The sequence below is a fragment of the Salmo trutta genome, chromosome 16, assembly GCF_901001165.1.
Source record: "Salmo trutta chromosome 16, fSalTru1.1, whole genome shotgun sequence".
In the NCBI taxonomy this organism is placed as follows: Eukaryota; Metazoa; Chordata; class Actinopteri; order Salmoniformes; family Salmonidae; genus Salmo; species Salmo trutta.
Genome location: NC_042972.1, coordinates 43402013 through 43680931, shown reverse-complemented (window position 1 = coordinate 43680931; position 278919 = coordinate 43402013). Strand labels below are relative to the sequence as shown.

The 278919-nt window shown below is 42.9% G+C and overlaps 7 protein-coding genes and 3 non-coding genes across 16 annotated transcripts; 3 read left to right on the top strand and 7 right to left on the bottom strand.

The window, feature by feature from the left end:
• Positions 1 to 39816: 39816 nt before the first annotated feature.
• LOC115150790 (inter-alpha-trypsin inhibitor heavy chain H3) lies at positions 39817 to 51027 on the bottom strand. The gene is made up of 22 exons (XM_029694469.1): positions 50778 to 51027; positions 48556 to 48585; positions 48153 to 48176; positions 47574 to 47728; positions 47294 to 47398; positions 46992 to 47154; positions 46783 to 46893; positions 46536 to 46664; positions 46320 to 46436; positions 46025 to 46193; positions 45684 to 45809; positions 45359 to 45540; positions 44975 to 45160; positions 44527 to 44666; positions 44080 to 44240; positions 43892 to 43918; positions 43582 to 43647; positions 43219 to 43332; positions 42852 to 43053; positions 40871 to 41043; positions 40374 to 40485; positions 39817 to 40225 (listed from the first exon to the last, which is right to left on the bottom strand). Exons 1-22 carry the CDS (start codon positions 50877 to 50879, stop codon positions 40087 to 40089), a joined length of 2733 nt encoding a protein of 910 aa, XP_029550329.1. The 5' UTR covers positions 50880 to 51027; the 3' UTR covers positions 39817 to 40086.
• A 4476-nt stretch (positions 51028 to 55503) lies between these two features.
• Positions 55504 to 57715, bottom strand: mustn1b (musculoskeletal, embryonic nuclear protein 1b). Its single transcript, XM_029694468.1, has 3 exons — positions 57564 to 57715; positions 57212 to 57335; positions 55504 to 56649 (listed from the first exon to the last, which is right to left on the bottom strand). The coding sequence occupies exons 1-3, from the start codon at positions 57570 to 57572 to the stop codon at positions 56543 to 56545; spliced, it is 240 nt and encodes a 79-aa protein (XP_029550328.1). The 5' UTR covers positions 57573 to 57715; the 3' UTR covers positions 55504 to 56542.
• Positions 57716 to 58944: 1229 nt separating this feature from the next.
• Positions 58945 to 59016, top strand: trnae-cuc (transfer RNA glutamic acid (anticodon CUC)). The gene has a single exon. It is a non-coding gene; the product is annotated as a tRNA-Glu (tRNA).
• Positions 59017 to 63695: 4679 nt separating this feature from the next.
• On the bottom strand, positions 63696 to 78708 carry LOC115150788 (store-operated calcium entry regulator STIMATE). The gene is made up of 8 exons (XM_029694467.1): positions 77743 to 78708; positions 75969 to 76017; positions 75661 to 75756; positions 72377 to 72498; positions 71774 to 71886; positions 71516 to 71593; positions 71135 to 71284; positions 63696 to 65537 (listed from the first exon to the last, which is right to left on the bottom strand). The coding sequence occupies exons 1-8, from the start codon at positions 77954 to 77956 to the stop codon at positions 65424 to 65426; spliced, it is 936 nt and encodes a 311-aa protein (XP_029550327.1). The 5' UTR covers positions 77957 to 78708; the 3' UTR covers positions 63696 to 65423.
• On the top strand, positions 65857 to 65928 carry trnae-cuc (transfer RNA glutamic acid (anticodon CUC)). The gene has a single exon. It is a non-coding gene; the product is annotated as a tRNA-Glu (tRNA).
• trnae-cuc (transfer RNA glutamic acid (anticodon CUC)) lies at positions 66650 to 66721 on the bottom strand. Its single transcript has one exon. It is a non-coding gene; the product is annotated as a tRNA-Glu (tRNA).
• Positions 78709 to 79029: 321 nt separating the features above from the next.
• On the bottom strand, positions 79030 to 97002 carry LOC115150787 (scm-like with four MBT domains protein 1). 4 transcript variants are annotated; one of them, XM_029694464.1, is made up of 22 exons: positions 96820 to 97002; positions 96408 to 96481; positions 94174 to 94222; positions 93985 to 94079; positions 93642 to 93885; positions 93404 to 93492; positions 92952 to 93198; positions 85691 to 85788; positions 85483 to 85584; positions 84928 to 85090; positions 84726 to 84808; positions 84474 to 84600; positions 84207 to 84320; positions 84005 to 84047; positions 83812 to 83879; positions 83554 to 83693; positions 83226 to 83335; positions 82906 to 83081; positions 82328 to 82506; positions 82020 to 82241; positions 80144 to 80272; positions 79030 to 80030 (listed from the first exon to the last, which is right to left on the bottom strand). In XM_029694464.1, the coding sequence occupies exons 3-22, from the start codon at positions 94196 to 94198 to the stop codon at positions 79890 to 79892; spliced, it is 2595 nt and encodes an 864-aa protein (XP_029550324.1). In that variant the 5' UTR covers positions 94199 to 94222; positions 96408 to 96481; positions 96820 to 97002; the 3' UTR covers positions 79030 to 79889. The 4 variants fall into 4 exon arrangements, with proteins under 4 accessions (XP_029550324.1, XP_029550326.1, XP_029550323.1 ...); XM_029694466.1 differs by lacking the exon at positions 96408 to 96481 and adding an exon at positions 94639 to 94766; XM_029694463.1 differs by lacking the exon at positions 96408 to 96481 and having other exon boundaries at positions 94174 to 94229.
• An 11096-nt stretch (positions 97003 to 108098) lies between these two features.
• Positions 108099 to 138571, bottom strand: LOC115150786 (protein kinase C delta type). Of its 2 annotated transcripts, none has more exons than XM_029694462.1 (17): positions 138343 to 138571; positions 120826 to 120958; positions 120377 to 120646; positions 116486 to 116651; positions 115532 to 115563; positions 115259 to 115344; positions 114365 to 114494; positions 114112 to 114212; positions 113901 to 113994; positions 113370 to 113494; positions 112887 to 113060; positions 112661 to 112752; positions 112418 to 112480; positions 112134 to 112272; positions 111779 to 111967; positions 109788 to 109916; positions 108099 to 109630 (listed from the first exon to the last, which is right to left on the bottom strand). In XM_029694462.1, the coding sequence occupies exons 2-17, from the start codon at positions 120932 to 120934 to the stop codon at positions 109472 to 109474; spliced, it is 2058 nt and encodes a 685-aa protein (XP_029550322.1). In that variant the 5' UTR covers positions 120935 to 120958; positions 138343 to 138571; the 3' UTR covers positions 108099 to 109471. The 2 variants fall into 2 exon arrangements, with proteins under 2 accessions (XP_029550322.1, XP_029550321.1); XM_029694461.1 differs by having other exon boundaries at positions 116486 to 116654; positions 138343 to 138570.
• A 10633-nt stretch (positions 138572 to 149204) lies between these two features.
• LOC115150785 (FYVE, RhoGEF and PH domain-containing protein 5) lies at positions 149205 to 197322 on the bottom strand. 2 transcript variants are annotated; one of them, XM_029694458.1, is made up of 20 exons: positions 197048 to 197322; positions 191921 to 194720; positions 185317 to 185434; positions 184600 to 184658; positions 184110 to 184140; positions 174400 to 174551; positions 173834 to 173990; positions 160909 to 160999; positions 160688 to 160738; positions 160385 to 160443; positions 158732 to 158803; positions 158473 to 158541; positions 153552 to 153635; positions 153340 to 153419; positions 152751 to 152847; positions 152405 to 152542; positions 151956 to 152195; positions 151701 to 151829; positions 151082 to 151236; positions 149205 to 150906 (listed from the first exon to the last, which is right to left on the bottom strand). In XM_029694458.1, exons 1-20 carry the CDS (start codon positions 197055 to 197057, stop codon positions 150870 to 150872), a joined length of 4629 nt encoding a protein of 1542 aa, XP_029550318.1. In that variant the 5' UTR covers positions 197058 to 197322; the 3' UTR covers positions 149205 to 150869. The 2 variants fall into 2 exon arrangements, with proteins under 2 accessions (XP_029550318.1, XP_029550319.1); XM_029694459.1 differs by having other exon boundaries at positions 151728 to 151829.
• A 36503-nt stretch (positions 197323 to 233825) lies between these two features.
• LOC115150783 (NEDD8-activating enzyme E1 catalytic subunit) lies at positions 233826 to 252668 on the top strand. Of its 2 annotated transcripts, XM_029694456.1 has the most exons (18): positions 233832 to 233879; positions 234010 to 234048; positions 234692 to 234812; positions 235018 to 235098; positions 235379 to 235461; positions 237077 to 237157; positions 237508 to 237551; positions 237671 to 237735; positions 237952 to 238107; positions 238209 to 238311; positions 240769 to 240882; positions 250970 to 251023; positions 251198 to 251234; positions 251336 to 251417; positions 251527 to 251627; positions 251743 to 251806; positions 251930 to 251984; positions 252148 to 252668. In XM_029694456.1, exons 1-18 carry the CDS (start codon positions 233860 to 233862, stop codon positions 252234 to 252236), a joined length of 1389 nt encoding a protein of 462 aa, XP_029550316.1. In that variant the 5' UTR covers positions 233832 to 233859; the 3' UTR covers positions 252237 to 252668. The 2 variants fall into 2 exon arrangements, with proteins under 2 accessions (XP_029550317.1, XP_029550316.1); XM_029694457.1 differs by lacking the exon at positions 234010 to 234048 and having other exon boundaries at positions 233826 to 233879.
• The last annotated feature ends 26251 nt before the right edge of the window (positions 252669 to 278919 follow it).

The window sequence follows — 278919 nt, the reverse complement described above, 5'->3', positions numbered from 1 at the left end:
TTAAAGACAAGACTCTCGTTAATCTAACCACACTGTCCGATTTCAAAAAGGCTTTACAACGAAAGCAAAACATTAGATTATGTCAGGAGAGTGCCCAGCCAGAAATAATCAGACACCCATTTTTCAAGCTAGCATATAATGTCACAAAAACACAAACCACAGCTAAATGCAGCACTAACCTTTTATGATCTTCATCAGATGACACACCTAGGACATTATGTTATACAATACATGCATGTCTGTTCAATCAAGTTCATATTTATATCAAAAACCAGCTTTTTACATTAGCATGTGACGTTCAGAAAAAGCATACCCCCGCAAACTTCCGGGGAATTTACTAACAATTTGCTAAATTACTCATGATAAACGTTCACAAAAAGCATAACAATTATTTTAAGAATTATAGATACATTACTCCTCTATGCACTCGATATGTCCGATTTTAAAATAGCTTTTCGGATTAAGCACATTTTGCAATATTCTAAGTACATAGCCCAGCCATCACGGGCTAGCTATTTAGACACCCGGCAAGTTTAGCCTTCACCAAAATCACATTTCCTATAAGAAAAATGGTCTTACCTTTCCTGTTCTTCGTCAGAATGCACTCCCAGGACTTCTACTTCAATAACAAATGTAGGTTTGGTCCCAAATAATCCATCGTTATATCCAAACAGCGGCGTTTTGTTCGTGCGTTCTAGACACTATCAGAATGCTAAATCACGGTTGGGCGCATGGCGCAGAACGTGACAAAAAATGTCTAAATATTCCATTACCGTACTTCGAAGCATGTCAACCGCTGTTTAAAATCAAATTTTATGCAATTTATCTCGTAGAAAAGCGATAATATTCCGACCGGGAATCTGCAATTAGCTAAACAGCCGAAGGAAAATACTCCACGGGGTCGAATCGCGCACGCGCCTAATTCTATTGTCCTCTGATGGGACACTTGGAAAAGGGGATTCTGTGTTTCAGCCTGAGGCTGCCTCGTCATCGTTCAGGTTTTTCCCGGGTTCTGAGAGCCTATTGGAGCCCTAGGAATTGTCACGTTACAGCTAAGATCCTGACTCTTCAATAAACAGAAGCAAGAACAACAACACCTTGTCAGACAGGGTACTTCCTGCATGAAACCTTCTCAGGTTTTTGCCTGCCATAGGAGTTCTGTTATACTCACAGACACCATTCAAACAGTTTTAGAAACTTTAGGGTGTTTTCTATCCAAACCTGAACAATAATATGCATATTCTAGTTTCTGAGTTGGTGTAGGAGGCAGTTAAAAATGGGCACATATTCTTTCCAAAATTCTCAATGCTGCCCCCTAGCCCGTAGAGGTTAACTAACCCTTTCCCTAACCCTAACTCTTTAACCTAACTCCCAACCCCAACCCTAACCTTTACCTTAACCCCTAACCCCTAGCCAAGCTAACATTATCACCTAGCTAACGTTAACATTAGCCACCTAGACACCTAACTACCGGTAGCCACAACAAATTGGATTCGTAAATATATCATACGTATTGCAAATTTGTAACACGCTGTATTATACAAATTGCAATTCGTAATGTATCATATTATGGACAGCCACAAATGAATACATACCACACCAAACGTAACATGTCATATTCATTTGAGTGTCCTGGATTTTTGTTTACTATGTTACGTCTACCCCTGAGTCCAGGTTGCTCTGTTATTTATATTCATTTTATTTTTTATTGAACCTTTATTTAACGAGGCAAGTCAGTTAAGAACTAATTCTTATTTACAATGACGGCCAATTGTGCGCCACCCTATGGGACTCCCAATCACGGCCGGATGTGATACAGCCTGAAATCGAACCATGGTCTGTAGTGACGCCTCTAGAACTGAGATGCAGTGCCTTAGACCGCTGCACCACTCGGGAGCCCTATATCCTCTTATATTATCTACCCATCTCTTATTTTCATTTACATGACATCATAATTATGTTGTTGTCACTGAATCATTATTTAGTAATAACTAAACTACTTAGCAATCTACTTATTTATAAGTAATTACTTATTATTGAATGAAAACTGCTGAGCAATGGTAACACCATGACAATTAACACAAGTCTGGTTCCCCAACCCCCTCTCTTTCTTTACTTCCTTCTCTTTCTCCTCCTCTCTGGCTGGTGGCAAGGTGGCATGGCCGTTCCGTAGCGGAGCAGTAGACAGGTCTAATGTGGCCTGTCTCCGACATGGCGTCTTCCTAGTTAGAGCGTGAGGGTTGTGGGGTGGGGTGGAGGGGTGGCACAGTGACCTAGAGATCTCCAGCCTGTGTCAGCGGAAAATGTTATCAGAAGAGTTGGACTGGGGGGCGACCGAGCCAAGGATGGGGCTGCGATTGGCCATAATTCACTCAGACTGGCTGCCCCAACAGTAAGACGTATCTAGAGTCTGCTGTCCAGCCTCAAGGATTTTGTGTTGTTTGTGTGTGTGCTCGTGTGTCAGTGTGATGTACATTTTAATTGAACCTTTATTTTCACGTGGTAAGTTGACTGTGTTATGTGTATGTGCCTGTGTGTGTTATGTGCCTGTGTGTGTTATGTGTTATGTGCCTGTGTGTGTTACGTGTTATGTGCCTGTGTTTGTAATGTGTCTGTGTGTGTTATGTGTTATGTGTCTGTGTGTGTTATGTGTTATGCGTATTATGCAACCTTTACTAATCCCCTACTGACCTTACCTCTGTATCCTGGCGACCCATGAAAACCCCATTGTAACTGTAACATCCGCATTGATGATTTACAGTAGCGTCAGAGGTAGCTGAACAAGGCTCTGTAAACTCTGACTGATTGGTGTGGAATGTTTCCATGTGTGTGCCAGTGAGATGACAAGGATTCCACCATCTTTGTTCTCTATATATGTTCTGCCACAGGAAGTGACTACTACTGCTAGCATACAAGTGTCATAACAAATGTCATCTATTGAACTTCAAGTGCGAACCTTGGCGGAGGAGTATTTCTGATAAGACACATAACAGGGGGTTCAATATAACCAACAAAAAAAAAACGATTGTAAGTTGCATAACTAACGCAAACGTTATTTTTACGGCTCTGATTTCAGAGAGAGAGAAACTGAGGCAGAAAGAAAGAGAGAGAGAAGGGAGAGAGAGAAAGAGTGAGATGGGCGAGCGTGCGAGAGAGACAGATCGAGATAGAGAGGCAACAGTGAATCGGCTGAATGGCGACAGGGACAGAGCAGAGCAGAAAATTGAAGTACATGTAACATGACACAAATGGACAAAAGTATTTAGCTAATGATTTATTATTAAACAGCTCCCCCTGTCCGGCCAAGCCCAGACCCTATTGTAGACAGATGGAGGAGAAGATTAGGAGCACTCTAATGGTTTTCAGATGGCAGGTGGGCTGGTGGAAGGCCTAAGCCCAGGGTTAATCACTGTTAAGTGCTGTGGACAGGAGAGGAGGAGAGGACACCGCCTGTCCAGGACACCATATCCTGGGGCTTTGGAGGGGCCAGCCCAGGTGAGGCAACGTAAGGCAGGCCAGGTAGGTAACTCACCTGAGGAAGCAGCTGCCTGCCTGCATGGGCTCTGAGGTGAACTCTGTACCCTCTGTAGATATATGCATTATATCAAAACACCCCCCCCTCTCTGTCTCTGTCTTTCTCTCTCTCTCTCTTTCTCCTTTTCTCTCTCTCTCTGGCTCTACCCTCTATTGTGTCTTCTCCATTCTGCTTTCCAGTTATTGCCCCAGGCAGCTTTGAGTAACATTAGTGATTTTGAGGGAGAGAAAGAAGGATTGTGTAAGAGCGCTAGTGAGACAGAAATTAGATTTATGTAAACCCCTCAGTGAACATACGCAGCACAGTACAATACTGTCGTTTATGGTGGATGCAGATTAGAATGCAGTCTAAAGATGAGAGACAGAACAGTTTGTTCTAATGAGGGATTGGGAGACGTAATACAATAATCATATTGACGAAGCAAAGAAAATGACAGAAAGCAGATGTTATTATGTGGTTTATGCTAAGAAAAGAGAAGAGCATAAAATCTGCCATTATTCCCCCCAGAAGCCAGTCTGAGGGGAAAAGATGAGATGTCTGCCTCCGACTGGATGGTATTCCAGCTTCTCTGTCATACATTAGGCTGCTTCCAGAGGAAATCAGACTACATGACAAACAACAACACGGCCTTCACACCATTATACAGGCCGAGGTACGCTTAAACGGCAGTCGAACAACAGACCTGTACTGAAGGCGGTAATTGGAACAACATTTCCCCGTCTCGCTCCGACATCCCTGCCCCCGTTAGGATGGCCTGTCTCCAAAATCATTCCCAAACATCCCGCTAATGAAAACAAAACATGGAAAACGGGAAAACTTTACACAGCGCTGACTTCTGATGGGCCATTTCTACCAGGCCAGCCAACTCCTGGAGACTCCTCCTGCAGTCTGCATCGTGGTGGGCCATAGTCCTCCTGTAGCATGGAGGATGATACTGTACTGCAGGCTAACACTCGTTCTAACCCTGTACAGAAGAACAGGGTGCACTCAGGGGCTGAATTTCCTTCTCATCTAATGATTGTTGTGTTTCAGAGTGGATTCATAGAAACTACTGTTGATGGTATACTGTGGTTAACACGAGGGAGACGCACAAACACACACACACACACACGCAAACCCCATCAAGCCCCTATCTGGCTCATCCCTCTGTCTTCTCTTCCTGTCTTCTCCCATAAAATGAAGTCGTAAACAACAGATGAAGTCATCGCAGCAACGAGGAAGAAAAAGAGAAGAGAGGTCAAGTTTAACTGAAACCCTTAAGTAAATCATCTGCTTGTAGTAAACAGCCGAGGGATAAATCTATCAGCCAGGCACGTGCGGCTGACAGTATAATAATAAGGTGGAGAAAGCAGGAGCGTGTGGTGAAAACAGATGAAGAGCTCTCCCCTGATAGAGAGAGAGAGAGAGAGAGAGAGAGAGAGAGAGAGAGAGAGAGAGAGAGAGAGGGAGGAAAAGGGAGAACAGGCTGAGTGAGGGATAGAGCATTACAATCACTAACTCTCATATAAGTGGAGTAGATTGTCTCGGTCTGACTAAAGACAAGTGTATTGTAGAGATTGTTCATGATCACTTGGCTGTTGTTCATTGTCGAACCAGGCTCAGTACATGACAGACAAGGCAGTCAGGCTGGCCAGCCCTCTCTGTTGTATAATCACCTCATGATGACAAAATGAGGCCAACAACTTTGATGTACAGTTTATGCCTTGATGACCTTTGTGCTCGTGCCTGTGTGTGTGTGTGTATGTGCGCGTGCATGCGTGTGTGTTATACACACATGTATAAGCAAGTTCTCAGCCAGCCAGCAGGCTTGATGTCAATCAAGTGGGCTTCTAATTAAAAGCAGCAGGAAGAAGCTGCTAGGGACAGCAATCGTTATCAGCCTCCCATTTTCATATGAATGGTCTTTTTAATTAAACTGAGCAGCTAATACGTCTCTGTATCCCAACCATGTCGCAGTTTAACAGACAAAGAGCTTCAGAGAAATGACGCAGGCGAGTGGCGGAGGAGAAGACAGAGGGATGAGCGGTAAAGACAGAGGGATGAATAATGAGGAGTAAAAAGCAGGGTGATGCATTGCCTTTGAACCTGTTGTCTCCCTTTTGTTCATGTGGGTGCTTCACCAGAAGCTATTATTGTCAACAACGTTTAATGCCTTCCATAACCACGAGAGGAATAAAATGAAAAGCGAGAAGAGAAGCTGGTATGAAACAAAGCCTATCTCTGCCTCAGATGAAAAGGAAAGGTCCAAAAAGCATTGGGGCTGGTGTATTTGTTTGTTTGTGTGTGTGTGTGTGTGTTTTTTGCAATACGGTAATTAAGAAGAACGGCCAGCACAGAGCAACTGGATCGAATCAAAGGTCAAAACAAAGCCAGGCTGAATGCATTTTCTCTAACCAATGAAGTGAAACATAAACAGACAATAATGAAAAACGTTAATATTCTAGATGACATTTGGAAATATCATGTATGTACAGTACCAGAGGAGTAAAACCATTGTTTGTACATTCGAATTTATTGAACAGTTATAGCAAAAATATTATTTATATTTGGGTAACTGAATCAGATTAAAGCCCCCATGCAGTCTTTGTAATTTTATTTGTAAATCATCACTGTTTGTGTTTTTTTATGAAAATAACTCCAAAATATATGTTGTCTTTTATTTCCCTGAGCCTCCTTTGGCCTTTGAAATGCTCAGTCGGATCATGTGGGTGTTATGCAACAAATTTGAAGACATTTACATACACAGTCCTGATTGGCTGATAGGGTGGGCTATAGTCCTGCCGCTTCCCCAGATGAACAGTCAATGGTCTATTATAATCAGATCACATTGTGATGTCATGATGTGGGCCAAAAGTTCCTTTCCCACCTGACTGAACAGGCAAAAATTCCAGGATTTGTTTTCAAACAGCTCTTACACAAAAAGGGCATTATAATAATGTTCACACTTTCAGGGTGTTATTTCGACCTCATAGTGTGGAAATAACATTAAAAAAAACTAAAAAATTACATTTTTAACTGCACTGCCCATTCTTACTTCTTCGGAAACTTTTACCATTGTTACCCGGAGAAACATTTGCAAACTATAACAATAAATTAACTTGTAATGAGCTAAATAATTGCACATCAAAACGTTGTGCGCTGGTGGAGCACGAACTCTGAAGAAAGGGCTCAATTTAGAGATTACATGGCTCATGACTGCCCAAGTTCAAAACACAGAGAAATTGGTTGTGAAGTGAGAAAAAAGGGACCTTCCAAACGACTCCCCAGCATTCTTTAAACTTGTGTAATGGATACGCTGCGGGCAACGGGGTGAATTTACCATGCAAAGAATCTCCATTCTGCACGCACCACTTCAAAGGCAGAGGAACTGAGTTTCAGGCAGCCAGTGGGCAGAGGGAGAGGGGGGAACCATCTCGGTGATGCACATTTGTCACCCGGAGTGACAGAAATTGGGGGGGAGGGTGTTCAAAATGAGAGATGTAGCTGATCTAGGGCAGAGCAGTAGTCGAGTCAACACTGCGGTGCTTCCTCAATCTTCAAAAACAGAGAGAAATCATAATACAGAGAAGAAATGCTGAGAAGTTAAAAAGGAAGGAGCTGGTTGGAGGCACATGAAACTCAGAGGAACAGTAGATATATTTCTCTCTTTCCCTGAGAGAGAGATGGGAGAGCGGGACATGGTGGTGTGTTCTGTGTTGTAATTCTCTATCGGTCCCAGCTCTTTCAGTGTTGTGTGCATAGATGGTTGCAGGGGCGGGCGAGATTACATTAGCAATGACAAAGTGACCCAGACTACACTGTGGCTGGCTATCTAATACATAACACAAAAACAGCAGATTAGACCTAAACCACCCAATACAGAGGACAATATGTGGCATCCAACACTTCAAATCGGAAACAAATAAAAGGCCAACTTCTCCCACAAAAAAACACAGCCGTGGAGGTAGCTTGTAATTCAACAAATGCTACTTTTAATTTATTGACCTATCAGTTTCCTTTTTATCTGATACACCTATCGCAAGGGCCCTCAATTACAATTACAATTACATTCAGCCGTGGGCCAATGTTTCCTTGAGTGGATGGTCGGGGGGCCGGAAACATAATTAGAAATAATTTAGTACACTGCAAACGCACTTTTATGTCCAACAACAAAAATTACAATTTCTTTTATTTTGATTTTATTTGGAAATAAAGAACAATTATTGGGGGGTGGGGGGGCAAACCGTGGGCAGCCTATTGGGGAACCCTGACCTATAGTATGAAGGGTACAAATTGCAGAGGTAGTTAAAGGTTAAACATAGTATAAACAAAAACAAGTGTCCAAAATATTTGTATATAGATGTGTTAGTATTTATTTGATAAAAAAAAGTTGATTTGTGGTTTTATTTCTGGCTAGTTTCTTACATTACCCTCCCCCCTTCTTTGCTTCCCTTCACCCCTTCTTTCCCTGGCCTTCTTCCCCTCTCTCCTCCTCTAATCCCCCCCATCATTTTCTCCTCACGAGGCAGTCTCACTCCCATTCTGTGGCCTTATCTGATGGGAGCCCTGCCACTGTTTTCATAAAACACTGTTTTTAAGGGGTTGCATATGTACATTCAAACTAACCTTGCCCAACACACACACACATGCGCACACACACACACACACACACACACACACACACACACACACACACACACACACACACACACACACACACACACAAAAGCTATGTTGATATGAACCCGCTAAAAAGCCTGGCGACGGACACGCTGCGGGTTTGTTTAAACAAGGTCTCTCCCTTTTTATAGACAATTTATAAACACAGTCACATACACACACAGAGACACAGACACACATATTCTCACACAGCATCACAGATTGTAGTCCAGGGTGTACTTGGTAGTATTAATGAAAGTAAGTCAAATCAACTCCGCAAAATAAATCCTACTGATACGGTTCATAATTCTCTTGCCTCGATCCTTAACTGCAATACTCTGGTTGTCTGATTTTGACAATATGCTGAACATGTTCAAATAATTATCCAGCTAAGTTAAACTTCAAAGGATATTTAGAAAGGCAGTTATTTCCAAGCAAACAAATGGAAAAAGATGTACCGCTCAGCCTTCCCTGTCTGTTTTAACCTCTATCTATCCCACAATTCACTCCATCCTCCTATGCTCTCTCTCCTGTCCCCTTTTTTTTCTCGACTTCTCTGCCACTCCATCCTCCCCTCTTGCCTCTCGTCCTCTCTTCCGTTCTTCCTAGACATAGAGGAGTGATAATAGCTGTGGCAGCGGCCTACACAAACCATTAGTCTTTCCATCGGTCTCGCCTCATTTCCCTCAGTCCCACCACAGACTAGTGTGCCCAATTACAATTCCGGCATTTGTTTTCTCTCAAAATTAGGTTACTTCTGCAAATTTACACTAATTTACTTAACTTACTCAAACCTCTGGTGCTCGTCATTCAAAAGGCACGTCTGTTTGTTTAACATGGAACCCGAACTCTGCGACTTAAAGCCCCCCCCCCAACACTGATCACTTGTAGTTCATGTGGGGGACACCAAGCCTGGTTAGGCAAAGGTTTAAGATCATAAACGACTGGGATTGATATGGGAGATATGGTGAGAAGTGGTTTTGATTTATCAAACACAGCAAAAAGCTAAACGTGGGGAAGTTTTTCCTCCACTTAACACTCACTATTCTAGACAATGTCAAAATGTATACATGCCATTGCCTGTGTACCCTTAATGAGCCTGGGGGTAGATTCTCAGTGGAGTGTGGCGGTATATTGTATACAGCTACGGGAGGAAGTTGCCATCAGAGACAACCCTTTCACCCTGACCCTTGACATCAGAACTTCCGCGCCACACAGTAGTAGACATTAGTTAGGTTATTCGGAGTGCCAGACGTGTTTCATATGACCCCAGACACATCCCGTCCCAGAAACCGCTATCCCACAACCCTGTTCACTGTCTCACACTCCTTATTCATATGTAAGTCTCACATACCCCAGCTACCCCCAAACACACCCCATCCCAACCTCAGTGATGTCACATCCTGTCATGTCAGTTTAATGACTCCCATTGGGCCCGACACGTCATGGCGTGGCTGTTTGATCTCAGTCAGAGCATTAGAGAGAGCCGTGTCACTAGCTGAGTCATGGGGTCAGTGATGATTGCGGGTGGTGCAGGAGTTGGGAAAACAGCACATCCCTTCTTAGGCCACGCGTGACTAACACTCATCAGCAACACTAGCTGGGGGAATCACCAACACTTCAAAAATGACCCGGTTATGAGTTCACTGTGGTTTCAAGACAGAAGCCATTTGTCATGCTGTATCCATAGGGAAAGGTTTATTTCCATTGGTTACTGGAGCTAGTACAATGTATTATACCAAAGCATTTACAAACTATGTCATTACAAACCAATTGCTATGTAACATGTAACAGCACATTATTATAATTATAATTTGTATGTACTTTTACCCCTTTTTCTCCCCAATTTCATGACATCCAATTGGTAGTTACAGTCTTGTCTCATCGCTGCAACTCCCCTTCGGACTCGGGAGAGGCGAAGGTCAAGAGCCATGCGTCCTCCGAAACACAACCCAACCAAGCAACACTGCTTCTTGACACAATGTCCATTTAACCCGGAAGCCAGCTGCACCCATTTGTCAGAGGAAACACCGTGCACCTGGCAACCGTGTCAGCGTGCACTGCGCCCGGCCCATACAGGAGTTGCTAGTGTGCGATGAGACAAAGACATCCTTGTCGGCCAAATCCTCCCCTAACCTGGACGACGCTGGGTCAATTGTCCGCCACCCCTTTGGTCTCCCGCTCCCGGTTGCGGCCGGCTGCAACAAAACCTGGACTCGAACCCAGCTAGCCCTGCGATACAGTTCCTTAGACCACTGCGCCAGTCGGGAGGACCTGTAGCTACAGTCTTATCCCATCACTGCAACTCCCCTACGGATTCGGGAGAGGCAAAGGTCGAGAGCCATTCGTCCTCCGAACACAAACCTGCCAAGCGGCACTGCTGACTGACACACTGCTCGCTTAGCCAGCCGCACCAATGTGTCAGAGGAAATACCGTCCAGCTGGCGACCGAAGTCAGCTTGCAAGCGCCCGGCCCGCCACAAGGAGTCAGTAGAGTGCGATGGGACAAGGAAATCCCGTCCGGCCAAACCCTCCCCTAACCCGGGCGATGCTGGGACAATTGTGCGCCGCCTCATGGGTCTCCCGATCACGGACGGCTGTGACACAGCCTGGGATCGAAACCGGTCTGTAGTGACGCCTCAAGCCCTGCGATGCAGTGCCTTAGACCGCTGCTCCACTCTGGAGGCCCAACAGCACATTAGTACAGTGAAATCTGTTACAATGTTGTTATAGTGTAATTACAAGAGTATAAGCAGACGTAAGCACATGAAAAGGCATATATGTCGCTGAATTCACCAGCAGCTGGTGAACACACAGAGACACAGTGTTGTGTCTGGGCCCATTAGGCCAAACTCAGTGGTGAAAAGGTCACCAGAGGGTTCCCACAGTTAGAGTATCTCACTGCCATCACTTCTCAAACTACCACAGGACAGGAAGGAGAGTTTAGGGACTTTAGACTAATGGACAATCATTACATAGTACTCTTCTGGTCTCCTCACTCTCATTTGTAGGAGTGTGAGAACGTATACCCTGTGGCCCCCCTCACAGAGAGACGCTTTGATGTCACTGCTCAGCTCATTACCCTGCTACAGCGATATCCTTTTCCCATTTATTTCCCTTTATTCTCTTTAATTCATCCTCTATTTCAGCCCCCTGCTCTCCCTCTGCTCTGTATCTCTCAATCCGTCTCTCATTGTTGGTGGAGTGGTGGAGCTCCTCTCCATTAGAAAGAGTATTACAGTTTACAGTGTTTCATTTGCATCACCCTGCCACACCTCTCACTGATCCATCCTTCGTTCCCCTGCCTCTATGCAGATAGGGTATATCCACACTCCAAAGTTCTGTATTGCTGCATTACCGGTCGACATTCCATCAGTACACCAGTGAAGAAGAGGCCCTGATTCCAAATCAGTGCAGGGGAGCACAAACACACGTCAAGCCTCACTCAACACATCAACACTCTTCTCCTCTACTGTCAGAGCTGTGATTGGAGGCCCACTGAAACCTCCATAACCTCTGCCTGACAGAATACGGGGACGCTCCATTCCATACGGAGAGAGGAATAAAATAAAGGTGTGTGCACGTACATGCACGTGCGGCAAGTTTGGAGTGGAGAAGACAGTTTGAATAAAGCACATGAAAGTATGTGTCCCTCTTTCCATACATATGTGTGCATTTTCCTTTCTCCCCGTTCCTACTCTCAAATGCCAAGTAAGGTGTAATGTCGTCAACCATAATGGCTGTCGATTACTCTGGAGCTTTCACCATTTCTCCTCAGTCTTCCTGTCTCCATGGCTATCCAGTCTGACTCAGGTGCGACAGACTTAGCATGAGAGGTGTGATGGGGTTGAGACCATTGTGAGAATGTGTGTGAGAGAGACAGACAGGACCAAGAAGCTGGGCCAATGAGAGTGAGTGTCTCTGTACATATTTAAGGGGCAGCGAGGATGGAGGTGTCAACATTGGGTGCCATTCTTAATTTGCATAATTAAATTCCCCATGAGCAACAAAGAGAAGTGAGGAAGGGGAGAGATACGCAAACAAAACCACAAGTGATGAGGGAACAATGATGGTCCTGAAGGGTCATTTGGGGAGCTACATTTCCCCGAATAACTGTTCAATATGGGGCAGACCAAGGTCCAGAAATAATTTGGCACAGCTCTTGAGTGGTAAACCCCTTCGATAACTGCTTTGACAAGCCAACTATACTGTGGTTAGCAGGTTTCATAAGAAACAATACCAGGGCCGGCTCTAGCCTTCTTTGGGCCCTAAATGAGATATGGTTGGTGGCCACTCACCATCCCTTGGGCAAAACATTTTTGTGACCCCCCCCCCTCTTGAAGGTGCAGAAAAACATACTTTTTAAAGGGAATTTCCTGCAATTCTACACATTTTGCCATAGGGTGGAGAGCAAATTTTTATATGTTATAACACATTTCATGCAATTCTACTCATTTTGCCATGGGGCGGAGTCTAAATATTAGCAGTTTTACAGTTAATTTTCTGCAATTCTACTGATTTTGCCATGACTTATGCCATGTTAATTATATCTGAGTGAGAGTGACAAACACAATCAATGGGGGCCCCTGGGAACGTGACCAGTCAGTATTCAGCCATGATTACTACAAGTTTAGATAGCTGGCTAGACTAATTTACTAATCTAAAAATTGTTAGCTGAGATTGCTAATTGAGTGACTGTCGGTGACTGACAAGAGAAAAATTGCTGATGCCAAACCAAATTTCAAACTTTCACCTTGTGTATTCTACTATTCTCTCAACAGTAAATTGAGACCCCGACTGAGTTTTTGGGGGTGCTCCATAGCGGCCTGGGGTCCTAAGCGACTGCTTATGTCGCTTATGCCCGGAGCCGGCCCTGAACAATACCTCTCTTTGTTGTGTGTCCAAATGCCAGAGGTAAGGATAAGGGCACAGAGAATGATTCAACACCACATGGCCAGGCTCATGGGAAGGCAGCCGTGTGGGTGGAGATGGGAGGGGGGATACCTAGTCAGTTGTACAACAGAAAGGAGGATACCTAGTCAGTTGTACAACAGAAAGGGGGATACCTAGTCAGTTGTACAACAGAAAGGGGGATACCTAGTCAGTTGTACAACAGAAAGGGGGATACCTAGTCAGTTGTACAACAGAAAGGGGGATACCTAGTCAGTTGTACAACAGAAAGGAAAGGGGGATACCTAGTCAGTTGTACAACAGAAAGGAGGATACCTAGTCAGTTGTACAACAGAAAGGGGGATACCTAGTCAGTTGTACAACAGAAAGGAGGATACCTAGTCAGTTGTACAACAGAAAGGAAAGGGGGATACCCAGTCAGTTGTACAACAGAAAGGAGGATACCTAGTCAGTTGTACAACAGAAAGGAGGATACCTAGTCAGTTGTACAACAGAAAGGGGGATACCTAGTCAGTTGTACAACAGAAAGGAGGATACCTAGTCAGTTGTACAACAGAAAGGAAAGGAGGATACCTAGTCAGTTGTACAACAGAAAGGAAAGGAGGATACCTAGTCAGTTGTACAACAGAAAGGAGGATACCTAGTCAGTTGTACAACAGAAAGGAAAGGAGGATACCTAGTCAGTTGTACAACAGAAAGGAAAGGGGGATACCTAGTCAGTTGTACAACAGAAAGGAGGATACCTAGTCAGTTGTACAACAGAAAGGAAAGGGGGATACCTAGTCAGTTGTACAACAGAAAGGAAAGGGGGATACCTAGTCAGTTGTACAACAGAAAGGAAAGGGGGATACCTAGTCAGTTGTACAACAGAAAGGAGGATACCTAGTCAGTTGTACAACAGAAAGGGGGATACCTAGTCAGTTGTACAACAGAAAGGAGGATACCTAGTCAGTTGTACAACAGAAAGGAGGATACCTAGTCAGTTGTACAACAGAAAGGAGGATACCTAGTCAGTTGTACAACAGAAAGGAAAGGGGGATACCTCGTCAGTAGGTATCCCCCTTAGGTGTAGGGAGAGAGTTGTATAACAGAACAGTGGGTGTATAGATGGGACAGTGGGTGTATAGATGGGCAGGTGTAGGGAGAGAGTAGGCTCTGATAGGACAGTGGGTGTATAGATGGGCAGGTGTAGGGAGAGAGTAGGGTCTGATGGGACAGTGGGTGTATAGATGGGCAGGTGTAGGGAAAGAGTAGGCTCTGATGGGACAGTGGGTGTATAGATGGGCAGGTGTAGGGAGAGAGTAGGCTCTGATGGGACAGTGGGTGTATAGATGGGCAGGTGTAGGGAGAGAGTGGGCTCTGATGGGACAGTGGGTGTTTAGATGGGCAGGTGTAGGGAGAGAGTAGGGTCTGATGGGACAGTGGGTGTATAGATGGGCAGGTGTAGGGAGAGAGTAGGCTCTGATGGGACAGTGGGTGTATAGATGGGCAGGTGTAGGGAGAGAGTAGGGTCTGAATGGGACAGTGGGTGTATAGATGGGCAGGTGTAGGGAGAGAGTAGGGTCTGAATGGGACAGTGGGTGTTTAGATGGGCAGGTGTAGGGAGAGAGTAGGGTCTGATGGGACAGTGGGTGTATAGATGGGCAGGTGTAGGGAGAGATTAGGGTCTGATGGGACAGTGGGTATATAGATGGGCAGGTGTAGGGAGAGACTAGGGTCTGATTGTAACGGGTGTCGTTGGGTAGAGAGGACCAAGGCACAGCGGGTTGCGTGCTCATCATTATTATTTTACAAATTATTTTTACAAAAATCAACTACCCACAAATCCCCAGGTGAAAACACGCAACTAATATATGACTCCCAATCAGGAACAACGACGTACAGCTGTTCCTGATCGGGAGCCACACAGACCACACAGAAATAAACAAACTAGAAAACCAACCTAGAATACAAAACCCAGAACATACACCAAAACCCCGTAATACATAAATAAAACACCCCTCCACAATACACATAACCCCCGAACCACATAAAACAAATACCCTCTGCCACGTCCTGACCAACCTACAAATACAAATAACCCCTATACTGGTTAGGACGTGACAGTACCCCCCCCCCCCCTAAAGGTGCAGACCTCGGATGCATCTCAACAAAAAAAATAAAAAAATAAACCCCTAACTAAAGGGAGGGAAGGAAGGGTGGCTGCCGTCAATGACGGCACCTGTGCTACACCCCCCCCTCCCCAACCCACCTATACTGGAGGTGGCTCAGGTTCTGGCCTACTGTCCTCCAGACTGTAGGCAGGCTTTCTTGACTCCGGACTGTAGGCAGATTCACTCGGTTCCGGGCCGTAGGCAAACTCATTTGGTTCCGAGCTGTAGGCAGACTCACATAGTTCAAAGTTATAGTTAGACTCACTCGGTTCCGGGTCACGGGCAGGCTCACTCGGTTCCGGATCGCGGGCAGGCTCACTCGGTTCCGGATCGCGGGCAGGCTCACTCGGTTCCGGATCGCGGGCCGTCTCCCCTGGTTCTGGACAGTGGGCCGTCTCACCTGGTTCCGGACAGTGGGCCGTCTCACCTGGTTCCGGACAGTCTGGACGAGGCACTGTTGCCGGACACTCTGGACGAGGCACTGTTGCCGGACACTCTGGACGAGGCACTGTTGCCGGACACTCTGGACGAGGCACTGTTGCCGGACACTCTCTACGAGGCACAGCTTCCCTGTGACTCAGTTGGTAGAGCATGGTGTTTGCGACGCCAGCATGGTGTGGCGAACACAGGGTTGTGGGTTTGATTCCCATGGGGTGGCCAGTACAAAAAAAAAAAATGCATGAAATGTATGCATTCACTACTGTAAGTCGCTCTGGATAAGAGTGTCTGCTAAATGACGTAAATGTAAATGCTGCCGGACACTCTGGACGAGGCACTGTTGCCGGACACTCTGGACGAGGCACTGTTGCCGGATACTCGGGCCTGGTCTGACGCACTGGAAGCCTGATGCGTGATGCTGGTACTGGACGTGCCAGACTAGAGGTTCGCACTTCCGGGTCAGCACGAGAGGCGGGAACTGGAAAAACTGGGCCATGGAGGCGCACAGGTGGCCTTGATTGCACCTCCTGCACAACCCGTCCTGGCTGGATGGAACTAGCAGCCCTGCACAAGCGGGGTGCTAGTACAGGGCGAACTGGGCTGTGCAGGGGCCTGATGGTTACCGTGCGTAGAGCGGGCGTAGGGTAGCCTGGTTCTAGGAGGTGCACCGGTGACCAGACGCGCTGCGCAGGCATCCTCCTACCAGGCTGGATGCCCACTCTAGCATGGCATCTGCGAGGGGCTGGAAAAACTCGCACTGGACTGTGCGTGCGTATGGGCGAGATCGTGCGCACTTCTTCATAACTCGGCGCCCTCCACTCCATACACTTCTCCATATAAGCACGGGTAGCTGGCTTAGGGCTCACCCTTGGTCCAGCCAAACTACCCGTGTGCCCCCTCCAATTTTTTTTTATTGGGGGTACCTCTCGTGCTCTACCTGCCTCCCAGGCAGGTTGTCACAGTGGTCCAATAATTGTTCCCATGTCCAGTCAATCCATGACTCCAACACCTCCAGCGACCAGGATGCCATCTCCTCCCGAGCGCGCTGCTTCCTATAGTCCACCTGTTGTCGCTCCTTCCTCCACTGCTTGGTCCGTGTTTGGTGGGTAGTTCTGTAACGGGTGTCGCTGGGTAGAGAGAACCAAGGCACAGCGGGTTGCGTGCTCATCATTATTATTTATTCAAATGTGAACACGGAAAAACAATAAACAAAGAAACAACAGGAACAGTTTTACAGGCTATAATAACAAGCAGTGCAAAATCAACTACCCACAAATCCCCAGGTGAAAACACGCAACTAATATATGACTCCCAATCAGGAACAACGATGTACAGCTGTTCCTGATCGGGAGCCACACAGACCACACAGAAATAAACAAACTAGAAAACCAACCTAGAATACAAAACCCAGAACATACACCAAAACCCACTAATACATAAATAAAACACCCCTTTACAATACACATAACCCCCGAACCACATAAAACAAATACCCTCTGCCACGTCCTGACCAACCTACAAATACAAATAACCCCTATACTGGTCAGGACGTGACACTGATGGGACAGTGGGTGTATAGATGGGCAGGTGTAGGGAGAGAGTAGGGTCTGATGGAACAGTGGGTGTTTAGATGGGCAGGTGTAGGGAGAGAGTAGGCTCTGATGGGACAGTGGGTGTATAGATGGGCAGGTGTAGGGAGAGAGTAGGCTCTGATGGGACAGTGGGTGTATAGATGGGCAGGTGTAGGGAGAGAGTAGGGTCTGAATGGACAGTGGGTGTATAGATGGGCAGGTGTAGGGAGTGGATGAGGAGCCAGAGAGCCGGCGGTGCCTGCGTACGGGAGGAGATGGATGATGGATGGTGTTGATACAGGAGCGGGCGCCCTGCTTTATCTGGGCAGCAGAAGGCAGGCCTGTCTGTGTGATGGGTGAGCTGTCAGCTCTTTGTTTATGGGGCACGGCCCATCTCACAGCCCTAAGACTGCTCCTGGATCTCTTAAATATGGCTACCTACTACCTCTCTGCCTCTTTGTCTCTCTGACGGTCATTCATTTAGTATTTTTTCACTCTAAATCACACTTGTAATAAATTATATTTGATATGTGTTCTAAAGGTAGTTCTGGAGTCGGTGGGACAGCACAAGCATCAGTACTTAGCTGTTCTAATAATATTGCGGTGTGTAGGCCTTTTTTCTGTATTTAAATGGCCAATGAGACCATCTATTGTAAACGGAATCAGGATCTTGAAGACATTTCAGTCCATAGATGGAAGAAGAGAGAGCGATAGAGAGAGAGGAAGATGGAAAGAAGAGAGGAAGATGGAAAGGAGAGAGGAAGATGGAAAGGAGATTTGTGAGCATAACCCAACCCTATCCCAATGTGCTGTACACTTCTAATGAATGAGCCGTTGGTTTATCAGTCTCCAGCTGGTGATGCCTCTTTTGAATAATTTCTCTGCTGGTTCCTCTTCACCTCTATCAGTTCTTCCTACTCTTATCATCTACACACCCTCCTCCCATTCCTCACTCTTTCCAACCCCTCAGTTTTACATTTGCTTTATTTCATCATGTTCTGGTTGTACTGTGATGTTCTCAGTCTGTACTGTGGTATTCAGTCTGTACTGGGGTATTCAGTCTGTACTGGGGTATTCAGTCTGTACTGTGGTATTCAGTCTGTACTGGGGTATTCAGTCTGTACTGTGGTATTCAGTCTGTACTGGGGTATTCAGTCTGTACTGGGTATTCAGTCTGCACTGGGGTATTCAGTCTGTACTGGGGTATTCAGTCTGTACTGTGGTATTCAGTCTGCACTGGGGTATTCAGTCTGTACTGGGGTATTCAGTCTGTACTGGGGTATTCAGTCTGCACTGGGGTATTCAGTCTGTACTGGGGTATTCAGTCTGTACTGTGGTATTCAGTCTGCACTGTGGTATTCAGTCTGTACTGGGGTATTCAGTCTGTACTGTGGTATTCAGTCTGTACTGGGGTATTCAGTCTGTACTGGGGTATTCAGTCTGTACTGTGGTATTCAGTCTGTACTGGGGTATTCAGTCTGTACTGGGGTATTCAGTCTGCACTGGGGTATTCAGTCTGTACTGGGGTATTCAGTCTGTACTGTGGTATTCAGTCTGTACTGTGGTATTCAGTCTGTACTGGGGTATTCAGTCTGCACTGGGGTATTCAGTCTGTACTGGGGTATTCAGTCTGTACTGTGGTATTCAGTCTGTACTGTGGTATTCAGTCTGTACTGGGGTATTCAGTCTGTACTGTGGTATTCAGTCTGTACTGTGGTATTCAGTCTCTACTGGGGTTTTCAGTCTGTACTGTGGTATTCAGTCTGTACTGGGGTATTCAGTCTGTACTGTGTGTGTAAAGCCACTAGCATGTCTGATATTTATCCCTGGCCTGGGTCAGTGCAGTGAGTTCATGTGATCTATATACTTCAAAGATATCTGAACTGTTTACACTGTACGTACAACAACAGCAATACCTGTTCACGAATGGTTTCGTGAAAAACTATTCCATGGGCCTAAAGGACACTGTAATTGTGATCATTAACTTGGTTGGTTGATCCTTATACACTACATTGTACTATACCACAAATCAAATAAAGTAAGTTCTCTCATTGATGCAGGACAACAGAGGTTGCACATATACAGGCGTTTTCTCCTGACTCATCCAAAAACAGATCTAGCACCAGACTCCTCTCCCTTTGTTGGCGTGATTGATTTGGACCCCTGAAATGTGCCTGTCACATTGATCGATCTGCCCACCTGATTGGGGGTTTATCCCCGCGCCCGCTGCCACCGTGATGAATGGCAGGTAACGGGCGCTGACAGAGCTGCAGTTATGGCTTCTTTCATTTGCCCTGCGCACCGCACTGACAGAGACTCATAACAAGGTGACACGTCACTGTAACGGTCACGTTCAGTCACCCCATGTCGGAGGGGGGACTTAAGGCGTCTGCTCGGTTCGGTTTGCTCCTAGCAGAACTCGGCTAGGCGAAGTGAACTTCTGTGCCTTGCATACTCCCTTAAAAGACCTTTGCTTGAATAGTAGTGTTTGTCCTTCGAGACACCGTAGCCACTTCCTCATGAATCTGTAACAATAATTAAATTTTTTGTACTTTTACTCCTTTTTCTCCCCAATTGGGAGTTACAGTCTTGTCCCATCACTGCAACTCCCCTACGGCTTCGGGAGAGGCGAAGGTCCTCTGAAACATGACCCTGACAAGCCGCACTGCTTCTTGACACACTGCCTGCGCATCGCTAGAGCGCGATGGGACAAGGAAATCACAGCCGACTAAACCCTCCCCTAACCCGGACGACCAATTGTACGCCGCCTCATGGGTCTGCCGGTCGGCGGTGACACAGCCTAGGATCGAACCCAGGTCTGAAGCAACGCCTCAAGCGCTGCGATGCAGTGCCTTAGACCACTGCGCCACTCAGGAGGCTCGGTCTATAACTCATTTTGACATTTTATTTCTTCAAGGAGGTCTTAGTTGTGCAATTTTACATCTAAGTGTCACGTCCTGACCAGTATAGAGGATATTTTGTTATTGTAGTTTGGTCAGGACGTGGCAGAGGGTAGTTTATTTATGTATTACGGGGTTTTTTGGTCACTGGTTTATGTTTGTATTTCTATGGGTATGTTCTAGGTTAGTTTTCTATGTGTAGGTTGGGTCCTGGACTCTCAATTGGAGACAGGTGTTTCTAGTTGCCTCTGATTGGGAGTCCTATAAGTAGGTGTGTGTTTTGTTTGTTCACTTGTGGGTAGTTGTTGGATAGCACTGCTTTTGTTGAGCCTGCTTCTCTGTTCCTGTCGCTAGTTGGTTTATTGTTTTTCCGTGGTGTTCGCATTTTTGATTAATAAATATGTTGAGCACGCATCCCGCTGCGCCTTGGTCCCATTCTCTCTTCAACGACAGTTGTGACACTAAGATATTTGGTGCAGTATTTCTCAAGCGAAAAAATGTGTATGAAAACAAGTTGTCTCTCCTGTTCCTCCACTCGCTCTGTCTCAGGGAAGAAATGTCTTTGTGCCCGGGTGTGTGTGAGTTAGAGCTGAATAAATAGGGGTGTCTGGCATTTCTCTGGGAATGTATGTATGTGTGTGTAGGTGTATGTGGATTATACGTGAGTAGGAATGAATCCTTATATGTGCTGGTACGTGTAGGGGTGTGTGTGAGAGTGTATTTACGTGTGTGTGTTGTTTGCACACTGCAGTATGTGTGACTTTGTGAGTGTCTGCACGTCTAATGTATGGAGGTGTCATCTTCTAAGGCGTTATTGTCTAGAGTTTTTTTGATCACATGAAGGGCATCGTTCCAGCTGCAGAGTCTCCATACCAGCTGCCCCCACCTCTACGCCCCCTCCCCTCAGTCCGCTCCCTGTACGCCGCCTGTCTCTGTCATCTCAGCCTATCAATCAAAAATGTATTAAGTCCAGAGTCGGGGCCGATCAAAGGCAGAATTCCTATGAGGAGGGCAGATAAGGCCTATCTCATTAATAAGTGCTTTACCATCGGAGAGGCCTGCACAGCTCACCACACCCTGCCTGCCTCCCTTTGATATCTAATTACTGGAGTGTCATACCATACACAAAAACACACATGGACGGCTGCATGTCGTTGGCACGGGGGTACACTAACACATCACTGTGACATGCAGAACATCCAAATGTGCAGAGACTGGCACATACAAACAAATGAAAACCGAGGTTCTGGTAAAAGGAAGCATTACACCCCTCCTAAAAAATGCTGTCACGCTGTAGACTCGGGGAAAACCATATTGGAACAGTTTGGATGTTGTGCTGTCAATTGCATGGATTTTGAGTCTGCATACATACAATCTCTCCTACCAAGCTTTAGAATCAAAGTGCTTACAGACTGGACTGAAGAGCAGATGTCACTATTGTAAGGCAACTTGTGTTGAAATACTGTAGATACTACTGGGTGTACAGTATACAAGACATTACAACATTAACGTGAGATATTGAGAGGACGAACAGAAGGAGCTTAACAGTTAAGGGGGTTTAGCGAGTAGCTAGCACGCTCTTAGAAAAAAGGGTTCCAAACGGGTTTCTTTGGCTGTCCCCATAGGAGAACTCTTTTGGGTTCCATGTACAGTAGAACCCTCCGTGGAAAGGGTTCTGTTTGGTACCCAAAAGGGTTCTACCTGGAACCAAAAAGGGTTCTACCTGGAACCAAAAAGGGTTCTTCAGAGTTCTCCGATGGGGACAGCTGAAGAACCCTTATTGGTTCTAGAAAGCACTTTGTTCTAAGAGTGTAGAAAGTGATGGACAGAAGACAGAGAATAAATTAATTAGGGGGACCAACCTGGAGACAGGAGAAATTTAAGAAAAAGGGGAAATGGGAGGGAGTGAAAGAGTGAGGCATTATTTTTCCTTCTCTGCTCGGTTTTCTGTAATAGTATCTCAGCCAGAAAAGGCTAAAAAGGCTGTCAACCATTTTCTCTCTCTCTCCCACTCACTCACTCACTCACTCACTCACTCACTCACTCACTCACTCACTCACTCACTCACTCACTCACTCACTCATTCACTCACTCACTCACTCACTCACTCACTCACTCACTCACTCAGATTTCCATTAATCCCCCCTCCAGAGTCCATCAATTTGGCTTTATTGTGAGTGAACCAACATACAGCAATCACACTGGTACACACTGAAATAACGCATTAATGTAATTGATTGATATTCAGGAGGAACACACTAACCTTCTCTACAGAGCTAAAATAACATATTCACATGATGGTTCAACCTCGATTCCTTAATCGTTAAAAGCAGAGCCTTAAGACAAACACAAGCCAAGCAGGATTTAGAAGAACAAAACAGACTAAATAACACAAGCCCACACAAAGACTCCAAAGCCTGCTTCCCCAACTCATGTCCTCTTTAAAAGAGGCCTTCATCTCTCTGAGCTCCTGTCAGGAAGAGACTTCCTGTAAACGGAGGAAAGGGGGAGCGTCAAAGACTCGGGTCACCATGTTTACAAAGACCACTTTTAATCCAATCTGCTTTTAATTCTCTTTTCATGTGCTTAAAATGAAACGTAATAAAAACAAATTAATTCATCCTTAAATATTTTTCTACATTTTAAAGCGAAGGGATTGGTTAAAAGAAAGAACACATATACAAATAAATTATTTTAAGTAACTTTAGAACAGAGAATTACTTTCTGTGGACTTTAAAAAATATGTATTTTATTTCATTACAGTTTTTTTTATGCAAATCCACCAACAAAACAAAAACATTACAACAAGCATCCAAGCTCAATATTGCAATGTGGTTCCAAAACCAATTACAAACACTCTACCTATCCCAAGAAGACACAGGGGCTCGAAATTATTGACACCCTTGATAAAGATTAGCAATAATATATAATTGATTTTGTTTAACAAGTAATACTTTTTTTCACAAAAAGGTAAGGGTTAAAATTATTGACACCCCTAAAGATTCTTAGAAATAAAGTAGTCAAAGATTTAGTATTTGGTCAGAAGGTCAAAGGTCAAAGATACCCCCAAGACATTCTAACCTACCCTGTTATTGGTAATGGTGAGAGGTTAGCATGTCTTGGGGGTATGATCTTTGGCCCTCTGTAACTTTCTCACTCATCATTATTCACAATTAATTCAGGATTATTGTAGTCATTGTGTGCTAGGAATATAATTTTGATCCCTACCTTTTTGAGAAAAAGAAACATTACAAAATCTCTTTATCTGAGCAATTGTATTTGCATAAAATAATAATTTTCCATTTTTTTGGTGCATACAATGTAGCTCAATATTTGAATTATTTATTCTATACAGTCATTATTGCTCATCTTTATCAAGGGTGTCAATAATTGTGGACCCCACTGTAGCGTACATCTGAACTTGTTAGTGAATTGAGACACTGCAGGCTACTTGTACTGTACTTCCTGTAATGAGTGACTGACTTTAACAAATAACAATAGCATCTGCTGACAAATCTCCATGCACTCCAAACTCAGAAAATGGACACAGATACCCTCTACTTCTCTCTCTTGCCCTCTCTCTCGCTCTCCCCCTTCTCTCTCTCTGACCTGTAGTTTGTTAGGGTGCCTGAGGGTTTGAATAACTGGCTGGTGCCAGGCTGCTCAGCCACAAGGGCTGTGGGAGACAAAGCAGAGGTCAGTGAAGGAGGTGGGGGCAGGGGAAGGAGGGCGATGGAAGGATGGAGGGATGGCAAGACAGAGGGATAGAAAGCATTGGGCACAGTGGGTCAACCAGACCTCCACCTGACCTTGATCACACCATCATCCATTTTCTCCACAAAAAAACAAAGAGCAAAATAATAAAAGAATGACAGAACTAAAAGCCATAACACCAAAAAGGCTAGATAGCATGGGTAGCAAACTAATTGTGTATAAATAAAATGAATTGCTTTGATAGCATCAAATAAAAAGTTATATTTTTGAGCCTCTGTGATGTCAAACAAAACAAGATATCACTAAGATTAAATGAAATCTCATACAGTGGTTTCAGAAAGTGTTCACACCCATTGACTTTTTCCACATTTAGTTTTGTAACAGCCTGAATTTAAAATGATTTCAATTGAGATTTGTGTCACTGCCTACACACAGTACCCCATAATGTCAAAGTGGAATTATGTTTTTAGGCATTTTTACAAATTAATTTAAAATGAATAGCTGAAATGTCTTCAGTCAATATGTATTCAACCTTTTTGTTATGGAAAGCCTAAATAACTTCAGAAGTAAACATTTGCTTAACAAGTCACATAATATGCTGCATGGATTCTGTGTGCAATAATAGCGTTTAACCTTTCTAGGGTACGTGGGACGAAATTGTCCCACACTATTCAACAGCCAGTGACAAATCAGAGCGCCAAATTTAAAACCACACAATGTCATAATTCAAAGTTCTCAAACATAGGACTATTTTACACCATTTGAAAGTTAAGACTCTTGTTAATCTAACCACATTGTCCGATTTCAAAAAGGCTTTACAGCGAAAGCAAAACATTAGATTATGTCAGGAGAGTACCCTGCCAAAAATAATCACACAGCCATTTTCAAAGCAAGCATATATGTCACAAAAACCAAAACCACAGCTAAATGCAGCACTAACCTTTGTTGATCTTCATCAGATGACACTCCTAGGACATTATGTTATACAATACATGCATGTTTTGTTCAATCAAGTTCATATTTATATCAAAAACCAGCTTTTTACATTAGCATGTGATGTTCAGAACTAGCATACCCACCGAAAACTTCCGGTGAATTTACTAAATTACTCATGAATAACGTTCACAAAATACATAACAATTATTTTAAGAATAATAGATACAGAACTCCTTCATGCAATCGCGGTGTCAGATTTTAAAATAGCTTTTCGGCGAAAGCACATTTTGCAATATTCTGAGTACATAGCCCGGTCATCACGGCTAGCTAATTTGACACCCACCAAGTTTGGCCCTCACCAAACTCAGATTTACTATAAGAAAAATTGGATTACCTTTGCTGTTCTTCGTCAGATTGCACTCCCAGGACTTCTACTTCAACAACAAATGTTGTTTTGGTTCCAAATAATCCATAGTTATATTCAAATAGCTCCGTTTTGTTCGTGCGTTCAGGTCAGTATCCGAAGGGTGACGCGCGAGCGCATTTCGTGACAAAAAATGTCAAAATATTCCATTACCGTACTTCGAAGCATGTCAAACGCTGTTTAAAATCAATTTTTATGCTATTTTTCTCGTAAAATAGCGATAATATTCCGACCGGGCGACGTTGTATTCATTCAAAGGCTGAAAGAAAAAAATGGAGTAGTCTCGTGGACGCGCATCTCCAGTGTAACTGTTCCCAGCCTGACCACTCACAAACAGAGCTCCTGTACTTCGCCCAGAGACTGCAGACACCCCATTACACTTTCTGGCGCCTTCTGAGAGCCAATGGAAGCCTTAGAAAATGTCACGTTACAGCAGAGATGCTGTATTTTCGATAGAGATGCCACAGAAGGAGAACAAATTGTCAGACAGGGCACTTCATGTATGGAATCTTCTCAGGTTTTGGCCTGCCATATGAGTTCTGTTATACTCACAGACACCATTCAAACAGATTTAGAAACTTTAGAGTGTTTTCTATCCAAATCTACTAATTATATGCATATTCTCGTTTCTGGGCAAGAGTAGTAACCAGTTTAAATCGGGTAGGTTTTTTATCCGGCCGTGCAAGTACTGCCCCCTAGCCCCAACAGGTTAACAATAGCATACCTTATCTCTGTACCCCACACATACAATTATCTGTAAGGGCCCTCAATCGAGCAGTGAATTCAAAACACAGATTTGCAAAGAAGGGCACCTATTGGTAGATGGATAAAAATTTTAAAAGCACACATTGAATATCCCTTTGAGCATGGTGAAGTTATTAATTACATTTTGAATGGTGTATCAATACACTCAGTCACTACAAAGATACAGGCGTCCTTCTTAACTCAGTAACTGGAGAGGAAGGAAACCGCTCAAGGATTGCACTATGAGGCCAATGGTGAATTTAATTAAAACTGAGTTGAATGGCTGTGAAAGGACAAAACTGAGGATGGATCAACAACATAGTTACTCCACAATACTAACCTAAATGACAGAATGAAAAGGAAGGAAGCCTGTACAGAATACAACTATTCCTAAACATGCATCCTGTTTGCAACAAGGCACTAAAGTAAAACTGCAAAAAATGTGGCTTTGGACAAATCGAACACATCACTGAGTACCACTCTTCATATTTTTAAGCATAGTGGTGGCTGCATCATGTTATGGGTATGCTTGTCATCTGCAAGGACTGCAGAGTTTTTTTTTTAAATAGAAAGAAACAGAATAGAACTAAGCACAGGCAAAATCCTAGAGGAAATCCTGGTTCAGTCCGCTTTCCAAGAGACACTGGGAGACAAATTCCCCTTTCAGTAGGACAATAACCTAAAACACAAGGCCAAATATACAGAGTATACAAAACATTGACATAGACTAACCAGATGAATCCAGGTGAAAGCTATGATCCCTTATTGTCACTTGTTAAATCCACTTCAATCAGTGTAGATGAAGGGGAGGAGACAGATTAAAGAAGGATTTTTAAGCCTTGAGACAAATGAGACATGGATTGTGTATGTGTGCCATTCAGAGGGTGAACGGGCAAGACAAAATATTTAAGTGCCTTCGAACGGGGTATGGTAGTACATGCCAGACGCACCGGTTTGAGTGTCAAGAACTGCAACGCTGCTTGGTTTTTCACACTCAATAGTTTCCTGTGTGTATCAAGACTGGTCCACCACCAAAAAGACATCCAGCCAACTTGACACAACTGTTGCAAGCATTGGAGTCAACATGGGCCAGCATCAGAGGAGGCTGGTGGGAGGAGGTATAGGAGGATGGACTCATTGGAATGGCTGGAATGGAATAAATGGAATGGTATCAAACACATGGAAACCACATGCATGACTCCGTTCCATTAATTCCATTCTAGCCATTACAATGAGCCCGTCCTCCTATAGCTTCTCCTACCAGCCTCCACTGGCCAGCATCCCTGTGGAATGCTTTTGTCACCTTGAAGAGTCCATGCCCCAACGAATTGAGGCTGTTCTGAGGGCAAAAGGGGTGGGTGCAACTCAACATTAGCGTTAATATTATTGTTTTGTACACTCAGTATAGATTTGCCATTTCCTCAGATCTTATGGGACAGTGCATCTGTATCACAGACCACAGAAATATGTACAGTTAAAAAAGGCTTCTAAAGTTTGTAATTTCCACTTTAAAATGTCAACCCCTATAAAAAAATGGCCTCTTGCTGGAGGGGGGCAACTCAATAGTAGGAATGTGTTCCTAGTGTTTGGTATATTCAGTTGCTTACCAAGACGACGTGGAATGTTCCTGAGTGGCCTAGTTACAGTTTTCACTTAAATCGGCTTGAAAATCTCTGGCAAGACTTGCAAGTGCCTGGGTAGCAATGATCAACAACCAACTTGACAGAGCTTGAAGAATTTTATAAAGATGAATGTGTAAAGATTGTACACTCCAGGTGTGCAAAGCTTTTAGAGAGTTACCCAGAAAGACTCACAGGTGTAAACGCTGCCAAAGATGATTCTAACATGTATTGACTTAGAGGTGTGAAAACATATGTAAATTACATATTTCTGTATTTCATTTTCAATACATTTGTAAAAATGTCTAAAAACAAGTTTTCACATTGTCATTATGAGGTATTGTGTGTAGATGGGTGAGAGAATTTTTTTTTTTCATCCATTTGGAATTCAGGCTGTAACACAAAACGTGAAATAAGTCAAATTGTATGAATACTTTCTGAGCCATGTTCACTGTCTAGTTGTGAGACCTTGTGCTTGTTACAGCCAGTGTAGCTGTTGAGACCCATAGGCAGATGAAAGGGATGTCCCCCCACTGGGATGAGCTCCTTATGGGGCTGAGAGGGCTGGAGGCTGCCTCCCTGGGTGGTTCTTCCTGGACCAAGGGTCTGGTTGTGATTTTATGTTGTGGACTGTAAGCCATGGCAGTCTCCTCTTTTTTCCCAGGATGCCTTGGGTAATGTGGCCGGGGTGAGGAAGGGGTCATGGGTGCTCCAGTCGGCAGAGTGTCCTGAGGGTGAATCCTGCTGCGGGATGGGGTGGGGGGTGAGGGGTGGAGGGGATCCCTCAAGACCTTAACCTCTCTCAAATCAAAACAAACAAACACAGCAGTCCTCTGATGTATTTTAGCCAGGCAAAACTCTATTCATGACACTCATCATCAGGGACACTAAAACATCCCAACCAAAAAGGGTCCTGACCATTTGGGCATACAGTATTTTATTATTGTCATATAAGCCCTTGGGTTAATTTCGAAAAAGTTTGAAAAAGTTGAATAACTATACACCTTTACAGGGTTAAGGTTTACCACACAGCAATATTTCTAAGTTACAGCTCTTGTTTACGGAAGGCAGAGGCCACCACCTGTTGATGTTGCTGTCGGTTACGTGACCTCTGTGAAGCATTTATTTGGGTTGCAATCTGAGGTGCAGTTAACTCTAATTAACTTATCCTCTGCAGCAGAGGTAACTCTGGGTCTTCCTTTCCTGTGGCAGTCCTCATGAGAAGCAGTTTTATCATAGCGCTTGATGGTTTTTGTGACTGAACTTGAAGAAACTTTAAAAGTTGAGATTTTCCGAACTGACTGACCTACATGTCTTAAAGTAATGATGGATTGTTGTTTCTCTTTGCTTATTTGAGCTGTACTTGCCATAATATGGACTTGGTATTTTACCAAATAGGGCTATCTTCTGTATACCCCCCTACCTTGTCACAACACAACTGATTGACTCAAAGAAAGAAATTCCACAAATTAACTTTTAACAAGGCACAAATGTTAATTGAAATGTATTCCAGGTGACTACCTCATGAAGCTGGTTGAGAGAATACCAAGAGTGTGCAAAGCTGTCATCAAGGGAAAGGGTGGCTACTTTGAAGAATCTCAAATATAAAATACATTTTGATTTGTTTAAAAATGTTTTGATTACTACATGATTCCATATGTGTTATTTCATAGTTTTAATGTCTTCACTATTATTCTACGATGTAGAAAATAGTAAAAACAATGAAATACCCTGTAATTAGTGGGTGTGTCCAAACTTTTGACTGGTATATATATGTACATATCTTTCATCACATTCCTAGTGGGTCAGAAGTGTACATACACTCAATTAATATTAGGTATCATTGCCTTTAAATTGTTTAACTTCGGTCAAATGTGTCAGGTACACTTCCACAAGCTTCCCGCAATAAGTTGGGTGAATTTTGGCCCATTCCTCCTGACAGAGCTGGTGTAACTGAGTCAGGTTTGTTGGCCTCCTTGCTCGCACACACTTTTTCAGTTCTGCCCAAAAATGTTCTATAGAATTGAGGTCAGGCTTTGTGATGGCCACTCCAATACCTTGACTTTGTTGTCCTTAAGCCATTTTGCCACAACTTTGGAAGTATGTTTGGGGTCCTTGTTCATTTGGAAGACCCATTTGTGACCAAGCTTTAACTTCCTGACTGATGTCTTGAGATGTTGCTTCAATATATCCACATAATTTTCCTCCCTCATGATGCCATCTATTTTGTGAAGTGCACCAGTCCCTCCTGCAGCAAAGCACCCCCACAACATGATGCTGCCATCCCCGTGCTTCATCGTTGGGATGGTGTTCTTCGGCTTGCAAGCATCCCCCTTTTTCCTCCAAACATAACGATGGGCATTATGGCCAAACATTTCTATTTTTGTTTCATCAGACCAGAGGACATTTCTCCAAAAAGTACAATCTTTGTCCCCATGTGCAGTTGCAAACCGTAGTCTGGCTTTTTTTATGGCGGTTTTGGAGCAGTGGCTTCTTCCTTGTTGAACAGCCTTTCAGGTTATGTCGATATAGATACTTTTGTACCTGTTTCCTCCAGCATCTTCACAAGATTGATTTGAACTTTTCACACCAAAGTATGTTCATCTCTAGGAGACAGAACACGTCTCCTTCCTGAGCGGTATGAAGGCTGCGTGGTCCCATGGTGTTTATACTTGCGTACTATTATTTGTACAGATGAACGTGGTACCTTCAGGCATTTGGAAATTGCTCCCAAGGATGAACCAGACTTGTGGGGGTTTACAATTTTTATCTGAGGTCTTGGTTGATTTCTTTTGATTTTCCCATGATGTCAAGCAAAGTGGCACGGAGTTTGAAGGTAGGCCTTGAAATAAATCCACAGGTACACCTCCAATTGACTCAAATGATGTCAGTTAGCCTATCAGAAGCTTCTAAAGCCATGACATAATGTTCTGGAATTTCCCAAGCTGTTTAAAGGCACAGTCAACTTAGTGTATGTAAACTTCTGACCCACTGGAATTGTGATACAGTGATACATTTATAAGTGAAGTAATCTGTCTGTAAACAATTGTTGGAAAAATTACTTGTGTCATGCACATGTCCTAACCGACTTGCCAAAACTATAGTTTGTTAACAAGAAATTTGTGGAGTGGTTGAAAAATGAGTTTTAATGACTCCAACCTAAGTGTATGTAAACGTCCGACTTCAACTGTATATATGACTGAGTGAAACAAATAAATAAAGAATGTGGCATGACCAGATACGTTCATAAGTCAGATGAAGTGACCTGTTCTTTCTCTGCTGATAGGCCCAGTGGGTACATAGAAGCAGCTCACTGATTCTCTAGCCCCTAACACCACACACTGAAGTCGTCCGTCTGTCTTTCTGCCCCCAACATCATGTATCTACCCACGTTGTCCGTCAACCTGCCCTATCTTTTACATTCAATCTATTTTTTCATTTTGTTTGCTTGTTTTCTGCCTTATCACTCTATCTGGAATTCAACTCCCTGATTGTGATAAACATGAGGCCCCACTCTGTCTCTCTCTCTGTTTGTCTCTCTCTTTCTGTCTCTCGCCACCCAACTGGGCACAGATGTCATCTAGTTTTGATTTACTTTTGGTTGAGCTGTCAACTAACGTGAAATCAATGTCAAATCAACAAAACATTTTACCATGTCATTGGATTTATGTTAAAAGTTGAGTAAAAAAAATACAGAATTCCCTTACATTGATGACTTTTTGTAAATCCAATCAGTTTTCCACATTGATTCAAAGTCATTACATTGCAAATATCTTATTTTAAATGATGTGGAAACAACGTTGATTCAACCAGTTTTTTTCCAATGGGTTCTGTCATTACCGTCCCTTTTTGTTTATTTTATTTCACCTTTATTTAACCAGGTAGGCCAGTTGAGAACAAGTTCTCATTTACAACTGCGACCTGGCCAAGATAAAGCAAAGCAGTTCAACACAAACAACAACACAGAGTTACACATGGAATAAACAAACACACAGTAGAAAAAAACACAATAGAAAAAAAGAAAGTCTATATACAGTGTGTGCAAATGGCATGAGGAGGTAAGGCAATAAATAGGCCATAGTAGCAAAGTAACTACAATTTAGCAGATTAACACTGGAGTGATAGATATGCAGATGATGATGTGCAAGTAGAGATACTGGTGTGCAAAAGAGTAGAAAAGTAAATAAAAACAATATGGGGACGAGGAAGGTAGATTGAGTGGGCAATTTACAGATGGACTATGTACAGCTGCAGCGATCGGTTAGCTGCTCAGAAAGCTGATGTTTAAAGTTATTGAGGGAAATGTAGCCAGATGAGATGGAATTGTGATTTAACACAGGCGTGATAGTGAGGACACAAGACTTTCGTCATGAGGAAAACAAACGAACAAATAAGATAACAGAGAGGTGGAAATATGTACATCTGTTATCAGAGATGTTAATTGTTTCCATGTGAGGATAAGGTAGACTTGAGAATATCCTCCCTGATCCCTTGGCTTGTTCCCTGGCCTGTTCATGACTCCAGAGTTAAGCCTCTCTCTGAGGTCAAAAGCAGGTTACACTTTTCACCTCCTCAGCCTGAATGGAGACAAAAAATACCCCGCCACCTCCACCAGATAACATATAGTACAATACAATACCACACTAGTCTACACAGCATCACATACAGTACAATACCACACTAGTCTACACAGCACCACATACAGTACATTACAATACAACACTAGTCTACACAGCACCACATACAGTACATTACAATACCACACTAGTCTACACAGCATCACATACAGTACAATACAATACCACACTAGTCTACACAGCATCACATACAGTACATTACAATACCACACTAGTCTACATAGCATTACATACAGTACAATACAATACCACACTAGTCTACACAGCACCACATACAGTACATTACAATACCACACTAGTCTACACAGCACCACATACAGTACAATACAATACCACACTAGTCTACACAGCATCACATACAGTACAATACAATACCACACCAGTCTACACAGCATCACATACAGTACATTACAATACCACACTAGTCTACACAGCACCACATACAGTACAATACAATACCACACTAGTCTACACAGCACCACATACAGTACATTACAATACCACACCAGTCTACACAGCACCACATACAGTACATTACAATACCACACTAGTCTACACAGCACCACATACAGTACAATACAATACCACACTAGTCTACACAGCACCACATACAGTACATTACAATACCACACCAGTCTACACAGCACCACATACAGTACATTACAATACAACACTAGTCTACACAGCACTACATACAGTACATTACAATACCACACTTGTCTACACAGCACCACATACAGTACAATACAATACCACACTAGTCTACACAGCACCACATACAGTACAATACCACACTAGTCTACACAGCACCACATACAGTACATTACAATACCACACTAGTCTACACAGTATCACATACAGTACAATAAAATACCACACTAGTCTACACAGCACCACATACAGTACATTACAATACCACACTAGTCTACACAGTATCACATACAGTACAATACAATACCACACTAGTCTACACAGCACCACATACAGTACAATACCACACTAGTCTACACAGCACCACATACAGTACAATACAATACAACACTAGTCTACACAGCATCACATACAGTACAATACAACACTAGTCTACACAGCACCACATACAGTACAATACCACACTAGTCTACACAGCACCACATACAGTACAATACCACACTAGTATACACAGTATCACATACAGTACAATACCACACTAGTCTACACAGCATCACATACAGTACATTACAATACCACACTAGTCTACACAGCATCACATACAGTACATAACAATACCACACTAGTCTACACAGCATCACATACAGTACAATACCACACTAGTCTACACAGTATCACATACAGTACAATACCACACTAGTCTACACAGCACCACATACAGTACAATACAATGCCACACTAGTCTACACAGCATCACATACAGTACATAACAATACCACACTAGTCTACACAGCACCACATACAGTGCAATACAATACCACACTAGTCTACACAGCACCACATACAGTACATTACAATATCACACTAGTCTACACAGCATCACATACAGTACAATACAATACCACACTAGTCTACACAGCACCACATACAGAACATTACAATACAACACTAGTCTACACAGCACCACATACAGTACATTACAATACCACACTAGTCTACACAGCACCACATACAGTACATTACAATACCACACTAGTCTACACAGCACCAAATACATTACATTACAATACCACACTAGTCTACACAGCACCACATACAGTACATTACAATACCACACGAGTCTACACAGCACCACATACAGTACATTACAATACCACACTAGTCTACACAGCATCACATACAGTACAATACCACACTAGTCTACACAGCACCACATACAGTACAATACAATACCACACTTGTCTACACAGCACCACATACAGTACAATACAATACCACACCAGTCTACACAGCACCACATACAGTACATTACAATACCACACTAGTCTACACAGCACCACATACAGTACATTACAACACTAGTCTACACAGCACCACATACAGAACATTACAGTACCACACTAGTCTACACAGCACCACATACAGTACATAACAATACCACACTAGTCTACACAGCACCACATACAGTACATTACAACACTAGTCTACACAGCACCACATACAGTACATTACAATACCACACTAGTCTACACAGCACCACATACAATACAATACAATACCACACTAGTCTACACAGCACCACATACAGTACATTACAATACAACACTAGTCTACACAGCACCACATACAGTACATTACAATACCACACGAGTCTACACAGCACCACATACAGTACAATACAATACCACACCAGTCTACACAGCACCACATACAGTACATTACAATACCACACTAGTCTACACAGCACCACATACAGTACATTACAACACTAGTCTACACAGCACCACATACAGAACATTACAGTACCACACTAGTCTACACAGCACCACATACAGTACATAACAATACCACACTAGTCTACACAGCACCACATACAGTACATTACAACACTAGTCTACACAGCACCACATACAGTACATTACAATACCACACTAGTCTACACAGCACCACATACAATACAATACAATACCACACTAGTCTACACAGCACCACATACAGTACATTACAATACAACACTAGTCTACACAGCACCACATACAGTACATTACAATACCACACGAGTCTACACAGCACCACATACAGTACATTACAATACCACACTAGTCTACACAGCATCACATACAGTACAATACCACACTAGTCTACACAGCACCACATACAGTACAATACAATATCACACTAGTCTACACAGCATCACATACAGTACGTTACAATACCACACTAGTCTACACAGCATCACATACAGTACAATACATTACCACACCAGTCTAAAGAGCACCACATACAGTACAATACAATACCACACCAGTCTAAAGAGCACCACATACAGTACAATACCACAGCAGTCTAAAGAGCACCACATACAGTACAATACCACACCAGTCTAAAGAGCACCACATACAGTACAATACCACAGCATTCTAAAGAGCACCACATACAGTACAATACCACAGCAGTCTAAAGAGCACCACATACAGTACAATACCACAGCAGTCTAAAGAGCACCACATACAGTACAATACCACCGCAGTCTAAAGAGCACCACATACAGTACAATACCACACCAGTCTAAAGAGCACCACATACAGTACAATACCACAGCAGTCTAAAGAGCACCACATACAGTACAATACCACACCAGTCTAAAGAGCACCACATACAGTACAATACCACAGCAGTCTAAAGAGCACCACATACAGTACAATACTACACCAGTCTAAAGAGCACCACATACAGTACAATACCACAGCAGTCTAAAGAGCACCACATACAGTACAATACCACAGCAGTCTAAAGAGCACCACATACAGTACAATACCACACCAGTCTAAAGAGCACCACATACAGTACAATACCACACCAGTCTAAAGAGCACCACATACAGTACAATACCACACCAGTCTAAAGAGCACCACATACAGTACAATACCACACCAGTCTAAAGAGCACCACATACAGTACAATACCACAGCAGTCTAAAGAGCACCACATACAGTACAATACCACAGCAGTCTAAAGAGCACCACATACAGTACAATACCACAGCAGTCTAAACAGCACCACATACAGTACAATACCACACCAGTCTAAAGAGCACCACATACAGTACAATACCACAGCAGTCTAAAGAGCACCACATACAGTACAATACCACACCAGTCTAAAGAGCACCATATACAGTACAATACCACAGCAGTCTAAAGAGCACCACATACAGTACAATACCACACCAGTCTAAAGAGCACCACATACAGTACAATACCACAGCAGTCTAAAGAGCACCACATACAGTACAATACCACACCAGTCTAAAGAGCACCACATACAGTACAATACCACAGCAGTCTAAAGAGCACCACATACAGTACAATACCACACCAGTCTAAAGAGCACCACATACAGTACAATACCACAGCAGTCAAAAGAGCACCACATACAGTACAATACCACACCAGTCTAAAGAGCACCACATACAGTGCAATACCACAGCAGTCTACAGAGCACCACATACAGTACAATACCACACCAGTCTAAAGAGCACCACATACAGTACAATACCACACCAGTCTAAAGAGCACCACAATGCACTGCGCAGCTCTTCAATATGCTTTTCTGGTGTGCTGGTGTTACAACTCTTATGTTAAATCATTACTGTCTCCCCTTACACCAAACAACACTGATCTACTCTGGATCATCTAACACTTCACTACACCAAACTACACAAAACTACACTACAATGTCACAATGCTTCAGCCCCATTGTGCTGAGGTCTGTGAGGTTACCAACTGAGGAGTCTGGAGTTTTGTCTCCTGTAGTGTGATAAGCAGTGGGCAGCAGGCCCGTGTGGGGGCGTTGTCAGCACCGGTCAGGTGTGTCCAAACAGTGCCACCGGCAGACAGACAGGCGGGCGGGCGACAGCAGCCATACGCGTGTCATGGCACACTACACACCAAGGGCCTGCATACCGCAGTTCCCACATGCGTCTGCACAAAGAGTGCTCAGTCCCGGCATCACGCACCAGCGGCAACAGCAATGTGAAAAATTCTAATGAGGACAAAGGTCGCCATGGGGGAGGGAGGTGAGTGGGAGGTGAGTCCTGAGAGGTGAGGAAGGGGTAAAGAAGGGGGTGAGGCAGAGCCGGGCATTGAGAGAGGTAGAGGCCAGCGACAAGGGGAATAAGAAACAAGTAACATGAACACAGAAAAAACAGAAAAAAAAATGTATGAAATTGTATGAAATGTATGCATTCACTACTGTAAGTCGCTCTGGATAAGAACGTCTGCTAAATGACTAAAATGTAAATGTAAATGTAACTAGCTTCTCTATGAGAGTTAACATACTATGGATTTCACTGCAGTTTAAGATAGGATGCTAATGTAGCTTCATTTATTGTAATGTTGAATTCATACTAGGTAAAAAGTATATATACTGTATTTTTTGTCCCAATCAGACTGCTTGAATTGAAAAAATATATATATATATTTTACCTGTATTTAACTAGGCAAGTCAGTTAAGAACAAATTCTTATTTTCAATTATGAGAGTGTCAGGGCCTAAGTTAACATTTTTTGTTGGTAGCACAACATAAAATCTAGGAGCACCGAAATATAGATATTTTTATTTGCTTGAGATATAAACCAGTGTTTCCCAACTCCTCTGGTCCAGACAGTAATGCCCTCCAATGTTGATTTGTCACAAAGTCTGATTCAGCACTGATGTTTAAAAATCAAGAGTATTATTTGAAGTCTTGGAAAGTCAAATATGTTTTTAAAGTGGGTTTGTTGTGTCCAGTGGTTGATTTTAGGTGTCCAAGGCCCAAGTTGCCAATCATTGGCAATGAGAGGCATTACAGTAATGGGATAACGACATAGAGGTAGATAGTGGACTCTTCTTTGTATCAGCCATCATAGTGTCTGTGACAGCACAGGCAGCGCAATTGAGTCTATTTCCATTTTATTCTTCATGATTGGCTGATCACTCCTGATGACCCGGTTGGACATGACTCCAACTGGGTCACCAGGAGAGATCAGCCAATGAAGTTGGAAGTCCCACCCAGTTGATTACATTAAAATGGTGGAAGCCCTCAATGGTGCTATCCATGCTATAGCCTTTTGGCCACTAGAGGCCTCTATCATTCTCTATGGATAATGACTGATGACCTTGACAGCCATTGATTAGAGACTACACTACAGTATTGTCACAGGTCTCTGCTGCCCTCCTGTGGTTAAAAAGGACACCTACATGCTGGCTATGGGCTGAGCTATCATAGCTTCAAGCCATTACAATGTATTTCAGGACTTAATTATCAAGACTCAAGAATGGAGTTGCTCCACTGGTTTTTGATAGACAGAAAGCCAGATATCTAGGACAAGGGACAGAGAAAGAGCGAGACATTCACACAAATCACACCTAGACATGCGTGACAGTTGAAGTTGCGCACATACACTGAGTATACAAATCATTAGGAACACCTTCCTAATATCGAGTTGCAACCCCACCCTTTTGCACTCAAAATAGCCTCAATTCGTCGTAGCATGGACTCTACAAGGTGTCGAAAGCATTCCACAGGGATGCTGGCCCATGTTGACTCCAACGCTTTCCACAGTTGTGTCAAGTTGGTTGGATTTCCTTTTGGTGGTGGACCATTCTTGATACACACAGGAAACTGTTGAGCGTGAAAAACCAAGCAGCATTACTGTTCTTGACACAAACCGGTGCACCTGGCACCTACTACCATACTCCGTTCAAAGGCACTTCAATCTTTTGTCTTTCCCATTCACCCTGTGAATGGCACACATAAGACATGGATTGTATAAGGCTTAAAATTCAATAAGGGATCATAGCTTTCACCTGGTCAGCCTATGTCATGAAAAGAGCATGTGTTCTTAATGTTTGTACACTCAGTGTATATCAAGTTTGGATTTGGCCCTCGGAGTAGTGGGCTGGAGGCCTTCCAAACAATCCCCAACACCTCCCACATCTGGTGTGAATTAATGTCCCTCCTCCAAATGCATACATACCCCCAAAGACCCCCTTAAGAAAATCCCTCTCAACTCCTGAACTTCCGACATGACTTTGGTCAGCGCTCCTGCCCAGGACCCATTAGGAAACACACCCCAGCCATGTAATCAAAGCTGGGGAGACAAAGCACACTGTTACAGTAAAGTTAGTGCACAGATGTACTGCCTGCGCGCGCGCACACACACACACACACACACACACACACACACACACACACTTACTTATTGGAGTGTAAAACGTTTTCATCATTAAAAATCCTATTTTCCCTAACCCTAAACCTAACCCTTAACCTAACCCTAACCCCAAAAACCCTAACACATTAGGCTTAAAATATAATTTGAACAAATTCAGGACCTGAAAAAAATGATTAAAGTGAAATGTTAGGACATTGGGATCCTGATAGTGTAGGAAAACAAGTGCACACGCACGCACGTACACACACACACACACACACACACACACACACACACACACACACACACACACACACACACACACACACACACACACACACACACACACACACACACACACACACGTCCATCCCTCCACCCTTCAAGGGGCCTGTCACTATCCTTGTGTCCCACTGAATCAAAGGTGTGGTTTCTAAATGACTGTAGAGGACCTACTGTATTAAAACAGAAACACTCTGTCTGGTTTATTAGCTCAGCCACTCTTCAAACTGCCTTTTAACAGAGACGCCTTATGTGATGCTGTTGGGAAGTGACCTCATATCCGGATGATGTAACTGGCATGAGCTACGCCTAGTTAAACTGGGCAGAGCAAGAAACACACACATACCCAGGCTGAGGTCAGGTCTGACCGACGCCCCTACATCAAGCACACAGCGGTGTTGATTTTTATTCATTCTGTATATCTTTCTCTCTCCGTGGCCATTCAACGTGGGAAAAAGTACACACACAAGTTAGGTGGAAGTGGGTCCATTTATTTCAACAGGTTTTGCTCATCACTATCTATATCAATATACATATTTTAAAAAATGAATCTTCGACGGCCACTTGTGTCCCCTTTCTTGACACTTATCTTTTAATGAAATGTACTCCAGTCAGATTTGATCTAATTATTCTCATGTCATGATGGCATATCTGTAGTACATACAGGGTGTTGAATCCATGTGAAATGTGTGACTAATGTATTGTACAGTTTGAGGAGGTTGACTGCTAGTGTACCAGACTCAGACAGTCATGAAGAGTCCAGACATGATGTAGTCTGTGTGGTTTCCATCGATGAGGCCGTTACCGTTGCTATGGATGAACCAGCAGGGGATGTTCTCTCCATTCTTCACATCCCAGCGGAAGTCCCTCTGCCAGCCCCTGTGGAAACACAGCAAGGAGGAGAGACAATGATGAGAAAAGTGTGTGTGTGTACTGTATGTGTGTGTGTGTGTGTGTGTGTGTGTGTGTGTGTGTGTGTGTGTGTGTGTGTGTGTGTGTGTGTGTGTGTGTGTGTGTAGACATCTACCTAGTCACTGTAAGCTCCTGTCCCTTCACTAGCATGGTGGCATCTGGTTTCTCTGGCACCTCTCCTGGACGCATGTCTCTCACCTCAAACTGCACGCCATGGTAAAACTGGCCTGCATGGGGACAATACAATACATTTTAATTGATCAGCTAAACAGACAATTGTCCAATATAATGCAGAGTAAACCTCCAGCAACTTCATCTGGCCCTGCCAATGACAGATTGCGCCCCTGGTGGTACCTAGCAGGCCGTTGAGGGAGAGGAGGTGGCTGTCCTACCTAGAAGGCCATGGACGATGAGGTAGAGGAGGTGGCTGTCCTACCTAGAAGGCCGTGGACGATGGGGGAGAGGAGGTGGCTGTCCTACCTAGAAGGCCGTGGACGATGGGGGAGAGGAGGTGGCTGTCCTACCTAGAAGGCCGTGGATGATGGGGGAGAGGAGGTGGCTATCCTACCTAGAAGGCCGTGGATGATGGGGGAGAGGAGGTGGCTGTCCTACCTAGAAGGCCGTGGACGCTGGGGGAGAGGAGATGGCTGTCCAGGGTATAGAAGCCCAGATAGTCCTGGTGGTATGGGTGCTGCTTCCACACCTTGTGTAAGATGACCACAAACCGGACCGAGTCCCTGAGGGTGACGGTCAAGCTGCTGTCTTTGGTCACCTGCAGGTCCATACTGTAGGAGGGAGAAAGGGAGAGAGAGGTGGTTTAACCACGATGACAGAATAAAACGTTAGATGACCCTTCAACCTTATGTGGTAGGGAGGTTGCATTTGAGATAGAAACTCTGGTCACAGTTGAAGTCAGAAGTTTACATACACCTTAGCCAAATACATTTAAACTTAGTTTTTCACAATTCCTGACATTTCATCCTTGTAAAAATTCCCTGTCTTAGGTCAGTTCGGATCACCACTTTATTTTAAGAATGTGAAATGTCAGTATAATAGTAGAGAGAATTATTTATTTCAGCTTTTATTTCCTTCATAACATTCCCAGTGGGTCAGAAGTTTACATACACTCAATTAGTATTTGGTAGCATTGCCTTTAAATTGTTTAACTTGGGTCAAACGTTTTGGGTAGCCTTCCACAAGCTTCCCACAATAAGTTGGGTGAATTTTTTCCCATTCCTCCTGACAGAGCTGGTGTAACTGAGTCAGGTTTGTAGGCCTCCTTGCTCGCACACACTTTTTCAGTTCTGCCCACAGATTTTCCATAGGATTGAGGTCAGGGCTTTGTGATGGCCACTCCAATACCTTGACTTTGTTGTCCTTAAGCCATTTTGCCACAACTTTGGAAGTATGCTTGGGGTAATTGTCCATTTGGAAAACCCATTTGCGACCAAGATGTAACTTCCTGACTGATGTCTTGAGATGTTGCTTCAATACATCCACATAATGTTCCTATCTCATGATGTCATCTATTTTGTGAAGTGCACCAGTCCCTCCTGCAGCAAAGCACCCCCACAATATGATGCTGCCACCACCATTTTTCACGGTTGGGATGGTGTTCTTTGGCTTGCAAGCCTCCCCGTTTTTCCTCCGAACATAACGATGGTCATCATGGCCAAACAGTTCTATTTTTGTTTCATCAGACCAGAGGACATTTCTCCAAAAAGTACAATCTTTGTCCCCATGTGCAGTTGCACATGGAGCAGTGGCCTCTTCCTTTCTGAGCGGCCTTTCAGGTTATGTCGATATAGGACTCATTTTACTGTGGATATAGATACTTTTGTACCTGTTTCCTCCAGCATCTTCACAAGGTCCTTTGCTGTTGTTCTGGGATTGATTTGCACTTCTCGCACCAAAGTACGTTCATCTCTAGGAGACAGAACGTGTCTCTTTCCTGAGCGGTATGACGGCTGCGTGGTCCCATGGTGTTTATACTTGCGTACTATTGTTTGTACAGATGAATGTGGTACCTTCAGGCGTTTGGAAATTGCTTCTGAGGATGAACCAGGCTTGTGGAGGTCTACAATATTTTTTCTGAGGTCTTGGCTGATTTCTTTTGATTTTCCCATGATGTCAAGCAAAGAGGCACTGAGTTTGAAGGTAGGCCTTGAAATAAATCCACAGGTACAACTCCAATTGACTCAAAGTATGACAATTAGCCTTTCAGAAGCTTATAAATCCATGACACCATTTTCTGGAATTTTCCAAGCTGTTTAAAGGCACAGTCAACTTAGTGTATGTAAACGTATGACCCACTGGAATTGTGATACAGTGAATTATAAGTGAAATAATCTGTCTGTAAACAATTGTTGGGAAATGACTTGTGTCATGCACAAAGTAGATGTCCTAACCGACTTGCCAAAACTATAGTTTGTTAACAAGAAATTTGTGGAGTGTTGATAAACGAGTTTCAATGACTCCAACATAAATGTATGTAAACTTCCGACTTCAACTGTACGTATCAAGCTTTAGTTATTAGTTCTACGAGTTATATGGAAGCCAGAACGGCAAAACCAGAATGAGTAAGGGTGCTTACTTGGCTCCCTTAAGAGAGGCGGTGTCTGACCAGAAGAGCTTGGCCTGCTTGCCATCCTGGGACACAGTGATGTCATGAGTGGTCACCTCCAGTCTCACCCCCAGCCCCTGGTGAACGATGCCAAAGCGACCGAAGTAGGTGTTCACCTTGCCATCAGGGGCCCCTTTCTTATCCCCAATGGTCTGGCCGTTGACCAAAATACCTGCAAGGCAGCATGGGATTGAGGCAAGCTGTTGGTATAATATAGATTTGATATGTGTTATTTATTTTATAAAACAAGTGTCATGTTTTGATTTCATGCCTTCAAAGACGCATTAGTGTCAAAGGTTGGTCAATTTCAAATAATGTCTACTTTCTCCATATTCACCTGCCAGCTGGTCTCTCACTAGGTTGAAGATGGTACCAGGTTTGTCGTCTATGTTGAAGCACAGTGCATCCTCCTGCTCTGGCAACTCAATCATGAAATGAGGGTCTCCATCCACTGCAGATACATCAACAGGTTGTTCCAGTTTTTACATTTGATTTGGTTGAGGCTAAGCCCATCCAAACGTTGTATCACTCTATTATAGTCCGGGCGTGACAGCATAGTGGGCATTGAAAATACTAAATATAAATATAACATTTCTGTAGTTGGTGAAGCAACCCATTTTTGGGACAGTTTCACCACATAGAAAATCCTGAAGTAACCCATGTCTGACAGGAGGGTCACTCTGAATGAAGGTGGACTCACCAAAGTTTATAGGTGAGGTCCTGCTGTGCGTCCAGGCGTTGCTCATCAGCTGGGGTCCATAATTACCTAAAAATCACGCCAAGATGTCAGATGGCAAATAACGTTTTCCACATTCAAAGTGGTAAAATGCATTTGATAGATTTACCCTGAATATAACAGGGTGTATATTACCATGCAATATCCTCAGTTTCTAACCACAAATCATTTGGTGTCAGCTTTCCATGTCATAAATCCAGGTGATCCACTATAATGACATAGAAAGCCATTTAGTTGAAGGATCCAATCATGTCCATTCATGGCATGTGCTTACCAAATCTCTGGGCTTTCTGCCTTTCATCTGTCAAACAGTAGCAGGAGAAAACAGTCAGACAGACACATTTGACAATCGATGCAAGGATTTCCATAACCACTGAGATAAACATGTCAGATAAGACACGCCAGATGTACTGGTTGTCTCCCCCTGCCCCTGCCCCTCTCCCAACCCACTGGGTCACATACCCTCGGTCAGCTTGTCGGCGATGAGGGGGCCCTCTGGCCCCTCGTCAGTCTCAGGCTTGGTGACCACCATGGAGGTAAGGGGGGTGACGAAGCTGTACTGCAGGGACATCTCCAGAGCCTGGGCAGTGGCATTTCCCTTCTCCTCCGCATTACCAGTCTCTCTGACAATAGAAACATAGGACGAATGGTGCTATTGCATTAGGTTTGGATTAGAGGTTAGGTTCGGTTTAACTTGGGTTAGGTTCGGTTTAACTTACACCGCAGGGCAGAAAAGAATGGAATATTTACGAACTGAGTTACATTAATATACCCAGCTCCATTCAATAGATTCCAAAGCTAAGCTCTCAACCACCAGTGAGTTATAGGCATTTGGATAATGCTAAGGCACCCTTTAGTTCTGGAGTGTTCACCAGACATCAGTAATAGCAGTTAGCTGATCACACAAACCTCTTGCTTAACAGTTCTTGGATGGTGAGGTAGGCCCAAAGACGCTCAGTGTAGTCCCCGAATATGTACTCCTGCTCAGGGTACAGTATGTCCCACTCCTGGGCACTGGCCTGGCCTTTCACAATAAAGTCCTCCTCAAACTAAAAAAAGAGTGAGGGAGTGAGAGAGAGAGAGGTGTTAGACACAGAGAAGGAGTGAGAGAGAAGAGAAAGAGTTGTTAGACACAGAGAAGGAGTGAGAGAGAAGAGAAAGAGTTGTTAGACACAGAGAAGGAGTGAGAGAGAAGAGAAAGAGTTGTTAGACACAGAGAAGGAGTGAGAGAGAAGCATTAGTTGGTTGAGAATTGTACAATACTTGAGTCGCAAAGCCCTTCAGGTGCAAAGAAAGATCCAGATTTCTAAGCTCAGTATCCGGGTGGTGTGTTGCATTGTGCCTGTCTGTTCCTCACCCCCTGTGCAAACACCTCCACCAGGAAGTTATCCAGGCTATAATCAGTGAGCCGGCCAGCTACCACGATCTCTGAGCCGTTGAACAGCTGCTTGTAGTGACTGGTGGTCAGAGAGTTCACCAGGTTGTCAGGGTAACGCAGGTCCACCTCGGAGAGGAGGGGGCTGGCTACTTCCTCATAGAAACCCTGGGACACAAATGCACACATCACCAAGTCATTTGTCTATTGTAATTTTTGACAGTACATTATCAATCATGCCAAAACATAGGATCTATATAAGACCTCAACCTACATAGTTTTATCCTTCCTGTGACTCTATGGTCAAACCAGAAGGCCACAGAAAAGTGACTATTGTGAGATTTGGGACAGAGCCCTGGTCCATACCTGAAGCTGGACGGTGGCATCGGAGCCCTCATAGATCCTTCGGGCCAGTCCCTTGTTCTGTCTAGACATCACATCCAGAAAGGAGTAATCCACATCATCCCCAAAGCCCAGACAGAACAGAGTCATGTTCCCACCCATAGCAAGAAGGACATTCTCCTGAATCTGTGGTACAGAAGACTCTCCTGTACACAAACACACATGGCATGTACCATGACCTTACCGGCTGGATCTAATATAGAGCAATAAATCAGATGGCCACTTCAATGTTAAAACGGCAGTCCCAAACAAATAAGTAAGATCAGAAGGGAAGGAAACCTGTTCGCACCTGAGTTGGGCATTCCATCTGTCATTAAGATAACCATAGACACACTCCTCTCCGGGACATTCTTGTCTCGTTTGCCTTTCATTATCATGTCCACAGCTTTCATCACAGCATCATTTATATTAGTGGCTAAAAGGAGAACACCCAAAATTAATCCAGGTGTTATCAAATATATTTGATAGACATCATTTTGTAACATAAATGCACCTCACTCAGTTTTATCATACTGCTTGCCCAAGTGTTGTACTGTCATAGTTTTAATACGTAAGTCCTAACGACAGAAACGTCATCAATGATCTGTCTCTGTATGTCACCCTGTTCCCATTCAACACATAATGGCTCACTTCCATAATCAATTATTCTTTGGATAAATTTTTGGGCTTCAGACACATTTTCCTTGGTGGCCTTGGTAAGAGATTCCTTCCATGTTGAGATGCTAGAGTCAAATAGGACAATGCCGAAGTAGTCGTCCTCAGCCAGGTCATTCAGGATGGTCAGCATAGCTTGCTTTGTCTAGGAGGGATCAAAGGCTCTCAGGTCAATCTGAACATCAACTACAATTACAGCACTGTAACCAAGTGATATGTTTCCTGTATCCTTTTATCTTTCTTTCTCTCAGACACACTGTTTCTCTCTTACTTGCTCCAGTTTGATTCCGCTCATTGACCCACTCCTATCGATCACAAACACCACATTTTTTGGAACTCGGGGTAAGTCCGGAGGCGCAAAGAAGTGCACAAAGTACCCATTCACTATCTGAAAAATACATATCATGAATATCATTATGACATGAACACCATGAATTGATGGAATTGACCCCAATACCAATTCTATATTATATTCAACACAGCTGACCTGGATGTCACCGATGATCTCAGCTCGGTTCACGTCATATTTGATGAAGAAATCCCCGTCAATCAGGGTGCCGTCACAACCGGGGCACTTCCTCTGCTGGTCCAGTGTTGGGCAGAATGAGATGTGTGCCTGAGTGAGGGAGGGCAATACAATTAAACACAAAACAACACAGCAAAATAGTATTCATCTCTTTCGGAGGATTTGTTCCACATGCAGTTGTTTCATAGGACAGAACGGCATCATATACCTTTTTGTCGGTGACTGTTTTCTCCACCAGGGGGAGAAGCTCGTTGGAGATGAAGGTTCCATAGGCCTCCAGGAAGGCAATGCCCTGGGGTTCATAGATATCTGCCACAATCTGTCACAGAGACATGGACAGGACTGATGAGACACAGGACTGAGGAGTCAAGATGATGACAAAATGTTTTGGAGTATAGGGTGTAAACATCTACAGACCTCAAAGTGCTGGACCAGCTGCTTGGGTTTGACCCGGGTCATGATCTCATATTGGCCCAGTTTACGCTGAAGCAACTCCTCATGGGTCAAAATGAAGGTGACGTTACTATTGGCCGCGATGTTCACAGACACGGTGAACTTCTCCATCTTCCTCCCTGATGCCCTAGAGTACACAAACACAGGCCCAGTAGGAGGACAATCACATTTGAAACAAAACACAGGCTGTGATAAAAGAGAACAGGAGTGTTTGGTGTAATGGAAACATCATGTTTGTCGCCTCCTCATTGGCCTGATCCACTCACTTGACCAGTCCTGCAGTCTGCCCTGTGGAAACAGCTTTCTGATACTGCTTCTTGGCTTTCTCCTTCTCCTTCACCTCGCCCGTGTATGTCTGACCCTCTATCTCCCTGAGATACAAAAACACAGTCATTCAAACAAACAAACAGAAACACATATGCACTCACACGCAGATATACACACATACAAACACACACACACAGCACAGAGTAACAGTCCTATGGATTGGTGTTATCATTTCTAGACATAACGTGGCTTCTACACATGCCATGGGTGCTGACTGACATGCTGAAGTTGGTGATGAAGGCAGTCTTGGGCAGATCCACCTCAAAGAACACTTCCTGAGAGGATTTGGCCTTGTTCAGAGCACTGGAGGTTATGACCGTGTGAGCAAAACGAGAAGCGACCTTACAGTCCACCTTTACACTGTACACCTCCAGCTGAGAGAGTAAGAGAGGACGTAAGAGAGAGAGAGAGGAAGAGAGAGAGATAAAGAGAGATGATGAGAGACAGGGAGAGAGTGAAAGAAAGAAGAAAGAAACAGAAACAGAAGGGTTTTGAAATGTTTGCTTGTGTGAGTAATGACTGTCTAATGTGCCTATAAAACGTTCACACACTTTCTCAATTTATTTTCCTGTTACAGCTGAAAAGTGTGAAGTAAGCTGCATTGACTACAAGATTACTGCCAAAACAAATGATTACCGCTGTACTCTTGTGAAAAACATTAACTCAGTGTTTCCAGTAAAAAGACTAGATGAGTCATTCAGGGTCAGCAAGGGCACAGATTTCTAGTGTTGAAGATAGTGGTGGCAGTGCATCATCATCATCCTCACAAATAGAACGTAAATATTGTGATTTCCTTACCTCCGCATTATCTGTACTTCTTTTCTGAAAAAAAAGAATAACATTTAGACACAGTATTATAAAATTATTTTTTTTACAGAGTACACTGTACGACTTAGACATTTTTTACTTTTCAAGTGGCTGAAACTTCTATGTGCCAATGATAGTTGTATTTACAGAAATAGAGAGTAGGGTAACCGTGGCGAAGAGCGAAGGATTTTCTCAAATATTTACTCAACCATGGTCTCAAAGATTTGTTTTTGGGAAAAATACAAATAACAATATATTCATCATATTCATCAGGTATCATCAGATGCACCACTGGGTGTTCAAGAGTAGAAGTCTGACGGATTCTGCAACAGATTCCTGTTCTGGATTTGTGTCAGACAGTGCGGTTTATGTCGATGCTGAGCTACCGTGATACCTTTAGTAGCCGTGTAGCACCATCAGAGCCCTGGGACACAAAGCACAAGGGAGAAGTTTGAATTTAGGGTCAGAATGTCAAACTAATTTAACATCTCATAGTCTAATTCATTGTAAAGCATATACATATTGGCATGAATATAAATCGATTAATGTACACAGAGGCATGCACAAACACCCACACCCACATACACGAAAGTAGACCAGATATGAATCAAAGTAGAGATGTGTTAACAGAAAAGTAAATACGGTACAGATACATATCAAGTAAATAGAGTAACAGTAGAGTATAGCCAGAGGGGAGAGATGTATTAACAGTAGAATATAGCAGGAGGTGTGAGATGGCAGCAGGGGAGAGATGTAGTAACAGTAGAATATAGCAGGAGGGAGGAGATGGCAGCAGGGGAGAGATGTAGTAACAGTAGAATATAGCAGGAGGGAGGAGATGGCAGCAGGGGAGAGATGTAGTAACAGTAGAATATAGCAGGAGGGAGGAGATGGCAGCAGGGGAGAGATGTAGTAACAGTAGAATATAGCAGGAGGGAGGAGATGGCAGCAGGGGAGAGATGTAGTAACAGTAGAATATAGCAGGAGGGAGGAGATGGCAGCAAGGGAGAGATGTAGTAACAGTAGAATATAGCAGGAGGGAGGAGATGGCAGCAGGGGAGAGATGTAGTAACAGTAGAATATAGCAGGAGGGAGGAGATGGCAGCAGGGGAGAGATGTAGTAACAGTAGAATATAGCAGGAGGGAGGAGATGGCAGCAGGGGAGAGATGTAGTAACAGTAGAATATAGCAGGAGGGAGGAGATGGCAGCAGGGGAGAGATGTAGTAACAGTAAAATATAGCAGGAGGGAGGAGATGGCAGCAGGGGAGAGATGTAGTAACAGTAGAATATAGCAGGAGGGAGGAGATGGCAGCAGGGGAGAGATGTAGTAACAGTAGAATATAGCAGGAGGTGTGAGATGGCAGCAGGGGAGAGATGTAGTAACAGTAGAATATAGCAGGAGGGAGGAGATGGCAGCAGGGGAGAGATGTAGTAACAGTAGAATATAGCAGGAGGGAGGAGATGGCAGCAGGGGAGAGATGTAGTAACAGTAAAATATAGCAGGAGGGAGGAGATGGCAGCAGGGAGGAGATGTAGTAACAGTAGAATATAGCAGGAGGGAGGAGATGGCAGCAGGGGAGAGATGTAGTAACAGTAGAATATAGCAGGAGGGAGGAGATGGCAGCAGGGGAGAGATGTAGTAACAGTAGAATATAGCAGGAGGGAGGAGATGGCAGCAGGGGAGAGATGTAGTAACAGTAGAATATAGCAGGAGGGAGGAGATGGCAGCAGGGGAGAGATGTAGTAACAGTAGAATATAGCAGGAGGGAGGAGATGGCAGCAGGGGAGAGATGTAGTAACAGTAGAATATAGCAGGAGGGAGGAGATGGCAGCAGGGGAGAGATGTAGTAACAGTAGAATATAGCAGGAGGGAGGAGATGGCAGCAGGGGAGAGATGTAGTAACAGTAGAATATAGCAGGAGGGAGGAGATGGCAGCAGGGGAGAGATGTAGTAACAGTAGAATATAGCAGGAGGGAGGAGATGGCAGCAGGGGAGAGATGTAGTAACAGTAGAATATAGCAGGAGGGAGGAGATGGCAGCAGGGGAGAGATGTAGTAACAGTAGAATATAGCAGGAGGGAGGAGATGGCAGCAGGGGAGAGATGTAGTAACAGTAGAATATAGCAGGAGGTGTGAGATGGCAGCAGGGGAGAGATGTAGTAACAGTAGAATATAGCAGGAGGGAGGAGATGGCAGCAGGGGAGAGATGTAGTAACAGTAGAATATAGCAGGAGGGAGGAGATGGCAGCAGGGGAGAGATGTAGTAACAGTAGAATATAGCAGGAGGGGTGAGATGTAACAGTAGAGTAAATACTACAGATGTAGGATCTTAATTTGAGCCATATTGCTACAGCAGGAAAATAATCCCGCAGCAACAGGACATGTGAATTATTATGTGGATAATGGATAATCATGGACATTTCTGTAGGAGTTGATACATTTTTCGTAAGGGAAAATCAAGTCTGACATTTCAAAGTGGAAATTGTAAACTTCCGAAGCCTTTTTAAACCTCACATACAATACAAGTTTAATATGTCCTGCAGTGCAGTAAGTCCTCCTGCAACAGGGGGATCAAATTGAGAACCTGCATCTTTATAGTAACAATGGAGAGTCACCTGTGGTGTGGAGGCATCCCGTGAGATAACCAGAGCTCCATGCGACAGAGCCGGGAGACAGACACATCCCAAGAACAGCAGCACAGTCCACAATCCAGACATGACCAAACTGCAGCTAAACACTGACTTCACTGCTTAGAAAACTCAACCCTTTCCTACCGCCCAGCTCAAAGGAGAAGTGGCAGTGTGTGTGTTTTTCTGCTTTTATACTGGAGCAACGACCAGAAGACCTGACCTCAGCGTGGCAGGAGGCCCGAGGTGTGTGTAGGTCTGTGTTCTTGTATGCCTCTAGAGATGTGTGTGAGTGTGTTTACATATATTTGTTTGTCTATCTGTCCATATAGCCTACTCTCTATACCTACTGTAGTAAAAAAAAGCAACTGAACATTTGAGGTTGTTTTTTATTCTGACTGCATGGAATCTGGTAAGCACAAAAAGTAAATAAGTTAGTTTTCGTAAGAGCTGTTATTCAACAAGTATGGACTTCATTCTATCGGTCAATATAACATCAGGCTACTTCAACCTTTGCTTGTCCATTGTTTGTTAGCTCTGTTGACAAACCGAGTTTCTGAGAAGGCTCTATCCCAACTGGTCCTTCTCTTTAGCTCACACATTGCTCCCACTGGTACAGTACCGTATGTGTGTTCCTGTTCTCACTCATTACCAGAGAAGTGTGGACATACATGTACAGTAGGTATATGTTCCCTCACTGAGGGTTGATTGCAAAATGCTAAGAAAATGAGTCATTTTGTTGACTCATGGAGGGTAGAGCTGGAGAGAGAGATATATATTTGGACCACCATATCAAGGAGGGCTCTGTATGCCCGATACTGAAGCCTCATTCAGACCAGAGGGGTATACTAATAATCTTGCTAGATGCACTCAAGCTTTTCTGGATTGAGCTAGTTTTAGTTAGTTACACAATCCAGATCAGGCTTCATCCTTGTTACAAAGGTAGATATTGATCGTGCACCCGCCACACTTGTAACTGTGTGTGCACTCAATCATCAAGTTTGCAGACGACCCAACATTGGTAGGCTTGATTACCAACAACAACGAGACGGCCTACAGGGAGGAGGTGAGGGCCCTCGGAGTGTGGTGTCAGGAGAATAACCTCACACTCAATGTCAACAAAACAAAGGAGCTGATCGTGGACTTCAGGAAACAGCAGAGGGAGCAGCCCCCTATCTACATTGACGGTACAGTAGTGTAGAGGGTGGAGAGTTTTAAGTTCCTCGGCGTTCACATCACGGACAAACTGAAATGGTCCACCCACACAGACAGTGTGGTGAAGGCGGCGCAGCAGCGCCTCTTCAACGTCAGGAGGCTGAAGAAATTCGGCTTGTCACCAAAAACAGTCACTAACTTTTACAGATGCACAATCGAGAGCATCCTGTCGGGCTGTATCACCGCCTGGTATGGCAGCTGCTCCGCCCATAACCGGAAGGCTCTCCAGAGGGTAGTGAGGTCTGCACAACGCATCACCGGGTGCAAACTACCTGCCCTCCAGGACACCTACACCACCCGATGTCACAGGAAGGCCAAAAAGATCATCAAGGACAACAACCACCCGAGCCACTGCCTGTTCACCCGCTATCATCCAGAAGGCGAGGTCAGTACAGGTGCATCAAAGCTGGGACCGAGAGCCTGAAAAACAGCTTCTATCTCAAGGCCATCAGACTGTTAAACAGACATCACTAACATTGAGTATATACTGTACGCTAATACCATCTACTGCATCTTGCCATCTTGATGTAATGAAATGTATCACTAGCCACTTTAAACAATGCCACTTTATATGTTTTCCTACCCTACATTACTCATCTCATATGTATATACTATACTATACCATCTACTGCATCTTGCCATCCTGATGTAATGTATCACTAGCCAGTTTAAACAATGCCACTTTGTATGTTTTCATACCCTACAATACTCATCTCATATGTATATACTGTACCCTATACCATCTACTGCATCTTGCCTATGCCGTTCGGCCATCAGTCATTTATATACTTCTATGTACATATTCATATTCATTCCTTTACACTTGTGTGTATAAAGTAGTTGCTGTGAATTGTTAGGTTATATTACTTGTTAGATATTACTGCATGGTCGGAACTAGAAGCACAAGCATTTCGCTACACTTGCATTAACACCTGCTAACCATGTGTATGTGACAAATACATTTTATTTTATTTGATGTCGCACATGGCTAGTCGAATGCCAAACTCTTCATTGAGACAATGTGAAAAATAAATTCCTGGGCGAGTCAGTGGCCCATTTTTTATTGATGCCGAAATCAAAATGAAAGAAAGGTTAACATGTAAATTCATCAGGCTTTGATGTGAAATGGCCTAGTAGAAGTGCTGTCTTTCTTCGCATATTGTTTATTTGGGGTGCTTATCAATGCACAAGTCCCTTTTCCCCCCCACTACTCAGTGGTGTGTATTCATGGCTGCCAAGAGAAACCAGTCTTCCGCAAAAAAAATGGACCAAGAAAAAAAAACATAAAATAATGTATCTTTTGTCTCTCGGTGTTTCATCATTTTCCTTCAATTCGAAAGCATCCAAGCGAGCTAAACAGCGCCCATTTGTCTCTCTACATGTAGGCCATCTATCTGATGCTGTCTGGTCCAAACGAGTGTGACGACCCTCCCACTCTGTCTGCTGTATTCTCTCTTTGCTCTTGTTTTCCTTATTAGGATGTCGGTGGGCGGAGCCGGGAGGGTCGTCAGCAAAATGGGACACACCTGGGCCGGATTGTGTCCCGGGATAAATACACCTTTTTCCTTTTCATTGAGGAGACTCTCCCTGCAGACACAGTTTGATTTTGGTTTGTTTGCTTGGGCATCGTTCAACACTCCTCACATCTATACGCAACCACTCACTTACACACACCATTGTTAATCGTATATACAGTTGAAGTCGGAAGTTTACATACACTTAGGTTGGAGTCATTAAAACTCGTTTTTCAACCACTCCACAAATTTCTTGTTAACAAACTAGTTTTGGCAAGTCTGTTAGGACATCTACTTTGTGCATGACACAAGTCATTTTTCCAACAATTGTTTACAGATTATTTCACTTATAATTCACTGTATCACAATTCCAGTGGGTCATAAGTTTACATACACTAAGTTGACTGTGCCTTTAAACAGCTTAGAATACTCCAGAAAACAATGTTATGGCTTTAGAAGCTTCTGATAGGCTAATTGACATAATTTGAGTCAATTGGAGGTGTTCCTGTGGATGTATTTCAAGGCCTACCTTCAAACTCAGTGCCTCTTTGCTTGACATCATGGGAAAATCAAAAGAAATCAGCCAAGGCCAAATACCTGAAGGTACCACGTTCATCTGTACAAACAATAGTATGCAAGTATAAACACCATGGGACCACGCAGCCATCATACCGCTCAGGAAGGAGACGCGTTCTGTCTCCTAGAGATGAACGTACTTTGGTGCGAGAAGTGCAAATCAATCCCAGAACAACAGCAAAGGACCATGTGAAGATGCTGGAGGAAACAGGTACAAAAGTATCTATATCCACAGTAAAACGAGTCCTATATCGACATAACCTGAAAGGCCGCTCAGCAAGGAAGAAGCCACTGCTCCAAAACCACCATAAAAAAAGCCAGACTACGGTTTGCAACTGCACATGGGGACAAAGATCGTACTTTTTGGAGAAATGTCCTCTGGTCTGATGAAACAAAAATACGTCCATAATGACCATCGTTATGTTTGGAGGAAAAAGGGGGAAGCTTGCAAGCCGAAGAACACCATCCCAACCATGAAGCACGGGGGTGGCAGCATCATGTTGTGAGGGTGCTTTGCTGCAGGAGGGACGGGTGCACTTCACAAAATAGATGGCATCATGGGGCAGGAAAAGTATGTGGATATATTGAAGCAACATCAAGACATCAGTCAGGAAGTTAAAGCTTGGTTGCAAATGGGTCTTCCAAATGGACAATGACCCCAAGCATACTTCCAAAATTGTGGCAAAATGGCTTAAGGACAACAAAGTGAAGGTATATTTTCTTTGCTTTGCGGCAACTCTCAGTGGTTCTAAATCAAATAGTTGTTTAAAGTCAAAAATTCAACTTGGCTGACCACGCTGTAGGTCATGTCTGTTACTGTACATGCAATATGCTTTGTGGACTTCACAGGACAGAGGTTGCTGTGTGATTTTATTCTGCCACCGTCTTATCTCTGCCTTTAGGCCTATATATCACGGTCACAAAGCATATGAGTTAACAGGTTAGAGAGCAAACAATGCAATTATCACAACACAGTTGTAATATGGCTATTGATAAAATTGTATTAAGTCAAAGTTTCAAATGCATCCTGTCATTACTAATTACTTGTGTGATATTGCATTTCAATACTATAATTTTTTTAACTCACATTTGATTAATAAAATATTTAAAAAAGTCATCTGCCCCAAATATGTTTCAGGAGAATGAAGGGATGATGGCGCACTCTTTGTGGCAATTGCTGGAGGGAACCTAATTTGATTGGTCCTTAACTTACGGCTCAAACATTTCATGATAAATGGAGTTAGCCCTGAGTTAGGCTGCTCCGGGGCAGGTTTGACAACCCTACTTTTACATGACTTTGTCCACGTGTTTAAGATGCTAATCTTGTAGTAACAACATTGTAGTGTAGTAATGCTGTGACATTGCAATATTTTGTAACACTCCAAACAATGGGATACAGAACCAATAAGTAGGGAAGTCATTCATTTATTTATAAAAACATAAGACAAATATTTCAGCATTTACAATTTGAGAGCAACTTCATAGTAAGGTCAACCTGAACATGAAAAAAAAAAAAACTAGCTTATTTCCTAATTAAACTTTCATAACTTACCGAAAATATTTACCATATTTTCGCTACACCCGCAATAACATCTGCTAAATATGTGACCAATAAAATTATATTTGAATGTGTGTATTTAAGTAAAGACTACAATTGGCCTTTATGTTTGCCAAATTTAATGTTACTACAAAAGTAGGATACAAAGTCTCAAAATAAGTATTTTCAGTCAACCATATTTCATAGCTTTTGGCAATGGCTCACAGAACTTGTGGTACTCACATCTGTCCCTCTGTTTCTGACCAAGTCGGAAGGTTAATGAAAAATAAATTGTCCTTTGAATGCTACAGTCTAGTGAAGATAGAATGCTGATTTGGACAGGCAGTGTCACATCTGTAATGTTTTTGAGGAAAGGTTGTTATTGTGGACATGTTTTGAGTATGATTGTATGCAAACTTTTTGTGCAAAGCTAACTTCATCAAGGGCTTATGTGATGTATAATTGGTTTCCTTTCTCTCTGTCAGTACTCGTTCTAAGGGTAACGAATGTGACCGTTACGGACGCGTCATAACATGATCAATGACTCACTAGTCAGCATCGCTGCATAACGCAATCATGATAACACTTTAATTAATACCTGATAAGTCAATTCTGCGAGACATTTTGTTTCTCATTTTGTGTGCAAATGTCACATCCATAACACTGGAATTGCCCTTGAAATTCTCAATCATAAACAGTCATCATACAGTATGAACAAACCCTACTATGAACAACCTGCTCAAAATGAGATGGGCCTATTTCCGTGCTGAAAATGGAAAAACAGGTATCAAACCATTCAATAACAGCAAGGTTTGGTTTCTTCATTGCCATTTGTCCATTGATGCGTCTGTCCCGTCTCTCTTCTAGACTCTAGCGCAGTGATGATAGCCAACACTCCACACTGGACGGCTCTACTTGCCAAAGATGCTGGCTCCTGGGGCTTTAGGCTTCTCCAGTACCGTCTCTCCTCCAGACTTCACCCCACTGAACACTGAGGGAGCCACCTTTCCCATACGCTCTGTGGATGGACAGAGACAAGGCTGTGAGCAAAGATAGTGTGGCGTGCCAAGCACTACCACAGAAACATGACGCAATACACACACACACACACTGACAAATCTATATAGTGAAATGTGTCTAGAATCTTTAGAAGTGCTGAAGTTGTATGTTATCCTCCTTATCTCTCCACCAACTATATATACTCTTGGTCTTACAGACTGACTATACAAGATTCAGTCTCTATAGAAGGAGTGGAAACTTTGTCACTATCTCAATCCGAGCTGGGCTCGGGCCAAATACATGCCAGAGTTCAGAGATAACATTCTAAAAAGTATAACCGAGCTCACGTGTCACTTGACTAACTTTACTCCCTCTGATATGTTCCCTACACTAGTGTCTACAACTGATCAATATCAAAAAGGGTGTATGCAGTCAGTTGCCTTTCATATGAAAGTGATTAATTACTTATATTTGACACACACACAAGTAGAAAAAAATGTTAGGCAAGCGACAGTACTATAGATAGTGCCAGTGGGTAATGTTCCGATGACACACTGTGGAGTGGTAAATGTCCTACTCACCACACTCTACCATGACCTCATAAGTCTTACTCTTGGGCTCGCCCTTTAGCCCCAGTTTGCTGCGGGCTCCTTTCAAGTCCTCCTCCTTCATCACAGGACGCTTCTTCTTCTTCACCTCAACGGGCTATGGAGGGCAGGAGAGAGAATGGAGGTTAGAAGACAGGGCAAAATCTCACACCTTTCCCTGATCCTACAACACTCCCTCTGATTTGTCTCAATCTTTCTATTCTAAAGTAAACATTGTGGAATCCTTAACATAGGAAATAATATGGAAATGTAGCCATCATCAAAAACAGTGACAAATAGTTGATACAGTAGGTCAGTACAGTAGGATACAGGGAAGTTGGCTTACCTGAGACATGGTGTGCGGGTTGTGTCTTAATCTCAGAGTTCTGGTCAGTGGAGCTGTGTGCTCGCGTTGGTGTGTCTGGACTGCTCCTCTCTGTCCAGTCCATTATATTTATACCCCCAGATCCTCAGGGGGCTATTCTCTCTTATTGACCCTGGGAGTGAGTCAGTGGACCCCCACCCTCTTTCTATCCCTCTCTCGCTCTATGACCATTATCAGGGTGTATTATTAGGCCTGACGTGAGTGATTGTGCAGCTGGAACGGGTCTTCCTTCGTTTACAATGTGGTTACAGCGAACAGCTGAGGGAACGAGACAACAACAGCCCTTTCCCCACAACATTCTGCTAGGAGTGATTCCAAGGAACAGAAATAACTCTGGGAAGCCACGCTAGTCCCTAGTGGTCAGGATTCAGCACTCTCTCCACTGTGGCCTGGGTTTGATTCCCAGTCAGGGAATGTCCTTTTGGGCCTCATTGAATGCACTTCAGCTCAACTGGCAGAAAACATTAGATACATTCAACATGACGTAAAGTAACTACTAACCCCATAACAGGCCTACACCCAGCTGCACAATAAAAAAAAACATGGTTTTATTGTCACATACACCAGACTGGTGCAGTACAATGTGTTTTACAGGGTCAGTCATAGTAGGGCACCCCTGGAGCAAATTAGAGTTAAGTGCCTTGCTCAATGGCACGTCTGCATATTTTTCACTCATTGTCAGCTCAACTATTCAAACCAGCGACCTTTCGGTTACTCTCTAACAGCTAGGTTACAGGCAGAGTTATTTTTCCATCACATTAAACCTGAGGTCAAAAGTACTTTTCTGAATGGATTACCTAAAGGTGTAGAGATTTTGCAGACAACACTTGGTCATAAAATTTAGACTCGACTCCGAGAGGGGGCAAGACCATACATTTTACAGGGAGACTAGTGAGTCAACCTTTCTGTTAGGGAGAGAAGCCAACGCTTGCCTGTCAGCATGTGTCTGTGTACAGTCAATAAATGGCAAGCAAGTCAGGACAGGAGGCAAAAAGTGTTTGAGAGCCAGGCTTGTGTGTCAATAATAGTTTGAGTCATTTTGAATGCTTGAAAAGTCTGTGTAGTGAGGGGTCTATTTGTGGGTACTGAGACATTACTCTCGGAGTCAGTCTACTCTATGGGAAGAAATAGATCCTCACTCAGTGCTGTACGTCTCACTGCACCTGTTACTGTTTACTGAGGGCCCACTCTGTCACTGTGAAAATGTGTACCCTGTTGGCAGTCTAGAGTATTACGAAGACCTATGATCTCAGAGACTCCTTCCCGTATCTTATAACTCTCATTGTCCACCCCCTCCATTCCAAGAGATGTATTACTACAAATCATTCTATGCTCTGGCAGCTCCCTGATGGTCTAGTGGTTAGGATTCGGCGCTCTCACCGCCGCGGCCCGGGTTCGATTCCCGGTCAGGGAACACACGTTTTTAAACCCTGCTACAACCCTACTAAATTGGCAAAACAGAAAGCGCTCTCTGTTCAAAGACAAAATCTGTTATTTCAGTGTTTTACAAACTTTATTGTAAAATCATTTTTAATGGTAATATAAGTCCATCATTTGCCAGTCATTTTAGTTTTTATCAATAAAATCCCTCTCTTGAACTAAGGACAACATGCACCACCATTTACCTAACCCCAGTCAGTTATTCCTTTGCATCAGCCAGCAACATCCTACTCAAACCGTTCATCATCATCACATTTACTGCATCCCCACTCCTTACTTACACTCCTTACTTGACAAAGTCAAGACCAGAAAAATGCAAGTCTGATTCAAGACCATGAATGTTGTCAAATCACCATCATAAGAATTCAAAATGTCCAGTATTTCTGTGTTCATATTTCAGAACAACATATGGATACTTTAGATATTCAGAATAGTGAATAAATGCTGCTGAGGAAAATAAATTATACTATTTTAAATGATGTTCTGATTTAAATCAGCAGTTTTTGACGGATGGAAAGGGCTAACAGTTTGCAGCAGCCTCAGCAGGTGTTATCATAGAGGATGTTGTTGCTAATTTGTTAGCTTCTCCCTTTTCAACAATAACTTTGAAAAATAAGTTTCAAATGATCATCATCTGGAACGGTTTTCTATTGCAGCGTGCTTGTTGTTAACCATCAATCAATCAAATGTATTTATAAAGCCCTTTTTACATCAGTCGATGTCACAAAGTGCTGTACAGAAACCCAGCCTAAAACCCCAAACAGCAAGTAATGCAGGTGTAGAAGCACGGAAATAACTTATTTGTGTGGAACATTGTTGCATTTAAAGTGGAACTGACCGTATTTTCTCAACATGAAATCTTAAAATCTGTTCATATACACCCCCAGGAAGAATATGACACTTCAAAAAAAAAAAAAATCTGACAAGTGACAAATTAGATATGGTCATTTTCATGGTTTCCTAAATTCTTAGAATGTTTTGGAATGATGTATTCTAAGGCATTTGGGAAAATTCTATAGCAATACTGAGTGGGAAAGCGGCCGAGCGTTTGGACAATTAATACACCGCAGTACAAACGAATAAAAACATTGGTCCTGTCCAGGACCGGAGTCAACACAGACCGGTGCGTTATAGCTAATCAGAGCTACAATAGACCTTCATACAAACAAGCCATTTGAAACACGGGCCTGCCATCATTCCCTTTGAACTGGACTGTGTGTTTACAGGCAGTTGCAACAGCGCGACTGTAAAATCATTATAACGCATTCGCCAAAAAACTAAAGAAATACACCTGACTGGATTTCAGCAAAAATGTAAACACCACGGGAGTCCTCTTACATTTGGGAACTTTACAGTCCTATTGATCAAACAACCATGAAAAAAAGTTAGGCTCTGCCTCAGTTATGCACACCAGCAACTAATGCTAGCCAGAGCAAGATTAGCTAAAATCTAACAAATGAACATTAGATAAATCCTCGAACTTTTTCAGCTAGTCAGCTGTCAAAATTGCACTGATAAACGATGGGGAATTGTAGCCTCCGCGCCCTCCTGCAGCTTGCACGCCAATGCATGCTTGTCCAAACCAAGCACCCAAGCTAACTGGCTAAAGTTGGCTTGCTAGCTAGCTACTTCTAGACAAATGAGAGAACACCTCAATGACCATTTTACTCCCCGTAGCAGACCTGGTTACATGTTATCTGTAGCGTTCTTGACTAACTTACTTTTTTTGCCTACTTTTTTTTACTGACAAGGACATATTCAGCAGGTGTTGCGCGTTTGTAAGCGCTCTGGCACATTCAGACAAGAGTGCTCTTAAATCGGAGGAGATAGCCAGAAGGAAGTTGAACGCAAGATATGCTTACTGTATAACAGTCATTCAAGTTCTTGCTAGCTAACCAAATGACACCTGCATCTCTAGCTGTGTATAGCCACCAACAAAAATGTTGAGGATAAAAAGTCAGTCACTCACTCCTCCAATGGCATGACATCCTTCTTGCTAGCTAATGTTAGGCTGTGTTTTTAGCTTGCTACATAAATAGATACGCTAGCCTATTAGCCACGTTATGACTAACTTGATCATTGCCCTTGCTAGTTTAATTGTATTGACATTCACAGCTTTTAGTTACATTCGTCTGTTTTTGTCCAGAATATTAAGTCATTGAAACTGAAACAGTGCATCCTGAATGGAGGCAGCAATCAATGTACCAGGCCAGCTGTGATTTACAACCTGATAGTAATATTTTTTGGACTACCAACAAATGTATTGGTGAATTATAGTAATCATGCATTGAACTGCATCCATCTATTCCGTCAACAATGCCTTAGTGTACGTCATGGAATATTGAGTCAAATAAAAATAGGTTCTAAAACCTCATATAAAGTTGGTTTTGTAGCATGAACTGGGAATTAGATATTTTTGAATGATATGATTGTCCGTTTTCTATCTGCAAAGTAGTTAAAATGCTGTCAGTTCCACTTTAAACTTTAGGTCACTGGTTACTGTGTGCTAAACGTGAAATGTTCTTTACAATGGGAAGTAACAGCTGTACATTTCGATTGGGAAATGCTTAATGGTTGTGTTTTTGTATTCTTATTATTGGGACCTACAGGCTTATTATGTCCGAGTTTATGGACTGCTTCTCCTTTAACATACTGTGTGTGACTGCTGTCTTTCCATCGGCCCTATGCAGTGGTGTAGTGATGCCTGGAGAAGTGGGTATAGTCTAATTTAGCCAAAAGTTGCCAAACGGCCCGCCCAGCGAAGGAAAAGCACCCACTGTGTGAAATGTTTTCCTGTGTTTTTATGAATTTTTTAAACAGGTTTTCCTATAGATTTCTGATTTTCAACCTCAACCCCCCCCCCCAAAATAGTGATGGTCTAAGTCTACATCAATCTGATTGGGTGGGCCTGTCAGGGCCTGGCTCCCCAGTGGGTGGGCCTCTGTCCATTCAGGCCCATCCATGTCTACACATCTGATGCAAACAGCTCATGATGACAATTGCGCATCAAATAGTTTACTTACCAACACTTCGGACTAAAACTTTCTCAACACCTGGTTTGCATATCTATTGATGCCTTAGTTAGCATTTACTGGTAGATAAAAGTTGAAACGTCTTTCCTACCCTACTGGCTACCGATGTCATTCTTCTGTGAGCTGCTCCATGCCAAAACCAGTTGAGAGCTGCACACTCTTGCTGCCTGCAGATGATATTCCACTGAAACTAGGTTGTGTGTGCGGCGCGCATGTGAATATATTCCACATGCTTTGCAATTGTGTAGGCTACTTAGTGCATCATTTATCTATTGTACTACATAATTGATAAGTTGTATACCTCCACTACACTACTTTGATATGCATCAGTAGGGATTACGTAGTGAGTATAGCAATGCCCACTGAAAAAAAAGTGGGATATGGCTTATACCTGCGTATACCCTCCACTACACCACCGGCCCTTTGTGTTTTACAAAAAGCGCACTCCTACATGAGTGAGCTGGTATTACGCTTGCTGTCCTTTCAGAATCACAAACATGTCACACACTGAAGGCCTATAGGTTCACCACTCCTCAAACATGTCTATAATAGATAAAGGCTGTTAAGATATTAATGTTAAGAAAAAGAATGTATAGAGCGCATTTGGAAAGTATTCAGACCCCTTGACTATTTCCATATTAAGCAAAAACAGATTGAGACATTTTGCAAATGTACTTTAAAAAAATGAAATATCATTTACATAAGTATTCAGACCCTTTACTCAGTACTTTGTTGAAGCACCTTTGGCAGCGATTATAGCCTCGAGTCTTCTTGGGTATGGTGCCAGGTTTCCTCCAGATGTGACGCTTGGCATTCAGGCCAAAGAGTTCAATCTTGGTTTCAGATCAGAGAATCTTGTTTCTCATGTCAGAGTCATTTAGGTGCATTTTAGCAAACTCCAGGCTGGCTGTCATGTGCCTTTTACTGAGGAATGGCTTCCGTCTGGCCACTACCAAGAAGGCCTGATTGGTGGAGTGCTGCAGAGATGGTTGTCCTTCTGGAAGGTTCTCCCATCTCCAGAGGGACTCTGGATGGCGGCCAGCTCAAGGAAGAGTCTTGGTGGTTCCAAACTTCTTCCATTTAAGAATGATGGAGGTGACCGTGTTCTTGGGGACCTTCAATGTGGCAGACATTTTTTGGTACCCTTCCCCAGATCTGTGCCTCGACACGATCCTGTCTCGGAACTCTACGGACAATTCCTTGAACCTCATGGCTTGGTTTTGCTCTCACATGCACTATCAACTGTGGAACCTTATATAGACAGGTGTGCCTTTCTAAATCATGTCCAATCAATTGAATTTACCACATGTGGACTCGAATCAAGTCATAGAAACATCTCAAGGATGATCAATGGAAACAGGATGCACCTGAGCTCAATTTCAAATCTCATAGCTAAGGGTCTGAATACTTATGTAAATAAGGTATTTCAGTTTTTAATTGTGAATAAATTTGCAATTTTTGGAAATTTATTCAGAATAAAAACTGAAATACCTTATATATAAATATATTTTAGAATAAGGCTGTAACGTAACAAAGGGGTCTGAATACACTGTATATTTGGCCTGGCGAAGTGGTTTTATGTACTGACTGAATTGAAGTTGATAATTATGTTTTTTTTTTACTCTGCTGGTATCGGGAAGAAATTATGAGTCGTCACTGTTCTAGACCGAGTCAAGACAGAGTACAAATGTATCCGACAGCAAAACAAGACTGAGACACTCAACATGTGGTCTCGGGACCAGTCTCGAGTACTACAACACAAACATACCCGCACTGCTCTCTCCACTGTACTGTAGGTTGTACACCGGTCCAAAAGTCACTCCCAGTCTAGAGGTCTGTGCTTCTGTCAAGTTCAACATCTGAGCCAAACCAACTGAATGCTACTGCAAGTCTGAAGATCTGAGGCACAAGATGAACACCCAGAAACACAGTAAATTCACACAGGCACATTGTCGAAAACAAAGAATGAACAAAACAAATACAAAAATACAAAACAAACAAAGAACATCCTTAGACCAGTGATGTGGGCAAGAGCAGAGAGTTTGAACGTTGGCTGTGAGGACACCCTCAGGTCCCATATCTACTCCGTCTCTGAATTAAGAACACATGGTGTAAGTTCAGTGTCATGGTTTTAGCCAAAATAACTTAGTGTAAAAAAAATACAATTAAAATAAACAGGACACACCAAAGACAAGGAATAAATAGGTAACAGAAGAGATCCTAGTTAAGTCATACACACAGGGAGAGAAGGGCCCGATCCAGGCCTGCAGACCTTAAGCCTGGCTGTACCGTCACTGGGACAAGGGTCTCAGTCCCTTAGGTTAAGGTTGGGTGGTGCATGGTTGAGAGACACACAGCCAAGCTGCACTGTCCTGACCCGTCTTCCCTCTGCAGTCATTATATAGGCTTAGAGGAGTTAGAAACATGAGTGTTGTGGTTATTATAAAACATTGCATGTTTACAGAGCAAAGCCTCCATAGGAGCATCATCCTAAACTTCCCACATTCCCGCACATGCATGAATGGGAAGTGCACACAGACAGACACACACACCTCCACCAACTCTTATAACAGGCCATTGCAGTCAGCCTAGCTGAGGAAGAGACATACATTTTATATACGGAATCTAAATGAGGAATACAATCACTTTTTGATTCGGAAGATAAGTATCAAATGTATTAAAACGTTAAAATGACAGAGGTTTGCTTGAAGGCAGGAGAAAAGACAGAGTGCAATCCCAGGTGCCTGTTCTCTCCCTAAACATCCAACAGGGGTCACCTGTTAAACCACAGAAAAAGTAACAACCATTCACAGCTTAACCTGATGCAGTTAATATTATCCTGGGCCTCTTAAGAGTCCGTGTGGAACCACAGTGAAGGGGTGCTAGCAATTATACTGCGTCACCCACTCAACCAGACCCAAACGTTCCTATAATACACCAGTGTTAAAGGTTTTCCACCATCATAACAATTAATTTCTTCAATGAGTGCCACCACCATAAGTGATAGATCTATGGTGAAATCTCAGATAGACGTGGTTAGCTGCAGCAAAATACTTCCCCAAGTGTTTCTATTCCCAGTTTAGAGGCTGCTGGAGTCCCATGTGAATGTGTAGTAAAGGCAGTCCAATAGTCTCCATGATCTGCAGTCCTCCATGATCCCACCTCCCTACAGAGGCACCCTACTCACAAAGAGACCAATGCTAGCCTGCTGTTAGAGGAATCTAGACGACATGTTCCCAGGAGGCTCCAGTCAGGGCAGCGGGGCCTGGAGAGGGAGAGAGTGGGGACGTGAAGTGAGGCGAGTGGACACAGGAGTGGGTTAGACCAGGTCAGCCTGGGTAGGCCCAGGTTAAACAGGGATCCCCATACGGTGCTTCTTTTTCTTGACCGTCTTGAGGCCGGTGAGCCGGCGCACATCCTCCTCCTCCGAGTCGTCCATCTCATCGTCAGCCGAGAACAGGATCTGTGAGAGATTGGAAATGAGACCAAAGGAAGTCACACTGCCTGGATGGATGATATTCAAAGAACACCGAGATATGGGTCAAATGAGTTGAATCCCAGAGTTTAAATGCTCACAGCCGCCAGCAAATCTCCCATGTCAGAAGAAATGCATCATTCTTCATTCAGCCTCAGAGGGTTGGAAAGATGGGGGTAGGGGCTGATTGCTTAGGGTAAAAAAAAGCGCTCACCCTGGTGGCAGTCTGGTATATTACATCCCTTTGGGAGAGGCGCCTCCCTTTTGTCACGCATTCCATCTGACAAATTCAGGCTCCACACAGAGCTCCCTGGTGGTCTAGTGGTTAGGATTCGGCGCTCTCACCGCCGCGGCCCGGGTTCGATTCCCGGTCAGGGAACACACGTTTTATTCTTTCCAAGAATGCCCGACAACCGTAGCCCAGTCACCACGATTATTTTTTATTTACACTTGAGTATCTCTCCTTTTACCCGTTCATTCAGATCTTAAAATACACATGCATTCAGACCTCTTGACTTTTTCCACTTTGTTACATTACAGCCTTATTCTAAAATGTATTAAAATAGTTTTTTTCCCCTCGTCAAACTACACACAATACCCCAAAATGAAAGTGAAAACAGGTTTAGAAATTGTTGCAAATGTCTTAAAAATAAAACCCGAAGGACCTTATTTACATAAGAATCCAGACCCTTTGCTATGAGACTCGAAATTGAGCTCGGGTGCATCCTGTTTCCATTGATCATCCTTGAGATGTTTCTACAACTTGGAGTCCACCTGTGGTAAATTCAATAGATCGAACATGATTTGGAAAGGCACACACACCTGTCTATATAAGGGCATTGTGTGTAGATTGATGAGGGAAACATCTATGTAATCCATTGTAGAATAAGGCTGTAACGTAACAAAATATGGAAAAAGTCAAGGGGTCTGAATACATTCTGTATGCATGTGTATTTCAAGATCTGAATGAACAGGTAAAAGGAGAAGTACTCAAGAGTGTAAATAAAAAAATTGTTGTGCTGACTGGGCTACCGTTGACTGGGCTACCGTTGACTGGGCTACCGCATTCTTGGAGAGGAAAAAAAAAAAAAAAAAGGTTGTTCCCTGACCGGGAATCGAACCCGGGCCGCGGCGGTGAGAGCGCCGAATCCTAACCACTAGACCACCAGGGAGGTGTGAAAGTGGAAGGAACAAATGTCACTGGAAAATTTGATACAGGGGAGAAGTCAGAGTATCTGGGTGTAGTATAGAGGGTTGCTTACAGCGTAAACCAATATGTCAGCATCTGTAACTTCAACAACTAGGTCCAACTCATCACTATAAAACAAGCCTGCTATTTGCCACCTTCTTTAAGATCACTGCCCTTAATCTCTCATTATAGACAGACTGTTCATTTTGTTTTAGCTTGAGGCAGATTACTAAATCTATATATGCTCTGTGTACACCTGTACAGGAAGGTTCATTTAATTGTGGGTTTGGGCCCCACTGGTGGATTGCAGATGGTTCTTCTGATTGGAGGAAGTGCGCAACATGGTGGCAGGCTGCTACACTACATCCAGATGTCTATGAGAAACTACTCCCATCACACATGCCACGGCCGGTCATGTGTAGTGCCACAAAGTCTGTGTGACGGTAATTCCATAGGACATGCATTCCTAATATTAGATACAGCTCCCTGGTGGTCTAGAAGTAAGGATTCGACGCCCTCACCGCTATTACATACACATTAATACACACACACACACACATATATATACATACACACACATATATATACACACACACACACACACACACACACACACACACATATATATATATATACACACACACACACACATATATGTATATATATATATATATATATGAATGTAATGTGTGTGGTATGTGTGTACACATACATACATACATATATACATACACATACATACATATACACATATACATACATGTATATATACATACACACATATACACATATACATATACATACATGTATATATACACATATATATATATACATACACAAACACACATATATATATGTATATATATACACACATATATATACACATATATATATATATATGTATATGTGTGCGTGTGTGTGTGTACACACATACCACACACACACACACACACACACACATACATACACACATACATATATACACATACATATACATATATACATACACACACACACACATATATATACATATATATATACACATATATACACACACACATATATACACACACACACACACACACACACACACATCAGATGCTATTATCCAGAGCGACTTTAGTCACTCAATGTCAATAGTGCTAATAGAGCTGGGTGATATGAACAAAAAGTAATATCAATTGACCCATTTTTCTTGATAACAATAAATACAACTAATATACACATAAATAGATACATAGTACCAGTCAAAAGTTTGGACACCTACTCATTCAAGGGTTATTTATTTATTTTTACTATTTTCTACATTGTAGAATAATAGAAGACATCAGAACTATGAAATAACACATATGGAATCATGTAGTAACCAAGAAGTGTTAACATATATATAGCCAACCTTTGCATTCTCTCATCCAGCTCATGAGGTAGTCATCCAGAATACATTTAAAATGAACAGGTGTCCCTTGTTAAAATTTGTGGAATTCCTTTCCTTCTTTTGAGCCAATCAGTTGTGTTGTGACAAGGTAGGGTTGGTATACAGAAGATAGCCCTATTTGGTAAAAGACCAAGTCCATATTATGGCAAGAACAACTCCAATAAGAAAAGAGAAACGACAGTCCATCATTACTTTAAGACATGAAGGTCAGTCAATGCAGATAATTTCACTAACTTTTAAAGTTTATTCAAGTGAAGTCGCAAAAACCATGATGAAACTGGCTCTCATGAGGACCCCCACAGGAAAGCAAGACCCAGAGTTACCTCTGCTGCAGAGGATAAGTCCATTAGAGTTAACTGCACCTCAGATTGCAGCCCAAATAAATGCTTCACAGAGTTCAAGTGACAACCACATCGCAACATCAACTGTTCAGAGAAGACTGCGTGAATCAGGCCTTCATGGTCTAATTGCTGCAAAGAAACCACTACTAAAGGACACAAATAAGAAGAGAATTACTTAGGCCAAGAAATACGAGCAATGGACATTAGACAGGTAGAAATCTGTCCTTTGGTCTGATGAGTCCATATGAGACTTTTTGCTTCCAACCGCCGTGTCTTTGTGAGATGCAGAGTAAGTGAACGGATGATCTTTGCATGTGTGGTTCCCACTGTGAAGCATGGAGGAGGAGGTGTGATGGTGCTATGCTGATTACACTGATTTATTTAGAATTCAAGGCACACTTAACAAGCATGGCTTCCACAGCATTAAGCAGCGATACACCATCACATCTGGTATGCGCTTAGTGGGACTATCATTTTTTCCCCCAACAGGACAATGACCCAGAACACACCTCCAAGCTGTGTGAGGGCTATTTGACCAAGAAGGAGAGTGATGGAGTGCAGCATTAGATGACCTGGCCTCCACAATCATCTGACCTCAACCCAATTTAGATGGTTAGGGATGAGTTGGACCACATAGTGAAGGAAAAGCAGTGCTCAGCACATGTGGGAACTCCAAGACTGTTGGAAAAGCATTCCAGGTGAAGCTGGTTGAGAGAATGCCAAGAGTGTGCAAAGCTGTCATCAAGGCAAAGAGTGACTACTTTGAAGAATCTCAAATATATTTAGATTTCTTTAACACTTTTTTGGTTACTACATTATTCCATCTGTGTTATTTCATAGTTTTCATGTCTTCACTATTATTCTAATGTAGAAAATAGTCAAAATAAAGAAAAACCCTTGAATGAGTAGGTGTGTCCAAACTTGACTAGTACTGTATAATTTTTTATATCTTAAGTGGTCCTAAAATTCTAAATCAAATAGTAATACCACGGATCATTTAGCTATCTAAAAACAATTCCATGTGTTAGCTGACTGAATAGTTAACCACATAGATACCTGGACTATGAGCTGCTGCTGCAGTTTACTATCAGTCACTTTATTCCTATTTATATGTACATATATCCCTCCATTACCTCAGCAGTGGTACCCCTTGTATAAATTAGTTAATTATTGTGTTTATTTAAATAGGCAAGTCAGTTAAGAACATATTCTTATTTACAATGACGGCCTACCAAAAAGGCACAGAGAGAGACAACTGCATAAAGAGAGACCTAAAGACAACTACATAAAGAGAGAACTAAAGACAACTACATGTATTATTACGTGTTTGACTATTTTATTATTTCTAAATGTTGTTTCTCTCTGTATTGTTGGGAAAGGCCTGTAAGTAAGAATTCAATGTTAGTCCACACCTTTTGCAACTTTGAAATTGGCTACTAGTGGGAACTTACACATAACTGTCAATAACATCTGATTGGCTTGGGGGGAAAAAAACAACAACAAAAAAACTTATGGATATAACAACCAGATGAATTGGTTAAAACAGCAAAATTAGTTTAAGAAAAATATCTATATCCAAAGATAAGTGGGCTTAATAGGTCCACTTACCCTAACAGTAAGTGTTTCATTTGTTTTTCTTTTCCCCGTAATTACATTTTAAATTGTTCCTCAACAGTCGTATGCTTGTGCTTATCAGGATGTATCTCTCCCTTCACTCTGTGTGCAAATGGGGGAAAAGAGGGAGTGCGAGCAGGAAACGAAAAACAGGGACAGGGTAGATACTTTCATTGCAGGAAGCATGCAAATGCATATTAATGTTAAACAAATAATTGTTTTGGAACCAAAAAATATGCAGGAAAGTTGTGTAGCCTAATCACCTAATATTACAGACGTAAGCAAATCTGCCTCAATAAGAGGGAATGTCGGTGTTGTAATTTTAGGCTCCCTTGCCTAGTTAAATAACAATACTCTAAGTGCTATGGATGAGTCATGAGTTACCCTCGTTACTGAAGAAACCAATCGCCTAGGTTTCACAATAAACTCAACCTTTGATGCCAAAGCAACAACTCTGGACTCTAAAAAAAACACTACTTATAACAGATGGACAGATTTTATTTTATTTTTTACAGTTTCTGATTCATAAGAATTCCCCCTGCTCGAGGCAGACTGTTAAATGACTTAATGTAATGTTTGTGAGTGTGGTGGTTGTCTCTGGTCTGTGGAGGAGATTACAGGCCTGTAAAGTGACTGACCATGGGCACCAGGTGGAATGATTTACAGCCCAGAGAGAGGCTCCTGCTGGTGCTGGGCAGGGTTTGTCTACACAGCCAGTGGAGTTCAGGGAGGATGTAGCTTAGCACAGTGGCTACGTCAGCCTGAGGCAATGGAGGAGAGCAAGAGGCCACACAGGGTTTGCAAGGAGAGGGATTTTGGGGGTGAGGAGAGGTGGATGAGGCTCAGAATCAAATCAAGGACTTTAGTCTATATTCCCCCTAAGGATTTTCCCGAGCTCTTTCCAAAGCCAGCTTGTGTGTGTAATGTATGTATGATTGTGTTTTCACCATTTTTTGTTCATGACTTTATAAATGTACCTGTGTTAGTGGTGGGGTCCAGGTCTTACCTCAGACTCCGAGTCGTCGTGGGAGAGTGCCCGTCTGTAGCGCACCTTACGGTTGCCCCGCACATCCTCCCCCACCTCCCGCTCCTCCAGCTTGGCTTTTGTCCTCCCCTTCTTCATCAGGAAGTTATCTACCACCCAAAACATCAGGGCCTGAGGACAACATATGGTACACAGCCCATTGAGCAAGTACAACACCAGACACACGTGACTGAGACAGTTTGATCACACACATCACAAGCCTAACTGGCTAAAATCTGTCGACAAACATAACATCAAATACACATAGTTGTAGCAAACAACAACCCATGAAGTAATATCATCACATATGATACTATGTTCTTCATAGAGCCCTGCCTCAGAGGCACTGCACACTTAACTTACATTAACGAAGAATGGGACGATGAGCATGACGATGGCCAGCTCCAACTGAGGATTGTTTATGGGGTTCAGGAGAGCCAGCTGTGATACACAGACACATGAATGAGCACAACAAACAAGACAGGAAATACAAACATTAACACAACTGAGTTAAAACGACAGTTTACAGTACTGTTAGAATTCATACACTTCCCACAGGGATAATATAACTGAACTGATGCAAATGGTCATAGGCCCTACCCATTATGCCCCCTTACTCACCTTCTTCCACTGGGGGATGAGTAGGACCAGGATGATGAGGACCTTCTCAAACATCATGATGAGGATGTAGAGAGCACACTGGCCCGCCCACGCAGTGCACTGCACCGGCTCCCCTACACACACACACACACACCTATGTGTCTTACTATACTTGTGAGGATTTTTTGGGAACATCAATTGAATCCCACTCCAAATCCTGTTTTCCCTAACCCTAAATCCAATTCTAACCAAAACCCCTAGGCCTAAAATAGTATTTTACGAGTGAGGTCCGGCAAAAATGTCCTCACTTCTCTGAATATTTGTTGAGTGGTTACATTTCTCCAGGCCCATCTCAGCCTTTTACCAAAACAGAAGCAGGGCGACTGCTTTGTAATTGTTTCAAATGCAGATTGTGCCTTTAAATCAAAGAACCAGGGAAAGTTTAATGTGGCATCCATAAACTCTGCCTGAGTTGAACAAGTTAACAGTGATCCACTGTTTGATCTGGATGACATTGCAGCACTGCAGTGCACGAGGTAGCCTCTGCCCTCTTCTGGACATCATGTGTACTACATGGTGAAAGGATCTCATCCACACCAACACACACACTCTCCTGATCCTCACCGTATTCTCCGAAGCGTAGAGCATCCCACTGCCTCCACTCTACAATGGCACTGACAGTCCTCACCCCGGCATAGATCAACAGCATGCCCAGAGACGCATCCAGGAGGAAGTTTATAAGGTAACTGAGGAAGAGAGGAGACATTATCCACTTCAAGGTTGAGGTATTTTTATTTAACCTTTATTTAACCAGGTAGGCCAGTTGTCATTTACAACTACGACCTGACCAGGATAAAGCAAAGCAGTACGACAAAAACAACAGCGTTACACGTGGGATAAACAGACATACAGTCAATAACAATAGAAACTCTGTATACAGTATGTGCAAATGAGGTAAGGCAATAACTAGGCCATAGTGGCGAAGTAATTACAATTTAGCAATTAACACTGGAGTGATAGATGTGCAGATGAGGATGTGCAAGTATAAATACTGGTGTGCAAAAGAGTAGAAAAAAAACTAAAATCAAATATGGGGATGAGGTAGGTAGTTGGTTGGATGGGCTATTGACATACTGTCATTTCCGGACTATTAAGCGCACCTGAATATAAGCCGACCCACTGAATTTTCAAAAAATTATTATTTTGAACATAAATAAGCCGCACATGTCTATAAGCCACCGGTGCGTACCGGTACATTGAAACAAATTAACTTTACACAGGCTTTAACGAAACATGGCTTGTAACAAAAAATAAAAAATTAGCAGTAAGCTTTAGTTGTCTTTTTGCACTGAGTCAATTCCTCACGCTGCTGTTTCCAACGTCTTATCGACTCATTAAGACCAAGCTCCCATGCAGCAGCTCTATTTCCTTTTCCAACAGCCAGATCAATCGCCTTCAACTTGAAAGCTGCATCATATGCATTTCTCCGTGTCTTTGCCATGATGAGGGTGACAAAATGACTACCGTAATCAGAATGATGGGAAGTATGAGAGCGCTCGATTTAATCTAAACAGTAAACAAAAAAGTTGTTTGACCTTAACCTGTTCGGCAATTTCATTGGTCTAATGAAAGCTTCATGCCGGCAAAAAAAACTGAGCACGTCACAGAATGCGTTTTTTTGGAAGAAAAAAAATTGAAAGCGGGAAAAATCCATATATTAGCCGCGTCATTGTTTAAGCCGCGATGTTCAAAGCGTGGGAAAAAAGTTGCGGCTTATAGTCCGGAATTTACGGTATGTCTGTGTAGAGCTGCAGCAGTCAGTAAGCTGGTCTGACAGCCGATGCTTGAAGTTAGTGAGGGAGATATAAGTCTCCAACTTCAGTGATTTTTGCAATTCGTTCCAGTCATTGGCAGCAGAGAACTGGAAGGAAAGGCGGCCAAAGGAGGTGTTGGCTTTGGGGATGACCAGTGAAATATACCTGCTGGAGCACGTGCTACGGGTGGGTGTTGCTATGGTGACCAGTGATCTGAGATAAGGCGGAGCTTTACCTAGAAAAGATTTATAGATGACCTGGAGCCAGTGGGTTTGGCAACGAATATGTAGCGAGGACCAGCCAACAAGAGCATACAGGTCACAGTGGTGGGTAGTATATGGGGCTTTGGTGACAAAATGGATGGCACTGTGATAGACTGCATCCAATTTGCTGAGTAGTGTTGGAGGCTATTTTGAACATGACATCGCCGAAGTCAAGGATCGGCAGGATAGTCAGTTTTACGAGGGTATGTTTGGCAGCATGAGTGAAGGAGGCTTTGTTGTGAAATAGGAAGCCGATTATAGATTTAACTTTGGATTGGAGATGCTTAATGTGAGTCTGGAAGGAGAGTTTACAGTCTAGCCAGACACCTAGGTATTTATAGTTGTCCACATATTCTAAGTCAGAACCGACCAGAGTAGTGATGCTAGGCGGGCGGGTAGCGATCGGTTGAAGAGCATGCATTTAGTTTTACTAGCATTTAAGAGCAGTTGGAGGCCACGGAAACAGTGTTGTATGGCATTGAAGCTTGTTTGGAGGTTTGTCAACACTGTGTCCAAAGGGCCAGATGTACACAGAATGGTGTTGTCTGCTTTGAGGTGGATCAAAGAATCACCCGCAGCAAGAGCGACATCATTGATATATACAGAGAAAAGAGTCTGCCCGAGAATTGAGACTGCCAGAGGTCCAGACAACAGGCCCTCCGATTTGACACACTGAACTCTGAGAAGTAGTTAGTGAACCAGGCGAGGCAGTCATTAGAGAAACCAAGGCTGTTGAGTCCGCCGATAAGAATACGGTGATTGAAAGAGTCGAAAGCCTTGGCCAGGTCGATGAAGACGGCTGCACAGTACTGTCTTTTATCAATGGTAGTTATGATATCGTTTAGGACCTTGAGCGTGGCTGAGGTGCACACATGACCAGCTCGGAAACCGGATTGCATAGCGGAGAAGGTACGGTGGGATTCGAGATGGTCGATGATCTGTTTGTTCACTTGGCTTTCAGACTTTAGAAAGGCAGGGCAGGATGGATATAGGTCTGTAGCAGTTTGGGTCTAGAGTGTCTCCCCTTTGAAGAGGGAGATGACTGCGGCCGCTTTCCAATCTTTGGGAATCTTAGACGATACGAAAGAGAGGTTGAACAGACTAGTAATAGGGGTTGCGAAAACGGCGGCAGATCATTTTAGGAAGAGATGGTCCAGATTGTCTAGCCCAGCTGATTTGTAGGGATCCAGATTCTGCAGCTCTTTCAGGACATCAGCTGTCTGGATTTGGGTGAAGGAGAAACGGGGGGGGGGGGGGGGGCTAGGGCCTGTAGCTGCGGGGGGTGCAGAGCTGTTGGCCAGGCTTGGGGTAGCCAGATGGAAAGTGTGGCCAGCCGTAGAGAAATGCTTATTGAAATTCTCGATTATCGTGGATTTATCAGTGGTGACAGTGTTTCCTAGCCTCAGTGCAGTGGGCAGCTGCTCTTATTCTCCATGGACTTTACAATGTCCCAAAGATTTTTGGAGTTAGTGCTGCAGGATGCAAATTTCTGTTTGAAAAAGCTAGCCTTCGCTTTCCTAATTGCCTGTGTATATTGGTTCCTGACTTCCCCGAAAGGTTGCATATCGCGGGGACTATTCAAAGCTAGTGCAGTACGCCACAGGATGTTTTTGTGCTGGTCAAGGGCAGTCAAGTCTGGAGTGAACCAAGGGCTATATCTGTTCTTAGTTCTACATTTTTTTGAAAGGGGCATGCTTATTTAAGATGGTGAGGAAGGCACTTTTGAAGAAGAGGTAGACAATGTTATAAAGAGACTATCCTACATACAGTCATACGCACAGAGAGACAAACACAATGACTGACAGACACGTAGAAATATACAGACACTCACAGTGAGCAGGGGTCCTCCTCTGTGAGGTCAGACAGGTAGACATTGGCAAAGTGAATAAACAGCATCCCAATGGCTTGTTTGGAGGTGTCCAGGAACCTGGAAGAGTTGGCCAGGACAGGAGGATCTTTTAAAAACTGAGTATTCAAGTTGTTTCAAAAGCTGAACATAACATTACAAACATGTACCAGTCTTGTCTTTATCTTAGATGCAATTCAGTATTCACATTGTAACTAGGTCATAAGCAATATTGAAGAGGATAAGCTTGAATACACTGGTTGGGAGTGGGTGTGAGATGGCTCCTGTCTTACCAGATCCTCCAGGGTCTTCTCTCATGCTTGGGCTCCCTGAAGCGCTTTACTGTGGACAGGAGACAGACAGAGTGTCACATATAGGACTGTTGCTCTCTTTCTCACACGGACACACACAATGGCGGTGGGATGATTCAGTACCTCTGTCTTTCTAATTATGTCAAGGAGCAGATTCAATCAGCCTATTCATGTAAATTAATGTAGGACTGCTCAAGTCTGAACTTAGAGGCTTTTTCATCATCAAGTTTAGTATGATGGTCAACATATCAGCATGACATGTAAGGGGCCTTTTTCTATGAGTATTGGCCAGTGTGAAGGGAAATGCAGTTCAGTGTTCCCTTTTAACTAGGCTACACCTGGCACCATAGCCTAACTAATAGACTTAAGACTGAACCAAACAATGTTCATTAGGCTACATTCTCTTAAGTCAGTTATTGAGATGCCATGTTTACACAAGGGCAGACTATAGAGGAAGGGTGAATGGTAAAAGAGGAAGTGGCACACCACTGTACTAAAATTGTAGTCAAGCTTATGTTACTGTGCCTCATCATTATCAGCCAAATCTCACTTGGCCTGTGAGCAGAGGAAATACTTGGGTTGTTTCTTATGAGCTAAAAGAAATGTGCTTTAGCGCTGTAATCAAGAGGACCGGCTAGTGCTATTGAGTATGTTACACCAGGCATTGTAATATTACATATCACACTGTCCTAACCACGTGACTGGTATATCAGACACCTGAATCTTTCAGCATTATCACCTGGGTTACCAAACATTGTTCCCTACAGACACAATAGCCTACATGAAAGAAACTGCCCGACCGCTACTCTGGGGTTTAGGCCCCTATGTGTACGAGAGGCACAAGCCACTGGGTTCTTTTAAAGTCTAGGCCTACACTTTAACTAATCCCTGTGTGAGCGTGTGTATTCTCTCAACGTGACGCAATGGCTGACAAATAAAGCTCTGGCTGTTCCCAACAATAGTAATCTTGTTTCCATGCCCCCCCCCCCCCCCCCCCCCCCCTTCTCCATTACACATGATTGATTGCTGGGTGAGAAGTGGTTCAATGCTTTATGACTCAACTGGTCACTAATCTACCGGACATACCCTAATCCTCAATTTGTGTTTCAGCCATGGTACCACTAGACAACAATCTCTTAGTGTGTGTTAAGTACTTTACTGTGTGCGTGCATGCGTGTGTGTAAAGTATGTGTCTATGTCACCTGTCAAAAGGGGAGCTCGTTTTCCTAGTGTGATGCCCAAACGAATGTTTACAGTGGCATTTTCATAGGCTTATGCTGTAACTTTAGGCTCCCTCATACTACTCTGTTATGTGTTGAGTGTGTAACTACGGACACACCCTGCATGTAAGCTGTGGGCTGGGCTGTGTGACTGATGCAGGCTCAGGCCCAGTCAATTCCTGCTAAGAAAGCTGCATCAGGCATCATTGCTGCTCTGAGAGCTGAACATTCCTCACCTCTTGCTGATGAGACTGAAGTTCCTCTTTACCAGGGCAACACTGACACTGAATCAAAGGGGAGGACAAACTACAAGGCCAAAAAGGCACACTAAGGGGATGAGCCAACATGTCTGTTGTGTCCAAAGTAACTATGTCCAATCCAGTCTTTTGAGACACAGTGAATGCTATGACTGCCAGTGATTCTTGCCAATTAAAAACAAGTAGCCTAAGCAGGTTATCCAATTTCAACAATAAGCCTATACTGAACAAACAAGTCAAATTTCCAGTCAGGGTGTGCGTCTGGCTGGCTGTACTCACACATCAGCGTACTGAAGGCCACCATCGCTAGCAGGCCTTGCAGGAAGATGCCGAAAGAGTCCATCAAGGCACCGTTCTCGCAGCCACGGGTGTCCGCATCTGGCGTGGGACTGGCGGACACGGACGTATTGGAAGAGGACATAGCGGCCAGAGCAGCTCCCGGGGCAGCCACGTCCCCGGCTAGAGAAAGAAGACTCACCCCGCTAACCGCCATAGTTGACCAGATAAAAAAAAAAGGGTTGTTGGGGCGATGGCATATAGGTAGATAGCCAAGCAATAACTTCAATGTCTCATCCACATAGAATGGGTGTCTTCGTCATCCAGCTAGCAATTGATTAGCTAGTTATGCAGACAATATCGGTAAAAAAAAGTGAACGATAACTAGCCACTAGTAATGGAATCTTCCCTTTTAACTGCGGATCCATATATTTTCATTTCCTATGTAGCCAGTGTCAGCAAACAAATGCCATTGTTGATCATATTAATCCCGAATAGCCACAAAAGGACGAGATACATACCATGCGTCAGCATCTTCTTTTATGACAAATGAAAACCAATCTTGGGTCCCTACCTAACGTTAACTAGTTAGCTTAGCTAGATACACAGGCAAGCATGGACAAGGATATACCACACTTACTTGCATGCAGCTACTCAATGTTTTACTAACGGAAACATTAGCAACATAGTTGCATTTAACATCAGTCGGGTAAAAGATGTCATCCCAAGGCATGTTCTTCATGTCATTTTAACAGTGCGCGAGAGGGTTAACGTTAGCTAGCAAATGAAGCTAGCTGATTTCGGCTATTTCTGTACCACTTAACGTTAGCTAGCTATGCTATCAAGCTCCTTGAGTAAATACAACCGTGTTGCGCTAATATCGCGTCAGGTACAAACCACCAGTTATCATTTTAGCTAGCCTAACGTTACCTGGGTGAAACAGGTAGTTGCTAACGCCGGTAATTTAGCTAGGCTAGCTAAATTAGCTACATTGTCTGGTTCAGTCCAAGTAACGTTACTTGCAATTGATCCCTCCTGCATGTATGAAATGCATGATATTGATCTTTTCACGACTCCAGACGTTATTATTTGAAAAAGCTGTTTATCATAAAACACCAAATCTATGAATAAAGACCAGAGTATCCAGTCCATTCGTTGCATAGCTAGCTAATTGACCACTAGAATCTCAAGCTACATCCCTTCTGAGTCTGTTCAGACTGCCCATTCATGTTGACAAGACGTAAAGGTTCATGTGCTCGACGTGACCCGATTAACGGCATCATGGGAAGTGTAGGAAAGATCGTGAATCTCAAGGGGGAAGAGATTCAGGCTTTTATTCCATATTCTCTTAAATATCATATTCCACAAACATAGTCAAATTAATCAATTTTATCTGCTGTAAAATATATTTGATCTCAGTGGCAGAGACGGGTTAAATGAGGGAAACTAAAAACATAGCAAAGAGTTAGTTGGCTAACAAAAATAAAATACCACACAATATCCAGTAATCTATCAAGGGTTGTAGGAAAAAGGTAAACCTATAAAATGTATCTGATTTCTGCTCCAAAAACACCTCAATCCTAATGCTTTTACCACAGGCCCTAATGTCTTCAATATGATTATAAGTTCAAATCATTTTCAGAGAAGACGAATGAAGGCCTTCACAAATACTTTCAAAGCAAATATGTTTCGTATAAAATCAAGCTATAACCATTAAATCACCCTGTTATACTAGAATAGCTTTTAAATATGTACACTCTACACAAATACACCCTGTTCGATACGCTTTGCATACCACAATATAGTACAGTGGTTTATTTGTCTTTGTGCTTAGAACCTTGCATTGTCCATGCTTGCAAGTTGATCAAATGAAACCAGGAGTCCTTTTGAGACTGTGGGCGACAAACCTGAATATGAATATCCATGTGAGGTGTCTTTACCTAGAATAAAGCGGGGTAACCTCTCTCTGACCATACAGTAGAAATAGCAAAGAAACAATGCAAGTCTTGACTCATCTGATGTCCATGCCTGACTGCTGCTGTTGTGCTGGGTCTGGGTGCAGGGTCCGAAGGATGTCCAGTGGTAAATCAGTTATGGAATCATTTCAGGTTACTGACTATGTAAAGTTTCTCTTATTTTAGAACCCTCAGCTACGTAGCAAATTGCTGGTAGAATGCCAGTTTGACCCTTTCGATATGGTGACACAGCTTTATGGCTGGTCCCAGTTTCAGGTCCATACACTCCTGCACCGTGGGCAGGTTGAGAAGGAGCAGAGCCTGTCCATCAATCTCCTGAAAACACAAGCACGGTCATGGGGTAAGACAACAATGGTCATGGATGTAGGCCACAGTGTACACACAGTTATACAGTAGAGATAATTATCGTGTGTGTGTGTAATTATTACCTGATCCAAGAAAATGCGAGCCAGGGGAGCACAGTCGGTGGTCCTGATGAAACACACCACATCAGTCACACTCCACTCCAGGGGACTGGTGTCCAAACACAACTTCTGGGGAGCCTCACCTCTTGAACGCTGCAAAACAACATGCAGGACACAAAGATGCAGTTAATTATGGTTTTTAACTTGAACAGGGACAATAAAGTCTAGACAATACAACATACTGTATATACACAAGTGTTCATCCCCTTGGCGTTTTTCTTATTTTCTTGCATTAAAACCTGTAATTTAAATTCATTTTTATTTGGATTTTATGTATGGACATACACAAAATAGTCCACATTGGTGAAGTGAAATTTAAAAAATGGTTTCAAAAAATTCAAAAGAATATAAAAACGGAAAAGGGGTGCACGCATATGTATTCACCCCCTTTGCCATGAAGCCCCTAAATAAGATCTGTTACAACCAATTACCTTCAGAAGTCACATAATTAGTTAAAAAAAAGTCCACCTGTGTGCAATCTAAGTGTCACATGATCTGAGTATATATACACCTGTTCTGAAAGGCCTCAGAGTCTGCAACACCACTAAGCAAGGGGTACCACCAAGCAAGCGACACCATGAAGACCAAGGAGCTCTTCAAACAGGTCAGGGACAAAGTTGTGGAGAAGTACAGATCAGGGTTGGGTTATAAAAACATATCAGAAACTTTGAACATCCTACGGAGCACCATTAAATCCATTATTAAAAAAACTGAAAGAATATGGTACCACAACAAACCTACCAAGAGAAGGCCGCCCACCAAAACTCACGGACCAGGCAAGGAGGGCATTAATCAGAGAGGCAACGAAGAGACCAAAGATAACCCTGAAGGAGCTGCAAAGCTCCACAGCGGAGATTGGAGTATCTGTCCATAGGACCACTTTAAGCTGTACACTCCACAGAGCTGGGCTTTACAGAAGAGTGGCCAGAAAAAAGCCATTACTTAAAGAAAAAAATAAGCAAACATGTTTGGTGTTTGCCAAAAGGCATGTGGGAGACTCCCCAAACATATGGAAGAAAGTACTCTGGTCAGATGAGACTAAAATTGTGCTTTGTGGCCATCAAGGAAAACACTATGTCTGGCGTAAACCCAACACCTCTCATCACCCAGAGCACCATCCCCACAGTGAAGCATGGTGGTGGCAGCATCATGCTGTGGGGATGTTTATCCATCAGCAGGGACTGGGAAACTGGTAAGAATTGAAGGAATGATGGATGGCACTAAATACAGGGAAATTCTTGAGGGAAACCTTTCAGTCTTCCAGAGATTTGAAACTGGGATGGAGGTTCACCTTCCAGCAGGATAATGACCCTAAGCATACTGCTAAAGCAACACTCAAGTGGTTTAAGGGGAAACATTTAAATGTCTTGGAATGGCCTAGTCAAAGCCCAGACCTCAATCCAATTAAGAATCTGTGGTATGACTTAAAGATTGCTGTACACAAGCAGAACCCATCCAACTTGAAGGAGCTGGAGAAGTTTTGCCTTAAAGAATGGGCACAAATCCCAGTGGCTAGATGTGCCAAGCTTATAGAGACATACCCCAAGAGACTTGCAGCTGTAATTGCTACAAAAGGTGGCTCTACAAAGTTGACTTTGGGGGGGGGGGGTGAATATTTACACACGCTCAAGTTCAGTTTTTTTGTATAATTTCTTGTTTGTTTCACATCTTCAAAGTGGGAGGCATGTTGTGTAAATAAAATGATACAAACCCACAAAAATTCATTTTAATTCCAGGATGTAAGGCAATAAAATAGGAAAAATGCCTAAAAATGGTGAATACTTTAGCAAGCCACTGTATTAACAGTGAACAAACAAGAAGTCAAGGCACAGTAGTCTACCTTTGGTGAAGGTGGGTGGTTCTCATCATCAGAGTAGGATGGGGAGCGAGGTTTCCTGCGCTTTCGGGTTGGCCGGGGTGTTGCGGGAGGAGAAGGGGACGGGGTGGGTGGTTGTGACTTCCCAATGGAATATTCTGAATCGTCCTGATCATCCTGGAGTTCAGAGCCAGTATCGTCACTCAGAGAGTCCTCATCATCCAGATCCTCCTCCTCTCCACTCCCCTGTGTTAGAGAAAGGGATGGTTCAGTTTAAAGATGTCTGGATAGATAGAGATATATATACACACACGTGTGTGTGTGTGTGTTACCTGTGGTGAACCGGCAGGTGTGTTGTCCAGTGAGGCTGAGGAGCGTCTCTTCTTATGGACGAAGAGTTGCTTCCTCCTCTTCCTCCTCCTACCTCTCCTCTTCACCCCCCCTTCCAGGTTAGAGTGCCCCCCTGGTGGGCGGCCCACTAGCCTACTCTTCTTCTTACCATAGTAATAAGCTGCAGAGAACAAATCAATATTACAATCTTTGTCCTCCTGACATTATGCATCCAATACTTTACCATCGACATTGTTTATTAATCTAAGTACACATAAAAACAGACACTGGTTCCCTAAGATATTTTTCCCCTGCATATCAGCTTGATCTCAATAACACCAGATATTTTAATACCAGTTTTCACAGATATGCATTAGATCTAGAGTGCTTGATTAGGGCGGGGGCTCACCAGAGCGGAGTAGGGCATGTTAAATGTTCTACTGCTTGAGCTCCTGTCCCTCTCATAAAATATTAACTCAAATGTATTGTGGAGCGCCTGCATCTAAATATAAACAGTAAAAGCACCCAAAATGAGTACCGGCACCTATTACAGTTCAAGTCAAGCACTGGTGACACATACTGTATTTGGTCTTGGTGAGCACAGAACAGTTCTCTGAGCAGTGCTCCAGAACCATGCGAGGTCCAAACAAGTTTGGGCAACACTCCAGCTTCATGCAGGTCTTCCTACAAAACTCAGCCACGCAGTCTGCTGTACGCACTATCTCCACCGTAGCCCGGTAACTCTTTCCCTTGTACCTGCCGGTCAAAAATAGATCCTCAGGTTAGCAACGCTAGGACTGCTTAGCCAGGCCCAGTACACACTTTAATAAATCAACTCAAGCACCAATATGAGCAGAAAAGTTACAAAGGGCACGGGGTGACAGAGAATGTGTTCCTCACTTGGCTTTGAGCGTCTCTCCATGGCCGTGCCAGCGGCCCTCCTGGTCCAGCTGCAGCTCCCTGAGCACCCGGCTGGGCTTGTAGGCAGAGTTGATCAGCAGAGTCAACACCTGGACAGGACACAGGGAGACAGAGAGAGACATGAAGGGATTAGCATGGATACTATTCAAAGTCTAAGTGGGAAGTGATCTTTTGGGATAGTATAATTTTGCCCTATTACTTACCGCTTTTAGAAGAATTGAGTAGTTTACTTTACTTTTGAGTATATTGTAATATAGTTATAATATCGTGTAGTATGGTTTTCCAATCCCACTCGGGTGCTCCTCACCTCTTTGAGCACCAGGACACAGTTGCCAGGGCCGACACACTGGGGCAGCTCAGCGATGCGGCCCTTGTTCAGGTAGGGTCCAGAGAAGCAGCGGTGGTTGAAGTAGATCTTAGGACAGCAGTACTTCCCGTTCCCCTGTCCTGTACAAAAAACATCACACACACACACACACACACACAATGTAATAGGTGTGCCTCACCTCAGAAACAATCGTAATGTATTTGTCTGGGATGTCTAGATGAGAAAGAGAACACTCACCAGTCTCTGATTGGCTGGTCATCTGATGCTGGAGTGCGTCAGGTGTTGAGGATTTGGGTGGAGCTCGGCTTTAGGGACAAAGATACAGGTTAGTGGTCAAAATGCACAGGACTGGAATATTAACCAATCAAAAGTGGACAAACAGCCAATGAACAGCCAATGAGAGTCCTTCCTTTCCCATAGGCCTACTTACTGTTTCTCAGGCTGCACCACAGCAATCCTCCTCTGCTTCTCAACTGTAAGACAATGTATAATCACCATGAAAACTACTGAAACTATACACAGTACTGTCAAATATTGTGACTGCAATATTAACACGTCCATGCATATTGTGGCATGGCACCCCTTCAGATTAGAGAGAGGAACACAGAGGGATCCTATTTTGGGACGCCCACCTTCGGGCTTGATGGGGTACAGCAAAGGGTAACCGTTGGTCTCACACCAGCTGACAGGAAAGATGTCCAATGAGTCCACATGAGCTATAAGCTCTGGCATAGCCTGTTTCAACCCTGGACACACAGGGACACAGATTATTTAATCACACAACTTATTAATGATCTAATATCAATACCATCATTGTGAACAAGCTCACACTTAAATGGTCTCAAACTAAGCTTTAAAAATGCAGGGCCCACATATGAGGCGTAGCTACAGGTTCTCACCTTCCAGGCCAAGCCAGATATGTTGCCCTTTAACCTTGATTACTGATGCCACATGAATGTGCTCAGGTGAGAGTGGGTTGACCGCTTCCAGCTTCATGGCCTCTTTAAAGCTGTGATCAGACTGTTCCTGAGACAGACAGAGAGACATCAGGAGAGAGAGATTATTCATTGCCCCTGTTCACCCATGCCATACACTCATGTTATAACATGCATTTTTCTATGAGGCCGTTTGTCAGACAGCGCTTGACTCACTGTGGGGAAGCAGTTTTGGGGTGCTGCCTCGGCCTCACACTGTTTCAGGTAGTCTGCCCAGTCAAAGTCCTGCCCCTGGTACCCTAAACAACCGGAGAGAGAGAAAGAGAGAGAGACCACAATACAACTAGCTTAACGTTTTTTTTTAAGTTTGAGCACAGTTTTAAAAGTAGCTCTGTAAATGTTACTAGTGTTTCCCCACCTGGAGGTGGGCTGAGCTGGAGACCATTCTTCAGGCTCCACTGGGCGGGAAAGATCCCAGGACTGTCCCTGTGACACAGGAAGGACTTCCCACTGCCTTCTGACACCAAATCATCACCACAGAGATTGTCCATCTTTACCAGGAAGTACTGGTCACTGAACACCTGAAGAGAAGAGCTAGGGTATTACATCATACTCATGTTGGCTCTATGCAGTAGTTACCCTACCCTTCCTCCATGACCATATCACACCCAAAGCTAGCCTCATACACTACCATACTGTACCTCACTGACTACCCACTTCCGCATGGAGTGGATAGACTCCCAGAGTTTACATGGGTACTATGTCAGGATTCATCTTTACTCTCCTAGCCCTGAGGTGAACACTGATCTGAGTGGACTGAATAGGCAGCAACAATATGGTGGAAACTGTTGGGTGGAGTACCTTCATTACTGTACTGCCATCATCCAACCCAGTCATTCATTTTGGCCTGGGAAGGACGCATTCAGACAAATCCAGGAGCCTGAGGTGAGGGGGACAGTAAAGAGGTTGTTACCTTGGTAACGGTGGCAGGACTGATGCAGAATGGGGATGCAGGGTCAACGGCCTCCAGTTTCATCCCCTCAGTGAAGCAGTGGGCAGAGATGACAGGCCGGTCCTGATGCACGCACACACCACACAGTGATGGCTTATTATATTAATATTGCACAGGTATTCCACAGACCCTTGTAATGTTAGTAAATAATGCTTGGTAGTGCCATCACCTTATAGAACTCCTCAGAGAGGGCTTCATCATGAGGCTGATCAATCATCCTCTGTCTGACCTCCTCCCACTTCTCCTCTGTGTGCAGGGCAACCAGGGCTGAAACAAGCAAGCACACACAAATTATCACGTTAAAACAGTAAAAACCACAACCTCCGATTTATTCATAAATTACGTTTTGCATCTTAACCCTTTGATGCAATAGATCACATATTTGTGATCATTGTTGAGTGGTCCCTGCAGCATACCATCACAAATAGCAAGTAAGCAAGTTGCAACAGAATGCAGGATGCAACCAAACACAATTTTTGTCTGAAAAACAATGTTATGTACTGATGGGAAATAAAAGGTATTACCAACTTTATTCCTCAATTTCACCTTTTATTGTAAAAGATAAACGCAAACTTCATCATCCAAGCATCACACGGAACACATCCACAGCCAAACTCATTCCATAAACCAGTCTAAATAACTGGTTGTGCTGAGATTTTGTTTTACATAAATTAGCAGCCTAACAGCTAGACTTGTTTGCAACGTACCACATCTCTGGTGAGCACAAGGGAGAAATGTAATATTGTTTAGAAAAGAGATGCATGTCAGCGAAGATAACAGCAGCTAAAATCTTTATGATGGCAGCCATGTTTGTTTATGGTTGAAAAGTGAAAACTCCCTAGTCCCAGAATGCCATTCACTATAAGACACAAATAAACAAAGTCAAAGATGGCTGCGCCCATTGTCTAAAAAACAACTTTGTTTGGCCACTTTTCAGCATATTACAAATCTTCGATGTACTTGTTACAGCATATACAAGAACCGGAGCACATGACTTGACAAGTTATTTACAGTGTTTGACAAATCACATAGCAAATAAAATGTTATCAACTCACAGATCATCACCCCAAATAAAAGCCTACTGCCTAGCCAAAACGTGAAAGCTAAACAGGGTTGCCAGATTTAGTTGAAACCATTTTAGGATGTGTAATGGGATTTTTAATGTTTGTGCTTTTCTTATAATTAATTTCTGTGTTCTATTCATGTGCTGTTCTATAAGCCAATTTCTGTGTTCATGCAAGAGGCTGACTGTACAAATCCTCATTTAGTAGCTGCAATTTGGCAGTACGCCCAGATGTTGTTTTGAGAACAAACGAAAGATCTCAGTTTCAAGGTCTCAGCTTAGAGAGGAGAAGCCTTGAGGTGTTGGTCTGTCACATGTTATGAAACAGTAATGGTTGGTCACATGATTGAAACAAAAACGGTAATGATAAAAAAAATGCTAAATCTTGTAAATATAACTTGTCTGTGTATAGTCATATATAAAGACAACTGCTGGGACTTCCCAAGCAGAGCTCCTGATTGACATGTGTACTATGGTGCATTGAGCTGGTTGGAACCTCTCCACATGCTGACAAATAAACAATGATTAATTTAAGATTGACTTTGAGTGCCCCCGTGTAAGAATTTCGACAACAGATGGTTTGTGTGTGGGGGGGTTAATTGAATTTGTGGGGGATAACAATTCGATAAGGGGTAGAAATGGGGGAAGGTATCGTAGGGGGATATGATGCAGGAAATATTACTGTGATGGTGGATTTATCAATATTTTGGGGGCAAACACAGGAGAAGTTTATACTCTAAATAAAAATAAAACCCCCTGGAAAGGGGGGGGGGGTTCTGAGCTAGCAACCTGGAGTAACGATAGTTACAATCGAAGTCAGTTGAGTGAACCATCCCTTTACCTTGTTTTGTTATAACATCTTTGGTCTGAGATATTTGTGACAACCAGAATGCTTTATATGATGTCAACAAACATGTGCCACACATAGCTGGCATTAGCTCACCATAATCAGTACAACCTTCCAAAAAGTATTTTACACATCATACACTACATGACCAAAAGTATGCGGACACCTGCTCGTCGAACATCTCATTCCAAAATCATGAGCATTAATATGGAATTGGTCCACCCTTTGCTGCTATAACAGCCTCCACTCTTCTGGGAAGGCTTTCCACTAGATGTTGGAACATTGCTGCGGGGACTTGCTTCCATTCAGCCACAAGAGCATTAGTGAGGTCGAACACAGATGTTGGGCAATTAGGCTTGGCTCGCAGTCGGCATTCCAATTCATCCCAAAGGTGTTCGATGGGGTTGAGGTTAGGGCACTGTGCAGCCAGTCAAGTTCTTCCACACCTATCATCTCAACAAACCATTTCTGTATGGACCTCGCTTTGTGCACGGGGCATCGTCATGCTGAAACAGGAAAGGGCCTTCCCCAAACTGTTGCCACAAAGTTGGAAGCACAGAATCGTCTAGAATGTCATTGTATGATGTAGCGTTAAGATTTCCCTGGAACTAAGGGGCCTAGCCCAAACCACAAAAACCAGCCCCAGAACATTATTCCTCCTCCACCAGATTTTACAGTTGGCACTATGCATTAGGGCAGGTAGCGTTCTTGGCATCTGCCAAACCCAGATTCATCCGTCAGACTGATAGATGGTGAAATGTGATTCATCACTCCAGAGAATGGGTTTCCACTGCTCCAGACATCAATTGCTACGAGCTTTACACCACTCCAGCCAACACTTGGCATTACGCAAGGTGATCTTAGGCTTGTGTGCGGCTGCTCGGCCATGGAAACCCATTTCAGGAAGCTCCCAACGAACGACAGACTATTTTTTCACACTACGCGCTTCAGCACTCGGTGGTCCCGTTGTTGCTCCTAGACGTTTCCACTTCACAATAACAGGACTTACAGTTGACCGGGGCAACAATTTGATGAAGTGATTTGTTAGAAAGGTGGCATCCTATGACGGTGCCATGACAAAAGTCAATGAGCTCTTTAGTAAGGTCATTCTACTGCCAATGTTTGTGTAGAATGACCCAAACATTGGCTCGATTTGATACACCTGTCAGCAACAGGTGTCTGCAATAGCCACATACACTATATTTACAAAATCAAATGGACACCCCTTCAATAAGTGTATGTGTCCATTACAATCTATGCAAGATTTGACACCAGTCCCTGAAAACGTGAATAAAAACAATAAATATATTATGCTCCATACATACAGTTGAAGTCGGACGTTTACATACACTTAGGTCGAAGTCAATAAAACTTGTTTTTCAACCACTCCACAAATTTCTTGTTAATTAACAAACTATAGTTTTAGCAAGTCGGTTAGAACATTTACTTTGTGCATGACACAAGTGCTTTTTCCAACAATTGTTAACAGACAGATTAATTCACTTATAATTCACTGTATCACAATTCCAGTGGGTCAGAAGTTTACATACACTAAGTTGGACTGTGGCTTTAAACAGCTTGGAAAATTCCAGAAAATGATGTCATGGCTTTATAAGCTTCTGAAAGGCTAACTGACATAATTTGAATCAAAAAGAAATCAGCCAAGGCCTCAGAAAAAAATTTGTAGACCTCCACAAGTCTGGTTCATCCTTGGGAGCAATTTCCAAATGCCTGAAGGTGCCACGTTCATCTGTACAAACAATAGTACGCAAGTATAAACAACATGGGACCACGCAGCCGTCATATCGCTCAGGAAGGAGACACATTCCGTCTCCAAGAGATGAACGTACTTTGGTGCAAGAAGTGCAAATCAATCCCAGAACAGCAGCAAAAGGACCTTGTGAAGATGCTGGAGGAAACCGGTACAAAAGTATCTATATCCACAGTAAAACGAGTCCTATATCAACATGACCTGAAAGGCCACTCAGCAAGGAAGAAGCCACTGCTCCAAAACTGGCATAAAAAAGCCAGACTACAGTTTGCAACTGCACATGGGGACAAATATTGTACTTTTTGGAGAAATGTCCTCTGGTCTGATGAAACAAAAATTTGGCCATCGTTATGTTTGGAGTAAAAAGGGGAGGCTTGCAAGCCGAAGAACACCATCCCAACCATGAAGCACAGGGGTGGCAGCATCATGTTGTGGGGGTGCTTTGCTGCAGGAGGGACTGGTGCACTTCACAAAATAGATGGCATCATGAGGAAGAAAAATTATGTGGATATATTGAAGCAACATCTCAAGACATCAGTCAGGAAGTTAAAGCTTGGTTGCAAATGGGTCTTCCAAATGGACAATGACCCCAAGCATACTTCCAAAGTTGTGGCAAAATGGCTTAAGGACAACAAAGTCAATGTATTGGAGTGGCCATCACAAAGCCCTGACCTCAATCCTATAGAAAAGTTGTGGGCAGAACTGAAAAAGCATGTGCGAGCAAGGAGGCCTACAAACCTGACTCAGTTACACCAGCTCTGTCAGGAGGAATAGGCCACAATTCACCCAACTTATAGTGGGAAGCTTGTGGAAGGCTACCCAAAACGTTTGACCGAAGTTAAAAAATTTAAAAGGCAATGCTACCAAATACTAATTGAGCGTATGTAATCTTCTGACCCACTGGGAATGTGATGAAATAAATAAGTCATTCTCTCTACTATTATTTTGACATTTCACATTCTTAAAATAAAGTGGTGATCCTAACTGACCTAAGACAGGGTATTATTACTAGGATTAAATGTCAGGAATTGTGAAAAACTGAGTTTAAATGTATTTGGCTAAAGGTGTACAGCCGTGGCCAAAAGTTTTGAGAATGACAAATATACATTTTCACAAAGTTTGCTGCTTCAGTGTCTTTAGATATTTTTGTCAGATGTTACTATGGAATACTGAAGTATAATTACAAGCATTTCATAAGAGTCAAAGGTTTTTATTAACAATTACATGAAGTTGATGCAAAGAGTCAATATTTGCAGTGTTGACCCTTCTTTTTCAAGACCTCTGCAATCCGCCCTGGCATGCTGTCAATTAACTTCTGGGCCACATCCTGACTAATGGCTATATTCTTGCACAATCAATGCTTGGAGTTTGTCAGAATTTGTGTGTTTTTGTTTGCCCACCTGCTTCTTGAGGATTGACCACAAGTTCTCAATGTGTTCAAGGTCTGGGGAGTTTCCTGGCCATGGACAGAAAAATATTGATGTTTTCAGTTCCCCCGAGCCACTTAGTTATCACTTTTGCCTTATGGCAAGGTGCTCCATCATGCTGGAAAAGGCATTGTTCGTCACCAAACTGTTCCTGGATGGTTGGGAGAAGTTGCTCTCGGAGGATGTGTTGGTACCATTCTTTATTCATGGCTGTGTTCTTAGGCAAAATTGTGAGTGAACCCACTCCCTTGGCTGAGAAGCAACCCCACACATGAATGGTCTCAGGATGCTTTACTGTTGGCATGACACAGGACTGATGGTAGCGCTCACCTTGTCTTCTCCGGACAAGCTTTTTTCCAGATGCCCCAAACAATCAGAAAGGGGATTCATCAGAGAAAATGACTTTACCCCAGTCCTCAGCAGTCCAATCCGTGCACCTTTTGCAGAATATCAGTCTGTCCCTGATGTTTTTCCTGGAGAGAAGTGGCTTCTTTGCTGCCCTTCTTGACACCAGGCCATCCTCCAAAAGTCTTCGCCTCACTGTGCATGCAGATGCACTCACACCTGCCTGCTGCCATTCCTGAGCAAACTCTGTGCTGGTGGTGCCCGGATCCCGCAGCTGAATCAACTTTAGGAGACGGTCCTGGCGCTTGCTGGACTTTCTTGGGCGCCCTGAAGCCTTCTTCACAACAGTTGAACCGCTCTCCTTGAAGTTCTTGATGATCCGATAAATGGTTGATTTAGGTGCAATCTTACTGGCAGCAATATCCTTGCCTGTGAAGCCCTTTTTGTGCAAAGCAATGATGACGGCACGTGTTTCCTTGCAGGCAACCATGGTTGACAGAGGAAGAACAATGATTCCAAGCACCACCCTGCTTTTGAAGCTTCCAGTCTGTTATTCGAACTCAATCAGCATGACAGAGTGATCTCCAGCCTGGTCCTCGTCAACACTCACACATGTGTTAACAAGAGAATCACTGACATGATGTCAGCTGGTCCTTTTGTGGCAGGGCTGAAATGCAGTAGAATGTTTTGGGGGGGGATTCAGTTCATTTGCATGGCAAAGAGGGACTTTGCAATTAATTTCAATTCATCTGATCACTCTTCATAACATTCAAGTATATGCAAATTTCCATCATACAAACTGAGACAGCAGACTTTGAAAATTAATATTTGTGTCATTATCAAAACTTTTGGTCACGACTGTATGTAAACTTCAACTGTGTGCTACAGTAGAACTGACATCACAATAAAGAAACTATAATGATAACGTAATAAGGCACTTACTTTGATAGGAACGCACGCATGTCCAACGTTTTTATTAGTAAGGAAAACAACAATTAAGGCAATGTGGATGCCAGCTGGATAATATGCCAGGGTGAAAAAGTTTGTGTTCTGACTGGAGATCTGCAAAATGTCTGCATACTTGATCTGGGGAAACACTTGGGAAGTGCTTGGGATCTCCTCGAAGAGAGAAGTTTGTCCAGCTCAGTAAAGCCTCAAACATAAATTGTCCACAACAGTGAAATGGGCTACTTCTTATGTGAATTAACAAGGAGGCAGAACACACCTCAATTCAAACTGTTAGAAATTAAAACTTGTTTGAAAATAATTTGAAATTGATAAGTTAAAACATAGCCTATAGATAATTAGCAGGTAGTGTGCTTTGGTTTGAGGACAGCGCGGGTTAACTGTCTGTAACATCCGTCGTTAAAGGTAGACCAAGGCACAGCGTGAGTTGGGTTCATCTTACTTTATTTTAAACGTGAACCAGCAAAACAAAAAACAATACAACAAACGAAAAGCTATGCGTGCAAACCCATGCAACGCAAAGACAACTTCCCACAAAAGACAGGTGGAAAAAGGGCTACCTAAGTATGGCTCCCAATCAGAGACAACGATAGACAGCTGTCCCTGATTGAGAACCATACCAGGCCAAAAACTAAAGAAATACAAAACATAGATAAGGAACATAGAATGCCCACCCCAACTCACGCCCTGACCAAACCAAAATAGAGACATAAAAAGGAACTCTAAGGTCAGGGCGTGACACTGTCCTGTTGTGTAACAATCCCATTTTGGAACAGTGAGTGCATTCTGACATCACCGTGCTTCTACACCTGCATTGCTTGCTGTTTGGGGTTTTAGGCTGGGTTTCTGTACAGCACTTTGAGATATCAGATGATGTAAGAAGGGCTATATAAATACATTTGATTTGATCACACACATAAAAGAAACGTTGGGGCGACCGTTAGAGATTTGTGGAACACACGCATGAAAAGGTTAAAACTGAAGTTATTTTTGAAAAGAGGATCAGCTTACCTGAAGGAGGTCTGAGGGTGCAGCCATGCTCCTTGGCCCAGCCAGGTGGGTGGAGGCGGGGGTGCAGGTAGTAGAGCCAGAGGGTGGAGTGTGTTTCAGGGAGCCCCTCTGTGCCAGCTAGGCGTAGTCTCAGCCTGCCACCCACATTCTCCTCCACCTCAGCGCCCCACGCCACCCCAGGGTCAACACAGTCCTGCAGCTCCACACTGCAGCCTGGAGACATCAGGTCCACTGGGTCCTTACGACGCTGAGGCCACACACACACACACACACACACACACACACACACACACACACACACTTACATTTAAGTCATTTAGCAGACGCTCTTATCCAGAGCGACTTACAAATTGGTGCATTCACCTTATGACACACACACACGGAGTTCAAAACTCTTGCTTATCTGTCATACATTCCCAGTTGTTCCAGTTTATAACTGAGCACCCCCTTACCCCTTCAAGCAGGTTGGCAGGTGCACTGCACTTCTCAGCCAGGGCTTTCTCCAGGACGCCCTCCCAGTCTGGCTGCTTCTCTCTCACACCTGAGGGGGGCAGTAGAGAGGCACGATTACAGAATAAGGAAAGAAACCGCAAATGTTTTTAGAAAACTACATTTGCGATTTTACTGTAATAACCCTCGTAAAACAACACCCGTCCAACTGAGTTTCCTCCCCAGCCCTAGTTCTCTTACCCTCTGGGGGTCTCATGGGTTTGCCCTGCTGCCGGCTCCATCCCAGGGGGTGGAGGTCCGCCGTCATGATGTCACACCAGAAGTCAGCGCGGCGGTCGTCGTGGTAACCCTCATAGCGCAGGAGGAGCAGCTGGCCACAGGTGGTGATGATGGTGGCCACCCAGTAGGGTTGGTCGGTCTCTGAACGGACACACACCTCCAGCTTCATACCTGGAGTCAGTCCTGTCTGCAAGCCCTGGTCCACCTGGGGGATATTGAAATATCTTAGAAGGTGAATTTGGGATCAAGAGTGTGTGAGTACCGTGTGTGGTATGAGAGGATTGTGAGCGGTCTCAGTACTTACGTGTTTGAAGGCATGGTGGGGCACAGACACTGTCCCGTTCTCCTCCAGATATTCATCCCAGTTAAAGTCAGACACATGCTTATTAGAGTCCTCATCTGCGACACACACATACACCAGTTCAGTTCATTTTGTTACGTTAGAAAGCCCTCGTCACCAGTAACAAAGCTGGAGGTCCATGGAATTACTCACCAGACTCCAGTGACTCGTGACTCATGCTAGCTCCTCCTACAGGACAAGTCTAGAAGCTCCGGGGAAGAAAGGAGAGCTGGATTATTATTTGTGTTTGACAGCCAAATTCAGCAGAGCAAGTAAGAATAGTATGTGGTTGTTAAAAGTGGTAAAGCTGGTGAAAGGGATGTCATTTGTCCAGTGATTACATGTATTTTTGTGAAAGTTGAGGGGGCTTGCCAAATAAAAGCATAAACAAAGTTTAGTTAGTTAGTGTGTGTTTGTGAGGGAAGTGAAACTGAGAACATTTACGTAAGGCTTTTGAAAATACAAATGATCCTTCTAGATAAGTTTCTAAAAGCATGAGCGAGGCCTCTTAAAGACACGATAACTTTGAACCGAAGTTGAGCTGTAGGCTTATAGCCAGTCTTTGACAACAAAGCAGATTAAAGAATTTAACACAAAAGAGAAATGGCATTTATATACCGGGCATGAGAGAGCATTGGAGATGACAATAGCTGAGAGGTTTGTGTATAGGATGTAGAGGATAGCTGCTCCGACACTGCTGCTTCATTCAGCAGGGCTGTCAGGCCTGTCTTTGTCAAGCCTGATGTCTCTATTAAAGAGGAGACAGCCATCAGACAGGGTCCTTCTGACCACCGCACGGACACCGCGACCCAGGATCAGCCCATCCTTTCACCCACGACCCTGCCGCCCTCAGAGTACACACACAGAGCTATCCAGCCAAGCCCGACTGAATTTTCTGACACACACAGACAGTGTAAAGGGCCTCATTGTGCTGGAGGTCATACTCACGTCTCACACTAGGGAGGATAAAAAGAGCAGCAGAGCCATTTAGCCATTTGCAAAGAGCCAAGCCTCACTGTTGAGGGGTATTCTAATAACTGATGATCACAAAAAAATATATATCCTAAAAGTTGTTGATAAAGATTGAAAATGTCAGCAAGTTTATTTTAATATGATATAGACAAGTTAGAATGAAGCTGAAAAGGGAAGGATGAGGGAGTTGATGAAAGATTATTTTATTATGCTGATATTTCTGGGAATTCACAGCTAATTCAGTTAAACAAACTCTCAGTTCATCACCAAAGTGAACAGAATGACTAACAACTTCCCCTATGGTTTGAAAGAGGCCTGCCCAGTATCCACACACACCACCAGGCTCCCTGCCAGTCTGACTCTCTCCACCAAAAGATAGACCAGCACAAATACACTGACTCGCCCTGAAAGAGAAACTACAATGCATACACAAAAAAAAACATTTTTAACATGCTGCTGACTGAATCAAGTCCTCTTAATCACTGGGTGATCACTGGGCAGGAAATGCAAGCAAAATAAATGCATTGATTGAACACACAAGGGTTTGAGAAATGTACTTTAAATGAAAGTGAAGTCTTGATGACAAGGGTTTATGTCAAGAATAAAGTTAGACTATTGGGAGTATTTTCATCAAGTGTAACAATTACAATAATATTAGCCTATTTGTTTCTGAATCCTTTTTGTCAGCAATTTGCCTTCACATAGGCTACTTGTTCTTTGAGAGATTGTATTATTTCAGGGTTGCATGTTGCCAATGTCAAGTAGGGGCCTAATGTTAGTGGGGTGCCCGTGAGTCCCTCGCACGTCAGAGGGCAGTGTTGTTGTCCCGCTGTTGTTGTTGTTGTCCCACTGTTGTTGCAGTGTTGAAACTGTTATTTGAACGTGATTTTTCGTGTAAATGGCCATAGCAGAGCCTGACCATAAATAGCTCCAACTTAATTAACCAATGGCAAAAGTAAATATACAAGTTTTGCGCAAAAAAGCACTTCGCATTGCTATTTCATTGGCAAGTCAGAAGAAACAATGTAGCATTTTAGGCTATAGATGTACGTCAATTGAAACAATGTTGCAGTTTATTGCGGCAGATCAATTGAAAAAATGTTGCTGCGATTACTCAAGTTGCATAACTGGGAAGTTGGACCTGGAGAGAAATTGGCAGTTTAGTGCTTAGAGTAGCCTACGTGGAAATATCAATGTGTATAGCATAATTTAGGCCTTATCTGTTAGGCATATTCAATCAACTACAATTTAATTTTTATTTTATTTTTTAAATGGCTAGGCTATTTGTAAAATAAAATACATCCGCAGATGTCCATGAAGCTTGTGCAACCGTTATTATATAGGAGCGATATCCAACTAAATAAATTGGTTAAGTACATTAACAAAATTTGAGGGAATTCCGATAGGTTACTTACCGCAATATGGATATTATCGCAATAGCTTCGAACGCACGAGCGCCGATGATCCAACTTTCACACTGGAACGTGCACTAAAGAGAAGAACACCGAATGCACTGAAGAACATGTCTTTCATAGCCTCTCTGTGTTTATGCCATATAGGTCAGTTCAGATGCCAACGGCACCGCAGTAGAATGCGGCTGATTCGGCACATGCTAAAAACGCCTGTGACCAAGTCAAGTTACTGAAACGTCATGGCTTGAGCGATAGGCTAAAGCAATACGGGCGCTTGCACTCGACCGAGCCAGAGTCATCTTTTTTAGAGACGGGAAAAAAGACGCAGACAGCACCAAATTGCATTATATCATATTAAGATCTTAATAAACAAAATATTGTATGTGAGTATTTGGTCACAAAATCTGATTCTTACCAGTAAATAGTTTTTCAAGTCGGTTTTAGAAGCCGTGTCTTTCCGCCTAGTCGTTCACGACCTCATTCCAATATGGCACAAACTGCCACTGCGCATGTTCTGCCGCCTATATCTACGTTCTAAACCAGAGGAGCTGATATTGTCGGCTTTGAGAATAAAAATATGACTTCCACCTTCAAACACAATAAACATCTAACATCCAAAACCAGAATTAACAGATGCAAAGAAACAGAAAACTGTGTTTTCTTTACCGTTGTTTAATAATGTTAATCTTCTTTAACGTTGATTGAGAAAGAGTCTTTAGCCTACGTTTGGCAAATTCCCTTATGGATTCAACACTTTGTTAAATCGTTGAACTAGAATATGGATTGCATTGGCCTATATAATCGAGCCACTTTCGTTGAATGGCATTTCTTTTTCCCCCAAACTGTCAAGGTGATACCGACTTTTGACTGAAACCGCATAAAATACCTCGATGTTCCTTAATCTTGCTCCATTGTTCGGCACATTAATTATCCCCCCGCTCCCCATCTTTTTTGGGGGGGGCTGGGCGGTGATAAGGTGTTTATGAAATGTTTGGGTGTAGAGTTTTTTAGAAATATGCTTTCATGGCAAACCCAATGTGTCCTAGATTTGAAAATCGTTATAAAGAGACCCGTTTGTTAAAAGCAGGTTCCCACTAGGCTGTTGACTCTATAGGCTAAAGCTTAATCCCCACAAATATCAATCCATTTGGTAACAAAAAAATGTCTGAGCTGGAAATGGCATAACTACAATTCAATAAATGTAGCATAACAATAATCCATTCGCTAAAATGAACATGTACGAATGGCTTGAACATTAAAAAAAAACCAGTTTATTAGCCTGTCTCTTTCCAATTTTACAAAATCGATTTGATCTTTCTTAAATATTTTTTCCCAACAAGAAGTAGCCGCAGATATGATAATCATCAATAAATCAAAGGGGAAATAGGTCTAGTGCAAATTTGAGACATGACATGGGTCTATGTGGTTTTATTTTGGAGGGAAAAAAAGGATGGGGATTTATATTCCTAATATAAGCCTCAAATGTCAATGGTGTCCGAGTTGCAAGGGATAGAATAATATGCAGCCATAACATGAGATAATCTTAATTTATACAGGCTTTTATGAGCCTTTTAAAGGCTTGGAAGCTTGGCAGATGTCCCAATGATGCAACTTTTCAACCATTGTTGGTTAGTGCAGTGAGTTTATGTGATGCCAGGCAGAGAGGGAGGGAGCGGACTCAGAGGACAGTTGCCGTGCGCACTGCAGGAATGTCGTCGGCCTCGGAGGCTCAGACAATGAAGAGATTAATAGTAATTGTGGAACCTGACCACTAGATGGCAGTGTAGTCAACCTATTGTAACCTACAGTCAAAAGCAGGGGCGTTACAACGATTTGATTACATTGGGGGCTTAGCCCAAAGCCAGAGGAAGAAACCTAGAAGGAGATTCTGGGGGTCTCCGCTGGAAGAAAAAAACAATAATTTCAACAGCTAATTGCATCAATATAGTGGACTTTGAGATGAACATTAATAAGAAGAATCAACATGTCAATTCTATTCAAAAGCCAATACAATATAAATACCATACAAGACATTCAGGTAACTTGCACCTTCCCACCTACCACAGCAGTGGTGTCAGTTCAGCCAAACCTAGGGTATGGCAAAGTGGGGTGTTGGGGGGATGGAATTTTTTGGAAGTTGAAGCTCATTTACTGCCTTTATTCACAATTTAAAACTCAAAACAATGTTATTTGGAGAACAGCAAAAAGAAACAAAATGTATTATCACCGGAATATTAGGTTTAAAGGTCTGTGGAACAGCATATACAATGACAACCACTACTCAACCTCATAAATTGACTAATTTACTTGTGGAATGGCACATATTCAGTGCAACGTGAAATAGATGCATAAAACACGCTATCAAGTCAGAGTTTCATGTTTGGGGAAGCTATTTTTCTACCATAAAATCGCACCTTCATAATAATGGGTTGCACGTATCTATCATCAAATTTGCAGACTAATGTAAGATAGGCTACTTTTCCTAATGTGATGAATAGATTGCATAGTCATAATTTAGGCTAATAATACAACTCAAATCACTATAAGCTAAACAGACAGTTCTGAACACTGCATGCCTGAGTGCGTAGTGACAGGGTAGGCCTAATCAGAGACATTTCTTCCGTCTTTGCACAGGGAAAATGTGACCTTTTATAAACATAGTTCATGCAATTCTATTACACTTTATATGACTGGAGACATAACCAACATCATTTTTAATATGACAGAAATTAGTAGCCTACTCCGCTGAAGAAATTGCAGCCTACTCCTTCTAATCTAGCCCTACGAAAAGGGGAGACAAAAATTGTACAATATGATGACCATCTAGCCTGGAGGAGGAAATGATAGTCCCCCAAAAAACGTTGAAGTGGTACTGATCCAAAGATAAAGGCAGTGGTTGTGTCCAAATACCCATACTTGCTAAACGATCCTTTACGTTTCTGAATGTCTCGGCACCAGGGACTCGGGATGTGGCTGCGTTATTGATGTCATGTTAATCAGACTTTTTAATCTTGTTTAGTATTTAATGAATGGATAAAGCCTTAGCAGTCATTCTCATCTCATTCCCAATCATCAGTGCTTTAGTTTATTATGTTGCTGTCCAGCGGTTCTGAATTTGTGATGCACCCGACTGTCCATATATTTCTGCACAATAGCCTTTTGATTTGGTGTGTGCACTAGGCAATTTGATTTAATTTATATATGTTACTGCACTTTGGTTATACTAATAAATATGTTGAAATGTAACCAAATAATCTGTTTCTGTCTTCAGTCCTTTTTAAATAAGATAGATGGGCTTTATGGGCTATGGTACAGGTCGCACGTCATAGTCTGCCTATAACCAGACTGAGAAGGCCTATAACTCCATTCCTATTCTAGTCAGAGTTTTGATAAATTAATTGAATTGGAAATTAGCTTCACTAAACAAAAATATAAATGCAACATGTAAAGTGTAGGTCCCATGTTTCATGCGCTGAATTAAAAGATCCCAGACCTTTTTCATATACTCAAAAAGCTTTATTCTCTCCAATTTTGTGCACAAATTTGTGTACATCCCTGTTAGTGAGATTTTCTCCTTTGCCAAGATAATCCATCCACCTGACTGGTCTGGAATATCAAGAAACTGATTAAACAGCATGATCATTACACAAGTGCACCTTGTGCTCGGGACAATAAATGGCCACTCTAAAATGTGCAGTTTTGTCACACAACACAATGACACAGATTCATCTGCCACCATCACGTTTCAGCGTGATAATGCATGGCCCCATGTCGCAAAGATCTGTATACAATTCCTGGAAGCTGAAAATGGCCCAGTTCTTCCATGGCCTCCATATTCACCAAACATGTCTCCCATTGAGAATGTTTGGGATGCTCTGTATCGATAGTGTGTTCCAATATCCAGCAACTTCGCACAGCCATTGAAGAGGTGTGGGACAACATTCCACAGGCCACAATCAAAAGCCTGATCAATTCTATGCAAAGGAGATGTGTTCCGCTGCATGAGGTACAGTGCCTTGCAAAAGTAATCATCCCTCTTGATGTTTTTCCTATTTTGTTGCATTACAACCTGTAATTTAAATTGATTTTTATTTGGATTTCATGTAATGGACATACACAAAATAGTCCAAATTGGTGAATTCAAATTTAAAAAATTACTTGTTTAAAAAAAAAATACTAAATGGAAAATTGGTGCATGCATATGTATTCACCCCCTTTGCTATGAAGCCCCTAAATAATATCTGGTGCAACCAATTACCTTCAGAAGTCACATAATTAGTTAAATAAAGTCCACCTGTGTGCAATCTAAGTGTCACATGATCTCAGTATATACACACCTGTTCTGAAAGGCCTCAAAGTCTGCAACACCACTAAGCAAGGGGCACCACCAAGCAAGCGGCACCATGAAGACCAAGGAGCTCTCCAAACAGGTCAGGGACAAAGTTGTGGAGAAGTACAGATCAGGGTTGGGTTATAAAAACATATCAGAAACTTTGAACATCCCACAGAGCACCATTAAATCCATTATTAAAAAACTGAAAGAATATGGTACCACAACAAACCTGCCAAGAGAGGGCCGCCCACCAAAACTCACAGACCAGGCAAGGAGGGTGTTAATCAGAGGCAATAAAGAGACCAAAGATAACCCTGAAGGAGCTGCAAAGCTCCACAGCGGAGATTGGAGTATCTGTCCATAGGACCACTCCATAGGACCCTTTTACAGGGGCTGAGTCACTGACTTACTGGTGTTCTTCCATGCCGTCCATGGGAGGGGTGCGTCACTTGAGTAGGTTGAGCCACTGACGTGGTCTTCCTGTCTGGGTTGGCGCCCCCCCCTTGGGTTGTGCCGTGGCGGAGATTTTTGTGGGCTATACTCGGCCTTGTCTTCGGACGGTAAGTTGGTGGTTGTAGATATCCCTCTAGTGGTGTGGGGGCTGTGCTTTGGCAAAGTGGGTGGGGTTATATCCTGCCTGTTTGGCCCTGTCCGGGGGTATCATCGGATGGGGCCACAGTGTCTTCTGATCCCTCCTGTCTCAGCCTCCAGTATTTATGCTGCAGTAGTTTATGTGTCGGGGGGCTAGGGTCAGTCTGTTACATCTGGAGTTTTCTCTTGTCTTATCCGGTGTCCTGTGTGAATGTAAATATGCTCTCTCTAATTCTCTCTTTCTTTCTTTCTCTCGGAGGACCTGAGCCCTAGGACCATGCCTCAGGACTACCTGGCATGATGACTCCTTGCTGTCCCCAGTCCACCTGGCCATGCTGCTGCTCCAGTTTCAACTGTTCTGCCTGCGGCTACGGAACCCTGACCTGTTCACCGGACGTGCTTGTTGCACCCTCGACAATTACTATGATTATTATTATTTGACCATGCTGGTCATTTACGAACATTTTAACATCTTGACCATGTTCTGTTATAATATCCACCCGGCACAGCCAGAAGAGGACTGGCCACCCCTCATAGCCTGGTTCCTCTCTAGGTTTCTTCCTAGGTTTTTGGCCTTTCTCAGGAGTTTTTCCTAGGGAGTTTTTCCCAGCCACCGTGCTTCTTTCACATGCATTGCTTGCTGTTTGGGGTTTTAGGCTGGGTTTCTGTACAGCACTTTGAGATTTCAGCTGATGTACGAAGGGCTATATAAATAAATTTTTTTTTTTTTTTTTTTAAGCCGTACACTCCACAGGGCTGGGCTTTACGGAAGAGTGGCCAGAAAAAAGCCATTGCTTAAAGAAAAAAATAAGAAAACACGTTTGGTGTTCGCCAAAAGGCATGTGGGAGACTCCCCAAACATATGAAAGGTACTCTGGTCAGATGAGGCTAAAATGGTGCTTTTTGGCCATCAAGGAAAATGCTATGTCTGGCACAAACCCAACACCTCCCATCAACCCGAGAACACCATCCTCACAGTGAAGCATGGTGGTGGCAGCATCATGATGTGAGGATGTTTTTCCATCAACAGGGACTGGGAAACTGGTCAGAATTGAAGGAATGATGGATGGCGCTAAATGGCGCTAACCCTAGTCAAAGCCCAGACCTCAATCCAATTAAGAATCTGTGGTATGACTTAAAGTTTGCTGTACACCAGCGGAAAACACATCCAACTTGAAGGAGCTGGGGCAGTTTTGCCATGAAGAATGGGCAAAAATCCCAGTGGCTAGATGTGCCAAGCTTATAGAGACATACAGTGAGAGAAAAAAGTATTTGATCCCCTGCTGATTTTGTACGTTTGCCCACTTACAAAGAAATGACCAGTCTATAATTTTAATGGTAGGTTTATATGAACAGTGAGAGACAGAATAACAACAACAAAAAATCCAGAAAAACGCATGTCAAAAATGTTATAAATTGATTTGCATTTTAATGAGGGAAATAAGTATTTGACCCCTCTGCAAAACATGACTTAGTACTTGGTGGCAAAACCCTTGTTGGCAATCACAGAGGTCAGACGTTTCTTGTAGTTGGCCACCAAGTTTGCACACATCTCAGGAGGGATTTTGTCCCACTCCTCTTTGCAGATCTTCCCCAAGTCATTAAGGTTTCGAGGCTGACGTTTGGCAACTCAAACCTTCAGCTCCCTCCACAGATTTTCTATGGGATTAAGGTCTGGAGACTGGCTAGGCCACTCCAGGACCTTAATGTGCTTCTTATTGAGCCACTCCTTTGTTGCCTTGGCCGTGTGTTTTGGGTCATTGTCATGCTGGAATACCCATCCACGACCCATTTTCAATGCCCTGGCTGAGGGAAGGATGTTCTCACCCAAGATTTGATGGTACATGGCCCCGTCCATCGTCCCTTTGATGTGGTGAAGTTGTCCTGTCCCCTTAGCAGAAAAACACCCCCAAAGCATAATGTTTCCACCTCCATGTTTGACGGTGGAGATGGTGTTCTTGGGGTCATAGGCAGCATTCCTCCTCCTCCAAACACGGCGAGTTGAGTTGATGCCAAAGAGCTCAATTTTGGTCTCATCTGACCACAACACTTTCACCAGTTGTCCTCTGAATCATTCAGATGTTTATTGGCAAACTTCAGACGGGCATGTATATGTATTCTTGAGCAGGGGGACCTTGCGGGCGCTGCAGGATTTCAGTCCTTCACGGCGTAGTGTGTTACCAATTGTTTTCTTGGTGACTATGGTCCCAGCTGTCTTGAGATCATTGACAAGATCCTCCTGTGTAGTTCTGGGCTGATTCCTCACCGTTCTCATGCTCATTGCAACTCCACGAGGTGAGATCTTGCATGGAACTCCAGGCTGAGGGATATTGACAGTTCTTTTGTGTTTCTTCCATTTGCGAATAATCACGCCAAATGTTGTCACCTTCTCACCAAGCCGTTTGGCAATGGTCTTGTAGCCCATTCCAGCCTTGTGTAGGTCTACAATCTTGTCCCAGACATCCTTGGAGAGCTCTTTGGTCTTGGCCATGGTGGAGAGTTTGGAATCTGATTGATTGATTGCTTCTGTGGACAGGTGTCTTTTATACAGGTAACAAGCTGCGGTTGGGAGCACACCCTTTAAGAAATCCAGAAATCTTTCTGATTGAGAGGGGGTCAAATACTTATTTCCCTCATTAAAATGCAAATCAATTTATAGAATTTTTGACATGCGTTTTTCTGGATATTTTTGTTGTTATTCTGTCTCTCACTGTTCAAATAAACCTACCATTAAAATTATAGACTGATCATTTCTTTGTAAGTGAGCAAACGTACAAAATCATCAGGGGATCAAATACTCCACCCCCCCCCACTGTACCCCAACAGACTTGCAGCTGTAATTGCTGCAAAAGGTGGCTCTACAAAGTATTGACTTTGGCGGGGTGAATAGTTATGCACGCTGTTTTTTTGTCTTATTTCTTGTTTCTTTCACAATAAAAAATATTTTGCATCTTCAAAGTGGTAGGCATGTTGTGTATATCAAATGACACAACCCCCCCAAAAAATCTATTTTAATTCCAGGTTGTAAGGCAACAAAATAGGAAAAATGCCAAAGGGGGGTGAATACTTTTGCAAGCCACTGTACTTCTCTGTAAACAAATTAACAATGGACTTTCAGCATGCTTATAGAGAAGGGCACTCAACATGTACTGCACTGACACAAATGACTGATGATTGGTTGAAAGAAATTGATAAGAAGATTGTGGGAGCTGTACTGTTTGATTTCAGTGCAGACTTTGATATTATTGACCATAACCTGTTGAGAAAATGTACAGTACCAGTCAAAAGTTGACACACCTACTCATTCGAGGGTTTTTCTTTATTTTTACTATTTTCTACATTGTAGAATAATAGTGAAGACATGAACTATGAAAACTATGAAATAACACATATGGAATCATGTAGTAAACCATATATAAACCATATAATAAACCATATGCCATATGATAACCAGATATCGTTACTCCATTGATTTTTCCAGAAAGATAGATCGGAAGAACAAGCATGAGTCTCTTGTAGAAAGTAAAAGTCTGCATTAAACCGCTTGCAATACAGGAAAATAGCCTTACGATTGACTAAATTACGAATACCCCTGACATTCATTGAACAAAGAGATAAAGACATAAACATCAACCAACAACCTTATACGCTTTTTCTAAGGATATGTAACTCAAAAGGATTTCCATCCCATTATTAACCTCTCCAACAAAAACAAACAAATACTGGTCATAAAGTTACTAAAGCATTCTTACTCCCACAAGGGGGAGACATTGTGTAGACTTTACAATAAGCAGTTATTCACCTATAGTTAGTGTTTAGTTTACCAGTTCTCATGTCAGCCTTTTCTCATTCAAGTGTTTGTGTACATTTTTTATAATAAAAGGCTGCTTTTCACCTGGCAATTAGGCAGCTTTTTGGCCTGCCAGTTCTGTCCGAGTTAGATTCTGTCTCTCTCTCAAATGTTCTGATTTGGCCGCATTTCTTTCCCATCAATGATTACTCTTGCACCGACAATGCAGTTTTCCCTGCCTTTCGAGCTGCAGCCACATCGGCCACAATTTCTCTCGTCACTTTGTCCGCTGAGGTCAGATCCTCCGTGAACCTCCATTTTTGCTTGATGAGGAATTCACAATTCTTCGCTCGCCTCCAGAGAAGATCCTGTGTAGATCTGTTGGTGAACCGGATGATGGTTGTCCTCTGTCTCGTCTTCATCATTGAGTCTTCCCGAACGATGAACGATGTCTACATTTTCCTGAAGTTTGGCTTTTGAATCGGGAATGACAGCTCCACAGATGTCAACAACTCTGCATTTGATGTCCTCACCCGCCTGCTCTGGAATTCCATGGAGCCTCAGGTTCCACCTGCGCTGGTATCTCTCCGCCTCATTCACCTTTTGCTCGAGTTCAGCCACCTTCTCAACATTTTCATGGCAGATAACTTCCACTTTCTTCATGTCACTTTTGAGGGTTTTCACTTCTTCAAAGATAAAGTCAACAGATTTTTTCATGGTCTCAATTTTCATTGTATGGGGCTTGACTGGAGTGCTGGGGTCGTAAGGTAACGGCCTGAGCTGTGGACTGGAGGGGCGCAAGTTGTGAGCATTGTTGTCCGAGCTCACCACATTTTCATCACCCATTGCAGTATTTTCCCCCACAGTTACATTCTGAAGAGGAGTACCCAAAATCATACCATCTTTTGTGGTTAATTTACCATCTGACGATCTCTCCATTTATTTTAATTTTGGTTCTGGAAGTGTCCATGTACGTTCGACAAGTTAGATTTTGAGCTAGCTATCTAGTGTTGTCGTAAACTAAACTAAACCATATTCATACGTGGTTTTATGACCGTAGAAATGATTAAATGGTCATATTTGGGTAAGGAAATCCAATAATTCCTTCAGCTACCAAAACAACTTATCTACACTGACCGCCATCTTGCGCGCCCTCCGTAAATTGTATTTCGTCTGTAATGTGTTTTTTCGTTATATGTCAGAGCCCAGTAAGACTAGCCACTGGCGTCAGCTAATGGTGATCCTAATAAATCAAATTAAATCAAGCCCGCCGATGGTCAAAATATCATCTTCCTGTGAAAGTGTCTCTGAGGAGCAAAGTTGTGAAAACACATTTATGAGAAAGTGTCACAAATATAGAGGCAATCAAAACGTGATGGAAAACACATCACCATAAATAAAAAGACGTGTTTATTTATAATCAGATGTAAAATATGAAGACAGTAAAAAAGTACATCCTTTATAAATATTGTGTCTGTTTAGGGCAATCAACATTTTCCAGCATATTATTATTTTCTTGTTACAATACCAGGGGCCTCATGCACCCATTATTTTAGAGGGGTCATATAGTACATGAGGGTGGATGGTGGGGGGGATCTGAGAATTCTGAGAAGTTGGAGAGTTTAGCATTTTTCAAACACCTGAAACAGCTTTTTCCTGCAATATAGAGCCATAATTGTTATACCTAATTCTATGTAAATATATTATATTTTTCTGCATAGGTTATTTAACCATATCTCTACCATTCTCACATTAAGCATCTCCAATCCAAAGTTAAATCTATAATCGGCTTCCTATTTTGCAACAAAGCCTCCTTCACTCACGCTGCCAAACATACCCTCGTAAAACTGACTATCCTGCCGATCCTTGACTTCGGCGATGTCATGTTCAAAATAGCCTCCAACACTACTCAGCAAATTGGATGCAGTCTATCACAGTGCCATCCATTTTGTCACCAAAGCCCCATATACTACCCACCACTGTGACCTGTATGCTCTTGTTGGCTGGTCCTCGCTACATATTCGTTGCCAAACCCACTGGCTCCAGGTCATCTATAAATCTTTTCTAGGTAAAGCTCCGCCTTATCTCAGATCACTGGTCACCATAGCAACACCCACCCGTAGCACGTGCTCCAGCAGGTATATTTCACTGGTCATCCTCAAAGCCAACACCTCCTTTGGCCGCCTTTCCTTCCAGTTCTCTGCTGCCAATGACTGGAACGAATTGCAAAAATCACTGAAGTTGGAGACTTATATCTCCCTCACTAACTTCAAGCATCGGGTGTCAGACCAGCTTACTGACTGCTGCAGCTCTACACAGACATACCGTAAATTCCGGACTATAAGCCGCAACTTTTTTCCCACGCTTTGAACATCGCGGCTTAAACAATGACGCGGCTAATATATGGATTTTTCCCGCTTTCAATTTTTTTTCTTCCAAAAAAACACATTCTGTGACGTGCTCAGTTTTTTTTGCCGGCATGAAGCTTTCATTAGACCAATGAAATTGCCGAACAGGTTAAGGTCAAACAACTTTTTTGTTTACTGTTTAGATTAAATCGAGCGCTCTCCAAAAGTTTGGATTTGAAATCAAACAATGACTGAGGTTAAAGTGCAGACTGTCAGATTTAATTTGAAGGTATTTTCATCAATATCGGGTGACCAAAGGTATTGGGACAAATTACTTTAATACACATACAAGTACGTCAAAAGTTAAGTATTTGGTCCCATAGTCATAGTACGCAATGACTACATCAATCTTGTGACTCTACACATGTGTTGGATGCATTTGCTCTTTGTTTTGGTTGTGTCAAACTTTTGGAGTAGAGAGCCAAAATAAAAAATGCTTCACTGTCCCAATAATTACGAAGGGCACTGTAGCTGGCTAGCTAAAGTCAACTTCATAAAATTGCTAGGTGGCTAGTATTACAGAGAAACAACAAAACATGTTTTTTTTACTTATCAAGAATGAATCAATTGGCTACATAGCGTGATCAAATTTATTTTCATACATAACTCCTGTGAGACCTGCCCATAACCGGCAGTAAAAATCAACAGTGATTCACTGACACTCCTCCTCCACTGACAATACTCTCTGCACGCCTATCTTTGGTCCGTGATACACCTTGGAAGGAACCACTTACTGGTCCAGACTGTGTGGCCCCTCCACAACATACCGCTGACAGATCTTTTTAAAAATAATTATGAAAATATGTGGGTTAATTCCTAGGTTCCTGCCTTTCTAGGGAGTTTTTCCTAGCCACTGTGCTTCTACACCTGCATTGCTTGCTGTTAGGAGTTTTAGGCTGGGTTTCTGTACAGCACTTTGTGACATCTGCGGATGTAAAAACGGCTTTATAAATACATTTGATTGATTGGCTTAAAAATGATATTTAGTAATTAATGTACCATCTGAGGAGGCACGTGCCCCCTATGGGCATGACGCCTCTGACAATACTTGAAAGTAACACAAGACCCAATTATCCATCCTTTTGCTAATGGAATACCCCCAACACACCCATATCCTTCACACCGCATAGTACCTTTACATTTACTCCCTTCAGAAAGATGTCCCACTCTGTTTCACACTTACTCAGGTCTTAATCAGAGTAGCTGCAGTTGGTTCAGGAAAGTGGGAAAGCTGCAGTACTGGTTGCAAACCCTTAGTTTTATACCGTGTGGATGGGCAGATAGATCCACACGGTGAGAGGGGAACGAGACTATTCATGCCTGCATAAATCTGTGCGTTCTCTACTGGTCCTGTTTCTTGGGTATTCTACAACAAGTTTTTATATGCAGTACCCTTTCATTTTGTACCTGAAAAAGTACAAACTTTTTTTTTCATTATAGACAATTCATAACTGGCACCAGCATGTGACTCTAAATCAGAGTAACTGCTACAGCTAGGGGGAAATACTAGACATTCATGCTGTCACTCACAAAGACACATTCATTTATGCATTTACGCACAGCGAGTGCTGACACGCACACACAAAATATTATGTGAATGATCAGGAAAGAGTGACAGACAGTAGGTAGGGCACACAGGGGTGTGATAATAGAGTCACATTTGATCCCTGACTTCCCAGCATGCAAAATATTAAACAACAGTCTGAGCTATCGGGTGTGCAAGTGTTGTTGGGGGATAAAGTACAGTACATGGACTGATTCATATTGATTCAAGATTTGATCACAAGGAAAAGAAAGACACCACTATTGATTGGACCCACCACAGTGATACATGCTACACTGGTCTCTCCTTCCTTCCTTCCTTCCTTCCTTCCTTCCTTCCTTCCTTCCTTTCCTGTGTGTTTATATGTTTATAATGGAGAGATGGAGGAATCATGTTGTGCCTTCAATTGACCATAATGCATTCCATCTTGGGGTTGATGAAAGAGAAGCCTGCAAAGACCGCCTGGTCCATAGAGTCAATCAGGTTCTTGTCCGCGTGGGAGAGGCGGGGCTTCTCACGCAGGAACTCCCGGTCAAAGTTGCTGCAGTCATTGGGCGCTTTCTGTGCTCGGCAGAGAAGGGGTGTCAGTTCAACAAGTGACCAATAGAAACATTCACACCACAACTCCAAATAAGTCATTCACAATGGCGTAAACAAATCAAAAGCATCCGTGTGTGAGTTTCACTATCCACATCAAAGCCAGAGAACCAGATCGTACCACTTTAGGTTTGAAGGGGGGTTCCAGCTCTCTCTTCTCCAGGGCAGGCCAATTGAGGGTCTTGAAGAAGGAGTGTCCTTGGATGTTCCCCACCACCCCTAGTCTGTTAATAGGGTCTCGTTCAAACAGCTGGGGATCGAGCACAGAGACGCACAAGAGCTTAGAAACAGGCATCCCATCTGAGATGTAAGGTGTGTGTGTGTGCAGAGCTTGAGCTTGTGAGTGTGTAGGTGGGAAGGGTCGAGAGGGTTATACTGTAATCGCAACATTGCTTGCATATTTATGGAAAAATAACCTTTTATTCACAGACAACATTGTGACATTCCAATGCCTGTCTTTCTCTGTATGTCTAGGTGTGACTAAACTCAGCAAAAAAAGAAAACGTCCTCTCACTGTCAACTGGGTTTATTTTCAGCAAACTTAACATGGGTAAATATTTGTATGAACATAACAAGATTCAACAGCTGAGACATAAACTGAACACGTTCCACAGACATGTGACTAACAGAAATGGAATAATGTGCCCCTGAACAAACGACGGGGGGTCAAAAAAATAAATAAATAACAGTCAGTATCTGGTGTGGCCACCAGCTGCATTAAGTACTGCAGTGCATCTCCTCCTCATGGACTGCACCAGATTTGCCAGTTCTTGCTGTGAGAAGTTACCCCACTCTTCCACCAAGGCACCTGCAAGTTCCAGGACATTTCTGGGGGGGAATGGCCCTAGCACTCACTCTCCGATCCAACAGGTACAAGACGTGGTCAATGGGATTGAGATCCGGGCTCTTCGCTGGCCATGGCAGAACACTGACATTCCTGTCTTGCAGGAAATCACGCACAGAATGAGCAGTATGGCTGGTGGCATTGTCATGCTGGAGGGTCATGCCAGGATGAGCCTGCAGGAAGGGTACCACATGAGGGAGGAGGTTGTCTTCCCTGTAACACACAGCGTTGAGATTGTGTGCAATGACAACATGCTCAGTCCGATGATGCTGTGTCACACCGTCCCAGACCATGATGGATGCGCCACCTCCAAAACGATCCCGCTCCAGAGTACAGGCCTCGGTGTAATGCTCATTCCTTCGATGATAAAAGCGAATCCGACCATCACCCCTGGTGAGACAAAACCGCGACACGTCAGTGAAGAGCACTTTTGCCAGTCCTGTCTGGTCCAGCGACGGTGGGTTTGTGCCCATAGGCGACGTTGTTGCCGGTGATGTCTGGTGAGGACCTGCCTTACAACAGGCCTACAAGCCCTCAGTCCAGCCTCTCTCAGCCTATTGCGGACAGTCTGAGCACTGATGGAGGGATTGTGTTCCTGGTGTAACTCGGGCAGTTGTTGTTGCCATCATGGACCTGTCCCGCAGGTGTGATGTTTGGATGTACCGATCCTGTGCAGCCGTTGTTACACATGGTTTGCCACTGTGAAGACGATCAGCTGTCCGTCCTGTCTCCCTGTAGCGCTGTCTTAGGCGTCTCACAGTACGGACAATTTATTGCCCTTGCCACATCTCCAGTCCTCATGCCTCCTTGCAGCATGCCTAAGGCACATTCACACAGATGAGCAGGGACCCTGGGCATCTTTCTTTTGGTGTTTTTCAGAGTCAATAGAAAGGCCTCTTTAGTGTCCTAGGTTTTCATAACTGTGACCTTAATTGCCTACCGTCTGTAAGCTGTTAGTGTCTTAACGACCGTTCCACAGGTGTATGTTCATTAATTGTTTATGGTTCATTGAACAAGCATGGGAAACAGTGTTTAAACCCTTTAACATGAAGATCTGTGAAGTTAATTGGATTTTTACGAATTATCTTTGAAAGACAGGGTCCTGAAAAAGGGATGTTTCTTTTTTTTGCTGAGTTTACGTGTAAATGTCTGTGTGTGCATAGTTAGTATGGATGAAAGACAGGGGAGATTGCAAGATTACATTGTTTACAACATTGTGAAAAGGAGGTCAGGGGTCAGTGAGAGAAGAGAATGAGCAGCAGCTTCACCCTCTCCAGCAGGTCCTTGGCCTCCTTGGTGAGCCAGCCAGGGTAGTGAGGCACGTCCATCCTGATGGACTCAAACAGCTCTTCCTCGTCATCACCCTGGAATGGCGACTGGCCAATCAGCATCTCATACACTAGCACCCCAAACGACCACCAGTCCACGGAGAAGGTGTACTTCTGTCCCAGCAGGATCTGAGGATGGACAGACAGAGAGACAAATGTTAAGAGTCAACTATGTTAAGAGTCAACTACAGTCAGGATCAAAACACAGGCTAACAAATACAGAACAGAGAGTAAATTGCTTTAAACAGAATCCTACAAAACCCTATCCCGCATAGACACAGACAGTCACACAAACCTCTGGTGCGATGTAGTCTGGCGTCCCACAGAAAGTGGTGGCCCGATTCTCTCCAAACATGTTCTCCTTGCACATCCCAAAGTCAGCAATCTTAATGTGGCCATCCCTGTCCAGCATCACATTGTCCAGCTTCAGGTCCCTGTAGCAGGGAAGGGTTAGGGCAGGGGGGAGAGGGGTTCAATCAGCTCCCTGATTAAAGGAAATTAAGTCCATCTATTAAGCACTAATACAGGGGTGAATCATGTGCACGACAATATCAGGCCATCGCAGTTCATGGAGCTCACCTGTAAATAATTCCTTTGGAATGGAGGAACTGCAGTCCAATTACGATCTCTGCTGAGTAGAACCTGGGGGAGAACAATGGTAGAGGCCAAATTACTCCTGTGTGCATAAACATTATGAAAGGCCTACAGTCTGCCCTTAACCTGCTATCAAACCCTCTTGGATGAGTTTTAAAGTAACATAACTACTTAGTGGCTGCTGGATGGTGAGATAGAACCTACATAACACTGTAGTCTGTCACTCACGTGGCTCTGCAGAGATCAAAGCGACCCTTATCTTGTATGTGGAACATCAGATCCCCTCCATTCAGGTACTCCATCACGAAAAACAGGTGTTCCTGGGAAAACACACACACGTACATAATCCTATCATTTAAACTACCGTCTACACAGATAAGTATAGTGACACAAATCAGTCTGAGGGAAAATTGTTTTCATAATGAAAGATAAAGCTAATGGAGAGGGGTCTCACCCTGGTCTGGAAGGTGGAGTAGAGGTGTGCGAGGAAGGGGTTGTCCCAGGCCAGGGCCAGGACTCTCTTCTCCACCATGGTACACTCCACATCATCATCCATCAGAACCACATCTTTCTTCAGGGCCTTCACAGCAAAGTATTCCCCTCGCCCCTTCAACTCAGCCAGCAGGACCTGGAGCGCCAGACGGGAGAGGTGATACTGTTAGGCTGCATACTCCCAGAGAGAAAACACATGTTGAACAACTATCAGACCAGAGCAGGCCACTGAGATGCTTTTGTCACTCCGACAACAGATAATAACATATACTAACTAAACACCTAAAGTAGGTTAGTTTGCAGCAGTTGAAGAGTGCCTTGGAACCGTTTAGACAAAACAGTGTTAACATGTGACACTTGTGGGAAGGACATTGAGTGTGTGTGCATGGATGTCAGTGGTGTGAGGGTAAATGTACCGTAGTGGTTGGCCTGGGGCCTACATTACCTTGCCAAAGCTGCCCTTGCCCAGCACCTTGTGGAACACAAAGTCGTCGATGGTGAGGTGGATTGTGGGGGTGATGCTGGTGGGGGCAGGGACCTTCCCACCCTCCCACAGCTTCTCATTTGCTTCTGTTGAACACACACACACACACACACACACACACACACAAAGAGGGGCATAATGTCAATAGATGCATTTACACATGTAAAGACACAACATCAACAAAATATGCATAAGAAAAAACAAAAAGTGTGGTTTACTTAAGCAATAAGGCTTGAGGGGGTGATGTATGTATACCACGGCTAAGGGCTGTATCCTGAATAGCCCTTAGCCGTGGTATATTGGCCATATATCACAACCCCCCCGAGGAGCCTTATTGCTATTATAAACTTGTTACCAATGTAATTAAAACAGTAAAAATACATGTTGTCATACGGTCTGATATACCACGGCCAATCAGCATTCATGGCTCGAACCACCCAGTTTATAAGGCAGAATACCGTGCTCTCAGCTGCAACAGTGACAGCTACTCACCACTAGGGTCCGCTCCTGGGCTTTTGTTGAAGTCCTGGTAGATTCCAATGTCCGTTGACTCGGATTTGTTGGATTCAGACCTACTTATGGATTTCTGAGGGGGTAAAAATGCCATTACAATAGGTGTATGTATGTGCATGAATGATTCTAGAAAACATATTCATATGTGTGAATGTGGGTATGACCAAGTGCATATCCCTGCCTTTCACACCTGGCTAACTTGGTTGAGGGCCTCAGACAGAAGTTTCTGGTTGATTCCACAGAGATTGCCCACTTTCTTCTGACACTTGTGATGGACGTTCATGGAACAATCTGACAGGAGAAAGGAGAGAAGAGTAAGACGCTGGTTGTGAAAAGATGGAGAGGGAAAGAGATAGAGGGCCAGAGCTAACAGATTGCATGTATTGAAGATCGATGGAAAGAGACAGAGGGAGAGGGAATGAGAGAGGGGGCGTCACACCCACCTTCACACTTGATGCCCTGCTTGACCAATCCCCACAGCATACTGCCACAGTGGTCACAGAAGGTAGGGTTCATGTAGTTGTGGGTCTTGAAGCGATGCGGCATGTCGATCTTAAAGCGCTCCTTCTGGAACTGTGGACACAGAGCTCCCGTCATCAAAGAGCCAGTCCATAGTACCAATGAGCACTGCCCAAAGACCTGGGAGTCTGTGGGGCCTCACAGCCCTTGTGAAGCTCCTCATGGTTCCCCAAAGGGAGCAGGGGGCACACACCTACACCCTTAACTGGTGGACTGACTCCACCCTCACAGCACTGACTGGCCTATAATTCCACCTACACACCCAGCGGAGCTCCCATACAGGCTGCAGACAGGGGACTCTGACCACTAACCCCTGAAGAGAAGGCAGATCTATCCTAGCTGCCTCAGGTGCTGAAGAGCTGATCCTACTGCTGCAGATACTAGCAGCCTTACGATCTCCCTGGCTGTATACTTCATAAGCAACACTGCAACACTAGTTAAAAGTGCTCCACTACTGGTAACAACGGTCTTATGCTGAATCCACTGGCACTATACTGGCTACTTCGGTCCTGTGCTAGCTAAATTACAACTGGAATGAAGCACCACTGTTCAGTTTTAAACACGAGCCCATTGATTTGCCTGGTCTCTGATAGCCGTTGACCTCCCTGAACGGGTCTCGTCTTGCCGTTAAAGGGATGCAGAGAAACGTGACACAGTTCCCTCACAGCTGCATGACCGCGATGCAATCAGAGGAATTGTCGTGGGAAAATGACGATCCAAGTCAACATATTGATCAAGGGAATTGCTCCGTTGAAAACTGATCTTCAAACACCAACTACTATATGCAATGTATTATGATAGGTGGTCATAATGCTTACCACAGTGTCTCTACTGTTCTCTGCTGTTCCGGTACATCTCCCAATGATTTTGTCAATGCATTTCTTGTGGATAGCCGCGTTGCATTCTGAGGACAGAGATAAAGCCACATTAGGGCAAGCTCATAGTTAAGACATTCACCTATTGATATGAGAAATGTGTATATTTTGGGGAGTGAATGATTGCACAGCGAACGCTTAGGATGCCTCCAAGCTACAAAACAATGTCCATATAGTGGAAAAATCTAAACAGCAAGAGGTCAGAGAGACACTCACGTCGGCACTTGTAGCCTTGCTTGTTGAGTCCCCTGTTTGAAAAGAAAACAAGGTGTAAGTGTCATATAATACATTTGTAATCTTTGTGAACTTTTCCCAGAAGGTGAGAAAATCTCATGAAAAGTATTGATGGTGACAATAAACAATGGTAGCTTAACAGAATGAAAGAGAGGAGAGACAATCATTCATCTTTTGCACAAACACCGTCCGCACACACTTCCAAGGCCGACGGGGACATTGGTCATTCCTAAACCTGTCGCCATTAGGAACCAATAATAGTTTTCTTCTCTGGTAGGAAGGGGACAGCCCTGCCCTGGGGATTGTGCTGAGCCGCTGACCTTGTTGGAACACCCTGTGGGTTTTCCCAAGACAGGGACTTACACAGCTCACATTACAGGTCGTGCCAGCCAGTCTTATTGTTATTATTGGCCTGGCTACTCCAGTCAGGGAACAATTAGGGCTGCTAATGGGTCTACTTAGAGACCCCATGGGGGCTGGTTTTGGGATAATCAGTCAACTCTCTCTGTACTCTGGTTTACTGCTAGGACAAGGCATAATACCGTTTGCGTGTAAAACAAACAACTACATAAGTAAACCAGGTTGAAAGCCCACTGTTTGATGCAGTAATGACGTGTGAGAAAGTCATGTTCTTTTTTCATGGTCAGTGTGGAGGTCAGTATGGATGGTATTCTATACCATCTGCCTATGCTGCTCGCTCATCGCTCATCCATATATTTATATGTACATATTCTTATTCCATCAATTTACTTAGATTTGTGTGTATTAGGTAGTTGTAGAATTGTTAGATTACTTGTTAGATATTACTGCACTGTCAGAACTAGAAACACAAGCATTTCGCTACACTCGCATTAGCATCTGCTAACCATGTGTATGTGACCAATACAGTTTGATTTGGTCATGGTGGTGTTAGGATAGGTATTCTCCGTCTCTCACCAGACAAACTCCCTGCAGACAGAACAGAAGGTGGGCTGTCTGAAGAAGGTGGCGGTGAATTCATGGTTCTTGATGAAGTGCACCTTGGGCTGTTTAATGGCTCTCCTTCGGTTCAGTGTCATCAGCTCGTCCTCCCCTTCACGCGTCTTCACTGTCGATTTAAACGCTGCTGGGGACACATGAAAATGTTAAAGTTAATGATTCTATGTACTCAATCATACCTTTGTGTCTGTGGGTGATAGAGACATTTTGTTACAGTAGCTAGGATTCCATCCAATTTGCGACAGATTTTCATGCAAATATAAACAAATCTGCATAAAACAAAACGCACATTTTCAACCAGAATATGTTTCCATCAAAATTACTTTTGCGGATAAAAGGCTGTCCGTGTTGATGTAGTACACATAAAAATAACTTTTGCTGTTAAAGTCCCATGTACCAAATAAAAAATACAAAGTTAAATAGTTTTCCATCGCATTTTCAACTCTACTGATGGTTTTATCACAACAACTGTTGCGTTATATAGCAAATGAGCCCACTCTGGTCTTTTCACATGCACTTTAAATCAACAGCTTGCAGCAGGTAGGCTACCTACATTACGAGATTATTATGGTTAGCAGTGATATTATTTGTATTTGTCAAACGGCAGCCAAGCATCGATCATCATGTCACCAGAATAAGACCCTCGATATTTATTGTAAAGCAGCATCAAACTCACCACCTGGCACTTTCACCCCCCTGTGAAGTTCATCATAACTTATTTCATCTGTAGCCTAATAAACTGAATGCTTTCCCGAGTCATAGTGGGAGGACTACACAACATATCATCGCATGACTCCACGTTTACTTCGATACCATGGTTATTATATCAATATTTGCACATAAAAAGGTGTTTCCAATCACCATTTCTCGCATAATACATTTTACAGAGACAAAAAGATCCCACCATGTCAAACGAACAAATTGTCTGTGGGCATTTCCATCAGCCCGGTCGTGACTTTTTTCATGTGTCAGGTAAATCATCTGCATGAAATGGTAGAAAACTGGTGATGGAAACGTTGTTACAGTGAGCTACAAATGGCACCTTGGTAAACAAAAAAATATTAATGGAATTGCAAAAATTCATGCACCTTGTTATATTCTAAACCTGCATAAGTTGAGTCTCAGAGTTAGAGATGATCTATTTGCTATAGAAATACAATTTATTAAACATGAACCATCAAATTGGGATAGATTAAGGAAAAGAGATCTAAAGACTGAGGTCAGGTCACACTTGTTTGACTTTCAGAGTAAACCGTGACGACCTTCTGGGAAATGTGGCTGCAGCTGGCGGAAGCCAATGGGGCTGGGTCAAAGGTCATGAAAAGAAAATGAGAGCGGCGTGAGAGAGGTAAACAAAGAAAATAAAACTGATATGAGGACTGTGAGAAGACACAAAAGAGAGTGAGGGAGGACACAGACAGACGGGAAAATGAATAGATAGAGAAAAAAAACATATCATTCCATTGACTGGTGTGTATGTTTAGAGAGGAGTTGCTCCTGCCTGCCAACTCTGGATACAGGCTGGTGACAGAGTCAGGCAGAGGGCTACTCAGACACACAGGCCTAAATATACCACAGTCTGGGCAGGCATTTCAGGAAACCTGCAGAGAGAAGGGGGTATGATGGATGCTGCTCCAGCCTAGCCTGGGCCAGAGAGGCTTCAGCCTGACTAGGACACTCCCACATACAGTCTCCCTGTAGGCCTGGGTCATATGCCAGCTGTAGACACACACACTCCCCCTTTCAGGGCCTGCATGGCTTCTGGGCTGAGCTCTATGTGACGAGCTGGCCTGGCAGACTTGTGCAGCAGCATATTTCTCTAAATCAAATCAAATGTATTTCTCACACGCCGAATACAAGTGCAGACTTTACCATGAAATGCTTACTTACGAGCCCTTTTCCAACAATGCAGTTGCAATGTAAGAAAATTAACAAATAGATAAAAATAAAATATTAACATAATAAAATAACAATAACGAGGCTATATACAGGCTATATGCAAGAAGTACCGATAGAGCCAGTGTACTGGAGTATGAGGGAGTTGGGTGAGTGATTGAGGTAATATGTAGGTAGGGGGTGAAAAGCAGATTAAGTGTTCAGCAGTTTTATGGCTTTGGGGTAGAAGCTGTTCAGGAGCCTTTTGGTCCCAGACTTGGCGCCCCAGGACCACTTGTCGTGCGGTCGTAGAGAGAACAGAATACGTTGGGTGGCTGGACTCTTTGACAATTTGTAGGGCCTTCCTCTGACACCACCTGGTATAGAGATCCTGGATGGCAGAGAGCTCGGCCCCAGTGATGTACTGAGGTATACGCACTACCCTCTGTAGAGCCTTGCGGTCTGATGCATACCAAGCGGTGATGCAGCCAGTCAAGCCTACCGCTGTTGCCTACCCTCACCACCTGGGGGCGTCCCGTCAGAAAGTCCAATATCCAATTGCAGAGGGAGGTGTTTAATCCCAGGATCCTTATCTTAGTGATGTGGTTGGAGGGCACTATAGTGTTGAATGCTGGGCTGTAGTCAATAAACCGCATTCTAAGTGTTCCTTTTGTCCAGGTTGGTAAAGGGCAGTGTGGAGTGCAATAGAGATTGCGTCCTCTGTGGATCTGTTGGGGTGGTATGCGAATTGGAGTGGGTCCAGGGTGAGCATTTTCTTGTTTGCTTATGGCCTTATACAGCTCGTTGAGTGCAGTCTTAGTGACATCATCGGTTTGTGGTGGTAACTTTACAACTATAAAAAAATAAAAAACTCTTGGTAAATAGTGTGGTCTACAGCTTATCATGAGGTATTCTAACTCAGGCGAGCAGAACCTCAAAACTTCCTTAATATTAGAGATTGCGCACCAACAGTTTCTCTGATCACTTTGATAGGATCGTCTCGAACGGAGCTCATCCAGTTCTTTTCCAATGATTACACGTTTGCCAATAGAACAGAGGCTAATGGCGACTTATCCACTCGCTGTCGCAGTCTTGTTAGATATCCGGCACGCCGACCTCTATGGCGCCACCGCCTCCGAGTGACGGGGATTTGGGCCCGTTCTGGGATGAGCATTATGTCCTCTGATTTGTTGAAATAGAAGTCCCCATCCAAATCGAGGTTATTGATCTCTGTTTTGATGTCCAGAAGCTCTTTTCAATCATATGAAACAATGGATGAAACATGTTAGGAGCAGCGCAAAAGAAAAACACAGAAAATAGCACAATTGGTCAGGAGCAGCTTTGAGTATGACTATCCGGAGCCTCCCGAGTGGCGCAGTGATCTAAGGCACTGCATCGCAGTGCTAGATGCGTCACTACAGACCGTGATTGGGAGTCCCATAGGGCGGCGCACAGTTGGCCCAGCGTCGTCCAGGTTAGGGGAGGGTTTGGCCGGGGGGGTTTACTTGGCTCACCGCGCTCTAGCGACTCCCTGTGGTGAGCCGGGCGCCTGCAGGCTGACAATGGTCGTCAGTTGAAAGACTATTTCCTCCCACACATTGGTGCGCCTGGCTTCCGCGTTAAGCGGACGGGTGTTAAGAAGCGCGGCTTGGCGGGTCATGTTTCGGAGGACGCATAACTCGACCTTCGCCTCCCGAGCCCATTGGGGAGTTGCAGCGATGAGACAAGATCAAAAATTTGGGAGAAAAAGGGGTGTAGAAAAAAATTGAAATAATTATAATAATAAAAATGTTTAACTGTTGGTCAGGAGCCCGTAAAACGGCGGCCATCCCCTCCAGCACGATTATCCATATACCACTAGAGGCCACTGTTTACTGTCTAACCAGTGTTTATGAGTGCTGGAGAGTACAGAGAGAGAGACAGAGAGATATACAGTAAGTGCCAGATTGAGAGCATGTATGTTTGTGCTACTACCTGCTGTGCCTGTGTCCTCCGTAAAGAACTGGATGGCCATTTGAACCTTCCCAGAAGGCTGCAGGTCTACCCAGAATTCAGCACATCCATTGCCCTTCTTACAGCGCTCGGCCAGCACGGACACGCCCACCGTGGCCTCGGCCAATGGCTCCTCTGTGGTCTTCATCAGAATCACCTGCAGGACACGGCCCTCGTAGATGTGGGCGTCGAAACAGGACTTCCAGGCTGGGTACATAGTGGGTTTCCTCTGGACCAGGGTCTTCCCTCGCTCTGGAAAGCGAGAGGAGAGAGGGAGGGAGATGAGTTACACTACTACATACAGATTACACATGTGCATGTCATAAAGTGTGGTTGTGTACATGTGAAAGGGAGGGAGAGAGAGAAAAAGGTGAGAGGGAGAGGTGTGTGTATATACAGTTTGGTAGTACCCTATGGGTAGTGCTACTGACCAGTGCTGAGGGACTCCTTCATCTTAATGGCACAGAAGGGAGCGTTAGTCAGGGGGGGCAGGACCCCCACATCAAACGCATTAAAGGCGATGCGCAGGAAGGGCTCCATGGTGACCACTCAGCCAGCAGCCTCCTGTAAAACAGACAGTTAGGGTCACAATTATGAAAGACATAAGGTCGCACAGCACAAACACACACTCTTACTCAACACATATCCTAAAAACACGAAGTAGCCTAGCTGTAGGCACAGCTGTGGGCCACCAAAGAGACAGGAAATACAGAGGAAGTGGAAGCTATCCACTGTCACGTACCATGCTAAAATAAAACCCTACATTGCGACATCAGAGGGGAGAGAGACCATTGTGAAAGACTCAGAAGAAGAATAGATAGAGAATCAGACAGAAAATTAATGGGATCAGAAATACACGCCACATTAAGTCACAGAGAGGGAGAGTGCTCTAAATTTGGTCCGCCGGCATTTCCTTTCCCTCCACCAATAGTTTTTTTGGGCTGACTTAGACACGCCATTGAGATGTAGTCCTAGGGGTCCTTCCCTGGGTCATGAGGCCAACCAAATCCCTGCACCTGCAAAAACCTTCCCTATCGAAACCCAGAAAGGATGAGGTTGGTTTTGACGATATAGTGACTAAAACCTCTACCAAAGCGGAGACCAGGAGTATAGAGGAAAGAGGAGACAAGGCTGTGAGACAGCTGACTGGATACACAGCACAGCAACACAAAAGACTGTGGCCAGCATGCTGTTTGTGGACTCCACAATCTTACAGACCACAAAAGGCCTGACAATGTTTCCCATACAGCTTCGAAACAAACCACATTTTTTCATGAAGGCTGCACACACTGTCAGAGGATCCATGATGTTGGCTGGAATGTGAACTGGTAAGTCCAGTAAAACTGCTCACTCCAAAGCTTATTGCTACCAACAATTTGAAAGGTGACAGCCTAAATATTCAGTTGCTTTTTATAGAATGCCATGTAGTTTCCCGGATTAGGACACCTTTTGTTCCTACATGTCATTTCGGGGGAATTAATGTCTTTCATAACGCAACAGGTCTAATTAGGGCTGGGAATTGCCAGGGACCTCACGATATAATACTATCACGATAGGTGCCGATACAATATGTATTGCAATTCGCACGATTGTCTATGTATTGCGATTTCAATGTTCCAAATAAATTGTTCTATAAAAATAAAGAGAGTTGCACACTCTATATACAGTACCAGTCAAAGGTTTGGACACACCTACTCATTCAAGGGTTTTTCTTTATTTGTACTATTTTCTACATTGTAGAATAATAGTGAAGACATCAAAACTATGATAACACATATGGAATCTTGTAGTAAGCAAAAAAAAAAAAAAAGAGTGTTAAACAAATCAAAATATATTTTATTTTAGATTCTTCAAAGTAGCCAGCCACCCTTTGCCTTGATGACAGCTTTGCACACTCTTGGCATTCTCACAACCAGCTTCACCTGGAATGCTTTTTCCAACAGACAGTGTGAAATCAGGCCTTCATGGTCGAATTGTTGCCATGAAGCCACTACTAAAAAGGACACCAATAAGAAGAAGAGACTTGCTTGGGCCAAGAAACACGAGCAATGGACATTAAACTGGTGGAAATCTGTCCTTAAGTCTGATGAGTCGAAATTTTAGATTTTTGGTTCCAAACACTGTCTTTGTGAGGCACAGAGTAGGTGAACGGATGATCTCCGCAAGTGTGTTTCCCACCGTGAAGCATGGAGGAGGAGGTGTGATGGTATGGGGGTGCTTTGCTGGTGACACTGTCAGTGATTTTATTTAGAATTCTAGGCACACTTAACCAGCATGGCTACCACAGCATTCTGCAGCGATACGCCATCCCATCTGGTTTGCGCTTAATGGGACGATCATTTGTTTTTCTACAGGACAATGACCCAACATACCTCCATGCTGTGTAAGGGCTATTTGAACAAGAAGGAGAGTGGGTTGATGACCAGGCCTCCACAATCACCCGACCTCAACCCAGTTGAGATGGTTTAGGATGAGATGGACTGCAAAGTGAAGGAAAAGCAGCCAACAAGTGCTCAGAATATGACTGTTGAAAAAAATAATTCCTTATGAAGCTGGTTGAGAGAACGCCAAGCGTGTGCAAAGCTGTCATCAAGAGAAAGGGTTGCTACTTAGAAGAATCAAAAATACCTGTGACCGGTGCCCAAAATGATCTGTGCCCAAACTTTTGACTGGTACTCCATATATAAGTATGCGACACTTTATTTTTATAGCTTACAGTTTATTCACTGTTAGTCAGCACCTCTAAACTAAATCATTTTTCTCTGGGTGTGCGCCAGCTCATGCTTTATATTACCCAAATATATTGCTCATCATATGTCTGCTGCTGAGGGAGATGAGAAATCATGAGAAAACTGCTGAAAGTGTAGATTTCCCCCGCCCCTATTTACAAAGAGGGTGCAGGCAACTAGCGCAAAAATAATATTGCGAGATCTTCAAAACTATACGATACATCGTCAAAACTAAAATGCAGCTGTATCCATTCCCCCCCATCACTAAGGCTAATGGTAAGTGAGTGAATGGTGAACTACCTTCTTACATCAGAAAAAAAAAATCTTTAGACCAAAACATTTGAACGGCGGAGCTACAGTTCGTCACAGACCTAGCATGCCAAAGAGGGAGGCAGCATTAGCCTACATCATAATTCCCCAAACAGCCATGAAATCCTACAGAATTCCTTCAAGAATTTCCACACGGCCGTTTTCTTGTGAGCTTTGTGTTGTAACTACCGCACTTTCCTCTTTTCAGTCTTTGTGGCAATAGTCATGTGGATTAACAAACAGTGATTTCAGTGAAGTACTACTCCCCTGTAACCCAACTAATGTGACATCTCGTGACTCAAGCCACTCAGAAGTCCTGTGGCTGTTCTTATCAAAGCTCCATAGTGTTGCTATAGTGTGGTATTAGCTTAGGATATGATATGGTCTTATCCTTTAACTTCTCTGCAACATAGCATACAGTATGTACTGCCAATGTAGTGGTACAAGTGTCCTTGTGTGTAAAGAGATAAATCATTCAGACACTGCTTTGTGTTCATGCTCATTTTCACATGTCAGTCATTATCTGGGTTAGTCATGTAGACTGGAACACCTTGTGGCATTGAGGAGCATTCAGCTCACAGTTACTGGTATTGTACATGTCTGAAGTCAGAACTGCTTCTGGTTAAATTAGGTTAATGAAACTAACTCTGAGAATCTGTAGTATTGCTCCCTCACTCACTCACTCACTCACTCACTCACTCACTCACTCACTCACTCACTCACTCACTCACTCACTCACTCACTCACTCTCTGGGACTTAAAGTGAACTGTGAATCTGATCCCATTGAGGGATAGTAGTTAGTAGGGTTGGGTGATATCCTGATTTTCATACCGTTTCTGTACCATACCAGGGTATACAGTATTACCAGGAGGGGATTGAATGTATCTGCTGTAACCAAGAAGCTTGACATCTAGCCACATAGCTAGCAAGTTAGCAAACCAAATGCATAGCTGGAGCCGTGAGCTGGATATCATTTATTTGACACATCTTAGATTTCTTATAGTTATACTTAAGCAGTGACGCAGCACGTATTGAAAATCATACCATCGGTATTTTGAAATATACTGTATACCGGGGTATCACCCAAGCCTAATGGCCTGAGGTCAAGAGGGGTGAAACAGTTGTGAGTGAAACTCTCCCACTGTCTTCCTCCGCCCACGCACTACCCATGTAGATAAACACAAAAGATATGGTTGCATGGGAAATTGGGAATCCCTGCTTCCGGAAGTAGACTTTGGTGTCGACTTGGAAATAAGCCCAAAAAGCAACTAAAGACTGGATGCCAGCAGTCTGAAACAGCTACAGTACATTGCATAACATTGATATATGCCATAGACATAGTAAATACATTTGCGTGCTCTTGTAGACTGGCAGCCATATGCACACAATGCTGTAAAAGAGAGAGCTGTTGTCTCCCCAGAGAGATTGGAAAAAATGTGCACAAGCAGCCGGGGAGGGAGTGTGAAAATAAAACAGGAGAGGGGAAAGAGAGACGGAGGGAAACAGCAGAGGTGGGCAGCATACTGGAAGGCAGGCTAGTGGACAGGAGTGAAAATCAAACATTACCGACATATACAGTCTTCAGACCTCTCGAGAGTAGAGTCACAGAGACGTCCACTTGAAGAGGCCGTGGGTAGAATAGGTTCTCTGTGTGTGTGTGTGTTTTCTTTAGGGAATATGACTTGGAGCCAGAGGGCCTCAACTGTGCTGTTCAGATTAGGCACTCAAGTAACTATTTAGCTGTTGTGCTGAAATTAAAGGGCCAGAGTAACCATAAATATAAAACTAAAATATCGCATTTAGGTACAGTAGGTGTTAATAATATACACTGAGTGTACAAAACATTAAGAACACCTGCTCTTTCCATGACAGACTGACTAGGTGAACCCAGGTGAAAGTGATGATCCCTTATTGATGTCACTTAAATCCACTTCAAATCAGTGTAGATGAAGGGGAGGAGACAGGTTAAGGAAGGATTTTTAATCATTGAGACAATTCAGATATGGATTGTATATGTGTGCTATTCAGCGGGTGAATGGGCAGGACAAAAGATGTAAGTGCATTTAAATGGGGTATGGTAGTAGGTGCCAGACGCACCGGTTTGACTGTATCAAGAACTGCAAGGCTGCTGGGTTTTTCACACAACAGTTTCCTGTGTGTTTCAAGAATGGTCCACCACCCAAAGGACATCAAGCCAACTTGACTCAACCGTGGGAAGCATTGGAGTCAACATGGGCCAGCATCCCTGTGGAAAGCTTTCAACACCTTTTAGAGTCCATGCCCCGACTTATTGAGGTTGTTCTTAGGGCAAAGGGGGGTGTAACTTAATATTAGTAAGGTGTTCCCAATGTTTTGTACACTCAGTGTATATATATCTTGAGGGAAGGAATATTCAGTGGAACAACACAAACCGGTGTACATTCGTAGAAAGGTTGGCATTCAAGAGAGATGTCATTAGAGAGGGAGGCAGTGGCCTCAGCACTAAGCACAGGGCTCTGCCCAAGCAGGACTGGCAGGTTTAGACTGGGGACTTCTGTTTGGCTCAATCATCATTATTATCAGCTGATCTGCTATCTACAGTCTGGGACAGGGACAATGACAATGACAGTGCGTTTCCATCATGTCATCATGCAGTGTTTCAGTAGCTGTTGACTCCTGGCTGCTACCTACATAGTATTCATGGATTAGTAAAGTATTCTCTGCCTGCTCATAGTTGGTTAAAGTCACATGATGCACACCAGATGTTATAAATGTCTCCGGCTGATGTCCACTGAAACACTTATCTTCCATCTTTTAGACTACAAAAGCACAGACACCTGCAACTTTTACATGTTGATGTTTGGGGGGGGGGGGGGGGATAATGAATTTGATGTTGAAAAAGGGTGAAAATTCCATTTAAAGCTGGAATCCTTAATGGTGAAACTGTCACGTCCATTTGTGATATTACAACAACAACAAAAAGTTACTGAAAACCCAATAAAAATTACAATGTCTGTGGGGCTGACAGTGGCGCCGTTTCCCTCTACTGTGGATGCCATATTTGGGACAGCAGGTAGCCTAGTGATTAGAGCGTTGGACTAGTAACTGAAAGGTTGCAAGATCGAATCCCCGAGCTGACAAGGTAAAAATCTGTCCTTCTGCCCCTGTTGCTAGGCCATATTTGAAAATAAGAATTTGATATTCACTGACTTGCCTAGTTAAATAAAAGGTAAAATGAAGAGGCTATAGAGGCTGCAGCTGTGGAGGTTATAAGGGGCAAGCAGACAGGGAGGGAGAGAGAGGGAGACACCAAGGTAACTCTGCTACAGCAAAGAGTAGTTTGAGGCCACATGCTGCGCTTTCTCCCCAACCCCATTCCGATAAAAGAACAGCCTATCGGTTGGTTGCTCGTTGTAGACTACTCCTTCTCATTTCGCTAAATGTTATATTGCATTAGTGAACTCTCACTCCACTTGCTACACATTGAGCCGCTCTTTGACTGGCCAACAAAAACAACAAGCCACACATGTGAAGGCTACTGGTCTGTTTATGGGGGCACCACGCACATCATAAAAAAGACAATGAAAAGTTGTACGTTTTATAAAATGAATTATTTGAAATGTCATGGTATATCCTTGTATGTACCAATGTCACATGGATATTTTAATTTCATTTAAAAATATATATATATATATATATATATATTTTCTTAGCTCGCAAAAATGAATACCAACACAACTATTTTAATACTAACGTTAGTTCAAAAATGTGAATAACAGTGCACATCCCTATCACAAACCACAGTTGGGTCACCTGTTACTGTCCTCCCTTCCACCTGCATACTGTCATGTTCAGCTCAGAATTGTTTTCTTTTCATAACTGTCATCTGGTGGTCAAAGCAAGACTGTGAAAACAGTCTGGACAACCCCTCCCTCTCGCCTTCCACTTTCTCCAGTTAATGTAATCTCTCCATTTACTGTAAACAGCCCTCTCACCCACTGAGCACCAACCGACACTGGACGTCCATGAACGTTGAAAAGTGGTTGAAATTTGATCAGTCGAAATCTGAACCAATCATAGGCATCTGTTACACAATTTTGGGCAGTACAGAAAAGTACAGTACTACTGTACACTACTGTGATGTCCAAGCTTGTCTATGTTACACATCTATGATTGGTACAGATTTGGTCCGGACCATCCAAATTTCAGTGTTTTTTTGGGGTGCTGAGCTCATTAGAATAATAGCCAGTGTGTAGAATAATACCCAAATATGCAATGGAGGATATTACGTGTTTCTACCTTTGTGTACCTATTAGGATACGTCACTATGATGAGAATGACATTCATAATTACGCATTTCTGTATAGTACAGATCAGGGACCCATGACATAATTCTGTTACCATCATTCTGTTACCGGGTGTTAATCCACTTCACTTACAAGTAGTAATACCAAGTAGTAATGGGTAGTTCAATAACCCAACATTTTTTTCAAACTCAAGGGGTTATATCATAGCTGACACCCCATTCTTTCTGCAGAATCTTAGAATTTAACAGTTTTTTGGGGAAAAAGTGGTCACAACTGAGGGAGATTTTACCGTCATTCTGTTACCAAACTTTACATCGGCACTGTTCTTTGAGTTCATGTGTTTTTGTAAAATGTTCTGTGGAAATTGTTAAAGGTACTCCTTGTGCATAGAGTTGAATGGTTTGTTTAACTTTTCCATCAATGGTTTTAGTTTGGAATACTTTTAAGTGAAAAATTGGAATTGACCAATATGTTCTGATGATGGCAGGACCGAAGAAGAGATTTCCCACAGATACCAGGAAGTGCTTTTGGCAATAAAGCCTTATATAATGTTACTGTATAGAATACTGTCACAAGAGGTAGAGGCTGTGCAAACACCATTGGAGCTTCTTTAAAAACACCCTAAATCAAAGACCTATTTTTCTGCTTTAAAGCGGCAGGTCAGTGAAAATGTGGAATTTTCTGTGTTTTATATATGTCCACAATATGAGGTTGGAATAATACTGTGAAAATTATGATAATGCACTTTTAGTGTAAGAGCTGTTTGAAAACACCGTCTGAAATTTCAGCTTGTTTGGCTGGGTGAGGTTTTTGGACGTATAATTTAATAAACCAATAACAAAAGAGAGTTAGCCCTGCTCTCTGCCAATAACATCTAGTTAAGGTTACACATCCCGCCCATTAGGCTCCTCCAATTAGGCCCCTCTCTCAGACCACTCCCAGACTGTCCAAGCAAAATTCTAGCTTGAGAAATTGCATTTTGCAATGAAATAATTTAAAAACAGTAAAGTAATTCATTGTTACCCAGAAATGATGTGATATTGAGATAAAAACGGCTGCATTGTACATTTCATTATTCAAAACCAAATGTTTATACACCTGTTCAAACCCCTTGCTGTTCTAATTTTACAGATGTGACAGGTTCTCCTGGTTCTCTAATCATGCCCTGTGGATGCCATACTAAGACTTGTGGGAATCCTCTCTGACCACACATACAGCAGGCTGTTTTAGGACAAATGGGTGGAATCAAACAGCTGACCTGATGGTCTGTTTACTGTAGACGAATAAACAGTCAGTCTCATCTTCTTTTCCATCGCTCTACCAAACACGCTCTCTCTCATACTGTACACTGTCTGCTGCTGGGCTGGCTCAGGGTCTGTGTTGGTCTGTCCATTAATCAAAGTGCCTTGATGTGAATTCTCTGTTCAACAACAGAATATGGATCCGTCAATCTGTCTGGGTTCACAGTGAGTGTGTAGAGTATGTGCACAGGCCCACCACAACCAAATGTGCATTCAACAGGGAAATATAACAAACAAAGCTGGTGCACAATGTTAAGAATCAATCTTACACAAACCATTTTCCAGGCAGTGGGATTCCTCGAGGACCAAGATTATGACATTAGAACCTAGGCTATTCCCGGCCAAGCTCAATTCAGTTCAAACAGCATTTTGTCACTCTGGCTCCAAGACTGAGCAGCGAAGACTGTGTCCTCTGAACGGTAAAAGGCTCTCTGTGCTGTTGACAAAGTTCTACTTAGACCTAGATGGCCAGAGTGACTGGAACCTGAGATGTGAGAGCGAGGAGAGATGGGGGGGGGGGGGGGGACGTCTCCAACCAGAGGACAAGGAGGGTCTATTGAGCAGGGCCCAGCGCTAGCAATTACAGTTAAGCAAACAGCCTCCACGCAATAATGAACCTGAACCTACGTCAGCCTGGATTATATAATAGCTACTGCGTGTGTCAACTCAAAGAAGAATGTTTTCAACTGAAGTTATTGCTCATTGTGAGAACTGAAATTGCCATTTTGACTTTGGAAAAAAAGGGCGTCAGTGTAATTTACTACTCTGTCTGTTAATACGTAATCTCTTTGTGTTAATATGGTTAAACTATATGGCAGCTGCTTGTGCAAGATAACCCTACGTCCTTACACACAGCTAGAGCAATAGAGCAAGCATAAATTAAGTAGGGAGGGGGTAGTCTCATTTTGCCATACTTCCAAAATCACATTGTTGTTTGGAGAATTCTGTATTGCAAAAATGGTTTGAATGGTCCACTGGCTCCCAATCCATTTTGATTGGCTGTTACATTTCAAGAACCCTCCCCCTTCTGCTTGAACACTCTCATAAAGAAAAGAGAGACATTTTGGTGAGTTTACCTACAGGCTATGGTAAAAGTGTAGTGTATCAAGTGTGGCCAACAGTCTGTGATTTATTGAAAGTGGATAAATCGATGGTAATAGCAGTTTCACAATAATCAAGGATCAGGTTTGTATTCTGAAGGAACAGCCAGCACATACACAGGTCAAAGTGAGAAGGAGGGCAAGAAAATTGCCAAGGGTGAATACACGATTGTCTTCTGGACTCCGGAAACTTTCATTGGCTCAGAGAAATGGTGAGGCCTACTTTAAATGTCATTGTTCCACGGGCATCTCATTGGATTGGCTGTCGATTAGGTCCACACTATGGTTCAATGGTGATTTGTGTGTAACAAAAATGGGGGGAGGGGGGGACGGAGGTACGGCTATGTGGTGATAGGGAGTGGTGAGTGGATATGGTTGCAGCTATGTGGGGTGGGGGGGCATGCCATGTGTATGTACCTATGATTTGATATGCCCTGGTATTATTTGACTTGTAAAATGAGAGTCTGATGTGTGCTATCTGCTAATTCTTTGATCAGTTGTGTTTGTGCATTTTAGTATATATACTACCGTTCAAAAGTTTAGGGTCACATAGAAATGTCCTTGTTTTTGAAAGAAAAAACACATTTTTTGTCCATTAAAATAACATCAAATTGATCAGAAATACAGTGCAGACATTGTTAATGTTGTAAATGACTATTGTAGCTGGAAACGGACGATTTTGTATGGAATATCTACATTGATGTACCGAGGCCCATTATCAGCAACCATCACTCCTGTGTTCCAATGGCACGTTGTGTTAGCTAATCCAAGTTTATCATTTTAAAAGGCTAATTGATCATTAGAAAACCCTTTTGCAATTATGTTAGCACAGCTGAAAACTGTTGTCCTGACTAAAGAAACAATAAAACTGGCCTTTTAGACTAGTTGAGTATCTGGAGCATCAGGTGTTCATGGGAGTGTCTCTGTTTATTGCACATCAGCCAATGAGGGTAACCGTGACAAAATTGTCAACAACTTTCTGAGCGCAATTCCCTTACTTTTCTGAATTGAGGAAAAAAATGTTCTGCTCTGCCCATTACTGACATGAGACATGCAATAGCCCTACTGTCTATCACCACTGAGGTTTTGGAGGATGATGAACACTTGAGTGATGATGATTTATGACAATTTAGGGCTTTGGATTAATACTGTAGGTATTGACTCATCTGCTTAACACTTCAAAAGGCTTACGGTATGTAGTCTAAGATATTATTGTTGTGGAAACAGGCTCTTTTACCATTGAGCTGTATGGAAGAGTAGAATGTATGCCATACACACACTGTAAATAAATAATTTAGCTTAAAGATTTGTTCTAATACTCAGTTATTGAAAGCAGTGGTTCCCAACTTTTTACGGTTACTGTACCACTAACTGATGAATCCACCGTACCCCCTGTGGACAAGCCAAGTACCCCCGGTTGGCAAACACTGATTTAAAGTATAGAGTGGGCCAAGATGTGACCTGTCACCCATAGTTACCTGTTCATAAAGTTAATGTTTTAATCTTTCGCTTTTCACTTGACCAATAAATAATCCAGATTTGGAAACATCCATGTTCAGTGGATTTTATGACTTTATTGTAAATGAACTTGTAGTTGCCATTTCTGGATGAAACAAGTAAGGTGTACTACACAACTTTCAAAGCAGAAAAGGTGTGGGCTTTCCCCCCAGTGTTGGCCTAGAGAATTGTGAAAAGGCTATAGCAGTTGTGTTACTGCTTTTGCAGTGTACACATCACAGCCCATAAAACATCTTCCTATAAAGTTTCAGACATCAAATTGTAAGTAAAAATAATTACCAAAATAAACACGTAAAAAAAGGAACACAGATATGTTCTATTTAAATAATTACACAAAATACACAACAAAGAATGTAACGTTATAAAAGTAAATACACATGTTTTGTGAGTCTACATTGGTTTCAGTATTACATCTTCTTTCCTCTTTCTTACATTACTTCTCTGTGGAATTGAAGATAATTTCCATTCTATGGTCTCAGCACTACAGCTGAAATCAACAGTCAACGTTTGTGCGTCTGTCTGCATGCCAAACGAGCAGACAGTTTCTTCTTCTCACGGTGAAAGTTCAGTTTGTGGTTGCTGATCCACCACACTAGTTCCTCGTAGTTCAATTTGTGCAACAGATTTATTTGAAAGTTCTGGAAGCATGGGTAGCACCTTTCGAGGTGTCAAAGCAAACACCTTCTGATCAAGAAGCACACATACTATATGGTTGATGTCTCAGATCAACTTGAGATTGAGTGCTTTCCAGACTCTGGCTTCAGCTAACAGTCTTCATCCCCATCCAACTTGACAGACCTTGAGAGGATCTGCAGAGAGGAATGTGAGAAACTCCCCAAATAAAGATATGCCAAACTTAGCGTCATACCCAAAAAACTTGAGGCTGTAATTGCTGCCAAAGGTGCTTCAACAAAGTACTGAGTAGAGGGTCTGAATACTTATGTACATTTGATATTTGTTTTAAGTTTTTTATACATTTGCAAAAATGTCTAAAAACCTGTTTTTGCTGACATTATGGAATATTGTGTGTAGATTGATGAGGGAAACAAACAATTGAATCCATTTTAGAATAAGGCTGTAATGTAACAAAACGTGGAAAATGTAAAGGGTTCTGAATACTTTCCCGAATGCACTGTATATACTTTTATATGAGTAGAAGCTTGCGACAGGAGCCACATTCTGCTTTTGAAAACCCATCACTCAGCATGACAGGTCCCGTTATCTCGTCTAAAGCCAGTGTGTAGTCAAGTCGCAATAAAGAAGATTTACTTTGCAAAAGGTTATGTTTGCTCCTGTTACAGTCGTACGGTCACCACAAACAAGGTATAGGCTACATCAACATATTTTGATTGGGTCTTAATCTGCGATTTCACAGCTGTACTCACGCACAATTGCACCTACGACACTAATCTATTGAGCTCCTCCGCCCAAACGAGGCATTTTGATTGGTTTGATGTGTTGCGAGGCGCCACCGATTTTTCAGCTGATTTTGTGCATTGGACTTCCCCAGGCTTCCCGTTTAGGGAGGGGGTTACAATGATTAGTGAATATTTAAAAGACACTTTTGTGATCAACTTGGAATATGACCATTCCCTAAAGCGTTCCACTTTCACCTAAGTTTTGACAAACAAAATGAATGCAAACCACCATGACATGCTCTCTTTAACGGTGACTACTGCTGTCGCAAGAAAGTATTAACATGATTTGATTTGACTAGATTTGATAGACTCAAAAGCCCAAAATGCTAGCAACACTATCTGGATCTGTCTTACAACACACTCTGTAATATAATATGTAAACTCATTTCCAGTTTTGCATATCACTTTAACACCCCTTATAACTTTGAGTACGAGGAAGTTAGTATTCTACAGTAGAGACTATACTGACTAAATGAAAACCTTCCTTTCCCGTCCATCAGCCACACACACTGACAGAGGTCATGACAGCAGACACAGCCTAGAGCGCACATGGGCAGACACCAACACACACAGGTCAATGAGACATTCCAACCAGACAGACAGAGAAAGTCAGAGGGAGAGAGGTGGAATAACGAGTTCAAGGTCAGAGCAGCGTGTCTGTGGTCACGGTGTTGCATTTATTTCAGAGTGCTTTCGCGTTCACTTTCCCGACTCTCAAATCAATACAAACACTTACACAATGTCTTTGTAATACATAAAGGGGTTACACTAAATTGTTGCCATTATAATTTTTGAGCGACGGCCTTAAGCTTTTTGCCTGTGGCTATGGGTTCAAATGGTTATTTTTCGTTTTTTAAACAACTAATTGACTGACGTCGGTTCAATTATTTGAATACCATTTTGTTGTTTTTTCCCCCCTCTGAACTCGATGCTCAGTTTCTGTATAGATTAATCAGATCAAGCCTGAACTGTGCTATGAAGTAGGGAGTTGTAGTTTCCAACAAGCCAATATTCTACATAGTTTAGCACTGAAAATGTGGTAATTAACTACAATGACCATAATCCATTGCACTTGTCCGGTCTGTGTTGAGCAGACACGGAGACCTCGTTAACGGAGAGAAGAGAGAACGCAGGAGAGGGATAGAAAGCATTTACTTTGCGAGGTCTCTCTACCGGAAAATACATTATCTAAGTGATTGATAAAAGTATGCCTTATTTACTTGAAATAACTACTAAAATAGTGATTTTGTCAGACAGCATAGGTAGCAGCTCTATAGAAATGAGATGATTTATAATGAAAGTCATCAAATAAAATAAATATTTTATTAAAGTAAATGAGTGGGAATAAATGGTTAATAAAATAAGGAGTAATGGGAAGTCACTACCATCATGGGACTTTTATTATTTGTTCTATTCTGTGTTGTTACAGCATTCCACCCACATAATGCATAGTGCATTTAATGTAAAAAATACAAATCTAGTTCCTGCTGCATGCCTTAAACCTGCTCATTTAACTCAGTATAACAGGAATGCTGCTCATTAGTGTGTGTGTGTGTGTGTGTGTGTGATTGGTCGTGTAGGCGCCTCTCTCTGCATTAAGGTATCCATTTCTGCTTTGCTCACAGTCGACACGGTCTTGATTACCACAAGCCGCAGACAGCACCGTGCAATGGCCAGACAACAGAGAGCACAGTGGGGACTGAGGTAGACCGACAAACAATACACCACAGGGTAAGATGGAGAGAAGCATGGTGCTGAGAGAGATGCTAAATGATGTAAGAAGACCACATTGGGTGCTACTAGACTGCTGTCATCCAAGGTGGGTGACAGAGAGAACGTGTTTCGAGAGTGTCACTATAAGTAGCAGAACGTGTAAAGAAAAGAAGCTAGCTCATCACCTCTCTAACTGCTGGGATAAATAATGGAGTATGGGAGCGTGTTGTAGATTCAGCACAATTACCCGTGTTTCTCTTCCACTCACTCTGGCTGTGTGTGATGTGCTGAGAGCCATGTCTGGGAGCAGTTATGGTCAAAATGAATAAATAATACATAATTGCCATGTAGCCTAAACCACAACAGAGCAGACAACAAAAGGTCTGTGTTTGTGTGTTTTATAATCCTGTTTGCCACCCTGTCTGTCATACAATGCCCACAAGCTGCGCATGACTCATTATAACAAGGTGGACAAGACCAGACACAAACTAAATCAGAGTGGGGGGGGAAGATCATCATTAAAGGATTACGTACTTTTCCACACAGAAGATCATACAAAATGATTGCCTGATGACCTTCTGAACTTCCCAATAACGTTCTGACGCATTTCAGTCACTTCATACCATACTTCCTTCAGACTGAAATGGTCAAAAGTACTGGGCCAACGGATTAGTAATAGACTGTCATGGTCCCAATTAAAAAAAGTTAACATTGCCCGTTGATTGTATCCCTTTTTTACATGGTGGGGTCATTATTATTATTTTTATATAAAAATGGACTCACCGGCAAAAAAAACTTTAGGAACCTCTGCTCTACCACCATCTGTCTCCTTCCAGAGACTAGGGACACAAAGACAGTTGCGCTTCAAAAAGATGACTCGCCCTCTTAAAAGAGTTTGCCTTATTGGCTATGCTAGTGTGGAGTGTTATTAGTAGTCTTTAGCCTCAGCTTAATAATTTGAGAGAGAGAATCAAAGCAGAGTTAATTAAGCCTACTTATAAATCACAAGTACAAGCACACACGTTGTGCTCTAGCAGATCCATAGAGGGTAGCTGGCCATATTTGTTGTGCTTCCTTGTTGATTAGTGCTGCGTTGGCAGCTCTTCACTGAGCAGCTGTCACAACGGTCTCCTCAAACCCAGATACAAAGCAGAGTAGCCAATAAACAAACCTCTCCTGTCTCCTACTGCATCCAATGCAGGTGTATAGGATTACCTTTACTGTCCTATTGTGGCCCGTCGAAGAGATCATGAAAAACTGTATGACAAAATATGTAGCCTGGGTGACACACTGTTTCTGCTTTAGTCGACTTGTCGTCTTGCCAAACAAGTCATTGGCAAGGCAATGAAGTAGTATGGTCAAGTACACAAACGGTCAGGTTAGGTGTCAACTAAGGCTAACAGATCCCAGATAAGACAGCAAAGGAGGAACTTCTTTCCTGTAATCTCTAAATGATGTGGCACAGACAGGGGGGAGGGTCACACACCCCAACATTCTCTGGGTCTTGAGGATTCTGGATACCACGCTGTCTCGCAAAAACAAGGATGCGATTAGATAGCTACAACGAGCTGTGGCTCAAAGCAGTCAGACTTTCATGCTTGCCATACAAAGTTGAAATATCTAGCCAACACATTTGGAATTGAATAACATTGTGTGTAAAGAGTTTGTCAGAGCTGTAACGATTTGACACTACGGCAAGTACAAATGCATACTAGTAGCAGTCGTCGCTCCTGCTGGAGTCTACACACTCTGGGTGATGCAAAACAACACCATCTCACTGGCTTCTTCTCTGGCGAGCTCTCATTGGCTATTACTAATCACCGTTTTCAAATCTTGTCGTTACATCTCTCACTAAAAGAGCATAGCAGTTATGAGGAAGCGTTTATCAAATATTTCCATCAACATTTCTATGGTCAAATTTTGTCTTGGCTACTTCAAAGCAAGGTAAGACATGCCTCATAATATAAAGTAAAACATCCAGGTTTCAAACAATTAAGTAACAGGGAAAATATAGTGATGATAATGATAGGCCTTTCAGTCTTTTGATAGACCATAGATGGAAAGGCTTTCCCAGAAACCTTCTCAATTAAATGTTAACTAGCTACAAAGTAGCCTATGCCTACCTGGTAGAATGATTTCATGATTACTTGCATCAATCCTGTGGCCCTCTGTTTTGCAACCTCCATCTCATGTGCTCTACAGAAACACCGCTAACCAAACAGTGCTAGGTGGCTGCCACTTGAATTAAAGGGTAACTACACTCAAATCAGAATTTCGTAGATTTTTCCCAGACCTCAAAAGTGGACTTTTCCCAGAACCCATTGTTGTGGACTTAAAAACATCCAACGTATGTTGTCAATAAAAAATTATTATTATTTTTTTTTTAAATCTGAAACTTGTGAATTTCTGACTCAGGTGACGGCCTCATTTATCAATTTCAATGGTATGCCTACTATTCATCTACCTGCACAATACATCTTAAGTTGGCCCAATATGGGGTTTATCCTTTCAGGTCATTCAGAAAACATGTCACTGTTTCTCAAATCATTTTTCACACAGGGCACCTTTCCTTCGCCTGGCAGACTGGGAAACATTTTAGTATCTTCATTTCTCCAGACACCACTGAGCACAATGAATTCAACCTTACCAAAACAATTAGTTTACCATCTTTCTGCACATTTCCTCTCAGTAGGCAGCACAGACAAATGTTGAAAAACAACTGGGCCAGTGCCTACAAATCTTTAATTTATAGATCATATACTGTATAAACTTACTGTACTATGTGGTGATTGGCACCAAGGACAGCAAATTACACAATTTGCGGTTATGGATTTGAGGTGCAGCATTCCTAGATCACAAGTGGCACTAGCAAACAGGAGTGACTCAAATCTGTGGCAGCCATGGGTAATATATAATTCGAATATTGTGGTATGGGTGGAGAAAAATGAAAGTGAAACATCACACACATCAAGGACTGGCGGTGGCTGAAATGAGCAAGATCCCGCCGCACAAATAATAATCCATTCTAAATACCATGACAGCATCAAGACCCATGGAAAGAAATACACTAGACAAGGGTAAGTTGCTTGATGTTTCTTTTTGCTCAACTTCATTCTCACAAAAACTGAGTGTGAGTAATGCGTATTAAATTACTAACCAAAATACATTTGACAGACAGTTAATCTACCAAGAGCAAGCGAGAAAAGTTTGTGTAAGGATTCCTACAGAACATAGGTTACCTACATCAACAGAGATGGAGGGTTCTCGCATCGGTTTTCGTGCTTTGAAGCGCGCGTAGGTTACCGAACACTTTACCGCAGTGATTATTTTGTAGCCAACTTGCTCATTTCCAACAATCAGCAGATGCGGTAGTGTCAAAGTCTCACTCAAACTTTAAAATACACTAAAGTTAGTTTAAAAAAAATATATATATAATGCACTTGTGTGAATATATCGAAAGTAAGTCCTCCCCTGGTGCTGTCAATGTGCAGTTATACTGTCTTAATTCTGTCAACTATTGAAGATTTCCTCCAATGATGTTGCAATGATTTCAATGTTAAGGAGTCGACTTACCTTCGTGTTCAAAGTGTTCCTGATCAAGTTTGCTTTCTCTTGTGCTCGGCACCTAGACTGGCAGGTATCTTACACTGGAAATCTAGAGCGTGTTTGAGAAAACATTCGACCGTTCGCTCACTGGCAGGCTTGTCATTGGTGACGTCGGGCAGGTGCATTCCCAACAGAGTGTAAGAGAGAGAGAGAGAGAGAGGGGTTTCGTTTGAGTGGTGAGGCGAAAGCAACCGACTGTAGACGAAAGTCGAGGAGTGAAGTCGGGGGAGGTGCATCTGCGACAGCCGAAAGTCTAACATTAATGTGGTTTTCCAACAGCAAGACTCAGTGCAACATGGCAGTGTTGCCGTTGTTTATAGAAGCCGTTGTTTATAGAAACTGTTCTTTATATTGTTAAAATAAACATGTCTCCAAGCTCCATATCACACACTCACAAACTTTGAAAGTTTCTTCAAGTGCAGTCGCAAAAACCATCAAGTGCTATGATGAAACTGGCTCTCATGAGGACCACCACAGGAATGGAAGACCCAGTTACCTCTGCTGCAGATGATACGTTTGTTAGAGATACCAGCCTCAGAAATTGCAGCCCAAATAAATGCTTCACAGAGTTTCAGTAACAGACACATCTCAACATCAAGTGTTCAGTGGAGACTGCGTAAATCAGGCCTTCATGGTCAAATTGATGCAAAGAAAACGCTACTAAAGGACACCAATAAGAAGTAGAGACTTGCTTGGGCCAAGAAACACGAGCAATGGACATTAGACCGGTGGAAATCTGTTCTTTGGTCGGATGAGTCCAAAATTTGAGATTTTTGGTTCCGCTGTATCTTTGTGAGACACAGAGTAGGTGAACGGATGATCTTCGCATGTGTGGTTCCCACCGTGAAACATGGAGGAGGAGGTGTGATGGTATGGGGGTGCTTTGCTGATGATTTATTTAGAATTCAAGGCACACTTAACCAGTATGGCTGCCACCACATTCTGCAGCGATACGATATCTGTTTTGCGCATAGTGTGACTATCATTTGTTTTTCAACAGGACAATGACCCAACACACCTCCATGCTGTGTAAGGGCTATTTGACCAAGAAGGAGAGTGATGGAGTGCTGCATCAGATGACCTGGCCTCCACAATCACCTGACCTGAAAAGCAGCCAACAAGTGCTCAGTATATGTGGGAACTCCTTCAAGACTGTTGTAAAAGCATTCCAGGTGAATCTGGTTGAGAGAATGCCAAGAGTGTGCAGCTGTCATCAAGGCAAAGCGTGGCTACTTTAAAGAATCTCAAATATAAAATATACACTACCGTTCAGAAGTTTGGGGTCACTTAGAAATTTCCCTGTTTTTGAAAGAAAATGTTTGTTTTTTTGTCCATTAAAATAGCATCGAATTGATCAGAAATACAGTGTAGACATAGTTAATGTTGTAAATGACTATTGTAGCTGGAAACGGCAGATTTTTAATGGAATATCTACATAGGCGTACAGAGGCACATTATCAGCAACCATCACTCATGTGTTCCAATGGCACGTTGTGTTAGGTTACGGCATGATGTGTTATTTTATAGTTTTGTTGTCTTCACTATTATTCTACAATGTAGAAAGTAGTCAAAATAAAGAAAAACCCTAGAATGAGTAGGTGTGTCCAAACTTTTGACTGGTACTGTATGTGTGTACATTGTACAATCAATTGGAGAGAGAGAGATTGTACATTTACCCACACAGTACATCGTGTAAATGTCTGCCCTTGAGGATCTAGTTTTACCACATTTGTCCTTTTCACTGCTTGGAGACATGCCTCAAAGAAGATATACAGGTTTCTATTGTTGTAACAAACAGTATCAACAAGATTCAGTCCTCTAAATGTTCCAATGGATTTTTAGCCAATGTTTGTTTATATGTTGAAAATAAAACCCAGTAAAGGTCATAAATAGGCTGCAGAATTCAAGGCTGTGTCTGTAACTTTCTTTCCAGGAAAACTTGTTTTTGGCAGAGGTCAGACACACACACACACACACACACACACACACACACACACACACACACACACACACACACACACACACGGAGAGAGAGAAAATGTGGTCCCTCATTCCGTAGGTTAGAGCAGGGTTTTATTTGACCCCCCAAGTTTTCTGAGCAATAAATAAATAAATATTTGTTGTTTTTTTTGTGGGGAATTTACATTGTTGGATATAAAAAATCAGCTCTAAGTGATTTTAATTTAAGAAATCTGTTTCCAAGTAGTCCCACATGTAATAGAGAGACATGAAGTGATCGTATTCAAATGCCAGCAAGGTTTGAAAAGATTACGTTTTAGTCAAACATCTGTTTTGGTTTCTTGCGGTCAATTTGCATTCTACAAATGATTTATAATTATGTTCCGGCCCCCCGACCATCCGCTGAAGAAAAAGACGGCCCGCGGCTGAATCTAGTTGATGATCCCTGGGTTAGAGCAGCCAGAAACTGCCTTTGGAGGCTTGGCTAAACCATCCAGTCCCACCTACATGCTCCCAGCCATCCATCCTCCTCACCCATACAAGGCAGTGAATCAAGAGTCATCATACCCCACCCGCCCACCTCTCTGGCTATAAGAGACAAGAAGCTTCTAAATTTAGCCAATCTGTCCCAGCTCCTATAGGGCTATTTGTAGTCCCATTCAAAGTTTATTGGTGGCACACAGACTTGTATTTCTAATTGGAAGTGAAGGCTGACACACATTTGGTTTCTCATCAATCACATCCATAATCACCATGGTGTGGTGTTGTACTCCCAACTTTAAATAAAAGACAGTGGTTTCTAATAAGAGGTGCCAGTGGTTGAGTAATCATATTCAACCTCCTAATGCTTATGTCGTACCTATGACCGTCGCACTGCTGTGAGAGAAGACATTTGGGGTTCAACAAGGCTTCTTCTAAGACCCTCAAAGTTCTTTGAAGAACCTTACATGCTGACCACATGGCTTGCGTCACGTGCGCGACCGTCGCAAAATAAATGTACACATATGTTATTCAGTCATTGCACCTCTGTGACCGTCTGCGTGGCCAGGCGCTAAAATAGAAATTGGTTCTATTTGTGATGCTCAAAGCACTGCAAGTCCGGCCTCTCCCATCTCCTCATTGGTTTTTAGGAGCATATTGGTGATCGAAAGATGAACTTAGGTCCACACTCCGGTCGGGTGTAGTAATGCTGTAAAGTTGGTTGCCAGCCGCAAGACCTTTACTTTTTAGAGTGTGTCCTGCCCCAGACAGTGTGTAACTTTGTTTTCATATTGGCACTGGACGTTAGGGCAGGGAACACAGACGTTTCCTGCGGTTATGCCTGCTGCTGTTGTCCCTGTGGTGCCAGGGCAAACATCAGGGTGAGTAATGAGAGGAAGGGATGGATGGAGGGCAAAGCAAAAACACCTAAAAAAGGAGAGAATTGTCCTTTCATCCTGACCTCTGCTAAAAAAGCAAACCTTTCTCTATATGTCCTTCCTCTCTTACTATTCCATCCATTCTCTCTTCTTCATGTCCTCCTGTCGCTTCCTCTTGTCTCCTTCCTTCACATGTCCTAAAGCCTGTCTTTATTCATGTGAGCTTCATCAAACCATAACATTGCTCTTAAACTGACACAGTGGCATTCTGTATGAATAGGCTACTATTTGTGTGTGTGTGCGTGCGTGCGTACGTGCGTGCGTGTGCGAGTGTGTGCACACACGTGAAAAGGAGAAGAGAGTAAGATATCAGCTTCCCATTAAATTGGTTTACACACAAGAATGTGGTAAACCAATCCATATTGCTCTGGCCAACACGGAGATGTTTTACACATACATGAGACAGTCTGAGTATCAAACATTGAAGCACTTTATTGAACACTTATCACTCTCTAAAAGCAGCAAAACCTTACTTTCCTATTTTAGCCACTGACTAACTGATTTTTTTTATCTTGAAAACTTGAAAGGTTTGAAGAAATTACAAACACCTAGAGGCTTGTCCATCTGTTTGTCATGCTTTACATGCCATGCTAGTGTATACTGTAGATAACATAGATGGCCTGATTATCAAATGGACACTGGTACATTCTGATCTGAAGCACAAAATCCGTTCTGTACTAAATCTGAACTAGATATGTTCTGTTGGTAAACACGTTATCCCGTCCTGTGTACTGTACTCTCCATTTCTTACTTTGGACTTTCACAGAAATCAAACGCCCTGCTTTTAAAAAAAATACTATTATTTATTTTCAAATAAACACCCTGCTTCCTGATGACTAACTGACCCCTGACCCTGAAGCCTGGTCAGGTGTTTCCTGTCTGCAGTGTTGAGGATGGACCATCCCTGGAATGCTGACAAGGAGGAAAGGTCACACTGGAACCACTGGAGAGTAAAGCCCTTTTAATTAAACATGCCTCAATTAAACATCACCTTTCTCTCTCTCTGTCTCTCTAACTCTTTATCGCTCTGTCTCCTCTGACTCTCTCTCTCTGTTTTTCTACATCCCTCCACCAATCAATGGATGACACACTAACTCTCCTGATTGTGGATCCAAAACTTTCCAAGGAGGGACATAATTGTCATTGTATATCTTTAGAGCTCCACTCTCAACTTGAGGGCTCTACAGAACACAGACAGACTCCATTGATCTGAGCATGCTCACAATGACCGGTCTCTGATTCCTCTTTCCTTGGCTCCTGCAGAGAGAGAGAGAGAGAAAGACTGAGAACAAGGGGAGACAGGCTCAGGTAGAGGGAGAGCACAACCCACTTGGCAAAAACTGGTTGAATCAATTTTGTTTCCAACTAATTTAGACCAAACAAATGTGATGATGTTGAATCAACGTGGAAAACTAATAGTGTTAGCAAAATGTCATCAACATAAGGGCATTTCATATTTGTATTTTTTCACCCAACTTTTATCCTAAATGCAAAGACATGGTTGACAACTCAACCAAATGTAAATCAAAACTAGACGTTGAACTGACGTCTGTGCCCAGTGGGAAAGGACATGATGGATTAACGAAAAGTAGAGCAAAATGTCTTTCAGGTTCTTTAGAGAGGGATTTTTTCCTGTAGTCTCTCTCTCGCTGTTTCTCTCCCTCTCTTTCCTTCTCAGCACTGACTTAGCATTGGGTCACAATGACTCCAGGGATGGCGGTAACTAGAGCAACCCCATTTCTTTCTTCATCCATCCTTCACTGCTTCCTCTGATCTCACTCACTGCATCTTTCTAGCTTTATCTAACATAGCCAAACATACCTCTACTTCAGTCTTGAACCCTGCTACTTCCACATTACCCCTCAACCCCTGCGCCGTACATCTTCCAGTCTTCTGTCCTCGCTCATACTATCAAGTTCCCCTCGTTTCTTCTCTCCTCACTGACCTTAATAAGGTTCTGTTAGTCTGTGTATTCTGAGATCAAACCCAGGCTTTGATATAGTTTCAGGGGACCTGGCTGGATCAGCCATTAGAGTGAAAACAAGGTCTTGTTTTGCTGGAAAGCTCTTGCTGTTGTCCTTCAGTGTTCTGTTGAACTTGTGGCCATTAATATTGCAGGCGTTGAAAAGAAGTAGGACAAAATGTTTTGTGCTGTTTCTGAACTTTAATTATTCATACCAGCTGCTGCGTTACTTTCCTTGGTCTGCTGGTCAGTTGGGGCTCAGTGGAACTCTTTGATATGGCTAATTAGCTTATCTTATTGTGTCATATTACCATCAGTTCAGTCCTAGCAGGGAAGCAGGGTAGGTACAAAGACAGTATGGGATGAATGCACCTGTAGAGATAGAACCTGAAGCTACAGTAGACTTGAGGTAGAGTCCATATCATAAACCTTTCACAATTACTGTTCTCAAGACTCAACACAACACCCATGCACTTAGATTACTGCTCCCAAATGTCATCACACAGATGTACTGTAAACATACATAAAATGAATCAGGAAACCCCACGTGCTTTAGATTACTGCAGGTAGGCAGTATAGTTACACAAAAACAACAACCACAGGAGCCCAGAGACACACCTGTTTAGGTACTTACCTGAGATATGAGTGTGTCAAAGGCTGTAACGGCTGTCTTCTGAAATGAACCAAGTCGCAGCAGGTATGTGAATACTCATTTTTTTATTACCAAAACAAAAGGAGTAGATCATCCACAGGAACAACACAAAAGGGTGACACCAGTGACAGTTCTGCAGGCTATAAAAGCAGTGCAAAAAAACAACCACCCACAAGGCAAAGTAGGCACCTTATGTGTGACTCCCAATCAACCACAACCCTCTACAGCTGTGCTTGATTGGAAGTCACACGGCCAAAATCAATGAAACAATAAAAAACACACACTCCCCTCTGCCACGTCCTGACCCAACTACCCCCTCTACTGGTCAGGACGTGACAAAGGCTGATGACATGCCAATGCCTACTACGACCATCACCTAATAACATCACATAATACAACAATCACAATGAAAATAAGAGGCAGGAATCTTTCAATGTGTATCATTGGTATCATCATCAGCTTTAACCCATGTTATGTGGAGAGGGGAATTGAAGTAAAAGGCATCACATTGTGTATGTTTCTGATGTGTGTGTCTGAGGTTCTCTCAAAAACTGTATAGCATAGTCTTCAAAAGGGGAGAGCACACACAGAAACTATCTGGTCCAATACTTATTCATTTGTATACTTTACATAGTGTAGGGGGGATAAGATAACAGTGTAAATATGTCATTTCTTTGATGTACAGTGGGGAGAACAAGTATTTGATACACTGCCGATTTTGCAGGTTTTCCTACTTACAAAGCATGTAGGGGTCTGTAATTTTTATCATAGGTACACTTCAACTGTGAGAGACGGAATCTAAAACAAAAATCCAGAAAATCACATTGTATGATTTTTAAGTAATTAATTTGCATTTTATTGCATGACAAGTGATTTTCTGGATTTTTGTTTTAGATTCCGTCTCTCACAGTTGAAGTGTACCTATGATAAAAATTACAGACCTCTACATGCTTTGTAAGTAGGAAACACTGCCGATTTTGCAGGTTATCAAATACTTGTTCTCCCCACTGTACATACCATCAAAGAAAAGGCCACCTAATACAACAATATAAATAGTGATGCAGGTAGCCTAGCTGTTAAGCGTGTTGATCCAGTAACTGAAAGGACGCTGGTTTGAATCCCTGAGCCGACTAGGTGAAAAATCTGTCGATGTTCCCTTTGAGCAAGGCACTTAACCCTAATTGCTTCTGTAAGTCACACTGGATAGGAGTGTCTGCTAAAATAATAAAACATTTATAACAATTTTGGTTATGATAAGTTAAAACAGGTCTTCTAATCTCAGTAAAGTAGGATACTTAAAAATCACCAAGAAATTAGACTGAAGTAGAATAAACAAATCAACAAAGCAATACCATTGGTCATGCCTGTGACAAAAATGAAAACAATCTCTCGTTTATAGTCCAATGGTATCCAGCACTAGCTTCGTACGAACCATCCTGATCTCGCATGTTTACATTCTGTTTCGCTTCATCATTTTCCTCATAGCGTACTCCTCTTACAGGCGCCCCTGCACTTTGGCTGTGTATAGCAGTAGACTCATCCGTAAGAGTTTGATAGTTTATCAAGTGACCTTCCAAGGCATGTCATGGTTGTCGTATGATGAAGGAGCGGACCAAAACGCAGCGTGTGTATCGTTCCACATTTTCTTTATTAAACTGTGAAACTATGCAATACATACAAATAAACAAAACAACAAACCGTGACGAAGAGGTGCAACATACACTAACTCAAAATACAATCTCCCACAACCCCAGGTGGGAAAAGCAACTACTTAAGTATGATCTCCAATTAGAGACAACGATGACCAGCTGCCTCTAATTGGAGATCACCCCCCCCCCAAAAAACATAGAAATACAGGAACTAGAACATAACAACATGGAAAATCTAAACTAGACACAACCCCGTCATGCCCTGACCTACTCTACCATAGAAAATAACAGCTTCTATGGTCAGGACGTGACAGTACCCCCCCCCCCCCCCCCCCCCCCCCCCCCCAAGGTGCGGACTCTGAACGCAAACCTGAAACAATAAAAAAAAGGGAGGGTTAGGGTGGGTGTCTAATGTCGGTGGCGGCTCTGGTGCAGTACAAAGAACCTTCTCATCCCGCGGATCCTCCTGCATCGGAGGCGGTTCTGGTGCGAGACGAAGAACCCTCTCCTCCTGCTTATCCACCAGCATAGGAGGCGGCTCCGGTTCGGGGCGTAGCCCCCGCTCCGCCAGTTGATCCCTCTGCTTTTGTGTCACCGGACCGTGGATCATCACCGGAGGCTCCGGACTGCAGACCGCCGCTGGAGACTCCGGACTGCAGACCGCCGCTGGAGGCTCCGGACTGCAGACCGCCGCTGGAGGCTCCGGACTGCAGACCGTCGCTGGAGGCTCCGGACTGCAGACCGTCGCTGCACGCACCTCAGGGCGAGTGCGGAGAGCAGGAACAGGACACACCGGACTGGGAAGGCGCACTGGAGGCCTGATGCGTGGGGCTGGCACAGGTGGCGCCAGACTAGTAACATGCACCGGACCGTGGATCATCACCTGAGGCTCTGGACTGCAGACCGCCGCTGGAGACTCTGGACTGCAGAACGCCGCTGGAGACTCCGGACTGCAGACCGCCGCTGGAGACTCCGGACTGCAGACCGTCGTTGGAGGCTCCGGACTGCAGACCGTCGCTGGAGGCTCCGGACTGCAGACCGTCGCTGCAGGCTCCGGACTGCAGACCGTCGCTGGAGGCTCCGGACAGGAGGCTCCGGACTGTGGGCCCTCTCAGGAGGCTCCGTACTGTAGGCCGTCTCAGGAGGCTCCGTACTGTAGGCCGTCTCAGGAGGTTCCGGACTGTAGGCCGTCTCAGGAGGTTCCGGACTGTAGGCCGTCTCAGGAGGTTCTGGACTGTAGGCCGTCTCAGGAGGTTCTGGACTGTAGGCCGTCTCAGGAGGTTCCGTACTGTAGGCCGTCTCAGGAGGTTCCGGACTGTAAAACGTTGCCGGAAGCTCTGGACTGGGAACTGTCGCCGAAAGCTCTGGACTGGGAACTGTCGCCGGAAGCTCTGGACTGGGAATGCGCACTGGAGGCCTGATGCGTGGGGCCGGCACAGGTGGCGCCAGACTGGTAACATGCACCGGACCGTGGATCATCACCTGAGGCTCTGGACTGCAGACAACCGCTGGAGACTCCGGACTGCAGACCGCCGCTGGAGACTCCGGACTGCAGACCGCCGCTGGAGACTCCGGACTGCAGACCGCCGCTGGAGACTCCGGACTGCAGACCGCCGCTGGAGGCTCCGGACAGCAGACCGTCGCTGGAGGCTCCGGACTGGAGGACGTCGCTGGAGGCTCCGGACTGTGGGCCCTCTCAGGAGGCTCCGGACTGTGGGCCCTCTCAGGAGGCTCCGGACTGTGGGCCCTCTCAGGAGGCTCCGGACTGTGGGCCCTCTCAGGAGGCTCCGGACTATGGGCCCTCTCAGGAGGCTCCGGACTGTAGGCCGTCTCAGGAGGTTCCGGACTGTAGGCCGTCTCAGGAGGTTCCGGACTGTAGGCCGTCTCAGGAGGTTCCAGACTGTAAAACGTTGCCGGAAGCTCTGGACTGGGAACTGTCGCCAAAAGCTCTGGACTGGGAACTGTCTTCACTCTCCTCCAATTTATCCAACAATTCCTCAAACGTCTCTAAATCTCATCTCCGTTCACTCTCCTCCAATTTATCCAATATTTCCTCAACGGACTCTGACTCACCCCAATATTCCTCTTTGCTCTCCGACTCATCCCTCGACCTTGCCGACCAACCCATGTGCCCCCCCCCAAATATTTTTAGGTTGCTTCTTGGGCTTGCGTTGTTGCCGTGCTAGTTCCTCGTATCGTCGCCGTTCCTCTCTCGCTATCTCCGCCTGCTTCCATGGCAGGGTCTTGTCCCCTGCCATTACCTCCTCCCAGGTCCAGGAGGTCCTCCACTCTCTTCTCTCCTGGGCCCAGGATCCCTGCTCCTCCTGGGCACGCTGCTTGGTCCTTTGGTGGTGGGAGATTCTGTCACGGTTGTTGTATGATGAAGGAGCGGACCAAAGCGCAGCGTGTGTATTGTTCCACATTTTCTTTATTAAACTGTGAAACTATGCAATACATACAAATAAACTAATAAACAAAACAACAAACCGTGACGAAGAGGTGCAACATACACTAACTCAAAATACAATCTCCCACAACCCCAGGTGGGAAAAACAACTACTTAAGTATGATCTCCAATTAGAGACAACGATGACCCCCCATAAAAACATAGAAATACAGAAACTAGAACATAACAACATAGAAAATCTAAACTAGACACAACCCCGTCACGCACTGACCTACTCTACCATAGAAAATAACAGCTTCTATGGTCAGGACGTGACAAGGCAAGATGTTTTCTTCCTGATAGTTCCATTTTTAAATGTTAAGTAGCTTAGTCTGACGCTATATTTCTAGGACTAGACCGGGCACATGCTTCAACAGTATCGCTAAACCACAGCTTGATCGACAAGTACACCTGCATGACTTTTTAGCATTCTGCGGGTATCAGCCCCAGGCTCAAAGCTCGAGAGAAACAGAGGGCCATGATCTGCACGGGTATCAGTTTGTTTATGATGAGTTTGTCTGTTTGTGAAGTGACCTTCCCTAGGATGTTCACCTGGACATAACCCACTGACCATTTCGCTAAACCCGCAATAACATCTGCTAGATGTGTGTATGCGACGAATAACATTTGATTTGATTTACATACTCCTAGTAACTGTGCCATATCAACTGCACCATTATTGTTTCTGATGAAATGTACATTCCTTCTCTGTTGGTCTTTATGGAAGCATGGTAGAAGCAACTTTTTCTGATGAGTTTATTGACTGTATTGTTTAACTGTATACTGTACATCAACATTTAAATGGTGCTATATACAAAGCCATGTTAGAGGTCCAATCTCATAATACTCTTGGTATAACCCATAATCCCAGGTATGAAGACCGAACGTATCGACTGAGCGTAGATACATGTACTCATGATGTGCACGACTAGTTGCATTTTGACTAGAATAAAATGTGGTCTGACAAGTCTGACAGGGATAGTCTGTTAATATCTGATGTTCTCAAAGAAGGAGAATTCGAAAAGAGAGAAAAAGGAGTGACATCATCAGCATCAAAGAAAAGGGCTGAGATGCTGCTAAAACTGATGTTTATTGATTTGTTTTACCATTTTTACTTTTCAGCCGTTCCCATAAAGACTATCAATCGTTTATCCATAACACATGGCATGGCATTCAAATGGAAACTGTTGGCACTTCAAAAATGTAACCACCCTTTCGAAAAGGATCAAAAACTATACATTCAGCTATGAAATATACTTCAAGATGATCTTTTGTTGAATAATACTAAAACTGTCTGTAACATTTCACATTCTGTCATTGTTATTACACACCTGTGGTGTAAAATAAGTATGTTCACAGAGAGTACATTGGACAAGATATAATGATTAAAATGGCTTTCGCTTGTAACATCATATAATAACATTGCTGTACAAATACTTATTATACCTCACTTCAAAATGTGTGAATTGAATATTACACTATATTTAAAATACGATGCGTCTCTTACAGTACATGAACGTCTCCATACAATACCAAAGCTGTTTATACTGCCCAACAAATGCAAAACGCAGTAACTACAAATTCTGATCAAAAATCTTTGATCTGTTTTAATGGCCAGGTATATTATCTGATTAATGTGTTATTTCATTTCCTGACACAAGAACAAGCCAGTTGATCTGAATATATCATGGAGTATCAGAGATTACTGTCTGTCCCGACAGAAAAATACTTTGATGTAAGAGTTTGCTTTTTTTTTAAATGACGTAGTTACTGCGTTTTGCCATGGTAGGGCATCATTTTGATTTGGTATTGTTTGTACAGCGGTCTGCACTATCCAAAACAGAACCCATACAAAGTTGTTCCATGTACAAGTTCATGGTAGACAAAGAGTGTCAGAAAAGACAAGTGTGTGAATGTGCACTGGCACTGAAGGCTGTCAATCAAACATTTTGATACACATTGTCTAGGAGTTTTACAGTTGTGGCATGCAGTTGTGGTCTTTTGACACAGGGACCTGTGTGTGTTTGAGCTGGCTCTATGTATTTCCTCAGAATATTTGTGTTAAAAAGAAAGTCGAACACTTTAATTATGCTCCCAAACATTTAATGGGTCTAGCAACCAACGTTTCGTCCTTCTTCAGGGTCCTGTTCGCCACTGCTGACCCAAACAAAGTCCTGCAGGGAGTTTGGAACTGACCCAGTCTGAGTATACACTGTACTCGACTGAGAGGTTTTCACCTGAAGAGGCTCACTCTTGGATGTTTGCCCCACACACAGTCTGCATGTATGCCATTCTGCCTGTAGATGGCAGCCCTGTCAAGGATGGTTTTGCGCAGAAGACACCAGGAAAGAGAGAGTGGGTCGATAGGCGATGCACAGCAGCGTTGGTCTGTGCAGACAGGCAGGTGTTATAACACTGTGGCCTCCTCCATGGCATTGACCCACCTGCAAAACAAAAGTGAATAACATGAACACTGTAGATGTGTATGTGTGTCTGCCTGTGTGTGTGTGTGTGTGTGTGTGTGTGTGTGTGTGTGTGTGTGTGTGTGTGTGTGTGTGTGTGTGTGTGTGTGTGTGTGTGTGTGTGTGTGTGTGTGTGTGTGTGTGTGAGTAGCCTGACCTGCGGGCAGTGTGCTGATCGTCTGCTCTAAAGGTGTAGTATAGTGTCTTTTTGTGGTAGAGCTGAAACACGTTGGAGCTCTCCTCTCCCTCTGGCCTCTCTGTCAGCTTCACTGTGAAACTCTGCATGGGCAGAATCTCAGATGCCATCTTGTCCTGTGTTGAGAGAAGAGAGTGAGGTAGGGACATTTATAAAGGACTCAGCTGCATGAAATATACTCAGCTGAAATATACTCACCAATATACTCAGCTGCATATACCAATTACGTTTTACCAGAATTTTGAGAAACAAGGAAACTAACACACACTTGTATTTGTGATTTAAGTTAACGACACTGCTTATTATAAATGGTAGCTACCTACAAAGCTTGTAAAAAAACATACAATAAACAGTACAAATAAAGAGAGAGCACAGAATTTCTCCAGATCAGGAGAGACTTTGTAGAAGCTTTTAAAAGAGTCCAGAATAATATGGGCATATTGTGAGTATATTGAGGGTGAGTGCTCACGTGTGTGTACGTATGTGTGTGTGTGTGTGTGTGTGTGTGTGTGTGTGTGTGTGTGTGTGTGTGTGTGTGTGTGTGTTTGGGGCTGGTGTGGGAGACTCTGTGCCCCCTCACCTCACGTGCTGTGAAGGTGTAGAGCACCTTGTCTTTGAGGAGGAACCACAGCCTCTTCCACTTCCTCTTGCTCTTCTTACGCCGCTGCAGGCTGCCACTCATGGCCGAGCCCTCAGCCCCCAACACCACCTTCAACATAGGTCAGAGGTCAACATCAGGGAGTTAGCAGGGCATACCACAGAATCTTGCATCAGAGCAGAACTACAGAACTACACTGATAAAGGTCAAAGGTCAAAGGTGATGAGTATTGCGGACCTGGTTGAGAGAAGAGGTGCTCTTCCTGCTCCTCCACAGGCTTGGGGGCTGGAAGCTCTGGAACACAGCTGAGAGGGGCCGACTGGCCCGGTGGGTGCAGGGGCTGGAGTTACCACACGCCCCTGAGATACTGACACCTCTCTTCCTGAGCTCAGCATAGCAGTGGTCACAAACTTTGGCCATCCTGTCTTTGAGGTACTTCAGAGGATACTTGTTCCTGGAGCAGGCACGACACACCACCTGGGTGTGGAGAGAGAGAGAACAGGTGTGAAGGAAGAGCGAGGGGACCTCTGATTTAAGGAGTATTGGAGATCAAGAAGTCAAGATACTAAAAGAGTCTGCCAGGGTAATGTAAAACAGTGGGTTGGGGTCAGTATGAGTGAGAGTCTCCTATGACAGCAGTTTGATTGACGGGTTCGTACAGTAAGGCCCGTGTGTGTGTGTCTCACCTTCCCACAGGCGTTGCAGTGATGGCGTCTGAGGGTCAGGCTGAAGTCGGAGGTACAGTTCATACACATCATCACATGAGTCACGGGCACCAGCACTGGAGCTGCCTCCCCCAGGGCCATCCACAGCTTCTCACGTGCCTGCATGGGAAGACAATGTGGCAACAACGTTACAACAACATTACAACAACATTACAAACCAATACATTAACGTTACAACAACATAACAACGTTATAACAACGTTAACAACCTATTCTGCATTTTATAAATGTCACACGTTAAATTGGTTATAAGTGAGCTTTAATGGTATGTCCTGTCCTGAGTGTCATTCAGCGGTGAACTCATTACCTCACTGCAGGGGCCACCGAAAGTACACAGGCCTGCAGCATGATCTGCTATGGCCCGACTCAGCGTGTGGAACCAGTCCTCTCTCTCACCACAGGAACTAGTGACACAGAAACAGATGTGTTCAGGCTGTACACATAATTAGACATACCCCATTATTTCTATTTCTACTTTGCGCTTTCTTCCACTACAAATCTACCATTCCAGTGTTTTACTTGCTATATTGTATTTACTTTGCCTCCGTGGCCTTTTTTGCCTTTACCTCCCTTATCTCACCTCATTTGCTCACATTGTATATAGACTTATTTTTCTACTGTATTATTGACTGTATGTTTGTTTTACTCCATGTGTAACTCTGTGTTGTTGTATGTGTCAAACTGCTTTGCTTTATCTTGGCCAGGTCGCAATTGTAAATGAGAACTTGTTCTCAACTTGCCTACCTGGATAAATAAAGGTTAAATAAAAATAAATAAACATACATGTGTACATATACATGCAGTATATGCATATAAATACATATATATATACTGTATGTAACCAATGGACAAGACTGGTACAAAGCCCCAGACAGATGTCCTCTGCTCTGACTTACCTGGCTGACAGGGTGATGCTGACATCATTCACCTCGATCCTCAGGGCATTGAGCACGTTGTCTATGACGGGTATACTGACCTGGGAGAACAGGACACGCAGCACAGCAGTCAGCACACAGACAGACAGAAAGACATGTTGACACAGCCATAGGTCAGGGGTGAGGTGTGAAGGTCAGGGAAGGTCATCTCAGTAGGAGGGGGTGGGACTCACCTTCATCCCAGACAGATAGAGAGTGTTCTTCAGCCGGTATTTACCATCCTGCTGAGGATAGGTGTACAGCATCACATCATTCATCTGGTGGAGACAGAAGCAGAGGGACAGAGGTATGATTACTGTCATGTGTGCAAATACAGCCTGTCTGCCAGCCTGAAATATACGGCTACATTCCGGTCCTCTACCCTTCTCCTGAAGTGTGTGCTCGTATACTTTCCCTAATGGATTTAAAAGGAATGTGAGAAATACTCCCTCCAGCCATGCTTGCATCCAATCCAATGCTTTTAAATGCATGGGGGGGGGGGGGGGGGGGGTGAACAAGAACACACTTCTGGAGATGGGAAAGACAGCCCTCATCTCGTTCAAAGGGAATTTGCCACAGGGGGGCACTATAAACTTAAAGACGTCCTCCGGTGATTTTTGAAAATTTCCTATTGTAAAGTGATATCCCAAGTATAAATATAGTAAAGCACACACACTAAAGTGTAAAATAAAATAGTATTTTTTCTACACAACTGCAAACTTCAAGGAGTTGGTCTGATGGTCAGATGTGATGTCATTGATCTCCCGCCTTGTTTGAGGAACAGTAGAGGAGCAATAGAGAACAAAAGAGGAAGCCCCCACCCCCCACTTGTGTCATGTCATGTCATACCTGGACCACCTATTGAGATGTGCCTTTTGTTTATTAAATCAGGTGTTCGATGAGGAACCTCCTTGGTCGCAACATTTTTTTGGGGGGGGGAATTTCCTTTCATATTATTCACACATTCAAACGTTAACGCCTCAAACCAGACATTCCCATGTAACACACAATAAAAAGGCACCACCGTTTATTTGCTTATTACACCCAACGTACTGTAATCCTCTAAACATACTTCAGCCTATTGTGTTGGAGGGCCTTATTTAGAGTGGGACAAAAGCAGTGACATCATTATTCACACATCATGTGTGCTCTAAACATCCGTGGCCCATAAGGCAGCATCCAGGAATTCTCCACCGGTCCCTTCCAGCTCCCAGCTGCTCTGAGAAACTGCCTGGTCTGGGTGGAGGCCCTGGAACCAGCCACCACCACAACAACAAAACAAGCTCAAAAGGGACAAAACAGCATGTGGCCCTCTAGTCCTGACTGTGGTGCCAGGAAAATACCTCTCCCTCAACGTTAACATAACTCAGGAGCTGATCGTGGACTTCAGGAGACAGCAGAGGGAGCACACCCCCATCCACATCGACGGGACCACAGTGGAGAAGGTGAAAAGCTTTAAGTTCCTTGGAGTACACATCACTGACAATCTGAAATGGTCCACCCACACAGACAATGTGGTGAAGAAGGCGCAACAGCCTCAGGAGGCTGAAGAAATTTGGCTTGGCATCTAAGACCCTCACGAACTTTTCCAGATGCACAATTGAGAGCATCCTGTCGGGATGTATCACCGCCTGGTAGGGCAACTGCACCGCCCGCAAACGCAGGGCTCTCCAGAGGGTGGTGCGGTCTGCCCAATGCATCACCAGGGGCACACTACCTGCCCTCCAGGACACCTACAGCACCCGATGTCACAGGAAGGCCAAAAAGATCATCAAGGACATCAACTACCCGAGCCACGGCATGTTCACCCTGCTATCATCCAGACGGTGACGTCAGTTCAGGTACATCAAAGCTGGGACCGAGAGACTGAAAAACAGCTTCGATCTCAAGGCCATCAGACTGTTAAATAGCCATCACTAGCCAGCTACCACCCGATTACTCAACCCTGTACCTTAGAAGCTGCTGCCCTGTATACATAGACATGGAATCACTGGTTACTTAAATAATGGAACGCTAGTCACTTTAATAGTGTTTGCAAACTGTTTTACTCATTTTACATGTATATACTGTATTCTATTGTATTCTAGTCAAATCCACACAGACACGGCTTGTCCTAATATTTATATATTTCTTCATTCCATTCTTTTACTTTTAGATTTGTGTGTATTGCTGTGAATTGTTAGATACTACTGTACTGTTGGAGCTAGGAACCCAAGCATTTCACTACACCCGCAATAACATTTGCTAAATATGTGTATGTGACCAATCAAATTTGATATGATCTGATTTAGGGGTGTTCACACTGCAGGCCCACCCCACCCTACCCCAGGCTCTCACACACACATTACAGACTAAGAGATGTGTACCAAATACAACCTAGAATCTCAATTTTAACCATGCATTAGATGCTCAACTACTGCACATTCACTTTCCCAACACGTTTCTCTTCCTCTCTTCTGCTTCAAGTACTTCACCTGTTTCTTCCCTCCTATGACAGTCCCTCTCTTTTCTCCATCCTCCCCTAATCCCTTCCTTCACTCATGGCTCTCTCCTCTCTAAGACTTCCCTCTGGTTAGCATGACAGTGACTTTCCTCTGGTTAGCATGACAGTGACTTTCCTCTGGTTAGCATGACAGTGACCTTCCTCTGGTTAGCATGACAGTGACTTTCCTCTGGTTAGCATGACAGTGACTCTCCTCTGGTTAGCATGACAGTGACTTTCCTCTGGTTAGCGTGACAGTGACTCTCCTCTGGTTGCCATGACAGTGACTTTCCTCTGGTTAGCGTGACAGTGACTCTCCTCTGGTTGCCATGACAGTGCCTTAATGGCTGTTGAGCGCTGCTCCTCAATGTCACTAAGTGAGTGATGGCTTTCATCATCTCTGTTTGGACTCGCTTTCCTTAAAGGCCCTTACATTACACCTGCTGCCCCTCTCCAGCCATCTACTCCAGAGGAGCTACCCAGTTACTCACACACATATCAGTCTCTCAACCATCACTCTAGGACCAAAAGGCTCCTTAACAGCTTCTACCCCCAAGCCATAAGACTGCTGAATAATTAATCAAATGGCCACCAGACTATTTACATTGACACTGCTGCTACTCGCTGTTTATGATCTATGCATAGTCACTTTACCCCTACCGACATGTACAAATTACCTCAACTAACCTGAACCCCAGCACATTGACTTGGTACCGGTGGTATCTATATAGCCTCGTTAATGTTATTTGATTGTGTTATTTTCTATTGAATTTTTTTACTTTAGTTTCTTAACTCTATTTCTTGAACTGCATTGTTGGTTCAAGGTCTACACCTGTTGAACTCGACGCATGTGACAAATAAAACTTGATTTGATTTGATATACAACCCATTTGGGAGACACAGGGAGAGAGAGACATGAAGACAATACGAAAGTGAATAGCTCCTCAAAGAATGGCTCCCAGCTAGCACATAACGTTCTGAGAACCATATGTTTCTTAAAGCTCGGTGAGAGCGTGGTTGTCCTATGGTTATTTTGCATACAACCTTCCCACAATGTTCTGAGAATGGTGCAGGACAGTTGCTTGGCATTAGAACATTCTCAGCACATTTAAAACTTGTCACGTCCTGACCATAGAAAGATGTTATTTTCTATGGTAGTGTAGGTCAGGGCGTGACAGGTTTTTTCCCCCTATGTTTTCTATTTCTATGTTCAGGTTCTAGTTTTGTATTTCTATGTTGGGTTTTGTTTGGGATGATCTCCAATTAGAGGCAGCTGGTCCTCGTTGTCTCTAATTGGAGATCATACTTAAGTATTTTTTTTTTTTTACCCACCTCGGTTTGTGGGAGATTATCTTTGAGTCAGTGTATGTTTCACCGCTCCCTCACGGTTTGTTGTTTTGTCATTCAGTTTATTTATGTATTGCATAGTTTCACAGTGTAAAGAAAATGTGGAACGACACACATGCTGCACTTTGGTCCACTTCTCCTTTCGACAACCGTGACAGAACTTGACAAAATAATGTTATTTTCTTGGTATTTCATTACTTTAACAGAATGTTTCCTAAAAGTTCAAACATGGTTACATTAAATTACATTTTTGGTAATGTTCTAGGAATGTTCTCCAACTACTTCAGCATTATGTTACCTACAGGTTTCCTTATGGTTCTATTTATATTTTCAGAATATTCAGAGAATGTTCAAAAACAACGTTATTCTGTGGGAATTTCAGTACTTCAGCATTATGTTTCCTACATGTTTCCTCATGGTTCTATTTAAAGTCATGTTCTCAAATTGTTCCAAGAAACATACGGCATTGTTCCCACAACCAATGCGAAACCAAAAACATACGTTCCCACAACTTCCAAGGAACCAAATGTGCTAGTTGGGTTGTGTTCATATAATACAGATTCTAAAATAAACACACATTTTGTTTTATTTCAATACAAAGTACATACTAGTAAATGTCACAATAGTATATGATACCCTTTTCTTCTTTCTACCATTTACTTCCTTAAGACTTTGTTTTTATGTCCCTCCCCCCAGTCTACAGAGTGTCTAGCATTTGTAGCTCTGTCAGTCCCCTCACTGCACAGGAAGCCAGCATCCAGTGACCCACACCAAACATCCTGTGAGGAAGCAGGGCCCTCGAAAACAAGCCCTGAGAGAGGGAGGCACCTGGCTGGGTATGGTGGGGCTAGGGTTGTCAATTTCTGGGAACGTTCAACAAATTCCCTGGTTTCCTCAAAATCTCGGTTGGAGGATTCCCGGAATCAGGAGGGAATAAGCAGGAAATCCGGAATCCTCCAACTGTTATTTTGGGAAAACCAGGGAATTTATTTCATGTTCCTGGAATTTTGCAACCCTGGGTGTGGCCCTGTGGCCTTGTCCTCCTTCCTCTGCCTGTTTCTACATTCTGTCTCCCTCTGCCTCCCTCTGCCTCCCTTTGCCTCTCTGCTTCGCCCTGTCTCCTTCTACATCTGATTGCCTTTACCAGCCACAACAGTATCCAGAAAACTTGGATGAGACCCCACCCTTACATGATCAGAATAACCACCATGTGTGATACTGAAATATTAGTGAAAGTTTTAATGGCACACGAAGAGGATAGTGGTTAGTAGACCGGTAATAGTTACCAGAAATAGGTGTCTGGGCTGTCTGCTTTTCCTCGAAACTTTCATTAGAGTGCCTTCCTTCACAAACACCTGCAAACACACAGGAATAGAGAACATGTTAGCAAGAGGACTGCCTGTACTGTACTAGCAGTGGGCTTTTAGATCCCGTGTCGGATTTCTACTAGGCCACGGTCTGAGATTGGTATTATTCACTGTTTATGTGATGTTTGTTGAACAGAGTAACACTGTTCAGAGAGAGAGAGAGGCAGACTGATCTCACCCTTCCTGGCTTGAGTAGATCTCTCTTGCCTCTGACACTGTACTCAATGTGGACCAACCGCAACAAATTCTCCTGTGTGTCAGAGAGACAGAGAGAGAGAGAGAGAGGGACAAGAGAGGAGAGTGAGATAAGGAGGGATTTTTCTGTGAGAGATGGGTAAAGAGAGAAACTGTCCTTGTGAATGAGAGGGAGGGCGGCGGAAAGGGATGTGCTGCTGGAAACTGAATAGGAGTGGAAGAGATAGTGTGTGTGTGTCTGTGTGTGTGTGAGACATACACACACACATACACTGTAAAGGGGTTACCATGAATTTGACAGTATAGCTTACAGGCAGTAAAAAAGTAGCTTACAGGCAGCTCAGTGGCAAGTAAAATTCAGTATTTTATATTACAGTAATATAAAAAAGGAATCAATGAAAGTACCGTATATAGACACACAGTACAATACCCCAAAATGTACTGTGTTATACTGTAAAAAAATAAACGCTACCGTAATCGGAATGAATGGATAAATTAATGAAATTTATTGAGGCATTTGTATTTCACAGTATTCTTCTGTAATTATAAGGGATTGGTGCAAGCAGGTTGGATGCTAGGTAAAGTGTTTTCACATTACAGCACTAGAGGCCTTAACAAAGGCTTCCAAACTGTCAATGACTACAGACCAAAACAGACAGGGCAAAATGCTCAACCATTTAAGGCTTAAGGCTTTCTGCCATTCCAATCTGTCCCCTATACATTTTAAATTGATGGGACAATATAACCATATAGGAGTTCAATTGGTACAGCATTCTCACTCACAGGTGCAACAAATACACAATATGTTAATGAGCCAGAAACAACAATACCATGCACCCACTAGTGGTCGAAAGGTTTTCCATTCGAAATACAGCAATTATTACCCCGCCCACAACATTTTCCCACAATGCACCATCATTTACAGTTGGCTGCAGTAAAACATTTCAGAGTATTTTACTGTTGATAATACCCCAAATTACCATATAAATGACAGTTTTCTGTCACAGTGTATACATAGTCTGATTGGGACAGGAAGGAGCTAGCGCAGAGGATCCGTTGAGGGAATGAGTGTGTGTTTGAGTGAAAGAGGGAGAGAGAAAGATAAAGAAAAGAAAAAGAGAGTAATATTAGAGAGGTGAGATGGTAAGGAGGATGGAGGATCTGTGTGGCTGTGAGAGACAGGGGATATATGATCTATCTTAGGAGGATCTGTGTGGCTGTGAGAGACAGGGGATATATGATCTATCTTAGGAGGATCTGTGTGAGGGTGTGTGTGTGCTCTACAATGTAAGTAATGTCCTTACTCATACTACACCCTTTGTTACGATGCACCTGGGATCTTTGATGATTTCATCTTTCCTCGCCCTCACATTAATCAATAGGCAACAGAGCCCAGTGAGAGCAGAGAGACAGGCCTCTCCAAGATCACTGACGCGGTTTCACTCACAATAGTGTTGCCATGAGGAACCAAGAAGGATTTACACAGGGAAAATGTGAGCTGTCTCCACACTTTCAAGTTCACACTCCAAGTTTGTACATTCTGTACATGCATACCTCTAGCAAACACTTGCATGAGCACATGTACACAATCGTCTGAAATAAATACAGAAACACCCACACAGACACACCGACTTACCCCTTGCTTGAGATTTTCATTAGCCTGGTCTGCCACCTCTGAAACGATGACTAAGGCAGCTGGAGCACAGAGGGAGAGACAGAAAGGGTAAATGGCCATCAATATGCAGGGAGTTAAACACTGCCATGTTTGGGCCTAAACAACTAACCTATGATATTGTATCTAAGTCCGTGTGTGTGTGTGTGTGTGCGTGCGTGCGTGCATGCGTGCATGCATGCGCGCGTGTGTGTGTGTCACTGCTGAAGAGACGACTGTGTATAGAAGAAACTACAGCAATTCTTATAAAGCAGAGAAAGACCATACCTTGTGTATCCTCATATTCTTTCGAATCAGGGGAGAGGTTGTTTAAGTAATCTAGAAAACATAATGGCACAAACAAACAAATTATTCAAAAACAGAAACAGATGAATAATGTGTAGAATGCCAAATAACACTATTCAAGGTCGAGAGCTAAGATAGGGTACATAAATGAAAGTTAGTATTACAATTTTGCAATAGTACATTATGAGGTGTGTGTCAAATACCTGTGAGCAGCATGCGGTACTGGAGGACTCTCACAATGACCTGCAGCAGCTGGTGCTTCAATTGGACCTGAGCTCCATCTGGACCTTGCTTCTGCACACATAAACACATTGCCAGGTTAATACACACCTGCATGCATGACTGTGGAACATACACACACGCATTGCGCACAGACATGAACACATAACCTCACACACGCAAATAAATAATACAATGCACAACACTACTCTCTACCTAAGTAAGCTCTGTTGAAATTATGCAATTCAAAGTTAGATATGACAAAAGGATTAATGAGATAATCTTGGCAGAACATTTGACCACCAACCTGACCACTCCAAATCTCCTCACCACACAAACCCTGTACTGTCTCTATTCTTCTGCCCTATGGAATCCCTTCAAATGAGGAAGGGGAGGATAAGAGAAAGATCTAAAACAAATCTATCAGAGGCTAATTGTGTCTGACGGACATATATTCCCAGTCCCAGAGAGGGTCTATAATACAAAGGGCCCAGAGCAGATCCACACATCACCACTGACTGAGGAGTCTCCTAACCCAATAGAGCCCCGTTCCTCATTAGAGACAAAGAGATAACCCCCCGCGGGACTGAGACAACCATCCCTTCATTTACAATGGGTGACTGTGGAACGCACACACACAAACGCAGGCCCGCAAACATACACACATACACACACACACACACGTGCGCATGCATGCACACACATGCAAACACACACGCAAGGACACACACACACACAGACAAATGCAAGCACACCCACAAATGTACGGACACACACACACACACAGGGCTGGCGAGACAATATCGCTGGCCCTATAAAGGGGAGGATTAATAGCCAACACACACCAACCTTGGTCTTCTTTATGAGAGATGGAGCATAGCGGAACAGAGTAAAAATAGAGCAACGATTTGGAACCAGGATTCTATTGTCAAACCCCCACCTCTAATCAGCTAATTTACCTCCCTAAATTCTCTTTCTCTCTTTGTCTCTGTTTCACTCTCCTTTTCTCTTACTCCATTCCCTCCCCCTATGTAAAAGCCACATGATTTCACATGTGGAAAGTCACATGATTTTACATGTGAAATTATGTGGTTTTGGAACAGTTCTCATGTAATGATATTTCAGATGAAGATTTTCACATGTGATCACGTAACCTTTCACATTACATTGTGCATGTTTATATATACACAGTAACTATTATTTAACATGTCTCACCTGGGATTTGAACACACATAGACGACAAAAGGAATAATTAAATAATCTTGACAGATCGTTTGACCACCAACCTGACCACTCCACATCTGGAGAAAACACCTGTCTCCGGATTACATCTTCAAACTAAGGGCAACCATGGAATCCGACAGGAGACGCGTCCATCCATGAATGATGTATACGGGTAAGATAGTCTAGCTAGCTACATTTTCAGATATTACATGTTTCTAATTTTGACAGAAAGTGGTTTCATTTCAAGTTAAAGTGTACTGTTAGCTAGGTAGCTAATGTTAGCTGGCTGGCTCGCTAGCTAACGTTATGTGTATAATCTTATTATTTATATCTCAGAGCCATTTGCTTGGCTAGCTATAGCCTAATGTTAGCTAATTAACAATGAACCTGGTTGGTTAGCTTCCTGCAGATTCATGCAGGGTAGTAATGTCATGAGTTGGGATTATGGTTCATTGTTTACTTAGCTAGCTACATGTCTTAACAAAAGACTCCGCTTTGCAAGTAACCTTTTCGGGTGTCGTTCGTAAATTCAGTCTGGCCATCTACTCTGATTTCAGAGCACTCTCGTCTGAGTGTGCCAGAGCGCAGAATAAATGCTGAATTTACAAACGCTCAACACCCGTTGAATATGGCCGGTGTCAGTAAACATTGGTAAAAAAAGGCGTAATTACCCTGCTAGCAATGAGGAATCGGCCCAGAAGTGGCCCTCTTCCGGGGGGCGGAACAGATTGAATCGGCCCGGAATCGGGTGTTGGACTCGGCCCGTAATCAAAATGAATGACTGCCCAGAATAGGCCCAAGTACATCGCACCGTTTCTGTCTACCAGAATTCAGATGACTTTGCCGGCATCTTACCAGAATCCCCCCAGAAGCGGCCCAATGCAAATGTAAATAAATGTATACAAAATTACCCGATTTAGTAACTTAAAATATTACTATATACATTTTATACATACAAATAATTTCCACCCACAAAAAAGCATTTTGTCTCAGAGGAAACACCATACACCTGGTGACTATGTCAGCGTGCATGCACCTAGCCCACCACAGCGCAATGGGACAAGGACATCCCGGCCAGTCAAACCCTCCCCTAACTTGGAAGACGCTGGGCCAATTGTGCATCACCTCATGGGTTTCCCGGTCGACACGGGTCTCGAACCCGCATCTGTAGAAATGCAGTTTGCAGTGTAATGCAGTGTCTTAGACCACTGCGCCACTCGGGAAGTTCCAGGCAAAATTTGTAATGCTTATCAATTGTCTTGCACAAAGTATCGAAATGCTAAAATACTACACAGGACTCTTAACGAATTTCATTTAAATGTTAATTGTATTTTTTTATCACAGAAACAATGAGAAAATATGGAAAAATAAATTATGAAATGTTAATTAAATAAAGCAGCCCATGTAATCATCTGCCAGAGCGTAGCCCTAATCGGCCCGAGCCCCAAGTAATACATTTGGGCCAGATAACTCACACCGGAATCGGCCTGAGCTCAATCCCTGCATCCTAGCCATAAGTAATACTGCCGAAGGCGGCCCAGACTCGGGCCACATGACGTCGGCAAGCTAGCCAATGTTAGCTAATTAGCTTGGGTGCTTGACTGCCGTTGTGAGGTCAGAACGTTCGGATCAACTCTACTCACTCATCGGCCAGAGCGTCCAGTGTGCACTCTGAACGCTCTGAGAGCGAAACGCTCAGAATATATGAATGGACATTCTGACAGCACAGTTGCAGTCACCAATGCTCTGGATAACATGAAAACAGCCTAACCAGCACTGCTAGGGCGAGTAATGTTCAGTGAGCTGTTCTCTCATTTGTATCTGGAATTCGCTAGCAAGTTAGCTTGGGTGCTTGACTGCTGTTGTTAGTACAGAACGGTTGGATCAACCCTTAAAGAGATGGGTGGGGCTAAGGCTTAAGAGGGTGTGAACAATGCTGAATGGGTGTAGACAAAGGAGGACTCTCCAATAGTAGTACTAAAACATTCAAAGGCCATTTTCTCAAAAGTGAGTTTACAATTTTATGAACTTTCAAAGCAGAATTACTTTCCCATTGTTCCTCAACTGTAGTGTATGATATACCATTTTGTAGCTCTGGGTCTCTACTTTTATCCAATGTAAAAAACACAATTTCTAATTTTGCTACATAAGACCGATTTGAGCTGGTTGGTCACATATTTACAATACAACATCCATGTGTACATATGTTTAGAGTGTGTGTCTTATCATGTTCATGTGTGTCTGTGCCTGTGTGTGTCTCTTCACATTATTTTGATCAGTTTTTAAAAAAATCTGATTCTGCTGCTTGCATAAGTTACCTGATGTGAAAATGAGTTCCATGTAGCCATGGCTCTATATAGTACTGTGCGCCTCCCATAGTCTGTTCTTGACTTGGAGATGAAGAGACTTTGGTGGCATGTCTTGTAGGGTATGTATGGGTGTCCGAGCTGTGTGCTAGTAGTTTAAACAGACAACTTGGTGCAGTTCAGCACGTCAACACTTCTTACAAAAACAAGTAGTGATTAAGTCAATCTCGCCTCCACTTTTAGCTTTGAGAAACTTACTTGCATGTATTAATGTTAGCTCTCTGTGTACATCGAAGGGCCAGCCGTGCTACCCTGTTCTGAGCCAATTGTAATTTTCCGAGGTCCCTCTTTGTGGCACCTGACCACACGACTGAACAGTAGTCCAGGTGCGACAAAACTAGAGCCTGTAGGACCTGCCTTGTTGATAGTGTTGTTAAGAAGGTAGAGTGCTTTATTATGGACAGACTTCTCCCCATCTTTACTACTGTTGTATCAACATGTTTTGACCACAATCCAGGGTTACTCCAAGCAGTTTAGTCTCCTGAACTTGCTCAATGTCCACATTATTTACTACAAGATTCAGTTGATGTTTAGGGTTTAGTGAATGATATGTCCCAAATACAATGCTCTTAGTTTTTGAAATATTTAGGACTAATTTATTCCTTGCCACCCATTCTGAAACTAACTGCAGCTCTTTGTTAAGTGTTGCAATGATTTCACTCACTGTAGTAGCTGACGTGTATAGTACTGAGTCATCCACATACATAGACACACTGGCTTTACTCAAGGCCAGTGGCATGTCATTAGTAAAGATTGAAAAAAGTAAGGGCCTAGACAGCTGCCCTGGGGAATTCTGGATTATGTTGGATGGGCTTTCATTAAAGAACACCCTCTGTGATATGCTAGACATGTAACTCATGCTTTCACATGTGCTCAAATGTTATCACATGTTGCTTTTATATGATGTCACGTTATCACATTAACTTCACATAAGATCACATGTGAAAGTCATGTGTTTTTCCATAAGGGTCTCTCTAAAGGCACCTTACATTAGCTCTGTGTGGTTTCCTCTCTCTCGCTTTGGATTACCCTTCAGTTTTCCCCTCCCTTTTCAATAAAAACATCCCATCATTAAAACCTCTCCCTAACAGAACACCAGCACCTCAAGTGTCGCTTGTTTATGTAAATTGTGATACAGTTGACACTTGTACGGCTGAAATGGCTTCTATGGCGCGCCAAATATGATAATTAGTGCGTGGTTGTTTGAGTGAGTGAGCCAAAAAGAGGCGGTGCCTGTACATGCCAGCACACACACACACACACACACACACACACACACACACACACACACACACACACACACACACACACACACACACACACACACACACACACACACACACACACACACACACACACACACACCACACACCACACAGTCATGGCCAGCTGATTCGCTGGCTGCACACACAGCTGATCTAATTGGGGAGTTGTAAAGGAGGCTGCCTCTCTAATTAGCTTGTGTCTGCCTCATTACCCAGCTGCCTATACTGGGATTTATCACCATCGCACTGTCTTTATCTCTCTCTGTGCACCTGCTGCATCTCACACACAAACACTCTCCTCCTGTGTTTCCTTCTCAAGGGAACACAAACACCTAGGCACCAACACCAACACAAGCATTCAATATCACATCAACATCACAGGCACACACACACACAGGCACACACACATGCACACATGCACACACACACACAAACATACTCACACACATCATTGGCCGCTGTATATAGCAGCACAGTAAACAACAAATTGGCTGAAGAGGGGCTTTTATCTTTTAAGGTCCTATGGTGATCTGATCACAGCGCATACCTACTTCATCACTGTCATCACCACATCCACAATGAAATTACACCCCACAACACAACACTGCTGGACCAATGCTTAAAGAGCTTAACCCTCCACTTACCTCACAGACAGAGATAGAGAGAGAGAGAGAGAGAGAGAGAGAGAGGAAAAAGATGAAGGACAAACTCCTTTAAGGTTACAAAATGAACATTAATATAACCAATAATGAAGAGATATAAAGTATACAAAAATGTGTGAGACCTTGGGACTATAAGTTCTATCTGACAATTAGTTATTCACATAGAGTTGCTCTTTAGGTGGTCCTTTACATGTGAGATATGTCAGATTATTTAAAAAGTACATTTATGATTTAAAAAAAATAACAATTTGAAAGTTCTATCTGAGCAAAAACCTTTGAACTTGGTGCTATAAGGTTCATCTGCAGTCCAATCACACAATGCTGGTTCATCTGCAGTCCAATCACACAATGCGGGTTCATCTGCAGTCCAATCACACAATGCTGGTTCATCCGCAGTCCAATCACACAATGCTGGTTCATCTGCAGTCCAATCACACAATGCTGGTTCATCTGCAGTCCAATCACACAATGCTGGTTCATCTGCAGTCCAATCACACAATGCTGGTACATCTGCAGTCCAATCACACAATGCTGGTTCATCTGCAGTCCAATCATACAATGCTGGTTCATCCCCAGTCCAATCACACAATGCTGGTTCATCCGCAGTCCAATCACACAATGCTGGTTCATCTGCAGTCCAATCACACAATGCTGGTTCATCTGCAGTCCAATCACAAATAAAAGACCATATGTATGTAAGGTATTGTACTTACTGAGTCATGAAAGAGAAAGACATCACAAAACAGTTCTGAGATCTGGGATTTGAAAAATATGAATTCTCTCAAAACTATACATTTATCATATCCTTGATTATTCATATCGGTTCTGGTCCTCTTTGGTAATTCCGTACATTTTTTCCCACCACTTTTCAGAAGAATTGGCATAACGTATGGTAGAAACAAATAGATACAGGTGCCTTAAAGCATGTTTAGAGCCGGTCCCTCTCCTTGTTCAGGCGACGTTCGGCGGTTGATGTCACCGGCCTTCTAGCCATCGCCGATCCACTTTTAATTTTCCATTTGTTTTGTCTTTGTCTTACACACCTGGTTTCAATCCCCCAATTACTTGTTCATTATTTAACCCTCTCTTCCCCCATGTTTGTTTGTGAATAATTGTTGATCTTGTATACGGTCCGTTATTGTGGGCTCGGTATATTGTGTTGTGTTTGTGATTACTTGAGTAAATACATCAATTACTCATATCTGCTGTCCTGCGCCTGACTCTCTACACCAGCAACAAACAGACCGATTACAGAATTACTCACCTGTCAAATAGAGTCAGCAGGAGCAGATGCCCTCCCTGTGGCGTCCAGCAGCACGCAAACATGTTGCAACGTCTGGGCACCGCCATGGATCTCGTGCTGCAGACGATGGATCGTTGGGAGAGAGGAGGAGGTCGTCCAGCGCCTCCACCAGCCCCACTACAGCAGGCCCCACTGTCCACCCCACCTTCACCCGGTCCCTGCGGGATTCGACTCGAGCTCCCGAGGGAGTATGATGGGACGGCTGCCAGATGCCAGGGGTTCCTACTCCAGCTGGAACTCTACCTGGCGACCGTCCACCCGGCTCCTTCGGGAAGTGAGAGCATGTCCGCCCTCGTCTCCTGCCTCTCAGGCAAAGCCCTGGAGTGAGCCAACGCCGTATGGAGTGAAGGAGACGCGGCGTTGGACCATTACGCAGAGTTCACCCGCCGCTTTCGGGCAGTTTTCGACCACCCGCCTGAGGGTTGAGCAGCGGGTGAACGTCTGTTCCACCTGAGGCAGGGGATGAGGAGCATGCAGGATTTCGCATTGGAATTCCGGACCCTGGCCGCCAGAGCGGGATGGAACAACAGGGCCCTGATCGATCACTACCGGTGCAGTCTGCGCGAGGACGTCCGTCGGGAGTTGGCCTGCCGAGACACTACCCTCACGTTGGACCTGCTGGTGGACCTGTCCATCCGGCTGGACAACCTTCTGGCTACCCGCGGATGTCCGGATTGGGGCCTGTCAGTTCCATTCCCCAGCACCTCCGCTCCGACGCCCATGGAGCTGGGAGGTGCTGCGCTTAGGGCGACCGGAGGAGGGGCCATTCCCTGCACCATCTGTGGCTACAGAGGGCACACTGCTGGTCGGTGCTGGGGGGGTTCCTCAGGGAGTCGAGGCAGCAGGCAGGGCACTCAGTATCAATCAGATCACAGTGAGGTACAGCTACCCGCTGCCTCTCATCGCCAGTGAGATCGAGTCAATGCACGGGGCGCGCTTCTTCACAAAATTGGATCTCAGGAGCGCTTACAACCTGGTGCGTATCCGGGAGGGGGACGAGTGGAAGACGGCATTTAGTACCACCTCAGGGCACTATGAGTACCTCGTCATGCCATACGGGTTGATGAATGCTCCATCAGTCTTCCAGGCCTTTGTTGACGAGATTTTCCGGGACCTGCACGGGCAGGGTGTAGTAGTGTATATCGACGACATTCTGATATACTCCGCTACACGCGCCAAGCATGTGTCCCTGGTGCGCAGGGTGCTTGGTCGACTGTTGGAGCATGACCTGTACGTCAAGGCTGAGAAATGTCTGTTCTTCCAACAGTCCATCTCCTTCCTAGGGTACCACATTTCCACTTCAGGGGTGGAGATGGAGATTGACCGCATTTCAGCCGTGCGTAATTGGCCGACTCCCACCACGGTAATGGAAGTGCAGCGGTTTCTAGGGTTTGCCAACTACTACCGGAGGTTTATCTGGGGTTTTGGTCAGGTAGCAGCTTCCATTAACTCACTGCTGAAGGGGGGACTGGTGCGACTGCAGTGGTCGGCTGAGGCGGATAGGGCTTTTGGTCACCTGTAGGCTCTGTTTACCTCGGCTCCCGTGCTGGCTCATCTGGATCCGTCTTTGGCATTCATAGTGGAGGTGGACACGTCCGAGGCTGGGATAGGAGCCGTGCTCTCTCAGTGCTCGGGCACGCCACCAAGCTCCGCTCCTGTGCTTTCTTTTTGAAGAAGCTCAGCCCGGCGGAGCGAAACTATGATGTGGGGGACTGGGAGCTGTTGGCTGTTGTGAAGGCTCTGAAGGCGTGGAGACATTGGCTTGAGGGGGCTAAACACCCTTTCTGACCACCGCAATCTGGAGTACATTCGGGTACATTTGGGCGGCGAGGAGACTGAACCCTCGCCAGGCAAGGTGGGCCATGTTCTTTAACTGTTTTTATTTTCACTCTGTCCTACAGACCAGGTTCTTAGAACACTAAGGCAGACGCGCTGTCCCAGATGTATGACACAGAGGAGCGGTACATGGATCACACTCCCATACTTCCGGCCACTTGCCTGGTGGCACCGGTGGTGTGGGAGCTGGGTGCCTGTACGTTCCGTCTGCTGTCCGCAACCATCTGATCTATTGGGCCCACACGTCACCCTCCTCTGGTCATCCTGGCATCGGTCGGACGGTGTGTTGCCTTAGTGGGAAGTACTGGGGGTCCACCTTGGCCGAGGACGTGAGGGTTTATGTTTCCTCCTGCTCGGTGTGCGCCCAGTGCAAGGCCCCCAGGCACCTGCCCAGAGGGAAGTTACAACCCCTACCCGTCCCACAACGGCCGTGGTCGCACCTGTCGGTGGACTTCTTGACGGATCTTCCACCCTCACAGGGTAACACCACGATCCTAGTTGTTGTGGATTGGTTTTCTAAGTCCTGCCATCTCCTCCCTTTGCCCGGTCTCCCTACGGCCCTATAGACTGCGGAGGCCCTATTCACTCACGTCTTCCGGCACTACGGGGTGCCTGAGGACATAGTCTCTGATCGGGGTCCCCAGTTCACGTCCAGGGTCTGGAGAGGGTTCATGGAACGTCTGGGGGTCTCGGTCAGCCTCACCTCAGGTTTTCACCCTGAGAGTAACGGGCAGGTGGAGAGAGTAAACCAGGATGTGGGCGATGTTCATCCCCTGGGCAGAGATGGCCCAAAACTCTCTCCGCCACTCCTCCACTAACCTCTCTCCCTTCCAGTGTGTACTGGGGTATCAGCCGGTTCTGGCACCTTGGCATCAGAGCCAGATCGAAGCTCCTGCTGTGGTTTAAGCACTTGGAAGAGACCTAGGACGCCGCCCATGTGCGCCTGCAACGGGCCGTGAGGCAGCAGAAGGCGAGCGCCGACCGCCACCACAGTGAAGCCCCGGTGTTTGCACCGGGGGACCGGGTCTGGCTCTCGACCCGAAACCTGCCCCTCCGCCTGCCCTGCCGGAAGTTGGGTCCGCGGTTTGTGGGGCCATTCAAAGTCCTGAGGAGACTAAACGAGGTATGATACAGGTTACAGCTTCCCCCTGATTACCGTATTAATCCCCCGTTCCATGTGTCTCTCCTCAGGCCGGTGGTGGCTGGTCCACTCCAGGAGTCTGAGATACGGGAGGTTCCTCCGCCCCCTCTGGACATCGCGGGTGCCCCGGCGTATGCTGTTCGAGCCATCCTGGACTCGAGGTGTCGGACGAGGGGCCTTCAGTACCTAGTGGAGTGGGAGGGGTACGGTCCAGAGGAGAGATGCTGGGTGCCGGTGGAGGACGTCTTGTACCCTTCGTTGTTGCGGGAGTTCCACCGTCTTCATCCGGATCGCCCTGCGCCTCGTCCCCGGGGTCGTCCCCGAGGTCGGTGTCAGTGCGCTGCTGGAGCCGCGCGTCAAGGGGGGGTTCCTGTCACGACTTCCGCCCGAAGTCGGTCCCTCTCCTTGTTCGGGCGGCATTCGGCGGTTGACGTCACCGGCCTTCTAGCCATCGCCGATCCACTTTTCATTTTCCATTTGTTTTGTCTTTGTCTTACACACCTGGTTTCAATCCCCCAATTACTTGTTCATTATTTAACCCTCTGTTCCCCCATGTTTGTTTGTGAGTAATTGTTTGTCTTGTATACGGTCCATTATTGTGGGCTCGGTATATTGTGTTGTATTTGTGATTACTTGAGTAAATACGTTGATTACTCATATCTGCTGTCCTGCGCCTGACTCTCTCCACCAGCTACACACAGCCGATTACAAATGTAGAGACTTTGCTGTTTTTACCTTGTTCTATATCAATAAGAAAACCTCCATGGAAGTGGTATTTCACTACAATTACAAACTTACCACATTTTATTGATAACTAGTAGGTTGTTTACTGACTTTGAGTGTCAGAGACCAGAAAAATATATCAGTTTACTCATCCAGAGCTAAGCTTTAGCAATGTTGCTAGTTCTCCACTATTGCTTTAACAAATATGTGATGAACATGAATTAATATATTTGATGATGTGATTAGAAAGAAGGAAGAGTATTCTCTTCATTGAATCATTAAATGTCTGCATGTTTCTATTGAAATTGAAATAATTGTAACATTCTGTGCCAGATAGAACCTTACGACTGAACCCAGATTGACATTTCAGAACCAGAAGGTTCTAGCTGCGATTACACTCTAAAAAATCTGATTTACAAATGTCTTCAAATTTTGGGTTATCTTTAAGGTGAGGAACTTAACGGGTTATGAAAGAAGAATTCACTACAAAACAGTTCTGAGATCTTGGATGTGAAAACGTTGATGTCCAATATCTCAGAACTATGAGCAGATAGAACCTTAATAGTCCCAAGGTCACGAAATCATCTAAATGGTCACCTGACATTATGGAAAACACTTTCTGCATTGATCGTTGGCTAAACTGCCATAACAGGATAAACTACTGTACCTCTCAGCTGTGTGACTCTGGCTGTGACCTGTGAGTTCCTACTGCTGTCCCAGAGAGCCCCGTGTGTCTCACTACAGGGAGGTCACACAGAAGGAGTCCCCCTGGCAGTTCTCTCACACCACACAGCAGCCATCACACCTTTATTACCTCTTACTGTCTCTGCTGTAACCACTACAAATCCAGGACGAGGGGATGTTATTCATAGTTAAAAGCTTTAAACTAGAAATAACATTAATATTCAGAACATTCCCCAAAGTGTTTAACTTTGAGCTAAACACAGGATTTTTCTGACATACATTTAGTGATAATGCTTATGTTACCTATAGAGTGGTTGAAAAAAAGAGCTTATATAAGTCAAATGTTTCTCTTATCCTTCTTCTCCCTCTCTCTCTCTCTCTCTTGCGCTCTCTCTCGCTCTCTCTCTCTCTCCCCCTCCCTCTTTCTCTCTGCGATACCTACATTGCCAGTCCCGTAAAGCCACAGTATATCTGGTGAGGGCAGCTGCTCCTGAATATTCATAAGCTGAGACAGTTGCTTCCTTGTCTGGTTGCATTCCTAATCACTATTGAGATGCGTAGAATCATTGTTTACCAATCACTACGCATCAAAATATGGCTAGGAACCGCTAACTCATGACTATGCAAGAAACGGTATGCTATGCATATCTGTGGGTGGTCTTGGGTACAATCTTAGTAGTAGTGAGAGCCAAGACTAATTTCCAAAATTAACATAATTATAATGAAACATGAGGTGATTCAAAATATGTCTAGGAACCTCTAACTCATTTAAATGCAAGAAACAGTATGTTATGCATATCTGTGGGTGGTCTTGTGTACAATCTTTGTAGCAATGAGAGCTGAGACTAATTGGTAGATTCATTGGAAAAACTTAACACAAAGGCCAATCCAATATTGAAATAGTGCGTTTATAGATCATTCTCCAAGTCAAACTGCTAACTCTATCATAACCAATCAATAGGACTTAACACGGTAAGCAAGGTGACCTGAAGCATGTGAGAAACTTCCACTATATGAGCACTGAATCAATGATACAGGCCAGTCAGGCCTGGAGAGGAAATAAGAAATCCATGGCTGCATCCAGATGGTCTTATCTGGGAGCATGTTTTACATCATCTGCCATGGTTAATAATGGTTCCTATCATCATCATTAGGGACTATGATTACACATTCCCTACTCAACTGAGAATCCCTTTGCATACTACGGAGCTGTGCAAAGCAAGTTTGTGTAACATATTCTTCCTGATGGATAAGGTGATCACATGATCAATTCCCGTTAACCAGTGATGACATCCTCTCTGATAGTACTTCCTGTTGACAGCCAAGATAAAGGGATGCACAGTACAAAAAAGGTTTGTGTTCGGTCTTTGAGAGGTATAAAACATCAGAGTAGCATGTTGAAAAGGTCAGTCCCATAGAGCAGAGCAGAATAGAGAGGGTTTGGAAAGGCCATTGACTCCCAGTGGAGTCTGATTGACAAACTAAAGCTGCTATATAAAGGAAACTGGGAACTCCTGGCTGAATAAAGACATTGTTACAGACTGGCAGGTACAGTGGCTATGACCTCAGGACAGATTCTTCTGAGCATGAATATCCAAAGGTTAGTTTAAATCAACACAAGATAAAGACTCACATTGGGGTTTTAGGTAAAGGACTTCCACTTTTAAAAGTAGTCTCTAAGCTCAGACTAAGTATAGCCTCTTACCTCAAACTGCTTGACGATGTCATGGAAGGCAGGGTTGAGTTTGCAGCTCTCTGCCAGTAGGGACATGCTCCGGTCATACTCAGAGATGTAGGTAGCAAACCCAGCAAACTCCTCCCGTCGAGACAGGATCACATCCACCACCCTCTGGCTCTCCTCCCTGGTGATGGGGAATGGAATCATGTGGAGGTTTGGAGGATTGGTTGACAGTGTATGTTATTGAATAACGGTTGACAGGTAAGTTATTGAATTACGGACAGAGAAACATGTCGATACCTTTTGAGCTCCTGAATGAATAAGAATTCAAAAATATACAGTCGGATACTATTTACAATCATTCCACTTGATGCGTTTAAAACGCAGAACTGTCTATGCTTTTTCATTTCTATGGAGTTTACAAGTCTGTGGGTATTTATTTATGAGTGCATATAATAATAATAATATTAGCTAATTAAAATCATACATTAAACGCATCTTTATAAAATTGTGTCTTCAGCAGGGATATAAAAAGAGGCACTGAATCTGCATATATAGATATCCCACTGTGTTTAATGTACTGAATGTCTCACCATTGTTTGATGCGTGAGTCCAGCTCAGTGAGGATGTTGCTGTGGAGTATGTAGACCTCAGGGAGCGTGCCCAGTATCTCCCCCAGCCTCTGTTCCTCCACCACAGGTTCCCCATCCTCCCCCACCGCCTCCGACACTGCTGCCCTGAAGTCCTGCAGGAGAGGGACAAAGAAGGGAGGAAGAGGGGGAGAGAAGAGAGGGGTAGAGGGAGAAGGGGATAGGGATTGAGGCAGGAAGAAGGGGAGGAAAAGAATAAGGGGGAAAAGGGCGAAGGAGGGAGTGAGTTACAGGGGGAATGGGTCAGATCCTCCTGGAGCTTAACATCCTTCCTCTTCCTCTAACCCAGTATCATCTCAGTCTGTCTTCCTCTTCCCCAGTATCATCTCAGTCTGTCTTCCTCTAACCCAGTATCATCTCAGTCTGTCTTCCTCTTCCCCAGTATCATCTCAGTCTGTCTTCCTCTAACCCAGTATCATCTCAGTCTGTCTTCCTCTAACCCAGTATCATCTCAGTCTGTCTTCCTCTAACCCAGTATCATCTCAGTCTGTCTTCCTCTAACCCAGTATCATCTCAGTCTGTCTTCCTCTTCCCCAGTATCATCTCAGTCTGTCTTCCTCTAACCCAGTATCATCTCAGTCTGTCTTCCTCTTCCCCAGTATCATCTCAGTCTGTCTTCCTCTTCCCCAGTATCATCTCAGTCTGTCTTCCTCTAACCCAGTATCATCTCAGTCTGTCTTCCTCTAACCCAGTATCATCTCAGTCTGTCTTCCTCTAACCCAGTATCATCTCAGTCTGTCTTCCTCTAACCCAGTATCATCTCAGTCTGTCTTCCTCTAACCCAGTATCATCTCAGTCTGTCTTCCTCTAACCCAGTATCATCTCAGTCTGTCTTCCTCTAACCCAGTATCATCTCAGTCTGTCTTCCTCTAACCCAGTATCATCTCAGTCTGTCTTCCTCTTCCCCAGTATCATCTCAGTCTGTCTTCCTCTAACCCAGTATCATCTCAGTCTGTCTTCCTCTAACCCAGTATCATCTCAGTCTGTCTTCCTCTAATCCAGTATCATCTCAGTCTGTCTTCCTCTAACCCAGTATCATCTCAGTCTGTCTTCCTCTAACCCAGTATCATCTCAGTCTGTCTTCCTCTAACCCAGTATCATCTCAGTCTGTCTTCCTCTTCCCCAGTATCATCTCAGTCTGTCTTCCTCTTCCCCAGTATCATCTCAGTCTGTCTTCCTCTAACCCAGTATCATCTCAGTCTGTCTTCCTCTTCCCCAGTCTCTGCCTGTCTAACCACTTAGGAAAAGGAGTTCTGGACCTGGGTTACATACCAGCTGTTGGGTTGCATATTGACCTTGGTCACTGATACATTGTTGACCAGAACCCTACCATTTATCAACATACTGACATGAACTATATGTTCTTATACAATGGATGGGTCTAATTCTGGATGCTGATTGGTTAAAACCACATTCCAACCGGTTTCTATTCCATAAGTTACACAAGTAAGGCTATGACGTTGAAATGCTTATTTACTGGTCCATCTCACTGCTCAATCCACTGTCTCATCAGCCCAACCAGGCAGCAATCCACTGTCTCATTAGCCCAACCAGGCAGCAATCCACTGTCTCATCAGCCCAACCAGGCAGCAATCCACTGTCTCATCAGCCCAACCAGGCAGCAATCCAATGACTCATCAACCCAACCAGGCAGCAATACAATGACTCATCAGCCCAACCAGGCAGCAATCCACTGTCTCATCAGCCCAACCAGGCAGCAATCCACTGTCTCATCAACCCAACCAGGCAGCAATACAATGACTCATCAGCCCAACCAGGCAGCAATCCACTGTCTCATCAGCCCAACCAGGCAGCAATCCACTGTCTCATCAGCCCAACCAGGCAGCAATCCACTGTCTCATCAGCCCAACCAGGCAGCAATCCACTGTCTCATCAGCCCAACCAGGCAGCAATCCACTGTCTTATCAGCCCAGCCAGGCAGCAATCCACTGTCTCATCAGCCCAACCAGGCAGCAATCCACTGTCTCATCAGCCCAACCAGGCAGCAATCCACTGTCTCATCAGCCCAACCAGGCAGCAATCCACTGTCTCATCAGCCCAACCAGGCAGCAATCCACTGTCTCATCAGCCCAACCAGGCAGCAATTCATTGTCTCATCAGCCCAACCAGGCAGCAATCCAATGACTCATCAGCCCAACCAGGCAGCAATCCACTGTCTCATCAGCCCAACCAGGCAGCAATCCAATGACTCATCAGCCCAACCAGGCAGCAATCTACTGTCTCATCAGCCCAACCAGGCAGCAATCCACTGTCTCATCAGCCCAACCAGGCAGCAATCCACTGACTCATCAGCCCAACCAGGCAGCAATCCACTGTCTCATCAGCCCAACCAGGCAGCAATCCAATGACTCATCAGCCCAACCAGGCAGCAATCCACTGTCTCATCAGCCCAACCAGGCAGCAATCCACTGTCTCATCAGCCCAACCAGGCAGCAATCCACTGTCTCATCAGCCCAACCAGGCAGCAATCCAATGACTCATCAGCCCAACCAGGCAGCAATCCACTGTCTCATCAGCCCAACCAGGCAGCAATCCACTGTCTCATCAGCCCAACCAGGCAGCAATCCACTGTCTCATCAGCCCAACCAGGCAGCAATCCAATGACTCATCAGCCCAACCAGGCAATTTATAAACTTGATTTCTACTGTAACATTATCTCCCCTTTCTTTCAGACTAACATTTGGTTTTCAACAACGGAGATTTGTATAAAACTTGCTATCTGTCTCTCCGACATTTGCAACATTGTTTCAGTATTGAAATTCAATCTCCCTCTGTCCCATAGTAATGAACATGTTGTGAGTCAGGACGAGAAAAACAGGCAGGCAACTTTTCTTAGCCAGTCTAAATCATGAATCAGCATAGTTTTTATGGATATATTCAAAGACATTTCTATAGAAAAACAGGACAAACCAAAATATTTTTTTATGAAAATATGTCAATCATTATTTGAATTTGTTTCTTAACCTGTTGTATAAAAGTAATAATGGCCTCGAAGCTGGTGTTTGGAGGATATATTGAACTTAGTCTTGGGCCTAACAAAACCAACAATTGAGGAGTGGAAAAACATTGCCTGCAACATGACAGCGAGTTCTGCGTTGTACCCAGACCTCAACCCAAAACAGGCTGTTTGCAGCATGAATGTACCACTGTCCAATCTACAGCAACTGCATGATGTCATTGCGTCAGCATGGACCAACATCCCTGTGGAACGTTTACAACACCTTGTAGAATGCCCCAAAGAATACAGGCTGTCCTGGAGGCAAAGGAGGGGTCCGACCCGGTACTAAATGGGTATACATAATAAACTGTCCGGTGAGTGTATCATAGACAGCTGTTGGTCGGAGCACGTCTCCAGAGCCGCTGCGCCAGAGTATTGCGTATTAATCTTGCAGTAGAATTCATTGCGGCCAGCCAGAAGTTAAAACGAACGACTAAAGTCCCTCAGAAAAAAGAATCATGACTCTCGAGGCAGTAAAAAGAGACATTCAAAAAAGTTACAAATCATTCCCGAACTGCACATCACTACATTAAAACGTGATTATGTTAGTGTCACCACACAGGCGAAAACTTCAGTGGCTTTATGGCACTTCTCTAGGAAGGAATGCTCTTGAGAAGGGTCATTTCTCTATTCTAAGAATTGGGGAAAACATATAAAAGTTCACTAATTGATTGAAGGTGTCAAAATGCTTAAACAATATCAATTGTCCCTCCTGGTATGGCTGTCTGGTAGCTAACACCATCTATAATATAAATCCATCATGTGTCTACAAGGACAAGCGTCTGGACCTCATCAATTTCAGTTTTAGAACACTGCAGACATAAAACAAGTAGAGACATACACACCACAGTGAGATAATACTGTGACACTGTGTGCTTTAGCGCCTCCCGTTCATCATGTGCTATCGATCCCATCTGAGTTAGCATTCATCACTGCTGCTGTGAAGCAGACCTGGCTGCTACTTTATGTCCTGGCTGCTCCCTCCCCTGGGACAGACACAGTTGTCTTACTCACAGCTCACTAAGCCCCAACACAGGACAGCAGCTTTACCCTCTACTTCTCTCATCTACTCTCACCCCCAGTGTATAGAATAAAAGCATACAGGGTCAAATGACAACATTAGACAGTTGGTTGAACAGGGAAGCTTCGTCAAACCTGAGAGACAAATATATGAAAAGATCAAACGTCAGATCGGAGTATCATATGTTCAACCTGTTATTTGGGAAAGTCCTGGAGAAGAACACTCAGAAGAAGAAGAAGAACTTCACTTCCCATTTGGAGACAGGGTCTGGAAATGTGTTGTATTTTTTGTTATTCCTTATCAAACAATGGAACAATAGCTTGTGTGTTTTCTCCCAACTCTCACTGACGGTGGTCTTTTCCCCCAGCTGTGTGTGAGTGTTAGAGAGCTCTAGGGAGTGTGTGGCGTGGGTGGGTGGGGGTGGGGGTCGTCTAGGAATGTCTGGTCTGTTCCAATCATGCATGGATTGCTGAGTTAAGTCTGTTGGAGAGGGAACCCACTTAAGAACATCCCTCTACTGTTATAGCTTTAAGAATTATAAGAGGCGAGTGTTGGATTTATGCATTATGCAACAGAATAATGAAATATTGTTGAATATCATGCCTGGAAGGTGGGTATAAGGGACATGTAGCTGATATAATAACCTTATTGAGAAGGGGGGAAAAAAACAAGGTTAAACAACCTGCGTTCAGTATTCAAAAAACATAGCAAGTGTGCAGGATTGAGAATTCGTGAAAGAACACACTGTACAAAGGTAATGAATAAGAATGTTCATGATGTTTACATGAAAGACTCAGTAATGAAGCAACAAAAAGAAGGCCATATATATCGATATGTCTACAGAATCTACATAAGAAACCTAGTATAATGATGATATATAGTACAATCATTAGAGTGGACTTGTGTATAATATTTGCATTACTCAAGTTTGTTTAATGGAATCAAAGTGCATAGACTACAGCTTTTACATTCAAATGAACCAATCATAAATCATGGTTGTACACCTAACTAACTAATTCAGGTAGTGCCCTTGCTTAATGGTATCCAGTATGAATGATGAGGTTCCATTGATTCAAGCTGTCAGGTTCCAACTATCCAAGCAACCACACACACTAGCTCCATGACAAAATATCAACAGTTTACCAATTCAGCGAACTATTTTAAAATGTGACCTTTATTTAACCAAGCAGGTCAATTAAGAACAAATTCTTATTTGCAATGACTCCTTCAAGGCAAGAGTCTCATTTTGCTTTTGTTGCATCTGGAAATTGAATCCACAACATTCTGGGTTAGGGGATTCCCTACTTAAAATGCATTGGCTCTCCATTCAACATTCTTCTGAGATCAAAATGGGATCAAATGAATTACTCAGGGTACCGCATTCAATCTATTCTATATGTGAAGGTCGAGCTCCAGTGCCTTACCAAACCTGCTGGGATCTAGACTGTACACTTACTCTGACAGGCAGTAAATGAGAAATCATGGAGAGGAATGACAACAGCTGTATTTGATGCATCACTGACCTCTGGGAATCAACAGTTGGTTCTCCTCACTGCCCTCATTCAGAATGTCCCCTTCTGCTTTACTGTATTTCCTGCCTAAGGTAACTGGTACAAAGAACCAACCCCATTGCTATCTTATACTCTATCTATTTTTGAAGAGGTGAAGTTACAGTGGACATAGCTGAATAAAGCTAAGTAAGTAGCCTTGCACGAGCCAGAACAGCTCATATGGCAGGAGCCTATCCCCTGTAGCAACTTGGTGTACAAGTACACCCCGTGGACAGGATGCTAGTCTATCACAGGGCCTTACCCCCAATCTATCCCCTTAATGCTGAGATGCATCAAGTCCCCTTTTTACTGTCTTTGGTATGACTTTTTGGTATGAACTCACAACCTTCCAATCTCGGGGTGGACAACTTAAATGAAGGTAACATTGACCTATTCTTGACCTTTCTCTGTGTAAGGTACCCTGGTGTCAATGAGCACTGATGTGCTCCAGCGCTTGTGTAAATTCACCTCAAACAATGCCTGGTGCGTACGTTTCTGCGTAATCATCTGACTGACTATCCCTGGGCTGACGAGCCCACGTTGTCAAGGCAAGGAAGTCAACCTAGCTGGAAAAACACGGATAAACCTAAGCACAGGGCTGGCTGACGGCCGGAGAGAACCACCACAAACCAAGGAGCTGACACACAGGAAGTAATGTCATCAATGGCTTCTGGAACATATTCACCTTATGACGCCTGACAACAAGAGCACATCCAATTTGTTGTGATTGTTTTTGTCCTTCCGGCCCATTCACAAACAAGCAAAACGTTGTTAAATATGAATTACATTTGTCATAACTATTAATTAACGTGCACAGGATTTGAAAGATATGTTCATTCTATTTTGAGGAAAATTATTTAAAAAATGAAAACATTTGTTTCCACTTAGTATGGAGGAAGACAGGTTTGTGTCATCGATTATGTGAGGCTATTGTTTAACTTAGCAACAACCACAAAGGGCAAAGAAAGCTTCAGAATGTTGGAAAACCCATTCACATACAGTACATGTGTTTTGCTTGAAATTAACATGCTTTATTTTGGGGGTTTAAATCGCATGCTTTCCATCTTAACTGGCTGTATAATTGATCCTTTACAAACTACAGCGCTACTAATATCCAACTTCGACTTGATGAATGTCTCTTCTGTACTAGATATATTTAGCTGGCTAGTTGCCCATTGCTAGCTGGTTGGATGGGCATCTAGCTAGATAGGTTGGAACTGCATAGCTAGCTAGCATTTCATTTCGACAAACAAGGTGAAAAGTATTATCTTAGCTAGATGGGTTATGAAATTAATGCCTTATTGAAAAATAGTTTGCTAACTAGCTAGCTTGCTGTCTTTGGTTTGCATTAAAGTTGTCATGTTCAAAATGCTCAACAGCTAGTTCAGTAGCTTGATCACTCACTTTTGGGCGTGCAGTTTGTCCCGACCGTAAAACACATTTTAGGTTTTTCAAACCTGATCTGCCATCCACGACAACTAGCTGGCTCGGGTCTTTGAATTGCACAAATGGTGATGTCATTTTCTCATCAATATTTGTGTAAATCACGGATGAAGAGTGACAGCTTCAGCTTTGACTCAAGGTAGATATAGCTAGCTAGGTATACATAACACAAAAGTTCCTCTTTTTAGTTTAGCTATCTCAAATAAATTACAGAGATGCAGATTATTGGAGCATAGAGAAAATATTGCCATTCTAAAGCAAGTTTGCAGCAATTTTATTACAAATTTTATGCAATTCTACACATTTTGCCATAGGGTGGAGGCAAATATTTGCAGTTTCTAATATGATAACTAATGATCAATGGGCCCCACCCCGTCAGTAATTCGACCATGCTTACTACAAGTTTAGAAAGTAACTTATCAATCTAAAAATCTTTTGCTGACACTGGCTAATTGAGTGACTGCTGATGCACAACCAAATTTCGAAATTGCACCTAGTTGAGACCCCAACGGAGTGGTCCCCCCACCCAATTTGTTTACAAATATTATTATTATTATTATTGGTTGTCAGGCCTACCAGTTGCCCATCCCTGTTGTAGGCTATTGAATTAGCATTTCACCACCATGGCTTCGAAGCTTGAAATAGGTGGTAAAAGTTATAATTCTTTTAATTCGACTTGATGGCTTGCACAACACAAGTCAGACATCAACTCAGTTATAGATACAATACAACATTTCAAAATATAGAATATCATATTTTAAGCCATTTAATGCAGCACTAAAATGAATGAATGCATTTCAATGTGAGATTCACTTCTCTTTACCCCTTGTGGGTAGTACCAAAGCTGTTGGCAGGGGCGCGCCCGAACGTTCAAACTTGTCTTCCTCCATAAGCACTCAGAAGCTAACGTTCATTAGCATTAATCAATGAATCAATCAGCAATAAAGCCCTTTTTACATTAGCAGTTGTCACAAAGTGCTATACAGATACCCAGTCTAAAACCACAAAGAGCAAGCAATGCAGATGAAGAAGCACAGTGGCTAGGAAAAACTAGGAATAAACCTAGGAACCAGGCTTTGAGGGGTGGCCAGTCTCATAGAGAATGACTGGTGGTGTTAGCTAGTTAACTTTCTGGCACAACAGATTGCAAATATCTACATAAAACATTTTGTCATTAATATTCTGTGTCTAACAAAATTGCAATTTCAAGTATTGTTCTTTGATCACGACCACCGGATAGTCTAAAATGCTAACTAGCTAACACCGCCATTCATTCACTATGAGAATGCTAACGCTAACGAACGTCAGCTTCCGAGTGCTTATACAGTGCCTTCTGAAAGTATTCACACCCCTTGGCTTTTTCCACATTTTGTTGTGTTTCAGCCTGAATTTATAATGGATTAAATTGAGATATTTTGTCACTGGCGCAAACATAATTCGCCATAATGTTAAAGTGGAATTATGTTTTTTGAAATTTGTACAAAATATTTATAAATGAAAAGCTGAAATGTCAATAAGTATTCAACCCCCTTGTAATGGCAAGCCTAAATAAGTTCAAGAGTAAAAATGTGCTTAACAAGTCACCTAATAAATTGCATGGACTCACTCTGTGTGCAATAATAGTGTTTAACATGATTTTTGAATGACTACCTCATCTCTGTACCCCACACATACAATTATCTGTAGGGTCTTTCAGTCACGCAGTGAACACAGATTCAACCACAAAGACCAGGGAGATGTTCCATTGCCTCGGAAAGAAGGGCACATATTGGCAGATGGGTAAAAATAAAAGCAGACATTGACTATCCCTTTGAGTATGGTGAAGTTATTCATTACACTTTGGATGGTGTATTAATACACCCAGCCACTACAAAGATACAGGCATCCTTCCTAACTCAGTTGCCAGAGAGGAAGGAAATAGCTCAGGGATTTCACCATGAGGCCAATGGTGACTTTAAAACAGTTACAGAGTTTAATGACTGTGATAGGAGAACACCGAGGATGGAGCAACATCATTGTAGTTACTCCAAAATACTAACCTATTTGACATAGTGAAAAGAAGTAAGCCTGTAGGGAATAAAAAATATTCCAAAACATGCATTCTGTTGGCAACAACACTAAAGTAACATTGCAAAGAACGTGGCATAGCAATTCACTTTTTGTCCTAAATACAAAGTGTTATGTTAGGGGCAAATCCAATACAACCCATTACTGAGTAACACTCTTCATATATTCAAGAATAGTAGTGGCTGCATCATGTTATGGGTATGCTTGTAATCGTTAAGGACTGGAGAGTTTTCAGGATAACAAAGAAACAGAATGGAGCTCTACTACGTGAAACTTTCAATTTCTTTCTATAATTTTCCTCAGCATAGAATGAACATATCTTTCAAATTATGTGAACATTATGTCATAGTTTTGACAAATTTAATTCATATTTAACAAAGTTTTGCTTGTTTGTGAATGGGCCGGAAGGAGGAAAACAGTCATCTTCAATCAGGAACTGGATCAAGTGGGCGTGGCGTTATAAGTTGAATAATTGGAGTATTCAGAGGGCTTTCACCAGAATATATTCTACTCTGTACAATGAGAGTGATGTTGCTCCGTTTGTTTATCTTACCTCTTGAATGAGCCTAAGGGCCTTTACATGTCTAAAAAAACAACAAGAGAGAGTGATAGGTTAGTGATATTGTCAGCTTAAATGGGAATCCATTCACACATCCAGACAGGTAAATACTTTAGCAGATTATTACAAGATATAAAAGAACCAGATACAAAATGTGTGCCACATCATTTACATAGAGAAACATTCTCCAACAAGTCAAATGTACTCTCCGAAGTATATCAGAAGAACAATTCACTGTCTGCTGAGGCTGTACTGATATTCAATAACTTACACTAGACACTCATTTAATTGGCTGTCAGTTTGGGATGCTGTGGATGCTACTCAATAAATTAGTGAAGACAGTGATGAATAGGACAGAGAGAGAGAGAGAAGGAGAAGGAGCGACAGAGAGAGGGGGAGAATGAGAGAGAGAACAAGAGAGAGAGAGGGAGAATGGCCTGACTAAAGCAGGGAGGCTACTGATTCCATTAAAAGAGATACTCACAGTCTCTCAGAGTCCACCAGCTCTTTGGCGACGTAGAAGGCTCTGGATCGTCCATCAATCTGGATGACAGAAGCGAAAGCAGCAAGAAGTGAATGAACAGAGCTAATGTTAAAATGCTCTCTTTAGGTACTTATTCCTGTGAAACATTGACAGTAACAGCTACACGGGAGGAGGAGATTGAGGAAAAGATCATTTTGATTTACTTGATTCACCACCGTCAAAATAAGAGTGATTATTTTATTAGAGTGGAGCATAGACGTGAAAGCTTTTTAAAATACACAGATTTAAATTCAGATGCATTATGTATGAGAGGCTGACTGGCTGTTTCTGGGACTGGCGCAACTATTTTTCTCCTTATTGTGTTTTTCTTTTGAAGAAGAAGAAGAAAGCAAGGAAGTGTGAGTCACGTGGCGGGAGCCCGGCTGATATTATTGTGGCAGTGGGATGGGGTGGGGTCCATCTCTGGGCTACTGTAAAATGTCTGCTTGAATAGAAAGACGTTTCAACAGAAAGTGATACCCACCATTGAATGTGGTAGCCAATTGAAATATTATGTAGTGGATATTTACAGGTAAAGGTCATCCATCTTAGATATACTTAATAATAAGCATTTCATTCCCAAATCTTTGAAGATCTGAGGGGTGTACAACCTGTGACTTAACACATGCTCATAGAGTTACATCGTCTAATGTGTTTACTGCTGGCTGTGTGTATCACCTGTTTGTCAAAACCATGCTCCACTCCTCCCTCCTCCTCCTCTGAGGTGAGTCCATGGTCCTCTTCAGCTGAGAGCCCTGCTGGAGTATCGTTCACTGGGAAAGGCTCTGTGTAGGCACTGCAACATCAGGGAGAGAAGAGGGACATTACATTCACTGACAAAGGTTTTACTATAGATGCTGCAAGAATGCAAAAAAAACACATTCAAGCTTGCTGTTCATTTTTCATTTCCCCTATCCCCTTGCCCTTGCGTGTATTATCCTCTCCGCTGTGTGTGTGTGTCCTACAGTAGTAACATGGATGACTGAAGCCAGATTGCCGGGACATTAACAGCATGAGTAGAAGCGTTTGTTTGGGGTCTTGCTGTGAACAGGTTCATCACAGCAAGACAGACCAGAGACACACACAGACACACACACACACACACACACATACACACACACACACACACATACACACACACACACACACACACACACACACACACACACACACACACACACTGTACCAATATACACACAGATACAGTGTGATGGAACCACACACACACATTTCGGTAGAGGATATAATGAGTATGTTATATTTAAGCAATAAGGCCCGAGGGGGTGTGGAATATGGCCAACATACCACGGCTAAGGGCTGTTCTTAGGCACGATGCAACACAGAGTTCCTGGATACAGCCCTTAGCCATGGAATATTGGCCATATACCACATAACCCCGAGGTGCCTTATTGCTATTATAAACTGGTTACCAACTTAATTAGAGCAGTAAAAAATACATGTTTTGTCATACCCCTGATATGCGGTCTGATATACCATGGCTGTCAGCCAATCAGCATTCAAGGCTCGAACCACCCAGTTTATAATTATGACTATAACAGATCACCCTGTAGAGACAGAGGCTATTACAGGCCTGTACTTCATCTCTACCCTCTCAGCCCCTGAGTACCAAAGGTTAAAAGAGTTCCTAGCTGGACTTCATATTCACCGAGACACAGTCATCCTTCATCTTGCCCTTACCACACTGAAGGCTCTCACACAGGACCTGGTGCTATTGGCTGGCCTGGAGGAGCATTACTCATCTGTGACCTCCCTTTATCCCCCTGAGGGGCCAGGTCACACTGGGGGTCCCAGGTGATGGTGATAGGACTAGAGAGTGTCTGGGAACCTTTGAGTCCTAGGAGCTCATAGTTACTATATAGCTAGGCTATCTAAAATAGAGTTATACATTTTCTTGCGATCAAAACTGCTTCAGCTTTTGCACTGTGCCATAGTTCATCACCATCCTCAGCTTCTCCAATAATATAGTGCTGTTTAAATAGTAGGCCTAGGCTACTAAAGGCATACTCTCTATCCCCCAGTGTCTGGGCACAGGAGTCTTTTCTTGCACAACCTCTGTTATAATAGGACGCCCAAATGGTTTCCTTTCATAATCGAATTCCACGTTTAGTGCAAATATGTTTTGTTGGCTCCATACAGTATGTGTTAGACATGTTAAAAACATAAGGAACTCTTTCCATGATATATGCTAACCAGGTGAATCCAGGTGAAAGCTATGATCCCTTATTGATGTCACTTGTTAAATCCACTTCAATCAGTGTAGATGAAGGGTTAAAGACAGGTCAAAGAAGGATTTCCAAGCCTTGAGACAATTGAGACATGGATTGTGTATGTGTGCCATTCAGAGGGTGAATGGGCAAGACAAAGTATTGAAGTGTCTTTGAACGGGGTATGGTAGTAGGTGCACCGGTTTGTGGATTTTCCCATGTGTAGGCAACTTGTTGGCTGTTTAGTCCTTGGAGGACCTCTTGTCTGTTTCAAATGTCCGATACCTGTACAAGGTTATGGGAGCGAGCACATTCCTGTAGTCATGACGTCATCCTGCAAGGGCACCAATATTATAAAGGAGTCAACTGTGAATAGGGAATTAAATTACATTTATTTTATGAACGGGTTCCGATGAAGATTATGTCTGCTTATTATTAAGGATTTTGAAATGAAGGATTTTGAAACATGCCTTTTACATTGATTACCAGTTATGTGATTCATTGTAATTTTGACAGTGGTATGTCCCAGGCAGGGATTAAGTGATCATAAGCGTTTGTTTTGATCTACGGCAGATTTGGTGTGGTAAACGTGAGGGGAGGCTGACGTGAGCATGGCATACCCCAACCTGAGTCTCAGTGGAATAGACAGGTTTGCTTGCTCCAAGAAAATTCCTTTTCATTTAAGTATTATTGAGCAGTTTGAAATATTTGTGATTATTTGTAAATATTGCCAACTGCACATGTGGACCATCATATTCAACTATAAGTAAAAGCTGAACTTCTGCACCTGATCCTGCATCACAATGCTCCGTTTCTCCTATAATATCTCATAGTACTATCCTTTCTCTGCCAGTGTCTAGGCACACGGGACATAATTGGGCTCATATAGCAATACAGCAGTAGAGAGCTACATTAGTGACAATATGTATAAACCATTACTGAACAGTTAGATTGAAATATTAGCATTTCAGTGCCCACTGAGGGTAATTTCTCACCAGAGTCACCAAGAGTGATTTCCTGCTCAACCTCTGTTATGATAGGAAGCCCAAATGTAATGGTTTATTATCCTGATTTATTCCACATAAAAAATTCAAAAATGTTTCCCTGGTCCCATATGTAATATATGTCCTCAATCACACTATATAATTTTGCTATCAGTAAAACGGCTTCCTACGAACAATAGTTGAAAGACTTTAAAATCCTCATTACACGGCAATATAATTATGCCAGCAATCTCTTTGCCTTTGCAACCAGTGTCTTCTTTAATACCTGGGAATTAAATCTAATGTGACAAATTCAAAAGTGATTTTCTATTAAAAGACCTATATGTCCCTCTTTTCCAAGGATTAGATGGGGCATGTAATATGTAAAACATTAAGTATTAAAATATGCATTAGATGCAATCAGAAGGGTATTTTCTGTCTTCGTAATAATACTATTAAAGAAAATAGGAATACGGTCATTAGTCAACTCGACATGGGAAATGTAAACGCAGATGTGGATTTAAAAACATAACAACAGTTTTAAATTGTTTTGAGCTGCTTAAGTTGATCATTATGTGTGATCTATGGCTGTTGTGCTGTTAGTTGTATGAGGTAGCATGCTTAGAGCCTGTCCCCTGACTGTGACTGCCATGATAGAGCATCAACGCAAACAACAGGAGAGCATTAGACAGGTTATTTCTCTATTGAGTGGGACCTGGTGTTGTCATACTGTGAGAACCCTGCTTAAATTGTCCAGACTGGGCCCCACTGACTCTTTACAGTAACCACTCCTCTGTTCTACCAGTGAAGACAACAACAGCACATTGTAGTTGTAGGTCGGACCTGACATTCCTGACAACACCACACCTCGTCTTGTTGTTCCAGTCCTGGGGGAGTCTGGGAACATCCACCCTGCCTCGCCCTCACACCCCACCCCGCCATGGTGGCCCCCATCGCCTCCGTCTTCCCCCTACCCCTCAGTCCTGTCTCCCTCGCTCCCTCCGCCCTTGTCTTGCATTTCCTGTAAACAGCAGGGTGGAGTGTAAGCCTATAAGGCAGGACTCTTCCTCCCTGGGGATTACCTGGCAATGACCTCAGAGGGCCTGGCTCCAGGCCTGCTGTACCCCACGCCCTGCCCTGCCGCCCCATAGCCCTGCCGCACCAGAGACCGCCCAGCCACCACGCCACAGTGGACAGCCACCACCCTCTACAACAATGCACTCAGGGCGTCTCTCTGAGCAGAACTAACACGGCACAGAGGCAGAGAGGAACTACAAAGGAGAGGATACACTGGAGGCTGCACTAGGGAATTACCAATCATACTGCTGTATCCCAAGGTCCACTTTAAGCCTTTTACCATAAGAAATAAGAATAATTGCCCGGTCTCTTTCTCTCTCTCTCTTGCTCTCGCTCTGTCTATAAGACTAAAAACATAAGTTAAATAACTACAGCAGCAAAATTATATAAAAACTATTGTGGTTTGGTCTGTTGTGGGGTTATTCCAGTGGGACGACATGAGTTAATTGGTGCTGTTGATCTGACTGGTACTGCATGGTACAGAAAGTCATCACAGAGCACATTGACAGCCCCCTGAATCGAACACAAGCACCACCAAGACACCTTCCTTGCCAGCTAGGTTAGCGAGACAGTCTCAGTCAGACTCAATGAGTTTCAGCTCTGAACCAGCAGAAACCTAGTTAAAACAGGCAGGCACGCACATTCATTAATAGCTGCATATATTCTAACTTTGCATTTCTTTATCCTGCTTATGTTACACTTACAAATAAAATGTACTTTTCTTTGCCTTTCTCTGCTAAACAGTGTTTGAACTGTACATGAATCTAACCTGGTGTAAAATGTTGTATGCTGTAGCAACTTTCTGACTTTGAAGTAACTATTTGCCTTCTTTTGTGGGTATATCCCCTTGTCTCACTTCCGCCCACTGTCCCTTGGTCCCTCTGCCCTCAACAGTCCCGATCCTCTCTGTTGGGCGGCGAGAGAAGAGTGTTAACTTCTGAATACATGCTCAATAAATCACCCTGCCATCATCGGCCCGCAGGGCTAGGACAGTAGCAATGTCAACCCCTCAGCAAGAGCTCAGCAGGAAAACATACACACGAATGCACACACACGAATGCACACACGCACGCAGACACACACACACACACACACAGCACAGACACAAAACAGACACAGCATCCCTGGCAACAGAAGTCTATCCAGGGAGAATGCAGCCGAGGCGACAGGACAGATAGGCCCCTTTAGATCAGTTACGTTTCAGACCTCTACCAAACAATGAGCCCAATCGATAACGTCACCAGCAGAAAAAGATCCTGCTCTGGGGGACTATTGTCTGAGAAATGGAGGAGATTCAAACGTGTGGCACATTGGTTTCCAACAAACTCCAGATAAACAGTGAGGTCATTGATCATGATAGGGAATGGTATTCATCCACGGAGACTCGCAGTGCCTATGAAGTCGACAATAAGCCTGGTTTTGTGAGAAAGGCTTCCCTCTTCTAAAAGAGAACTTGCATGGAACTATGGGTCAAATATGCATGGGAAATAAGCAACATATTAAACTGTGAATCAAAATATACAATAACTGCATAAATACAACTCTCGATCTAAAATGTCTAAATAAAAATAATGAATTCAAATGATCAATATACTGTAAGTGTGAAATAAGCAACTTTGCACGAAGCAACCATAAATGGCAGCTGTGGCAATTTCCAAGGAACTGGTGTGAAAATTCATTAAAAAAAATGTTAAGAGGCCTGTAGTAATGGCCTCTCCCTATGAACGCACACCAGCCATCAAACAGGTGTCTAATTGTGACTGCGGGTGGCCTGGGCTGGCTGTAGACAGTGGTGGCAGAGACCAAAGAGAGGGACATTTGGTCTTACAGTAGCAGGTCCCAGTGATTGCTCGTCCTATCTCTATCTCTCTCTGCTGTAAATCTCTCCATCCCTCCAGGGCTCAATGAAAGAGAGGCACTCAGGGAAACCGCCTTTAATAAAAGCGATCCTAAACTTAACCACAAATGTCAGGGACAAGAGAGCAATTAAACCAACCCACTCTTACTCCTCCCCCTTCTTTCTCGTTTTCTGCCATCACTTTGTCTCATTTCCATGGCTCTCCCTCTCTTTCTTCATCCACTTTCTGTTCCTCATCACACCTTTCCCTCCCTCTCTTTCTAGCACCCCCTTTCTCTCTCATCTTTCGTAATCCAAGTCCCCTTGTCCTGCTTTCAACAGTACCTCTCTTTCTCCCTCTCTCCCACCCACCCTCCCACACACTCTCTTTCACTTTTAATTTTAACCCATAATTATTTCTATTGTGAATAAACCTGAGCTCTGTCTACGGTGTTCAGTCTGTGAGCTATTCCATCCCCTCAGACACACTATGAAGCCAACACCAGATGCGACCCTGAAATCCAGGAAATGAGATAGCAGGATAAGCTCTCCCACAAGCATTGTCCATCTTCCCAAACTGAACAAGCCTCGTCAAATCAGGCTGCTCATCTCTCACAGAACACAACACTCTCCACAAAATCTGGTCAGCCAGGAGCTGATGTTCATTTGAGCTACAGTTATCTTGAAGCTGGTCTGGAGATTGCAATGTTGAAGTGATGGAGCCTGACCAAACCAGTCCACTGGACAACAGGAGAGAGTGGTTATGGGGAAGAGCAACCCTAGTCTCTGCCGACTAGGGTTGCAAAATTCTGTTAATTTCAAACAATTCCACGTTTTTCAGAAATCCCGGTAAGAGGATTTCAGGATTTCATGCTTATTCCCTCCTGATTCTAGGAATCATCCAACTGGGATTTCATGCTTATTCCCTCCTGATTCTAGGAATCATCCAACTGGGATTTCATGCTTATTCCCTCCTGATTCTAGGAATCATCCAACTGGGATTTCCGTAAAACCAGCAAATTTTGGGAAAGTTTCCGGAATTTTGCAACCCTGCTGCAGACTGTACACTATCTATGGGTTCTTTTCAGTTCAGACGACCACTGAAGAGGCCCAACATCCGTAATCATGAATTTGTTACACGGCATAATAAATTACTGTACCTCTCAGGCTCCTGCTCAGGTGACTGGGGTTTGCTGTCGATCCCAGGGAAGCTGTTCATATCCACATAGCCATCGTTGTCATTAGAGGGGGCCACTATGCGTTTGGGGTCGTCAAAGAAATCTGTGACTTTCATGGATCTGGTAGGTCTCCCGCCAGGACGGATCTGAATGTTCTCATAGTCAGAGCTCATAGCTGGGATGTTCTCATATTCAGACGTGTCTGCACTGGGGAAGGAGATGGAGCGGGGTTTGGTCAGGGGGAGGGGCATGAGGGGGCGGCGGGAGCGCTCCTCGAAGGACTCCACCCTGGACACGCCCCTGCTACCATAGGCTTTAGTGTCTTCTTTCCTGAGGTCTTTGTAGAGCAGGAAGGTGGAGGGAAGGTCTGGAGGGCGCTGCTGGGGCTTCACCATACGAGACTGGGACTGGGGCTGAGGGGAGCCAGTGCTCCTGCGCTCCAGTTCCAGGATTCTTGTTGGGCCATGGTGGCTGGACTCAGAGGATGAGCGCGAGGAGCGTATGCTCCCGTCACCAAAGCCTTTAGTGTCCGTTTTCCTCTTGAACTTCAGGGCCAGGAAGCGCTTGAATGAGGACTTCTTCTTGGGCTTGCTGTCTGTGGACTCAGGAGAGACACTGATCAGGAGGGATGGGGAGCTCTTAGTGACCGGTCTCTTGGTGATGTAAGCCAGCTCAAAGGGAGGTGGGATGTCCACCAGAGAGGTTGGCATGGAAACATCGCTGGACGACTGGTGGCTCCGCTGAGAGAAGCTTCCGGAAGAAGTGCTAAAACATGGCAGAGAGAGGGTGTCATCTGTCCTTTTCATCCTGCCATCATCCTTCAGGGATTGGTCGGCCTCTGTGTGAGCTCCCAATGACAGTTCTCGACCCTCTGCGGAGTATGAGTTTGGGTATAGTAAGAAGTGCCGTGGCTTCAGAGAGGGGATGAGTCTGTTGACCTCAGGCTGCTCAGGACGTCGCAGAGGTTCTCCGTTCTGGTCTAAGGCCACAGTACAGTAGTCATAAGTACTCTGGTACTCTGATGTCTCCTCAGGAACCGTCTCAGGGACATAACCCGAAACCTTCCCAGAGTAGGAGCGCGACCGCGTCACAATGCTCTTCCGGTCCAGAGACATAAAGTTCTCCCCCTCAGAGTCAAAGCCGGCCTCCTCATAGATGTGCTCCTCGCTATCTGAGTCTGAGTCTGAGTGATAAGGTACGATGTGGCAGTCTAGCTCCTCTATGTCCTCTTCAAAGGCCTCTGTGGTGTGGGCGAACACCACCCTGTTGGTGAGCTCTGGGGTCCGTGTCCGGTCCAGGTCTGCTGGCACTGTGATGTTACACAACCTGAGACGGGGCTGGCAGCTGTTCCGCTGGCTGGAGAAAGCCTGCTCACGCTTGGCTGTTCTCTCTCTCACACTCCTCCCTCTGATCTGCTTCCTCTCCGTGTCATCCGTATCATCATCGTCCCCAATCTCCACATAGTCCTCTGATGAGGCACCGTCCAGCTGCTGAAAGTCATGGGCAGAGGGGCAGAGGGAGTCATCGATGTCTGCGTATTCATCCACATCCTCCATGTCTGTTTCTATGTGTTGGCTGGATTGTTCAGGAGTGTCCTGGACCTCACTCTCTCTCCGTTTATCCTCTAGCTCTTCCACATCGTCTGATGACAAATAATAAGGCTCTTGGTTAGAGGTGCCTGCTGTGTCCATCTCCTTTGCAGTGTGTGGTTTGTCACCACAGAATGTATCATCGTGATTAACCTCAGGGTCAGCGGTGCTCATCCTGTCAGCAGGCACCGCCTCGATGACGGAGTAAGGCCCAAACACATCCTCAGTGCTGCCAGAGAAACGAAAATGGCCAGAGGGGTCCTTGGTGGCACGCTCAGGCTGCCACACACCTGTGTCACCGGGCTCACCAGTGTCACATGTGTAAACAGGCTCATCTGAGGGGCCAATCACATCGTAGGGATACTCCTCGCAGACGGGTGGGAGTGTACAGCAGTGTGCTCCCAGTAAGAGATCCTCGGCTTCCTCTTCAGCCTCATCAGTGGGTACCTTACACTGTAAATATTCACCACCATGGGAGCTGACTTCCTCTTCAAGCCCTCTGTCAGTGTCTGCAGCAGGCTGACTAGGGGTGGTCCCATGATCATGATCTTCGGTGTCTGGTTCTTCAACATCTTCTTCTGGGTACCCTATAGGTTCATCAGATGTTTCAGTCTCCTCAGCTAAACTCGGATTATCTTCCTCCTCCGCTTTGATTCCCCCCCCTTTCTCATCTCCTCTCTCACACAGAAACACATTGTCACACTCTGGATGATGTTCAGGGTCCACAGATGTACCATCATTGTCACTCCCAGGTGGGTTCAAGTCATCTGTTGCTGTACAGTTTTTCTCCTCTGCAGCAATGTGAGTGTCAGATGAACCAGTGTTCTCCATTTCAGATGCATTGTTCTCTCTCTCTATCTCATCCCCCTCCTTCTCATTCTCCTTCTCACCATCATCTGTGATGTCATTGTCATTAAGGATTTCCTCTGGTGCTGCTTCCTCCTGGTTGTGATCTGTGGAGTGGGGTATGGGGTCCTCTGACCCTTCCTGGTGGTCTCCATTGCTCAGACCGTGAGGGGGGCATTGCTCCTCCTCTGCCTCTGTCTCAGATGAGGAGGGTCTGGGCATTGCAGCGGTGGGCGGTTTGGGACCCTGGGTAGAGGGACAAGGCTTTGACATCAGTTTGGACTGCACCTTGATCGTTAAGTGACTCCGGATCTTTGGTCGGGGAACTTGGAGTCGCTTCTGTAAATCTGGAAAGGAAATGACAGAAAGTGTGATTCATTGCAGTTCAAATACAATGTTCAACCTCAGTAGTAGTTGAAGTAGTAGTTGAAGGTGCAATATCCTACCTCAAATAATCTTTCATTAATCTTTTATACATTTGGTTGGCTTTTGGTTGTATGGATATAAAACAAGCAATCCCTTAGCCTTGTTTTCATTTGTAAAGAGGAAGGCTGCAGATATGTCTCAAACTCCATGACATGCAGATGGCTAGAGGGGACGCATCTACAGGAAAAACAACAAATCCATAGGGAACATACTGTAGGAACAATAACATCTACCCGAGTGGAATACAGAGACGTATTGCATGCTCTACACTTTACAGCTTATAGGGCATGGCATGATCATAATTAAATTACATCAATTGATTAAAAAATGACATGCGGAGACAGACACAAACTAACTTTTATTGTCTTTTACCTATGTCAAAGTCCCCTGTTTAGAAAATCAGATACTGTATGCAGCATGTACCTCACAGTCAAGTCCAGTGTTCTCTACCAACTTGCTTTGAAGGGTGGAAAACCTGTCAAAGATAGCTGACTGGTTGATAAGTCTTTTGGTGAAACACACCCTTACGTAACAAAACTTATACACCCCTGGTCTCTTCCTGTTATTTAGTACCTGCCCTGACGCACATCCTATTAAACTTTGCGTGCACTCTGTACTCTCCCTCCTTGTCCATCTGTCTGCCTCTCTATGTCTCTGTGTGCGTGTCTGGTTGTCTTGTCTTATCTGTAAGTCTTATCTGGCTGTCTGTCTGTCTGTCTTATCTGTCTGTCTCTACCTCTCTGTCTGTCTGTCTTATCTGTATGTCAGTCAGTCTGTCTGTCAGTCTTATCTGTCTTATCTGTACGTCTTATCTGTCTGCCTGACCTGCCTGTCTTATCTGTCTGCCTGACCTGCCTGTCTTATCTGTCTGCCTGACCTGCCTGTCTTGTCTGTCTGTCTGTCTGTCTGTCTGTCTGTCTGTCTGTCTGTCTGTCTGTCTGTCTGTCTGTCTGTCTGTCTGTCTGTCTGTCTGTTGTTTTCCAACACTGCTAATTAACTATTCCAGCAGACTCCCATTGAAGAACTTGACGCAGGAAGTCCATGAAGGAAGGACATGCCCTCACTCCTCCATGAACCCTTCTAGGAGTACAAATTCTAACAACACAAATGGACTTCCTTTTTGTCATTCTTCCCCTGACACACACACACATACACACAAGCACACACTTTTTCTGAAAAGGTCCTTTCAGTGGGTAAAATAACAATAAAACAGAGAAAAAACAAACGTCCAGTCCTACAAAGTCCTTCTGCAAACAACAGGATATGAATTACGCAACAAGAATTCAATTAAAACAAATGTTTGAGAAAGATAGAAAAATAGGACCATGACTGTGCCAAGCTCACAGGATAATCACGTAATAACAACAATTCTAGAAAATACTCTGTGAATAGGCCAATCATCACAGTGCAGTAGATCTACCTTTGGCTTCACCTCTAAAGTGGCATAAATAATCCCATCATACTGTACCTCACACAGTATAACCGATGTAGGATTTTTGGATCCGATACGGATCCGATTTTAGAGTGGAAATATTCACCGATATATCACCAGATATTTTCATAATTATAGCTGGAATTCAAAATATACCTTTTTTTCTGTATGGATTGTGTTTAATAACATGCCACATGAATCGCCCAATAGGCTGGTGCAAGACATCAGTCATGACACTGACGACAGCCTTCACTACCCATCACTACTTTGTTATTTTATTATTGTATTAGGATCCCCATTAGCTGGGAGATTATAAAACATGACATAATACAGAACAATTATAGACAAGAACAGCTCAAGGACAGAACTACACAAACTGGTTCACCTATTATGGTTAATTGACTTTAACTCTGCAATAGCTGTTATCTCACCCAAAGTGAGATTTGACCTCCTATTTGTCGATCTATCAAAGAAAAGGAAAAAGTCCTTTAAAAAAAGAAAAACTAATCGAAACAATAACCTACACCTGTTTGGTCTCTGATCCTGTAGTGATTTTAGTTATTCAATTTGTTCTCCTATGCTATTTCAAGCGGTGTAGCAAAAAAATTACATTTGTTTAACACAAAATTTAGAAATGCTATCTCTTTTGCTCTCTCTCTCTCTCTCTCTCTCTCTCTCTCTCTCTCTTACACACACACACACACACACACTTGGAGTATTCTTTATGTAAATACAGTAAGTAGATGAGTAGGCTATATCAGGCTCCCAATTTATTTTCTTGAATATGCATCGCCACTTGAATGTTAGCCTACATACCTGTGTTCATTTTGGGACATCATCCGCTATAGCAACCGAGAGTTATCCACATATATTTTTTCACACGCAGGAATCAACTGCCACAATATGTCCACAGGTTCTGTGAACTTATCCCAAATTCATGTTGAAAGTATTCAAGTGGTTCAATTCAACATTTCACAATTTTCTCTGGTTGTTCCAAGTACTTGCTACTACTCTGTCAAGGTAGTAGCTGTTTGTCTACAGAGCCGGCATCCCTTTTGTTTAGCTGATGCGCGACTGGTGCGCTCGCGAAGTATACCGGAGGCGCTCTGTCGTGCATCCTGAGAAGGAAGGTCTATCTCGCTGACAAGGAACACTGACCAAACCCACTTCATCCACATTCAGCTCAATAAAAGTGTTGCATTTCGAATTACAATAGCTATATATGTACACCATAAATTCATGTATTTCAAATGAGCAAATCGTTTGTTTTTAAATTGCAAATTATTTGTGACCTATTTGCCTACCGGAAATTGATTTATTTGGATTTGTTAGAACTTTGATGTATTTGACACGTCAGTACAGAGTTGGATGCATTGAATGTGTAAGTATCCCAGGCTATAAGCATAATGAGACATTGTTCATATTAAGAGGGTAGTTTTTAAACCTCTGGTTTCAGTGTCACCAATTATTCACATATGACTAAAACAAATGTGCATTTAAATAAGAACAGCAGCTTTCCTTTTCATTATTGATATCTTTATTGATTTAGAATGAATACAATTTGAATCTGAGATAGGACTGAGTACTCCGTCAGCATAATCAGTTTGAGTCATGATAAACTTGTGTTGTAATACCTAATATTCCACAACATATTTGTCCCTAAAACATTTCCAGAATACTATGAACTCTAAAGTTCCCCAAAACAGTTTCTAAAAACCGTTTCTTTGGGACACCAAAAGCTTTTGCTATTGGCCCGACTTCCTGGCTCAGCATCTGTTGCATGATTGGAGGAAAGCAACCCTTTAAAAACCTCTCTTCATAACAGGAAACCTCTCTCCCTGTTTCCTGTACAACAGGCAACACTTCCTTAGCAACAGATGGACAAGGTTGGCAACATTAACCCCTTAGGTAGGCTAATGGGGGATGATTGAGTAGTGCTGTGGCTCAAGGAAAGCCAAACTTACAGTAATCTCCAACTGAGACTCAAACTGGGGCTGTTCAAGGACACAGAAACATCCTGAAACACAGGGGGAGACTGGGATAGTCAACCACCTGGGGCCTCTCTTTTGGCAGCTCGCATCGCTGGTTAAACGGCCACACGTTGGGAGGGGACAATCTTACCTCTCTATTCTTTTCTTCTTCACACTTGAAGGTCAGACACTGCAGCTGATCCTCCCGGGGATAAAACAGAAGTGGATGGAGAAAAGTACAATAGAATAATCACCTTGAATCGCTGGAGGGCACATGGCCTGTGGACTGCGGAGGTATGCTATGTGTTACACGTAGCGGGCTCCCCAGTCCAGATGGCTTGGTGCAGAAAGCACTGTGTGTTGCAGATCTATTAGGTCCTTGAGACTGTATCTGAAATATGTTTTGCACCTGCTACTGTATGTGGAGTTTGTATTATGTTAAACAGGCTGATTAACTTGTGCAAAGCCTCAAATGATAACATGAATCATTTGCTTGTTGTTGTCATGGAATATTCATGGCATATTAGCCTACTATTCAGGCCAGCCAGGTCAATGTTATATGTCAGTAGCACAGTTGCAGTGCCTGCCCTTTTGTTCTCCAAATGGAAAAGTAACTGTAAAGATAGCACTGGCCTGGCACTGCCAGTTGTGTTTCTCTTTGGATTGTGCTCTATTCAGTGTAGCTAAATCTGACCTTTTTTGGTTTCACTCTTATTTCACAAATATGATTTGCCACTGGAGGACGGGTCTTGTGTAATGTGTCAGGGTAGATGTGGACAGAAAAGAGAATGGGTTCAGGGGTAAATATCCCTCCAGACGTAGCACAGACCATAAAACAACATGTTTTGAACAGGACACACATTTCCTGGACTATGAGGGTCTATGTGTGTGCAGTGCTCTATCCCACCACCTGGAACACAGGCAGAGAGAGAGAGAGAGAGAGAGAGAGAGAGAGAGAGAGAGAGAGAGAGAGAGAGAGAGGACATCAGGAAAAACATGTCAAAGAAGGAGAGAATAAACCGCCCCCTCCCCCCTCCATTCCCTCTGCTGCCCCAAACAGGAAAGAGATCAGGGAAAGAGGTCAGCAACTTGTTCCCAGCCCTCTAGACATATCTAGATGTTTCGTAACACCTGCTCTGCTACACACTGGACCTGGACGTGCTCAATGTTTTTGTCCCCAGTTTAAGTTGTCAGACATTAGTTCTGTGATGCAGCCAGTTACTGGAAACCACTGTTTTAGTTGGTATGAATTCTCACTGCCAAACATTGCACAATGTATCCTTACTGTGTGTCCTTACTGTGTCCTTGATGTATTACCTGTAAAGTTCAATTCAATGGAATTATTAGCCTTGATTACACTTTAGTTGGAAAGGGTTGTAGTGTACTGATGAGTGTGATTTCAGAAAGCAATCAAGGAGAAATTCTTATCTCCTTAAAATGACCTCAACACCTTTGTAATTAGTGGATGGTAAAGTGTGACACACGTCTGAAACACTGAAAGAGTATTGGCACATTGTATTGATCACAAACCTAGACAACCAATAAATCCTTTAGAGACTTGCTTGTTTGACCTGAGGTTTACACTCAAATTAAGTCACTTGAATATTGAATCATGGAAATGAAAATACGATCAAATTATGACAAACCACTTCAATGAATTCAGTTGATTGTGTGTAAATTGACCTGCGTCGGATGAATATCGTGACCCAAATCCACAGAAATAGCACATCTGGCCAAAGAAGTATAGGTATTTTTCTCTATATCAAAAGTCAAATAAAAAACCCTGGTGTCAGAAATGTGCGTATACTACAGTATGCTCTCACAACAGCATAAACTAAGGACCACTACTCACACCTCCCCCAGTGACACAGCCTGGAGCACAGTATTGCAGTAAACAGGTAGTCTTGGGACGTCAGCGCTTTATCAAAAAACAGCAAATACAGGCTTTATTCCCCACAGGCCCAGGAACCTCCAACCAATCAATAAAGCAGGCCTGTATCGCCACAGCCACCAAAACCAACCCAGATTCCATAATACATATTGCAACAGCCTTATGTCTGGTTCTTTTATTTACTGCACTGTAACATTTGTGTTAGTACCGGGTGTAATAATTGTAGAGTTTTTCCTCAGATGTGCGGTGCTTGAGAGTTTTGTGCATTATGTCTCATTATATGGCACTTCTCTGTAATCTCTGTAATGATCTCTGTGTACAATGAAAAAGGTAAAGCCTACATAAGAATGAAATGCCTCTAGCTGTGTTTCCCCAGTTAATAACAAGGTATTATTCCTGTCTGTCTAAAGGGCAGTGCCACTGTACAATGGCTGTCGAATCCCTTTGAATTAGCCGAGATCCTGGAGAATAAGAGGTCAGCTTCTGATAACAGACCACTTTGTTGTTAGACTTTCTCCATTCATAGAGAGACAGTCCTCCAAGCTTGACTGTAAAAACAACAATTTATAGGCTCAAAATACAACCCCTCAAAGAAGCATAGTAAAAAGAGTTGTGTATGGCCTTTAAAATAAAGCACTATGGCACAATCAAAACATTAGCCGCTGGCCTTTAGCCCTATAGATTTATGAGCACTGTAAAGATCTATCCTTTTGAGAGTGTTTGTGAACGTACTGTATATGGCTTTACATTTCCTCATTTTCTGCAACGTGTTTCTGTTTTTCATCATAATAGGTCTGAACAGTTACGGTATGTCTCGTGGTTCTGCCCATGATACCATGTGAAACCCCTAGCTGTGTTATCAGGCTCAGTATAGCCTGTGGTACTAAGGGGCAGGTCTTTGCCTGAAGGAAATATTAGGATAATGAAACAATTCCTTTGCCTGGGTTTACTCCTCCTGTGGACTGTGATCTTTCAGCCAAAGGAGACTGGGAAGACGCAGATACTACTGTAGCCCCAAAAATATATTTGGCAATGCTTTGCATTGCATAGGCATTATTCCAGTGTTACTATATGTGAATAAGTTATGTAATTACACTGCACAAGGATTTACAGTGAGAAAAAAATGGAATGCATTTACACAGGCACAACCATAAGAAAGAAAACATATGTGGGGGGGTTTCACATTGCATTGACAACGCATCTTTCGTCATTCTACCTGTGTGTATATATGAGTGAGTAATGTGACATCTGGATGCTGGTTTGCTCAGCGATAGCCCACTACAGAAGCAGGGAAAACACAAGTTATTGTTTTTGGTTCTTCCGCCAGACCTGTGTGACTTCTACACAAAGATGACAGGGTGGTCTTTTATCCCCACCACCCTCCCAAAAACACTGCTTCTTGGCAGCTCAGAGCACTTCCTTCTTGCTCAGGGCTGTCTGTTGGGACAATTTCAGTAGCTCCGCTTTTTTTCCTCTGCCTTTGATTAATTACGTATTTTCTAATTACTGACGGACAGGAAATTAGAAATCTAGGTCAAAATAACATTATAGTTATTTAGTAATACGGGAGCGCCGGTCCAAGAGCGATGCATATTTAGCATTCACAGCTGACACTCAAAGTGAGTATCTTCACCTATCCTACACATAGTGCCCCATTTTAACAGTTGCATTCTAAACTCCTTTTTAATTAATGCCACGCAGAGTATTTGAAATTAGTTTTGACAATAGTATACTGTCAAAACTTGACCTATCAGGTGTAAACTGAATGTACTGTGTGTGTATGTGAGTTCTGGGACCAGTGAGACCACTGGACTGTTAAACTGCTCTATGTGTTGTTCACTAGGAGTCTAAATGGGGCTTCACGAATCACTCGTGTTCTATACCAGCAGTCAGTGGTACACATCAAAATACAATGAAAGTGTAATTGTCACATGTTTCATAAACAAACAGATGTTGACTGTAAGTGAAATGCTTACTTACAGGCCCTTCTCAACAATGCAGAGAGACACAAACATAATAACACTAGGAATAAATACACAATGAATAAAGACAACTTGGCTGTATACACGAGGTACCGTGTCGATGTGCAGGGGTACGAGGTAATTGAGGTAGATATGTACATATAGGTAAGGTTAAAGTGACTAGGCAACAGGATACAAAATAAACAGTAGCAGCAACGTATGTGAGTCAAAAGAGTTAGTGCAGAAAGGGCTGATGCAGATAGTCCAGGTAGCTATTTGGTTAGCTATTTAGTAGTCTTATGGCTTAGGGAAGGAGCTGTTCAGGGTCCTGTTGCTTCCAGACTTGGTGCATCTGTAAAATTTTAAGGGCCTTCCTCTGACCCTGCCTGGTAAAGAGGTCCTAGTTGGCAGGGAGCTCAGCCCCAGTGAATTAATATAATTGGTTCAGAGTTTGTTTTGATATTTTAACCTGCGTGTCTTGATCGTGTTTGGTGTGGGGGGACAAAATCAATTTGCGCACGATGGTGCACGTGCACGGCCGGTTTGGGTATGGTGTGAGGAAGAAGAGCCGTTGTTATGACCTCTTCAAAACTGTGTTTATGTGTGTGGACCATGTTAATTCCTTATTGATTCCTTAGGGATGTGGACACCGAGGAACTTGAAGCTCTCAACCCGCTCCACTACAGCCCCATTGATGTGAATGGGGGCGTGCTCGGCCCTCCGTTTCCTGCAATCCACGATCAGCTCCTTTGTTTTTGCTGACGTTGAGGGAGAGGTTGTTGTCCTGGCACCACACTGCCATGTCACTGAGCTCCTCTCTATAGGTGGTATCATCATCATCGGTGATCAGGCTTACCACCGTCGTGTCATCTACTGTACAGTACAGGAAGTGCCCTTAAAGTTTTGTCCTCATGTCTTTATCCCTTATTTACATTCATACATTTTAGTAATTTAGCAGACACTCTTATCCAGAGAGACTTGCAGGATCAATTAGGGTTAAGTGCCTTGCTCAAGGGCACATCAACATATTTTCCACCTAGTCGGCTTTAGGATTTGAACCAGCGACTTTTCAGATACTGGCCCAACATCTTAACCGCTAGGCTACCTGCCACCCAATGTCCGCCGTTATGTCCAGGGATGTTCTGGTTTACTCAAGATAACTCCTGTCACGATCTCCTGATATAAGCAGGACACACCACACCCCACGTTCCTAGGATCCAATGGGTGGGCAAGGTGACCCTCCTGTAGGTAACAAGCCAGTGGGATTCTCTGTTGAGGTCCTCTGAGGTACTGCTATGACTAAATGGCACATAGTGTGTCATCCATAGTGAGATCTCTGTGTGTCTGTTGTGTCCTCCACACGCACAAACCCACACATACCTTTTGTGAGGGTTGTTTGTGGTCAGGGTTTTGCTGCGGTGTTCTTAGCAGGAGCTCACATGCACAAGAATCCCCAGGAGATGGAGGAAGGATGCTCCGTGCACTGGTCATTGCCTTTCTCACCAGATCAGCATAAATGGCAAAGTCAATTTTCATTTATGGCAGTACAATAGCAATGTTATTAAGTGCAAAATATGTTTTGGATGGTTTGTGCGTAATTGCATGTTTAAATCAGCATGTCCCAAATAAACGTAGCTGTATGGGGCATCAGTAAAAGGACATTCGATGAAAGGGGGACTTTTCTATGGGATATGTTTGGTGACATTATTTTTCTGTATCTTTGCGTTTTTGTCCTGCCAACCTCCATATCAACTGATGTCTATCACTCTGGGCACCTGAATTGTGATGGATTTGCTGTTGCCGTGGCAACACAGGGGTCAAAGAGGTCTGTTTTTGATACAATGACCCCCCCCCGCTGAATGTCACTAATCACTGTCTTGTGTAAACAGTAGACGACTGATATTGTTTGTCCCTTTATTATCAGTTTTAAAATGAAACCACCACCTCTCCTTTTCTCCAGGGTTAAACACCCTCCCTCACCTGTCTTTTTGTGATTCCAGTTGTTATTGCCCAGACAGGGGCTCGCCTCTTGACAAGGATTAGGGACATGTTGTGTCATTCGTCGTCATTATATGGATCCACTGTTGAGGCACCATTGCAGTAAATGAGAGATTAAACCTCAACTAACCAGGGCACTTTACCCTAAGTGGGCAATAAAAAGGAATAGCTCTTGATAAAGTGTTGTGGAAAGTGCAACGCGTGTATAGTCTGTCTGTGTGTGTGTGTGTGTTTTGAGTAGCGTTTCATTTCCCTGTAATGAGGTTGTGGCACATAAAGGTGAGACCCAGCTGGGGTCGGAGCTGGAGCAGCAGACAGCTGCCTTTATCCGTTTACCTCTTAAACTCATCCACAGCCTTAAACGGCCTTTACACCCTATTTCCTTCAGACCCCATTTGTCACTCCTCCAGTAAAACCCGATTTCCTCCGACCACTGAGCACTGTTGAACTGTATCTGACTGTTAATGAGTAATAGATGTGGTGATAACTCGAGAACAATTCACTCAATCATAATCAAATACAATTGATTAGATAGACGAGATTGCTCAAATTGCATCCCGATTCATGAGCTGTGGTATTAAGTAGCGCAGTTGTTATGGGAGCCGCCTCTTTCTTCTGGAGTGGCATTCACGCTCTTGATAAAGCCATGGTGGATTGACCTTGACATTGTTAGCATAAGATCTCAACGTTGTGGCAAGACAAACACAGATTCTCAGATTCCACTGAAGCGGAGCAGACAGATTCACAAGGCAGACTGAACAGACACACACTCACACAAGCTGCACACTAGCACACACTCCATGTGAGGGTGGAGTCGAGTGTACGCCATTTTCAAACATTTACTCGGTTTCTGAGGGCTCTTGGGAAATTGTATAAAGAGCAGGTACACATTTGAAATGTTTCAGTAGCTTGCTGCATTGGATGGAACACTATCATTTCTCAACCTCTCCACCAGAATGTCTGCTTGTGATTTATGTGGCACTTATAACAACCACCGACTGCTTATGTTGAAGGTGCAGTATGAGGATGTAGAGATCTATGCCATGAGTGATAATAAAACAAAGAGCAGGCATGGACAAGCTTCAGCGATTGTGCTACTGCAGCTGATACAGGTTCTCACAGGAGGGAATGCTGTCCTTTCTACTACAGCAGATTTGATGAGTCCTATTATGAGTTTGTGCTAACACAGACATGAATGGGTCATAAAATGGAAAACATCATCCTCAGGGCAAACTCACTATCGAAATCCTATTATCTTCAGGTTGGACATAATATAATATGTGCTTATTCTGCAGAATAAACACTTGCTCTGTTTATTATATCAGTTTCAGCATTTCCCCCCTCCTGCCAATGGGGGGGATGGCCTGTGCTTATGCTCAACTGCCTTTTTCATTACCTTACTAAGGTAAGGTGAGGAGGTTAGGAGTAACAGAGGTGAGGGAACACACTTCCACGGTGCTTCTACAGCTGAGGAGAAATGAGAAGAAACGTGTGGAGTCGTTTTTATTAAAGTGTCAGCAGACAGTGAGATTTGACAGACAGGGAAATGAAGCGGTGGTGGGTGGTGAGGTGGAACAGGAGATGTCTGACTCAGATACTACTGTAGGGGATTAATTAAGGCCTCCACGGGCAACAGCACAGTACACTCCACAGTACAAGTAGCAGGGACTAGAATAGCCTTTACATGTGCAATATGCCTGGTTGCTAACATTCTAATGGTTTGCCTAATTTCATTTTACGTGACAAAGCAAGCAATGTATAGAGTGTAGAGAATCATTGTACCATCTTAACCACTAAATGTATTGCAAGCTTTGATAGGAATTCCAATCAATCCTATTACAAAACATAGCAACATGATGAAGACCCCATTTCTGAGATGTCTGATAAAAGAACCTCCAGTCCAGACGGATCCTGACCTGTAGGCCTAGACCTAACCAATCAAACCTGCTTTTTCTCTCTTAGAAGACAGTCGCCTCGTCTGATATGTGCATCACTTACCGCAAGGAATAATGGGAGAGATCATCCACCACAAAGGCACCCACAGAAACATCCCCAGCTCAACCTGATTACTGCATTGTTGGAGCGGGAAGCATAAGCATTTCACTGCACTTGTGATAACATCTGCAAAATATGTGTACACAACCAATAGAATCTGATTTTATTTCATAATGACAGCTAGTACACGTTACATAGCATGTTCAATTGATGCAACTTTCTCAACACGCCAAACAACTCAGCAATAAAAATGAATAGAAATCATAACGTCCACTTATACTCACTGGAAGGAACAGATGTGTTGACATAAAAGGTCCATCCTCTGATTCATGGTGTATGTGTACACTTATAGACACCCTACTTATTCTCCCTCAGCGCTTATCTTGTAAACCAATGGAATTAACAGAACATTTAGCTAAACATCGACCTGCAGTACATATTTTACATGTCATTCTCTAGGCAGGTTAATTTAATTGTACCGCCATTCAAAGTGACACCAGCATCTCCCTGAACACCACTTAGTAAATAGAGTAATACTGTGATTAAAATGTTTCTGTCACGTTCACTGTCCTCAAACTGCCTGTCATAGATCAGCCAAGGCGCAGCATGCCATTAATTCCACATACTTTATTGAAGAAAAACCGAACAAAACAATAAACAGGTAAAACAGAAAGAAACGTTATGCTCTGGGGCTGCTTAAAGGCAGCTACACAAAAACAAGATCCCACAACTCAAGGAGGGAAAAAGGGCTGCCTAAGTATGGTTCCCAATCAGAGACAACGATGGACAGCTGTCTCTGATTGGAAACCACACTCAGCCAAAACAAAGAAAAAGAAAAACTAGATTGCCCACCCCACATCACACCCTGACCTAACCAAACTAGAGGAAAATAAACGTCTCTAAGGTCAGGGCGTGACAGTTTCACTGCCTCAGTATAGCTAATATCTGTTTTCTACTTAAAACACTCTCTTATTACATTATACCATTATACCTTATCCCTTTGATCTCTTTCTTTCCCTGATGATATCACTTCCTGAAATAATACTTGTTTATTACAAAGACCTAGTATGTACTGTATTATTCATATAAAGTAATGAAGTTTTACGGTCAGACACGATGGTAATAAAGGCAGTGTGTTGAGATAAGCAGGATGAATGAGGGAAGCTATATTTTAACGAAGGGCTGTTTGGCATCCTATTGAAGGCCATTAAATGTGATTGTGTCCTTTAATGCTGAACACAGCGCCAGGCTACCAGCCACACCAGACATAAATCCCAACCTCTTCTTTGAGTCATCAGGTTTTAATGTGAACATCCAGTCTCAGCACATATAGGCTAAGTGATCTAACGTGTGTGTGATCAGCGGAGCATATGTTCAAATGTATGCGTTCAGTGATACAGTGTCCTCAGAGACTTAATGTATCCCTCTGTGGCGGAGCAGGGACAAAATATTTGATTTACGTTCTGCCCTGATTAGCAACGCTCTCTCTATCGCTCTCTCCTCCCATCTCTTGCTACTCTTTCATCCTATTCTTCCCCCATCTACCGTATAGGCCCATCTACCTCTTTACACACCTACCACGCCTTCTCTGAAATAACATTTATAAAACCATGGCAGAGCTGCACAGTAGCTACCACATCTCACACCGGGTCTGTATTAGTGTTGTACAGCTCACTGGAAGTGTATTGTATTGTACCTTCCTGGGGAGCACTGTGGAGCTATATTTGTACAGTACAGTACAGTACAGTACAGTACAGTACAGTACAGTACAGTACAGTACAGTACAGTACAGTACAGTATTTGTGGTGTTGTGATGGAAGAGCTGTATTTGTGGTGTTGTGATGGAAGAGCTGTATTTGTGGTGTTGTGATGGACTAGTGCAGGGATTGAAACAGGTGGGCAGGAGTAGATTTCGCCTGTCTGGTTCTAATCTACCAGGGGGCTGGACCTACAGGCAGACAGGGTCACTCTGAAAAAAACAAACACTGGGTTAAATCCACCAAATCTAGAGTGGGTCACAGGAGAGTCGATTGTATGAACTACCACATCTCCACTGTGCCTTGGGGACCAAAACGTATAGTACAGAAAGGGCTTTGACGAGATGAAGATTTTAAAGAAGAGAATGTTATTTTTATATACATCAATTGTTGCTGTTTATCATTTGTTCATGACATATGACAAAACTGTTCAGCTGAAGTATCACCAAGGGAATCATATTTCTGTGGAAAATATGTTGTTGATATCAAACAATATCTTAAGGGTTTTGGTAGATGTCTGCCCCCTTGGCAGCACAGGGAGAGGAGATGTGCAGATGAGAATATTGAGTAAATATAGCCCGTCTTTTGATGAATCCCAAAGGGTTCATGCTCTTACTTGGATTGATTGGTTGCGATACAACACACAGAGAAATACCCAAGGAGCATCTAGTACCTAGTTGTATATTTTGCAACGTTATTGGAACGCTACAGAGCTCTACAGGTATACTACCACAGGGGTTATGTTGAAGTAGCAGTAAATCAGTAGTGTACCGCCTTTAGAGGATTTCAAATGAGTGGCTGTACATATGGGACCTCCCCTGCTCTAGTCAAGCTAATATGGTAATATCAGGCCCAGTACGGCCCACCTCCTCAGTAGCCACAGGCCCAGGATTTACTCTCGTTGTTACCTCAGCAGAGCGTTTCATTTCCTGGCCATTTGGGTCTGTTAATGGTACAAGCAGGCGTGTGTCAGTTCTGGCAATCACTCAGGGTGACGCTGGGAGACAGAGACACACAGCAGCATCATTACCACAGGCAGAAGACAGACTGCCCCTCCCACCTCCCCATACTGGCTACACATGATCAGGACCAGGCTGAATTGGCTGGGGTGGAGAGATGATACTAGTGTGTGTGTGTGTGTGTGTGTGTGTGTGTGTGTGTGTGTGTGTGTGTGTGTGTGTGTGTGTGTGTGTGTGTGTGTGTGTGTGTGTGTGTGTGTGTGTGTGTGTGTGTGTGTGTGTGTGTGTGTGTGTGTGTGTGCTATGATAATCACATTGTTACAGAACTGTTTTTTAATCAAGAACCCATCTCAGTTGTGAATGAATGAACACAACACAATATCATAGGTTCTGGAAAATACTGAGCATACTTAACAATAAATGTCTTCTTTCATTCTTGGGGGTAGTCTGTTCCTGTGACTCCCCATTTGGTCAAGTACAACAGGATCATGATGAATAAGTGTCAGCACGTGAGTGACATTTGATAATGTGTCTTCTCTCTGGGTGCCTGAAGGATGAGGAGAGTCATTCTGAGTCACTGTCATGGAACTCTGTCCCCACTGCCCTTGTGTTTACCATACCATTAAAAAAATGCACTGGCTTTGCTGATAACTACTTTATTGCGAAAACAAGTACTTACGATGACTGTGATATGTGGTTGTCTCACCTAGCTATCTTATGAATGAATCAACTGTAAGTCGCTCTGGATGACAGTGTCTGCTAAATGACTAAAATGTAAATGTCATTGTGGGACTAGAAAGAAACAGGTGTATACATTAGGCCTATTGATGTAGTTACATACTGCATGTACATCTGGATATCCCATTTTAGAAAACAAGAGCCACAGAGTAGACACAGGTGAACAATCTTATAATTTGTTAATGCTCAAATGAATGCTCATTATGAACGATACAGCTCATATTGTACTCTCAACTACTGGTAAGAGTCGTAACAATTATATGATTATGGGGTGCTGCTGTTAAATTGAGTGATAATGGCAGGACATTAAATCCCTTTTTATTACTGTGCATATTGGGGATTCCATTCCACTATATGTGCATATAAAATGACTAATTATCTCAAAAGCGAGATCTACAGCCACAGTACCTCTGTGCCAATCTACTGGTGGGGAGAAATGGGCTATTAGATTGCAGAAACATACATTTGAAGATACAAAACCACCATTCACAAGTTTTCATTTAAAAGTGAATTGGCCAAGTCTGTGGTTTATGAAGTGTTTAATAAAGGCATATTGTCAGAGAAGAGAGTCAGGCTGAGGGCCCCACACTGTATCTGCATCTGTATCCCTATCGCCAGCACAGGGCCTGCAGCACTCCCTCAGCTCGGCCACCCCCTCCTCAGTAATGTCCTCAGCGGAGAGGAAGGATATACCCCACTTCCTAGGGCTCCACCCTGCCCAAGCCCAGTGTACCGAGAGAAAAGAGGAGGGTATACAAATGTGGGCCTGAAAGACTCTCCAGGGGATGAACCTGAGGGTGGGAACAGACAAACATGAAGCACCAGTCCAAAGCCTCTCCACTGCAAACACGTTCACCCATTGGTAAATGTTGGAGGAATGGAGCATCTGTCTGTTAAGGTCCATCATATAAGCTTGTTCCAAAATAGTTCCCCTTTGTTCAGCATTGCAGTGATAGGCCTACCTGACAATGTTATACATGTTATGTCTTGTACATGTATGCCCCTGTGACGTCATTACGTATGCTGGACACTGTGTACCATAGGGCACTGAGGTTTGTCACTCATTCTAAAGCTCTCACTCATTACTGTACCCTCTATACAAGAGTGGGCTGGCCTTCCTTAGCTCCTCTGAGATTAAATCCGTGGCACGTTTTTATTTATACTTGTGTAACTACATTGTCCAGCAGACAAATTAAAACTATCGCCTGCACTCACATGACTGACTGTGTTTTGTTGATCGTGCATAAGGCCTATACAGAGCTAGGGAAAAAAGATTTCCAGTTCTCTGCCCCTTCCGCTTGGAACAAGCTTCTAATGGTCCTGAAATTACAGGAGCTTGTCTTTTTAAATTAGTTTAAAGATAGGTTAAATAATATAATGGAAAATGAAGTGGGGCCTGTCAATGTTTTGACACCTAGTTGCACCACATTTTCCCAAACCATCTTGCAGTTTTTTTGTTTTTTAACCTTTTCCCTCTTGAGTTCCAAATATCTATAACGGTTGCCGCAGCATCCGTTTTTTATGGGAGTGATGTCAGAATGCACAAACTGTTCCAAAATGTGATTATTACGTAACAGGACAGTTAACCCGCGCTGTCCTCAAATCAAGGCACACTGCCTGCTAATTATCTATAGGCTATGTTTTAACTTGTCCATTTCTAATTATTTTCTTATCATTTTTCATTTCTAACAACAGTTTGAATTGAGGTGTGTTCTGCCTCCTCATTAATTCACATAAGAAGTAGCCCATTTCATTGTTGCAGACAATTTATGTTTGAGGATTTACTGAGCTGGACAAACTTCTCTCTTTAACAAGAGTCCAAGCACTTCCCCAGTGTTTCCCAGATCAAGTATGAAGACATTGTGCATCTCTAGTCAGAACACAAACTTGCACAAACTTTTCCCCCTGGCACATTATCCAGCTGGCGCCCGCATTGCCTTCATTGTTGTTTTACTTACAAATAAAAACTTTGGACATGTGTACATCGAAGATTTGTAATATGCTGAAAAGTGGCCAAAGTAAGCTAATATTTTTCAGGCAATGGGCGCAGCCATCTTTGACTTTGACTTTGTTTATTTGCGTCTTATAGTGAATGGCATTCGGACGTTTTTGCTTGTCAAACATAAACAAACATGGCTCCAATCATAAAGAATTTAGCTGCTGTTAACTGCTGTGACCCGCATCTCTTTTCTAAACAATATTAAATGTTTCCTTTGTACTCACCAGAGATGTGGTACATTTCAAGCAAGTCTATCTGTTAGGTCGCTAACTCGTGTTTTAAAAAGAAAAATAGTCAACGCAACCTGTTATTTAATTTTAAGCTGGTTTATGGAATGAATTTGGCTGTGGATGTGTTCGCATTTATCTTTTACAATAAAGGGTGAAATTTAGGAATAAAGTTGTGAGTACCTTTTATTTCCCATCAGTACATAACATTGTTTAGATGCTTTTCAGACAACAATACTGTTAAGACGCATTTGTTGCATCATACGTTCTGTTGCTACTGTTCCAACCACATATTTGTGATGTACGCTGCAGGGACCACTCTACAATGATCACAAATATGTGTCAATTAAACTGTGCTTTGTGTTTTATGTTGTAAATGTGTCTGCACCTTTGTCTGCTGCTATTTAGGCCAGGTCTCTCTTGTAAAAGAGATTGTTAATCTCAGTGAGACTAAACTGGTAAAATAAAGGTTAAAAAAATAAATAATAATAAACTGTCCACAGTCAAATAAATAATTCCAGCTCAGCAGATTAAATTCTGCAGGACTGGGGATAGGTTCTTATCTCTCCAACGTAATCTCTTTCTGCATGGGGAGCCAATGCTATTGGAGGAACACAAGACATGGAAGGACAGGAAGTATACTGAGGAGGACAGGAAATAAGAAGCACAAGCAGGAATAAACGGGGTTGAAATAGGCTGAGAGGAAATTTCCATTCCTCTGTCTGAAGGCTTTCTTGTAGTTATATTCCTGTTCTGTGTTTGAAAGACACAGCCGGTGCTTCCCTGTCAGATGCAGGTACTGATAGGAAGATCACATTCAAACATCCAATACAATGATACAGATCAGCACCGAGGAGACACCAAACCACTTCTCCCTGATAAACCTTTTTAGTGTGAAAATAATATACAGTGCCTTCAGAAAGTATTCACACCCCTTGACTTTTTCCACATTTTGTTGTGTTACAGCTTGAATTTTTACAAATTAATTTAAAATGAAAAGCTGAAATGTCTTGAGTCAATAAGTTTTCAACCCCTTTGTTATGGAAAATCTAAATAAGGTCAGGAGTAAAAATGTGCTTAACAAGTCAGATAAGTTGCATGGACTCATTCTGTGTGCATTAATAGTGTTTAAAAATATTTTTTTAATCTCTTAAATGTAAAGTCCCCATTATCATTTTTATTCAATTCAGCCTGTTATGAGAACTGTAGCTATTTGCAAACCAGTGGTGGAAAAAGTACCCAATTTTCATACTATTTTCACACCATAAAAGAAAATGACTCAAATAAAAGTGAAAGTCACCCAGTAAAATACTACTTGAGTAAAAGTCTAAAAAATACTTGGGTTTACATGTACTTAAGTATCAAAAGTAAAAGTAAAAATCATTTAAAATGTCTTATATTAAGTAAACCAGACAACACAATTGTCTTTTTTTTTTTACTTACAGATAGCCAGGGGCACAGTTCAACACTCAGACAAAATTCACAAATGAAGCATGTGTTTAGTGAGTGTGCCAGATCAAAGGCATTAGGAATGACCAAGGATGTTTTCTTGATAAGTGCATGAATTAGACAATTTTCGTGTCCTGCAAAGCATTCAAAATGTAACGAGTACTTTTGAGTGTCAGAGAAAATGTAAGGAGTAAAAAGTACATTATTTTCTTTAAGAATTTCTTTAAGAATCGATTAAGTAAAAGTTGATACCCCAAAAAACGATTTAAGTAGTACTTAAAAGTATTTTTACTTAAGTACTTTACACCACTGCTGCAAACGCAGGGGGTCTGCGGAAAGCTGAGTATCTTGGCTATTGATCGGTTCCTTGAAAGTCTTTGGTGTAACTTACTACCATATATGGGGATACGAATATATAAGGCAAGGTCGAGCAGATAACCACATTTCAAGATGGCTGCTACCTACATTTCAGATAGCGTTGTGAAGCGTAAACAAAATAAACACAGAATACATGATACACACTGAAAGCCAGGACTCCACAGATCATAAGGATATATTATTTGTCTGCCTGGGACCTACCATTATTGATCACCAGCCCCGAGAGTCAAAATGTTTATTTTACACAATGTTTTAACCAAACATCTTACAAGGTAAGCTTCGATTTGGTCTGTGTTTGAGCTATAGGTATCAAATGAATCCTTAGGTTGTTAGGAACAAATCTAGCCTATTGCCAATGTTATCTAATGATGTATGACTTAATGGAAACATCGAATGTCCACCGAGTGACTATCTTTGCGCATCAAAAATATGATGTCGCCTGCTTACGTGCTGTAGGCATCCATAAGTATACCGATCTAGAATCTTTGAATAAAATACTGAGGTCAGACTCGGGAATCAGGGGAGCGATTTGGACAACGAGGTTTTCGACTCGGCTGACGAAGATTGCTTTCTAGAAGGATTGGATCCACTTTTAGATCTGTAAGTAAATTATTTTCATGACTTTATATTTCTAATTTACTATATGTATTTTTAGTTTTTTATAAGTTGTCTGCTTTTTGTGCTTTGGATTTAGTTTACATAGGCCTATTTAACAAATAATTAAAATGTTATATAATTCCAAAGTAGTTATTGTCTGTTTCATATTAGTTCACTGTTTGCTGTTCTAAGTTTCATCCTTGAAACTTTGGAGAGGGCAATAAACTCTCATGGCCATTGTTTATTTGTGGTTCTCACCTCTGCCTTTGTCTCCAAAGTGTTACTGTTTGCATTGTGTGTGCTTCACACCTTCTATGTGAGTCACTGTACAGATAAAGTTAAGGTTTGGTGTTTTTACTTTACAGTAATGTTGTTTTGTAGATTTTGTCAACTGTAATTCTGTGTGTCTTACAGCAATATATCCCTTTATTTTATTCACCACAGACTGGAGGTTGCAGAAGATTTGGATGTTGACGTTTGGGAGCCACCCTTCCCCAGCAAGCGCCCCCGCCGGTCAAGGTCTTCACCCCCCACTGCTATAACGGGGCGGCAGCCAGTTCGAATCCCCGAGCTGACAACGTACAAATCTGTCGTTCTGCCCCTGAACAAGGCAGTTAACCCACTGTTCCTAGGCCGTCATTGAAAATAAGAATTTGTTCTTAACTGACTTGCCTAGTTAATAAAGGTAAAATAAAAATAAATAAATATCAATCAGCCCGTCTGATGGTTCTACATCCATTTTTCATAGACCTCTTGAAAAAGAAAATAGGGGCTTGTGGCACCATTTGTCCTAACAGAACCGGTTTCCCCGAGACCAAGGTAAACAGCATGACAAAGACAGTAGGAGAGGGGAACCATACGTTGGATCAGGACTAACAAGCTGCTTTTTGTGAAATGGAAGGACACTAGGGGAGTAACCATGTTCACCACACAGCATAAGGCATTCAATAACAACCATGTCTCAAGGAGGGGGAAAAATGCCAATGGGGCATGGGTGAGGAAGAATGTCCCCGTTTCTGTGAAGGACTACAATGACAGCATGCTCTGATAGGCTACAACCAGGTCCTCCACAAGACCAGGAAGTGGTATAAGACTCTTTTTTTTACCACTTTGTGGACATTGCTACAGTAAATGCTTTCTTTCATTCTCCACAAGCAGATGGCCAAAGCAAAAGGTTAAACCCCTCTCTCCTAGTTGGCCTACAGAGAGCAGCTGGTGTTGGAAATGGCTGAATTGGGGGCCCAAAGCAACTTCACAACCGTCACAAGACCCCCCACTCAAGGTGAGCTCCACTATACAACACACATGCAAAAAGACAAAAGGAAGAACTGCAAGCATTGCACAAAACACAGGGGGGAAAAGGGTGAAATGCCAGATCTTCTGTCCGAAATGCCAATTCGCTTTTTGTTTCCTGGCAGAGGGGGACTGCTTCAAAGACTACCAGGACATGCACAAGCTATGGTGAAAGATAAATCTAATCAGCTACACATAGGATGTAAAACAAACACAAATGCCATTTGTAAATAGTTTAGCTTATTTCTATTTTTGCACCTTTTTTAGTGAAGGACACATGTGTAACCAAGTTTGTGTTTGATAAGACATTTTATATATATTTTTAATGTATATCTGTTGCTTTTATATTATTTTTGTAAACAGTTCATTTTTATGTAGGACCAATACATTGGATATGCCTAGGCTAAATGTTCAGGCACTTTGGAGAGGTTGAAAAAATCATGGATATCCCCTGTTTGGCCCCCAAAACCACCACAATGTTTGAAAGAGTTGGGTGTTGTAAACATTTAGTTTTTTATAGTGAACAATACCTTTTAGGCACATCCAGTGTGCTAAAACAGTGCAATTACCACATTCGGACACTTTGGAGAGGTTGAAAGGACAAATATGTAATAGCACTGGAATTATCTAATTTACAGACATATGCCACTTTGGAGAGGTATAGGGACACTTGGAAATGTCCCGTGACCACACCTGACACCACTTACTAAAACATCTGCCCATTTCCAGTTGTTAGGTCTATCAGGCCCATTTTTCTCTGATATTGTTCACATGTTGTGGAATCCATCTGATGTGTTTCCAGCTCTAGTCATCAATAATTCACTTATTGCTTATCAATGAAAGATGACTTTCAAAATGAAACAAGATTATTTTGTGTGTGCTCGATCTTGTGTATTCTGAACTATGTAACTCCTATGAGTCTTCTGATCATTTCCTCATATTCTCCCAGATGTCTTCTTTCCAAATATACCAAGTATTTGCATGACCGAATCATGTAATTCCACATGAATAGCAGTTAGTTTTGGGTATGTCTACTTAGACAGAAATCTACATTTTGCCATTACATGTAAGAGGTTAATGACTACCTCATCTCTGTACCCTACACATACAATTATCTATAAGGTCCCTCAGTCGAGCAGTGAATTTCAAACACAGATTCAACCACACAAAGACCAGGGAGGTTAACCCTAACCCTATTGGTAGAGGGGTCAAAATAAAAAAGCAGACATTGAATATCACTTTGAGCATGGTGAAGTTACTAATTACCCTTTGGATGGTGTATCAATACACCCAGTCATTACAAAGATATGAGCGTCTTTCCTAACTCAGTTGCCGATAGGTCAATGGTGACTTTAAAACAGTTAAAGAGTTTAATTGCTGTGATAGGAGAAAACTGAGGTTCGATCAAAACAATATTAACCTAATTGACTGAGTGAAAAGAAGGAAGCCTGGACAGAATACCTGTTTGTAACAAGGCACTAAAGTAATACTGCAAAAAATGTGGCAAAGCAACTAGCTTTTTGTCCTGAATACAAAGAGCTATTATTGGGGCAAATCCAATACAACACATTACTGAGTACCACCCCATATTTTCAACCATAGTGGTGGCTGCATCGTGTTATGGGTATGTTTGTAATTTTTAAGGACTGGGGAGTTTGTCAGGATCAAAAAGAAACTGAATAGAGCTAAGCACAGGCAAAATCCTGGTCCAGTCTGCTTTCCACCTGACACTGGGAGATGATCAGTGAGTTAAAGTTTTGGCTTAAATCTGCATAAAAATCTATGGCAAGACTTTAAATGTTTGTCTAGCAATGATCAATAACCAATTTGACAGAGCTTAAAGAATTTTGAAAATAATAATGGGCAAATATTGCACAATCCAGGTGTGCAAAGCTCTTAGAAACTTACCCAGAAAGACTCTCAGCTGTAATTGCTGCCAAAGGTGATTCTAACATGTATTGACTCAGGGGTGTGAAAACATGTGAACTAGCAATTTCTGTATTTCCTTTTCAATCAATTTGAAAGAAATGTCGAAAAACATGTTTTCACTTTGTCATTATGGGGTATTGTGTGTAGATGGGTGAGAAAAAACATATATTTAATCCATTTTGAATTCGGGCTGTAACACAACAAAATGTGAAATAAGTTAAGTGGTATGAATACTTTCTCAAGGCACTGTATAATGCTTGCTGTAATATTAGCACGATTACAGGTCCCAAAAACAGATTTCAACTCAATTTGTTTAATATGCTTGGTGATGACTATAGTAAGCCTATGTCAAGTGTAAACATTGTTATATGACAGAAGAAATGGCCTTGCATTCCTAAAATAAAAAAATCTAAGGTTGTCCTTTTTTCCATTGCATATTCAAACTGTGTGAAAACTTTCTTTTTGGGCCATTATAAACACTGGGATCAATGTAAATTCCACTATAGATGCGTCTCTGACTTAGCCTACTTCAGATCCAGCCAACATCAGAGGCAGGGCCTTTCCTCCATCTTAGAAAAGCTTTTGGGGACAACAGCGGGAAAAAACATGCGAAGCAAGGTCAGTGCTAGCCCTCCACCCCTCTTGGCAGGATCTGCCGAGCACAAACTGCCTGTATGTGGGGGTCTGCCCATTAGAAACAGGAAGTACAAAGTGCAAACCAGCAATAACGCCCCACCCACCCCTCACACCAGGAAGACAGCAGAATCCAGAAGATGGACTACTGAACTCCCTGGTTGTTTTTTAAAGACTGATTTAGACTGGTCTATGTATTACAGCTTCACGGATACTATTATGATTAAGACTATTCCAATGCTGGCCCTGGGTCAGTTGTTAAAGGGAGGAAGTGGTGGTCATCAAAACATTTTGGGGGTGAAAAGGTATACGTTGTACTGGTTGGAAGATGGAGATCTGAAAATCCCTCAAATCCATTGATATGTAGCCAAAGTTCTTGAAAGTGTATCCAACATCTACACTCATTTGACATTAAATCATCCCCTAGTAGGTTATATGTATGTATTTACTTCCACCTTTCCATTCACGTCTAGGGACTCTATGCATTTGCTGCTATCTTGCTTCCTCCACTCTGTCAACCTGATGACATGAAGACAAACTGAAGCTCACAGATCTGAACCATTAAACGCACAGCATGCATTTTCACAGCAGATAAGACATATTTACTACACTTCTGGCACAATGATTACACCCAGGCAATTCCAGCTTAAAGTAAACACATCCATCACATTTTAAATAATTTAATAAGTGTGTAATGCGCATCAGGGGATGTTGTAACTTCTCAAAGGATGTGTTCTGTGTTGGACTGTGACGTTATGCCTTTCATAGACTCCTGGTATGTCTGCACCCTAACAAAGGCCATTGTGTTCTGGATTTGTTGCTTGTATAAAAGAACTTATGTAAATCAAATTTTATTTGTCACATGCGCCAAATACAACAAGTGTAGACCGTACAGGGAAATGCTTACTTACAAGCCCTTAACCAACAACGCTTCAAGACGTTTTAAGGGGGAAAAAAGTGTTAAGTACATTTTTAAAATTAAAGTAACTAATAATTAAACAGCAGCAGTAAAATAACAATAGTGAGGCTATATACAGGGGGTACCGGTACAGAATCAATGTTGGCGGCACCGGTTAGTCAAGGTAATTGAGGTAATATGTACATCTAGGTAGAGTTAAAGTGACTATGCATAGATGATAAACAGAGAGTAGCAGCAGTGTAAAAGAGGGGTCTGGGTAGCCATTTGAATAGCTGTTCAGTAGTCTTGTGGCTTGGTGGTAGAAGCTGTTAAGAAACTTTTTGACCTAGACTTGGCGCTCCAGTACTGCTTGCTATGCGGTAGCAGAGAGAACATTCCGTGACTAGGGTGGCTGGAGTCTTTGACAATTTTTATGGCCTTCCTCTGACACCGCCTGGTATAGAGGTCCTGGATGGCAGGAAGCTTGGCCTCAGTGATGTACTGGACTGTTCGGACTACCCTCTGTAGTGCCTTGCGGTCGGAGGCCGAGCAGTTGCCATACCAGGCAGTGATGCAACCAGTCAGGATGCTCTCGATGGTGCAGTTGTAGAACCTTTTGAGGATCTGAGGACCCGTGCCAAATCTTTTCAGTCTCCTGAGGGGGAATAGGCTTTGTTGTGCCCTCTTCACGACTCTTAGTGTGTTTGGACCAGGATAGTTTGTTGATGTGGACACCAAGGAACTTGAAGCTCTCAACCTGCTCCACTGCAGCCCCATCTATGAGAATGGGGGTGTGCTGGGTCCTCCTCTTCCTGTAGTCCACAATCATCTCCTTTGTCTTGATCACGTTGAGGGAGAGGTTGTTGTCCTGCCAGCTCTCTGACCTCTTCCCTATAGGCTGTCTCATCGTTGTCACTGATCAGGCCTACCGCTGTTGTGTCATCGGCAAACTTGATGATGGTGTTGGAGTCGTGCCTGGCCATGCAGTCATGAGTGAACAGGGAGTACAGGAGGGGAATGAGCACGCACCCCTGAGGGGCCCCTGTGTTGAGGACCAGCGTGGCGGATATGTTGTTACCTACCCTTACCACCTGGAGGCGGCCCGTCAGGAAGTCCTGGATCCAGTTGCAGAGGGAGCGGTTTAGTCCCAGAGTCATTAGCTTAGTCATGAGATTTGTGGGCACTATGGTGTTGACTACAGCTCAGCGTTCAATGAATAGCATTCTCGCATAGGTGTTCCTTTTGTCCAGGTGTGAAAGGGCAGTGTGGAGTGCAATAGAGATTGCATCATCTGTGGATCTGTTGGTGCCGGTTTAAAATTGGAGTGGGTCTACAGTAGGGTTTCTGGGATAATGGTGATGTTGTGAGCCATGACCAGCCTTTCATGGCTACAGACGTGAGTGCTACGGGTCGGTAGTCATTTAGGCAGGTTACCGTAGTGTTCTTGAGCACAGGGACTATGGTGGTTTGCTTGAAACATGTTGGTATTACAGACTCAGTCAGGGACAGGTTGAAAATGTCAGTGAAGACACTTGCCAGTTGGTCAGCGCATGCTCGAAGTACACGTCCTGGTAATTCGTCTGGCCCTGCGGCCTTGTGTTTAAAGGTCTTACTCACATCGGCTACGGACAGTGTGATCACACAGTCGTCCAGAGCAGCTGATGCTCTCATGCATGCTTCAGTGTTACTTGCCTCGTAGCGAGCAAAGAAGTGATTTAGCTCGTCTGGTAGGCTCCTGTCTCTGTGCAGCTCGCGATGTGTTTCCCTTTGTAGTCTGTAATAGTTTGCAAGCCCTGCCACCTCCGACGAGCGTCGGAGCCAGTGTAGTACGATTCAATCTTAGTCCTGTATTGATGGTTCGTCGGAGGGCAATAATCATTGTATTTTTACCTCCCACTATATAAGGGCCATTTTACTCTTGGACTTCTTCCCTGTGAAATCAGAGATAGATCTCCCTCACAGCTGCTTGATTAAAGATTTTTATATTATACAATTAAATAGTCTCTGCCTTAATCTTTGGTTAGAGTTTTCCACAATACTGCTTTAATACGCAATTGTTGATGGAGGGAGTACATTTCCTAATTTATTCAGACGCACTTGGCAAGCTACAAGATTTATATTATAGCAAGGAGATACACGCACATGCACCCACGTGCACAAGTCAGTCGACACTGTGTTTTTGTTGAGTGCGTATATGGATAGTATAATAATGTTCTGAATAACATAGATAAATCACAGGAGCCTTAATCAAACCACTAAGGCGGAGAGAGTAATGAATCACTCACAGCGCAATAACAATCTGGGTAGTGCCCCTCTATCCTCTCCTCTCCCTGACAGCACCGCTCACTGCCCTCCATGGAAGACAATGGTGACATATCATCATTACTACTATTACCACTGTAGACTTAGCATACTCTAAATGTACAGTATGGCAATGGGACTCATGTTAGAATAACCTTTCCCCCCACAAAATACAATCTATATATAATGAATGGACACAAATGCTAATGTTGTGTTTGATTGACTTTAAAATTGTACATTTCAGTGCAAGGAAGATAATGCCATAAACTGATGTAAGGTTCTAGTGAGAGTCCCCACGCTCACTAACAAAGAGAGGCTGCTGCCTACATACAGACTTGAAATCATTGGCCACTTTAATAAATGGATCACTAGTCACTTTAATAATGCCACATTAATAATGTTTACATATCTTGCATTAATCATCTCATATGTATATACTGTATTTTATACCATCTATTGCATCTTGCCTATGTCGCTCGGTCATCACTCATCCATTACTTAGATTTGTGTGTATTAGGTCGTTGTTGTGGAATTGTTAGATTACTGTTAGACATTACTGCACAGTCGGAACTAAACTCAGCAAAAAAAGAAACGTCCCTTTTTCGGGACCCTGTTTTTCAAAGATAAATCATAAAAATCCAAATAACTTCACAGATCTTCATTGTAAAGGGTTTAAACACTTTCCCATGCTTGTTAAATGAACCATAAACAATTAATGAACATGCACCTGTGGAACGGTCATTAAGACACTAACAGCTTACAGACGGTAGGCAATTAAGGTCACAGTTATGAAAACTTAGGACACTAAAGAGGCCTTTCTACGGACTCTGAAAAACATCAAAAGAAAGATGCACAGGGTCCCTGCTCATCTGCATGAATGTGCCTTAGGCATGCTGCAAGGAGGCATGACACCTGCAGATGTGGCCAGGGCAATAAATTGCAATGTCCGAACTGTGAGACGCATAAGACAGCACTACAGTGAGACTAGACGGACAGCTGATCGTCCTCGCAGTGGCAGACCACGTGTAACAACATCTGCACAGGATCGGTACATCTGAACATCACACCCGCGGGACAAGTACAGGATGGCAACAACACCTGCCCGAGTTACACCAGGAACGCACAATCCCTCCATCAGTGCTCAGACTGTCCGCAATAGGCTGAGAGAGGCAAACCCACCGTCGCTGGACCAGACAGAACTGGCAAAAAGTGCTCACCAGTCACAGTTTTGTCTCACCAGGGGTGATTGTCAAATTCACGTTTATTGTCGAAGGAATGGGCGTTACACTGAGGCCTGTACTCTGGAGCAGGATCGATTTAGAGGTGGAGGGTTTGTCATGGTCTGGGGCGGTGTGTGACAACATCATCGGGCTGAGCTTGTTGTCAATGCAGGCAATCTCAACGCTGTGCGTTACAGGGAAGACATCCTCCTCCCTCATGTGGTACCCTTCCTGCAGGCTCATCCTGACATGACCCTCCAGCGTGACGATGCCACCAGCCATACTGCTCGTTCTGTGCGTGATTTCCTGCAAGACAGGAATGTCAGTGTTCTGCCATGGCCAGCGAAGAGCCCAGATCTCAATCCCATTGAGCACGTCTGGAACTTGTTGGATCGGAGGGTGAGGGCTAGGGCCATTCCCCCCAAAAATGTCCGGGAACTTGGTGGAAGAGTGGGGTAACATCTCACAGCAAGAACTGGCAAATCTGGTGCAGTCCATGAGGAGGAGATGCACTGCAGTACTTAATGCAGCTGGTGGCCACACCAGATACTGACTTTTTTTAATCCCCCCTTTGTTCAGGGACACATTATTCCATTTCTGTTAGTCACATGTCTGTGGAACTTGTTCAGTTTATGTCGCAGTTGTTGAATCTTGTTATGTTCATACAAATATTTACACATGTTAAGTTTGCTGAAAATAAACGCAGTTGACAGTGAAAGGATGTTTCTTTTTTTGCTGAGTATATAGGCACAAGCATTTCGCTACACTTGCAATAACATCTGCTAACCATGTGTATGTGACAAATTAAATGTGACTTGACTTGATTTGATTTGACCACAGACTGACTATCCCATGATGATTGAGTGTTGGGCTAGGATTCCTCTGGTCACTACAGTCCCTCCCTGGTTACAACAGTAACTGTACTATGATGGATAACAGAAAGTTCGAACAGGTCAAAGGAGAACCTGTGACATTCAGAATGTTCTTGAAAAGAGAGAATTGACAGATGACGGGGTGCTCTCACTTCCTCAAAACGCCTCAAGTAATGTGTAGCTAGGCTATCACTGCATTATGTAAGCTGTAGCCTACCATGTGGCATGTTATTACACTAATATGAGATCATTTCTCTTCTATTATGAAGACATCTGCTTATTTCTTCAATTAGGCTACACACAGTATCTTATCACAGTTGTATTGACCATCAGGACTTGATTAGGAAAATCCTGAATGATGATGCACTTTGATCAGTATCCATAGGAGTCAGATAACTTCTTCAACAGATACGAAGACGATGAGGGATTCTTTATAAAACCCAGACAAAAAAACACCATGATTCTCAAGAAATGCAGTTCATAGAATAGTCCTTTGGAGGAAGGATTATTGACATATATTTGACATTTATATCTAAAATCATAATTGAGAAATGATTTATCAATATTTATTACATTTTGGCCTCACCCAGGTCTCCTTTAAGAGTTCACAGGGTTTCATCCGTAGGTGCTACAAGGCAAACAGTGGTGTCAGTCAATCACTCCTAAAAGATGAAGAATTTGTAATAAAAAACGACAAATTTTGTGTGATTTCTTTTTTTCAACATAATGTGGGATCAACTGATGCTCAGGTTGTCTGGGACACTTTAAAAAGTGTGTTCAGACACCATTCAGTCAAGTGGTCATCACTGGGGGGGGGGGGGGGGGTGTATATATGTTGGGAGGGAAAATGAATTCAAGAGTAGACAACATGAGCTTGAGAGCCTTTATGCAGTATTATTTACAGATTAAACGCTGCTTGGAGGGAAAAAGTTGAAAAGTGTTACAAGCTTTTTTTTGTAGGTTGAACCAAAGGAATCACCATAAGAAAACAGTCATAAAACTGCTTTCCTCTGAAGGGCTTAATTTATTATCACCCAACCAGATATTACAGGAGAAAGTACAATATTTCAGTCACATTTTTTTCTTTCCCGGGAGCAGGTAACCCCATTAACAGAACTTGACTGTAACTCTTCCCTGAAGACGATGGGAACCAGTTAATAGAAATACAAAAAGGATCCTGTGAGGGGTTGATTGCTGACGATGAACTACTAATGTAAATTAACTCTTTCAAAACTGGTAAATCTCCTGGCTATGACCGTACACCAATTGAGGTGTACGGTCTTTTTTTTTAACCGAAATCAAACAACCTTTGCACACCTGCTTAAATTTTTCCTTTGATCATGGAGAACTATCAACAACCCAAAGAGAGAGACTGATTACGTAACGATTGAAGCAGGAGGCAAATGGCCAATATAAAATCCCTGTACACCTCAAAAACTAGAGACCCGTAGTGTACTGTGACACCCGTATTGTATTAAAATGTTTATCATTGGAATAAAGAAAGTAATAAGCAAAATGACAAAGTGAGCAATGAGGGTCACTACATTGGTGACAATATTCTTTATTTTCTGGAAACTATTGAACATTATGTAAAAGCAGAAAAGCTAGGTTTGGTGTTCATTGCAGATTTTTAGAAGCATTTTGGTAAGATAAGATGGGATTTCATTTATAGATGCCTTCAGTATTTGTTTTCTGCAATAATTGAAATAATGTTTTTTACATTAATTTATGAATATTGAACAAAATAATCCTGAATATTGAAAATATCAAAACAATTATCTGGTAAATGTTTCATATTATTGTTGAACATAATATACTTTCTCGGCAAATCAAAATTCCTGAGTGGGATCTCTGCTACTATTGGAGTTATTTGAAGCATTATCAACTGAGAGAATGTGTGAATTAACTCAAAATGGTCGCCCTCTACTGGTGATTTGCAGGATGTGCAATAATAGAAGTAAAAGGAGGACTGTGATCAGACAGTTGAAGTCGGAAGTTCACATACACTTAGGTTGGAGTCATTAAAACTAGTTTTTCAACCACTCCACAAATTTCTTGTTAACAAACTATAGTTTGGCAAGTCGGTTAGGACATCTACTTTGTACATGACACAAGTAATTTTTCCAACAATTGTTTACAGACAGATTAATTCACTTATAACTCACTGTATCACAATTCCAGTGGGTCATAAGTTTACATACACAAAGTTGACTGTGCCTTTAAACAGCTTGGAAAATTCCAGAAAAGGATGTCATGGCTTTAGAAACTTCTGATAAGCTAATTGACATAATTTGAGTCAATTGGAGGTGTACCTGTGGATGTATTTCAAGGCCTACCTTCAAACTCAGTGCCTCTTTGCTTGACATCATGGGAAAGTAAAAAAAATCAAAAGAAAATCAAAAGAAATCAGCCAAGACATTGTAGACCTCCACAAGTCTGGTTCATCCTCTGGAGCAATTCCCAAACGCCTGACGGTACCACGTTCATCTGTACAAACAATTGTACGCAAGTATAAATGGGACCATGGGACCACGCAGCCATCATACCGCTCAGGAAGGAGACGCGTTCTGTCTCCTAGAGATGAACGTAATTTGGTGCGAACAGTGCAAATCAATCCCAGAACAACAGCAAAGGACCTTGTGAAGATGCTGGAGGAAACGGGTACAAAAGTATCTATATCCACAGTAAAACGAGTCCTATATCGCCATAACCTGAAAGGCAGCTCAGCAAGGAAGAAGCCACTGCTCCAAAACCGCCATAAAAAAGCCAGACTACGGTTTGCAACTGCACATGGGGACAAAGATTGTATTTTTTGGAGAAATGTCCTCTGGTCTGATGAAACAAAAAATAGAATGGTTTGGTCATAATGACAATCGTTATGTTTGGAGGAAAAAGGGGGGGCTTGCAAGCCGAAGAACACCATCCCAACCGTGAAGCACGGGGTGGCAGCATCATGTTGTGGGGTTGCTTTGCTGCAGGAGGGACTGGTGCACTTCACAAAATAGATAGCATCATGAGGGAGGAAAATTTTGTGGATAAATTGAAGCAACATCTCAAGACATCAGTCAGGAAGTTAAAGCTTGCTTGCGAATGGGTCTTCCAAATGAACAATGACCCCAAGCATACTTCCAAAGTTGTGGCAAAATGGCTTAAGGACAACAAATTCAAGGTATAGGCGTGGCCATCACAAAGCCCTGACCTCAATCCTATAGAAATTTGTGGGCAGAACTGAAAAAGCGTGTGCGAGCAAGGAGGCCTACAAACCTGACTCAATTACACCAGCTCTGTCATGAGGAATGGGCCAAAATTCACCCAACTTATTGTGGGAAGCTTGTGGAAGGGTACCTGAAACGTTTGACCCAAGTCAAAACAATTTAAGGGCAATGCTACCAAATACTAATTGAGTGTATGTAAACTTCTGAACCAATGGGAATGTGATGAAAGAAATAAAAGCTGAAATAAATCATTCTCCCTACTATTATTATGACATTTCACATTCTTAAAATAAAGTTGCGATCCTAATTGACCTAAGACAGTGGATTTTTACTAGGGTTAAATGTCAGGAATTGTGAAAAACTGAGTTGAAATGTATTTGGCTAAAGTGTATGTAAACTTCCGACTTCAACTGTACTTTGCCTACTATGCAAATTTATCTCCATGAGGTGGCATGGTAGCCTAGTGGTTAGTGTTGGGCTAGTAACCGCAAGGTTGCAAGTTCAAATCCCCGAGCTGACAAGGTACAAATATGTCGTTCTGCCCCTGAACAAGGGGCACTGTTCCTAGCCATCATTGAAAATAAGAATTTGTTCTTAACTGACTTGCCTAGTTAAATAAAGGTAAATAAATCTGTATAAAATGGACCGACCATACCTTCAAAACTAGCAGAGATCCTACTCTGGAATTTTGATATGCCCATAGAGTATATTATATTCCACAATATATTAAAACATTTGCCAAATCAAAAATGTTAAGTTTTCAATATTCATATATATTTTATTGAGATCAAAATACAATTCATATTACAGAGCAAGCGCTAAAGCTTCATATGCCACCAGTTTTTGCATTGTAACATCTCCAGATAAAACATTATGGATTCTTAAAGACATTCTACGGAACTTTAGCGACTACTAAGTATTGGGCTGGAAGTGTCAATATGTAGTTCATACATGCATAATCTATGAGCAAAATTACTTTTTTTTTTTTTTTAAACATCAATTGGCCACAACATCCCTAGTTTGAAAGCGACTGTTTTTCTGGAAGGTGGGCTCCGCCATTTTCCCTGCATCTAATAATTTACTCCCACATGGACCAGGCCTCTAGCAATTTGAGTTCTAGCCAATGAGCTTCAGCCCCCTGCCATTTGAGTGACAGCTAGCAAGATACACACACACAGCAGAACGAGAGAGCAATGACGTGGTGCACATATCTGCACATATGTGACGTAGTATGTAATTCTTAGGGACCACTTTTGCTTTGTGAGTGTTACTTTCAGAACTACTGGCTAAAAAGTATACAAAAGTACTGGGGAATCACTCCAATGTCAAAAACCTTCCACCAATGATATCACATTAAGAGATCAAATTGCATATTCCACATGGAACTTCTTAATGTTTTCAAATGAGATTCTTTCACGGTGATTAACCTCTTTTGATAGAATTGTGATCGGATGGCTCTGTTGTCTGCCTTGTTGACATCATTGATGAGAGAGAGACAGAGAGAGAGGGAGGTTATAATAATGTCAGTTAGTCAGCTATGAAGGACTTCTGGGTTAACATGATTATTAGTCATCAGATTTCAGAGGCTGTCACATGGAACAAAAATCTCATTATGAAAAAAACTTGAATGTTCTCTTCAGATAGAACCCAGAGAGCACTTTATATTGCATGAATACACATGATTTGCATACACAAACACAGAGAGACTCACACACCAATGCTGATGTTTTTAACAAGTCCCAGAATTATATCTGCATGAAACTGCAGGGAGCTCCATGATGTAATTGCATACATTAGGCAGATTTTGGTAACCTCTGCGGAAGGTAATGGTTGCAAATGTGCTTTAATGTGGGTGGGTGGGGGTGAGCAGATGGATTAATGACATTAATGTGCTCCCAGGCATGTCTCTTAAAATACGTTGAGGCACATCTAAGGTTTATTAATCATTCTGTGATGAGATTAACCTCCCAGTGTCATTAGTGTAATCTGGGTAGACTTGATCACTTAGACCTACTCGTGAGAAGCAGAGGAGTAGAGACTGAAAGTCATATCCAATGGAGTCATATCATGTGTCTCTCTACACCCACCCTACTAGAGCAACATCTTAAAAGTAGGGTAAATCTACAGGCTAGGTATGCCTAGTATGTAAAACACAAACATTACTCCAAGTCAAGTTTATAAAGTGGCAAGAAAAAGTATGTGAACCCTTTGGAATTACAAGGATTTCTGCATAACTTGGTCATCAAAATTGATCTGATCTTAATCTACATCACAACAATAGGCAAGAATATTGTGCTTAAACTAATAACACACACATTATAGTATTTTTCTTGTCTATATTGAATAATTTAAACATTCACAGTGTAGGTTGGGAAAAGTATGTGAACCCCTAGGCTAATGACTTCTCCAAAAGCTAATTGGAGTCAGGAGTCAGCTAACCTGGAGTCCAATCAATGAGACGAGATTGGAGATGTTGGTTAGAGCTGCCTTGCCCTATAAAAAATACACCAAAAATTGAGTTTGCTATTCACAAGAAGCATTGCCTGATGTGAACCATGCCTAGAACAAAATAAATCTCAGAAAGACCTAAGATTAACAATTGTTGACTTGCATAAAGCTGGAAAGGGTTACAAAAGTATCTAAAAGCCTTGATGTTCATCAGTCCACGGTAAGACAAATTATCTATAAATGGAGAAAGTTCAGCACTGTTGCTACTCTCCCTAGGAGTGGCCATCCAACAAAGATGACTGCAAGAGCACAGCGCAGAACTCTCAATGAGGTTAAGAAGAATCCTAGAGTGTCAGCTAAAGACTTACAGAAATCTCTGGAACAAGCTAACACCTTTGTTGACGAGTCTACGATACCTTAAACACAAAACAAGAATGGTGTTCATGTGAGGACACCACGGAAGAAGCCACTGCTGTCCAAAAAAAACATTGCTGAATGTCGGAAGTTTGCGAAAGTGCACCTGGATATTCCACAGCGCTACTGGCAAAATATTCTGTGGACAGATGAAACTACAGGTGAGTTGTTTTGAAGGAACACACAACACTATGTGTGGAGAAAAAAAGGCACAGCACACCTACGTCAAAACCTCATCCCAACTGTAAAGTATGGTGGAGGGAGCGTCATGGTTTGGGGCTGCTTTGATGCCTCAGGGCCTGGGGAGCTTGCTATCATCAACGGAAAAATGAATTCCCATGTATATCAAGAGATTTTGCAGGAGAATATAAGGCTATCTGTCTGCCAGTTGAAGCTCAACAGAAGTTGGGTGATGCAACAGGACAACGACCCAAAACGTAGAAGTAAATCAACAACAGAATGGCTTCAACAGAAGAAAATACACCTTCTGCAGTGGCCTAGTTAGAGTCCTGACCACAACCCAATTGAGATGCTGCAGCATGACCTCAATAGAGCACGTCACATCAGACGTCCCAAGAATATTGCTGAATTGAAACAGTTTTGTAAAGAGGAATGGTCCAAAACGATTGTGCAGGTCTGATCCACAACTACAAAAAAAGTTTGGTTGAGGTTATTGCTGCCAAAGGAGGGTCAACCAGTTATTAAATCCAAGGGTTCACATACTTTTCCCACCCTGCACTGTGAATGTTTACATGGGGTGTTCAATAAAGACATGAAAATGTATAATTGTTTGTGTGTTATTAGTTTAAGCAGACTGTGTTTGTCTATTGTTGTGACCAAGATGAAGATCAGATCAAATGTTATGACCAATTTATGCAGAAATCCAGGTATTTCCAAAGGGTTTACATATACTTTTTCTTGCCACTGTATATTCTTAATTCCATTCCTTTACTTAGATTTGTGTGCATTAGGTATTTGTTGTGAAATTGTTAGATATTACTTAATAGATATTGCTGCACTGTCGGAACTAGAAGCACAAGCCTTTCGCTACACCCGCAATAACATCTGCTAAACGTGTATGTGACCAATAAAATTTGATTTGATTTGACATATGCTGAGCACTTGTTGGCTACTTTTCCTTCACTCTGCAGTCCAACTCATCCCAAACCATCTCAATTGGGTTGAGGTCGGGTGATTGTGGAGGCCAGGTCTTCTGATGCAGCACTCCATCATTCTTCTCCTTGGTCAAATAGCCGTTACACAGCCTGGAGGTGTGTTCTGGGTCATTGTCCTGTTGAAAAACAAATGATTGTCCCACTAAGCGCAAACCAGATGGGATAGGGTATTGCTTCAGAATGCTGTGGTAGACAAGCTGGTTAAGTGTGCCTTGAGTTCTAAATAAATCACAGACCGTGTCACCAGCATAGCACCCCCACACCATCACACCTCCTCCATGCTTAAAGGTGGGAACCACACATGCGGAGATCATCCGTTCACCATCTCTGCATCTCAAAAAGACGCAGCGGTTGGATCCAAAAATCGCTAATTTGGACTCATCAGACAAAAGGACAGATTTCCACCAGTCTAATGTCCATTGCTCATTTTTCTTGGCCCAAGCAAGTCTCTTTGCAGCAATTTGACCATGAAGGCCTGATTTACACAGCCTCCTCTGAACAGTTGATGTTGAGATGTGTCTGTTACTTGAACTCAGTGAAGCATTTATTTGGCCTGAAATTTCTGAGGTTGGTAACTCTAATAAACGTATCCTGTGCAGCAGAGGTAACTATGGGTCTTCTTTTCCTTTGGCGACCCTCATGAGAGCCAGTTTCATCATAGCGCTTGATGGTTTTTGCGACTGCACTCAAGTAAATTTTCCGTATTGACTGACCTTCATGTCTTAAAGTAATGATGGACTGTTGTTTCTCTTTGCTTATTTGAGCTGTTCTTGCCATAATATGGACTTGGTCTTTTACCAAATAGGGCTATCTTCTGTATACCCCCCTACCTTGTCACATCACAACTGATTGGTTCAAACGCATTAAGAAGGAAAGAAATTCCCCAAATTAACTTTTCAGAAGTACACCTGTTAATTGAAATGCATTCCAGGTGACTACCTCATGAAGCTGGTTGAGAGAATGCCAAGCGTGTGCAAAGCTGTCATCAAGGCAAAAGGTGGCTACTTTGAAGAATCTTAAATATTAATTACATTTTGATTTGTTTAACACTTTTTTTGGTAACTACATGATTCCATATGTGTTATTTCATAGTGTTGATGTCTTCACTATTATTCTACAATGTAGAAAATATTAAAAATAAAGAAAAACTCTTGAATGAGTCAGTGTGTCCACACTTTTGACTAGTACTGCATATCATTTTTTTTGGTGGATTTTGGAAAGTCTCCCAAGACCCCATTTTCTTATCAGGCGAAACCACATGGGGCCGTGAACCCTAGTTTGGGAACCGCTGGTGTAAATAGATAGCACTACATCTAAAAATAACACCCAAGAGAAGAGTGATGTAAATATATGCCAAGGCAGCCCTGAATAATTGATTGTGCTGCAGATTGCATCCAGGCCAATAAGGGCAACTGACATTAATTGCCACTCTCAAGGACTATTTCTTCTTGAACAGAAATGTACTTCAGACAGGCTATTTTCCCATCCCCTCTGAGACTGTTAACTGGTTTTATGGGTAATTGCTAATCTTAAAGAGCTGTTCCCTCAGCAGTGTAATTATCAAGTAATTACCAATGAGTCACATTCACCTTCTTTGCCATTATTAAACCACCATCCATCCAACCACTAGCGGTTCTGGGGGGGCGGAGGCTGTGCCCCTGTGACAACAATTTTGGACCCTCTTGTGTCCCCCCTAAATGTGGAGTATGAAATAATTTTTACACAAATAATTTTTGCTATCTTTCTTTTTTTACATCTGTTATTAGACAGAAAATGCAAATAAATTGTTGAATGATTATGAACATGGTCTTTTGCCTGCTAATGCCTGCAATACAGTGAAGAAAACGATATAACGTCTAATGTAACTGGCCCCTCTATCAGTACAACTGGCCCCAGCTTGGCCCCCCCAGTTGAAATGGTCTAGAACCGCCACTGCATCCAACACCTGGGACCAAATAAAACGTAGTTACAAACGAACCACAATTAGAAGTAAAACGTTACATAGACCATGTGAAAGAGAACGGAAAGCAGGGTACCTGAAATACACTGCATGTTTGCTTTTTCTGTACTCGGTCTACCCTTATTCAATATGTTTGATCTTCCACGAGTTTATCTCTGTCATTTCATAGTATATACTACCACCTACTGGTATCATAGTGAATAAAGGCTTTCCCAAGGGGTTCTAGTCTAGATCTCGGTTTCCAAATCTCGGTCTTGGTGCACGTTTTAGTTTTACACAGATGATAAGCCTACTATTGGTTTCTCGATACTGATGACCTGACTTTACATAACAGGTTAGGAGAACTAACGTAGTAGGTTTGAATAATTAAAGTAGAAGGTTAGGAGAATTAACGTTGAACGTAGGTTAAGGTTAGTTTAAGGGTTAGGCTTAGCTAAAATGCTACAGTTGTCCCTGACACAACTCCAACGTGCACGTTTTGGTCCCTACTCTATATTCTACCCAGTAGCCACAAACGTAGAAGCCATCAGCAGTGGTGGAAAAAGTACCCAATTTTCATACTTGAGTAAAAGTAAAGATACCTTAAAAGAAAATTACACAAAGTAAAAGTGAAAGTCACCCAGTAAACTACTACTTAAGTAATAGTCTAAACGTAGTTGGTTTTAAATGTACTTAAATCAAAAGTAAAAGTATAAATTATTTAGAATTTCTCATATTAAGCAAACCAGACGAGACGATTTTCTTGTTTTTTTAATTTACGGATAGCCAGGGGCACAGTTCAACACTCAGACATAATTTACAAACAAAGCATTTGTGTTTAGTGAGTGCCAGATAAGAGGCAATAGGGATGATCCCTTTATAAGTGCGTGAATTAGACCATTTTCGTGTCCTGCTAAGCATTCAAAATGTAACGAGAACTTTTGGGTGTCAGGGAAAATGTATGGAGTAAAAAGTACATTCTTTTCTTTAGGAATGTAGTGGAGTAAACGAAAAACTGCCCAAAATATAAATAGTAAAGTAAAGTACAAATACCCCAAAAAACGATTTTAAGTAAAAAAATAAATGTAAGTACTACTTAATAAGTACTACTTAATAAGTACTTTACACCACTGCCATCAGTTCAGAAAAACCATCACCACACGGTCCTTGCTATTCAGAATCCTTGGGACGTCCTTACCCCATAGAAATGTAAAATGGTTAAGGTTAGGGTAGGGGTTAATGTTAGAAGTTAAGAGTTAAAGGTTAGGGTTTATGATAGGGACGTTTCAAGGATCTGGGATTGCACTGTCCATTCCACACTGGTGTCCGTGCAATGCATTGTGGGTAGCTATTTGTCTTCCTGGGCACGAAAATGGCGGATACAGACGAGCCGTAAGTAGCTGCAGAAGTAAACAAGCAAGACATAGCCGTTAACTGCCCGAACGATGCTTTCACATCCCATTAACTGGTTACCTGCTGAAAGCAAAGCATGAATGAAACTTCTTTTATTCTCTCTTTTTAGGGAGAAGAAAAGAAGGAGAGTAGTGGAGCTGACTGAGAAGTTAGTAATGAATTGCTAGAACTGGCAGCAGGTTTGAGAGGGTGAATAGAGCAGGGATTAAAAATCTGTCTCTAATAACTCAGACGGCAGCTAAATCCAAATAAATATATAGCTACGCTAGCTAGTTCTAACTAGCCTACAGTAAATATTTCCTGTTGTTGTTGGTCTATAACATAGTATCCCTACAAATGGCTGCTTTGAAACCGATTCAACCATTGAATGGGCTCCCGAGTGACCCGGCTGTCTAAGGCACTGCATCTCAGTGCTAGAGGCGCTGAGACATTTACTGTAGTGTTGGCTAGCTAGCTATCCACTTACTGGCTGTCAATAAGGTACTGTGCTTCTTCCATAGCATGGCACCCTAGGTGCAGCGACACACGTTTAAACCATCACAGAGTTATAAACAAAAACATGAGACAATAAGATATGTCATAAGGTTGCTGCTAGGTAATCATGACTGTACTTTCTACATATTATTGTTTATAAAATAACAATGCTTCTCTGCTATTTGCATGTCTGCTATAAACATGTATGGCAGCTGTTTCTAATTAATAAAACATTTATTAGATAATGAAGTTTCATCTTCCTCAAATGTCTCCCCACTGACATATTTAGCTGGACTCCTGTCCTGTGTTCTCTCCAGGATGGTGGTGGATGGGGGCAGCGGAGACGGGGGCGAATGGGAAGGACGATGGAACCACATCAGTACGTTTCTGGAAAGACCAGGACCTTTCACTCACCCTGACTTTGAGCCGAGCACAGAGGTAATCATCACAGTGTATACACAAAGTTTGTAAATAAAACAAGGAACAGCACTGAATGGGTTGCAAATCATTTCATACTAAAAGCCATGGTTCATGTCATACCAGAGCTCAGTTGCACATCTGAATACTTTTGATTGTGCTGTGATGTCCTCCTTTATTACTGATTAACCTAACCCTAACGGAAGTTTTGCTTATTTCCTTACAGTCGCTCCAGTTTTTGTTGGACACCTGCAAAATACTTGTTATTGGAGCAGGTGGCCTTGGATGTGAACTTCTCAAAGATCTGGTATGATTTCATCTCTTGAATGCAAATGCTACTCTAAAACATATTTTCCCTTTGCAATGAGTGGCAATGTGAGAGATAGACCTGCACACACTGTTCTGCTAGTAACCGTTAGTTTGCGTATCATATCTTTCATGGAAATGTAGAATAGCCTATTTCTTGAGGAGAAAGATACCCAGTGTAGTCTTACTTAAGTAGTTTAATTAGGACACTTAGAACAACATTGGTTCTGATAGATATTCACTCTGTCTTTTTCCCATCTTTTGGGGATGCTGTGGACCAGGCCTTGTCAGGTTTTCGTCACATACACGTTGTTGACATGGATACCATTGACGTTTCCAACCTCAACAGACAGTTCCTCTTTAGGTCAGATCATTTTCCTTTTACTTTTTTCTACTCATCCCTTGTCGTTATTGGTGTTGTTGATTTTGTACATACAGTGCATTCAGAAAGTATTCAGACCACTTTACTTTTTCCACATTTTGTTACGTTACAGCCTTATTCTAAAATTGATTTAACAAAAATCCCTCATCAATCTACACACAATACCCCATAATGACAAAGCGAAAACAGGTTTTTAGAAATGTTTTAAAAATGGGAAATACCTTATTTACGTTAGTATTCAGATCCTTTGCAATGAGACTCGAAATTGAGCTCAGGGGCATCCTGTTTCCATTGATCATCCTTAAGATGTTTCTACAACTTGATTGGAGTCCACATGTGGTAAATCCAATTGATTGGACATGATTTGGTAAGGCAAACACCTGTCTATATAAGCAAAAACCAAGCCATAAGGTCAAAGGAATTGTCCGTAGTGCTCAGAGGCAGGATTGTGTCAAGGCACAGATCTGGGGAAGGGTAAGACATATTTTTTGCAGCATTGAAGGTCCCAAGAACACAGTGTCCTCCATCATTCTTAAATGGAAGAAGTTTGGAACCACCAAGACTCTTTCTAAAGCTGGCTTCCCGGCTAAACTGAGCAATCGGGAGAGAAGGGCCTTGGTCAGGGAGGTGACAAAGAACCTGATGGTAACTCTGAAAGAGCTCCAGAGTTCCTCTGTGGAACCTTTCAGGAGGGCAACCATCTCTGCAGCACTCAGTCAGTCCAGATGGAAGCCACTCCTCAGTAAAAGGCACATGACAGCCCGCTTGGAGTTTTCCAAAAGGCACCTAAAGGACTCTCAGACCATGAGAAACAGCATTGGTACGCAAACTGGTCTGATGAAACCAAGATTGAACTCTTTGGCCTCAATGCCAAGCGTCATGTCTGGAGGAAACCTGGCACCAGCATGTTTGGAAGCATGGTGGTGGTAGCAGCATCATGCTGTGGGGTTGGTTTTCAGTGGCAGGGACTAGGAGACGAGTCAGGATCGAGGGAAAGATGAACGGAGCAAAGTACAGAGTGATCCTTGATGAAGAGCGCTGCTCCAGAGTGTTCAGGACTTCAGACTGGGGTGACGGTTCACCTTCCAACAGGACAACGACCCTAAGCACACAGCCAAGACAATGCAGGAGTGGCTTCGGGACAAGTCTCTGAATGTCCTTGAGTTGCCCAGCCAGAACCCGGACTTGAACCCGATCAAACATGTCTGGAGAGACCTGAAAATAGCTGTGCAGCGACACTCCCCATCCAACCTGACAGAGCTTGAGAGGATCTGCAGAGAAGAATGGGAGAAACTCCCGAAATACAGGTATGACAAACTTGTAGCGTCATAACCAAGAAGGCTCGACAGGCTGTAATCGCTGCCTAAGGTGTGTCAACAAAGTACTAAGTAAAGGGTCTGAATACTTATGTAAATTATATATTTCAGTTTTTATTTTTAGTACATTAGCAAACATTTCTAAAAACCTGTTTTTGCTTTGTCATTGTGGGGTATTGTGTGTAGATCAATTTTAGTGTAAGGTTGTAGCGTAACAAAAAGTGGAAAAAGCCAAGGGGTCTGAATACTTTTTCTAATGGATGGTATGTGTATCTCTGAAGGCTGAAGGATGTGGGTCGGCCAAAGGCAGACATTGCAGCGGATTTTATCAATGGCCGCATTCCAGGATGCAATGTGGTCCCGTATCCTTTGGAGATTAAGTAAAATGGATGATTTTGGAGTTGATTTATAATAATAATAATAATAATAATAATAAATAATAATACATTATTATTATTATAGCCCAGGTTAATAAAAAAAAGTTTAATTGTCACCTACACCGGATAGGTGTTGTTTTACAAGATCAGCCATAGTAGTACTGCTCCCCTGGAGCAAATTAGGTTTAAGTGCCTTGCTCAAGGGCACATTGACAGATTTTTCACCTTGTCGGCTCGGGTATTCAAACCAGGGCCCTTTCAGTTACTGGCCCAACGCTGTAACCACTAGGCTACCTGCCACCCTAATCTACTGATATCCTTATAAAATTGCACAGCCATTTCAAGAAAATACAAGACTTTGATGAGTCGTTTTACAGACGTAAGTACTGGGATTCTTCTATCCTCATCTTCTTCCAGATTACTCATTATGGGAAATATCAAATTAGCTGTATGTTTTGTTTCATTTTAAATAATTACAGCTTTGTCTCCCTCACCCAGAATTCCACATAATAGTTTGTGGACTCGACTCCATAATCGCCAGGAGGTGGATGAATGGCATGTTGGTATGTTATTACAAAATGTATTCTAAGTTAAATATAGATCAAGTCAAAAGCAATCTAGTACTCACTTGTTTGAGTACCCTAATGTCCTGCACAGATTTCCATGATCAATATATAAAAAGCCAGTCCATTAGATTTAAAAAAAAGATTGTTAAACAGAGATCAGTGTGGTCTGCCTTTTTCACAATTTACCCTGTGTGATTTTCAATTCCTCTCTAGCTGTCTCTGCTGGTTTATGAAGACGGGGCGCTGGACCCCAGCTCCATCATCCCGCTGATTGACGGGGGGACAGAGGGCTTCAAGGGAAACGCTCGGGTCATCTTCCCTGGCATGACTGCCTGCATCGACTGCACCCTGGAGCTCTACCCACCACAGGTGTGCTAGCTTTTGTTTTACGTCCAGATGTATCAGGATGGCTATTCTTTTTATTCCAGGATCTAATGTGTTTCTTCCTCTAAATATATTTATTTTGTCAGATTAACTTCCCCATGTGTACGATAGCCTCCATGCCCCGGTTACCAGAACATTGTGTTGAGTATGTCCGCATGCTGCTGTGGCCTAAAGAGAAACCCTTCGGAGGTATGTACCCAACCAGCTTGTCAGTTGACCAGGTATTACTGTGCCTTCGTTTCCTCACAGATTATGCTTTTGATTCAAATATTTTAATGCTCCATAAGGAGTGACAGATTTATTTCATTAGTAGTACCAGCGTTAGGTACCGTGGCAAGAAAAAGTATGTGAACCCTTTGGAATTACCTGGATTTCTGCATAAATTGGTCATACAATTTGATCTGATCTTCATCTAAGTCACATTACATTACATTTACATTTAAGTCATTTAGCAGACGCTCTTATCCAGAGCGACTTACAAAATTGGTGCATTCACCTTATGATATCCAGTGGAACAACCACTTTACAATAGTGCATCTAAATCTAAAGTCACAACAATAGACAAACACAGTCTGCTTAAACAATTATACATTTTCATGTCTTTATTGAACACCGTGTAAACATTCACAGTGCAGGGTGGGAAAAGTATGTGAACCCTTGGATTTAATAACTGGTTGACCCTCCTTTGGCAGCAATAACCAGAACCAAACTTTTTCTGTAGTTGCGTATCAGACCTGCACAACGGTCAGGAGGAATTTTGGACCCTTCCTCTTTACAAAACTGCTTCAGTTCAGCAATATTCTTGGGATGTCTGGTGTGAACCGCTCTCGAGGTCATGCCACAGCATCTCAATCGGGTTGTGGTCAGGACTTTGACTGGGCCACTCCAGAAGGTGTATTTTCTTCTGTTGAAGCCATTCTGTTGTTGATTTACTTCTGTGTTTTGGGTTGTTGTCCTGTTGCATCACCCAACTTCTGTTGAGCTTTAACCTGTTGGGGCTAGGGGGCAGTATTTGCACGGCCGGATAAAAAACGTACCCGATTTAATCTGGTTACTACTCCTGCTCAGAAACTAGAATATGCATATAATTAGTAGATTTGGATAGAAAACACTCTAGTTTCTAAAACTGTTTGAATGGTGTCTGTGAGTATAACAGAACTCATATGGCAGGCCAAAACCTGAGAAGGTTCCATGCAGGAAGTGCCCTGTCTGACAATTTGTTGTCCTTCTAGGTTATCTCTATCAAAAATACAGCATCTCTGCTGTAACGTGACATTTTCTAAGGCTTCCATTGGCTCTCAGAAGGCGCCAGAAAGTGGAATGAGAGCTCTGCAGTCTCTGGGCTAAGTACAGCAGCTCTGTTTCTTACTGGCCTGCCTGGGGACAGTGACACTGGAGATGCGCATTCATGTGAATTCTCCATTTTGTTCTTTCAGTCTTTGAACGAATACAACATCGCCCGGTTGGAATATTATCGCTATTTTATGAGAAAAATTGCATAAAAATGTATTTTAAACAGCATTTGACATGCTTCGAAGTACGGTAATGGAATATTTTGACATTTTTTTGTCACGAAATGCGCCCGCGCGTCACCCTTCGGATAGTTAACTGAACGCATGAACAAAACGGAGCTATTTCAATATAACTATGGATTATTTGGAACCAAAACAACATTTGTTGTTGAAGTAGAAGTCCTGGGAGTGCATTCTGACGAAGAACAGCAAAGGTAATCCAATTTTTCTTATAGTAAGTCTGAGTTTGGTGAGGGCCAAACTTGGTGGGTGTCAAATTAGCTAGCCGTGATGGCCGGGCTATCTACTCAGAATATTGCAAAAATGTGCTTTCGCCGAAAAGCTATTTTAAAATCTGACACCGCGATTGCATAAAGGAGTTCTGTATCTATAATTTTTAAAATAATTGTTATGTATTTTGTAAACGTTTATCGTGAGTAATTTAGTAAATTCATCGGAAGTTTGCGGTGGGTATGCTAGTTCTGAACATCACATGCTAATGTAAAAAGCTGCTTTTTGATATAAATATGAACTTGATTGAACAAAACATGCATGTATTGTATAACATAATGTCCTAGGAGTGTCATCTGATGAAGATCATCAAAGGTTAGTGCTGCATTTAGCTGTGGTTTTGGTTTTTGTGACATATATGCATGCTTTGAAAATGGCTGTGTGATTATTTTTGGCAGGGTACTCTCCTGACATAATCTAATGTTTTGCTTTTTGAAATCGGACAGTGTGGTTAGATTAACGAGAGTCTTGTCTTTAAATGGTGTAAAATAGTCATATGTTTGAGAAATTGAAGTTTTGCATTTATGAGGTATTTGTATTTCTCGCCACACGATTCCACTGACTGTTGACTATTCATTTTCCAACCTACACATTTTCCAACCTACACTGTGAATGTATAAATGATGTATTCAATATAGACAAGAAAAATACAATGATATGTGTGTTATTAGTTTAAGCACACTGTGTTTGTCTATTGTTGTGACTTAGAGGAAGATCAGATCACATTTTGATGACCAATTTATGTAGAAATCCAGGTAATTCCAAAGGGTTCACATACTTTTTCTTGCAACTCTACTTGAAGATCCCTTAATATTTCTAACCTGATTGTGTGTTGTATTGTCAGATGGTGTGGGGCTGGACGCAGATGACCCGGAGCACATCCAGTGGGTGTACCAGAAGTCTCAGGAGCGGGCAGCAGAGTTCAGCATCACAGGAGTCACCTACAGACTCACCCAGGGTGAGAACACACATTCTGCCATACTGAATTGTGCTGCCATTCTTGTACCTCCGTAAGGATCTGACTAGGGTTGAATACCGGGAAACAGGTTACTGAGATTTCCTGCTTAAACCCACTCCAAATCTTTCTCGTAATCAATTCCATTCAAATTGCATTCAAAATAGATCATCCTGTTCAAGATTGTTATATATCTCTCAATGTCCTAGCCTACCTCTTTCAGGTAATACATTCAATAGTATTAGCCGTATATTTACTTAATGAATGATGGGTTATGCATAAGCTTCTAACTTATAGGCCCTGTCTCTTGCGCAATACTCACCTGCGCTCCCCTGGCCTCTCTCCTTTAAAAAACACCCCTTAGCTCTTGGTAGTCCCACAAAATGTTTAATCGAGGGGAGGGGGGGGGGGGGCATTTCTTATACTAATAGCCTTTTCAAGGACTTTAACATGTAATGGGAGTTTGAATCAAGAGAGAACGCACGATGGCGGTAGGCTATAACATTTTTTTGTACACCCATATCCATTCAATCTGTATGAAGAGAAGTGAAAGCCGTCTACATCTTTTTTTAATCCTGTATTATTCAAGCATGCCATTACAATGATTAAGTTAAGGAAAACAAAACGTTTCATTTCAGAAAGAACACGCTGCGTAGAAATATGCTCATCCATTTATTCAGCAATGAATAATGCATGTCTTGGCGATATAGGCTCTGCTCCTTCAGGGTAACTCACTGCCCGAGTAAAGCGGCCATATAAAATAAAGCCTACGAGCAGTGAGTGCGGTAAGCTATACCAATCCCCCTAGCAGGAACAGGGAACCTAAAAGGTGGAGGCTGGGGTGGGAGCAAGAATACTGCACGAACTCATATATGTTTCACAAGCTCAGAATCAATACATTGTAGCAGCAGAGGATCAGAGTGAAGCTGGGATCAATTGAGAACCAGTAGCGGCGCCGATGCAGAATTGGGCGCCAATAACTCAGAGCTATCCCTCAGTGCTGACAAAGGAACCAGAACCGTGATGAGTTCCAGTGTCTTGTCATTGGTTGCCAGCATCAATGTTGAACAGAGGTTCGCCAGGTGCTGCCCGTACTCAGCATGCAGGCAGCACAACATGAGAGGACAAAGCAGTGTTCTGATGATGACGACAATGTTCCACATGACAACAATGTTCCACAGAACTTAAGAGATCATGCAAGATTAAAGGGAAGGAACATTTAGTGTAATCAGACTGAAGAACCCCTAAAGCCATCATACGGACCGCCTCTGGAAAAGCATAATGTAAACCCAACACCGTTGCCTTAACGTGAACTCAAACTTGTGCTACTGAGAGAGAGGAGAGATACTGATATGCATGTTCGTTGCCTCTCTGTAGTCCATGAAGAGTAGGCAGACAGATGGATTCTTGAGCAGTCTGCATGCTGAAAGGTCCTAACGCTCAATATGAACTGAATCCCTGCTATTGGAACATAAGGCACATTTGCTCTCCTGAAATTGGAATAGAAAAGGCATACGTGGTTAAATAACAGAAGACATTGTACAGATCGAAGACCATACAGTAGACTGCTGCAGAGCGGCACAGCTCAGCCATGACATACAGTAGCATTACATAGCATAACATACAGTATTACTAACGAACCCCCAAAACCGCAAATAACATTGGCGACGTACCCACCTTATCTAAATAGCCTAATGTCCTACTGAAGTTGTTCAGCAGTAGTTGATGCATCTGCAGCATGCACAGTGAGACTGACCTGATAATCAAAACCTAGACCTACATATAGTCTACTTGAGCTGAAGGCTAATGTCTAACGGTATATTCTGGTAAGCCAAAAGAGAAGAATAAATGACCTGATAACAAGAGAAATAGATTACTAGATAATAAGCCTGTATATACAGTGCATTCGGAAAGTATTCAAACCCCTTGACTTTTTCCACATTTTGTTATGCTACAGCCTTCTTCTAAAATAGATTAAATAATTTCCCCCCTCAATCTACACACAATACCCCATAATGACAAAGTAAAAACAGGTTTAGACATTTTTGCAAATGTATGAAAAATAAAAAACAGATACCTTATTTACATACGTATTCAGACCCTTTACTCAGTACTTTGTTGAAGCACCGTTGGCAGCGATTACAGCCTCAAGTCTTCTTGGGTATGACGCTAAAAGCTTGGCACACCTGTATTTGGGGAGTTTCTCCCATTCTTCTCTGCAGATCCTCTTAAGGGCTGTCAGGTTGGATGGGGAGCGTCGCTGCACAGCTATTTTCAGGTCTCTCCACAGATGTTAGATCGGGTTCATGTACGGGCTCTGGCTGGGCCACTCAAGAACATTCAGAGACTTGTCCCGAAGCCACCCATGTATGGTCTTGGCTGTGTGCTTAGGGTTGTTGTCCTGTTGGAAGGTGAACCGTCGCCCCAGTCTGAGGTCCTGAGCGCTCTGGAACAGGTTTTCATCAAGGATCTCTCTGTACTTTGCTCTGTTCCCTCAATCCTGACTAGTCTCCCAGTCCCTGCTTCTGAAAAACATCCCCACAGCATAATGCTGACACCACCATGCTTCACCGTAGGGATGGTGCCAGGTTTCATCCAGACGTGAAGTTTGGCATTCAGACCAAAGAGTTCCATCTTGGTTTCATCAGACCAGAGAATCTTGATTCTCATGGTCTGAGCGTCCTTTAGCAGCCTTTTGGCAGACGCCAAGTGGGCTGTCATGTGTCTTTTACTGAGAGTGGCTTCTGTCTGGCTACTCTACCAAAAGGCCTGATTGGTGTGCTGAGTGCTGCATAGATGGTTGTCCTTCTGGAAGGTTATCCCATCTCCACAGAGGAACTCTGGAGGTTCTTGGTGACCTCCCTGACCAAGGCCCTTCTCCCCCAATTGCTCAGTTTGGCCGGGCGGCAGCTCTAGGAAGAATCTTGGTGGTTCAAGAACTTCTTCCATTTAAGAATGATGGAGGCCACTGTGTTCTTGGGGACCTTCAATGCTGCAGAAATGTTGTTGTACCCTTCCCCAGATTTGTGCCTCAACACAATCCTGTCTCAGAGTTCTACGGGAAATTCCTTCAACCTCGTGGCATGGTTTTTGCTCGGTCATGCACTGTCAACTGTGAGACCTTATATAGACAGGGGTGTGCCTTTCCAAATCATGTCCAATCAATTGAATTTACCACAGGTGGACTCCTCATCTCAAGGATGATCAATGGAAAAAGAATGTTGAGTCTCATAGCAAAGGGTATTTGGTATTTTATTAGGATCCCCATTAGCTGTTGCAAAAGCAGCAGCTACTCTTCCTGGGGTCCACACAAAACATAAAACAATACAGAATGACATAATACAGAACACAATTCGACAAGAACAGCTCAAGGACAGAACTACAGTTGAAGTCAGAAGTTTACATACACCTTAGCCAAATACATTTCAACTCAGTTTTTCACTATTCCTGACATTTAATCCTAGCACAAATTCCCTGTCTTAGGTCAATTATGATCACCACTTTATTTTATGAATGTGAAATGTCAGAATAATAATAGAGAGAAGGATTTATTTCATCACATTCCCAGTGGGTTAGAAGTTTACATACACTCAATTATTATTTGGTAGCATTGCCTTAAACAATTTAAACTTGCAACCTTTCGGTTACTAGTCCAACACTCTAACCACTAGGCTACCTGCCGTCCTTGTTCAACAGCCACACCATTCATTACCAGATTCTGCTGAGGTCTAGCACTTAAGGAATGATTTGTACCAAATACAATGCTCTTAGTTTTAGAGATGTTTAGGACCAGTTTATTACCGGCCTCTCATTCTAAAACAGACTGCAACTCTTTGTTAAGAGTTTCAGTGACTTCATTAGCTGTGGTTGCTGATGCGTATATGGTTGAATCATCAGCATACATGGTCACACATGCTTTGTTTAATGCTAGTGGCAGGTCATTGGTAAAAATAGAAAAGAGTAGAGAGCCTAGAGAGCTGTTGCAGTGGTTCCCAAACTTTGTATAGTCCCGTACCCCTTCAAACATTCAACCTCCAGCTGCGTACCCCCTCTAGCACCAGGGTCAGCGCACTCTCAAATGTTGTTTTTTGCCATCATTGTAAGCCTGCCACACACACACACACTATATGATACATTTGTTAAACATAAGAATGACTGAGTTTTTGTCAGAACAGTGACAAAGAGCTCTTATAGCACCAGGGCGCAAATAATAATATAATAATAATCAATTATTTTGCTCTTTATTTAACCATCTTACATATAAAACCTTATTTGTTCATCGAAAATTGTGAATAACTCAACACAGGTTAATGAGAAGGGTGTGCTTGAAAGGATGCTCATAACTCTGCAATGTTGGGTTGTATTAGAGGCTTAAATCAGGCTTAAATCATTTTCTGCACACAGTCTGTGCTTGTATTTAGTTTTCATGCTAGTGAGGGCCGAGAATCCACTCTCACATAGGTACGTGGTTGCAAAGGGCATCAATGTCTTAACAGCGCGATTTGCCTAGGCAGGATAATCTGAGCGCAGCCCTATCCAGAAATCTGGCTTCTGATTAAATTACATTTTTACATAACCGCTTGTTGCAATTTCGATGAAGCTGCCTTGTTCAGATATCGGTAAGTGGACTGGAGGCAGGGCATGAAGGGGATAATGAATCCAGTTGTTTGTTTCATCCGTTTTGGGAAAGTACCTGCGTAATTGGGCACCCAGCTCACTCAGGTGCTTCTTTATATCACATTTGACATTGCCAGTAAGCTTGAGTTCATTTGCACACAAAGAAAACATAGAATGATGGAAAGACCTGTGTGTTGTCCTTGTGAATGCAGACAGAGAAGAGCTCCAACTTCTTAACCTGTCTGGGAACGTGGGACGCTTGCGTCCCACCCTAGTCAACAGCCAGTGGAATTGCGTCACGCGAAATACAAAACCTCATAAATGCTATAACTTCAATTTCTCAAACATATGACTATTTTACACCCTTTTATAGATACACCTCTCCTGAATCGAACCATGTTGTCCGATTTCAAAAATGCTTTACAGCAAAAGCAAAACATTAGATTATGTTAGGAGAGTACCCTGCCAAAAAAATCACACTGCCATTTTCAAAGCAACTAGATGCATCACAAACACCCAAAACACAGCTAAATGCAGCACTAACCTTTGACAATCTTCATCAGATGACACTCCTAGGACATCATGTTATACAATACATGCATTTTTTGTTCGATAAAGTTCATATTTATATATAAAAACAGCATTTTACATCGGCGCGTGACGTTCAGAAAATATTTTCCCTCAAATGCTTCCGGTGAATCAGCGCTACAATTTACAAAATTACTATTAGAAAACATTGTTAAAATGTAATATTGTCATTCAAAGAATTATAGATTAACATCTCGTGAATGCAACCGCATTGCCAGATTTAAAAATAACTTTACTGTGAAATCACACTTTGCAATGAACGACGTTGTATGCTCAGAAAAATAGGCTAGGCGATACATGTTAGCGCCATCTTGGAACCATCTAAAATCAAAAATACTATTGTAAATATTCCCTTTGATTATCTTCATCAGAAGGCACTTCCAGGAATCCCAGGTCCACAACAAATGTAGTTTTGTTCAAAAAAGTTAATAATTTATGTCCCAATAGTTCCTTCTTGTTAGCGCGTTCCGAAGGCTACTCATAATGTACTGAAGCGCGCGGGACTTGTCACTAATGTGCAAAAAATATATATTTACGTTCGTTCAAACATGTCAAACGTTGTATAACATAAATCTTTAGGGCCTTTTTCAACCAGAGCTTCAATAATATTCAAGGCGGACGATTGCATTGTCTTACTAAACGTTTCGGAACAAAAGGGTTCCCATGGGCGCCCGCGTCATAGTAGTAACGGCCCTCCCCCTGTGACCAACTTCCCAAGCCTCTCTTTGGGTCGGTTTCTACCACAGAAGACTCAAACCACTTTGTAAAGACTGTTGACATCTAGTGGAAGCCTTAGGAAGTGCTAAATGATTAATAAGTCCCTGTGTGTTTCAATGGCAAAGGTTTGAAGTGATTCCACACATCAGATTTCCACTTCCTGTTAGGATTTGTCTCAGGGTTTTGACTGCCATATGAGTTCTGTTATACTCACAGACACCATTCAAACAGTTTTAGAAACTTTAGAGTGTTTTCTATCCAAATCTACTAATTATATGCATATTCTGGTTACTTGGCAGGAGTAGTAACCAGATTAAATCGGGTACGTTTTTTTATCCGGCCGTGCAAATACTGCCCCCTATCCCCAACAGGTTAATCATAGCCTCAATTTTGTCCCGCACATTGAGTATAGTTGGGGAGAGTCCCTGTAATCCTAGATTCAGATCATTCAGGCAAGAAAAAACATCACCCAGATAGGCCAGTCGTGTGAGAAACTCGTCATCATGCAAGCGGTCAGACAAGTGAAACTTATGGTCAGTAAAGAAAACTATAAGCTTGTCTCTCAATTTAAAAAAAAACGTGTCAATACTTTGCCCCTTGATAACCAGCGCACTTCTGTATGTTGTAAAAGCGTTACATGGTCTCTGCCCATATCATTGCATAATGCAGAAAATACACGAGTGTTCACGGGCCTTGCTTTAACAAAGTTAACCATTTTCACTGTAGTGTCCAAAACATCTTTCAAGCTGTCAGGCATTCCCTTGGCAGCAAGAGCCTCTCGTGGATGCTGCAGTGTACCCAAGTGGCGTCGGGAGCAACTGCTTGCACTTGTCACACTATGTCTCCCTGTCATGGCTTTTGCGCCATCAGTACAGATACCAACACATCTTGACCACAAGTCCATTTGATGTCACAAAGCTGTCCAGTACTTTAAAAATATCCTCTCCTGTTATCCTGGTTTGCAGAAGAGGATGTCCTCCTTAATTGACCCCCCATAAACGTAACAGACATATACCAGGAGTTGCGCCAGGCCCGACGCGTCTGTTGACTCATCCAGCTGTAACGCATAGAATTCACTGGCTTGTAATTGTTTCAAAACATCTCCTGCCATGTCACTGATGCGTCGTGAAACGGTGTTATTTGATGAAGTCATTGTCTGTCTAGTTTTTTTTACTTTTTCCCCCAGCATTGTCCCAGCTATACACACGGCAGCAGGAAGAATTAAGTCCTCCACAATAGTATGGGGCTTGCCTGTCCTAGCCACTCGGTAGCTCACCATATAAGACGCTTCTAGCCCCTTCTTGTTAATGGTATCTGTTGCTTTTATACATGTCTTACTACTCGAAAGGCATTTTAATTCTCGCTCAAAAACTCCCATGGCTTATTTTTCATATTGTCATGTTTTGTTTCTAAATGTCTGTACAAGAGTGAAGGTTTCATTGAGTTGTGAGATAGTACTTTTGCACATATAACACACTGTGGCTGAGGAAAGGCACTACTCCCAATATAAGTGAACCCCAAATCAATGTAGTTCTCATCATATTTACACCTCTTCGATGGTCCAACGTCCCTGTCTGTTGTTCGGTGCTTTCCCGGGTAAGGGGGCAGTAGCTTTTCGGCTGCATCAGATTCACAACTGTCAGTGTCCATGCTAGCTGGGCGAACAGCAAATGTAGAATTACTGATGCTAGCATTGGATGTGCTCTTGGAAGCAGAACAACTTGTGTCGTCGATAGATGCAGGTGTAGTACTGCTAGTAGTAGCAGTACTACCAGTAGAGCTGGTATGTGTCTCTATGCACGCAGGCCTTACTAAATGGACTGTTTGAAAATGTGAAGAACATTTTTTTTTGTTTTTATATATGTATATCTTTTTTTTAATGTGAATCACATTTTTATTTGGTGTACCCCCGACGGCATTGCACGTACCCCAGTTTGGGAATACCTGCTGTATTGGATAACGGCACAATCATTTGGGATTTTTGGGGCTTGGGCTCATAAAATGTCTTTAATGTATGGCTTATCAGGCTCAGGCAACATCAGGCTTGAATTTTCAAACTTCTAATCAAATACAGAGATGTTTATATGCCTTATATGCTTTAGAATGACACTTCCGCAGTCTGGGTAGCCATTTGACTAGATGTTCAGGAGTCTTATGGCTTGGGGGTAGAAGCTGTTTAGAAGCCTCTTGGACCTAGACTTGGCGCTCCGGTACCGCTGGTCGAGCGGTAGCAGAGAGCACAGTCTATGACTAGGGTGGCTGGAGTCTTTAACAATTTTTAGGGCCTTCCTCTGACACCGCCTGGTATAGAGGTCCTGGATGGCAGGAAGCTTGGCCCCAGTGATGTACTGGGCCGTTTGCACAACCCTCTGTAGTGCCTTGCTGGGAACATTTGTAAAATACCGGGAAAATATTCAACCCTGAATCTGACCCACAGCCAGAAAAAAAACAAGCTTTTAAACTGTTAATAATATTTGGGCATGAGTACACTCAGCGTATCTACAATACCCCATTTACAATAGATTATTTTAATTTTTTTTACTTCCTTTGCAATTTTAGCCAGAATGTACACTACCGGTTGAAAGTTTTGTGACACCTACTCATTTAAGGGTTTATCTTTATTTTTACTGTTTTCTACATTGTGGAATAATAGTGAAGACATCAAAACTATGAAATAATACATATGGAATCATGTAGTAACCAAAAAAGTGTTAAACAAATAAAAATCTATTTTATATTTGAGATTTTTCAAATAGCCACCCTTTGCCTTGACAGCTTTGCACACTCTTAGCATTCTTTAAACCAGCTTCATGAGGTAGTCACCTGGAATGCATTTCAATTAATAGGTGTGCCTTCTTAAATGTTAATTTGTTGAATTTCTTTCCTTCTTAATACGTTAGAGCCAATCAGTTGTGTTGTGACAAGGTAGGGGGGTATACAGAAGATAGCCCTACTTGGTAAAAGACCAAGTCCATATTTTGGCAAGAACACCTCAAATAAGCAAAGAGAAATGACAGTCCATCATTACTTTAAGACATGAAGGTCAGTCAATACGGACAATTTACTGGAGTGCAGTCGCAAAAACCATCAAGCGCTATGATGAAACTGGCTCTCATGAGGATCGCCACAAGAATGAGAGACCCAGAGTTACCTCTGCTGCAAGACCCAGAGTTACCTCTGCTGCAGAGTATAAGTTCGTTAGAGTTACCAGTCTCAGAAATTGCAGCCCAAATAAATGCTTCACAGATACATCTCAACATCAACTGTTCAGAGGAGACTGCGTGAGTCAGGCCTTCATGGTCAAATTGTTGCAAAGACAACACTACAAAAGGACACCAATAATAAGAAGAGACTTGCTTGGGCCAAGAAACACAAGCAATGGACATTAGACCGGTGGAAATCTGTCCTTTGGTCTGATGAGTCCAAATTTGAGATTTTTGGTTCCAACCGCCGTGTCTTTTGAGAGATGTGGTGTGGGTAAACGGATGATCTCCGCATGTGTATTTCCCACCGTAAAGCGGGGGGGTGCTTTGCTGGTGACACTGTCTGTGATTTATTTAGAATTCAAGGCAAACTTAACCAGCATAGCTACCACAGCATTCTGCAGCGATACGCCATCCCATCTGGTTTGCTTTTTGGGACTATCATTTGTTTTTCAACAGGACAATGACCCAACACACCTTCAGGCTGTGTAAGGGCTATTTGACGAAGAAGGAGAGTGATGGAGTGCTGCATCAGATGTCCTGGCCTCTACAATCCCCCGACCTCAACCAAATTGAGATGGTTTGGGATAAGTCGGACCACAGGGTGGAGGAAAAGCAGCCAACAAGTGCTCAGCATATTTTTTTACTCCTTCAAGACTGTTGGAAAAGCATTCCATGTGAAGCTGGTTGAGAGATTGCCAAGAGTGTGCAAAGCTGTCATCAAGGCAAAGGGTGGCTACTTTGAAGAATCACAAATCTAAAATATATTTTGATTTGTTTAACACTTTTTTGGTTAGTACATGATTCCATATGTGTTATTACATAGTTTTGATGTTTTCACTGTTATTCTGCAATGTAGAAAATAGTAGGAACGTTAATAAAACCCTTGAATGAGTAGGTGTTCTAAAAATGTTGACCGGTAGTATTGTCACAGTTAATGTTTCATTTTTGTTCATGTGCTACAGGTGTTGTAAAGAGGATCATCCCGGCTGTGGCGTCCACAAATGCAGTCATTGCTGGTAAATGAGTACACACTAAAGGAAATGTGAACGTTTTATTTGGCTAGTTTTATTTGTGCATAAAGGTTTTACGAGCTGTATTAAACATTAGGCAGCATTGTGATTGGATTTTCTGTATTTGTTTGTTAGTAAATAGAAATGTCTTTAGCTAATTACTTTTTGACCCCATTTTAGCTGCTTGTGCCACGGAGGTCTTCAAAATAGCATCAAGGTGAGTTTTCAATTGCTGATTTACTACTAAACCAGTCCATAAGTACATGGAAGTGCATATGCATTCCACAACAGCTTCATGACTTTCCGCTTTGTCTGCAGTGCCTACATTCCTCTGAACAACTACATGGTGTTCAATGACGTTGATGGTCTGTACACCTATACGTTTGAGGCAGAGCGAAAGGTGGGTTTTCTGTGTACTGGGATTTCTGTGTACAGCTCTCAGGTTAACAATGGTATGATGATAATAATACATTTTTGTCTAACACCTCTATATTTGTTTGAAATGTCAGGAGAACTGTTCATCCTGCAGCCAAGTCCCCCAGGACCTGCATTTCTCTCCCTCAGCCAAGCTCCAGGAGGTGCTAGATTACCTGACTGAAAATGCTTCTCTGTAAGTTATCCTGCCACGTAGGTTTTATGTTTCCTGAATTCTGTGACCCCAATGTGATATTATAGTTTGGACTGCGTCTTGGTCATAATGACACGCACAACTGTACATTTTTCAGACAAATGAAATCTCCAGCCATCACTGCGACATTGGAAGGAAAAAATAAAACATTGTATTTACAGGTGAATTTTCACATTTTGATATGCGATATGTAATGTATTTTGTTCTGATCACGGTGAAAAGAATAGTCTTGAGCAGGCATACAAGTGGTTGGCTGGCTATTGACTCATATTTTGCTTTGACAGACTGTCGCGTCAATTGAACAGAGGACACGCCCCAATCTGAGCAAGTCACTGAAAGGTGAGGTCCCTAATTGTAATATATGCCATGTAGGTTTGATACAGGTATAATAGTGTTTCATATTGATGACATTATGCTTACCCAGCCTTCATTACTGTCTATAGTGTGTGCTTCTAGTCCTCTTTGTGGTTGGACTCATTCTTGTAATGAACTTTTTTCCCAGAGCTGGGTCTGTTAGATGGGCAGGAGCTGGCCGTAGCAGATGTCACCACTCCCCAGACTGTGCTCTTCAAACTCAGCTTTACCTCTTAGGACCAGCATGTTCTCCCCAACATCAAACACCAGACGTCGTTGTTATTACTTTTCTAACAGAGTACCGGGTATTTGAAACGGCAAATAAACTAGACGTTTTACAGTGTATTTAAGTGAATATGTAAATGTATTTCATATCCAGTTCTCTGACATACTTGTAGACTCATGTCTATGAATGCATTTGGTTGTGGAAAGCCAAACTACTCCACTGTCATATTTGATCATATCTGCAACTGTTAGTGATGTATTTGCGTTATATGCACTGCAACCTCTCAAGTTCTGTTACACTGGAGAAAAGAACAGTACCATATTTAAATTGATTTCTCTTACAGTTTCTTGTGAGTTTAATTCATTTTCATTTCGTTGCAGTAACTCCTTCATGGGGTTTTGCACACTCGGACACAACCGGAATAAATGTTTTCCTGTACAATACATGTCTTCTGTGTTACTTATGACTGAGGCTTCAGGCTGAGTGGGCAAATTGTTTTCCTTGTTGTATATCCATTAGGTTATTGTGCAAATATTGTAGAGTTAATGAATGTGCTGACTCTGCAATTTACACAGAACATTTGTTATTAACATCCAAATGATGTCTCTACCCAGTAATAATTATACTTCCAAGTTGTTTAATGGTGCATGCACAGTTTTAAGCTTTAATGTGAAGAAGGTACTACTCCAATAAATATACATGTATTTTCTGAATATTTGCCAGTAGGTCAGGACACATACAGTATCATGACATCACATGTGGACAGTTGACATCTTCGTGGTTTTTCTGAAAAAATTCTACTTGAAACCGATGTCGATGGTGATAATGTTTTGGCGGTGGGTTGCGGTCTATTTCTAATGCCCCGTGTACACCAGTTGCACCGCAGCCGCCGTTTCTCTTAAAAAATATATATATTTCACTGTGACCTGCTGCTGACTGTGAGGCAGGCTGTGGCTGAGTGAGTGGTGGGGGGTGTGTGCCTCGACACAATCCTGTCTCGGCGCCCCATACGGACAATTCCTTCGTGTTTGCACTGACCCACTGTCAACTGTGGGAACTTATATAGACAGGTGTGTGCCTTTCCAAATCATGTCCAATCAATTGAATTTACCACATGTGGACTCCAATCAAGTTGTAGATACATCAAAAGGATGATCAATGGAAACAGGAGGCACCTGAGCTCAATTTCGAGGCTCATAGCAACTGGTCTGAATACTTATGTAGATAAGGTATTTCTGTTTTGCAAACCTGTTTTTACTTTGCCATTATGGGGTATTGTGTGTAGATTGATGAAAGAAAACAATTGAAAACATTTTAGAATAAGGCTGTAACGTAACAAAATTGGAAAAAGTCAAGGGGGCTGAATACTTTCCTAACGCACTGTATATTTACAAAAACATATATGGGGGATTGGAAATGATGCAGACAATTACATTGATGGAAGCTAGAATCTATTTGCAATATTAAAGCTGATCTACCCCCCCGCAAAAAAAATCACAAATAAATAAAAACGTACATGTGGTGGTAAACTTCAAGCAGCAGGCAAGGCACAATCAATCGGAAATGGAACAGCTCGGGACGCTGAAAGTAGCCAATTTGAGTCGACATTAATTTCAACCGTCTTCGTTTTAATTAGACTACAAACAACAAGAGGGTTTAGTGCTGGAACCTATTTCTTCCTATTTAAGAAATAAGAGGTAGGCCTAACTGTTGGACAGACGAAGTTAAGCTATAGGCTGCTATATCAACCTGGCCTCAGAGCATTTGGAATTATTCTGTAACGAAATCCGAGAAACTCCATTTAGTGTGATATGCTACGTTTCATATCGTATGTATTCATTTGTTGATGTCCATCACCCATTTCTTATATAATATGTTAAGAATTACAATTCGTATTATCAGTATGTTACGAATTTGCAAAACGTAGTATACAATTCATAACCAAAAGTATGTGGACACCTGCTCGTCGAACATCTCATTCTAAAATCATAGGCATTAATATGAAGTTGGTCCCCCCTTTGCTGCTATAACAGCTTCCACTCTTCTGGGAAGGCTTTCCACTAGATGTTGGAACATTGCTGCAGGGACTTGCTTACATTCAGCCACAAGAGCATTAGTGAGGTCGGGCACTGATGTTGAACGGCTTTCCAATTCATCCCAAAGGTGTTCGATGGGGTTGAGGTCATGGTTCTGTGCAGGCCAGTCAAGTTTTTCCACACCGATCTCGGCAAACCGTTTCGGTATGGACCTGACATTGTACATGGGGGCTTAGTCATGCTGAAACAGGAAAGGGCCTTCCCCAAACTGTTGCTACAAACTTGGAAGCACAGAATCATCTAGGAAGTAATTGTATGCTGTAGCGTTATGATTTCCCTGGAACTAAGGGACCTAGCCCAAACCATGAAAAACAGCCACAGACCATTATTCCTCCCCCACCAAACTTTGCAGTTGGCACTATGCATTCGGGCAGGTAGCAGTCTCCTGGCATCCGCCAAACCCAGATTCGTCCGTCAGACTGCCAGATGGTGAAGCGTGATTTATTACTCCAGAGAACGCATTTCCACTGCTCCAGAGTCCAATGGCGACAAGCTTTAAACAACTCCAGCCGACGCTTGACATTGCGCATGGTGATCTTACGTTTGTGTGCGGCTACTCAGCCATGGAAACCCATTTCATGAAGCTCCCGACAAACTGTTCTTGTGCTGATGTTTCCAGAGGCAGTTTGGAACTTAGTAGTGAGTGTTGCAACTGAGGACAGACGATTTTTACGCGCTACACGCTTCAGCACTTGGCGGTCCTTTTTCTGTGAGCTTGTGTGGCCTACCACTACGCGGCTGAGCCGTTATTGCTCCAAGCCGTGTCCACTTCACAATAACAGCACATGCAGTTGACCGGGGCAGCTCTAGCAGGGCAGAAATTTGACGAACTGACTTGTTGGAAAGGTGGCATTCTATGACGGTACCACAGTGAAAGTCACTGAGCTCTTCAGTAAGTCCATTCTACTGCCAATGTTTGTCTATGGACAGCCACACATGTCAGCAATGGGTGTGGCTGAAATAGCCAAATCCACTAATTTCAAGGGGTGTCAACATACTTTTGTAAATATAGTGTATGTTATGAAATCTAGCTAGGTGGCTAGGTAGCTAACGTTAGCTAGCTGGCTAATGTTCGCTAGGTTAGGGGTTAGGATTAAGTTTAGGAGTTAGGTTAACCTCTCTGGGGTATGTGGGATGCTAGCGTCCCACCTGCGGGACACACTATTCAACAGCCAGTGAAATAGCAGGGCGGCAAATTCAAAACAACAAAAATCTCATAATTCAAATTTCTCAAACATACAACTATTATATCCCATTTTAAAGATACACTTCTAGTTAATCAAACCACATTGTCCGATTTCAAAAAGGCTTTACGGCGAAAGCATAACATTAGATTATGTTAGGACAGCACCTAAACAAGAAAAACCACACAGCCATTTTCCAAGCAAGGAGAGGCATCACAAAAAACAGAAATACAGCTAAAATTAATCACTAACCTTTGATGTCTTCCCTGTTGCTCAGTTGGTAGAGCATGGTGTTTGCAACGCCAGCATGGTGTGTGCAACGCCAGGGTTGTGGGTTTGATTCCCACGGGGGGGCCAGGACAAAAAAAAAATGCATGAAATGAAATGTATGTATTCACTACTGTAAGTCGCTCTGGATAAGAGCGTCTGCTAATTGACTAAAATGTAAAATGTAATGATCTTCATCAGATAGCACTCATAGGACTTCATGTTACACAATACATGTATGTTTTGCTCGATAAAGTTCATATTTATATCCAAAAAACCCATTTTACATTGGCGTGTAATGTTCAGAAATGTTTTGCCTCCCAAAACCTCCGGTGAATGAGCACATCAATTTACAGAAATACTCATCATAAACGTTGATAAAATATTCAACAGTTATTTAAAGAAATATAGATACACTTCTCCTTAATGCAACCGCTGTTTTCAGATTTCAAAAAAGCTTTACGGCGAAAGCAAATTTTGCAATTATCTGAGTACAGCGTTCAGACACGAAACCAAACCCGCCATTTTGTGGAGTCAACAAAACTCAAAAATAATATTATAAATATTCACTTACCTTTGATGATCTTCATCAGAATGCACTCCCAGGTATCCCAGGTCCACAATAAATGTTTGTTTTATTCGATAAAGTCCATAATTTATGTCCAAATACCTCCTTTTGTTCGCGCGTTCAGTCCACTACTCCAAATGCAGGAATTGCATGCAAACGAAATTAAATGGATGAGTCAAGTGGAAGCAGGAAAAATTAAGAATTTATCTGTCGACCCTGGATTATAGACCAAAATTGGTTAAAGAAAATTGTGATAAATAAAAAGGTATAACAGTTTAATTTAGGGACCCAAAAAATTGACAGCTGCAAAATATAGATCGCAAAATAGTTGGGAAGAGATTTTTGATGTACCGATTCCATAGCACAATTTCTCAATTTATATTATTATAAACAATTCTTGCAAGCAATGGAATGTTATATAAACTCAGCAAAAAAGAAACGTCCTCTCACTGTCAATTTTCACTGTTTATTTTCAGCAAACTTAACATGTGTAAATATTTGCATGAACATAACAAGATTCGACAACTGAGACATAAACTGAACAAGTTCCACAGACATGTGACTAACAGAAATGGAATAATGTGTCCTTGAACAATGGGGGGGGGGACGGGGGTCAAAATCAAAGTAACAGTCAGTATCTGGTGTGGCCACCAGCTGCATTAAGTACTGCAGTGCATCTCCTCCTCATGGACTGCACCAGATTTGCCGGTTCTTGCTGTGAGATGTTACCCCACTCTTTCACCAAGGCACCTGCAAGTTCCCAGACATTTCTGGGGGGAATGGCCCTAGCCCTCACCCTCCGATCCAACAGGTCCCAGACGGGCTCAATGGGATTGAGATCCGGGCTCTTCGCTGGCCATGGCAGAACACTTACATTCCTGTCTTGCAGGCAATCACGCACAGAACGAGCAGTATGGCTGGTGGCATTGTCATGCCAAAACCACGACTCGTCAGTGAAGAGCACTTTTTGCCAGTCCTGTCTGGTCCAGCGACGGTGGGTTTGTGCCCACAGGCGACGCTGTTGCCGGTGATGTCTGGTGTGGACCTGCCTTACAACAGGCCTACAATCCCTCAGTCCAGCCTCTCTCAGCCTATTGCGGACAGTCTGAGCACTGATGGAGGGATTGTGCGTTCCTGGTGTAAGTCGGGCAGTTGTTGTTGCCATCCTGTACCTGTCCCGCAGGTGTGATGTTCGGATGTACCGATCCTGTGCAGTTGTTGTTACACGTGGTCTGCCACTGGGAGGATGATCAGCTGTCCGTCCTGTCTCCCTGTAGCGCTGTTTTAGGCATCCACAGTACGGACATTGCAATTTATTGCCCTGGCCACATCTGCAGTCCTCATGCCTCCTTGCAGCATGCCTAAGGCACATTCACACAGATGAGCAGGGACCCTGGGCATCTTTCTTTTGGTGTTTTTCAGTCAGTTGAAAGGTCTCTTTAGTGTCCTAAGTCTTTATAACTGACCTTAATTGCCTACCGTCTGTAAGCTGTTAGTGTCTTAACAACCGGTGCATGTTCATTAATTGTTTATGGTTCATTGAACAAGAATGGGAAACAGTGTTTAAACCCTTTACAATGAAGATCTGTGAAGTTCTTTGGATTTTTACAAGTTATCTTTGAAAGACAGGGTCCTGAAAAAGGGACGTTTCTTTTTTTGCTGAGTTTACATTTGTCTAAATGCCAAAAGTACTTGTTTTGCGCGTTGTACATCTTCTCCGACTGGCACGTTTTATATCACTGTTATGCCAAACATAACCAAACAGAGAAGAAAGGGGGAGGGAGGGAGTCAGGTACTGTCCATGCCCAGACTTGGAACAGCTAACACAAACCATATTCCTCATTGCTGCTGATAGCAACAGTTCATACTAACAGAGAATGCCTTCTCTATCCTCTATCGACTTGTTTGTGGAATCACATTGAAGGGAGGAAGTAAATTGCTTGTATAACAGCAGACACAGTCATCTCATTGTCTGCCTGTATTACCAAGTCGCATCAACATAAACTCCTTTTGATTTTGTTGTTTGTGTAAACATTTAAATGTGTAGTAGGTTGCAGGAGGTTGTTTTTTACATTTTGGTCATTTAGCAGACTCTCTTATCTAGTTTCTGGTAAATTGTGTCTAATAAATCAACTACTGGTGATGCAAAGCACATTGTGACTTAACCATAAAGGATGAAGGACCTGTCAAGCAGAGTGGTCAATTGGCACGCCACAGATCCACAGATTATAAGGCTGTAATTAAATTAATGGAAATTAAGCATATCAAAATAATATTCCTCAATAATGATAAAATAAACAAAGAAAATGCTCTGTATGACACAGAAAATCAGCCAAAGAATTTTTATCGAAATGTCACAGTGACAGACAAAACCACTCGGACTTCATTAAATAGTACCCGCAAAACTCCAGTCTCAATGTCAACAGTGAAGAGGCGACTCCGGGATGCTGGCCTTCTAGACGGAGTTCTTCTGTCCATTGTCTATTCTTTTGCCCATCTTAATCTTTTCTTTTTATTGGCCAATCTGAGATATGGCTTTTTCTTTGCAACTCTGCCTAGAAGGCCAGCATCCCGGATTCGCCTCTTCACTGTTGACGTTGAGACTGGTGTTTTGCGGGTCCTATTTAATGAAGCTGCCAGTTGAGGACTTGTGAGGCATCTGTTTCTCAAACTAGACACTAATGTACTTGGGCTCTTGCTCAGGTGTGCACCGGGGCCTCCCACTCCTCTTTCTATTCTGGTTATAGCCAGTTTGTGCTGTTCTGTGAAGGGAGTAGTACACAGCGTTGTACGAAATCTTCAGTTTCTTGGCAATTTTTCACATGGAATAGCCTTCATTTCTCAGAACAAGAATAGACTGATGAGTTTCAGAAGCAACTGCTTTGTTTCTGGCCATTTTGAGCCTGTAATCAAACTCATAAATGCTGATGCTCCATATACTCAACTAGTCTAAAGAAGAAGTTTTATTACTTCTTTAATCAGAACAACAGTTTTCAGCTGTGCTAACATAATTGCAAAAGGGTTTTCTAATGATCAATTAGCCTTTTAAAATGATAAACTTGGATTAGCTAACACAACGTGCCTTTGGAACACAGGAGTGATGGTTGTTGATAATGGGCCTCTGTAGATATTCCATAAAAAATCTGCCATTTCCAGCTAAAATAGTCATTTATAACATTAACAAATTTGAAACGTCCCTTTTTCAGGACCCTGTCTTTCAAAGATAATTTGTAAAAATCCAAATAACTTCACAGACCTTCATTGTAAAGGGTTTAAACACTGTTTCCCATGCTTGTTCAATGAACCATAAACAATTAATGAACGTGCACCTGTGGAACGGTCGTTAAGACACTAACAGCTTACAGACGGTAGGCAATTAAGGTCACAATTATGAAAACTTAGGACACTAAAGAGGCCTTTCTACTGACTCTGAAAAACACCAAAAGGAAGATGCCCAGGGTCCCTTCTCATCTGCGTGAACATGCCTTAGGCATGCTGCAAGGAGGCATGAGGACTGCAGATGTGGCCAGTGCAATAAATTGCAATGTCCGTACTGTGAGACACCTAAGACAGCGCTACAGGGAGACAGGATGGACAGCTGATCGTCCTCGCAGTGGCATACCACGTGTAACAACACCTGCACAGGATCGGTACATCCGAACATCACAGGTACAGGATGGCAACATCAACTGCCCGAGTTACACCAGGAACGCACAATCCCTCCATCAGTGCTCAGACTGTCCGCAATAGGCTGAGAGAGGCTGGACTGAGGGCTTGTAGGCCTGTTGTAAGGCAGGTCCTCACCAGACATCACTGGCAACAGCGTCTCCTATGGGCACAAACCCACCGTCGCTGGACCAGACAGGACTGGCAAAAAGTGCTCTTCGCTGACTAGTCGCGGTTTTGTCTCACCAGGGGTGATGGTCGGATTCGTGTTTATCGTCGAAGGAATAAGCGTTACACTGAGGCCTGTACTCTGGAGCGGGATCAATTTGGAGGTGGAGGGTCCGTCATGGTCTGGGGCGGTGTGTCACAGCATCATCGGACTGAGCTTGTTGTCATTGCAGGCAATCTCAACACTGTGCGATACAGGAAGACATCCTCCTCCCTCATGTGGTACCCTTCCTGCAGGCTCATCTGACATGTCCCTCCAGCGTGACAATGCCACCAGTCACATTACTTGTTCTGTGTGGGATTTCCTGCAAAACAGGAATGTCAGTGTTCTGCCATGGCCAGCGGATCTCAATCCCATTGAGCACGTCTGGGACCTGCTAGATCGGAGGGTGAGGGCTAGGGCTGTTCCCCCCAGAAATGTCCGGGAACTTGCAGGTGCCTTGGTGGAAGAGTAGGGTAACATCTCACAGCAAGAACTGGCAAATCAGGTGCAGGAGATGCACTGCAGTTCTTTGTTCAGGGACACATTATTCGATTTCTGTTAGTCACATGTCTGTGGAACTTGTTCAGTTTATGTCTCAGTTGTTGAATCTTGTTATGTTCATACAAATATTTACCCATGTTAAGTTTGCTGAAAATAAATGCAGTTGACAGTGAGAGAACATTTATTTTTTTGCTGAGTTTATAAGGTAAAAGGATGGTGTTTACAAATCAAACATTGCTTATGAAAGTTTAGTTTAGAGAAGTTTCAGTCCGTCTGCTGTTATTGACACCTCTAAAAAGCCAATTTCTTCAATAGACAGAGCGTATTAATGATCATGGACAAAGGAATGAGGAAGATACCAATGGATCTCTTCTCTAAGGGGGTTTTCAGTCTTTGAGAACAGAAATCTTGTCTTTACTCCCTTTGTGTCAGGTCTTAGGGGAGAGTCACATGTTAATCTAGGTTTTTTCCTGTTTGTTTATAATGACTCAACAGTTTCCAAAAAGAACAGTCTTTTGTCAGACACTTCAACTGTTTGTTAACAGTAGAGAATCCATGGCATGCAATCGAAGCAGGAATGTTTTCGGCTCTCTCCAACCTCTCCATTGCGTTCATGTCAGTGCATACAGTACATTCCGAATGAGATGCAGGACTGAGAATCAATACATGCTGATCTCTACACTGTTTGGACTCAGGCAGCCTGAAAAAACACTTAGGTGGCCTGTCCAAAAGTTTTCTATACAGAAAAAACCCTTCCTCTAACTGACCACTAGACCTTTGTCCCCAGCAACCTCTTACAGAAGGACCACAATCTCTAAACACAAGCCAGTATAACAATAGGCATACTGTTTCACCAATAGGGTACCTTTTGGGTATTGTAATTTGTAGGGTTGGGGTCAAATGCAATTCCAATTAAATTCTTATTTTCAATCATGAAGTGGAGAATATATGTTAATGTAACGGCTGTCGTCGGGAATAGAGGACCAAAACGCAGCAGGAATGTGGATGCTCATCTTATTTATTTTAAATAAAGAGAACACCAAAATAACAAAACGAAGAACAACAAAACAGTCTTGTCAGGCTCATGTAACAGTGTAGGTTCCGTCCCTCTCTTCGCCCCGACCCGGGCTCGAACCAGGGACCCTTGCACACATCAACAACTGACACCCCACGAAGCATCGTTACCCGTCGCGCCACAAGAGCCATGGCCCCTGCAACGCAAGGGGAAACCCTACTTCAAGTCTCAGAGCGAGTGACGTCACTGATTGAAATGCTATTAGCGCGCACCACCGCTAACTAACTAGCCATTTCACATCGGTTACACTCACACAGGCAAAACAAGAAACAATCTCCCACAACACCAAACCAAACAATTACCCATATATAGGACTCTCAATCAAAGGCAACGAGAAAGCACCTGCCTCCAATTGAGAGTCCAACCCCCCATCAACCTAAACATAGAAATACAGAACATTGACTTATTATTTCCGGGTTTTGGTCTAACACCCTACTACATACACCACCCCCCCTAACAAACAAAATACCCTCTGCCACGTCCTGACCAAACTACAATAGCAAATAATCCCTAAACTGGTCAGGATGGGACATTACCCCCCTCTAAAGGTGCAAACCCCGGATGCACCTTACACAAAACAACAACATAATCCCCAAAAACAAACAAAAATTCCCCTAAACTAAAGGGAGAGAAGGGAGGGTGGCTGCCGTCAACGACGGCACCTGTGCTACACCCCCCCCCTCCCCAACCGACGTAAACTGGAGGAGGTTCCGGCTCAGGCCTACTGCCCTCCAGACTGCAGACAGACTTGCTCAGTTCCGGGCCGTAGGCAGACTCCCATCGTTCCGGATCGTAGGCAGACCCATTCCATTCCACGCTGTAAGCAGACTCATTTTGTACACAGTTAATCACATTTAGTTCCGGATCGCAGGCAGTCTCCCTCGGTTCCGGGTCGCAGGCAGTCTCCCTCGGTTCCGGGTCGCAGGCAGTCTCCCTCGGTTCCGGACTAGACACTGGTGCCGGATCCTCTGGACTGCACACTGGTGCCGGATCCTCTGGACTGCACACTGGTGCCGGATCCTCTGGACTGCACACTGGTGCCGAACTCTCGAGGCTGGGCTGACGCATTGGAAGCCTGATGCGTGGTACTGGTACTGGATGTGCCAGTCTGGGGACACGCACCTCAGGGCTAGTGCGGGGAGCGGGAACAGGCCGAGTCGGACTGGGTTGACGCACTGGAAGCCTGATGCGTGGTGCTGGTACTGGAGGTATCAGCCTGGGAACACGCACCTCAGGGCTAGTGCGGGGAGAGGGAACAGGACGAGTCGGACTGGGCTGACGCACTGGACCGTAGAGGCGTACTGGCGGTCTCAAGCGCAGAACTGGCATCGCTCTTACTGGCTGGATGCCCACTTCCCCCTGGTAAATGCGGGGCGCTGGTACTGCATGTACCAGCCTAAAAATACTTGGCCTCGCCACAGTACCCATTACCCCAAACCACGGGACCTGTCCAGTCACTGGTTGCCCAAAAAAGGTACGGGGATTTGGCCTGGGGCTCACTCCTCGCCCAGCCAAACTACCCGTGTGCCCCCCCCCCCAAAAAAAATCTTGGGGCTGCCTCTCGGGCTCCCTTAAATGCTCCACAGCCCTGGAAATGCCTCTCCTCAACTCTGCCCATGTCTCCTTTTCCCAACAGTCCATATCATATTCACATCGCTCCCTTCTCCGCTGCTTGGTCCTTTTGTGGTGGGTGATTCTGTAACGGCTGTCGTCGGGAATAGAGGACCAAAACGCAGCAGGAATGTGGATGCTCATCTTGTTATTTATTTTAAATAAAGAGAACACCAAAATAACAAAACGAACAAACGACAAAACGGTCTTGTCATGCTCACACAGGCAAAACAAGAAACAATCTTCCACAACACCAAACCAAACAATTACCCATATATAGGACTCTCAATCAGAGGCAACGAGAAAGCACCTGCCTCCAATTGAGAGTCCAACCCCCCATCAACCTAAACATAGAAATACAACAAACCAGAAAGAACATAGAAATACAAAACATAGAACATAGACCAAAACCCAGAAATAATAAATCAAACACCCTAGTACATACACCACCACCCCGAAACACATAAACAAAATACCCTCTGCCACGTCCTGACCAAACTACAATAGCAAATAATCCCTAAACTGGTCAGGACGTGACAGTTAAATTTAATTAAAATGGAATTGGAAATTAATTAGAATTAGGCTGTCTGAATTATAAACACAAAAATATTTGGAATTGAATTACAATGACATATTTGTGTATTTCTCAGGTAATATCATTAATGCACTTAGTATAAAACATTTACTGCAGGATTTGTTTTAAATCATTTCAAATTGTATTTCTAGTCTGTCTAAATAGTGACATTATCAGCTTCAAAGCCTGTGGGAATTGAATTTGAATTTGTGGAATTATAGAGAACAATATTGAATTGGGAATTGAATTCTTAGAATTGACCTAACATTGGAATTGGGAGGAATTGAATCATCTCTGAATTCAAAGACTGGTGTGGAATTTTAATTGAATTACATGGAATTTACATGGTAAGGGAATGTAATTATATCTGACATATCTCAACATCAACTGTTCAGAGGAGTGTGTGAATCAGGCCTTCATGGTCGAATTGCTGCAAAGAAACCACTACTAAAGGACACCAATAATAAGAAGAGACTTGCTTTGGCCAAGAAACACTAGCAGTGGACATTAGACCGGTGGAAATCTGTCCTTTGGTCTTGAGTCCAAATTTGAGATTTTTGGTTCCAACCGCCGTGTCTTTGTGAGATGCAGAGTAGGTGAACAGATGATCTCCGCATGTGTGGTTCCCACCGTCAATCATGGAGGAGGAGGTGCTGGTGACACTGTCAGGGAATTGCTGGTGACACTGTCAGGGAATTATTTAGAATTCAATGCACACTACAGCGTTCTGCAGCGATACGCCATCCTGTCTGGTTTGCGCTTAGTGGGACTATCGTTTTTTTTCCAACAGGACAATGACCCAACACACCACCAGGCTGTGTAAGGGCTATTTGACCAAGGAGAGTAATAGAGTGCTGCATCAGATGGCCTGGCCTCCACAAACACACGACCTCAACCCAATTGAGATGGTTTGGGATGAGTTGGATTGCAGAGCGACGTCAAAGCAGCCAAGAAGTGCTCAGCATATTTGGGAACTCCTTCAAGATTGTTGAAAAGCATTCCAGGTGAAGCTGGTTGAGAGAATGCCTAGAGTGTGCAAAGCTGTCATCAAGGAAAATGGTGGCTACTACCAAGAATCTAAAATATATTTGTATTTGTTTAACACTTTTTTGATTAATATATGTTTTATTTCATAGTTTTGATGTCTTTACTATTATTCTACAATGTAGAAAATAGTACTAATAAAGAGCAAACCTTGAATGAGTAGGTGTGTCCAAACTTTGACTGGTACTGTAAGTATTCACACCCTTTTACTATGACACTCCAAATTGAGCTCAGGTCTATTCAATTTCCTTTGATCATCCTTGAGATGACACTGAGAGGATCATCCTTGAGTCCACCTGTGGCCAAGTCAATTGTTTGGACATGATTTGGAAAGAAACATACCTGTCTATATAAAGTCCCACAGTTGACAGTGCATCAGAGCAGAAACTATACCATGACGTCCAAGGAACTGTCCATAGATCTCTGAGATATAATTGTGATGAGACATATCTCTGGGAAGGATATAAAACAATTTCTAGGCTGTTGGTAAGTTTCCAAGAGCACAGTGGTCTCCATCATTGGGAAATTGAAAAAATATGCATCTACTGAGACTCTGCCTAGAGCTGGCTGTCCGACCAAACTGAACAACTGGGCAAGAAGGACTTTGGTTAGGAAGGTGACCAAAAACCCAATGACAACTCTAACAGAACTACAGAGTTAATTGGCTGAGATGGGAGAACATATTTGTATTTGTTTAACACCTTATTGGTTATTACATGATTCCATATGTGTTATTTCATAGTTTTGATGTCTTCACTATTATTCTACAATGTTGAAAAGAGTAAAAAAATTAAGAAAAACCCTTGAATGAGTAGGTGTGTCCAAACTTTTGACAGGTATTTTATTTGTACATTTCACTGGCCTGAACTACAATACAATGGATTGTGTAACATGTTACACACTTTCAAAATGCAAAATACCTTTCTATACCATTTTCTTTATAGCGGTTCACAATTTTGTGGCCTCTTATCAACACAAATTTACTTCATTGTAGATGAGGCTGTGGGAGGGACTATAGGAGGGTTGGCTCATTGTATAAACTGGAATTGAATACATGGAATAGTATGAAACGCATCAAACACATGGAAACCACGTTTGACTCAGTTCCATTTATTCCAATCCAGCCATTATAACGAGCCCATCCTCTTGAAACTCCTCCTACCATCCTCTGCTGCATTCGTGTCAAAAGTATAATGGCACCATGGTGTAATAAAAACGTCAGCTAAATGACCAAAATGTAAATGTGAAAATGCACACTGGGTATTATTCTAGCTCTGCTCCCAAACAAGACCACATTTTATTAAAAAACAAATAATTTGGGGCAGAACTCATTAGAATAATACCCAATGTTCTTTGCAAGTGTACATTTGTACATTTACAGTACATGTTGGTGATTTAAACAACCACATAACACAGACAGCAAGTAAAATGCTTCTGAAACCGTTTGTGGCGGATATACACCATAGGCACGTCTCTCTACTGTGTGCTTTTCAAACTCCCGCCAGTGGAGAACTCTTTGTTCTCTTGTTGAAATGTTTGCTGTTGCTTTCACATGTGTAAATGCATACGTTGTAAATCAATATTCCATATTATACTGCAATAGTTGCTAGCGTTTCACAATTCCATTCCCCTGCCGTGTATTGCAACATTATTTAAGATATTTCTGATTCATGTTTGATACAGACTACAAGTTTTCATTTGCCTTTTCTTACCCTCTTATAGAGCACATGAGCGTTCACAACACTCATGAGGTAGAAGTCGTTATGGTAATTTTTATTTCGGTAACATGTAGGTCTATTTGTGTGCTGTTTTGTCCTGAGAGCTTCTCAGTCTCCTTGTCACTGTGAATGCACGCACAGGGCCGATGCCAGGCATAGGCACTGCATCTCAGTGAAAGAAGTGTCACTACAATCCTAGGTTCGAATCCAGGCTGTGTCACATCCGGCACTGCATCTCAGTACAAAAGGCATCACTACAGTCCCTGGTTTTGAATTTAGGTTGTATCACATCCGACCGTGATTGGGAGTCTCATAGGGCAGTGCACGATTGGCCCAGCGTCGTCTGGGGTAGGCCGTCATTGTAAATAAGAATGTGTTCTTAATTGACTTGCCTAGTTAAATAAAGTTTTCAAAAAAAAATCTTTAACTACATAAGGGGTCTCAACTTACTCTTGAGAGTAAGAATAGTAGAATACACCAGGTGCAATTTAGAAATTTGGTTGCGCATTGGCAATTTTACACAAACTCATCCACTCCAACCAACCAGCCTCCTTTCATTTTTGCCTTAAGTAACCATCTGTCTTATGTAACCATACGAAACCTAACGTACACTAAATGGAGTGTCTCGGATTTACATAAACAACAATACGAAATGCTCTGAGACCAGGCTGCTGCCTGAGGTATCCTCTGTCCTGCTGTCCTCTTCTGGGGCCTCATTTATAAACAAGTACATTTTACATTACATATCTGTGTGCACCATTTCTGAAAAGACGCACAAAAATATTCAGATCAGACCTGTCATAAAACTGTGCTTGCGTGAATGAGCATTGTAACCTGAAAAATGTCCATCATTCATCTTTTATGGTGACAAAAACGCCCTTATTTGCTTTATACTTTGGAAGTATTGGAATTAGGCCAAGACTAAAGGAAATAGCAATGGTGAACTTGATCAAATGTCTTTGAAGGTGTCGGCAGAATGTTTTCTTTTGCAGTGACATTTGCTTTATCTGACCGTTTCTGAAAGGCAAAATAATTGCAAATTGTTGTGGACCTGTAAACAGATCATTTGAATTCAATAATGTTTTGCATTTCATTTTCCTCTAACCTAAATATGATGCACTGCCCTCGAATTCTAAAACATTGTCTACTTGGGGAAAAAAGGAAAGCTACAGTGATTGGTAGCCTACACACATCAATACAAAATATTTTTGGGTCATACTCAACATGACCCTCAGTCATAAGAACCAACAATACACTGTCATGACATAGCAGATTAACTGTGTTAGTGTACATTTGTACTTAGCAGATTTGGACTGTTAGGTGACCGTTTGATGATGGACTTATTTGGGTGTTTTGACATGACAGCTGAGGAGAACTTTAATTTAGTGCGGCAAGTTGTGATGTAGTGGAGGACTTAGTGGACTGCATTTCAACAGTTGATCATGTATTTTGTGCATAGACAGATATGATTTATGGTGTTTCAGCCTCAAAAGGTTAGTAGTTAAAGGTAATGGAGCATCCACCATGTTGTGTTTAGGTCTTGGTTGTTGTGGTGACATGGTGGCCATTAGCATTGTGAGTGACACAATTGAGAGGCGACAGTGACACTGTGTGTGTTTGTGTAAATGTGCATATACTGTGTATAAGTACATATCGTTACTGTACTGTACATGTGGGAGTGTGTTTTCAATGCATATGTTGGAGAAAATGCATAGCATTGGTGAGTGTTGCAGGCAGGAGTAGACTTCCATACGTACTGAAAATAAATATAAACGCAACATGAGACGTGTTGGTCCAATGTTTCATGAGCTGAAATAAATGAACAAAAAGCTTATTTCTCTCAGATTTTGTGCACAAATTTGTTCACATCCTTGTTAGTGAGCGTTTTTTCTTTGTCAAGATAATCCATCCACCTGACAGATGTGGCATATCAAGAAGCTGATTAAACAGCATGATCATTACACCTTGTGTTGGGGACAATAAAAGGCCACAGTACACAACACAATACCACAGACGTCTCAAGTTTTGCGGGAGCGTGTAATTGGCATGCTGACTGCAGGAATGTCCACCAGAGCTGTTGCCAAATGTTAATTTCTCTACCATAAGCCGCTTCCAATATCATTTTAGAGAATTCGCTATTACATCCAACCGGCCTCAGAACCGCAGACCATGTGTAACCACACAAGCCCAGGATCTCCACATCCGGCTTTGTCACCTGCGGGATCGTCTGAGACCAGCCAACCGGACAGCTGAGGAAACTGTGGGTTTGCACAACCAAAGAATTTCTGCACAAACTGTCAGAAACCGTCTCAGGGAAGCTCATCTGCGTGCTCGTCGTCCTCACCAGAGTCTTGAGCTGACTGCAGTTCCGCGACGTAACTGACTTCAGTGGGCAAATTCTCACCTTCGATGGCCACTGGTACGCTGGAGACGTGTGCTTATCACGGATGAATCCTGGTTTCAACTGTACCTGGCAGATGGCAGACTGCATGTATGGCGTTGTGTGGGTGAGCGATTTGCTGATGACAACGTTGTGAACAGAGTGCCCCGTGGTGGTGGGGTTGTGGTATGGGCAGGCATAAGCTACGGACAACAAACAGAATTTCATTTTATCGATGGCAATTTGAATGTAGAGATACCGTGACGAGATACTGAGGCCCATTGTCGTGCCATTCATCTGCCGCCATCACCTCATGTTTCAGCATGATAATGCATGGCTGCGTGTCGCAAGGATCTGTGCACAATTCTTGGAAGCTGAAAATGTCCCAGTTCTTCCATGGCCTGCATACTCATCATACATGTCACCCATTGAGAATGTTTGGGATGATCTGGATTCTCGTGTATGACAGCGTGTTCCAGTACCTGCCAATATCCAGCAACTTCGCACAGCCATTGAAGAGGAGCATGACAACATTCCACAGGCCACAATCTGCAGCCTGATCAACTCTATGCGAAGGAGATGTGTCGCGCTGCATGAGGCAAATGGTGGTCACACCAGATACTGACTGGTTTTCTGATCCACGCACCTACTTTTTTTTCAAAGTATCTGTGACCAACAGATACATATCTGTATTCCAAGCACAGGAGATTGGTGGCGCATTGGGGAGGACAACGTGGTAATAGCTGGAGCAGAATAAGTGGAATGGTATCAAATACATCAAACACATGGTTTCCATGTGTTTGATGCCATTCCATTCGCTCTGTTCCAGCCATTATTATGAGCCGTTCTCCCCTCAACTGCTTCCACTGATTCCCAGTCATGGGATATCCATAGATTAGGGCCTATTGAATTCATTTCAATCGACCAATTTCCTTATATGAACTTTAACTGAGTAAAAACTTTGAAATTGTTGCATGTTGTGCTTATATTCTTACTGTGTGTAGATTTACAGTGCATTCGGAAAGTATTCAGACCCCTTCACTTTTTCCACATTTTCTTACGTTAGTCTTATTCTAAAAGGGATTAAAGAAGTGTTTTCCCTCATCAATCTACACACAATGCCCCATAATGACAAAGCAAAAAACAGATTTGTAGATATTTATAAAAAAAACAAAAAACAGAAATACATTATTTACACAACTATTCCCTTTGCTATGAGACTCGAAATTGAGCTCAGGTGCATCCCGTTTCCATTCATCATCATTGAGATGTTTATACAACTTGATTGGAGTCTCTTGTGGTAAATTAAATTGGACATGATTTGGAAAGGCGCACTGTCTATATAAGGTCCCACAGTTGACAGTGCATATCAGAGCGAAAACCAAGTCGTGAGGTCAAAGGAATTGCCGGGGAGCTCTGAGACAGGATTGTGTCGTGGCACAGATCTGGGGAAGGGTAACAAAACATTTCTGCAGCATTGAAGGTCCCCAAGAACAAAGTGGCCTCCATCATTCTTAAATGGAAGAAGTTATTGAACCACCAAGACTCTTCCTAGAGCTGGCCGCCCGGCCAAACTGAGCAATTGGGGGAGAAGGGCCTTGGTCAGCGAGGTGACCAAGAACCCGATGGTCACTCTGACAGAGCTCCAGAGTTCCTCTGTGGAGATGGGAGAAGGTTCCAGAAGGACAACCATCTCTGCAGCGCTCCACCAATCAGGCCTTTATGGTAGAGTGGACAGACGGATGCCACTCCTCAGTAAAAGGAACATGACAGCCTGATTGGAGCCAAAAGGCACCTAAAGGACTCTGACCATGAGAAACAAGATGCTCTGGTCTGATTAATCCAAGATTGAACTCTTTGGCCTGAATGCCAAGTGTCACATCTCGAGGAAACCTGGCAACATCTCTACAGTGAAGCATGGAGGTGCCAGCATCATGCTATGGGGATGTTTTTCAGCGGCAGGGACTCGGAGACTAGTCAGGATCGAGGGAAAGATGAATGGAGCAAAGAACAGAGAGATCATTGATAAAAACCTGTTCCAGAGCACTCAGGACCTCAGACTGGGGCCAAGGTTCATCTTCCAGCAGGACAACCACCCTAAGCACACAGCCAAGACAATGCAGGAGTGGCTTTGGGACAAGAGTCAATGTCCTTGAGTGGCCCAGCCAGAGCTCGGACTTGAACCAGATCGAACATATCTGGAGAGACCTGAAAATAGCTGTGCAGTGATGATCCCCATCCAACCGGACAGAGCTTGAGAGGATCTGCAGAGAAGAATGGGAGAAACTCCCCAGATACAGGTGTGCCAAGCTTGTAGTATCATACCCAAGAAGATTGGAGGCTGTAATCGCTGCCAAAGTTGCTTCAACAAAGTACTGAGTAAAGGGTCTGAATACTTATGTAAATGTGATATTTCCGTTTTTTATTTTTAATACGTTTGCGTAATTTCCCCAAAAATGTTTTTGCTTTGTCATTATGGGGGAAAAAATAGTTGATCAATTTTAGAATAAGGCTGTATTGTAACAAAATGTGGAAAAATTCAAGTGGTCTGAATACTTTCCAAATTCACTGTACATATGCCTCTGCTTGCAGATTACCTGAAATGTTGTCTTGTCATTATTCTCTTCAATTTACCCATTGGTGACATCGGTGAAACAGCCCCTCAAAACGTAACCATAGTATTTGTGCTGGTGACTATGAGGAGTGCTTATCAAACAGAAATAATGTGATGTAAATCTCAGATAGACCCTAAGATTGTGTTGTGTCAGGCCTTGTCCCTAGTAGTTTCATTTTTTAAATGTTATTTTACCAGGCAAACCAGTTACAAACAAATTCTTATTTACAATGACATCCTACCGGGGAACAGTGGGTTAACTGCCTTGTTCGGGAGCAGTACGACAGATTTTTACCTTGTCAGCTTGGGGATTAGATGTAGCAACCTTCGGTTACTGGCCCAACGCTTCTAACCACCTGCCACCCCTCAAAAAGTCGATAGAAAACTCTATAGACTTTCTGAATTCAATAATAATTCAAATTCAATCAATGGCTTTAGCCCTGGTACAAGCCTTTTACATTGCACTGGAGCCTTTTTAATAATATTGCACAAGAGTTGTGGTCTGCTGTAAACAATGGTGTGTTTTCTCCAGAATGGAAAAAGGTGTGGCATTTTTCTTCCTCAGAGATTTACAATGTTTGCTTTGTTCGATCCGTTTCCCCGCCAGCCTTCTCAGTATATTTATTCTGCTTGATGTTAATTGTGGACAATGGACAATGAACGTGTCTTGTTGGTGTGCTGTGCTCTTTGGGTGCTGGGAATTGGCAGTCATACCTGCTCCTATCTGTATAAAGTATGCACTGTAAAATGAGCTGTAGGAACTTCAGAACTTTTGACGAAATGATATCGACCTGTTGCATACTTCACATAACTTCCTGTGAACATCTACATGCATGATCAAGTACCCACATTTAGTACTAATTAACTGTTGAATGTGCCCTGTGTTGTGCTTTCAACCTCTGTCACCAGTCTACCAAAACACAACCAGACCAAATTGCATACTATACTGTCTGCAACTCCCAGCCAGAAAATGCCCTTTGTCTAACCTTTCCCTCTTGCCAAGACTTGACCTTTCTATTCAGGTGTTAAAAAGTACATACTTATACATGCTTGGAGGAACATGGGCCTTGAGGCCTTAGTCTGGGCACTGGTTAAAATGATACATTGGGACATTAGTTAGTTAATATGGCTAATAATGTGAATTGATGCATGACATCTTTTTCCACCCTACTTAGCATTGGAGTTAAACTTTTGCCATAATGTATCATGATAAACCCACCTCCTCTGTATGTTAAAATAACATTTGACTCATAATTTATTATGTGTGAAAATAGATTAGCCTACTCATAGGGTATGTTACGCAAATGCAACCTCAAGTTAATGGCTGCAGTGTCGAAACACTTCCAGCAGAATGCCAATGTTTAAATGTCCGCCTTTTAGGCCTAAGTACAATATGCCTACGTAAGCACTTGTGATGTGTTACAATGACGACTGCTGAATAAGTCAGGCCTTAGTATATGTGTTTACAAAGTATTATATTAGCAAACACAAATAACTCCACATCAAAAAAGAAAAGTTCAGTTGGATTAAGGCCTCATATTTATTACACTGATTGAGTACAGTACAGTAAACAACCAATACGTGACAGATAGTAAGTGCTCTTTAAGGAAATAAAACACATATCTTATTATGTGATTTCATGATGCCTCTGGACCCAGCCACTGAACAAAACAACATCGTAACTATGGAGAATGGCAAAAGTGTTTACATCACAAATACAGTGCTTTTGGAAAGTATTCAGACCCCTTGACATTTTCCACCTTTTGTTACGTTACAGCTTATTCTAAAATGTATTAAATTCCCCAAAATGACAAAGCAAAAACAGGTTTTTAGACATTTTTGCTAATTTATTCAAAATAAAAAAACGTAAATATAACATTTACAGAAGTATTCAGACCATTTACTCAGTACTTTGTTGAAGCACATTTGGCAGCGATTATAGCCTCGAGTCTTCTTGGGTATTACGCTACAAGCTTGGCACACCTGTATTTGGGGAGTTTCCCTCATTCTTCTCTGCAGATCCTCTCAAGCACTGTCAGGTTGGACGGGTAGTGTAGCTGCATAGCTATTTTCAGGTCTCTCCAGAGATATTTGATCGGGTTCAAGTCCGGCCCCTGGCTGGGCCACTCAAGGACATTCGGAGACTTGTCCCGATGCCTCTTCTGCATTGTCTTGGCTGTGTGCATAGGGTCATTGTCCTGTTGGAAGGTGAACCTTCACCCCATTCTGAGGTCCTGAGCGCTCTGGAGCAGGTTTTCATCGAGGATCTCTCTTTACTATGCTCCGTTAATCTTTGCCTCACTCCTGACTCGTCTCCCAGTCCCTGCCGCTGAAAAACATCCCCACAGCATGATGCTGCCACCACCATGCTTCACTATTGGGATGGTGCCAGGTTTCCTCCAGACGTGGTGCTTGGCATTCAGGCCAAAGAGTTCAATCTTGGTTTCATCAGACCAGAGAATCTTGTTTCTCATGGTCTGTGAGTCTTAAGGTGCCTTTTGGCATTCTCCAAGCGGGCTGTCATGTGCCTTTTACTGAGGAGCGGCTTCCCTTTTCACTTGTTCATAAAGGGGTGTTGTGTGTATATTAAGAAATGTTTTTATTTAATTGACTTCTTCGGGATCGGTGTCCCTTCCACGGGACGGTTGAGCTAACGTAGGCTAATGCGATTAGCATGAGGTTGTAAGTAACAAGAACATTTCCCAGGACATAGACATATCTGATATTGGCAGAAAGCTTAAATTCTTGTTAATCTAACTGCACTGCCCAATTTACAGTATCTATTACAGTGAAAGAATACCATGCTACTGTTTGAGGAGAGTGCACAATTTTGAACATGAAAAGTTATTAATAAACAAATGAGGCACATTTGGGCAGTCTTGATACAACATTTTTAACAGAAATACAATGGTTCATTGGATCAGTCTAAAACTTTGCACATACACTGCTGCCATCTAGTGGTCAAAATCTAAATTGCACCTGGGCAGGGATAATACATTATGGCCTTTCACTTGCATTTCAAAGATTAGGGTACAAAGAAATAAAAAAGAACGGTTGGTTTTTTTCTTTGTATTATCTTTTACCAGATCTATTGTGTTATATTCTCCTACATTCCTTTCACATTTCAACAAACTTCAAAGTGTTTCCTTTCAAATGGTACCAAGAATATGCACATCCTTGCTTCAGGGCCTGAGGTACAGGCAGTTAGATTTGGGTATGTCATATTTAGGCGAAAATTGAAAAATAAGGCTGTAATGTAACAAAATGTGGAAAAAGTCAAGGGGTCTGAATACTTTCTGAAGGCACTGTACATAATGCCATTGTTTCATACTTAACATGTTTTTAATTATAATTCCACAGAAAACATCCAGTCAGTGGACAAATATTTGGGAAAGGATTTAATGGCTGTTTTAAAACGATTTTCCTGCAATTCTACATAGTAATGATTAACTACTTGGTCAATCGATTTGATGATTAAATCTATGCAAAGACATATTATGAACTGACAGTTTAACTTATTAGTAATAGGGTATATTGTAACCATAAGTTCAAGCTAAACAAATCAACGTTTATTTAGCGCTGTCCTTGTAGAACCGTGAAGGGCGCTCCAACAGTTTAAAACAACACTCATCAATATCTGTTGCCTACGTCTAATAGTTCTGCTCATCACTTATTATTATTATTATTATTATTATTATTATTAGGAATAGAAGAAGTTCACTTCTCACAATGGTGCTCGTTTAGTAAAGTTAGATCAAAGCTGAATCAATGCCTCGCAAGATCACATAATGATGAATTATTATTTTACATAACAGAATATAATATGTTAGTGTTACACCAAAAACACCACCTTGTTTCTAATGACATTTTAGGATGATTAGCTGAAGCGGAATAGTAAAACAAAAATTCTCATGCACCAAAACTCAACAGAGCCACAAGGCAGGATATACCGTTGAAGTCGGAAGTTTACATACACCTCAGCCAAATATATTTAAACTCAGTTTTTCACAATTCCTGACATTTAATCCTAGTAAAAATCCCCGTCTTAGGTCAGTTAGGATCACTACTTTATTTTAAGAATGTGAAATGTCAGAATAATAGGAGAGAGTGATTTATTTCAGCTTTTATTTCTTTCATCACATTCCCAGTGGGTCAGAAGTTTACATACACTCAATTAGTATTGGGTAGCATTGCCCCCAAATTGTTTAACTTGGGTCAAACGTTTCGGGTAGCCTTCCACAAGCTTCCCACAATAAGTTGGGTGAATTTTGGCCCATTCCTCATGACAGAGCAGGTGTAACTGAGTTAGGTTTGTAGGCCTCCTTGCTCACACACGCTTTTCAGTTCTGCCCACAAATTTTCTATAGGATTGAGGTCAGGGCTTTTTAATGGCCACTCCAATACCTTGACTTTGTTGTCCTTAAGCCATTTGCCACAACTTTGGAAGTACGCTTGGGGTCATTGTCCATTTGGAAGACCCATTTGCGACCAAGCTTTAACTTCCTGACTGATGTCGTAAGATGTTGCTTCAATATATCCACCTAATTGTCCTGCCTCGTAATGCCATCTATTTTGTGAAGTGCACCAGTCCCTCCTGCAGCAAAGCACCCCCACAATATGATGCTGCCACCCCCGTGCTTCACGTTTCGGATGTGTTCTTCAGCTTGCAGGCCTCCCCCTTTTTCCTCCAAACATAACGATGGTCATTATGGTCAAGCAGTTCTATCTTTGTTTCATCAGACCAGAGGACATTTCTCCCAAAAGTACAATATTTGTCCCCATGTGCAGTTGCAAACCGTAGTCTGGCTTTTTTATGCCGGTTTTGGAGCAGTGGCTCCTTCCTTGCAGAGCGGCCTTTCAGGTTATGTCGATATATGACTCGTTTTACTATGGATATAGGTACTTTTGTACCTGTTTCCTCCAGCATCTTCACAAGGTCCTTTGCTGTTGTTCTGGGATTGATTTACACTTTTCGCACCAAAGTACGTTCATCTCTAAGAGACAGAACGCGTCTCCTTCCTGAGTGGTATGACGGCTGCATGGTCCCATGGTGTTAATACTTGCGTACAATTGTATGTACAGATGAACGTGGAACCTTCAGGCATTTGGAAATTGCTCCCAAGGATGAACCGGACTTGTGGAGGTTTACACATTTTTTTTATGAAGTCTTGGTTGATTTCTTTTGATTTTCCCATGATGTCAAGCAAAGAAGCACTGAGTTTGAAGGTAGGCCTTGAAATATATCCACAGGTACACCTCCAATTGACTCAAATGATGTCAGTTAGCCAATCAGAAGCTTCTAAAGCCATGACATCATTTTCTGGAATTTTCCAAGCTGTTTAAAGGCACAGTCAACTTAGTGTATGTAAACTTCTGACCCACTGGAATTGTGATACAGTGAATTATAAGTGAAATAATCTGTCTGTGAACAATTGTTGGAAAGATTACTTGTGTCATGCACAAAGTAGATGTCCTAACCGACTTGCCAAAACTATAGTTTGTTAACAAGAAATTTGTGGAGTGGTTGAAAAACAAGTTTTAATGACTCCAACCTAAGTGTATGTTAACTTCCGACTTCCACTGTATGCTTTGATTGAAACAAAATACAAGAAAGGTTAATAGTTTGTTAACATCATCTGCTCAGATTCTTTCACAAACAGTCATTCAAGAAGATCGAAATGCATAGTTTATTTCCATGAAATTGATTGAGATCAATCAAATGATTGGCATGCACATGCAGTTTCACCGGTAAAACATTAATAATTATCCTTCACGATTGACGTGATAATGGCCTGTTTTGAGATGAGGTATTCCTAACTTGGTGTTTGAGGTTATAAAAAATATAACATTTTCTTGAGACAATATGTGTGGGCATAGGCAGACGTTGCAATTTGAGGAAGCATTTTATACATATGTTATAACTCGGTTCTCCAACCCTGTTCCTGGAGAGCTACCATCCTGTAGGTTTTCATTCCAAGCCTAATCCAGCACACCTGATTCTAATAATTAGCTGGTTTATAAGATGAATCGGGTTAGTTACAACTGGGGTTGGAGTGAAACCTTACAGGATGGTAGCACTCCGGGGGCAGGCTTTGATAGTCCAGTAATGATAGGCTATTAAATAGGCTACATCTGTCAGTACAAACTTTGATTGAGTAAATTATGACATGATTTACATTTTTTCCATTCCTCACCCCAACAAAGAGCACTACACCACTGCAAGTAAGATCTATGGTAGGTCGGTAGTCGGTAGTGTCTGTATGCCGCATGTGTTCCCCGCTGGCTTCATCCATCTAAGCAGAAGCCAAAATGCAACCATCTCGTGCTCATTACGAACAGGGTAAATAAAGGACCTTGAATGACAGCACCATGGACAACTCCTTTCACCCGGAGACTTCGGGGGCTATTTTGGCCTGATTATTTTACTGAGCCAGCATTGCAATCCAATGCATGTACGATTTATGCAATAAACGGATTGCGGCGATGTACATTTTCTGGGGCGTGCACTACAGAAGGCTGTAATACAGGACTGGTTAAGGCCCAGTGCACTATAGTGAAATAAAATATTTTGCCCGCACTATAGACACTATATTGACCTGCTAATACAGGACTAGTAAAGGCCCAGTGCACTACATTTGCCGAAAAAAAACATAATAAAAATATAGAATCTTTTAATTCAGATTTTTCACGGGGGTGCTGCAGCACCCTCTGCTGCTCTACTTCCCGCGGCTATGCACTCTGTAGCGCCTTGCGTTCAGATGCTGATCAGTTGCCAAAAACAGGAGGGGACTGAGCATTCATCCTTGAGGGGCCCCCCTGTTGAGGTTCAGCGTGGCAGGTGTGTTGTTGCCTACCCTCACCACCTAGATGCAGTTAAACTTTGATGATAGTCAATGCATTGTATCATGTTTGAAACAAATGGAGAATTTAATTAATGTATTGTCAAATCCCCTATGTTTATAATATGCCTGAGAGAAAGTTTATTCTAATTCCACAAGAGTAAAAGTTCCTCACACCTCCCACACAGATGTTAACAAATATTGTGAAATATACACGTCAATCATTAAGACAAGCTATCAGACATTACTTAGCAGGTGTAAGCTGCTCAATTTGCAGAACGGTTGAATTATTTCAACTTAATCCAAAATAAATAATCAAAGTTAACCTTGGCTCAGCACAATGCAC

Excerpts from the sequence above, each read along its gene's own strand:
- LOC115150790 (XM_029694469.1), bottom strand. The coding sequence starts at position 50,879 with ATGTCTGGATTGTGGACTGTGCTGCTGTTCTTGGGATGTGTCTGTCTC. Across the intron at positions 46,194-46,319 it reads GCGGAATCAAACTGGAGCAA|ACAAAGCAAGCTATGCTGAC; the intron begins GTAAGAGAGAAA and ends GATCCCTCCTAG. Across the intron at positions 43,648-43,891 it reads GCAGAAAGCCCAGAGATTTG|GTAATTATGGACCCCAGCTG; the intron begins GTAAGCACATGC and ends CGTGATTTTTAG.
- LOC115150787 (XM_029694464.1), bottom strand. The coding sequence starts at position 94,198 with ATGAGTCACGAGTCACTGGAGTCTG. Across the intron at positions 84,809-84,927 it reads CCAGCTCAGCCCACCTCCAG|GGTACCAGGGGCAGGACTTT; the intron begins GTGGGGAAACAC and ends CCGGTTGTTTAG. Across the intron at positions 83,880-84,004 it reads GTGGTGCAGCCTGAGAAACA|CCGAGCTCCACCCAAATCCT; the intron begins GTAAGTAGGCCT and ends TTGTCCCTAAAG.
- LOC115150788 (XM_029694467.1), bottom strand. The coding sequence starts at position 77,956 with ATGGCGGTTAGCGGGGTGAGTCTTCTTTCTCTAGCCGGGGACGTGGCT. Across the intron at positions 76,018-77,742 it reads GGCCTTCAGTACGCTGATGT|TAAAGCGCTTCAGGGAGCCC; the intron begins GTGAGTACAGCC and ends TCCTGTCCACAG. Across the intron at positions 71,285-71,515 it reads TCGTCCCATTCTTCGTTAAT|GCCCTGATGTTTTGGGTGGT; the intron begins GTAAGTTAAGTG and ends TGTTGTCCTCAG.
- mustn1b (XM_029694468.1), bottom strand. Across the intron at positions 56,650-57,211 it reads TGAGGTCATGGTAGAGTGTG|AGCGTATGGGAAAGGTGGCT; the intron begins GTGAGTAGGACA and ends GTCCATCCACAG.
- LOC115150783 (XM_029694456.1), top strand. The coding sequence starts at position 233,860 with ATGGCGGATACAGACGAGCC. Across the intron at positions 237,158-237,507 it reads CCAGGATGCAATGTGGTCCC|CCATTTCAAGAAAATACAAG; the intron begins GTATCCTTTGGA and ends AAAATTGCACAG. Across the intron at positions 251,807-251,929 it reads ATAAAACATTGTATTTACAG|ACTGTCGCGTCAATTGAACA; the intron begins GTGAATTTTCAC and ends TTGCTTTGACAG.
- LOC115150786 (XM_029694461.1), bottom strand. The coding sequence starts at position 120,934 with ATGGAGCCCTTCCTGCGCATCGCCTTTAATGCGTTTGATGTGGGGGTC. Across the intron at positions 120,647-120,825 it reads GAAGGAGTCCCTCAGCACTG|AGCGAGGGAAGACCCTGGTC; the intron begins GTCAGTAGCACT and ends CTCGCTTTCCAG. Across the intron at positions 109,631-109,787 it reads CCCCCTTCAAACCTAAAGTG|AAAGCGCCCAATGACTGCAG; the intron begins GTACGATCTGGT and ends TGCCGAGCACAG.
- LOC115150785 (XM_029694458.1), bottom strand. Across the intron at positions 158,804-160,384 it reads ATGAAAATCTCAAGCAAGGG|GAGAATTTGTTGCGGTTGGT; the intron begins GTAAGTCGGTGT and ends TCTGACACACAG. Across the intron at positions 151,237-151,700 it reads ACACCTTCACAGCACGTGAG|GACAAGATGGCATCTGAGAT; the intron begins GTGAGGGGGCAC and ends CTCTCAACACAG.